Below are 217129 nucleotides of genomic sequence, written 5' to 3' on the forward strand. Positions count from 1 at the left end.
ACTTTAAAAACGTATTGCAGCTGGAGTGTTTACTGGTGTTTCTTTTTCCTTCTAGTGCATGCATGTTTATTCCAGCTATGCTTTCCATGTGTGCTAGACAAGAAAGTATATCTTGTACACTGTCTACAAAAACCATCATTATCTTAAGTAAAGGTTTGGACCATCTTTAACATTTACTTAAAAACAAAACCCACATGCTTCTGGTTGACAACAGTTCATTTTACCCAATGGAAAGGTCCCTGAGATCTGAGTAAGTTGTATTTCTTGTGTTTGTTTTTTAGTTAGTTGTTTGTGCCAGGGCTTTTGTCTCTCTTGAACCGGTTTTCTAAGTATATGAAGGATTTGTTTGGCTAAATGACAATCTGTATCTCAAGAATAGCACCGCCTGCTGACAGAGGTTTCAACACAGCAAATGTAGAAAGTAAAAACTTAAAAATATCCAGGAAGGCAGAGCACTAAGTTTGGTTTTAATTCACCTGCTATATATATATATTAAACCTAAATCGTTGGCCAACTGTCTTTTGACCATTTTTTATGTCCACATTTTCCAAAAATATATAATACATAATAAAATACAAAAGTGTTGTTTAAGGTATGCTTTGTTGGATCAATGGAATAAACAATTGCATTGAACAAGTTACCTGTATATCTGTGATATAATCAATAATGTAAATCTACACCAAATGAGTAATGAAATAAGCATTAATGAGTTCACATAACCCATTGCTTTTTAAAACAATTTGATATAAGGATGTACACCACATGTGGAGCTTTTCGTTCAAATTGTGTTAATAAGCTTTAACTGTGTGTTAGTTTACATGAACCTGTGATTTAAATGCACTAGTTACCTGTTCCGGGATAATCAAACCCCAATAAAAACGAATTATTAACAGAATGGTAAGATTCAAAAGTTGTAAAGCCTTTCATAAAATGCATGTCATCTGGTTTAATCCTTTTATAATTCGAAGACCAAATGCACTTTATTTATTTCGTTAAGTAATGAAAATATTTATTATGTATTTTATGTTCACTGAAGTGCATCTGCATCTGCACAAATATTTATGATTTTATAAGACATGTTTATAGAAGAAGCATGGAATATAAACATTTTCAAATACCCACTTAATTATACTATTTTAAACAAGCCCATGATAAAACTTGACCCAATCATGACATGAACCCTGTGACTTGTGATTATAGGGTCATTTTAATCCCTTATGGAAATTGAGAGCAGTTAGTCAGGTCATTTAGTTTCCATTTCTGCTGAAGGTAAAAGGGTATCGAGTCAACTAAAAGGCAGAACAGCCGAGATGCTGCAGCAATGGTTGAAAGCCAGTGGGTGCAGTAGATTAAGTAATCTATGACAAATGATAATTCCTAGGTGTGAACACTTAGTATACAGTATCATAATATAACAGGCCTTGAATATCCCTTGCAGCACAGTCAGGACAATTAAGTTGAAGTGTATGGCACCACCAAGACCCTGCCTAGATCAGGACATCCCTCCAAACTGGATGACCGAGCAAGATGACTGATCAGAGACGCTACCCAGAGGTCAATGGCCACTTTGCTAGAGCTACAGGCTTTTATGGTCAAGACTGAGCAAAGTGTGCATATGACAACAATATCCCAAGCACTCCACAAATCTGACATGTATGGCAGGGCGGCAAGAAAGAAGCCATTGCTCAAGAAATCCCACCTTGAACACTTGATATTTTGTAGCCACGTGGCAGAAAGATCTGTGGTCTGAGTCGTCTGGCAAAACTGAAATGGAACTTTCTGGCCTAAATGCAAAGCGCTCTGTTTGGCGCAAACCCAACACAGCGCAGTGCAAACAGCGACAAAGAAGGTCCTCCAGAGTGTAACATAGTCCCCTACTGGCCAGAAAAGCCTCCAGCATCTGTGCCTATGTGTAAAGATGGTCTGTAGTGCTGCTAAAAATGACCTACCTCTTTACAGACACATAGTCTCTTTGACTTATAAATTAGATGGTAAGATCTAAACCTTAACATTTACGGAACTATAAATATTAAGATTAACAAAAGGTATATTTCTAACTTTTTAAAAATGTAGTTCCACACTTGGAGAATGTAAAAGGACATAACACAAAAAGAAAACTGGTACGTCTACAAAACAAATAAGGAAACTGTGATGTAAGTACATATTTGTTTGGTCTGTTGTGGTAGCAATAAAACCACTTCCAGTCTCAGCCCACGCTGGCATTTTGCCCGTCTCAGAAAATATGCCCAACCATATGTTTTCCATGTAAAAATATTTTAGCAAAAACCTCCCATGAATAATAAGATAGCTAAAAAATAAAGTACACTAAAAATCAGAGATTTTAAATATAGGATGATGCCATCGTAAAATAATATTACTGAATCTTGTGGTTTAGGATTTCACTGAAAGGCCTACACTGGAGTTACTTGCATATTTATAAAAAAATATTGGAAGTCATTCAGTGATTACTGTAATGACTATGGCCATATTTTGTCAATAACTACTTTATCCAGTATAGGGTCGCAGTGAGCTGGAGTCTGACCTGGCATATACAGGGTTAAAGGTAGGGAATGCCCAGGATGCACCATCAATCTGGTTCAGGGCTCATTGGGAAATGTTCAGACCAAATATTTACCTAAACACATTTGAGGAACATAAGCAACTTGCATGTAACGTTCCAATGTCTGCTCTTCACCAAGAGGTGGGAGTAAGTAGGTCTTTAATCAGGGTTTGCATCATTTCATTGTACTGCACAATTCGAAGAGAAAACATACTTTGCTCTGCAGCACACTTACAAATTGTATTGAGGATTCCAGTGTAGTGTTTAAAATGGTCAGATAATGTTAATCTTCCTAACCGAGACAAAATTAAACAATTAGTATTGAGATTAAGATCCTGCAATTCATTATTTTTTTAATGAAACCACAATACTGACCAAACTATTTTTGCAAGGTGTGATGACTGTATATATAAACAGCTCCGCTGGGGAGGTTTAACCAAACCAGGGTGATTCATATAACAACAGTAATGGCCTAAATAATTCAAGTTTAAACCAGACAGGGAGGGAAGCCACAAAAATGTAAAAGTATGTTAAAGATCTCTACTAAGGGCTGTTCAAATATGCTAACAGACAATAAGTGCAGTGTGCTGTCCAGACTGTTAGTTTAACTGGAATAAAACAATCTCTGGTTGTTATAGATATTGTGGTGTTATCTAACTGGACAAAGCAATTAGGCCCATAGCTTTTTATGATTTTAGTGAACTTAATAGATGTTTAAAACATAATGAATATATTTATCAAAAGTGGGTTGTAGGTAGATATTAAAAAAGTAAATATATAACTTGAAATACTGCAGCATTTAGTTGTGAGAAAAGAATAATATACAAGAAGCACTGAAAAAGTATAATTTGTAAAATGCATGCAGATGTACATTTACTCTGGGGTTTTAACTGTGAATCCCCCACCAAAAAAAGGGTCCTTGAGAACATCTTGCATATGCTAAAGAGTAGGAAAAAAGTTGATCTTGCCGAGAATTGTATTGATCAGAAAACAAAACATTCATCTAGTGATATTAATTACTGTGTCTTGGGTGCAGCCTCTGACCATGTCTACATGTGCGTAATAAGAGATTTGAAACGCTCCTCCATCGCTCCCCTCTTCTAGAATCAAGGTAAATTCAGATAATCGAGTGTTATCAGCACAAGCTATTAATCTTGAGAAAATTCATTCTGTCCATTGGTTGAGAGAAGTTTACTTGGAATCACATTTTCAATGGGTCTGTATTGGGAAGGATTAAGCAAAGACAACCATGCTTTGAAGCAAAAGATAGTGGTTTTCAAAGGAAGCGTCTAGACTTTCTTACCCAAATTGGCACTATAATGTGTCTGTGGTCAGTAGAGATTACTGCAGGTCCCCTCACTTCCATTCTGTATTAAACTGTCTCCATTCTCCAAAGACAATCTACATGTAGCAGGTAATAAATAAGATGATTTTAAATGCACTGGTTCCCAGGGGTTGTATGAAGAATTGAGCCAGTTCCAGACCAAAGCATTAATAATAGATGGAAACAAACCGCAGCATTAAGAGATGGAAACCATTAACAGCCTTGTAAGAATTCTTATGTTAGTTTTTTCCATTTAAAATCTCCATACATGCAGAGTTTTAAGTACCCTTAGGAAGCCATGATGTAACGTTAGCAGTTCAACAAAATCAGTTTCATAGAAAACAATTAAGACCCTCGTTGTGCACTTTAATAAAGAGTCTGCCACACCTTGGGGGAGTCGATTCGCACAACACAGGGCTGTTTTATGAATTGAAATTGGATTTAAGGTAGGGAGACACATTAATAGCTACATACGCAGTGCATTAGCTCTGATCCAGATGGTCAGTTATGTAGGCTAATCACTTGGCTTATTTTGGAATTGTTAACAATGACAGAATAAAGAAAAGCACAGTAGTTCTAATTTGACTTTGAATCTGACAGTGTGATTTGTGGATATTGTTTGAACAACCAGAAAAACAAAGTTCTAATGTATGAAATATAAAGCCGGTCTAGTGCAGCATTTAAGAAAGAAGAAATGTAATTAGCTGTCTGTTTAACTTTCCCAGTGATCTAATGCACTACCCCAGCACGGCAAGGCCTCTTGACGTCACGCATTTGGCAGACGATATCGATGTTCCAGCTCACAGTTACCCCCCATTCTTCCCTGGTGTTAATTCTGTGGGGAAGATCTTAACTTTTTAGAAGTATTGCTTTCTCTCAGAAAATGTAATCAAACTACTTTGAAGGCTTTCTGAAACTAATTGATTGTATATTAAAAAAGCAATGAGATATTACAACATCGTTTAGGTATGAAGAGTTTAACTTTCTTTAGTTCTTGATCGTACATTATACTTAATATTTACCCAGGTTGGTTCACATATCTTGTGCATGATACATTTTAGATCCCATTGCTAACTATGATTAACTTCACGCAATTCTTCAAAATGGACAATTCATTTCAACATCACACTACTAATAGGCAACTCTGTTTTTAGATTCCTATGAGGGATCTGTCAGGGGGACAGGGAATGCCAGTGTGTTGAAGAAACATGTTACATTTCATCTTTCAAATAGATGTAAAGCAGCTGCGAGACTGCAGGCCAGCTTGAGGAGAGAGTCTTTGCCAAGTTAAAATAAGCAGCTATGATGAATTAGAAATGTGCTCGCTCTCTCGTTTTCAGTCTATTGTGCTGCTGACTGTAAACAGAGAAAGGAAAGCAGTAAAACAATTGTGTCGAGGGTTCAATGGTGACTACACTGCCCTGAAGTGTTGATCACAGCTGCCTAGTGTCATGACTCAGTGAAGTAAGGCAACTGGCAAGGAAACAGAAGATTCATTTGTTATAAATGTTACAACGATTGTGCATCCCAGTAGTGTTTTCATTTGGAAAACCTTGGTTATTACTTCATGCTCTAAAGAAGGAATATATAGTGTAATGGTGTGTAAGGTTTCTGAAAGCTTCACAAAGTAATAAAACAGCCATTTATAATGTGTTGTTCCTATGAAGACATTTAAAATGATACAAAAATATAAGTCATTTATGACCAAACACATATCGAAATAGCTCTCTAAAATGAAAATGGAAAACATTTCCATTAGGCATAGGCTGTATAGTAATTATTTACTCAGAAATGCTTATGAATTGTGCCTTAACCAAACTACGAAAATAACCACAGTAAGATCTCCAACAACTCAAGCTTCCGAAGTCTGTAATTAAACTCAAAGGAGAGGCTGCAGGTATGCCCCTGGGCAGCGCAAACATCAGACCGCTTGTTTGACTGCCCCTCTCTCATCCCTGGAGGAAGCTTCCAAAATAAGTTCATTACATCCCCTCTGCTTAGACACTTCACAATACGGCCCATTGTCCCAGTAATCTTTGTATCCTTCAAAACTATGAGCTAGAATTACACATTAGAATATCTCAATGAGGTTGGAAACCATTTCAAAGCCCAAGGAGCCGCCGTATCATCCAACCGTGGCTTTTATCATTGGCTTTTTTTGACCTGCACTCAAGCAGGCAGTAAACTACAGAGGGCTTTCACATTTTTTTTTTCCTTTATCTAAACATTCTATTTTCTTATCGAGAAAACAATATGTTTAACGTTAGGCCTGTTTGTTTTTAATATAGCGATGTATTTATATTCACGGTGGAGATGAAAGCTTATAAAATGCATTACGTAACGGATACAAATTGGAATGATTATTCTGGGTTAAGCGACAAGAGCGTGGCATGACATCGCCCTGGAAGAGAGATGCACGGTTTAAAATAAGAAAACAAGCATAACTTTATGTGACACCTACAGGAGTTTGTGTTCTTTGGACCTGCGAGTGTCTTGGACTGCAGTTCAGACATGTGGGGCTCTGCCTTAGGCACAGCTACATTGTGAGAGAGGAGACTAAATCATGTACAAATAATGGAATAAATGATCTGGGAAAATGTGTGCTACAGGACCCGGTTTTGCTTATCTAAGCCTGGAATATTACAGACTCAGCTGGGCATGACTAACCCCTTTAGCTATTGTCAACTACAAAGGTCTTTTAAATCTATACCACTTGGTTTCCGTTTTCATTAATCCAGGATCGCCTGCAGTGTGATAAATTCCTAACAACTTCCGTACTTCAAGATAACCCCTTTATGCATTTCTGAAGCAGGAAGTGATCGGGGATATCAGTCCTTCAGAGCTCAAGAGTAGAAGGGAAGGAGAAGCGCTTCATCCTGATGCGTCTGCCCCTCGTCGGGACAGACGACAATTTTTTAAATGCGATTAAGAAATCTCCACGGCGCAGCCCACAATCTCGCCACCCCCCGACCTTGAACTTAACCCTCGATTCATGTGGCGCTACTGTGTTTGAAACGGTGTAATTATGCATTTGTATTGTGCAACAGTCATTTCATAAAAACATCTACGATCTCCAGATGTGGAGAAGTATTTTTTTACTACCTACCACTGGACAAAAAGACAAACAACCAACACTTTCCTGTCCTATTGTTAGTTTACCATAAAGAACACCAAAAGACGCAATTTAATGTGAACTAATAATTTTGCTCCATGTTTTTGTATGTATGTATGTATATATAAAAGGGTGACACTTACACAATGTTGACAAGCATGAATTGTAGTTTGGCTGCAACAAAGATTCATTAGTCTTAGGTTGACATCATTAAAGCAAGGGTGTGGGATATGAAGTCTTCAACTTGATCTTCCACATAATGCCTTGAACTCCCCTTTCAGTGATTCTGGCAAGCTGTGGTTAAGACATAAAACAATTCCTCCTAACATCTGCACTCAATTTATCTTGTTTGATTCCATTAAAGAAGCGGTCCGGTGATGTGTGTTCTGATCTCAGCTAATAATGTTGTTTCAACGGCGTTATGAATAACACGTATGATTTATCGACTGACACAAAATCTTGACGTTTCAGAATTGTTTTTTGAGCATGAGAGATCATCTTACCATGACTAATTTATTTCTACAACAGGAGCAGGAGATTCACTCACTAATTTGAAAAGAGAATGCAAATGTTCTGCATCGGAAGATAACTACTCAATCCACTACAGACATTTCCAGTTCATATGAGCTGTCATGATATGGTAATGGTTTTAGTTTTTCAGTTATTCCCATATTGTTTGGCAAAACCATCTCAGCATCTCCATCATCATTTGTAATAAGGACCTGATACCAATGTTAGGTTCTCCAGTGTACCTACAGATCCTAGTGTCTCTAAAGCAGAAAGTCTTGTTGAAGCGCAAAGGGAGCAAAAACGTCCTCAATGTTTGAATTATTCAACCACTACATTCGGTCAGAGACAAGACCACAGAATTGACAACTCATCTGTATCACTGACGGATTTTTTCCCCACAAGATTGTTCTGAAATAGGCTTATCCTGTCCCTGTCTCCTGTCTTTTTTTCAGTAATCTGATTCCTTTCCATCGCAGGGCTTTATAAACCTCTTTAGGCTGCAATGGTTGCTTTCCATTCAAAGCATAGCAGAAGCTAACAGTATTAGAACATAGCGTTATTGTTTCGTCCCTGTAAAAAAGGTGTGGGTGAATTTTTTCGTTAATTGACTCTTCAGAAGATCAAAACCAATGTTACATTTAACAGTTTATTTATTTTTAATTTTTTTACAAAACAAATGTGGCAATAGAAAAAAAAAACAATGCAATAAGGTTAGCAGTTGTGAATAAACTTAAAAAAGAAACATTACAGACAGCTTTAAGGCACTGTAATTTTGGGGGTGTGGTCAGAACATGGCCATATAGATAAAAGGGATAACAATTTGGTATTTAGGCTTTATAACGTATTTTCATGCAGTGGACGTTAGGATTACGCCTTTCAGAGATTTTATTTCAGTGGGAGAAAATCAATATAGAAGATGTTTTAATTGAGTCATGTTGTACTTCAAATCAGCAATTATAAAAGCATTTTAATATCACAGCAGACATATTTACAGAATAACACTTATTAAATTATGGTATTAAAATAATGCTAATACAAATTGAAAAGGGTTCTAACATCCTGGACAAGTCAGCTACAATGCAGCACTGTGGTATTTGTGCAATTTGAAATGGACATTCATATTTATACCTATACATTTTTTTTTAAGCAAGTCAGACTGATCTTAATACACACACGGACCTACAGATTAGGGATAAGAAAAAAATATTAAGCATAAAACAAACATGGCATAACTTCATAATGAAACTAAAAATATATGTAGCATTTTTATGCAGATATTCATAATGTTTAAATTTGTTCCCTCAAAAAACAAAAACCTAACAAAATACTGTCAGTAAAAACACAATTTATAAAAAAAAATCTGAGTAAATTATCATTTAAATTAAGATATAAGTTATCAGACTTTTTTTAAATAGGATGAGTATCGGATTCCTTTAGCTGATACAAGTTTCAATAGGACTGCTTTTCCAATTTCCCATCATTATTCTTAGCTCTTGAGTGAAAGAGCACAGATAATTCGTATTTCACAATCCTTTCTTGTTTGTTCATTCTATACGTTTATTTAAATATTTTGTCTCCACACATTTTCATAAAATGAAACCTATATGTTGGTACATACTGTTCTCCTGCAAAGGTAAAATTAAACTACAGACGTCACTATTCTCGTATCCGCCATTGGATTTCACTGTTGAGTACAATTTAATATAAGGTGACATGCTGTCAAATGTCATTATCACAGTCAATGCATTTTAGATCCACAATGGCAGTGAATGGTGTGAAAATAGCTGTTGACAAATAAGTTTTATGTCATATAGACAAACAATGAGAATATTCTAGCTTAATGTAATATTTTTCTATTTTTTGATGTTGAAGACAGACCGATGTGCCACATAACACTGATTGGAAAACTGACCTACTCCAAACTTTGACCCACCTGATATTTGCATATTAAAAAAACAATACTTAATGACAGCTTAAAATTGGGATATGGGTATATAAAAGCTTCTGGCAAACAAAATAAATAGTGGATTTCTAATTTGGTCTGTGTCAATTTAATTTGTTTAAATACATGCATTTGTAGCTGTTATTTGTATTATTTATCAGTACACCTCGATTATGAAGATTATAAACTCTATTTAATTACAATAATGGTGTCTTATTCACTTACACAAATATAGTTTCTCAAATCTAGTTTCATATTTTGTTGTATAGGGGAGGAACAAACCACATCTTTTACTAATATATTTTACAATTTATTACTACAGTGTTTATATACAGTACTTCTACACTAATAGTTCTAGTAGAGAACAGGTCAGTATAGCTTGAAGGAAACTAAATGCATCATACCAATTTGCATATGGAAAGTACTGGTAGCTTAAACATGTATTTTGGTATTGTATTTAAGAAGGGCAAATCATGTCACAATTGAGAAGTAGACAATGTTCTGCTTTTGCATTCAGTATGTTCACAACATTGACTGTATTCGACGAACGCAAATACATTATACTTTTGCTGCCTTAACAATTTCCAAACGTAGGTTTCACTGAACTGTTTTTTGTTTTTTTTTCTTCTACAAGCAAATTCAATGACATCACAGAAAAATCTAGTACTTTATGGTCATGAGTCATTACTTACATTACTGGGGATTAAAGAGACTTCACCTCCTGCTTTTTCACTGTGAATTCAACTATTTTCTGAAACCTTAATCACACTCCTAATGCAGAGCAGACTTGGTAGCCAGAAACATATATATTTTTAAATTAATGCCATACACATTCACCAAACGTGGCTTAATCGGAGTGAGATGACGTTTCTAAACTATATCAAAGTCATGTGCATATATGTTTATTGCATTATTACCAACAATCAATTTCTCAGTGCTATCATACAGAATTCAGATAGCCAGCACTAAGTGATTTGATTCTCAAGAAAAAGGCTGCATGTCCTAAAATGAATCTACCACTGTTAAAAAAATAATAATAATTAAGGAACATGACAGAAAAAAAATATAAATACTATGTAAAAAATATGAAAACCATATACTGAAATACTCATTAATAGAAATAACACCATTCCTAAAATTATAAAATAGCTTTTCAATGTCATTGTCTATACATTAAAGAGTTACAAAGGGATTTCCCAGCAATTCCTCAATGCATGCAATGCATCTTTCCAAACATTTATTGAAGAGTCTCAGACATTGAGTATAGATTAAACATATTTTAAGACTAAGATGATGCTATAATTTGTTGCTGGGAATAAGGGCACTTATCTTTCTGGTGTCTTTTTCTTAGAATTCTGCTTCTTCTCTGTATTTTTCTTCAAAAAGGGTTAATACATTTTCCTTACTATTAAACACATCCTCCCAATTATTCATAAATTCATATTATTTCCAAACAGAAGATGGCTACCAAGTTCACTTGCATACAAACAATATTAATAGTTGTAGTCAATGTTAGGTGGTAATTGGACATATGTCTGAAATTACACAGAAAACTAAATACATGTACAATTTATAGCGTTAGGAACTGTAATTGTACTGTTATTTCTACACCTACAAGTAGAACCCCTACCTGGACTGATGGACTGATGTACACCACATCAGTGCAGAGCCCAGAAAACCAAGTATGAGTTTATATCGTGACAAGGAGCCAATATCTTCAACTAAATGGCTTGTTCATGAGTGACTTTGGCTAAACAATATTTAGAAACCTTGAGAGATATAATGGGAAATGCCTTTGATTCAATTGAAGTCCAGATAAAAGTGGGTTAGGTTTCCTGGCACTCAGTGGAGGATTGTCACTAGAGTGCAATGAGGAGGAGAAAATGATGAATGATAATGAACCGCGACTTCAATATTATCCAGAGTAAACCAGGTCCGTCTTGACAGGATATTGTCCTTCTGCACAGCAGTATCAAGGCAATGCAGTGTGCAAAGCCATTTTCAAAGTCAACTCCCCTTTAAAATGAAACGCATTGCAATACATTTAAGAAAAAAAACACATTCAACTAATAAAAACATATCTTCCCTATTTTGGTAGTGGCAGTCTTTACCAAAACAAGGGACAGTGGACACAGTGAGTCGCTGTATCCCAACAGTTTTTCAAGCACTGCGTGGTGCCAGAGCAGCTCCCTCTTCATGAGATTAATGGCTAATTTTAAAGACGACATACAATCGGAGAGAACTATTGAAAGTACAGAGAGAAAGCAAGTTATTTTTTCCATCCCTGTATTATTTTTTAACCATACATCAAAAAACCTATAACAAAAGATTACATCCTTTAGAGCTGAATTGCATGTTGTTTTCACTGGCTATACCGCTATGAATCAATATTACTCCAGAAATGTTTGCTTTTAAAAACTGAAATAAGAATTATACATACATACATACATATATATATATATATATATATATATATAGTTGTAAAAGGCAGGATCATGAGTTTGGGACTCTTGAAAACAAATCTGTTTAAGGCATTAAAAATGTATGTGTGTAAGGCGGTCCAGGCGAAGCTCGAGATATTTTTGGCAGTGCAGTTCACAGTGACTGTCTCTCAAATGAACTCCCCTCGGAAAGGAAGCGAGTGGACGTTCTGCTGTTGCCAGCGGCAGCGCAGACGGGCAAGTGGTGTGTCCTTTGGGTTTTCAAACTCGGAGAAACCCAGCTGGTTGAGAATGTCATAAACACCAGCCCTGGCAGCCACCTACAAGACATAAACACAGGAAGCACACTTACAAAAAAAGTCAACTGAACATTACCCAGAGTGTGCTCTTTTGGAAAATTTGTCCCACACCTCCTTACCTTTAAAAAGTCACTTTCGTTGATGGGCAAACATCAAAAGTGAAGCTCAAATATTCAAGCAAACACACATTTTCCATCCCCCTTAAAATGTAGGCTATCAACCAAACTGAGCGAGAACCCATGTGTCAGGCTGGAGTTCAGGATGATACAGGAGCAAAGCCCAGTTTGACATAATAGGCATATAAAAGTCAGAAGTTAATCTTAGCTTCTCTTTCAATTAATGCTTGCCCTGAAACTAAATTTTAAATACATTTGGAGCAGATGTGCAGATCCTAGTTCATTGTTATGAATCACGTGTGGTATGCACCGTGTGTGTGTGTGTCTGTGTTTGTTGTGTGTGTGTGCGTGCGTGCGTGTAACCCACACAGAAATGAGAGGAATGCTCATTTCGGTGTCATGCCGCAGGAGAGCTATGAGTGTATTTCCTAGGTTTCTCCAGGCTACGCCGTTCTTCCTGATAATCATGGTTGGAATTCCATGAAATCAGATTGAGAGGAAACTCTGGATAGAAAGGTTTAAGAGCAGTGGTTGTGGGAGCCGAGGAAACACTGCGTAAACGCTGGTAATTATAACCCTATCTGAGAACAACAAGCCAATTAGTTATTCACTTTCAGCCAACAACAGAAATAGTTTTAATTTAGAAACTGACACTCTGAACTAGGACAAACAATAAACCACAAAATGTTTCTGTGAATTCAGTGGCAGATTTTTTATTTATTTTTATATATATATATGACTGACTAAAGTTGCCAGCACTCAGTTAGGTCACAATACCTCTGAGAAGCCATTATGGTCTCTGTGCGGTCTTCTGATGGAAATTCTTACCAGTACTTAAACAAGAGCTGGAAGGTAATTCCTAAAATCTTTATGGATCTGCAATGTTTACAGCACTGGTTCGTATAGATGACATCTGGTTACTGAAGAACAACAACACATTCCTATACCAACTTCCTGAATTCAGGCAGACAAAATAGGGTAAATACATAATTAAAGTGGACCCAGCTTGCTTCATTTACACCGCCTATTATTTACACTCAGCAGGGACTGGACGCCTTGGCAAAAATACACACCATCATTTCTAGAATGAGTGTCTCTATTTAAGCACGTAAGTAAATTAAATTTCATGATATTACGGAAAGTCGTAGCAGATGCCTAAAACAAAGTAAGGATAGAAAGAAGATATATGTGAATACTTGGACAATGTAAAACACAAAGCTTAATTTGTCTCTGCACTCACTAGCACGTGTTTATACTTTGAGGGGTGGATCGAATGGGTAATGGTGTTCCAGTGGTAGCAGACTCACTTTTGCAATCTCTCTCTATCACAGTCTCCGCTATTTAGTGAAAAATGTATCTGAATTTTTAAAAACTTCCAAGCCTCCCAGCTCCACTAAATGTCATGTAAAGCCCCGGTGATTTAAATGACCATGTGTGCACATCATACAAAAACAGTAACTCTGAAGCCGCTAATTTGTATCACAGATTTATCGGGATTTGGGGCCGTCTAATTGTCTATATTCTGTTTACAGTGGAGTTCCAACGGTGTCTTTCACTGGTATTAAACGTTTCATTGCTTAACTGGCAGCGTTTAAATGAAAACATGGCGTTATGAAAGACAAGCTGCCACAGGTCTGGTAGCCACATGGACACTTAAAAGAAACGACCTCGATAACAGTTAAGATATTTGAAAGTATCTGCTACAGTGCTTAACTGGTATGTGAAAAATGTTGACAGAGACAGTATAACAAAAATCTGGAAATTAATATTAACTCGATTTTGGTTGCAAAAGAGGGTGAAAACTAAATATGGCAACAACAAAAGGACTATCAGACACACATTCGGATCTTTCCTTTGGCACAGACAAAACTAAATTTTGTTATCAGATTGAGTTGATTCCCATTACCAGTTTATCTATGACATACACCCTTGTTTTTCTATACTGGAACACGATTCTTCCCCCTCTGTAATTTTTTGAGCATCTTAGTGGAAATGAGCAAAAACAACTTTGGGTATTTTAACAGTTGAGGTGTGCCCTTCCTGACCCAACAGTTGCTCACCTAGATTTTTCTCTCAGATTTTGGTGTCTGAGTACAGCGAATTAAGACACAGCCAACGAGCGTTCTTATCCTGTGAAACAGTGCGTTGCCTGAACTTCTCTGTACTTCGAACCTAGCACGTCTGATTATGAGTGGAGCTGGCAGATGTTTCTTTCATCTCATTTTGAGAAGATCACTCTTGCCAATACACATTAACAGCTCCAATGGAAACGGAGAGGGGGAATCTTTCCCACAGTGCACCATCGGAGAAGGCCCTACATACCACAGAGGTACCAAGGTATAGAGAAAGAATGGGTACTACTGTAGCATACATGGAAAAAAGATTCCTCTTCAGTCTCCCATTAATTTATACATGTTTTTAACTAACTTACATAGACCGTATTTAGAAATTATATTTAATCAATTCCATAACTATCAAAATGACAGTTGTCATAAAAAGACTAACTGGTAATGACAATGTTAACAGACTTCTGAAGACTAGAGCGTTTTCATTAGGCACAGTGACATTTAATCCCCCCGTCCTATGATGTGGCTATTTAAAACATTGTCAGGCAGGGAGATTAAGCCCCTATTAAACCCAGGGCTATGAGGTCTCCCAAATTATCCTGCGCTTTTGTCTCTCCCGTTAGGTTAATGATCCTTGCTGCAGGCCTGTTGTGATTGTTCCTGGAATAATGGAACAGCACATGGATCAGAGCACTTCATGTAGTAGCTGGGATTAAAGTGCAATATTATGATTATTATTCATTGCCCACAAGTACAGCTCACTCAAACCAACACAGCCTCCAGGAGAGCATCACTGCGACAATGTTGCTGAATCGACTGAATGAAGAAATTAAGCAATGCAAAGACTATATTTTCCAGTTGACTGAACAGTAAGTAAGTAATTCTGACCTCCTCTACTCTCCTTCTTCCTCTCCTTCGACTGACTTTTACGATCTCCATTCCTCTTGGCTCCACTACCTTCACCCCTTCCTCCTCAACCCAAAAACCTACGCATGACCCATGACCACACATCTTCCCCTGATATATGAATGAGCTTCCAGTGAGCAGGAGGACTGCAGTGTCTAAGCACCTTTCAACTCCTGTTTAAAACACATCCATATAGATTAATTGTATATATACATATTGTTAACCTAGGAATGTGCAACATTGTATATTAGTGGTCTGTAAAAATAGGTAAAGTCACCGTGGATGAAGGCATTCTGTTACATGTTACGTAATAATCACAATAATAATGTTAATCATAACTGTTAAATTAAAATATATATATCTTGATTTAACTTTCAAAAGTTCATTAATTTCAGATACACAATAAATAATGAAGAGTTTAACATGAGGAAAGCTGTCCCTTTAATAACTGCATGCGAATTTCACTGCACAATGCCATTCAATACATTAGGACACTGAGAACTGCTATAACGGAGGTTTATAATGCCTACGACCTTGTGGGAACTGCGCCTTTCTATTTTATAATGTCGAATGCGGACAAATATTCCAGATAGGGGACATAGCGGACTGTCAGTAATTTGTTAGGAATGCACATAAATTCCATGCTTTACTGTATGAGCACAGCTGGCCAAACCATGCCAAACAGTTAATGCACCAATATAAACAGAGGTCCCAGCACCCATTGACAATGGGCCTAGAATAAGCTTGTAAATTCCAGGAGAAAAATCCTATCGAAACCTCTGTTACGGTTCACAGCGCAGACAAACTGGAAAGTACAAATAACCCCCAACCCACCAGCATAACTGGTGCAATTTCCAAATCTTCACTTTTGACAGCTGTTGATTTTAAAATAACTAAATGTATGAATGTAGGTGAAACCAATGTCCATTTGGTTTTCTCCATAGATATCAGTTTGTTTGAAAATGTAGACAGTTCTTTGTTCTCTTCAAGATGGCAATGCAGATTATAAAGAGAATTTCACTCTCTTCTACAGCTGTGCTTCATCAGATATACATGAAGTATAAATAATGAATACTCCCTAATCCGATTCAAGAATTGAAACAAATGCATTACATTACAAATAAGAACATTTAGTCAAATTAATGCAATCATCTATTTTCTCATTGTTGTTTCTTTAACATTTTATTTTCTGCACCTTCTACAAATGATTTCTTTGAGAAACTGATATGATTTGTTTGGTCCTTCCTGTTCCCTGACCCTGGTGAACATTCTTGCAGCCTGATGCAATTTAATGACTTCATATGTTAACAAATGTTCTAGTACACATCCATTCCTTTCTCACACTCCAGCCTCACACGTTGGCCAGCAGGGGTGGACTGGGACCAAAAAACGGCCGTGGACTTGGGGGGGACAGCTGCTGGTGAAGGGCGGTCCGGGGGGGGTGGGGGGGTGCCGGTGAATTGCAGTCCGGAAATCCACACCAGACAACCGTCCCACACGGGAGTCGAGCGGCCCACCAAACTAAAAAATGGTCAGGCCCTTCTGGCAGAATTGCCCTGTGGCCAGTCGGTTGGCCAGATAGAAACAGGTGCATTTACTTCCCCCCTCCCACTTTCTTTTAGCACAGTGCCACTTATCTTCCCTTACGAATGTTCCCCTGTCCCCTAAACTGGAGGCCTAAGAGGCACCCCCACCCCAGAGGGCTGATAAGGCACCCCCAACAGGGTCCCCCACTAGAGGGAATACCACAGCTAACAGCACCTAAAAATGTAATGATCTTCTTGCTGCTGTATAATATAATTATACTGCCTGGAGGGGAGGCAACCATTAGGCCTTATTTGGGAGCTAGAACCATCACCACCACCTCTGGCAGTCATGAGGAGATCCATCCATCAGAGGAATGACGATGGATGCCATTGATGATGATGTTCACTACATGCATACATACACTGGGAACACTCACCTCATACATCCAGACACTGAACGGTCTCTGCCAGGAGTCTTTCTTCTCCAGGTGTAGATAGGTGTTGAAGAGAATGAGGTAAATGTAGCGCTCAAGGTACTGCAGACTCTTCAGCAGTAACAGCTGCATTTCTTTCTCACACTTGGCCGTCTTAATCTGAAAGAGAAACAGCAACTTTATTGACTTTAATATGCAGCTGGATTAAAAAAAAAAGTCACTTCTGCTTCTTCGCAGCAGATGTTTCAAATGTCATAATACACATATATCATCATAACTTGTCTATTTTGAGATGGTAGCGGTCTTGAACATTACTCTGACCATATGTTTCTTGTTAGTTTAATATTGAAGTAGAAGACAACAATTTCTGAGATGTACAAATATGTTTGGGTTTTTTTCTTTGGCCAGCCCATATGTGCAAGTGACTTTGTAAATGAGCTCTACACATGGAGCCAGGCATTCCAAATGTAAGCTTAATCAAAAAAAAAAAAAAAAAGATTGTGAGACTGGTTAATCTTAAAAGGCTATACTACTTAACTGAAGAAAACAAAGAATCAGGAAAGGCACTGCATCAAGGCTTTTCCCACTGTACTATTTCTCCCAAATTAAACAAGGTACCATCCAAACTTAAATAAAAGCCTCTATTCTTCTGAAGGTAGTTAGATTTCCATTTTTTTAAACTTAATTTACAGTATTTTAGTTTAAGGAATGTGTACAGTACAGAGGCCTTGTAAAACAGATTAACAAAACAGGTAAGGCTATAGCCTTCTGTGAACAGCAACTGTAAGGGAAAATAGACCTTTAGTCCAAAACCCTGGGACCCCCAATAGTCCTGTAGTGTTGTAACAACTTATATGTATAAGATGGACTAGTTTTTACTGTCCCCTATTCTCAATTCAGGAGCATCTTTGACATTTAACATGGAAATCACTTTCAGAGCTCATTTTGACAAGCAATACAAAGCAGAAAGGATTTATATATGTGACAGCTGTAAAACATATATACACACACACACACATATACATAAATACATACATAAATATATATATACACACATATTATATATATACACATACATACACATACATATACATATACATAAATACATATATATACATACATACATATATATATATATATATATATATATATATATTACACACACACATATATTATATATAAAATCTCATATAAGGCTGGTTTGTAAAACGTTTTATGTCTGTGAAACTTAAACATGACCTTCCGTAGTTTGGAAGAGCTAAGCAGTTACAGGGCACAGTAAAACCACAACAGTAAATCACAGAGCTACAAAACTACACAAAGTAGAGAGAGGGCCTGTGAGAAATACAGCTTCATACTTGTTTCTTTTTCCATTTATATTGCCATCAAGGCCTTACTGTGGGTGGTATACAAGGGGGAAATAATACATGAAATTATTGAATGACACTAAAAATGTCCTCACTGATTCTGTCAGATTTGAAGAGGGCTGGTGTATTTTATTAAGGAACAACATACAAAAAACCCAACTGGAAACTATAACTGTCATTAATTGTACAGTTCTAAAAACTCTGGAGCCTACATGTCTGCAAACGGTGCTGGAAAATTTCACATTTGTCAGCATTTATTAGGAACTGTCAACAAAGTCTTTAGTATGTTAAAGACATATTAAATGTCATATTCATGATTATGGAGCTTAGCTGAAGTTAGGAAAAAGTCGAAATACCCCATAATTTACCCTTATCTAGCTGTACGAAAAACTGTGCAGCTCCTGAAACTGTCCAGGAAAGCAAAAAATAAAAGATATGGATGATGAACTGAAAAATTACATTTTAATTCTACAGAACAAAATACTTTCAGAAGTTAGCAAATGGTATAAGATCAATGGATTTATTATTCTACTTAAAATAAAACAAAAGTAGTAGTAATATGACTAATATAATACAAATGTTACTATTATGAAATCAAAGTTAACAGAAATTAACAGAATAAATATATAACAATAAATAAAGACTTCAAAGTTGAGGCAGTATCAGGTGTTGTTTTATAAGAGCGTCCTTCGTCCATAAAAAGAAAAATTATGTACTAGAAAAACAAATTATTAATTTACCAACGGCCTTGAATTATGAATGGGTTTGTCATGACAGGTTATAAATCAAATTAGTTTCTTTTAATTACTTTCTGAAAACTTTGATATTCCCATAATCACAATTTAAATCTACCATGGTAATCTCATCTGCTTTGTGAACTGGCGAGACCAAGAGTACTCCGGTATCTCCATAAGTTGTCAGGAAGCAGACAGACAAAATACGTTTGCCTTCCCCAAGGAAAACAGCGTCGTTTCCAGTTCCTGTTTTCCTAGACTGAAATCAGGAAGCATTCTGTCTTTTAAGATGTCTAGCTCCCAACCATTGAGAACTGTGTGTTTCTGTATGTATCAGTATAATTGCAAAAAGTCACATTGTCCTTTGAAATAAACTTAGGTTTTGTGAATTTTCCCAAACCAGTCAAGGGTTAAAGCAACAGATGTATTTCAAAGCTGTATAGCTCTATTAAGTTGGAAAATCTTTTTAAAAGGGGGTTGACTTTAATACCTAGTGCAGATCTGTCTCATTTTTGGGTCCGGACACACAAGGTTAAATTAGTCTGTATTTACAGCTCAAGGCAAGTCTATTCCCAAAGGACACCCAACAGCTGGAAAATGGTTTCCTTAAGCATGCGAACAGCTAAGCCAAATCAGTGAACAAACTGGGTATTGATATGGCTGCAGTAAAGGAGCTTGACTTCAGATACTCCAAGGGATGGTTAAAACTAACTTCATAGGGCAAAATAACCTATAAGGCCTTGATTGTCTCTCATGGCAAAAGAGCTTGGTTTTAACATTATATTTAGAACAGATGATTTATTTAATCATACTTCTTCCTGCCAGATCAACTAAAAACAAACATGCCAACAACAATGCCAATTTTAAATTCAGCACTGCATATTTCTGTTGGATGTGGCTTAATGCATTCAGTTTATAATTATAACATAGCCCACAGAAACTGTGTCTTGGGTACAAGAAGGGAAAGTGAAGTGCAGGTTTGTGCAGTAGGAGATTATATTCAATTTGCTACAATGTTTTTGACTACACACCCATAGGTCTAGCATGATCCATAGATATTGAGCTAGATGGCTGTATTGCAGAGGAATGCCCACTTTGTGTTATCATCTAATCAAATAGGACATATGAAGGGCTGTGAGCTTTATGGAGACAGGCCATAGAAAACATGTCTGAGTACCCATAATTGTCGCAAATCTTTATGGTTAAATCCCAAATTACCAAATTGGTAGAATCTGAACCAAATACCATCACAAACGTTTTACATTTTACTTTTGAGTACATGGCACCATCCCACCAAGCACAAGCCAAGTATGTCACCCAGTTTTAATCTGCATCCAGTTTATATCTTAAGAGTCGAAAACAAATGACTTCAATTTGCTCAAATTGTGGTCATTGCAAAATCTTTTCTTTTTCAAAATTTGTTTTGGGAAGTTTTATTCTTCCCTAAAATGAAGGCAATGCAGAGCCACTTTTTCTAGGAATGAAAGCAATTAAGCTATTGGCCTCAAAGGTAACCAGTAACCAAACACAAAGGTATTCATTTATTTTTCTGCATTCCTTAACATTTCAGCACTCTGGCTCCATTTCATTTAATTTTGATAATTTGCATGAAAGAAAGAATTACCCTTCTCCCAAGGGTGTAAGTCAAAAAATTAGGTGGCAGGAACTGACATCTGTTCACTGTTGCCCTTGATTTACCGCAGCAAGTGAACAGACCTGTCTAGCAGTCTGTCTCTTGTTGGGATGTTCATGGCTGGCCAGCAGGAAGCTGGGATGTTGGTTCCAACTAAATTCAGACCAGATCCAGCTTTTTTGGTTTTTAAATAAAGTTTAGTGGGGTGGGAAGGAATCACTCCCATCACCACAGAGAGATAATGGGCTTAGCTGAGGCCAGCACACTCCCTCTGACATGTTGTCTTCCACACAGTTGCAGAAACTCAACTACTACAAAAAAAAAAATCAACAGGTGTGTTTGCATTTTGTAGAAAAAAAGCTTAATATATCCACTATACAGACACATGAGGATGAAAAACATAATTCCTTAGACTAGCTTACTCCAGTGAAGATGGTGGCCGAGATTAAATCAAAACTTTGACCCACCCGTTCAAAGAAAACTACAAAACTATACAACAGCAACTTAATTATTTTGTAAGATGCAAAATATTACATTTATTGTAGAAAGCATTTGCTTGTTTATTTATGTACACACAAGACCATCCAAAATAGTGATAAGAGCACTGATAGTCAGGAAACCTACTTTATCAGGCAGCCCTTGTTCAAAAACACATTATAATTAAATCATATGGGGCACGTAACCTAAAAGAGTAGGGGACATGTATCCTGGCAGGTGTGTATGGAACCAAAAACTCTGTATTTATTCAGTTACAGGAAGAATACAGAGCTTTAGGCCTCCCCATATACACACCTGCCAGGATACATTTGCTTCAGCACTCGGTCACCGTGTAAACTACGGAGACCCCTTTCCGTCCCTCTCCCCAAGAACAGTCCACACAGCAACTTGGGAGAAACACCCCCTACTCGGAGGCCCAGCGGAGACAGGATACTCTCAGCATCTCTCCTGTGGCTAGGAATCCCAGCCCGGATGGCAGTGAACCCTGGAGGTAAGGGGTCAATGAGCTAAAACACTGGAGTATTAAACTGCTGCCTCCAGAAAAGGGAAACGGCGCAAGATGTTGCCTCAATCAAAACACAGCCTCAGTGCGGATATTTTTACATGTAAATCAAAAAGAGCAGAAGCATTTTTGCGAAAAGAACCCTGCAAATTTCTGCAGTGAACCTTACTGATTAAGTAATGAAATGTTCCTGCACCCTTTCTGCCCAAGCTTTGATACTGTCCAGGTGAAGTACAGTAAAGTAACAAAAATACAGTTCAACTCCAAACTTGCACCGGTGGAATTTTAGTCTAACATCACCGGAGAAATATCTTATTCTCCGGGATGTTTTATTCCCTTGCATAACCCTGGTAACGGTGTCGCTTTTCAATAACTGGTCACTGGCAGCGTGGCATCTGCTGACAAGGCTGCCTCTGGATCATGAGTCAATGTCAGGAACTTTTGTGTAGCCTTGATTGCTCGGGCCTTGAGGTTGCTCTGGCACCAAGTCAGACGCATATATGCTGTAAAATGTTTTTAGTGGCAAGGTCTGTCTTACAGCTGCATGCAGGAAAGGGGGATTCGGGGTGGGTTGTAGCATCAGCAGTCTACCAGAGCCAATGTAATCAGCATGCTGTCTGCATGACAATGAATGGAAATGGTGGCAAAGTCTTCAGCTCTTCATACCACTTACACAATCTAAATGCAGAAGCTGTGTTATAAGATTAGCATTCATGTTTATTAATCCCCTCCCCCATATTACGTCAATGTGTCTGGGGATAGAGGTCTGAGATCTTGAATTACAGCTTTAGAAACTTAAATAAATCTACATAAAAGTTGAACATGTACAGAGACTGACAGCACTTAAGGTTCCTTTATATTTGTCTTCTGCCTCTTGGAAACAAAGGGAAGGCTAGAATCAATTCATTCGGCCACAGAGCCCAGGGATACCTCCCCATAGTGGTCGTTTACAGCTGACAAACACAATAACCAGGGAGACAGTATTACAGCAAACAGCACTATGTTGATTTTGGCTGTGGGAGATCAGAACTCCTTACATAAAGTGCAGTTTATTCAGAGTGAGTTATTATGTGCTGGATCTCCCTTTCATAGTGTATAACACTAAGAGGGCTTTCCCCTGACATAGCTCTAAGATTATACACACACGTACAAAACACTCAAGTATAACGGACTTCCTACCTCAAACTAGACCTCAACATTTTTGTGTAATCTAAATGTCCTGGTTTCATTTCAAAGATGCTCAATAATGCTGCATGATCAAGTTACTTAATAGATTACTAAAAACACTGGAAAAAAATGCTCACACAGGTCTAAGATTTATTCCATTTCCTGTGAAGAAAATTTGCTAACTGAAACTAATGGTTGGCACTTATACTCAATTTACAGCCTCCCAGTTTGGAGTTGCCAATTGTTACATCAACCAGACTCAATGCTGTGACTTCTGTACTAAGTGGGATAGATGTAGAGGCTTACGCATATCCTCCAAACCATGTGCGGTCAAGCCAACCTCTTAATCTCACACTGTTAGTCCACAGGAGTTCTAGCATGGACTGAGGCTCCTCTCATGGAGATCACTGGAAACGCCGGCAGTGCTCGGCCAACTGTGCTCCAACTCACGGCCAGATTTCGACCAGCAACAACTTGAATATGGGGCTCAACACACACTGTGAGCAGAGGCTTGACCAGTTGAGCCACTTGGGAGCCCCACAAGTCCCACTTGGTTTTTGGTTTGACAAGTCGAGATCCGAACCCCAGCCTCCCAGCCGAGGAGCAGGCACTCTACCACGAAGCCCCCACAGCAGCCCGTCTGAAACTATACACCTATAATTCAAGAAGAATTTGGGGGCGAGTTAATTCCGAATGAAAGGTTGTATAAAACCACTTTACATGGTGAAGGTTTCCCAGTAACTCCTGCTCCTGCCCACCCCACATCTACCCACAGTTACAGAACATGAGCAAACCATTAATTTAATTTATCATGTCACACAAACGATGTCAAGGAAACCCAAAACAACGTGGAAACATCCATGGCGTGTGAAGGATGAGTCTGTAGGGCTTCTTTTATGAGCTGTCATTTCTCCCAGCTGTAACAGCCGACTGTAAACCCAACAGCTAGACATAGCCACTCGGGCGGCTTCTACCAGATTTGGAAATTACCAGACTATAATCCCCTTTCAAACAGAAGATTTCAAAGTAAATCCACATAGTGTTTTGGTTCAATTAGCCATATGCAATTTGATTCTCAAAATATACCAGAAAAAGTAAAAGTTATTTTCAGCATGTAAATGAACATAAATGTTGCAAAGACAGATTTGGTCATTTATATGAACAATTACTTGTGATGCTTAAAATCCACAGTAAACATTGTTCAAATAACCCTCAGTTTCATTAAGGCTGAAACAAAACAAAACTCAGCAAAGGGAGTACTGTGAAGTAATTGTGGGGAAAAAAGGATTTAAAGATATGGGTGCTGAGGTGGTGAAATATTTCAGGAACGAGCTGATCCAAACCCAGAAGAAAATAAAGGTTTCATTTGTAGAATTTCAAAATAAACTTACTGTGTCCAAAATTAAATGTGTGATCTTGCACCAGTATTTCCTTAATGCAAGATTAAGTTTGGATTTATTTTCCTATGTAGCTACAAACCCGCCAATATCAAAAATAATTCTCAAAGTGAATATTGAAAAAGCTGTAAATTTGAGATACTGATCGTTAGACCTAAATATAACAAGTTCTGCCTTCTCAAATCAATAAATAAACAAACCTATTTTGTTAATATTTCAGTATGACAAAAAATTAAGTCATGACTTTTCTATAAAAAAAAAAAAATTAAGAACAGGTGATTGTCAACTCTTGATATGAACCTAAGAGACTGGGAACCAACCTAATCGCAGCCTCTTAATAAGTCTAGGCCTCTCAGGGCAATGCCCTTAGTGCCCAGGCCTTGTTCTCTGTCAAAGGTGAAACCCATAACTCAACAGCCCTTTGAATGATAATGATAGATGTTGTAAGAACAGCTGGACACTGTGTGAAATGGAACTTTGCCAAAACTAGAACACATTCCATTGTTGCAAAAACCCAAGGAAGTCTGACTGGCTTTTATTATACGAGCAAGCAAGCAATGAGGGAAAATACAGTAATCCTTTAGGTCAAGGAATGCAAATGGTGCCAAATAAATATATTATAAACAAGTCCCTGACACTGAATTATGTATTAACAAATCATTTAATATATGTATACATTTTCTTTATAGCAGACATCCTAAGTACTAATACTAAGTCCATATCCTAAGTAAATTTCAAATACTCAAGTCATTTACAGTAAAACATTAGAGGATTTATCCTAAATAATAAGAATCATCGCACTTTCTGTGGCAGTAACCTGATAGAATTTGTTTTTTTTGTAAAACAGTGTATTTTGAAACACTAATTGGAAAAAAGCTGAAAATAGGAATTTGCCTTTTAACAGGTGGAAGAGGATAGTCACCTGTGCCAGTTTTGCTCCTGCTTCTCAAAACATATTAAGTGACAACTGATTTTAACATTGACTGCAAAATGCAAGTGGCAAGGTGTTTTGCTTTGCGCATGGTTTAATAAATGACAGATGGAAAACACGTCTAGCTGCTATGGTTACATGATGTTGAAATTCGCCTATACGCCTGTTAGACAGTAAGTGCAGGCCGAGAGTATAAAGTGCTTCAGAATAGCTTTCTAACTCTAATATACAGGTAGAACACTAACAAAAGTATTGACAAACATAATAACTTCAAATACAATTACAATAAAGGGAATTGGTCTATACAGTGTTACTTGGCAATGATGTAATGACAAACATTGTTTTCAGTAAGTATTTAAAGATTAATTGTTCATTAATTTAGCCTCTATGTATGGAATGTTATTATCATACGGACATTTCACCAATTAACATACTTTAAATGAAGACAAATTAATGTCAATTTTGTTTGTTTTATTCACATATGAAACATGAAGCAACAGGGAAACACATGAGCATCATTTACCAGGCTTGTTTTTCTCCGTTCCTCTCATGGAGACCTAATACAGACAGACGTTTCAGAGGAAGGTCTGGTCTCCACAGTAATAAGCCACAGGCCAGCGCATAAAGGTTTTGCGAAAGCTAAAAATCAAAACATCTTCTGAGTGAACAGTCTGAGAGGTAAATGGATGTGACCCTATGGCCTCAGTCCACCAGGCAGCTCTTATCGTTAAAAGGGAGAGTGGTCTTTTCTCTCGGTCTGTAAATGTAATATCTGTATACAACAATTCATCTTAAAATGTACCCCTGTGATGTTGCCTACAGTACATAATCTTTTCCCTTGAAACAAGTACTAGACCAAGAACAAAAATAATTCCTTTGGCTTAGTCACTATCTAGCTTAGTCATCTGTGGTGTCTCAAGAAGCAACATAAACATCCATACCTTTTATCTGGAACAAATCCAGGTAAAACAACTTTTCTGGGGATTTCTGCATTACAAAGCAGTTGAAAATAACTGATTTTAATGATTATCAGACATCATTACCTCAAGATACCGCAAAAGGAAGCTTAACAAATGAAAAGATGATTCACTCTTTGACACACACAACTCACTGCAATATATCCATGATTTTAAAGTCCAGTATTGTGTCCTGTGTAATACAGAAACAACTGACTGAAAATGACAAGAGATGTGCTCTGAAATGGTGAGAGTACTCCCATACTTCCAGATATCTAAATGAAAGTTCAATTTTTAACAACTTTTTCCCAATATGAAAACAGAATATCAAGCAGCATAAAAAAATATAAATACAACTTTTGCTTTGTTGTAGGACATAATAATAATAATTAGTTTTAAAGTATAAAGATAAGAGAAGACCTAGGCCTAGCTCTTAAAAAACAAAAAACAAAATCTAAAGCTATATGCAAAAAGGTCCATCTGCTAGACATATGTTGTCAATTATCAGGCTATGGGGTTGCCGAGGTAAAAAGACTCAAATGAGTTCCTCAGTATCAGCCCTCCCCACTGAGGTTACCAGGTCTGCAGGGACTACACAACTGGCTATTCATCCCCGTCCCACGTATATAATTGTTCCTATGAAATCTGCCCTTATTAAAACCTAAGGGGGTCAAAATTTGCTACTATTCAAATGTATTTCTCATGCTTACATTACTATACTCAGTAAAGTAGCATGAGTACTTACACTGAAACCATATTTCATTGTTTTAAATCTAAGGTCATGCGTCTTTTTGTTAATGTAGATGATGTTTTCTACAATTAGGCTGTGTGTTAGCCAAACCTAAATGGTATACTACTATGTGTATGGTATTCTGGGCTGTGGTTTGCCCACACATCATGAATCTTGAATCTGTTTTGGATACATAATCGTTAGGACTGCTTCCATGTTTAACACAAAAGCATGATGTGTCCAATTTTTCCATAAACAACATCAGTTATGAATAAGGTATCATTATGTAGCCTACACTCACCTAAAGGATTATTAGGAACACCTGTTAAATTTCTCATTAATGCAATTATCTAAACAACCAATCACATGGCAGTTGCTTCAATGCATTTAGGGGTGTGGTCCTGGTCAATACAATCTCCTGAACTCCAAACTGAATGTCTGAATGGGAAAGAAAGGTGATTTAAGCAATTTTGAGCGTGGCATGGTTGTTGGTGCCAGACGGGCTGGTCTGAGTATTTCACAATCTGCTCAGTTACTGGGATTTTCACGCACAACCATTTCTAGGGTTTACAAAGAATGGTGTGAAAAGGAAAAAACATCCAGTATGCGGCAGTCCTGTGGGCGAAAATGCCTTGTTGATGCTAGAGGTCAGAGGAGAATGGGCCGACTGATTCAAGCTGATAGAAGAGCAACTTTGACTGAAATAACCACTCGTTACAACCGAGGTATGCAGCAAAGCATTTGTGAAGCCACAACACGTACAACCTTGAGGCGGATGGGCTACAACAGCAGAAGACCCCACCGGGTACCACTCATCTCCACTACAAATAGGAAAAAGAGGCTACAATTTGCACAAGCTCACCAAAATTGGACAGTTGAAGACTGGAAAAATGTTGCCTGGTCTGATGAGTCTCGATTTCTGTTGAGACATTCAGATGGTAGAGTCAGAATTTGGCGTAAACAGAATGAGAACATGGATCCATCATGCCTTATTGCCACTGTGCAGGCTGGTGGTGGTGGTGTAATGGTGTGGGGGATGTTTTCTTGGCACACTTTAGGCCCCTTAGTGCCAATTGGGCATCGTTTAAATGCCACGGCCTACCTGAGCATTGTTTCTGACCATGTCCATCCCTTTATGACCACCATGTACCCATCCTCTGATGGCTACTTCCAGCAGGATAATGCACCATGTCACAAAGGTCGAATCATTTCAAATTGGTTTCTTGAACATGACAATGAGTTCACTGTACTAAACTGGCCCCCACAGTCACCAGATCTCAACCCAATAGAGCATCTTTGGGATGTGGTGGAACGGGAGCTTCGTGCCCTGGATGTGCATCCCACAAATCTCCATCAACTGCAAGATGCTATCCTATCAATATGGGCCAACATTTCTAAAGAATGCTTTCAGCACCTTGTTGAATCAATGCCACGTAGAATTAAGGCAGTTCTGAAGGCGAAAGGGGGTCAAACACAGTATTAGTATGGTGTTCCTAATAATCCTTTAGGTGAGTGTATATCATAATTGTTCAAAGATCCTTGCTGCCATATTTACAGAGAATACAGTTACTTTTCCAAAGCAAAATAAATTAATTTTGAATGGGATAAATGAAGGGCTTTTTAACTTGGTCCAAAAAGTTATCTGGAAATTCATTGAAACCTGCTGTTCAGCACTATTTCGCACCCTGTCTGACCTTATTGTGCTGTATTACAAATGCACATGAAATGGTGTACCTTGTATCCTTTAAACAATCATCCAAACTTGTAAGTAATTACTAATCATTAAATATTTTCATATTTTTCCAACAGATCCAGGTCACAGCCTACAAAATAATAAATATGCAACATACAAATTGCTATCAATAGTGAATTACACGTTCTGACCCGAGTTCAGGTTTCCGAAAATCAATACTGGCAATGTTTTACCAGCTGGATGAGTGCACAGCCCTTATTTTCCAGTCCAGACTGTGGAGTGTGTGTCAGGTCTACCAGTCTGAGACCATAAGACCCTCAATTGTTTCTCCCTAGAAGTAATGAAATCTCATACCCCTACTGTGCCACTTTATTATTGCATCGCCTTGGGTATAAAGTTTCTCTTTTGGCAAGGTCACATACATCCCCCAACCCCAAAAATATCCTGTTTCCACATTTACCACAATGTGCTCATAGATACAGAATCTTTTTACCCTTAAGGGGACATTATATGCTTGGCAGTGCTAGAATTCAGTTTTTGTAACCACTTGTCGATACTGAAACAAAAATATATATGAAATATGAATGCATTCATACATGTAGCTAAAGCAATGTTTCTCATTCAGAATGAAAAGAGATTCCGTACGGATCAAATTCTGCCTAAAATGTAACTCATAAATTATGTATATTTCAGGTTCATTGTTTTGTTTGATAGATTTTTTAAGGTATCCTTTTTTCTTCAGCTGATGTGAAGGATCACATCGTGACATGGGTATCATCATATGTTAAGATTCAAGTTTGCAATTAGTATGGTCTTGGCCTGGGACTCAGACGGAATGCAATATTGTCTTCTGGAACTAGACTCCCAACATCAATTGAACCTCAGTCTTCATGGCTCACGTAGGAGGAAGCACAGTTTCACGCTGGTCACTACAAATCAAAGAGACTGCCACAGAAAGCAACATGAATGAACACAATAATCCCTTACAGAAAGACTGTTAAAGCAAGCTATTGGCGAAGGTCACAGCGATGCGCTACAAGCAAAGTCTCCACTGTCTCATAATTAGATGGAAGTTCAATACTCAGTGTCACAGCCAGAAGACGCCGCAAGTGTGAGAGCCTCCATAGGAGGAGGAGATTTGGATTTTCTATTTATCTCATTAGCTTCTTTCGTGACAATTTTAATATCAAGTGATAAAGTACTGCGGAAAAGCAGACTCGACACACACAAACTAAAAGTTTAAGGTTACTGGTTCACTTTAAAATGAAAAAGCAAAACAAACAAAAAATTGTTAAAGTTTCCTTTCTGAGAGCGAAGTATTTAAATCTTAAGTATCTTATGAAAATGTCTTATTAAATTAACTTACAGAATGGTGACAATATTGGTATTTTAAAACTGTTACTTTAACAGAAAGCATCATCTGGTCTCAAGATGGAAGATTTTCTTTAAGAATCATCAGGGTGTCTGTAGCAGATTTTTTAAGAGCCTAAAGTCTATTGCTAACACTCAAAATAAAATGTTTTAGCAGTCTTAATGAGCTTCACAGATCAAACTGCACTTCAGCCCTGTTTCCAGTTACATAACGGATGCAAATGTCATGTGAGAAAACTCACTTTAATTATGATTCTATAACACACCCAGAATCACTCTCTTTAGCACTATTCTTTAACAAAACATTATTGTCGGGTCAAATTCCAGCTTCAATCTTTCATTCAGTGATAGTAAGGATTTAGATGGTTATATTTCTATTGTTTAAAAGTATAATGGTTAGTGATATTCAGAGTATCAAGACATGCATCAAGAGTATCAGACATCACTGTTCTGCTTGTAACAGTCGCTTCAGTGGAAGCAACCTTTCATCTGTTAACAACCTGTAAATACTGCAGATACTGATATATTATAATACATGTATTGAATTAAATCAATTACACTATTTTTTTTATTATTATTATGATTTCAGCTGTATAAAAAGAGAGGACTCCACCTCTCTTGCTTTGAGAGCGAGAAGAAAAGGTCAGGGAGGAGTTTCCATCTATGAATGTGGCTGGTTTAAAGTGCCCCATATGTACCGCACTCCGTTTCCAGTTGCTTACCAGAGCAGACTGAAACTGGGTGATTAAAAGCAAATGCTAAATCGGGTATCGATGTGGGTATTATGGTAATAAATCACACCTTCTTCAAACTGTTCAAAGCATCAAACAGCATGCACCTGCATTCCAAGATCTTTACAGAAAGATGTGATTTCCATCAAGTCTTGAGAGTCTGGGTTTGCCATAAGTGAGGTCCTGTCTGGTGTTATGTTTCAGTGTTGAGATTTTTGATAAATAAAAACTTTTCTCTGTGTAAAATATAATTTTTTTCTGGTATTTAGTAAATCCATTGATTAAGTCTGACTTTCTATTGCTCCACAGTGAGTAGTTTGAAACCAAATGTCTCACAGGTATTAAACTTCATCTTACTTAAATTCATAATCAGCAAATACATTAAATACAATTATGCATTCAAATGTGTATTGATCAGTGTGCAGAATAAGTATTTTATTGTTGCTAAAGTAAATGTTTAAATAAGATTTAAAACGTATTCCTCAATAAATCAGGCAACAAGCTGCATCTTTCAAAACTGGCCTGTATATAATTGTACTGTATATAAAACTATAAACAGAGGCAAGGATACAGGGATTAATTTAAGCAAATAATACAAGCATGTTTTGAATTAACGTAGTAATTGAGATGCCTAGGATCTTATTACACTGATTGTGTAGGCCTACACTGTTCACCAACATTGCCCTGAGTTTCTAAATGACATCCACAATCTGATCCAGCCTTTTGGTTCAGGGTGATGTAAGATTTTTACATTAAAGTTTATAGAAAACCTCCACACATTCTTCCCCCATCTGGTTCACCTTAATCTGTTATGTAGCTTGTTGAATTCATATGAAAGACAGCGGAAAATTCCATAATAACTCTTACCTACACAAATATAATACACGGTGACTGTATAAAAATCAATAATCAGAAAACATAAGGTGTCAATTTATGAAAAATCTCATATGCTATCAATCTGTATTATAATATATATACACCGACATCTTTGAACCCTGGTGAAAATTAATCGATGGAGACATTTCCACAGCAATTTGACAAATTTCCTGTTGTTCTTTATTTTGTTTGGTTGGTTAACCAATTACCTCATGAAGTGTAACATCTGAGAACACTTTGCGATTCAGATTCGAGAACTCTGAACTCTGGATGTTTTGCCAGATGTGGGGAAGAAAAATAAATGTAAAAAATAAATAAATATTTAGCTTATATTTACATGTTTTGAAATGTATACATGCAGTACATAGACAGGACCAAGAGCCAGTATTTATAAAAGGTATTCACCATAACTAGAAGGGCATATACAAGAAAAAATAAACCATTCAAAAATGTATACTGGCTTTTAACAAAACTAATGGATGTACCCTATGAGTTGTGAGTGAAGACTAATCCAACAAAAAGCTCAGATGGGTGTTTCATTTAAATCCATAATGTCCATAAAACATACATAACACAGTCTGAGGTTTCTTGATGCACTGCCTTGGTGTTATAAAACTAAACTGTCCATTACTGGTGTCTTTACTAGAACTTAATTAAATGCAAACAGAGATAGGACACAGTAGTTTTCCTTTTTGTATTATAAAGGATAACCAGGAATCAATGACAATAATTCAAAGCAAGGTATGCGGCTTTCCAATCAATTTTTGGAATGGGGTTTTAATTAAAATTCCTAATTAACATTGTGAATCATGACTGGTAATCATATTGACAACTCAACCTGCTCTCTTATCAGCAGAGTTCACAATGGGATTGCACAGTACTGATTATTCCCATTAATTTCCTGCATCCACGGCATTCACAAAACATGATTTCCTCTTTTACCTCTTTCTATACTACAAATTAAAATTCCACTTTCAACTCCAAGAAAATGCATTTTACACAACACGGCACATGCCAGACACCTTGTAGATAGGTCACTTTGTTTGCTTTATTAATATCTTAAAAGCCTCTTGGACTAGTAAATTGGCTGTATCCTCCCTGCTGAAATATAATTAACAATGAATGCAATTCATATTTGTTTGTTTCTGGCAAATGCAGGATTCACAACAACAACAAAACAAAATTAACATCCTATATAATTGTTGACCACTGTGGTAAATATAGATTTTTATTCTGAAAAGCAGAAATAATCACTCAATATCTATCAAGAGTTCGTATGTTTGTTTTTGTTGTTTTTTCCAAGGGCTTCCCCCAAGTCTTATCATCCACTACACATTATAGATGGAGCACAAAACTTTAAGAAGCTTCAATATAATATGGAATGGGTTGGGGGGGGGGAAATGTAAAAAGAAACAAAAATGTGTACAGTATGTAAAATATGCATAATTGTTTTTCTCTTCTTTCTTTCCAATATAACACCAAAGGCTGGAGTTTAACCATCCCACATTCTGATTTCTGCTGATGTAATAAATAACAAGGGGCGAGTTTGGCTTCTTTAACATGCATATCATCATTTAGATCACTATCATGTTCTGTCAGTAAATCATCTCTACCGGTCAAATGCCTTATATAAACACCCAAGGACGGAAATATGGCTTCTCACTAAGGAGACAACAAAAAGCAATTCCCACGCAATTTGAACTGCTCATATTTCGAGCTTGGTCTGAACGGCTAGTGTCCGGGTTAGTTATGACCCTGCTATGATACAGGCGTTTGCTCAAAACCAACCGTCAACCAGAAGCATGACTTTCGCAGCAGTTGTTCATTTTATTTTCTGGAAATACATTCTGGCAACTTTGCAGCATCCTTCAACCACATTTATAGGGAGATGGTTAAAAACTCAAAGCTGGTTTTAGATGCTGTTATTTTAGGTGCTCAGACCACGCCAATGATAGGTTAGCTCATGAGGAAATGAGTTTTGCTCTGTGCTCCCTGTCAGTGACCACTGCAACGGATGGTTTTGTGAAAGCCAAGAGAAGAGTTTAAAATAGTGACAGAAACAGGTCCCAAGAACTACTGCATGCGAGAGAGATTTTCCACACAAGCACAGTGTGCACATCTGAATAAAATAAAATATACCTCCATCCTGAGGAGCTCACAGGGTCTTTCAGCTTTTACTCCAGCTGAGCTCATGATTGCTTAAGAGAACGGATCATTTTGCTCCATTCAACCAGTTTATCCCTTCTCCCAGCTCTTACGCTGCTGCAGATTCACAAAGACCATTCAGTCTGGTGACATGCAGCTTTTGAAGGCCTGTGCTGAGGTTGTAGCGAGGCTGAAAGTTGCCTTTGATTACAGAGTAGCTTCTCCTTCTTGTTCACCACACAACTGAAGGCTCTCACTTTCATAAAACTTTTCCTAAACTCTTATTTAAGTCATTACAAATTTTAATTAGACCAATTTGCATATCTATCATCAAGATCTTGATGAGTGCATAGTTCAGCAGATGGCTAGTATTAAAAAGACCACATAACTGCCACCTTGCGTGCATAATTTGCACTTAGTTTTTGGGGCATCCAACTCTCTGCAGTCATGAAAGAACCACTTCTATTGTTAAAGGTTTTCAGCACTACATTGGAAAACCTTTGTAGCATTTCATTTTATAAATCTACAGATGGTCACTTGAGTAATAACCAACTTATTTACTACTATATTTAATACAGTTATCATGTGAATTATTCTGCAAAACCATTGGGCAACAGATTGGTAGTAGCAGAGGCCAGAGATTGACTTTGCCTTGATATCTAATGATCTGTGGGTTAAAGATCTCCACTCTCCACTCCACTTTTCATACAACACCTCTGAAGACCACTGAAGCAGTCAAATACACCGAAAGGGTTGCACACCCAATATATGCAAACCACCCTTACAGCATTAACCTAAAGTAGTAACCACACTCAAACAGATTGTGACATCACCTCTACCTACACATTTTACAAATATAACCCCAGGGTACACACATGCTCTTAATGCTAGATAATAGTTCTTTGGTACATTATTTTCAACAGATGGAGGGAATAACTGTCTGCACAAATTCAAGTCTATGTAAGTTCTGCAGAGTGCTATTCTCTCGTGAATGCGCACCATGTGGCATGGGAAGAAAAAGTGTTGTAACAAGAAAATATTCAAAGTCACATCGGAGAATTAAAATTCTTTCACAACCACAGAGAAAAATATTCTGGGTTTTTACCTCAAAGCTCCTTTAGTTCTTATAGGATTTTAAACTCCACACATTTATAGTATGCTCACAAAATGCACCCACAGTTTCCAGGTTTATGGCACGGGCCAAAAACGGCATGCTCTTGAAAGAGTACGGTTACCCATTCAGAGAAAAGACGTTTACAAAGTTGGCACATTTGGTTCCAAAGAGAGTTTCTGTCTGTTTAAATGAGTTAAAAGGAAAAGCAGAGACATTTATCTTGGGAGTTTTGAAGGTAGTATCATTAACTTCACTGGGAAAGCATGTTCCTGCGTCACACTGATAATAGTGCAGAAAGGTGCTTCTGTTCTTTGTCCTGTGTAAACACTCACACCCAAAGTCATTAGCCCGTGTCTGTGTTGTGTCTTTGAGTGTCACCATTGTGAACACAGCCAGAACTGATAGAAATACATTTCCATGAATACTTATTCTAACCAATTGACAGGGAATAAGGATAGGAAGGGCTGAATGCCGACACTATATGGAGTGTGGAGGGAAATCTAATTTCAGAAATAGTTGCTTTGACGATTCTTTTAAAAATGTTCAATTTGAGCTATTTGCTTTGTTTGACAATGGATACATCCTTCCTTTGCATGTAAAACAGACAATTGTCTGTGGTTAATTATCAGATTATGGTATCTGACAGATGGATTTAATACAAAAAACAAACAAACGTATTGTTTCAGCTTAATCTCTTTTGGATAAGAGGTGTCCCTTGTTTTAAAGGCTGCTTCATGTATTTAAGACTGGCAATAAACAAATCTGTATAGAAAACAAACAATGCACCAGAAGGAAGTTTGCTCCTAAAAGTTGTATATCCGGGATAACCTGCCAGACATAACAGAATTATACATCTAATAGGAATACCGACTGTAGACAACACAATGATTTAAGTGCTAGTAATATCATCCATCATACTGCTGGGTTTCTCTGACAATCTTCATTGGCACTGGGTATTACTCAGTGATCCCTTTAAAGAATGGCCCCTATTAAAAATCCCAATGATTGTCTCAGATTAACATATCTTTGAATAACCATGGACGTGGATGGCCAAAAAATATTCAACAATATCCATAGATTATCATTGAGACCTTACAGTGTCTGAAAGTTACATTCCTGTGAAAATAAACTGTGTCATGCTGCCTCCTATATCGGATGACTCTTGTGTCTGTAGAAATAATCCCAAATTCACCTGCTCCAAATCAATTCAAAGAAGGGACATGCAATCCAACTGAAATAATTTATTCTGTAGCTGGCTACGGCAAATATTTCCTTTGGCAGTGGCTTGTAAAACACTGGGAATTAGAAATTAAAATAACACTTTGCCCTTCTAACTCACTGTCCTTGTTATTACTGAGAGGCCCTTTATATGCCTTAAGAGTCCCCTACACCTCACATATAAGAACTTGCTTTACCAACAGGAGGGTGTATTTAAATAATATTTTCATTGGCAATCAAGTCCCGACCCAGTTCTAATTGGCCTACTTATGTCAAACAGCCTTCCCAAAGTTACTATGTCTGAAACCACAGTAGCTTTCCATGGTATTCATCATCTTCCTCTTAAACCTCACTCTTCCACTGTGGGATGAAGACTTTACCTCTTCACTCCACTTCACAGCCCGTTTGCACTTCCTCCAGCAGATGGTGAGCTCCCAGACCTCACCAGTTCCTTCCCCTCCCTTTTTGGGCTTGACATTTCGGTCTCTGTTTTCGGTTTCTTCCAAGGCATCTGGCCGTCAGTCTTGTGGTGGTCCCACTATATTCCTTTCTCCACCCTGTACGTCTGAATGTCTCACTTAATTCCACTCTTGGCTCGCCAGATGACGCTTATGACCTTCCTCTGTAACCTGCTCAAACGTTCTCTGCTTTTTTCCAATGCCTTTCCACCAGATCAAAGGGACAAGCTGTGATTTAAGCCCACCTAATTCATTTATTGGAAGACTAAGAGTTTTTGGGCAATAGAGGTACCCTGTATAGTAGTTTAGCATCAGCTTATTTTCTTTGAAAGGTATACCAAGCTTCAGCATTTGGTACAAAAATCCAACAACTGCCCCAATAGTGGGGTTTTAAACTGGGTTGTGTAGGACTGATCACCTGCAGAATCACCATGCTATGGTTGCAAAACAGAGTTGGAATGACAAAGAAGGTAACAGACTTGTAACAATAAGCTCTGTCTGGACTGATTGTGTAAAAGTTTGCATTACATATGGACTTTATTTCCCCTTAACCCTTTTTTGACCTATGGAGCATTCATCTCAAAGCCAGTGGAACTTGGAATCATTAAATTTGTCTGACCTTTGACATGAAAATGGGATTCTTCTTTTCCCAGAGATTAACATTAATACTGCTCCTGTATTCAGTTTTCCTTTTGTACCCAACACAGAATCAACTGTGGGAAAAGGAACTTGTGCTTAGAGACCAAAAGGAAAACGTGCTGTTTAACAAAGAAGTGCACAAGAAACAAATGTTTTGCCTTTAAAGGGACCTGAATTGGTCCATCATTACATTGTTTACATGTATACAATTAACAGAACTGTGCTTCACTCATATATCTGATTCATATAGAAATGAATTGGGGTCTGGGACTGCATTTGGATAAAGCATGAGGTCACATTGCAGCTAGACAACACAACACAGCTCTAAACATCCAGTAAAGTCTAACCTCCTTCCCATCCCCCATACCCCCAAAAACTTAAAATTAATAAGGAGAACTACGCCATGTCTCCAGAGAGGTTTTGTTTCAGCCACGATTGAGAGAAGATGTGATGCAACTGTGAAATGGCCAAACTCTACAATAATTTTTTAGGGTACCATGCATTCTAGTACCAGGGGGTTAGAACTAACTGTATGTCCATTGCCATTTTCACCTGAAGAGTGGTCTTTATGTTTTTAGCCCTGATACAAATACGTTTTTCTCTCTCAATGACAGATTTTCCATCCCCTGTCAAAGACCTAAAGGAAAAAGAGTGCCTTCCTTAGCCCCTTCACTCGAGCCGTGTGCCGTTTCAACACATCTGGCACCGATTATCACCCTACCCCACACGCATGGAGAGGCCAAAGGCCCGGGAGAGTGCAGAGTGTGAACCTGAAGGGGACGTTGTAGGGTTTCTCTACAGAGTCAAGGGTTAAATACAAGGCTTCAAAACTGCTTTGAGAAAATCCAGCATGACAGATCCTGAGGGGGAGAACAAAGCCCTCTTATTCGTGACATTTTACGCATGCGTACAGATTAATACAAATTTTGAGAAAAAGCTATTTAAATGGTTCAACAGAAGCCTTGAAAGCCTCATACTGAGATTAAGTATTTGGTACAAACAAGAAATATGGCGAGTGTAATCAGAAAGGCTGAGCGGTAGCTGTGTGGACTTTTGCTTTGTTGGACTGAACAAACACAAGCAGCAATGGGCCACTGGGCAACAATGACCCCCATTGATCGCGTGGCAGAGGAGAAAGGAGCTCCAGCCCAGATGAGCACACAACTCGCAGACTCTGGTTGAGAACAGTATGAATACGCATCTCTATACACAAGTCTGCTGATAAACAGACTGCTTTCTTGTATAAAATAAGACAAACATTTACATTATAAGAAACTGACTGTTCTCTTTACTTACAGTATCATGACTATCATAAGCATATTGGCTGTAACATGCCCAAAACACTTCAGAGTGGACATCATTCACGTAGAAAGATACTCTTCAAATCAGTGCAAAGTCAAACTTTCATAAGTCAGGAAATGCAGAAGTAGTGTATTCCAGAAAAACTGAGACTTTCCCAAGAGAAAGTAGGAATTATTTCCAAACATGGAGATATTCTAATCTTTCACTATAAACTTTCAGTTGCTTGAATAATTATTGAATTGTGAGCTAAATATAATATGATGAATGGCTTGCTGCCTATCCATTTTCATTTCACATAAACTAATGTACTGCTCCTCTAATTGTGTAATTGTAATTTTTTTTAAATAAACATTACAGCTATATATATATATATATATATATATATATATACATACAGTGAGGGGAAAAAGTATTTGATCCCCTGCTGATTTTGTACGTTTGCCCACTGACAAAGAAATTATCAGTCTATAATTTTAATGGTAGGTGTATTTTAACAGTGAGAGACAGAATAACAACAAAAAAATCCAGAAAAACGAACTTCAAAAAAGTTATAAATTGATTTGCATGTTAATGAGGGAAATAAGTATTTGATCCCTTCGACTTAGTACTTGGTGGCAAAACCCTTGTTGGCAATCACAGAGGTCAGACATTTCTTGTAGTTGGCCACCAGGTTTGCACACATCTCAGGAGGGATTTTGTCCCACTCCTCTTTGCAGATCCTCTCCAAGTCATTAAGGTTTCGAGGCTGACGTTTGGCAACTTGAACCTACAGCTCCCTCCACAGATTTTCTATGGGATTAAGGTCTGGAGACTGGCTAGGCCACTCCAGGACCTTAATGTGCTTCTTCTTGAGCCACTCCTTTGTTGCCTTGGCTGTGTGTTTTGGGTCATTGTCATGCTGGAATACCCATCCACGACCCATTTTTAATGCCCTGGCTGAGGGAAGGAGGTTCTCACCCAAGATTTGATGGTACATGGCCCCGTCCATCGTCCCTTTGATGCGGTGCAGTTGTCCTGTCCCCTTGGCAGAAAAACCCCCCCAAAGCATAATGTTTCCACCTCCATGTTTGACGGTGGGGATGGTGTTCTTGGGGTCATTCCTCCTCCTCCAAACACGGCGAGTTGAGTTGATGCCAAAGAGCTCGATTTTGGTCTCAACTGACCACAACACTTTCACCCAGTTCTCCTCTGAATCATTCAGATGTTCATTGGCAAACTTCAGACAGGCCTGTACATGAGCTTTCTTGAGCAGGGGGACCTTGCGGGCACTGCAGGATTTCAGTCCTTCACGGCGTAGTGTGTTATCAATTGTTTTCTTGGTGACTATGGTCCCAGCTGCCTTGAGATCATTAACAAGATCCTCCCGTGTAGTTCTGGGCTGATTCCTCACCGTTCTCATGATCATTGAAACTCCACGAGGTGAGATCATGCATGGAGCCCCAGACCGAGGGAGACTGACAGTTATTTTGTGTTTCTTCCATTTGTGAATAATCGCACCAACTGTTGTCACCTTCTCACCAAGCTGCTTGGCGATGGTCTTGTAGCCCATTCCAGCCTTGTGTAGGTCTACAATCTTGTCCCTGACATCCTTGGACAGCTCTTTGGTCTTGGCCATGGTGGAGAGTTTGGAATCTGATTGATTGATTGCCTCTGTGGACAGGTGTCTTTTATACAGGTAACGAGCTGAGATTAGGAGCTCTCCCTCTCAGCTCGTTACCTGTATAAAAGACACCTGGGAGCCAGAAATCTTGCTGATTGATAGGGGATCAAATACTTATTTCCCTCATTAACATGCAAATCAATGTATAACTTTTTTGAAATGCGTTTTTCTGGATTTTTGTTGTTGTTATTCTGTCTCTCACTGTTAAAATACACCTACCATTAAAATTATAGACTGATCATTTCTTTGTCAGTGGGCAAACGTACAAAATCAGCAGGGGATCAAATACTTTTTTCCCCTCTGTATATATATTATATATTTTAAAAACAAATCTCCTTTTATTGCCTTACAGCCTGCAATTAAAAAGTAGTAAAATAGCTGTTGTTTTTTCCATTTATCTGAACTGAATTTATCTCCCCCACAACTTCCGAGTAAAATAAATATTCTAGAAATGTGTAGTTAAATGTATTAACTATTAAAACTGAAATAGTCTGGTTGAATAAGTGTCCACCCCCTTGTAATAGCAATCGCAGACCAAGTTAAGCAGCCTCCATCTGTGTTAAATTGTAGTGATTCACGTGATTTCTGGATACATTCAGCAGTTCCTGTAGCAGTGGCGGTTCTAGCTTGTATGGCTCCCTGGGCGAACCCCTCCTTCAGCACCCCCAATAAAAAAAAAAGCACCATTCTGCACTAACTGTAATTTTTATTCAGGCATTTGGAACAACACAAATAAATCATAACATTTAAAACTATATAAATATAAAAATATATATTCTTCTTTCCTGTTTTTCCTAAACTGGCCACCTGATGGCTTAGACCTTTTCTTATCCATTTATGTTGATTTGGCACTCGAGCATCAATACATTACCCATCCCCCAAAACTGTCAACCAAGAAACATAAGAAACATAAGAAAGCTGACAAACAAGAGGAGGCCATTCGATCCATCGTGCTCATTTGGTGTCCATTAATAACCGAGTGATCCAAGGATCCTATACAGTCTGACTTCAAATGTTCCCAAATTATACATATATACAGATAGACACACAGGCATGTGCATATACATACATATTACTTATGTGAATAAAAAATATAGTGGACTGTAACCCCAAAGCGCAGCAGTGTGTTCATGACACCTACAGGCCTGGAGTAGTACTGTAACATTTTTATATTTTGGTTTGTTTTTGGCTACCAAAAATGACATTTCCATTTGGCTTGCAGTGCATGAGAGTGTGATGACCCTGGAATCAAGTCAGTTGCAGTGGATTCTGTCTCTAACACAATAAATAAACTGTGCTGGACTGTGGGAAGCTGGGGCTGATCATCTCTATACCAGTCCTTTCCCCATCACATGGTACCCTCACATTCCCATCAGGATTTTTTTTTAAATGTAGTTGATATTTGATAAAAGACCCCAAGATTTAAAGTGCAACCAATTAACACAGATTCTATACCAGTCTACCAAAAGTAGGAAACATGAACTACATAGCTCGGATACATTCCAAATGATCTCATGTTCAGAAGATATATACTTTATATACTTTAAATCTCTGCCTTTCATAAGATCTCTGCAATGCAATTTCCTTGAAAACTGAAAATGTTATGTTAATTAATATACAAATTAATATACTTGCTTTTTGCAAGACCAAACATTTAAATGAATGCAAAAAGGAACTTGATGTATTCACAATAAATTACATTATATTCAGAGTATATATATTTTTATAATGTACATAATTGTTATCTGTATAAATATATAAATTACATTTTTTTCTGTAACTCTTGTTATTCTTCTTTATAATAAAGTTAACATTCTCTAGGAATAGGGTAGAACATGCAATATTCAACAAAATCCTTAGGCCTGCAAAAGAACATTAAACTTTAAAATCCTCATACTTCAACGCTTTTGTGCCAAAAGTGACAAATCCATCTTCAATTCTGTAAAAGCTTTAACTGTGGGAGTTCAATCAGAATTAAATTACCCTGATGCACTTTTCACAGACAAAAACCTTATTTTCAGAAACACAACACTCACTCACTCTCTCTCTCTCTCTCTCTCTCTCAACTTGCAGCATTATTAACTACCCCAAAATTAACAACCATTTATGAAATTAATTTTCCTTTAGGTAATAAAATGATTCTTACATCACATATGTCTGTGATGTTTTGATTAATTCCTGCACTAACATAATAAGTTCTGTTTCAATAAGTTTCAATTATCATCTATACATCTTCACAACATCAACACAAATGTATATAGAGACTCAACTCTTACCTGTCTGTAGGTACAGATGATGATCTCTCGCAGGTGATAGTGCATTGGAGTCATGGTCTCACTCACAGCATCCAAGGCCATGTCAACCTCCTTCTTCATCCTGTGTCCATCAGGGAGAAGCCTCACTATCTTCATTACAACCTGAACAGAAGAGAGTTGTGTTGGAGTTAATATCTCCATGAGCATTGTGCCTAACAGCAGCAGTAACTGACTTGATTTATGTGAGACGGGATCCAGGTTATTCAAAAGGAATTAATGCAGTTAATTACTGGCAACTCAGAGGAATGGAGGTAGTGCACATTGGCTTGGGGTTTGCACCAAACAGAAAATAAGATCTCAGCCTTATTACAGTATGGCAAAATTAGCTACATATACTCAGATAGTGATACATGTAAAATCTGATCAAGCTGCAATTCATGTGCTAAAGTGATTAATGAGTATGCAAATTATGCTTTTAAAAATAATAATATTAATATCCAAAGATTTCTGCCAAGGCAGCGACACATTGCAGAAATGCCTCGATCTTCTAATTTTGTCAAATGGAAGGTAATGTTACAAAGACAGAATTCCAACTGGCAAGTTTCCGTCATGTTTACTAATTCAGATCAATTCCCATTAAGCGGAGACACTCCCTTGACAGCTGCTGACAGGGAGACCTAAAACTGTACCCTTATTAGTGGACATGGATGTCAACATAGAAATGACATCAGAGCAGGATTGGATAGCACACCCCTCTGAAAGCGTGATTGTACAGCCTGCAGAAGAAGCATGTGAGTGATGTAATTTGGCAAACGTGCCAGACTGCTATCATGCACAGGAAATGATACCAGAATATAATTTATTACACTGCTTCTGTGGCTGTTTTTAGTCAAAGCTATTAAAGGAGATTACAGAAATATCCAAGCAAGCATCATCCAACTTGGATTCGTCTGAATTTTCAGAGTGCTGACAGTGGCAAATTTTAATTAGGGTCAGGTCATTTTGTATGTTTGATTAATTTTCGCTTAAATTAAGCAATGTGATTGAATTAAGGTTACTCCTAAGCTATATTTATATGCTGTAATATCTCATTTTCTGCTACTAATTAAAAAAAAAAAAGATAATTATGTGAGTATTATACATAGGCTATATAATGTATCCTCTGTTCAATACAAATTCTTTATAACTATATTTACAGAGTGCTAAAAAAGGAACAATCAGCCAAAGCACTGAAATTAAATATTCTTCACGCAGGTTTGGTTAAAATAGATAAGCAGAGACTAATTCCCATATCAATTATCTACAAATAAAAATGGATTAGCAATGTTACCTCAAACTCCCCCTTTGTGTATTTTGCATCAGGTACGCTCACAATCTCATCATCGCTGCACTCTGGAAAGCCCTGCAGAAACAAAAAGGCCTCATAAAACAAACAAACAAACACAGTCTTTTCAATATATTACACTTGAGAAAAATTGTGTTAAACTATAGTCATCTCTTGTTGATTGACTGATTTATTTATTTATTTTAATCTATCGGGTTAATAACGGCAACTGTGCAGAACTTCAGCCCTATTTTTGCGTACCAGCGTACTGTGATGTCAAAATGCGTACAGGTTGGCAGGTCTGCAGAAGACAGAGGCTTTGGACAAAAACGGACCTGCCACCGAGTACAGGTTTTAGCAATCGTAACACAGAGACTTTTATCACCACCTACATTAAAGTGCCACAGGGTGAGGGCAGCAATGACCATGGCCGTGGTGGTCCTGCCCTTGCCGTTGTGGCAGTTAAACACAAAAGCTGTGCGAGAGTCCTCTGCCAGGGCCGACTTCATAGCTTCCATAAGCATGTCAAGATCCTACAGAGAAACAAACATTAGTGGGTAAACTGCAGCGGCCACTAGAGGGAGCCCCTGAACTCATTTCCTTTCTGCCTCTTTGAATCCTTAATGGCATTAATGGCATTTGGTATTCAAAAACGTTGAGCACGTTATAATAATACACTGCATTCAATACACTCTGGTGTCAGCGTTGGTTACCTGTTCCTTGGGCGCACAACAGTCGGGAAAAGGGATGCGCTTGTATATCAGTCCCTCGTAGGAGCTCTTGTGCTGGTTGAAGATTTCTTGCACCGTCAGGCACGTTTTAAACATCTTCATCTGCTTCTCCTGCTCTTGAGACACCTCCAGCCATTTCTGAGATTTCAGGATTTCCTCTTTGGCAGCCGTCTCCAATTTCTGAGAGAGAAAAAGTATAACTAGGATTACAAACGTGCACAATTTCCATCACGGGCAACAGTCAGACGTGATCTTCTGAGTGTTCGTACACAAACCTGGCGTATGTAGATGATCACTGGATGGCTTATGCTTATACTGACTCTTCCACACTCAACCGAAGTGAAGGGGCTGTTCTACATTTGTTTTCTACCTCAATGGAGGCTTTTAAGAAAGGCCCCACAGGTCCTCCTCTCCCGGTCTTACCTCGAGCTCCTGTGGCGTGCTGGCGTGGAGAGGGATGTGCTGTTCCAGGAAGGCAGGCTCTCGGGGGGTGAACATCTGGCCATTGCCTTCCAGGACCAGCTCCTCTTGCAGGTTCAACCACAGGACATGGGAATGCTTCCGCTTCTCGTCCGTCAGGTAGGCCAGAACCACGCCCGTGGCCTGAAAGTATTTTGCGTATTAAAGACCAATCAACATTTACCAGTCTTCCTTTCCGGTTCAGTACACAGTACCCCCAAAATAATGCAAGATGTGATTTGAATGGCACATTATGAACATGGGGAGTTTGAAAAGGAAACTTAAATAAAGGTTTAAATGCAAATACAGATAACCTGGTATCATACCTCTGAAGTTGGCTGTGCCATTCCGTACACTGGCATCTTGGGCACCCTTCTGAAGTTGCCCACCTTCATCTCTTTGACCGTACTAAGGATATCTGGAGCCAAATACTCATCTGCAACCTATCAGACAGAAAATATTTTAGGAAAATCAATCACTCATCAATCCACCATTACCATCTCATAGCTGTGCCAGGGCAACTCTGTTAATGAACACCTTTATTTGACTGATTTGTTTCTTGAATATTCTCGGTCAGAGCACCTAAATGTAAAAAACATAAAAATCTCTACAATTCATATCCTTGGTTAAATTTACAAGCTTTTATTTGTAACTTTTAATCCTCCAATCTCCCATGAAACCCCCTTGAAACCTGAGCAAGTCAATAGTGTGGACACTGTGCCTATCATCCCAATTGTATTTATATGTATTAATTAAGGACCTAAAGTGTGACATGACCCATTCAAAACCTTGGTAGTATATTCAGCAAGACCAGGGTGTGAAAACCTCCCCACTGGTATATAACAATAGAAAAATCTCACCAACACTCTTGTTCCTTTTGTGATCAGATCAGCAGGTACCGATAACTCTGATAGGTTCATACATGCCAGCAGTCTGTAAACCCATGGGTGGCTACACATCCATTTGCTGAAATTCAAGGCAAAAGCCAAAGGATACTGAAATAAGGGGGGGAGAGGTTAGAATATATATTGTGATATTCAAATGTTAAATGCCAACATGGTTTATTATAACTTTCCTTAGTAATACCTGTTCATGAAGGTAGGCATTAAATGCAATCAGGTAGAAGTATCGCTCCACACTCTGCAATGTCCTCTGGAGGAAATATTCTTTGGTGCTACTTCCCTGTGAATAAGACAAAAGTCAAACCATATTCTCAAAGAGCGGATCTAGGACTGAACATTGCTCCTCTCGTGTAATTTTACCGTTCTGATAAAAATGTTGCCTTGTATAATTGTATTTTGTGTCTACTACCACCATGTGAGAGGCTTTGCAGTGCAGTTTCCAAAGGGCACTGTTGCTGTACAGCCTCTCAGCAATCTCACAGAACACGATTTCCAAGAAGTCTTTTAATGTACCGCTATCATTAATGTGATTTGTGCTTTAATCCTGCAGCTAAGGAGTGCACTGCCGGCGACTCGAGAATGAAAGGATAACTCTACCAATGAAGAATGCATCTTTTGTGCACTGAATAGACCTTGCACGGTATTGAACGGCTTTCAGTAAACATGGTAATTAAAAATATAAACACTGACATTTTGTTAACCGGCGAGGTAGTAATCATGAGGCAGAAAAACTGAAACCTTGTCCAGTAATAAAATGTTTTGATCTTCATATTTTTAGAAATGCTATTAAGGAAAAGACAACTCACAAAGACTTGACGCTCACCTGGATCTGATAATCCTCTCCAATCCCCTCAAGTTTTTTCTTGTTTTCATAAATTGATCCTTTAATGTCGTGCATTTCCGAGCACAGCCCTATGGCGCTGTCAACCTGCCGTTACAAAAATGAAAGATGAGAATGTAAAGTGATCATTTCAATACATTATACTTAATGTAAATGTCTGCTTTAAAAGAGCAAACTAACTGGATTTTCTAAGCAGCTTTGAAAGTAGTCTCTGTATGATTCTTTCAACGCCTTGACTTTGCAGTTCTGAAATCTTCTGGGATGAGACATAAACCACAATTATTCCTCAGTGACTGGTTTGTAGGTCAGTTTTGGTTTGACCCAGGCCTTATCCATCCACACTCACATATAGAAAGGTCTGAAGCAAAGTAAAGCATTGTGTGTCAGATGTACACTACATGTGAACACACACTAGGGGGCAGTAGTCACATACAGAGCCTCAGGTGGTTCTACTCTTCAGTGTTCAACGCTTCACTTAACATATATGTTGCTATTTGCCACTTTGTGCAGCCTTAAAATTATTTTATTTTCAGAAGCATTTATATACCAGAACATCAATGTGAATTAAAATCTATCAGATGCAGTTTATGCCGATTGTTGAACTAAAATCAACAGACATCTGCTAAGCAGCCCCTTTCGATATGGTAAACAGATTTTTCTTCCAAAAAGCAGAATGTCTCAGGGGACTCTTACCTCTTCCGTGATTTGCTGGCCTTTCGGCAGCTTGTTGATAAAGGCTTGGATAATCTGGAAATGGGCTTTTGGAGTCTTGCCAGCGTCACCATCAGCCCTGAGAAGAAGCAAGAATGATACATTTGTCACATGTTAATGAATGATCTTTTGAGAGACAATGAGTTTATTTGACCAGACTACACTTCTGTTGTCTAAGTTATGAAATTCTAACGGTCAGTAATTGAGAGTGTTCCAGGAATGACCAATCGTGGAAATATAACTTCTTTCTCATGACGGGGACCACTAAGGACGCTGCTCCTGCTAACAGCTGGAATGAGGCCTCTCTCATTTCTTGGTGTTTCTGCATGGTAATTAGCAGCAAAACATCATGTGCACTTTTTCCAGAGCAGTCACAATTCAGAAAAGGGCAAAAAGGAGGCTAACTCGAGGAGAGCATTAGTGCTTTAAATGCATGCATGTATTTTTAGCACTATCATTTAACCTACCCCACCCTTTAGCACATACCAGGGACATAACTCTTGTATGCTTGCACTTGTTAGCTCATTTGTACTGGGATGTATGCTTATTGTATTTTGTACTTATTGTCTTTACTGCACTTTGTAACATTTTCATTATGTTTCTTGTGAAAACTAAGTCGCCCTGGGTAAAGGAGTCTGCAAATAACTAAATAAAAAATAAATCGCATTTCCTTACACAGGTTTCTCAGGAGCTCCTTTCACATGATACATCACCAGGGTGCCCAGAATCATGGCCAGGTTTGTCCGGCCTACTCCCACTTGGCAGCTGAACAGTAAGGCAGGCAGAGGTTTCGTCAAGTCTCGAATGGGCAGCAAATTGGGGCTTTCCTGCAGTGAAGGATCAGAGTTACATTCCATATTTCAGCATGTGTGCAGCATTGGGACAAACAGCACACTAATGTGACCACAAGCCTACATTACAACCGTTTCATTTGTATATCGCTACATCAGCTAGGCGTATGTTTGTATGCTACACAAAGTAAGCACACATTATTTGGCTGATGGATCCACTGTAAATACTGATGCTACAAGAAGCCATTATTTGTTATTGATTTTCCTTGCTCTCATCTCATATCCTAATAGGTTTAGAAGGGATTTTGAAGGGTTTAGTCAGTCAGTTTTAAAATAAAACAAAATGGGGGGGAAAACAAATAAAATACCATTTGAGAAACTCCATACTAATCTGGTGAACAGGAACAGGTACAATTTATAAACTGAGGTTGTTCAGCAAATGCATAGCAATAACATTCACATGGCAGCAGGATGAATGTGGCGGTAAAGAGTTCAAAGAAGCCCTAGTGTACATTGTACAAAAAAGGTTAGACTTTAAAAAGACAGAGAGCTCTACAGTCTGCTTGACACCGTCTCTCCAAAAAAGGCAAGTAAAACAATGAGACAGAAACCAGACTATGGTGTCAGGGATATCTAGCTTTGCAAATCAACTGCCAAATAACTGATTTCTGACCTTTCTATTTTGGTTTTAAGTTTGATGTAAATCCTGTAAAAATCGAAGCCATGATAAATAACAATGTGCAGATGTTCTCTGAGTTACAGTTTAGTTGTAGCCAATTTGGCCCATACACTCCCTCGCTCAGACACCACAGCTCATTTTGTTTAACTTAGATTAATTTTCTTAGAGAATTAATGTTAGAAACTATTCAGATAAAGCATGCATTTCAAGGCCCATTTTTGTCTTACGGCAATTAAATGCCCCCAAACATGTAAAGACATTAGTTCTGTTGCTTAGCAGTGTTGCAGATGGGGAATAATAATAATAAAAAATAAAAGTTCTCACTTTTTCCTATGCCTAAATGCTATATTATGTTATGAATGAAGTCTATGAATGAAGTTTCCTGTGATTCTCCTAAGCCCTCCCTTGTATGTGTGACTTATGCAGTCATGCTTTATTCATACGCTGTACCCTGAGTATATTAACAAAGGCATCAAACTGCTCTTCAAGTGGTGCTCCTTCCATTGGCAGTGGCACTCGATAAAACCTAAAAAAAAAAAGATTGCGTTTCAGTCTCCGCGACAAAAGACCCACAGAGATCAGAGCAGAAATGGAGTCTCAGTCCAATCAATCATTATAGCATATGCTACATATTAAATACGCAATTCTTTATCCACAATTACCACATTGAGCCATATTGCGTCTGACTTGATTGCTACTGTCAGGTGTCCACTTTCAAACCAACTTGAAGAATTTCTTTGTCCAGTAAACTGGAGTCTACAAAAACCCCACTTGAGAATCAGTTCTTCTCATACAGTACAGTGTAGATTTCGGGTTTGCTCCTGTATTTATTTTAAATCCATGCCTGGTAACTGTTTCGGTATGCCGAGACACCACCCAATGTATTCTTAAAAAACCTCAAGTAGTATTTTGGCCCTCTGTTTTATATTTACAAAACATTCCTGCAGAAAACCAACCATCCAAATCACACAGATTAAATCATAGGTTCGTGAAAAAAGTTGACATTATAGGCACAAAGTACGGCAGCATCCCTGAAAATATATCTGAGCCAAAGTAGTGGTGTATAAGTGGGCTGCTGTTTTTCTTTACGAGAAACACTTCAAAAATAATGACTCGAAGACTGAGGCAGCTTGAGTTCCAGACCCCCTGCAACTATCACTTGTGATTTCAATCTGTTAACTTATTTTTCCCTACCATGTGTTCCTTTCAAGACCTAATAATATTTTGCAGAGTAAACATCCAACCAATAGGAAATTAAGAGCATAGAATCAACTAATTAAGCAGCCACCTGTATGAAGGCTTGGTAAAGACAGGTCTCTTGTAAACCTCTTCAGTCACATGAATGTCCTCTTCGCAGGTGATTTTGATGTGCTGAGGCTCATCTTTGAAGTGCTCTATGTCATTGTAGACATAGTACACGTTTTCATTCAGCTTAGCGAAGTCATAAAGCTGGGAAAAAAGTTTTAGAAAGCAGGCATCAAACCAAGAAGTTAAGACGTCTGTTGGCAAACTAATTTCTAGTAGTTAATGCAAGTTTCACTCAATAAAAAAAAATCTAGGGCAGTAAAATGCTCCACTCAAGCTTTTTGTAAGAAAACCACTAAGACTGTATTTTGCTGTTTAAAATGTGTCCATATACTCCATGAATACAGAGTGCTTCGTTTCCCACTGGGTGAGAGAAGACACCTTTTTGTAGCTATGTAAACTACACAAGGCTTTGACATGACAGCAGTCAAACACAACTAACCAAAAATAACAGTTCAGAGCTGACTTCCAGACATAAATTCATCTGTCCTGTAAATACTCACCTCCTTTCTGATAGTGAGCTCTAGGTTTTCCACACTAACATCTTTATCCAGTCCGTGTAGGTTTTCATGCAGGTTTTCCTTTCTCCTTGGCGTGTATGGCAGAAAATTATTTTCCAAATGTAAGAATACAACTGGTTCTTCACGGACGCAGAAGAAGATAACCTCCTGTTCAATAACAAAAAAGTATGATGAAGTAAATAAAAGAGTCCATACATTTCAATGAGAAAACCTAGATAAGAGTCTTGGAAATGTTACTTTCTAGCGGGGTAGAGAGACCTAGTGTTACAGTAATGCTGATCTTAGTGAGGATCTATCCTGCAGAAGAATCCAATTAGAAGTTAGAAAAAAAGAATGAAAGAAAGAAACCAACCAGCAGGGCTGAGACTACATCAGATATCCCAAACTAAATCAGATGTTCTATGCACACACCAATTTCACATTCCCAGCCCACCACTTGATTGCAGCTTTCAATAAGCCATTGCAAAGTGACACGTTTGGAAGTTGCTACTGGGGACTGGGATGAATTTTTTATTAAGGCCTGAAAATAATTATTTTTACATAAACATTAAAAGGCTAAAGACTCTATAATAATGATACATGGACTTAAACAGAACCTTAAATGGAATCAGGCCTAAATGCTGCAATTTCTATTTAATAAAACACTGAAAATAATCAAAACACATCATGTGGGTTGACTGACCTCATAACCTTGAGTCTGCAGCCTCTGTAGGACCTGTTTGAAGCCATTAAGGCTGGGTTGGCCCATCCCAAACAGAGGGTAGCTGCCCTTTGCCTGTCGGAAGTTAGGAGCTCCATAACTTCCTGTAGTGTTTAAGACATCTGCTTTGCTGTACACATCCTGCACCATGAAGTATTCACCCTGGTGGGGGGAACAAAAATCAAATCAAGGGTTACTTAAGATTAGCTAACAATGTTCCAATGCTATCTGTGAAATATGATGCATCAATCATCGCTTCTCATCTCATCAATGTACAGCGCACATGTCCACAAATGCTGTAGTGATTCAAAAGAGTTGGAAAAAAACTGCAAACAAACTCTCAGATACCCTTAGGAGTTCAGTTTTTATACAAACTTTGCTTCCTGCTCTCTCACCCCAGCCCTCAGGGACTACACACTATTGGAGTTGTAAACACATCAGTAAATCCTGCACATGCCAGCCACCCATAGACCAACTGCCGCCTTGTACATCCTGGTGGTTTATTCTTTAATGCTCAATATTTGGATAGGGAAAAGTATGTGTGCATGCTCCTAATGAAGAGCAATGCAAGGGGGTTGTTTCCTTGTATCCAGTCATAAAAACATGGCCTGGGAATAGCTGTAAATAAACAAAAAGAAATAACTGATTGACTAGAATGCATAATAGTAGTACAGTTTGTTCTGTCACAGACACAAATCTGATCTAAACAGCACCTGCATTAAATGTTATGTTTGTGTTGCCATCTTTATTTCAACCCAAGCTATTTCCGAAGTCGTTATGCATGAGTGAATGTCTGTCAAGCTGATTGTACCATTTCCTCACCTGTACTAGGTAGTGTTCAGGCATTGTGTCCGAGATTCGGCCCACAGTGTAATTTGCTCTGAGAAGATCATCGTGAATCTGGAACTCTTGTCTACAATTATACCTAAAACAAATTAAATAAATAAGATAAAAATGTATCTGTAAGGATGTCAAATCTGAAAACAAAATTAAAAACAGCTGAACATATGCCTAAATCATGATGCAATCAAACAGCCAAGTGTGATCAATCTTTGTACGCGTTTAGACTCAAATTCAACAAATTAGAAATTCTTATACCCCAAAACAACAGGATTATACTGAATTAAATATTTCAAATAGAAACAGATAAAACAAAAGTATGTGTTTTAAACAGAGCATCATTTCAGTTAACAATAAGAAAACACGAATTAAGTGTCAGTCTCCATTTGTTTGTGAAATTGTTCAAATAGAATTTATACTTACGTAATGACGACAGGTGCCACCTTATTGGTAATGATAGATTTTGCTTTGTTGTTGTGAATATTGACCGTCTGAAAAGAGTTAATGCTCAGTGATCGCCTGTTGTCAGCCATCCCGTTGCCATGAACACTTTCATATGGAGGTGCTGCTGAAACTGTCTGTTGAGCTGCACTGGCAGTTGTACCCATAATCCACAAGCAGCTGTGAAGGACATTGTAGTACATTCATTTAAGGTATACAGCGGGGGGGGGGGGGGGTGGAGGGCAAGAAGATGCACACTTACATAATGTATTAATGTTTTCACAACAAGAAATATTACTGGAGTTAGCTGTGAGACTCTGATCTTGTAGTGGCTGCTAACTGTCATTTTGTCAGGAAAGAGAAATAACACGAAAGGAATGTCAGTTAACAGAGACATTCTGGAAAGAGTAAATGTCAGCGCCGATAAGGATCTCATATGAGATGATATGTACGGAACATAATTTACTTTAGCAGAGCCGGCACTGGATACAGGAAGCTCACACCAATAATTCACATAACCGTGTCAAAAACAGACAAGCTTAAAAATCACTAATTTTCTAACATGAATAGACCATTCTCACATGTATTGCTTCACCAAATCGGGAATGTGTCATTATAAAAGTTTCCTGCTTATGCTTTGTCTCTATGGAGGATTAAATGTCCACATGTTAGGCGTAAACTGTGATTTAATGAATACAAAACTACAAAAACAAGTTATTTATACAGTGACAGGCACTTAAATTAAAATATGTCCACTTCAGTGTCCCTCAACCCAGTCCAAGTGTTTCTGTATACTGCTCCACTCCCCAGAGTAAACCAGAGTTTATTCCAGACTCTGTAGATAAACAGTCTGATCCGAACACTCAAAGTGAATGTCTTTTTCAGTCGGACGGTGTCCAAAAAATGTGTAGAAACAATGTCAACAGGTGGCAGATCAAAAGGTTTATGGATATCTGAGGATAAGAACCAGGAATCCACTGTGAATCCACATGGGAGGAGCGATTAAGGGGCGGGAAAATAGAAAACAACATACAGTCGAGCACAAAGACCGAAGTGTCCTGCTTTTGTTTTGGCAACCAACGCCGGAATCTTAGACTTCTAACAAAACCACCCCACGCTGTGGAAGCAATCAAAATATTTATTCTGAGATTTCTTTTCCCGATTCATTCTCGAAGTCATTTGTGGGCCCACCCTCCTGCCATGACAGTGGGGGTTATGCTGGACTGAGGACCTTCCCAAGTGGATAGGTAGGCCTATACAGAAGATAACATACCGTACCAAATGACTAGAGAAGCCAACACCCTTGGGGTCACCCAATTACCTTAGCGAAATTGTAATAGAGAAAAGCTCAAAGTTAGACATGCTTTTTCACATATACCTTGCCACATCTTCAACCCTTCATGTAATTATATAAAACCTGAAATTGCTCTTCTATCATAATCTCTTCTAGATGACACAGCATTTTTCCTGCATTCTGTGCTCCCTAGACCTCAAGTCCATTACTAAAACAAGCATAATCCAAAAGGTATTGATCTCCAGAACAGCTACAGGTTCTATTGCCAGTTTCGCAGTACTAGATTTGTAATTGAAGCCATCTGGCCCCTGAACAGAGCCAATACATTTGACTATTAATAAATGGTAGAGTGTTTATAAAGTGGTGCAGGTGGTATCCAGTAACTGACAGTCTATTTTTGTTCTCAGAGGTGATCCTCAATACAGTGAGTGAGTTAATACAGTGTCGACTAAGTTTTATGAGGTCACCATAAAACCGTCAGGCTACACGTGAGATGCAAAACAGTGCAAGATGTATTGCAGACCTATGTAAACACTTTTATAACCAAATGACTACTATGAAAATGAAAAACTACTGTGAGGAAACACAATGATTGTCCAACTTTAACATGTTCACACTAGGGATTGATCATCATAAAGCCTTGCCCAGCAGACCACATCATGGGTGTCTAGCAATACAATATTAACTTTTAAAACTGAATTGTATTTAAAATGGTAGAAACTAAAATAATTAAAAGAATCCTGTAGTTAAAACGCTGTTCACTGACTCAGGTCACGGTTCTGTTTTCTGCATTAAAAGCTAAACCGCTCACAGAACGAGAGCCGAGCTGAGCTGTGTGCGCCTTCCTCCCCTCCTATGTGCTGCCTGTGTTCAGCCATATCCCAGCTGAATGGGACCTTTGCATCACATCCCCTAAGTACCAATATTTTCCCGAGGAGTTTTTCTACATCCTCAGAAATGAGCTTATGCTACTAATGTAGAATTACCCATATGCGTTTATGAGAAGGAATCTGATAAGGCTGTTTTCTTAATTAAAAGCCCTCCAAATACCCTCAGTTCAACACTTTGACACTCTCCCTCTCTCTCTGCACATTTCAACTTCTGCGAAGAGAAGGCCAAGAGCAATAAAGTGCATATGGCAGCCAGATGGTAGGAATGCCGATTGAGAATTTCACAGGGACACTTTAAATAAAGACAACACCGTCAACCTCAGGATATTTTTTGGGACCTTGTTTTTGCTATGTCCAGTTGCTCTTCCCATTGTTCTCGGTGGACGTTACATTTCAATTGAGACATGTTAGTTGCAACCACATACATTTGGCACTAAGGTATTGTATTTTGTCAGCCTCTAGTCTATGCCCAAATAAAACAATATTCTTTCAACTGTATGCTGAGCTGTTATAATAATATAATATTTTAATTAAAGATTGAAAAGGTTGAATGTAACTGCTGTTTTCTATCAAAAGATTTACAAAATCAGAAATATCCTCTTCTAAAACAGCCAGTCACAGTAACCATCCCAAAATAAACAAACAAACAATAAAAAAGTTATATACATAGTCAGTATGCAAGATACCAGAAGTGTACAGGTTATGCAGGGGCAATTGCAGGCCACTAGTGAAATTTTAGGGCTCTAGGACATATAATAAGGAGCTTCGCTATAGATCAATCATGTCTCCACATGAGCTAGTAACCACAACTGTAATTAAATCCAGCCCAAACAGTGACCACCCCAGCTCAAAACAGACAGTTTATTGATGATTTTCAATGATAGATAAATAAATAAATAAATAAGCTTAATTAAATACGATAAAAGTAATCCTGCTTTAGCCATTGGTAAAAGTATATGATTATAACAGTAATTTGTGTCCAAAATGAAGCCTCAACAAAAAAACATTACTACGCTGCATTTATGGGTCAGAAGAGTGAGTGGACACTAAATTCTTACATTATCTGAAAACTATGTTGAACAAACTCAAATTGAGTCTGCAGAACTACAATTCCTTTTAATATATTTGCTTGCAGACAAAAATGGAAGTGCCAAAATGATAATATTAATCACTTGGACAATCTTATTTTCTACTGATCCAAACCTGAATATTAAATTAGCAACCAAAAAAAATTACATTGAATGCATAAACACCTCGTTCGGATCAAATCTGTGTTACACACAAGCTTTTCAAAAAATTCCCCCAATCAAGTGCAGTATTTTTAGTATGCATACTCAGTTTGATACCAGGAGAAAAGGCAGAGTTATTCAGCCTTGCAATGATGTACATGAAAGTGTAACAGCTACAAACAATTAAATCCACAACAACTCAGTAATCTCATTATTTATACCTTAACATAGGATTAAAATTGTATATTCAAAAAGACATTATACAAGTGTACATTTTCAGTTTCTCAGTCGGCGTTCGAATATTAGTCATGCTGAAACACAATTGTCTCACACACACTTACAGCAGATAAGTCTGATCTCCGGCCACTGTGGAAATTGCTCTGCTCATAAACATCCTCCTGACACTCGATCAAGTAGGGTCATCAAAAATGCTGTTTATTCCGCTGCCGATGCCAGGAGCACTGAGCTCATAATGTGCTTTTAAAACTCATATGGGCATGAGAAATGCCCAGGGCAGAACACTGTGGCATTCTTCCCTTTTGAAACTGAATGGCCATTAAAAAGGTTGATTGTTTGTTTCATTCAAATTATGAGAAAAAGTTTACCAATGCATGACAAGAACATACAAGGAAAAAGGAAGAATCCATCGACCCATAATAATGTGGCGGTAATTATGGACCAGAGATGTGAACAATGTTGCTTTTCTAAAATAATAAATAACTCGTGACATTATCCTATAGTTATACACATGTGCATATATGTGTATACATACATATAATGACACTATGAGCATCTGTCTGTATTTTTAAGTATTTTTTATAGACTGTCAAAATATAAACTTTTCATGATCCTTTCCATTCATTTCATTTCACAATGCTATACCGGTTCAATGCCTGACCTACTAACGTGTTTTCAGTTGCTCTAAAGTATAAAAAAATGGTTGCTTCTAAATTGTCAATGAACGCAATATAAATGTTTATTTTTGTCATTTTCTACTGCTGGTCAAATAATTAGTACTTGGAATAGTGTCAGATCTACATACCAGCCAGCAGACTCCTTTCACAGAGTGCCCATTTAAATTCCAGTAGTGTGCTAACTTTGCTGTACAAGCTTTCAAACAAAAGGATCTAAATGCAGACAGGAAGAAGCTTGCAGCTGCAGGATGCATCTGTCTGTGACTGTACTAGTAACAGGAAGGATGCAAAATGCTCCTTATTCTAAGTGATGTGTTTTTCAAAGCTCTAGGTGAATCTATCATTTAGAAATACAAGTCTAATATTAATTTTTACAACATATAGGCCTACATGATGAAAATCACATCATTATGTATATGCCATTTGATATTTGATAATAGCCCTGTATGACAAAATGTATTTCTTTGAGGCTTTAAATTGCTGCAGTCTTCCCTTCAAGAAACAGACCGAAGAACAAATAATGGTCAACTATTCTAGAAAGCAAAGTGCGTTACATTTAGGTTCTCAGTTTTGCAATTTCTAATATGAGTGCTTTTGATATTGCCCTTACTGATTTGATTAGCAGGTAATGTAATTTAAATGAAGCACAAAATACATATTTTTCATAAGCTTTTTAAAGTATGTGTGACCTTCATAGCCATAAGACTGAATGGTTATTTAAAGCAATAATCATGACTGGCTATGAAACTGAAGTGTTTTTTCACAGGATAGCTTCTTCGTAGCATCAGAAGTAACATCGGACACTATAGCCATCAAAAATCAATGCAAAGACTATATTCACAGATATGACAGTAATACGCATTATACTACAAAAGGCTGTCAAAGTGCAAGGACTGCTCCAGATATGTACCTTCTGCAAAGCTGCAGGCAACACTGCCTATCAAACCGTTTTGAAGAGTCCTGGCTACATTCAATGCGCGGCAAGTGCTTGAAGCATACCTTGTCCTTAATTACAAACCCACACAGCCATGTTCAAGTGATCAGTAAAATCAGGGTGTATCTGACCACCTGTAAAGGGATCATGACATTGGTACATGTGCTGGTTAGGTACTGAAGCCTGCATCTCAATGGAAGCCCAAACAGGGACAGATAGCTGCCAGTGTAAAATCTGTCATGCGGAAGCAGCCAGGAAATCATTGGTAGCTCATCAGTACATTATGAGATGCAACACTGTCAGTCATCACTGCAGTAAGATGACAATGCCATCTGTGGAGTTTGTGATGGCCATATTAGAGACTGCACAACTTGTGTAATGGCTTCTCAAGAACACCGTATCTATCAGGCCTTCTGCTGCATGGCATGGCAACTCCAAGAACAGATCTGGCACTGACTCTACAGCGATTTTCTGAGCAATATGTGACTAAGTACATTGTAAGAGCTACACAATGTCTCATTGTAGTGAGCTACACACCAGTAGTTGATTCACAACCACCAAATGTAAACTGCCATCATTTTTTAAAATAATGAAATTCTAGGATATCCAGGTGCAAAAGCTTCAATGTAAAACTACATAATCTACACAGATTTTCAGAAAATGATTCCAGTAGAACAAATAATCATCTAAACTACCTAAATTCCAAGGGATACAGATATTTGTTATAACTAAGCACAATCTGCAGTTAGAGGCATACAAAAAAAAAAAAAGTCTCTTATCACAGGATACAGTTTCTCCAGGCCGTTAAGTCACAAATGGTGCCTCTACAGCACAGGAAGTGCTTGCACACCTTGACAGGAAGTGGATTGTCAGACAATAAGCAGCATAGCCCAGCAGTGAAGGCACCCTGCCCATAGGGACCACATCTGCACTCATCAAGGTCAGAGGACCAGGGAAATGTGTTGCCACACCAGATCCTGTGAAGGTGCAAGACAGCCAAAAATCCCACGGAAATTACTTCATAGTAAACTGAAGACTGCACAGTATTTCCTCTTCACATCCAGATTAGCCTTTTTTCCCCCCCATTAAACCACTCCGCTGCATGAATACAAATCTCTCTCATCAACACTGCAGAAACTCACTTGTTCTGGCTATTTCTTAATGAAAGACCAATCAATATCAACCATGTACTAACACAGTCATATTATGTCCTTATTAAAATGACAGAATTGAAAGGTTAGGTCTACATTTTATTTAAACCGAGTCATATCATAATTATTCGATAATATAGAGCACATGTTCTAAAAAAAATGTATATATATATATATATATATATATATACATATACACACACACATACATATATACATATATATATATACAAATTAAGTACTCTGCAAACCAAGGACCTATTGATCAAATAAAGGCTTTAATTTTCTCTTAGTTTAAAGCATCATAAAAGTTAGAGGAGGAACATCTCCTAGATGACAGATTTTAAGATGTGTGGGTGAGCACAGAGGACAAAGGATAGCTTTATGCAAAGATGTAATCCAGTTACAGATCTAGCAAAGCATGTAATCTTTGGGTTCAGCAGACTGGGTAGCAGATCAACCAGTGGAAACTTTATTGCTGGTGCCAAGATGGTGTTCTGTTTGTTTACCGATTCGCCCACATCCTCTCAGTCTCACGGTCCCCTGGACAGCAGTGACAAAGAGTGGCAGCAAAAGCAAGGACAATTACAAGCGTATTCAATAAAGACTGAGGAGTTCAGTGCCATACGACCAACACTTCCTCTTTAACTGTCTCGTTCACTACATCACTATCCAGACTACCGCCAAAGCAATTAGGCATTTTGAAAATTGTGCATGCTTGTTCACCTTTTCACGGAAACACAATTTTCCATACTGTTTTCTGATTTTCCTGTAAAACATTTGGATTTTCCAAACTGCTGTATGAAAATCTCATAAACCACAACCTGACAGACACTGCATGGGTCCATTCATAACTACTGATACAAATATAATCTGAAAATGTGACTCAGTCCAGTTTATATTATTCATTTCAATTCTGTTACCGCCAGGCTTGTAAAACAACAATCTCTCATGCGTGCCCCACTCTTCCTGTTCAAACCACATGAAAAGCATACCCTAAATCTTCCTTCGCAGTGCTGCAATTAAACCAAAACATGCAGATATAGCACTGAGGACATTTGACACTATAATTGCAAAAGCAAGCCTATGTCCTAATTAATTCAAAGTAAACAAAAACAACCGAATAGACGTCAGAGAGATGTACATTATTTTGTTTCTCAGTTTTGATAACGTAGCTTTTTTAAACAATATGTTGGTAAATAAATCCATTGCATATTCACATAATTAATTTCTCTACAGAATAAAGTGTCAATATGAACTATTCCCTAGTTTCAGTGCTACATTTACAAATCCTGCTGTTTATCTGTTAAATGGCATTGGCTCTATTAATGGTTGCCTAGTGCTATCAGACTAGACCCACTCCACATTCGCATGGTTACTCGGCAGAAGCCAGTCTTCCTGTCATTTGTTTTACTCTTTTTCAGGAAGGGCAGTCAATCATGAAGACATGAAGACAGCAGGAAGATCAGAGCTCCCAGGAAATGACAGCTCTTGCTGCACTTGTTGCAACTAAATGTTCATTTGTTTTGTTTGTATTCCAGGAGCTTTATTTTTTTCTTGTTTACCGATCATTTGGTTTCCAGTCTGAACATTAACATTTAGGATGATTAGTGTTCTGCTAATTAAAGCTTGCCATGCTTCCTAAAAGCATCACTTCACAAAACTTGCAATTAATGTAAGTTATTTTAATTAAACAAACCAAATCCACTACCTATATATCATACATATTCACAGCACCCACACCACTTCATAATGAAGATTCAATAGGAAATAAAAAATGTCTTCCCTAAACAGTGATACAAAAACATTTATCAAATCAAGTGACAATGAATGTGATCAGCCAATGTATAAATTAATTCATCTTCATATTTTTCTTTTTTGGAATGCTTTCTTTGTACCTCAATTCCAAAGACCATACATGTTTTCATAAAGAGAAAGTATAGTAAATATCTGATTTCTCTAGGTACAAAAAAATACATTTAGTAGCACCAAATTCTATTTTGCCTGTTATTTCCTAGTCCAAACTCTACAAGAGTTTAACCTTGTATGAACACTTTACATATTTACCGTTTCACAAGTTAGACAGACTGTTGCACAAATAAATAAGAAAATGTTTCTGACTAAATGTTCATTAACAACCTCTAATCAAGGGCAGTGAAAAGTACTGTTAAATCTAGACTGTAAATCTATTTTTAAAATCATGTCTGTATTTATTTTTATTTTGGGAAACTGATATTATCCCCTATGATTTAAAGCCCTGTGTAATGTGGTTTTATTTGAAAAAGCCCTATGTCTAGCCACAATGCATTCCCAAACTGCACCCGTAAGCAGAAAGGGTATTCTACAATGTTTCATGCCCGTCTCTGAACAAAAAGCTTTCGCAAGTTTTTCCTTGTCAAAGCAAGTTCTTTTTCCAGAAAAGCAATTGCCTGTCTGCCAGTGTTCCCACAATTGTATCGTCTTTATGACGCATAAAGCAGGGAAATTATGATATTCTAAATCTGTACAATGACATCAAATCTCTAGGTTCAGAAACTATGTATACCATATCCCCCATGAGTAAACATTTGTCAACAGTGAACGATCTGTCAAATATGGGAACATGTCTGGGGCATCTCTCATTCAGGGCCCTGCCATCCTGTGCCCATAGGGACCAGCAGGAAAAGCCAGGTTGGAAAGGACAAACCCAGGGAGAGGAAAACCTACACATCCTGATTTCTCTTATCTTCCCCAAGACTTTAATGGGAAGAATCAATGTGTCTGCCTGGGTTTATTTCAATGATGCTTGTAGCCACAGTTCAGTCTACTCGTGCCATACAACCCAGACTGGGTTCCTGGATCGATAATTCTTAATTCGGGATGCCCAGAAAAGGCCGTCTTGTCTGAAAACCATTTGAAAACAACTGGTAAAAATAAAGGATCCAGATACATGCTTTATATTAATACATACAAAATAAAAGTGAGCATGTGTTATTTTTAAATGAGAACAAGCCACTGATGGACTTGTTACAAAAAAAATCTGACTTATCTCCACTTCTGTTTACATTACAGACAGTTCTTCAGTTTTGAGATCTTCCCCAAGACATCCAGCTTGAGCGAATCAGTGGTGAAGCCAGAGCAAATAACTAAGACTTAGGCCTGTCTCTGCTTTTCAGGGCACATCAGATCAGTATTATTCAGCCATTCACACAATAGGCCTAGATCACACAATATTCATCCAAGTCTTCTCTACATGTGCATGGGTAAGCTTAGTGCTTTAGTTTCAATTGGAAAATTCAGCAGCAGTCCAAAACATCTCCAGACAGAGTTCCTCTTTGGGCTTTCAAACACATTCAACACCTGTTAAATAATATGAATGGGTGCTTCTGGACACCATGAGAGAGATGTTGAAAGAGGATTTAAATGTATGACTCATCTCTGACAATGATAACTCAAATTAAGCTTCATGATATTTCAAAGCTGCTTTCAAAAATCATCCCTTAAAATACCTTCACAGAATATAAGTGGGACCTTGTTCTGTGTGAGTGTCTTAAAATGATGCCTGTAACCGCAGTTCAGTCTAATTTTGCTATACAACAACAAACACCCAGCACTTGTTTCCAGGGTCAATGATTGTTCAACTGAAAAAAAAAAACAAAAGGCCTGAATAACAGCCTGTAACACACACAGTGTAAACTAAATAACTGTCAATAACTGGTAGAAATATCCGATTCAAATGCATGTTGTTGTTTTATTTCAATCTCAAACACTGAACACACAAAACCATGTGATTGTCCATCCCTAAGTTTGGCATCAGAGTTGCTGTATACAGACAGTTTTCCTTTTTTTTTTACATCAGACTGTTTTGATACAGTACATGTATTAAAAAACATAGTAGAAATAATTGAATATACCTTTAAATAATTCTAAATGTATCTTGTCTTGCTCTACAATGTCAGTCTTCTTTATGTCAAGCTACTACTGGGCACTAAGTGATAAAACCCAAGGAAAAACAATGAAATGTAGAAGCAGTTACAATACCTGGATTTCTGTTTTCCCGGATACCATCCAGTTGGTTTTAAGTGTTCAAAGGAGGAGAAAAGAAAAAACAAAAAACAAATCAGTTGTACAGTCCAAATCTCAGTCAAGCATCCATCTTCCTTGCAACTTGCTCAGTATCCCCCACGCTGTAATTCCACCGCACCAAAGCAGTCTGGGTTCATTAGCAGTTCCTTATAAAGAGGGTGAGTCAATTATTGTGCCTTTCAGCTGAATGAGAAGCTCTGCTGAGTGAAGCAGCTCCTAACATCTCAGCAGTGGCTCGGTGTGTGCAAGAGGATGTGGGGGCGGACTCTTTAAGCTTTACTCATCAGCTTGCCAATGTCCAATCACAAGCACAGCCTCCTGGCAACGGCCTACCCACCAAACCAAGGCAGGAGCAGAACCTGAACAGGCTTTTAGATTGTTTGTATCAGGATAGATAAATGGACACATGAGCAGTAATTGAGCTAATTCCAATGCAACTATTTTATTTAATTGCATCATCCAAATCAGATGCATCTTTAAGCTTAAACGTATAGATTTTGTAGCTTTGTTTTTGTGACCCGAACACTTGAGAAGTAAAAAAAAGAACTCTGATGCACTGGTTTACATCCCCATATGTTGTTTCAATTGCACAAGTTACAGGCAATTTATTTTCATTGTTCACATCCTTAGGAGTTTTAAAGCTTCTAAACTCCAAGGTCGTGACTTTGAAGAAGGGGTATGTGCTCCAGGCTGAAATTTGCCTTGTGTCACTCAACAGCTGCGAGAGAAACCTCATTCTCCAGACTGGAAGCAATAGAAGCACCAGATGTGAATCAGCAGAGTGACATCTGACAGATAGCAGCCTCAGAGAAATTCCCTTCCCTTCCCATCTTGAAAGGGAGCAATCTGGACCAATTATGTGAATAACGAAGAGGGAAAATGACAGGCACCTTACTACTCACACTGCACCGATGAACCTTGTTTGCCACATGAGCGAGTGAGTGTTTATAGATGGTCTCTAAAGTACTTCTACAACGCTTTGCTCAGTATATGCAAAGGGTAACATGCAGAAGACCAATCAGAGAAGACGCGTGACGGACGCACAGAGTTGTGCAGATGTGTCAGAGCTTTATATTATAAAATGATTAAACTGAACCAGAGAAGTAAGGTATCAAAATATATTCCATTTAAATGTATGCACTTGAACGTATTAATATTCCCCGTCATCTATAGCCTCCACTGCAAATAAATCAATTTTATGAACAATTTTCAAACTATAGCTTTATTGGAAAACACTACATCATAATAACAATGCATGCTCAAAAGATAACGAACATTTGCCATTTTTGCACTTCAGTTTATACCTTATTTCAAGATGAGTGTCATTTTTTTTTTTTGTAAATCTGCATTTCAGGTTTATACCACCCAGGCCTAAACAAACAATGTTTCTTAATAAATGGATCTGTGTTGCAAGAACATGTGCTAATCTAGTTTCTCAAACCCAAATTATATCAGTTTACCCCAAGAGAAAGCAGATTGCCTAGTTATTTGTACTTCATTTATGACTACAGGTCTAATTTTGTACCTCTGTCTTTGGCTGAACTAATTAGCCCATAGAGGTTCGCAACAGACAGCTCAAATCATGAGACCTATGTTTTGAGACTTTTTGTTAATATCTGATACCACCAGAGTCATATGACAAGACTTTATGATCTTTTATAGATCGACTACCCAGAACACAGTCAGCTTTGGTTTTCCAGTGAAAGCGTGTTTTAGATACATCTGTACAGTGATATTAAAATGACATCTGAAAAGAATTATCTGAAAACAGGAAATTATAATTTCTTTTAGTAATGAAAAAAAGTAATGTAAATATTCCTTGCCAGTTCATATTCCTGACCTTATTCTACCTACTGGAACAACTTGAACTAGAAACTACACTTCAGATGCAATTGTAATGTATTCATTCTGCCATCTAGCATTACAAGATAGCAAAAGTCATTAATATCGAAATAATTACCATTCCCTGACCTAACCCAATGGGGGTGATGTCACTCCCATGAAACACTGACACGGCATCTACAGAGAGGTCACTGTACTCCCTGGGAGATAATCTGTTAATTACATTTTACTCAGTTGAATTATAAACCAAAGTGCAGGCACCAAATTGCAGTTCCCTTCCTGAACTTTCTAAGCTTGCAAGGGGTGATTAAAATCCTAAACATCATCTGTTATTATGAACAGATTATTTTACGCTGGATCCTAAAACCACTGCACTAATAACTTTTTAAAAAGCTTTTTATGAAAGGAAAGCTGGAGATAAATAGATGAATGAGTCAGCAATCAATTTTAAGACCGAATTAAGGGACTTGTAAAACTTGAAAAGAGAAAACCTTGTATGAAAAGGCTCCATCACGCTGCCAAGAGGTTTTAAAAAGTACTAGAAGTACAAGAAACGCAAAGTCAAACATTCTGTACATTTTTGGTTTGAAGAACATTTGTTTAAAGAACCACTGGTATTTAGTGCAGGTATTCACGGTTTTGCAAGTTAATACAACAGATAAAAGCTGTTCTGTCTACATGTCTGAGAATATCCATAATTGTCAATAGCAAACATGAAAATATAGTCCAAAAGCAATAGCATGTTATTAGAGAATAAAAGCATTTTGATCAGGTTCTAGTTCAATAGTAAGTATTATCACAGTGCTTAAATCGTTGTTTTATATTGAAAGCTATTTACTGCAAATAAATTCCGTATTTGTCATCAGAATGCACTTCCTCTGGTGTGCAAAAGTGGCTGATTTATCTTCATCCAGTATTTCCTAACTTGGGCAACTGATAGCTGGTGTTTACATGATGTTGCCACACCTGTTCCTTCCTTCCTGCATATCTTAGGCATGCATTTGATATCATTCTTGTCAGTATGAATCACACAACTATACCCCCAGTGTGTGTGAAAGCAGCCAATGATAACCAGATGTTGAAGATGCTTTAATAACGCAGCGAAAGCAGCTTTGTGACAGACACTCACAGCTTTACTGGGAAGTATTTTGATTTTCTGGGGATATGGTGGGGATCATTAGGGTTTTCTTTTTAACACTTTAAACTCTATTGTAAGCCATGTATTTGCATGAGGATAGTTTTTATTTTGGAACACAGGAGAGGATATAGTTTATTGCACTACTGGACAGCCACAACCCTTGAGTTCTTCATTATGAAAGTTGGAGCAAATTATTTGTAATACAGACAACCTTGATCACACAAGCATCCAGTAGATAAGCATAACATTAAATGAGCATAATAAAAACAGAAGTGTAACGGACGAGTCTCACCTCTCAGTTCCAACAATATTGTGGTCTGACTTGAGCTGAAGAACCTACTACTTTTTCTCCTCTGTCACAACACTGCCACTTTTGTTTATAATGCATTCACTGTAGACAAAATGTATCACAGCCTTGAAGGTCAGAGAGAGGATCGGAATGTAAATAGAGATGGAACGAAAGCGTAGAAAGGTTCATTTTCATCAACACTGACTACTGCTGCTTTAAACTGTCTTTAGACATGTTGGCAGATTCTGGTGGAAAAAAAAATGATATTTGTACTAACTGGTAATGATCCATGTCCTTTTTCCGTCATTTATAAAACTGAAAATGAAACCCCTGCACAATGTCTCACTCTCAATGTCATCCAAAAAAGTTATTTGAAATGTATGTTTAAAGCCTGCAATATGACACATATCAGGGATTGTCATACTTTGATGTAATTTCAGTGTTATGGTAATCCTTCTTACAACATGTTGCATTGTTTCAAAATAACTGCTATATTAAAACCACAAAAAATATATGACATCTTAACATTTTCTGAAAGACGTTTTAAAATTGTATGTGCCTATGTTTTGTATTAAAGCTTTGATCAAGTTCACAACATATGACCCATATTCTACTTGTGAGGCTTTATCATCACACATGGCATTACTACTATTCTGGCCATTACCACACAATATTGCTTCTAACTTTCATAATTACTGCCCAAACAACTAATCTTGTAATGTTAACCATGTAATTAACCCAATCCCAGTAGGAGTACTTCACATTTAAACTCACAATCTATAACCAATTAAATTAGACACATTAGAAATTTGAAGTTGAATAATGTCAATGTGTATCTATATATATATATATATATATATATATATATATATATATATATATATATATATATATATATATATATATATATATATATATATATTACACACACACACACACACAACTGGTCAAAAGTTTTAGAACACCCCCATTTTTCCTGTTTTAATTTAAATTTAAGCAGTCCGAGTCCAGTGAATAACCTAAAATGGTACAAAGGTAAGCGGTAAACTACCAGAGGTTAAAAAGAAAGTTTAGGTTACCAAAAACTATTAAAATGTGTTGTGTATTAGTTCACTGTAAACAGAGTTTTCCATCTTGACATGTTGAGCTCTCTATGGGTGTGTGTTGCTTCTACCAAAACGTGGATGGTCTTGTTTTGATCAGTAGACGATGTGGTTCCAGAATATGTCATAATTGTTAACATTTTCTGAGATTTTGTATTCCTACTCAGACCAAGTATCCCCCTACCCCCCATTTCAGAATTTGATGGGGGTGTAAAAGGGGGAGTATAAAAAACAATTTTATCACATCAGAGAATGCTTCACATCTTTAAAAGCTGTTTCTATCTCTTGGCAAACACAACACATTTGTAGAAAATGTATTTAAAATAAAAACTGAAATAGCTTGGAGGGATAAGAGTTCACTCCCCTTCTAATAGCAATCATAAATTAGCTCAGGTGTAAGCAATGACCTTAATTGCCAAAATCACACACCAAGTGAAATGCCCTCCGCCTGTGTTAAATTGTAGTGATTAACATGATTTCAGGATACATTCAACAGTTCCTGTAGATTCCCTCTGCTGGGTAGTGCATTTCAAAGCAAAGACTCAACCATGAGCAGTGTGGCGTATAGGGAGTAGATAAATGGACAAATAATCCTCAGTAAAATGCATGAAACTCTGAGGCACAACAAAATGTGAGGGGGTGTAGACATTCTGTATGTGTATTATATATAACATATTTAATACAGTGTCATCTGTCATGGGCCAAATGCATAAAGCATGTCTGAAATTAAATCTCTCAGAACATGTCAGAAAATATTAACCTCTGGGTAAACTCTAGTCTCCTCATAATAGACCAGGTTTGTTCCCAGGGGTTTCCAGGCAACAAAACCTTCCACATACAGTGCCTTCATCTAGTTTGATAAATACAGAGAGAGGGATTCCAGGAAAGACATCTAGTGAAAACTTAAGGGGAAATTATCTTGAAGGCTCACCATTTTATTCCATGGTGTATTTAACTCAATTTAAAATGGTCCTATACATTGTGACTACAAACCAGACATATTTACTATAAACACTGCTTATTCACAGCTTACAAGTTTATATGAATATTATTCTACATCCCTGAGAGGGTCGAAAAGGTTTCTTGTTTTTTCAATCAATAATCCATCAGTACAAGAAGTAATTTCTAGTGGCCTGAACCCAGACAAAGGCACATTAAAACTGCTCTTTAGGTAATTCTATGGTCTTCAAAAGGCAGCACAGTTGCCATGGGAATTAATAATAACATTTTTTTAGCCCCCGTTTGTTCTCTAGCAGGAACATAAGGATTTCAGACATTTCAAATTTTAGCATCACTGGACAGTGATTAACATGGATTGCAGGCCACTTATTGCTTCATGTTAATGCCTTGAATCTCTGCATTTCTATCAAGAATCATCCAAAACACAATCTGTACAAACTTCTATATTATAGGTCTCCCCCTTTTCTTTGCTTTGAAAATATACATATATACCAAAATAAAAACTTCAAAAACACATTTTAAACCTTTCAACATAGTTGAGAATGTATGTGTGTGTGTATATATAACCTTTATTTAATTTTATACCAACCAAATATAATATATAATTCATAAGCAGTAATATGAGCCCAAACATTATGAAAATGCTGCTGCTGCACTCATTGTTTGCCATTGAGATGGTTTATTGAAGCATGCCTGCAATTCTCTAGTCTATTTCCTTTCAAATCTTGCAGCAAAACCAGTCTGCATTATAAACGCCTACCTTCAGTTTAACCACAATAACTGTTAGGAATAGAAAGAAAAACAGGTAATAAGTCACAGACTTGTGACATAATTAAGAAATCTGCTATTTGAATGCAGTGCCATCTAGTTCAGCAAGCAAAAAAGGGCAAAGAAGAACAGTATCATGTTGAGCATTTACCTCTGTAACAAAGTCCATTATCTTGTGGTACTGAATGTAAATATTAACACAATATGGTGAGAAAACAAAGTGTCAGAAATATGCAGCTAAAAAAAATAAGAGGAAAGGAAAAGGAATTGTAGCTAAGCAATTAAAAACAGCTCCTCTATGAAAAAAGTAAGTAATTTATTTTGTATGACTAATTAACCTCAAGGAATACATTTACAATCTGTTTTATTCGATTATACACAGCTTCACAAACTGAACTAGCGACATCCAGTGGCAGGGGAGGTGAATGACAGGCTTTGTTTCAGCTGCCGGCCCATCAATACAGCAGTCACCCCGAGATACGCGAGCGGCGCTCCCGGCCGAGAATCGCGCAACTCGAGCAGCTCCGCTACCAAACAACGTGGCGATACGCGTTGTAGTCAATTCTTTATTTATGTAGTTACAAGTCACAGTCAGTGAATATTTATTTCATTAACTATAGCTATAAAGCACCAAGCACTGACTCAATCTGCTGCAGCTCATCTCCCCGGCTCTTTCAATCTCACACGCCGAACCGAGGGCCCGGACTGCGCAAGCGCTCCAGCTGCCTCCCCACAAGCACCACTGCGCATGACTGCGTCTGCGGTCTGCGCAGCTGGGGCAGAGTGAGACCGGGCGGATGGTGACGCTTAATTGCTCTGGGATGCTCTCAGACGATCTTAATTATGCGAAATTATAAATTACTGACAATAAGAGCAATTCATTTTCATTTTAAATTAAATTAAAGCAATTTTACATTAATTTAAAATTGACAAACAATGCAATGACCATCGCAGAGTCTGTCGGGGTTAAATGGATGTGATGGATGATCCTTGGGCCCCTGGCAGCTGCTCTGGGGAAGAAATCACACATGACAGCATTTCTCACCGCAGGCTGGCAGTGATCTGAGCTTTGTGATATTTGCAGTGATCTGAGCTTTGTGATATTTGCTGACAGCGGACTAGATAATCAATTGTGTCTGCAGAACTGTTAAGGATAGTTATACAAGTCTAATTGCTCCTAATGAATTAAAAGATTCATTGAAACACTTTCAGATATTCCATCAATATTCATAAAAATGTACAATATTTTCATAAAACTGAATAAAACTCTTATTTTACTTACTCTACACTTTGAAAGTACACAATATGAACTATTTAGGGGAGTTATGGGAGTAGGTTTTCATTTAACACTCAAAGAGTATTACCTTGGCTTTCACTTTGGTACTGAAATTAATATAGGAAACAGAAAAGCTTATGGTAAATGTATGGTTTAGTGACAGAATAAGACTGTACTCAATTTAATTACTGGTTCGACTCCATAATACCACGTTAACCAAAGGCAAATGAAATGAGTCATACTTCTTTCCGGATACCAAGTTAATTTAATCCAGATTCGAGACAAATAAATATAACTGAAAAGGATCCATCAATTAGTAGCAAGGGATAGTGGGATTTAACCAAATGGACCTGACATAATTTTGTCTTTCCAGTGGGAGGACACTAAATAATAACAGTGCTAGAAGTCTAAGTGTAATGCCATGTATTAAAACATGCAATGTGCGTTTCATCTGATGACAAAAAATGGTCACAATCTGCCAGTCATTCAGATGCTTTGTGGTAAATTGCAAGCAGACCAGTGGTATAACTGGGGCTGAAAAGGTTTTTGCTTTGGGGCTGTTCATCCTCCAGTTATGGAGCACTTGTTAGAACTGAGGGAGAACTGGTTTCCAAAACACATTTCACATGAAAGATTGAGAATGCATTTGGAGAGTTTCATTTTTAAGATTAAACTACTATTCATCACAGGGAATCACTCTGAATAAATACATGTTTTACAAAAGAATGCTCCCAAAAGTGTGGAGAATATATAATAGTATTTAATTCAGAGAAACTGGGGAAATATAAATGTAACCAAATGTGTGGAACTATTACATTCCCATTGGGCATATTTCCACATGATACTGTTTTCTTTTTAAACAGGTCTTCTCACTATCCCTTTTTCCACAATTTATTGTCGTTCTTCTCTTTAACCATTCCTGGATCCAAGATGCATCAAGTGACAGAAGAAAAACAGGCTGATATGGGGAAAATGGAAAGACTATTAATTTTAGGCTTCTATGCATTTTTTTTAGTAGTCTGGTTTTAATATAGTCCCTACAAAGAACTACAAAGCCTAACATAACCATTACCCCTGGCTTACCTCATACCTTTCTTTAAAAATGCAGTTATTGTCTTTGTAGGGGAATTTTAACTGCCTTTTTATGTATACAGATTCCTCTACTACTGCACTTCTTGACAAATTCCAAAGCCTCCTATCCACGTTCCAGCTTTAAATGTCTTCATATGACGTATCTGAAGTGCATCAAATTCAATTTGATATAGTGTTACACTGATCTTCCCATGTCATCTGTAAGCCTCTACTGTATTCTAACAATTCACTTTAAACACCTTTGAGGTTGGCCCCCACCATAGAAAGATGCTCTGTAAAATAAAACCTAATGTATTCACTGAATACAAACTACTACCACTGTGTTGTCTTTTTACCAAATCTTTCTGGTTATCTTTAGACTTTGTTATAGTTAATGTGTCTGTTTGGCAGTAAGTAGGCTATATAAAAGCAGTCAGCAGTATAATGTAATATACGTTTGTTTACTTTATATGGACTCTGATAAAGTTTGACGTATAATGGAGAATATGCCCTGAAAACCACATTTGGCAAAAGATACAAAAACTATAAATGTTAATCAAAGCCAAACATGTTTTCTAAGAAATTACATTTTGTTTATAGAAAAAAACAACTGTGGTACTACAGAATGAATGTCCATTTTAATCATGATTTATTACCCAGTAAATTAGATTTGAGGATTTTCTTGTGTAAGGGGTTAAGCTTTTTTTTTTTTTAATCAAAGGATTGTGGACTTCAAAGGAAGTTCAAAGCCCCAAGACAGAAACTGAAAATCAGCCTAATGTGTCTTTTAGGTGATTGTCACCTGTTAATCAATTGGTTCGTGTTTTGTTTCTGATGGCTGGCATACACATCCCACATTCAATTCACTGGCAGTGGGAGGAGGCGCATCACTTCAGATTCAATGCAAACTAAGCCACAAATAATGTGCTGGACTAGCACTGATCAGGTGCAAAACACAAACCGAAATATTCAACCTGTACCCTGCTCGTCTGAGAAGAGTTCACTCGACTTCTCCATACCAACCCCCATAGAAAACACTAAATAAAAGCATATGCATGTTTTGCCTGCATAGTTTAGTACAACCTACGCTTGCTACGAATATGTTGTGTTTGCATATGTTACATACGGCGACCATTTTCTTATAAAAACGATATCAATCAGTCTTTACGATGAAACTGAATGTATTTTCTCTCATTTGGACGTTTTTAAATAAGGTTTGTCTCGCTTGTGTCTTACGACTGGGGCATCTGCGGTGCTTCTTGCACGGGTTGTGTGAGTTTTTAGAAAAGACATCTTCTTCACAAGTCACCATACAATAACCTCCCAAGAGTTGGGGCATTTGTGCAACTCGCCAACACCAGCGACATGCCCAAATGCCAACACATGCCACCCACATCTTCACACAATAGAGGTGCGCTGTCTCCGCAACATGGGGGCTGCAAACCCACAACATATTTCTCTCAAATACCATTTTCGCTTAGATTTTTGATTTTTTGTTTTTGTTTGTATCAATCCACTACCGTTTCCATGTCTGAGATTTCAGCAGAGGCTCGAAAGGGAAAAAAAAATTCCTACAACTTTACTCACCATTGAACTGCTGTGCACACAACGCTACTCCGGATCCCTCACGGCGCAAAAGTGTGCAAAACGAAATACAGTTGCAAATTCTTCATGGGTATGTTTCTACGGACGAACAGCGATGGTTATTTCGGCTCTTTCATCCCTTCCCGTTAGCTTTCTTCCAGGATCTTTTTTAGCAAAAATAATCCACTTCATGTAGCCACCAAAGACGCTCCCGCGCGCATGCGCACTCAGGGGGCGAGCCGATGCATGGTTTTGTGCGTAATATTACTGCACTGGCATCTGTTTGATGTGCTTCTATTTTGTCCCATTGTGTCTGGTGCAACTGCCCTCTATTTGCTATGAGTTGTGTTTAATATGCATGTTTTACACACATTAGTGATGTATTTGTTTGTACATTATAATAGTAGCTTTATCCTACATCACTATCCTAAAATAAATAAATAAATCAGGTTTTCTGGTGCTTCTTTAGCATTTCAGGGATAGTGGTATAATAATGATATTAATAATATAAAAAATGCGCTGATACCTACTGAAATAAAATAATGATGACATTGTGTTACTGTTGAAAACGTGATATCTTCAGTTTGAATCATTTTTATATGTGTCTTAACAAAAAATAATAAAAAGTCAGATATAATTCAAATGCAATTGTGTTTTGAGTGATTGCATACTTTATTTTAATTATACAACTTATTCTGTCTATAAAAAAGTGACTAAGAGTGATTTAAAACTACGCAAAAGATCATTAATCAAGAGGATTAAGCCGAGTGTTAAGCAAGTACATGTCTCTGAACATCTAATGGAAGGAGGTGAGCCACTACAACGCAGCTACATTATCAACATAATGGCCTTTGACAAGTCACAGACCAGAGAAGGCATGTCAGGAGCCTTTAATGTTCGTTGCTCCTTGTTAAATATGCATCATGGGAGGCTGAGGGTATAAAAGACAAACTGACCTCCCCTACCAGTTATCTGTCATTCACTAAAGTAGGATGGACATGCATTTTCTCGGGGTATCAAGTGTTGTGTGGTGCTCATCTCTGCTGTTCCTGGTGGCACAAGAAACCCACAAGTCTGAATATATCAGGTTAAAGGTGGCACCCGGGGCTCCAGCCAGGCTTTCTTCTGGACAGCAGCACCTGCCACCTTATATGATGCATCTCTACAGGAGTTTTAATGCGGCAAACCAGTCTGTGCCTCCGGAGTCCGATGAGCAGCAACCAGTGAAAGAGGCTGACACTGTCAGAAGTGTAATGGCCAAAAGTAAGGATTATTGTTTTATTTTATTTTTCCATCCATTGCCTATATACCTATGTAGAAATTGGATGCATATACATTGCTATGGTGTTTTACATATTCAATTGCAATTTTCCTTTTTATATAATGTCACTATTATAATTGTAATGTGTAGTATCAGCTGTTGTAGTGTACTGGAAGTCATCTTTGGGTCGTTTGCAAATATTGTTTCCATACTATTATTCCTTTTATATATGTATATCTAAAAAACGTTAAACTTGGAAAAAGTCGCAATAAAAACTACAGCCCCTGCTTTCTGTGGGCCATTGTTCTGACCTACACTTTGATGCTATGCTTTAGAAGTGTGCTTGGTTGTCAAATCTCTGTGCTAGACATCTCATAACGTTTCAATCCACATTCATTTCTCTGGATGAATAAGCATAGCCGGGGATCAGTGTGTGAAAAGGGACGTTTTCAGTCTAATTCTCAAAGCAGACCTTAACTAGGTGATGTTGATTGGACCCCTGCCAGACAGCCCTATACAAATCTGTTGCAATTCAAATCAACACCATCCTTTAGTTCTTTTCACACGTCCCTTGATTAGATTATCTGTTGTACATGTTTTAGCCAGTCTGTTATTTAACCTGTTGTTGCTCAGGTGCTTCCTTGTCCTCCTATGGTTTTAAAAGTGAATTTAACCTGAACAAATAGCCTAAAGTGAGTAGTATTATCATTTGTTTTCAGATATGCTAACATTTATTGAATATATACAGTGTAGATTCCATTGGGTATTACCTATTTTCTCATATGGAAATTCTTACATACTACTATAATAAACAACCTTCAGTGACACTAAAATCAACTATTTTGTAGACATGTAAAATGAAAATATAAAATTCCTTTAGAAATTCTTAATATATATTTCAAGTTTCAAGTCATGAGTATTTCTGACGCTTTAGTGTTTAGTGATCCTGTCGCATCCGTGCAATGAGTCAAACCTTCATTTTTACAATCCACGGAACCATCAACTCGGCAATACACATGTAGTGAGGTAATCCGATTGATTAACTTGTAGCACCATTTATCTTGTTTCCTTTAATAACAGGTTTTGTTCATTTGAAGTCTTTATTATTCATTTAATGTAAAACAATGTCTCACCCAATGCGCTATTCCTGCTCTTGTCAGCTCCATACAGTTCATTGATAGATGTAAATTACACTAAATAATGAAATAAACGCAGCATATAATCAGATATATAATATAATTGATCCGATGTTAAACTGCTACTTAAACTCCGTGATTTGGGCTCATAGTTTACAATAAACAATAAGTGTATTACACTTACTGTTAATTGTAAACTATGAGCCTTATTGAGAACTTACTGTGTATTACATACATATAAAACAATCATGTGTCATCACCACTAAACAAGCAAGGCACCTCAACACCTATTCTTTTAGTAAATGATTGCAAATCTACATTTTCTCATCCCAAACTTGTGTCTTTGCAAGCCTTCACTGAGGAATTGTTCATAACTTTGGACTTAAAATAGCGTTAGGTTTGAATATATATCCTAAACAGTTTTTAAATACAATTGATTGCTATCCCTGGATTAAAATACAGCTTGGATTACTATTTGGCATTATTTTATATGTATTGAAGTATTCTTCATAGGAGATAGGATATACTTAGAATTACTGTTTAATCCTTCATACATTACACATAATGTGAATTATTCTTTGCTACAGTGTATGTCCCTATATCATTGGCTAGGCAGGTTGCTAATTACAGTGCAATTGTTGTTCAACCAAAATATGTGATCATATTGTTTAATACTAATTTTTAAAAATTTGCTTGAAGGCTTTGCTCGGAGTGGCAGACGCTGGATCGCAACATTTGACTTCTCCTCCATCCTGGCAGATGAGAAGCTTCAGATGGCTGAACTAAGGATCAGGTTTCCCAAGTTAAAAAATCCTGCAAATTATACGGTGGAAATCCATCACAATCATGAGTATCCCTGCCAGAGGAATGAGACCTGCCACGTTCGGCAACAAATGGGCTTCTTCTCTGCATCATCGGTGGTGAACTCATCCACCAACTGGAAAGTGTACAATGTGACGAACCTGCTACTGGACTGGCTTAATGAAAACATTCCTTCTAGAAACATAACACTTCAGGAATCCAAGAAAGAGCAATTATTGACCAGTAGAGGTCAGTCAGAGGGAGATGGCAATAAAGGTCTTCAGAGTGTCAGCAACAGGGCTTTGCTTGTCGTCTTCACCCACGTGAAGTCAGAAGGTGGCCAGGAAGCCAGGGCCAGCCTGCTCCATACAGCTGAACGATCCAAGTTTTTATTTTCTACTGAGAACAAGGAGCCCAGACGACAAAAAAGGCATAAAGGTAACAGGAGACAGAGAGATCAACCTCTGAAAAACATGGAGCTACACAGCCACGGCAACCTTGAATCCCTATGTCGTAAAGTGGATTTACAGATCGACTTCAACCAGATTGGTTGGGGTTCCTGGATCATTTCCCCTAAGAAATACAATGCATACCGTTGTGAGGGAGCCTGTCCAAGCCCTGTTGGGGAAGACTTCAAACCTACAAATCATGCATACATGCAGGTGAGACCTTTCTCAGAGTGAAAAGAACAGATTCTTTAAGATTAGTTAACTGTTTATGCAATGTATTATATGAAAGAGGAACTTACCATGTTATTTAAAGTTAAGAAGATGTCGGTGCAAAAAAAATAAAAATAATAATATATATATATAGTTACAGTTATACAGGCAGTTATTTCAAATTGTCATAAAGATTTTACCAACTTAATTTAAATGACCAAATAGCACAATAATGCTGAATAATATGTATATCTGCTGCAGAAATACTTACCAAATGTTTACCATCTTCTAGGCTTAAGCAGTCATGGGGTTTCTATTATCCACCACAAATAATGGTCCCTGTTCTGTTCTTTTTCTCCAGAGCCTGCTGAAACATTATCACCCTGATCGAGTTCCCTCTTCTTGTTGTGTCCCTTCCAAGATGAGTCCTCTGAGCATGCTATACTACGAGAACGGGGGGCCCGTCCTCCGCCACCATGAGGACATGATTGTGGATGAATGTGGCTGCCACTGAAGTTACCGTTTCCATTACTGGAATTAAAGGACCCAAAGGACCAAGGTCCTTACATTTTAATGAAGACCGCTGCCTATAGAGCATCTGCACAAACACTGTATACTAAAAGATGCTATTAGGCCACGTGGAGGACATGTGTAGTGTAAAAATACACTCTTTTGGTATTTAATCATGTTTTGCACCATGAAAAAGAGCTGTTGGCTAAAATAATTGAAAATGTACTTGAAATAATTTGTATTATGAATACAGGCTTATGACCTAAAAGTCCGCACGCATGATACACAATGGAAGATTTCATAATGTAAAAAGCAGTCTTCTGATGCATTGTATCCTGTAGTACCTCATCGAAAGTAGGACTGCAAAGTTTTGGACATATTCAATTTGAAAACTGAATACGTTGTTCATCAATCAAGCACTCTAATATTGCTAGAAATCGTTACACCAGGGTGTATAAAATATTTAACATTGTAAATATTGTAATAATTAAAGTTAGGTATTTATATGGACTTTATTTATTGTTTTCCTCACACTAAAAAGGAAATCCATTCAATTAACTGATTTATTCCAGAGTTCTATTTTTTTGCCTGCAAAATAAAGTTACCTTCTGATGCAAAGTTTCATCTGTATGCTTCTGAATAAATGCACTTCCTATTAATCAGTGGCTTAAACACTTCAGCACACAAGCCAAGTAAAAGTGACACACAAGGGAACAAAACAAAACAAGACAGTTTACAGTGTGGAGACATTTGTAGCTAATGTAAATAAATACTTAGTTTGAGTGACAGTTAAAAAAACAGCAGCTAAACTAACTTAATTTATTAAACAGTCATATAAAAATGCAATGTCTGAAAACTGGTCATTAGACAGAACTGTGCTGATAACAGTAAATATACTTATAGTGCTAAATGCAAAATAAAGTTACTGAAAAACACCTTTAAGGTGACGTGGTAACATCGATTAAATGCAATGGGGAAAAAACATAAGATCATCACAATTGTTATGACATCCTTATCACAAGGACTTTTATTGATCTTGTTGTAACAGTGTCCACTGGCATTGGCATTTCCTTGAAAATACACTGTATTATTACAAAGGTTTTGAAAAAAAAAAAAAAATCATATGGAGCTTTCAGTTTTAAAACAACTTCCGTTTGCTCCATAATGTAAAAAAGTTAAGGCCAAATAGGCCAACAGCTGGTTTCCTTTTATATCTGAAGTGTGCTTATGACAAATGCAAACACTGCTTTACAAATTCATGAAGTATGTCATTTAGTTATGGGGGAAGAAACCAAGACAGGACATTCAATAAATAACTTCAGAATTGAAGTACTGTATATGTACCACAAAGGGGCTGCTTTAACAACTTGTTGAATTTAGCATCCATTTGAGTAATAAAGTAAAATAAAAATGATCTGATCACTGTTAAAACGGAAAACCACCTCTGTACAGGTATCATGAACAGATTCTAACAGTGGTATAATTCGACAAAAGCCTAATGTATTTTCTGAATATTAATAAATGTATTAATATCATCCTGCGATAAATGCTGAATATGTATTTTACTGGCAAAATAAATAAAACAATAAAAACAAAAAACTAAACTAAATTCTGGAATTGTAGGCTAGAATCTATTTTTGTTCAGCCTGAAAAGTGTCCCAATTTTCCGATCAGGAATTACCTTTTAGTTGAGTTAACTGACATAAGGCATGGGCGCACAATTCTGTTTAATATATTAAAACTATATCCAAATAAGTGAAAATCAAATGTGAGGTTTCAATAATCACCTCTCTGAGATGTTTTGGAAACACTTAAATGACTTTAAGATTGAGATTCTTGCTCTCAAACTTCTGCTTAAAAGTAAATCTCACTTTTTATTTTAGTTTGGCAAATATTTGGATTTGTCACTTCATACATTTTTTTCCTGTTCTGGTAGTTTCATTGTAAGTCATGTTTTGTTTAGTTATTTATAAATGTTTTACCTTTTTGGTTTTGTGACTCGACAGTAAGATAAACACGCATGTCTTTCAATAATGTTTGTCAGAACAAAGAATTACACAGCTGAAACAAATGCATAGACATTTCAAGTTTTCAAACTTTTTGATCTGATTCAGAAATAAACACTTACAAATGAAGAACTTGAGTTCCTGGTTGTTTTAGGAACTATTGTCAAGGGACTACCTGGTTTTAATTTTCCATTGTTTGAGGAAAAAATCCTTTATGTTGCAAATCTTCTAATTCTCAAGAATCACCCGCTATTTTGGTAACTTATACAGGACAAAATAATATAGCTCCTGTTGCTTTTAATCCCACCTGTTTCCCCCCAGTTAAAGGCCCTCTATAATAAACATATAGTTTACCTACAGAGACAATTAAGCCATTAATGGTTTATACTGGTCACAGATTTTGTTTGTGTATGTGTGCAGAATTCAATCAGAAAAAAAGTGCATCTTGGGAATAGCTTTCTCATTACCATGCTTAATTGTTGTAGATTCATGAAATCAATTTTGTATTTCACATTTCTCAACATCTGGCAAATTTCTTCAACAAACTAAGTCCACATTTAAAACCCAAAACAAAATAAACAAACAAAAAGCAGCCATCCCAAATTTTCCTTGCATTTCAATAGTAAGATCAGTTATTTTATAACTTGCACCAAGATGCATAATTCATCCTTAGAAAAACCTTAAATGCTTTTTTGAAATAAAAATAAATGGTGTCAAATACTAATATGTGATTTCCTGTAAAATTACATTATCATAATTTCCCAATTAGCTTGCATTTGTAGTTTTAATTCTAACACAAAGCTTTTGAAATGCAATTAAAACAAAATAATAAGGTCCATATTTTTATTAAAAAAAAAAAAAAAAAACATAAATGATTCTCGCTTTCAAAAACTTTTTTTTGGCCTGTAACAAGAAAAACCAGAACAAAACATTAATTAGAATCCAGTTATTTCTTTGTTCAACCATTATCTAAGCAGTACTGTTAGCAGAACCAGTTGGCTGTTGAATTTTTAAACCAGCTTTGACCAGTATCATTACCTAGACAACAGTACCACACAGAACATTTCAAACAAACAAAATGCATGTCTAAGTTATGTTTTGTGATCTAAATATATTCTGGTCTTGGAATGACAATGCAGTATTCTGCCTCTCTTACAAATAAAAGCAGCCTACTGCAACAGATTTCCCTTTATTTAATGTGCTAGGCAAATCATCATTCAGAAACTAAATAAGAGTCTGAAATGTTGTTTTCAAGTTAAAAATAATAATAATGGAACAATAGCTGATAACAGAAAACAAAACAAAACAGGCAGCCTGGAAATTTCCAGGAAAAACATTTACAACAACTAGAGCCCACAGAACACTGGGATTCAACCCACCATTAAAGCAATGGGCTTCAGGCACAACCAATGAAAAGCAGAATCAATTGGCTTTGAATTGAGTAATTTCCCTGGGCTGAATCCACAGTCTGACTTTTGTTCCACAGAAAGCAGCACACACATTAGGAGTGGACCAATCAGGGATGTTCCAGAAAAGTGTGGCTAAGGCAATGTCAAGAAAAATTAAGTTTGACATTTTATCACCTGGAAAAATAACTCAATTTATTGCTTTATTTACTTTACTTTAATTTGCATGAATTTGTACTCATTTATTTAGTTGTTGTTTTCCCTCATTGTTGTGTTTTATATACAGATCTTACCCTACATATCAATTGTGAAATTTGGAAATCCATGTTTAAGATTATATTCTATAAGTGATTCTGAAATCAAATCAGATGGAACAACCCACATTAATCTATGTGTTTTCTGAGTTGGACTGAAATAATTATAGATTTATCTCATAACATACATTTTGCACTCAGCAGGCTAAGAGAGACTTTAATGAGATGGCTGTGAGGGCTCACAGCATGGTTCAAGCCAAGCCACTGGCACACAGGTACCAGATGATGTCAAGTTCTTCACTTTGATTCTTCATGTTAGATATCCATCTCAAACTGAGCATCATCTCCTTAAATGAAGGAAAATACATATGAAAGGCACTTAAGGTATGACAGTAATTCAATTCAGTTCAGTTTCTTTCCAATGCAAGATTGCAGAATAAATGCACACTCAATTCCTTAAGCAAATAAGCTTTTTATGTTTTTAACACTTAGGTTTGTTAAGTGCATTAAGTAGATTGCTAATTGCCATCCCACAAAAAGATTTCATACCATTTCAATTCATACGAGTTAAAAATGAAGTATAATTTGTTTAAATGTTCTAAAAGTTTGTTTGTAACATTCTCTACTGGGCTTTCCAACTTTTATATTTTTCATATTTCACTATGATCCACAAGAGATATGAAAATTAACTCCTTTACGTGTGGTCACACAGGGCTGGATGCAATGGTCAAAGACCTTTTATTATTATTATTATTTTTGTCATTTAGCCGACGCTCTTATCCAGGGCGACTTACATTTGTACCAAATTTATACAGCTGGGCATTTTACTGGAGCAGTCTAAGTGAAGTACCTTGCTCAAGGGTACAACAGCACTGCCCCACCCGGGATTCGAACCCTCCAATCCAGTCATGAGTCCAGAGCCCTAACTACTACTCCACAGTGCTGCCTAACCTAAGGTGCAGACCTTCCCTAACCACATACACTGTGTAGCATCATGTACATTTCTTGACAACTATGGGAATGAATATACTGCTAGAAGCAGAAACACACACAATTCATACCAAAAAAAAAGCAGTATTCTCTCCTCTTTGAAGAGTGACTCATTTTGGACTAATTGAGAGTGGAGAGAATGATTTTTAAGAGGACTATTTCATGAATTATATATTTAGTTTGCATTGTTCCCTGTGGGAGCTTTCCCCCAATACATAGCTGAATAGTGAGTGAATCTTCATGTTCCTTTTGTGGATCATGATGAAGTATGGGAAAGATAAATCTACAAGAGACAGCGCTAAAGAAGACTTGCTGAACATTTTATTGTTGAGAATGCAACAGATCTCTGACACTACTCCTATAAGAGCTATACAGAGAACAAAAATCTCCCTCTGACACTGCACAATTGCACAGGTGCTCAGTTTATTATGTGCAACTCTGCACCCCTTGAGAGTGGATAAGGGACAAGGTTGGGATGCCATTTGCAATCTCAAATCCCTTGGAATCATTTTGAACCTGGTTTCAAGGCTTAAAGAAGGAGTCTTTCAAGATCTTTCTGAATTCAATCATCCACTGCAACACCCAGTGCAGAAACTGCCGAATGCAGCACACTTACCCACACCTGGCTTGCCCTCATGGTTATTCACATTATTTGCCTCATTCTTTTTATTTTCAATTGCGGTATTTGGACTGGTCACTCCAGGGATGTCAGGAAGGTGGGCTGGAGGAGTCTGGGCAATGGGGGAATTGCGCCGATCCAACAGGAACTTACGGTCATAGATGATTCTGGTACCTAAACATACAGGATGCATCTTAGATGAGAATGATCAATGGATAGAAAGCATGCCTGGAAACTCACCAGAGGTAGCAAAATAAAGTTTTGATTATACTTTGCATATTCTCTAGAGTAAAGATTCAGTGCTTGACAGGGTACACTTTGCTATTATATTTATTTCTCAGTTCTGTGCTATTTGTTCTCCACCTACGATCAACAGATACTGCAGAAACACTGCATTAGTATTTCGCTGAAATAAGGGGTTCCTCAAAGTTAGACGCCTTTTGCTCTATTTTGTCAGAGCTTAAAGTTGGAACTAAATAATGAGAGTTGTAAATTTACTAGTGCAGACATCTCTCTTCACATATATTTGAAAAAATAATATTGCTCATACTGTACGAACCAAAAATAAAAAAGCTTTAATGTTGTCAACTTGGACAACCCACCTAAAACGTATGCACTTGACATTTCACTTACTGACGTAACTGGAAGCCTACATTACATAACGAGCAGAGGGGAAGTGACAACAGCATAGATTAAGATCAACATTTTATTAAGACAAATTTGATTTCCACAGACACATTGAACATATGTCATAATGATCGGGGAACTGTGCATACGCCAATAGAGATATAAATGGTTTCCCATGCAGGAATGCGTTGCTACAATTATATCCTTTGCAAATCACTGCCACCACCGGGACCTATCCAACTGCATATGGGCGGTGCAAAAGCTTTGTTTTTGCTTTGGAAGTAGTCCTCCTGTTTCTTTTCACACCGTGGGCCTTTAACTACAACACTCATGACGGCTTTATGTATATTCAAAATCACTTATATAGGCTCTGTTTACCTCCTGGAGTAGTGGAGAATAAAGTGCCCCCAGGGGTGGTGCAGTAATTGTGAGGTAGCTGCGTTGTGTCGTTGATCAGCACCGTCCTGGTCGGAATGGCCCGGCTTTCACTGTGCTGACGACTGGACGACATTTCACCCGAAACGGTTATATATCAACTGTTAAAGTAGTAAAGGTGAGGGACGGTGGAAACCCGGGTCTTTTCCTTCTCTTTATCTCCCTTTGCAAAGCTCTCTCGTCTCTCCGTCTGTCCTCCCAGCCGTCAGCACGGTCCCCTCCCTCCGCCAGGAAGCACAACACACGGGCAACGGGAAGTGACGTCACCGCCAAACAGCACGTGTGGAGGTCAACAGAAAAAAAATATCAAAATAAATAAATATAAACTTTAAGTAATTAAAAAAAACTGTCAACAATGCAAATACGATTGGCAGATTGTATAAATTAACACATCACTATAATGCCGACTCATTGCAAAAATGAACGTAAAGAGTATAATAACAACTTGTCATGCTGGCCTCGTTCTGGTTACCGCACATTCTACAGTGTGCCACGTGTTTTCGACTCAAATCAAAGATTCATCTAAAACCGAACTGAAATATGTGAAATCGTTATATTTTACCATCGCAGTGTTTTGGCCTCACCAGCTGCTTTAGTTTTTGTTGCTGGATCTTAAAATGTTTGACCCTGCTTAGGTTGCATTGCCTTATTGTTGTTGAAGAGCTGTTTTCTGCGGGCATACTGAGCCCATTTCCATCCCAGGGGCGCTGCATTATCCCACTCTCCTGCACTAAGAAATCAAACAAGACAGTACACTGAATAAACGTTACTGTCACTATAGATGCATGTCTAGAATTAGGGTTGAACACATTTTTATATCGCATTTACATTTCACTGTAGTTAAGGGGAAAAGTACAAAGTAACACAACTGTTATATTCTTTGTTTGTGAAGAATAAAACCCGCACAACAGTGTGTGTTCCCGAAAAGCCCAGCTGGGGAGTTGGCCGCACGCTGTGATTGGCCAGCCGTACGAGGAAGTGCAGCTGCTTCTGTACCTCAATGTGCACAGGAGTCAAAGGGGGGGCCCGACTAATCAGGTAAGGGATTTGCGCATCTGCTAATACACGTTTACTCAAAGTTACAGTAACAACTGGAGAAGTGCAATTGACTACTATCCACAGGAGCTGCTGCTGGTGAGTCTTAAGTAATTACAAGGTATTTCTGGGAAGCACGTTATTCAAACACGATCACATACCTTTGCAGAATGATAGCTTGCATGCTTCACGACTTTGATTAAATAAGCATTGCTTTAACATTAATTTTATATCGCAGTAAAAGAGCAGCTAGTGCACGCTCCTCCAGACCAGCTACAATCGATTAAGCTTCCTAGCAGAATATGCAACTTTCCCAAACAAACTAATGTAACAAACATGTGACTGGATACACTGACAGACGTGTTACTCAGGTTTTACACCAGGTTTAATGGCAGTCTTCCGAGTTTTGCAAGTTTCTGTGTCGCTGAAACTAACGGTGTATATTTCCAGCCGCTCCTAGTCCCTAAAATAGCAACAGATGCTGACTTGCATTGCAGTGTCTGGTTCATTGATTGATTAAGGCGGTCTACTGGTTCTCCTAAGGGGGATTCAAAAAATGTATTAATCGTAGCTTTTAATTGTGCACTTCAGAAAGACGTTTTACGTTATATTCGTATACGCTATTCATTTGAATTTAAAAACATGAAGAATGTGCAAGCCAGTGTCTTTGGTGTTTGGTATTTACTTTGGAATATATACAGAGTGGTTCTCATTACAGATACCTGATATAGTTATATATTGTTCTCCGAGTATTGCACATTTAAATAATTATTTCTAGGAAACAAGTTTAATTCATTTATTCATCATCTACAACTGAGCCGGGCAAGGCAGGCCAGTCCATCACACACACACACACACACACACAAAACAAGCTGCATGATAACATTATCATCACTATTAAAGTATTATGAAACATGCATTATTATTATTATTATTATTATTATTATTATTGAACGTTTATGTATCTAGGCAAGATGGGGGAAGCTGTAGCTAATGTTGCCAGGAGGATTAATGCAATTGTAGAAGATGAGAAAGACACCCTGGGTAAGTATAGAGAAAAATGATCAAAATGATACTTGTTGTACAGTACACTATACAGCTGAGGTGTCACAAAAATGCACTTTCATATCATTTTTGACTGGTACAACTCTTAGCAGGTAAACATCAGAACAGCAGGTGGTAGTATTATCCACATTTTGAAGCTTTTTTTTCGATTTTTTGAATGGAATGCATGACTTGATATTTTAATATGCCAAATTTCTTTTGAGATATTATTTGAATAGGCCCTGTGTGTATTTCATTAATATTCCCAGGGTTTCACATTGAATGATATGTTGTGTGGATTTGTAATTTTGTTTTAATCTTATTATTTATTTGTGTTTAGATCTTTATAACTGCAAACTGATTAGCTTTCCCGATGCAGTCTATAAAGTCTTAAGAAGTGTCATAGACAAGATCCATGTCATCACACTGGCGAACAATGAAATTAAAGTAATAAGCAGCAAATTCTTTACCACCTTCACACAGTTAAGAGGTAGGTGTCAGATACAAATACAGATGCCTATTTGTGACATTCAACATATAAGTATGTAATTAATATTTTTTCATAATTTAATATGACAGTATTAATGATGTATTCTATTTTTATAACAATAGTGTATTTATTTTGCAGAACTGAACATGAAAGGTAATAAGCTAACCAAGCTCCCAGATGAAACTGGCACGATGCTGCACTTGACAAGCATCAACTTGGCCAGAAATAAATTTTCTGTCTTCCCAGAGAGACTTACTGATATTAAAACTCTTGAAAAGATTGATCTGGAGGGAAATGAAATCACTGGTGAGTACAGGTGTCTCTGTGAAACATGACCGCATTCTGATTCCTTGAATAAGTCTGCTTTAAAACTAGTTAAAATGCATTAAGCCTTATTCATATTTTAGCTAAGATAATAAGGAAACAATAAATGCTGCTTTGGGGGAAAGAAACCCATAACAAGTGATTATTGTTTAATTATTAAAATAGTCACAAATACATGATTGAGCAGAATTTAGCTAAATTAGTATTAATACATGCAATTTCAATGCCTCTGAGAAGGGATTTACGGGCTCTGTGGATCATGCTCAGAGCTGTGAGGGAAACTGGGGCTTTCTTTTTGATCTTTCCCAGCTCATGTCTCAGGTTACAGGCTGCTTCTGTCGCATGTCGGACTTTATAGTGCAGTACAGTGTTTCAATACTTACTGTTTCCCTGTCAATTAAAAGCTCAAATCAAATACAAAGTTTTTCCCTGTGAGATACAATTTATATCAGATATGCATGTAATATATACACATTCTCATCTGAAATCAATTGAATAGGCTACATTTTAAATTCTAATGTTATTATTATTATTTTTTATTTATGCTTTATTTTTTTCTATAATTTGTCTGATCTTTTTTATTGTACATTAACTTCACCTGAGCAATTAAGACTAGAGAAATTAGTTGTGTTCCATAGCAATACAATTGTTCAAGTCTTTCAAGATATTTCTTCCTTTCACAGTGGACTGTTAAAACTAACACTTTGTGGTAAAAGTCTCCTGTAATTGAAATGAATAATACATTTCCTGAAAGCAAAGATAGTAGTCTTTTACATATGCAGAGGAGACCTTTTTAAGGGTTAATGAAGTCAGAATAACTATTGATGGATTGTAAACTAGAACTCTGATGTTCTCCATCACTTCATATCCAGGATTAAATATTTAATTTAATAATAATTGAATTATTTGAATGCAATTCAGCTAAAACATCTGAAAAAATATATGAAAAACTGTTTGACAATTTATTTCATATTTTATTTGACAGAAAGTAGCTTGTGACAGACTAGGAAACCAATTCTGTTTTTAGCAGACTGATTAAAAAGATGTCAACCTATGCTTACATGTGTTAATTTATTCGCAAGTAGCTTTTAGCATTTCATCAAAAGTATATCAAATATAGGTATACTTTCACTGTTTGCACAACATTAAGATGTACTTTAACAGCAGCTCAATAATTGGTTAATAATGGTTAACAAAAACAACTGAACAGCACATTACTTGTACATTTAAAATAATAAATGCAGCCAAATTATAATTATCATTCAGATTGTGTTAACACAACAGACTAACTAAATTATTTACTGAATAAAGAAACTCCATTATAATGTCTTCAGGAACAAATTCAAGAGAACACATCAAGGTCCTCAATGCATAATAAGAACATTATTCTTTGTATCTGAATCCCCAAAGCCTTAATGATCATCAGTAATATTTCAAAATGGAATATAGTAAATTATGTACATTTATGTAACAGTGATTAAAAAGGTTATTTGAACCATTACTCAGTAAATAGATGCAGAAGACATGAGGACCACATTATCTTGTAGACAAGTCTTGAAAGATGTATAATATTGCCCACGTTTACACAGACATTGATTATTTTTACGGCAGTTCTGCAGCTGCATCAACAAAACGCCAATCCATACCCCAATGTAGTCTGAATTTTAATTTTAAGGAACTGATCAACATAAGCAGATGGTCCAATTACAGTACAATTGCATTTTTTACTTTTGTCTGTTTTTTTTTAATGAATGTGCCTTTCATATACTTTTATTTTTATCCTGCAGAAGTACCAGTGGAAAAGCTCCTGACTATGCCAGCTTTACAGAGTGTAAATTTGAAGTCTAATCCTCTGAACAAAGAGAGTTTAGCAGTCATTAGACCATCCTTAACATTTGCGCTATTGACTACTGTTGAAGACTGAAGCATGTTCTGCTAAATGAAATTTAGCCTTACAGGATTTTTAACATTTTCCATATTATTTTTTCTTATGGAATGTAACTTATTATATTTATTTTGCTGTGGTTATGGTTATGGATGAGGACCGAGTTTATTTTCTAAACCTGTTTTAAAGCACCAGAGTGAGTTAACTACAAATGTACCACCAAGTGCAGATTTGTTGAGCATGGTTTGGCAGTCTTTCTAGTTTTTTTTAAAAAGGACTATGCATTCATTGAATGTGAAGCTTGTGGATTGAATATATTCTTAAGTGCATGGTGCACCAATAATGTAAAATGCCCCGTGTCACCCCAAGAAAATACACCAGCTGGTTTTTCTAAGAATGGACTGTTTACGATTTCTCTTTGAGGCAACTTGTTCTAGTTTTGCAGTTTGTAGCAACAATTGGCAAACAATGAAGACAACTGTGGACAGGTTTTACCTTAACAGCTCTTATTATGTGTTCTAATTAGTTCTGGAAGTTTTCCAAGAAGGCAGCTGCATGAACTGAAATGAATGCCTAAATTAGAATGTGGATTTAATTTTGCTTGGTGTTATTGCCTTCCAGTGGCCAGTTTATTAGATACTGAGTGAAAATGAATCAACACTAATGGATCTGTTTCATTTTCAATAAATGTACTACTGTATATTCCTTTTTGGGTATGCCTGGGTCCTTGTCCCTTTCTTTTCAGTTGGGTGACCATACTGTGGGAGTCTCTATCCTATGTCTAAGAAGGGAATAATTAGAGCATAACTTTGTTTGTAATATGAGTCACCATTTATAATATGAGTGTAACATTATTAATATTAATATTAATATATATATATATATATATATATATATATATATATATATATATATATATATATATATATATATATATATATCAAGTTATTTTTTGTACCCTGTAATATACTAGATTAACTAAAGTATTTTGTATTCTTACAATGAATACATAGACAGAAATGTTAACTATTTCAATATTTGTAAAGATTACTATTAGTTACATTTGTATTGGTAGTACAGCTCCCTCTCTTTTCAGGTCCACATGAATGTATAACATGTATCGCTTCAGAAATGTACTCTATTATAAATCCAAGCCTTAATATCAAGCTGCACAGTAGATAAAGGCAAGGCTATGAGATGTTCTGAGTTCCTCTAATCAAATCCCCCACAAGCTTGGCATAATGGTTAAGTTTCAGAGTATGTGGGCTGTACTGGAAGTACCTGCAAGTGGTGGCATTGTCTGTGATTGATAGAGCATGTGCTCTGTCTCAAGAGCAGCTGTACATTGGGAGGATGTAATTGGATTAGATAGTTCGTAAAAGTACATTTAGTTTTATAAATATTTATTATAAATTTATATTTACAAATCTGAATATAGGTCATTACATGAAGTGTCATGCACCAAGTTTCACATCTGTCTCATTAGCGATTTGGAAGTAGAAGAGGTATGAATATTGTCTAATAATTGTCACTTAATCCAATATTGGCACCAAACGATATGACATATAACATATGAGGGACAACTTCATATAGGCGTCTACCAGCATACCAAGTTTGGTGAGTTTCTGTCCAGTAGTTTTCATTTTATGGCCATCTGAAATATATGCCAGAATAATAATAATAACTAGAAGTTGCATGCAACTTTTAAGGCTTCCAAGCTATATCAGTAGGTTTCAGATTTTAGAAGGCATTTGTAGTTTAAATGCTTATGTTTTTAAATGTGTAATTTTCAATTTCAATCCAATATAGTATACATTTGAGGTTTTCATTTGTCATGTCATTTGAAGTGTGTATTTCAATCTCAGGGGGCTTGAATATATATTTTTTGATTGCATGTTTCAATTATGTAAGGTACAGTTGTATTTTTCACTTTATTCTAGCATAAAGGTAAAGTTTTCTTTCTTGTGTCATTCAAGATGCAGAATTCAATTTTCAAACTTGTCCACATGATGGAGGTAGAGATCTACATAAGGAATGTCATGATGTGGCTGAAATGTGAGGATGTCATTTTGATTGGTGTACAGCAGCCATGTTTTTTTTGTCCTCTCAACTCGGCTTCATCTATTTGGACAGATCATTGTACTAATGTAACTCATTGAAATTTTAAGCACTTCAGGTATTCCGGTTCTGAACATATTCACTGTCGTAAGTGACATTTTGTAAGGCACATTGCTGCCATGTTGCATCACCAATGGAGACGAATTCAACCTCAATTAAGCATAACATTGCCCTTTATTATTGTTTCAATTTTGGTGAATTTTTGAATATGGCCTATGAGTTTTTTCTGGGGTGAAATGTTATGCGTTGAAAATATGCATAGTTTTCATACATGCGTATTTATTGGCTTGTGGCAGCCATGTTTTTGCACTTGTCTTTTGCAAATTTCATAGATTCCAGTCTCTCTGTAACATGGGCAAAGTTTGAACACACTGGGCCCTATAGCTCCGGTGCAGAATACGTTTTAATATGCTCATGCGAAGAAACATATTTTCCATATGTGTGTACTGTATTGTAGTGTACAGAAAATGTATGCGCATTACATATTTTTTTTCATTTGCCCATGGCACCCATGTTTTTCATGGGGCAACTTGCCTTTAACAACCTTGGTAGGACTCATGCATGACAATTTGTGTCACAGTGGGTTTTAGCGGTCTGGAGTAGAAGGCATCATAGGTTGAATCTGAGAACACAGCAGACAAAGCATGCAACCGAGCAACTTCTGTTGAACAAGCATTGTAGTGGGCTATAAGGTATACATGACAATGAAGCAGCATATGCATGTGTCAGCTGGTTTTGAAGAAGAAGATCTTTGTAGCATTTCACAATTTTGCCACTAAACGCAATATGGCGGCAGCATCATGTGACCAGCACATGTAGGTATAAGTGGTTTCTAAAGCACTTGTGAGTTTTGTGAGTTTTCATGCATGTATGAGCGCTTTTAGGGACATTAAAAGTTTTGGCAGAAGGAATACAAACAAACAAACAAACAAATAAATAAATAATAAAAATCCTAACAAAACAATAGACTTCCAGCACTTTGTGCATGGAAGCCTAATAATAATAATCATAATAATAATAATCCGACCAACTACAAAAGGTGGTCCAGACACGTTGTTGCTAATAATCAGATATCATTTACATACACATTTACATTTAAAACCGTTAGTTAAAATGCTCACCGTAGACCAGATTGTTTACACCTACACTTTCAAACTCACTAACCCACACGTGATCCCCCTCCCCCCAGTTTTACTGTAAATAATATATCGAATTAATAATTAAAATGCTGCAAACATTCACCATGGCATTTAATGTATATGTAGATAATGTACTCAGAGACAACTGAGATACTGCACCTCTCTTCTGGGAGTTTTAAACCATTTTTGTTTTATTTATCTGTCTGTTGGCAATTGTGGTGTTCTTTTTAGACTGCTATCTGCCTTCAGGGCTGCTGTGTATGCTCACTGTGGACACATTACAATGCATGATATGGTTTAGAGAGTAGATGAGAGCAGGATTTGTATTGAATATCCAACACTGCTGTTTAATATTTGATATTTGCTTTTAATATTCAGTGCTTGCACTTTGATATTTGATGACTGCAATATCATTAGTGGCTTTTTCTGCATGCAGTAATCCCACTGAAGAAAGTTGAAAGTAGTCACATCCTTAATTTGAAAATAAAATATTCTGTGTTAATTTCACCAAACATATTTTTGATGTGTGAACACTGACTCAGCTTAGATATAACAGTAATGAGTTTTGACTGCCATACCATTAACTTCTATACAACTATATTTAAAAATGTAACATTTTTCTTTATTACCATTATCGTCTTGTGACCAGTCTCTGTGGATTTATTATATCTGACAGTACCACTGCAGAGCCCCAAAATCTTACTTCTACCAATAGGGATATAACTAATTGGTGTAGCCTTGGAAACAAGAGAGTTGTGGATAATGATTCATTACTGTTTGCCATGTCTTCTCTGGTGAGACTAACTGTAAAAATAGTTCAGTTATGTTGTTTTTCTGATTTCACATCACATAATTATCTTTTGTATTTTTATAGTATAACGTTACATTGCTATTTTCAATATTTATATGGGTGCTGGTGTTTGTATAAAATTATCTTTTCATAAAAGTAACTGAAGTTATTATTGTGACAGATTGTGATTTGTCAGATGTATTTGGTTTACTTTCAATATGATAGGTATCTTTAAAAGTAATTAATTACTTAATAAAGTGTGTACCTTATTTTCTGTGCTTTCAGAATTAGAATTAACTATAAACAAAGGATAATTAATGTAATAAGAACTATAAACACTGAAATAAATGATGGTAATTTAAGAACATAAGAAGAACATAAGAAAGTTTACAAATGAGAGGAGGCCATTCGACCCATCCTGCTCATTTAGTGTCCATTAATAACTTAGTGATCCAAGGATCCTGTCTAGACTATTTGTAAATGTTCCCAAATTTTCAGCTTCAACCACATCGCTGGGGAGTTTGTTCAGATTGTGACAACTCTCTGTGTGAAGAAGTGTCTCCTGTTTTCCATCTTGAATGCCTTGAAGTCCAATTTCCATTTGTGTCCCCGGGTGCGAGTGTCCCTGCTGATCTGGAAAAGCTCCTCTGGTTTGATGTGGTGGAAGGTGGAAGGATTGTTGATTGATTTTTCTTATGACACCTAGCAGCCTACATTGAACACTTCATGCAGAGAAAAACCACTGTCATAGATTAATTATATTCTTATTCTAGTCACAGCTGCAAATGCGTTGGCATTTACACACACAAGGTTATAGTTTAAACTCTTACACTATATATGTAGGAGTTTAAACATGAATATTTTCAAATAATTCCTCGGATGTTGCATAGGCTATATAGAAAACTATTAATTCAGATAAGCAAATATATTGTCCTCTACCTGTAGGAAAACCACGCAGATGTGGTGTATAAATACATTTGAAATAATTGGAATTGATGTGCCTTATATCTAATGCATCTAATTAAGCCGTATAGAATCTATCGCAGATACAGTCACGTTAACACATGGGGGTAAATACAGTGCAAGTTAATACTACAATGAAAAGTCTTAGAATAACCAATGCAGTAAATTAGTTAATTGCGATAATGTCTTTATGCTAACATCACCATCATTTTTTGTCTTGCTCCAGTCAGATGCCTGTTGGTTGCACAAGTGCTCTATAGAGAGATATCATTGGGTGTTCAGTGCGCACTGTAAGGGATGGGAATGAATAAAACCTTTGCTTCACTAGAATAGTATGATCAATTGTATCGAAAGAGGAGACAACAAATACCAAGCTCAGCAGGTAGACAGACAAGATTTTAATAAGTTCACCAGACTTATCCGTTTTTTTCCTTTTCGCCTTTTTTATGTACACAGAGTTCGTTCTTTGTGCGCACAAGGAGGACTATATTGGAAAATATATTAGTTCAATAACTTCCGATAAAGGCTAATAATTTCCGTTTTTCATCTTAAGTACATTTTGAGAGACATTCACCATCTGGAAACCAAGACATATCACTGAAAAGGATTTACCTGGGCTATTCTGCTGAAAACAAGATTTCATTTAGATCTCTTTTCCGAAGTCTTGAGTCAGACCAATCATGCCAGGTAAGCATGTTGCTTTACTTAGTACATGTTAAACAGTTTAGTATTGATATTGCTAATATCAAGTGCATTTATTTACACATGTAATGCAATGAAAAACATAATTTTATCCTAAGCTACTTATAACACATGTCATGCATGCAATATAACTCTGTGTACTCGTTTTGTGTAATGAAGTTTGATTGAAAATTGGGTTGTTTCCCTGTGCAAGACAATAACTATATACATATCCCCGGTATAATTAAAAGGTTGTTGCTGTTGAATCTATTGCGTGATTCACAGCATATTATTAAACATTATTACTTGCAACTAAATTACCCAATGCCTGAATAATATGGGTATAATATAATATTAGGAATCCCTAATTTTCTCTAGAGTTAAAAGACGTGATTCATATTGAGTCAAACAAAGTAAGATTAGATAGATGAGTAGACTTTGACTTCATGAAATTACACATATGAGGGATTTGTATGCCACACAGATGTCTGCATAGGCGGACTGGCCATTGGGCAATTCTGACAAATGCCAGAAGGGCCGGTCCATTTTTTAGTTCAGTGCCTACCCCCCCTCCAAAACCTGCTGGATAAGGTCTCTCCAGAACCAAGGTTGGAGACCACTGGTATAGAACATCAATAAGACATATGGCTGACAAAAGTAAATGTCATTTAGGTTTAAGGTTAGGATTAGATTTAGTGTAAGTGCTAAGCCTAGGTATAGGTTTAATGCCAGGGTTATGGTTAAATACAGGGTTTAGACCCCACTGGGGTGAAGTTTGAGGTTTAGGGTGGGATATTGAGTTATTGTCTTGTTTTTAGAAATAAGAACTGAAAAGCTTATACATTAATTCTGTGAATAACTGGCAAGAAATTATTTCTCTCCCACCAGAAATTAATTGCAAATCGGGAACATTAGTGACCACGCACGTCTGACAGATTTCAACAAGCTTGTGTTAATCTTTGTAATTAGTCATTTAAATTGACTTTCTGAGTTTTAATTTAAAAAAGATCTATGTACACTTTTATGATTTTGACTTGAAGTGAATAGAACGGGTTTAATCTGCCTTGTCATTGATAGGCTGCCCAATAATGTAATCTCTGCCTCTACTTGGTCATAGTCTTTTATCAGTGTTCATTTAAAATTACTCTACACATTAATTACATTAATTATCTTAGAGATGGTTGATGGATGACACCCTAAAACATCCCTCTAATTAAAATAACATGTACACATAATTGTATACTATTATGTAGCCTGTATTTAGAATTGGTGTAGTCATGTTACATGGTTTCCTATAAAGATCAGAGAGCAGGATATTTGTTTTTTATATCAAATCTGAATAGGCACATGAAACACCTGTGCCAACTAGTGGGTATAACGTCTGTTCGCAGAGCTGTTTTGTAACGTATTGTTTTCCTTAGCAAAGCTCAATAAAACATTTGCGTTTTGTACAGATGATGGAGCAGTCTGCCACGTAGATGGAAAAGCTAAAGAATTGAGAACATTTTGAAGGATTCAATCCTTAGTATGGGTTACAACATGAACAAATATGAACAAAGAACCCATACATGACTTCACCTGGATAGTTGTTTCCAACACCAAATGAACAAGATTCATTTTATAAATTGCACAAAAGAAAAAACATGCTTTCAGTTAAGGATTTACATGACTTAAATTCTTAAGGACTAATTACCTGATTACTTGTTTGGATTAATTGTGAATAGTTAAATATAATCTAAGTAATCTGTACTATAGTGTGACTGTTTGCTGTGAGCTGATAAAATCCCAGCCGGAAGTCATGATTGAGATTCTGTTGAAAATGTATGCAATTATGGCTGACAGAGACAAAAAGTGAGGTCTATTCCAATGATGGAGAGTACAAAAGCCTCCCTCTCAATCAACAAGCATTCAAATATACACTATATACCCTCAGTGATTTAGCAGGCAGATTGAGGTATGGACCATTTCCCCAGTAGCAGAATCGTTTTAACATCATCTATGTTTAAAGACTGGCATGCTTATAATCACCACTGGTGGAACTTTGCTTTTGCAATTCACACCAGACTGAAGTTATAGATATCTTTATGAATGGATAAAACAACTTGAATATTCAAGGGTATACAGATGGTACTCGCTTGGTCTGCACAACAGTTGGAAAACATTCTGATTTTCATTGATGATACTCCTCAGTACTGCTTATGAGAAAAGGATTTTATGTGGTACACCCACTCACCACAATATTAAAAGAAAAAAAAATACTTCAAATGCACATAAGACTCAAAATTACCCATAATAAGATATTCATTTTAAGAACAAATCTCCAAATGAACAACACATCTGTCTTTTAAAGGAATGAACTGGGAATGTGTTCATAAATGTTTGTTTGTTTTTTGCTTTCTATAGGATTAACTGTTTCTCCAACTAGTAGCACCTTGGACTCAGAAAATGGACACACCAGTTTATCTCAAGGGAAGATGGACAATTACACCTTCTCTTCCTACTTCCAGCACTCTCTGCCTGTAGCGACCATATTCATCTTTGCCTATATCCTCATCTTCTTCCTGTGCATGGTTGGCAATATCCTTGTTTGTTTCATTGTGTTAAGAAGTAAGCAGATGCGAACTGTCACAAACATTTTCATCTTGAACCTAGCCATCAGTGATCTGCTCGTTGGGATATTCTGTATGCCTACTACACTAGTTGACAACTTGATCACAGGTAAGAATGACTATAAGCACCTTTTTGTAGCTAGTGACTTCGAAACAGCATTCATTTAGTCAGAATGTTATCAGTTATACATTCTCAGATGTTAGAAAGACCCTTCATATACCTTAGAACTATTAATTAACAGATTGGGGGGGTTATGTGGGAGAAATGTGGGATGTTAGAAATAATTGTTTGATGGTTTAATGTATTTGTCTTACAAGATAATAAACTGCTTTTACATGAAAATGGAAATGGAAGTGCAAAAGTTGAAAAAGTAAAATAAACCAATCTACAACAAAGTTTTAATTTGTCCTTGAACTGCAGTTAATCATATTTTGAATCTGTCTGTGATTTTAGTAGAATTATTACAATTTGAGCAAGGTGATTGCTTTGATGTAAAAAAAATAAATAAATGTCAGGTTAATGTTATTAAAATATACTGTCATATTCTCCCCCCTTGTGTTGTCCATGTGTATTGCAGGTGCTTTATTTGTATGTGTGTGTTTAGTATTATTGACTAAACGTATTAAGTAAACGAATTTTCCTGTTTTCAAATTGTCCTGTTTATCCCCTTTAGAATATTATGAATAAATTATGAATATTATTAAGAGATTTGAATAGTTTTTTTCTGTCATATTTTTTGGGTTCATCTGATTGTTTGGGGCAGGCCAAAATAAAGAGAACAAAAGGCAACAAACAAACAAACAAGCAAACAAAAGAGTGTACAATCATAATATGTGAAAACAATACATTGATGAAAGGATTGGTGTGACACATTCACTACTGGTTTGTTCCAGTATGTGCTTGAGTTTCCTCATGCAGCACTGCATACACAATGCAGGTAATGACTGTGTTGTGTTTAGAGTGTAAAATCACAAACATTTCATTGCCAATGCATTAAAAATATGTGTTGAAGTCTTTAAGTTTAGATGCTGATTGTGAACATGTCTTGTGGAAAATCACTTCTAAGCATCAGTGTGGATAATCACTTTACAATCGCACCTTATTGCATGTCTGAATTGGAGATACGTACATAATGAAATGACACATGCTGTGGTGAGATACAAAAGCATATCCACTTAAATTGAAATGCACAAGCCTCATCTTAAAGTGCGGACAACAAAATGACTGCTTTACATGCAATTGGACCTAGATAGCTGCATATAGAAGAGGCATTTGACCACATTATTCTTGTGCTGTTGCCATGATATAGCAACAAAAATGTGTGGAAACATAAGTAAATATAAAGATCACATGAAGTTGTGTTCTATTTGTACAATGTTGTTTAGATTTGTAATGCAAAACTGTTATTGTCATGTTTTTTCTTCATTCCCTTCATATTCGTGAATTAGTTTTACAATATTGTAAATGGATATTCTTACTTTCTTACTCCGAGTTGTCATTGATATTTCTATAGGAAGTTACTAAAAATGGTCTTTCCTAGGTTGGCCATTTAACAACACCATGTGTAAAACAAGTGGCCTGGTTCAGGGAGCGTCAGTGTCGGCTTCAGTCTTCACCCTGGTGGCAATCGCTGTCGAAAGGTAACTCACATTTCCCTCTCCACAAAAAAAACACAAAATAGTCCAATGAAAGCCCCTATGGAGCTTCACAGATTCATAAAATCCATAATCCATAATCTTTTCAGATCCTAATGTTATTTCAGAACACTAGCCTGGTTTTAATAGGTTTTATAATTGGTTTTTCTTGCAAAAAATATATAATATGTATACTAAGTATTTGTTACATTTATATTTTGGGTGAAAACTCCCAGAGTGGAGGAAACCGTTTTAAAAGAGCTACTTGTGTCATCATCAATATTTTCCAAGTCCTCTCAGGTTCTTGAATACTGATAGTACATCTCCTTCAAGTTCTCTTGTAATCACCTCTTCCCTGGACTAAACAGATTAATTTCCTTCATCCTGTCTGTGTAGACAAACTATTAAGACCAAGAATCAACCTTTTTGCTATTCCTTGAACCAATTACAGAGCAACAATGTATTTTCATAATGTACAATGATCACGGTTGTACAGAATATCTTAAATGGGTTATTATGTGCAAAGTGAATAATTTTGGCCTAACTTCCATTTACTTAATTTGCCTGTTTTGATTATATTTTAAGATTTGCTTTCAACTTCCACCATTCCTTGGAAATGGACAAATGTACATTCATTAGCTGATAGAATTAAATGTCTTGGTCAAAGGCCACCTTAAATCATCCTAAATATACAAACAAATACATATTTTAAATGTCTTTGTTGCAGGTTTCGTCGTATCGTTTACCCTTTCCGTCAGAAGCTAACACTTAAGAAAGCCACGATCACCATTGCAGTCATCTGGGTTCTAGCTGTCATCATCATGTGTCCCTCTGCTGTGACCTTAACTGTCTCGAAAGATGACTTGCATTTCATGGTAGATGACTATAACAACACCTACCCCCTTTACACTTGCTGGGAGGCCTGGCCTGACCAGGATATGCGCAAGATCTACACCGCAGTCCTATTTTGCCACATCTATGTGGCCCCACTAACTCTGATTGTCATCATGTATGCCCGCATCGTCATCAAGCTCTTCAAGTCTCCAGCCCCCATAAGGGACTCCCTCTCAGAAGACAATGATGGACGTAAGGTGTCCAAAAAGAAAGTCAGAGTTATCAACATGCTGGTGATCGTGGCCTTACTCTTCACTGTGTCCTGGCTGCCCTTATGGGCTCTGATGTTGCTGACAGACTATGGCAACTTGACGGCAAGCCAGCTGAACATTGTGACTGTGTACATCTTCCCCTTTGCCCACTGGTTGGCCTTTTTCAATAGCAGTGTAAACCCCATCATATATGGCTATTTCAATGAAAACTTCAAGAGAGGGTTCCAAGCAGCTTCCAAGTTCCAGCTCTGCTCCTTGGAAATGGAGATATATGACAGAAGAGTCAGTGGCAGAACTCAGAACCGCATCTTTGTGGAGGTCAAGCCCAGCAGCACCCATCGTCATAAGAACTGGAGGAAAAGGGAACTATTTGGCCAAAAAACTAGCAGAGTAAGCCATCATGGGCTGGTGGTGGAGGATCTTGATCAAGACTCTTCAAACAGTGTCTCGGCATGGAACATTTAACAGCCGTGGTGAGAGAATACATTGAAATGTAAATGAAACTGAGGGCCTGAAAGTGTACTTTAAGTAGCACTCAAATTATTATTTTATTATTTATTTTTTTATTTTTTTATTTGCATTTCGACAATGAAAATAAATTATATGTGAATATATAGAATGAAAATGTGTTAATTTGATGTGGATATTAATTGTTATAGTAACCTGGTCAAGAATGAAGATAAAAAAAATATTTTTGTTTAATATGTATCCTTTTAAGTCTATATTAATATTGTGTTGGTGTTAAAGGTCCCTTGTTGAATTGCATGCATCTCTGGACATTTTATATGTATATTTTCATTTCTATTTATTTATAATGATTTTCCTTGTAAACAATGAAAATGAAAAATATTGTCATCTTGTGATTATATATGTTTATATTGTTGTATTACTTTAATTTAATTGTAAGACATTGTAATTATGTATATTATATATTATGATGGTGATAGACAGTTTATGGATGTTTTTACTGTCAAATCTAAATGGAGAAAATTAAGGATCAAGGATCTTATTAAACTATGAAAGGAAATTACAACGTGAAAAGGTCAAAGTTTGGGCATGACACTTAATCCTGGTCTTAATTGGTTTAGTGTTAACTCCAGGCAGCTCCATCTGTGTTTGTCTGAGTTTGTCTGGGATCTTGGGAGTCAACAACAGAAAGGTTTTTTTTTATTTAGAAGAAAAGTCCGCTGAGACATTTGAAGAAAGTCAATACATATGTATACTGTATTGCACTGCCAGAATAAACAGCAATATTAATACTGTCAATACTACTACTACGACTACTACTACTAATAATAATTGCCTGATCAAAGGCAATTCACATTCAACATGGAAGTGTGAAAAAATACAATATTAGCATCTGGTCAAAAAATCTGTTTGACCCAAGGGATATATTTATATTATCACATAATTTGTACTATTGGGTTATTTTTATATAGTATTTCATAATGGTGAAGGGAAATAAGTATAAAGCAACAGGGAAAGGACAATTCACAATTATCCAGGAAATTGTGTAACAAGAATTTCACACACATTAGCATCTGAACTGTTTCCAAACATGAAACCCTGTGCACTGCCACAGTGTGTAAACTGTGTGGAGGCACACGTGTAGTGCAGCTCTGACTGCAGCTGCCATTGTGAGGGCTGGCGTGTACGTGGCGCGGCCATTGGCTGCCCCTGCAGAAGGGGGTCTGCGCATGCGCGGCGCTCAAGCTCCCGAGCGCTCCCGGCTGTGTTGGGCTTTACAGTAGAGCACCTCGCCAGCACTTAAAGTAGTCCTTACTATTACACAGCGGCTACAAACACCACCGAGTAAACATGAGCTACAGCACCGAAGAAAGAGGAAACCCCAACACACTGACTTACAGGTTGTTTTTCAGTAAGTAACGCTTGTCAATTCATAAGTGTAAGTGATGAGGAGCCACTAGTCTAGTCGAGGCTGCTGACACCATTCATTGAAAGCAGGCCCGCGCTTCCCACATGTACACCCATGCAGCTTGAGCCGCTTATTCAGTTTTATACACCTGTTTTTGCTGCTTAGTTTCTTATTTATCATTCAACATGTATTTATTTTCCGGAGAAGCGACTCGGTAACACCCATTTACTAATGCAAATGAAGCCGGTGTCTGAATCAGTGCCACAGTGCGGGTCCGGCTGGAGACGGGTGTCCAGCTCAGCTACAGCACCGATTCTGCGCAGTTGTATTTAGTCCATGTTCTTGTATAGCCTCAAACAATATATTTGCTTTGGTTCTTGCTTGTGTTGGTTAATAGTTAACGTGCATGGACCGTATTTTTAGTCTCTTCTTATAAAATGGCTTTTACTTTCTCTTTTCATTTAACGCAGTATCTTACCATGGATCATGTAATTATATGAACCACAGTGGCCGATTTGAAAAGAATTCATATTGAGAAGTCACAAGCCATAGTGATGATGATAAGTCCAATCATATTTGTTCATTTCATTATCTATATCGGCTGATAACACACATGACCGTATTTTGCGTCTTGGGGGAAATTAAATAGTTTTTCATAATCATATGGAGCATACATAAGTGGGACTGTTTTATTAACCTGTTTTTTAAATGTGAATTTCTTGTGAATGAGGACTACCCTGTTTAAAAAAGGCAAAAAGTAACTTTCTAAGGGCTGATTGTAAGGTATTACAGATCCCAGTATAGGTATATAGAAAATCCTATATGGTGAAAGTACCTCCTGACTTCTTTCCAACAGATCTTGCCATTGATTTATTTGATGTTTTGATTAAAACCTCAAATTAAATATTTTTCTGTACTTTTAAGTATTCTACCTTTTTGTCAAGTAATTCTTTCACTAGTGTTTTAAGTTTTTGCAACTGTGTGAACCTTTTAACCATCTTTTTTTTCCCTACAGAAAATTCAGAAGGCAAGTACATCTCACCTTTCCATGATATACCAATCTATGCAGATGAAGCTCAGGTACATCTTTGATTTACATAATTTTTTTATTTATAAGTTACCTCAGGTGCTTAAACTAAAGTGAATTATATTTGCAGTGTTTGAGTTGTCTCTAATAGAGTCAGTACTGTTTAGGCTGCAACAGATAAACTTCAGATTCCAGGATTTAATAACAATTTATTGATGATCCTATCATAATAAACAGTGCAATCATAGTTGTTATGTGTGGTGTTGAAAGGCCATAGTCTGTTCTTACTGCTCTGATTAAAGGCCTTCCCCGTATCTGTTTTATGACGTTTTTCTTAGGCGTGCCTTACTGTAGCTTATCTGGAATGTGACCCGTCCTGCACGTTTTGTTTAATTGCTGAAGTGGATCACTTTAGATTTCCAGGGGCAGAGAGCCAGCACTTATTTTCTTCAGCATCACTAACAGGTGCGTCTGACAGTAGTGTCACGCAGCACCACAGCTTTCAGTACTGTCAGATAAGCAAAAGAAAGACTGATACAACAGGCTTAAGTTTCATAAACCTTGATGGCAATGTTGTCAGTTAATGTATGACGCATCGAATGTCCAGTTGTAAGGCAATCATTGTATACCTATACATTTATAAGCAAAATGGCTCAAGAACGGTGGTGAGATGTTATTCTTTGATTGGTTGTTCTTCCATTGCTTTGAAGACCAGTGCTGTGTCTAAAATTACCATAATTGAAATGTATTGTGAAGTAGTTTATTTTTAGTTTATTTATCACCTGGCAACCACTGCAGTGCTTATTCCTCTTTGGCACCCTGATCTTTTCCCTCGTGTTTTGTTATGTAAAAAAGACACTAATCTTTAAAGAGGATCGCAATTCCGAAATAGCAGCAGTATTCTTGTCTTCATGTCAGAGTTTAAAAAGAAAATCTTGCTAAGGAACAATCAACTTAAAATGTTACAATATTGATTTTGTTAAACTATTATACGTATTATAATTGTAATCAAATCAAACTTTACATTTGAATAAAAACAATACATTTTTGTTATGGTTAGTTATATTTAGTTTGTGTCTACAGCTGCAATGACAGTTACTAATACTTCCCTGTTTTCACATGTTAGGACATTTTTTATTTCATCATAGTTTAAAACCATTGCATCAACCATTAGGAACACTGATATTTCAAAGTATTTCTTTGAGTAATATACAAGAAAATATACATATTACAGATGTAAATTTGTACACAATTTGTTGAAACAATTTTAAGAACTTCTGAAATACAGCTCTGGAAAACATTGAGACCACTGCACAAGTATCAGTTTCTCTGGTTTTACTATTTATAGGTATATTTGGGTAAAATGAACATTCTTGTTTTATTCTATAAACTACTGACAACATTCCTCCCAAATTCCAAATACAAATATGAATGGAATGGAATGACTGCCATACATGTAGAGATGCTGATTTAAGACAAAAATGCAGTGGTCTGTTAATTTTTTCCAGAGCTGTATATTTATCATCATTATCATTAAGTGTCATCACCTGATTATAAAACCATAAAACAATAAGGAAATGTGTGTTAAAAAAGTTTACAAGGAGTTATTGGAATTCCGTACAACCAATACATTTTCCTGGATTCACTGTTGGTTCATTCCAGGAAAGCTTTTGGAAGAATAACATGTTTGAAATCGAACACAAATTAAAAGTACTTTCTAAAACTGCATTCAAATTATGAATCAGTGTTAGTCAGCACTGCACACCTTTTCTGGACATTTATTCAGTCTTGACAATATAGTGAATTAAGACATTGAATTTCCACCTACACATCAAAGACCTTGGTTTCATGTAAGAGTGAACTTATTGATTATATAACTGCGAGGTTGTGACACTTTGAAAAGTCTGTTTTGTGACTACCGCTTTCGGTAAAAGGCCTTTTGTCTGCTACGGGAAATATTATAGGCTATTATATTTTTTTAAAGTTAAATACATTTATAAGATTTGTTTTACCTATTAATTTCACAATAATACATCTGGAGGTGCAGAAATTTGTATATTCCCAACATTTATCTGTGAGCTTTATACTAATTATGAATCTGAAGCAGATTCCTAACCTAACACTGAAGGTTAACTTAACGCTTCTTTTTATATACACTTCTAATTAAACAGCATCTGTATTTATGACTGCTTTTGCGTAGGTCATGTCTGTATAATTCAAGAAATTGACATTGATGTCTGAATTAGAAAGGAAAAGAGAAACCGGGGGAATCTTGTTACAAAATAATTTGAATGCTTTTCATACTATTCAGATAATTTAATAATTAATCATTATTTCCTTTAATTTAAGTATTATCCAAAGATGCCGTTATTTTGTCAGTAAAACTTCAGCAAACACTGTATTATATATAGTATATAATATTTAGTGTTTTGTAGTATATATAATCTATAAATGTTTTTCAATTCAGTTATTTCCCAGGAAGTGTTATTAAATGTAAATATTTTAAGAATATCCTTTGTGTTTTCTCAGAATATCTTCCATGCGGTTATTGAAGTACCTAGATGGACAAATGCAAAGATGGAGGTATGGTTTTATTGTTCACTCTTTTGGATGGTTTTGTTCTTTTATGCACTGGATGTCTTGAACACAGTGCGCGTGGGGCAAAGCTCATGGTGACTAAGCAGTTAATTGGATCAATTTACACAACATATTTGAGGAGGCAGGGGAAGTACTGGATTTTGCAGGGGTGTGAGGAGTTGGTGTTAAAGCACAATTGAGAGGGATGTTGACACAGAAGTGAGATAACAGGCACGGTTAGAGTAAGTTGATTAACATAAGGTTGATGGATTACCTTTATAGTTAGTATTCTTAAAATTAGGTTAAGGAGCAACAGTTAACCAAGTGAAGCATGCAGCGTTGAGGTATATCCCTATAAAGAAGCCGTTCATGCTTTAGGTTTCATAATACAAAGCAAAGACTTTACAACTACACAAGCACAACCTGACTCTTATACACTCTGCACAATTCGCAGATGGGTCAGAGTTTTGATTTGTTCTAGACCCACCTCTCTCTCTAATGGCATCTCCTCTAAATCGGAGAAGACCACAAATTCATTAAAATGGTGTTCATCAGCCCACATGGATTCTTCTTGTGGTGATCCATAAAGATAAAGACCTCAGTATATTGCTATTGTGAGTATTCAAGCAAAATTGGTATCTGGGCAATAGAGACTAAAGCCAGCAGAACCATTCTGGCATTAATCATCCCCCCCAGGACAGTTTCCTTTTGACCATTATTTTTAAAGACTGGCCCCCAAACACTGTTGAGAGGGAGGCTTAGTTTAATTCTCAGATGGAGGGGGGAAAAAAACACAGCATAACACGTCTTTCGGCATTTCATATTATTCTCCCTGCATGGCTTCCGTTTGTACTTCGCAGTCATAATGGTTAGGAAATGTTCCCAGGGAGACTCAATAATGTCTGTCATCCTCTCCCCGTACAGTTCTTAAGACTACTCTGTACTCTGTAAGTGTATTTATTGTATTGAACTCGGACTAATGGAAAGAGTCCTACTATACTGTTCTTTTAAGATGCATTGTATTTCAAAGAATAACCCTCCAGATTCTTTTTTTTCCTGATGTTCACATGTCCTGGTAATAGGGTTTATTCAGAGGACCAGAATGATCCAGTTTCATCTTTCAGGTTTCTTGAATAGCTTTGACAGGGTTTTCTGTAGACCCAAGAGGCCATTTAATTTGTGTCCAAGGTAAACCAGAACCCTGAAATCTGTATCTGAGAGAGGTGTTTATAAATGAGTATATAATTTTAAATGTAGTTTTGAGATTAATTGATAATTGTTTAAATTCAAATGTATACATTGTTCTATATAGTCCGTAAGATGCATGTCACCATTGTCCAATATATTCCAGATTGCCACAAAAGATCCACTGAATCCTATCAAACAAGATGTGAAAAAAGGCAACTTGCGTTACGTTGCAAACGTATTTCCCCATAAAGGCTATATCTGGAACTACGGAGCGATTCCACAGGCAAGTTATGCTAACAATTGGTGGAATCCTTTCCGTAACATTTTCAATTTGACAAATGCAAAGCTAATTATTTTTTTAACAGAACAGAATAAATGTTAGGATATATTTGTCTATTTATTTACATTCACATGTTGTAATGATATAAAATGTTTGAAACTTGCAGTTGATAAATGACTTCATTATTTTTAAAGGTTAAAATAATTGAACAATTTGATATCTGGTCACCTTTTGCTCCAGTTGTTTAGGTATGATGTTATCTTAACGTTATATTTCTACTCTGATAGACATGGGAAGACCCAGGCCATAAAGATGACGACACTGGCTGCTGTGGGGATAATGATCCAATCGATGTTTGTGAAATAGGCAGCAAGGTATTTCATGGCATACTAAATGTTTTGGAATTTATAAAGTAATATTACCAAATCAGTTAGAAGTGTAAGGTTAAAGTTTCTTCATCTGCAAAGAACCTATTTAGATAAGTCATTCTGACCATCATTTTGAAATAGGTTATTTTTTAATGTATTTATTATAACTCTTGTTGATTTTATAGTTTTCCAAATTAATTTTCACTTACTTTCACTTCACTTTTGTTCAGCAATGACTGTATAGGCCTGTACAGGTTCAAATTGTTAATTTTCTTCAACCCTTTAGGTGTGCGCGAGAGGAGAAGTCATTAAAGTGAAGGTGTTGGGTACTCTGGCTTTGATCGATGAAGGAGAAACAGACTGGAAAGTCATTGTGATCAATGTTGAAGACCCTGAAGCAAAGGATTTGAACAGTATGAGATATATTAATTTAATAACAGAACAGTTTTTTAGAATTCAGTAATATGTTTTAGGAATTGAATTGAGTTTAAAAAAACATTTCCAGTATGATACTTCATAATTACTTACGTGCATTTCTTACTCATTTATTTGTCATATATTGTGGTTGTAGTACAAGTTACTCCTTTGTGACTTGAATTGTCTTAGTCTGATACTATAGTGTCTTATTTTAGGGTTTTCTTTAATTACAAAAGTAAAAATATAATGTGTGTAATTCTGAGAAATAAAGGCCTTATCAGGGACTGTTTTAAACAACATTTCACTTTTAGATATTGAAGATGTCAGAAGACTGAAACCAGGCTACTTAGAAGCTACAGTAGATTGGTTTCGGAGATACAAAGTGCCAGACGGCAAACCTGAAAACCAGTTTGCATTCAATGCGGAGTTCAAAGATAAGGTATTTTACCTTTCTATATTGCTTTTTCAGAATCACACCAGGGACCAAGTTATTTTGAAGAAGAGATGACAAGTGTGTTAAAAATGTAATAAACCTTAATCTATGTTGACCTCTTTTGAACTGACTCTTATATTTTGAATATCCCTAACATCATATCTTACCGTCTAATGCAAATGAGACCTAAACTAATAGGCTTATTTTTTAGTGGAAGACTGTGTTTAGTTCAGGGTATACAAAGGGTCAACGCAGCAACAATTTGCATTGCCGTTTCCATTGTGCTGTATATTACCGTTAGGGTTTTAAAGGTGTTAAAGCCTAATATGTTTGTTTTATGTTTCCAGCGAAACACCTCAGGCAAACCCCCCCCCCCATTTCTTTCATGTTTTATCAATAAAATATTGTATGTTTTTGCAGGACTTTGCTATTGAGACAATAAAGAGCACTCATACATTTTGGAAGGATCTTGTGTCTAAAACCAATGATGGGGGACTGAACTGGTGAGTAATTAAAGGTTATTTTAAGGTTATTACACAAAGTCCATGTTCACTAAAATATCCACTTGATATATATATGGGGAGTCTGCCCAAAACAATAATTCAGCTATTGTAATGTTTTTTCTTAATGTACAGAGCATTGCCACTTATTTCCTCCAGTAATATTCTTCCAAGACTTCCACATGCAATATATATATATATTTCTCTCCAACCAACAGGAGCTTGTTTACACTTAAGTATGAGAAGGTTTGTGTTTTTTCATTTGAAGAAATTATTTTTCATTTACATTTTTTCACCCCAACAGCACCAACACTTGTGTCTCAGACAGTCCGTCCTGCTGCTCTAAGGAAAAGGCTCAGGCAATTGTTGATGCTGTAAGTTGTCTTATGCTTTCAGAGTATTTTTGTCTGCCTTTGTCTAGAAAACAATATGTGCGAATGACTCACTTTTCTGATGTTGAAGGGTTATATAATTGTCTGGGTTTGTTAAATTGCAGTTCGGGGACAATTGTATAATCAGGCTTTATTTATTCATTTGCAGTGTATGTGTAATAGTCACTTATATCTACATTTGTATATGAAAGGAATCTTGATTAAATTAGTCACACTGCATAATAATTGAATAAATGTTAGGGTTCTAAATAACTGCCTTTTAACTAGGAAACCTTACTTATTTTTAACTTATGTATGTCATTTTATGTATCGGTAAGTTATCTGTACATTAACTTCTTTATTTTCATAATATTATAGACGTGTCCTTGTGGGAGTGCCGATCCTCTTCCTTCTTCAGGTGTGTACAAGTAAACATAGCTACAATTTCTTATTAAAGGTTTTTATGTTCTTTGTTGCGCTTTCTGTGATTTATCAGGATAGTCATAAAATACATTTTTGGAATGGTTGATTACTCATTTAATGTCAGTTATTCCATTTGAACGTATATTTTGGTGACATGATATGCCGTAGTTTTAGATTTTGTTGGGGCATTGCATGTACTCTTAATCCCAGCTGCCACTGCACATAATCGAATGTCTAATTTGCACTTGTTGCATTGATGCAGAAGTATTTCAAAATGCATTATAAAGCTCTAAATCTGTGTTTTCTCCTTTACAGTGGACAAGTGGTACTATTTTGAGAAAAACTAACCCAACATGGATTTCCTGAGGGATGGACCAGAATAGAAGCTCATCTGTATAGAAAGTGTGCTTGAAAGTATGCAGAGATGTTAGGTTTTAGACAATTAAAAAGGCAAGTGCTAAAAAATCTTAATTATCAGAATACAAGATAAATACGTTTACAGTTACCACAGGAAGGTTGTTTTTTTAAACTTTATTTATCAAAGCCTTCAGTTAAAGATGATGCTGTGCTCATGCATAAAACTGTCAGTTTAAACTCAACTTGTAAAACTCAGGTGCTGTAAGCAAGTGTATCACAGTGGTTTGCTGTAATAAAAGCTTTCCGTTAACTAAAGCATGCGTCTCCCTATTTTCTTGAATATTACAGCAGTTCCATAGTAAACAAAATAGGACACACCTTCGAAGACTTCTGTGTCTTTGGCTGTAAACATTTGACAGCAGGAGCATGTTGAAGAGGCTCGCTTCATTCAGACACATCAAGCAGAGCTAGTATGACTGAGTAGTGCCTGATTGAGTCTATAGCTATAGAGAAAGATACAGGTTTCTCTCCCTTGCTAGCTATAAAAGGAGAATCACGATACAGAAAGAGGGTGATGACACCAAAGGTTAGTTTTTAAATTTGCATGTTTCATCGGCTTATCAACATCACTTCACATTGGAGAAAAGATTAATATGGGGCAAAGATTATTTGATCGTGTTCATAGGAGCAACAAGACGGAAACCTGAAGAAGGCATAGGAGCATATGCGTATGTGCAGTGTTGAGGAATGTCTCCCAAATATTAAGTGCTACTGTATCAAATGACTTTTTCAGTATCTTTAAAGCCTTCAGTTACTTCTATTTCAAGGTAGTTTTGATGGCCTTTTTGTTCTTGCAACAGAAATATAATTGAACTATTTTGATTGGGTTTTATTCTGCCTTCTTTTTATTATTTTCTATTCCCGAAGGTGCAACTGTCCATGAGGTATTCAAAACTCTTCACTGCATAATTGCCTGCCATTCATAGCGTCACAAAGTCTTAATAAACTCCATATTATACAGTGCATTTCCGCCCATTAGGGGGTGAGCTTGTGCATGTATAGAATTGTGTGTTACTGTTTGTAAACCAATTAAGTATAACTATAGTTACCTTTCCTTTAAAATACTGTGACACAAAGAAGATCATATATTTTTGTGGACAAGTTTAAATTTTAAAGATCCTTTATAAAATGTAAATCTATAAGATTTTATTTGGTTTTAAATCCATTTCAATTTCTGTATGGCAAATATATTTGAGTGTTTGCTGCCCTCTAGTGTTACTCTAGTGTACTCCCCGGTTGCATAATTGGAACCAGAACAGTCAGAAAATACAATTGTACAAGTACTGTATTAGATTAAAATATATGTATTTCTATGCTTCAGTATGAACATAGTCTATAGGCCTACATATAGGTATATAAAATGTTTGCATCACGTAGTCGGAATAAGATATTTTCGTGATAAACATGACAAACATAGTTATAATGCACGTAGAGTATAAATCATAGGTATTAATCACGCAATAAACACACATTAAAACAATATAAAGTCTTGCCCCAAATCACGTGATTACCCGTGTGGCAGCAGAAGTGACGTCATGCTACGCTGCCCCGGAAGTGAATGGCAGTGCTACGCGGTTCCGGTGTCTCGTCGGTGGCTGGGAGTTTCGGACCTGAGAGGCAGAGAGCGAAACTGTTCGGTTTCGGACGGAGAGTGTTTTACAGAAAACAACACCCTGAGGTAACACAAGCCGGCGAATTAGGGATGATTTAGCACATGCTATGCCATGTCTTGAAGGTGTGTATTGAAGTATGTCCCAGTACAGCGTTAGGCCGGACCCGTACTTGTCTCGGTAACGCTGGTCCGGTTCTGATTCACCTGCCGGTTTGTTTTGGTTCAGCGAGCGGCCCGGATTGGTTTGGGGATCTCGATTAAGATCGTATACTTCCACCGTGAACACGAAAGGAGAAGCGTGTCGTCAGCTGTCAAGTCACACGCACTTTTCACCGACAAATGTGATGATTGTTCATTTTGTTTGAATGGTAGATACAATCTAAACCTACGTGGCTTAAGTGTGTAACCGTACACCGCGCAGGGAGTGAGGGCTGGGATGCCGTGACGTCCCGGGGTGGCTGTCAGTTTTCCGGTGTCAGCTGACAATGTTCCTGCCAGTTTTGCTCCCAATCGGGACTGTATGTCGAGAAGGACGTTTAAATAAGGGCTGTCCTATTGCAACACATATTGAAGCTGGACGTCTATTGCTCTTTGGCATATTCTCAGTGTAACTTTCCTTTCCTTTGTATTTAGGGACCTGTTTAACATGAACACATTCAATGCACGCAAATGAAATGCTTACTTACCATGAAACTATTGTTTTCTTTCAGGTAACACAGACCCAGAAATGTCATTTATATTTGATTGGATCTATAAAGGGTTTAGCAGCGTGCTACAATTTTTAGGTAATGTATGAAACATGTGTCAATAAGTGTAACCAAAAAGGCATGCTACTTCCCCCGAATAATGATTTAACATGTTTATAATACCGAAACTAAGATCAATATAGACACATCCCAGTGTTTTTTTAGGTGTGAAGTTTAAATGTATATATTATTAGCTCATTTTATATAGCAGCTCCCAAAATGTTTATTACATACATTCAGGATGAAGATCTCATTTAAATCAGCCTGTTGAACTCTTCACATTTTATTGTAATACATGTTTGTGTAATTATGTTGAGATATTAACTATTACTATTACTAGTCTACTTCTGATATTCTTTAAAATAACAAAGTATAGGATTCATGAAATTGTTTGTTTTCTTTCTAAGGTGTGTCTATAATATTATTTGTAAATTGTGTATTAGTCTTAATTTGGGTTTTAGTCCATTTCTTATTTTTTATTTGTATCCCACCCCCCCACCCCCCCCCCACCCCATATATATGTGGACAAATATATTTCTCTGTTAACAAGTATATTTTGACCCTTTACAGGTTTATACAAGAAATCCGGGAAGCTAGTTTTCCTTGGCTTAGATAATGCTGGAAAAACAACATTATTGCATATGCTTAAAGATGATAGACTTGGGCAACATGTGCCTACATTGCATCCAAGTAAGTGGTTCTTAATTTTGTTTTTAACATTACTTTGGCACAGAAAACGAATCATTTATATTAAAATGGCATGTCCCAATTGGAGACGCATTAATTGAATGTACATGGCAAGTTGTATGGTTGTGCAGGGAATAATGATTATAATTGAATGCTTTGCAGTGATTTAATACAGTAATATACAAAACTATGTTTTTAATATATTGTTTTAATAGCCTCTGAAGAGTTGACGATTGCAGGAATGACTTTCACCACATTTGATCTTGGTGGGCATGCGCAAGGTAAGAATTTAAATACAAAAGCTAATCTAAACAATTAATTGTATTTATTGCACTGAGTAAGATGATCAACAAACAACACAGAGATGTATATTTTTAATTAGGTGAACGTTTCAACAACAAATTAGCTGAAAAGGCTTCTGTTATTATCCAGGAAAACGGGTCAGATCCCTTTAATGCCATTCATTTAATTTCAAGTCCAACATATATTGTGGCATGTCAATGTAGTTCATTAAGGCATAATTTTTTCTTATTCCCTTTATACAGCAAGAAGGGTTTGGAAGAACTACCTCCCAGCTATAAATGGAATTGTCTTTCTAGTGGACTGTGCAGATCATTCTCGCCTTCAGGAGTCTAAAATAGAGCTGGATGTAAGTGAACATACATACATGATAGCTATGATGTCAACCCCTTTTAAAAATAAACTGGATAAAGTAAACGATGTTCCCCGAATTATTTTAATAATATTTTGACAATTAATTCTCAAAAATATGGTAAATGGAAGTTAATTTATTTTTCAACATAAAACACTGATTTTCTTTTTTTCGGTCTCTAAGTTAGATAAAATCTAATTTAGTATTATAAAAGTAGAAATACTCATTGATTGTATATGATGGATTGCATTTAAAATCTATTATACCTTGAAATATTAAAAGAAGATTCTCTACCTGAAAATAATAGTTTACAGAAAAATATTTTTAGAGAAACGAGGATTTAAATATCAAATAATTTTGTTAACCTGCAGGCACTGTTGACGGATGAGACGATCTCAAATGTGCCAGTCCTCATTTTGGGCAATAAGATTGACCGTTCAGAAGCTGTCAGTGAAGAGAAATTGCGAGAAATGTTTGGTCTTTATGGGCAGACAACAGGAAAGGTAACGACTTTGACCCTCAGTGCTGTCTGTACCTAGACTGTGTTATGTTTCTTGTGTTATGTTTGACAGTGTAAAATCCTGGAGTATAATTGTCAGAGTTAAAGGGATTGTGTTTTTGGTTCAACAGTATTTAGGTGAAAGTTAACTCTGAGTTTACCATTGGGTTTAATATGTTCTCTTGTCTTTTGTGTCCTCAGGGCAATGTGTCATTAAAGGAATTGAATGCACGGCCTATGGAGGTGTTCATGTGCAGTGTGCTGAAGAAGCAGGGATATGGTGAAGGCTTTCGTTGGCTTTCTCAGTACATTGACTGATCTTGTCAAGACTGTGTTGTATCAGGCCGGACTGAGGTGGCTCCTTCTAACAGTTTTTGTACCAAGACATGGAAAACAAGGACTGGTATCTTAATGGAAAGTTGTTAACCTCTGATGTATTTACCTGGCTTCAAAGTACAACGTCTGATTGTCCAAATGGCTAATAGTTTAGGTGTTTACCACAATATGCTGAAATTTAAATGGTCTCAAACAGGACTCACAACCTATACTTTAGTACAGGTCTGATACTTAAAAATAAATAAACAAAGAAACAAACAAAAAACGGAATGTGCTCCACAAGGGTAAGGATAAAACAAAGCTTCCCATCCTAGCCATGGCCATGAACTTTTACATAGGCATTGCAAACAAAAGTTATTCTATGTAAGCCATTCACTCTCAAACAAGATACTGAAAATTCATGTCAACATTTCCTAAAATAAACCCCGATTTTTTTTTTTTAGAACATTTTTGTTTAGAGAACAAAATGCATAGTCCAGTTCAAGAAAAAATTTAAATGGAAAAAATAATAATCAAAAACGTTTTGGTTTTCGTAAGTATGGCAAGCACTGTTAAAATGTGTGTGATCAATTAGTGCAGTCAGTGGTTATAACTAAGTGAGCACACAAGAAAATATCGGATCCTTTTTATGGTTGAATTCGAAAGCACAAGATCTTAACAATAATCCCTAAGCTTACCACCGGGCAGTCACCTACTGACTATAACTGAAGTCATAATATAATAGAATCTCTTGAGCTGGGTTTATTTTTGGAATGCTGATTTGAATAATTGCAAAGAAGGGAAAAGAGTTATAAAATAGTGTTTTTGCCTGTGCTGCTATTGCCTTTTACATACTCAGCCAAAGACATGCAACTTAAAAAAATAATAATTCCTGAATCAAACAGTGTTTTCAGTATATGATATCATACTACAGTTTCTATAATAAGTTCAGCACAAGCAAAGAAATGGTGGAACATAACCCCTTGAACAGTTTGGACATTTGAAACTGGTTGTGGAAAAAAGTATTTTTCGGACAGCAATAAAGCGTGGAGAGCAGCAATAGCAAGTCCAGTTGAAAAAGAGGGTAAGATTGTTGTTTAAATGGATATGATCATGATAACTTTGGCACATGTCCCGTACTGAAAAACGACAGGTTTGATAGTCTCTTCTGTACAGTGGGCTTACTCACCGTGCAGATTTACTACTTCACAAATGTAATTGGCAGCAGAAATAATGGGTTAGTTTCAATATTACTAATCAAGGCACATCTTGCTTGTTTAAAACACATGTATTTTTTTTAATTATCTTTGGTTTGACATTTGTTTGTTTTTACTGAAAAATGTGGTATTGACTGACCAGTGTAGTATGGCCATCACTGGTTATCTTACTTTTATTATTAATATTATAATTTACACTAAGTTTACAAGCTTTAAAGTTGTATTTAACATTTAATGCTTTTAGGAACCTTTTTTTGCAGCATACTAAAGGTAACACTGAAACAATTTGCAGCATAATGATCTTCGGTGGGGGTTGAGGGAGGGGGGTTCTTGTATGTACTGTACATGTTAATGTAGATAATGAAGTTTGTCTATATTGTCTACTGTTTGAATTATTGCATATAACTGATAAATATTCACTGAGTAAGAATTAGAGGTGCAGAAGGTATTTTTTGAATATTAACTACTAGCAATCTCAGTATTGCTACCAGTAGAATATGAGAGTACTTATATTGCACCACAGCATAGCTTCCGGAGTTCAATCTTTGTATGTGCACTTCATGTATCTATCATGCAGCAGTTACATTTTTAGCATAATTGTAAATAATGTAAAATTACTTGGGATACTACCCCCAATATTACAGTTAATCTGCTTCTGGAACTGTCTTATAAGTGCATCACTGAAGGAAAAGGATTCCGATTTTTATTGATAGTCATAGATCTTTGGGAAATCACCAGAACCTTCAAATAATCTGCTGTGCCAACTATTGTTATCTTTTTGGCATATTTTTATTGATAAGGATCATGTCTGGTCCTTGAAAAAACATACACTGTACCATGGAATGGGCATGTTCTTTATGCAATTAATTTCTAATGACCATACTCAGTGAGGGTGTTAAGATCTCTTTCCTACAGATCAGAATATCCCCTAAAATACCCCCCTTTTTTCATTGGGGTGGAGGATGGGGAACATTTTCCTAATTTAATTTTTTGTTTGTGTCATTTCAGAATATAATTAAAAATAAATATTGTACAAAGTTGTTTTGTCCTTTGCAAGATGTGTATGCCTTTTATGTTCGCACACATTTAAATTAATAGTACTAATTATTTTTAAATGTGCGTCCCCATTAAGTGGTTAAAGGAATTTAATCATAATCAGTTAATTATAATCTAGGTTAATTAAGTGTAAATAGAATCCTATTAAATTTAAGTATTTTATTTTTAGAATTATATTTATTTTTATATTCATGTCACATTCACATTTTTGTAGAAAAAATATGAATATCAAAACCAGTGCACACTCACAATGACTTTTGAGTTTGCGTCGTTTTGTGACTTTGTATTTGCAATTACACTATCAGTTATTCTTGAACAGCATAAAGCTTCTTACAATTTGGGGAGTTTTCATTTTAGCCTATCATAATCTGCCTGCAACGGGAGAGCCAATGAGATCTTCTGTATCGTCGTCCGTTTTACTTTTGTGAACCAATAAGATAATAGAATGAGAAGTCCGCTAATGTTCGGGTTCCTTGACGTAAACGCTCCGTCTGGGTTTATGTGACTCAACCGCATTGTACACGCAAGACTAAAAGCACGTTTTATAGCTCTGCAGATTTGCCTCTTGATACTTTTGGTTGACAGAAAAGCAGTTATTTCGCTGGACACGGGCATTTATATGTACTTGAGCAGTCTTTCAGATGTCATTTCGGTTCCAGGTATGGACAGGTTTGCTGTTATGCGAGATGCATCAATAGTCTGTGATGTGTGTTTTCATTTATTAGACACGGTGTATGCATTTCATTGTATTTGGTTTGTTGAAAACAGAAATTCAGAAACTAAAACGCCATGTCAGATTGTTAGTGCGGTTGTGTGGCATTAACCAAGTCGGTTTTGTTTCTTTTCCTGTGACGTACTTCCAGGGTGACGTATATTGGACACGGGTAGCTCGGTAGAAGAAACATTCCTGCTTTGGCACTGTAACGTAATCATTTAACAATATCAATTAAATATATTTGTTTCGGTGTGTTGTAAATGACATAAATATAGGCGGATTTCTAAAATAGTGTGAATCATATACATATAATAGAACAGTTTCACAGCATTTACACTGGGAACAAATGTTTATAGGTGTTGGATAAAAACATTACATATTTCTGTAGGAATACTGTTTTGAATTTTGTACTTGTTGCACCACGTTTGTGTGTGTTTTAAACTTACCCCAATGTATTACTTTCTGGAACGGCGTTTTAAATGATCATTAACGAAAAAGAGCTTCTCTTTAGATACTTGCAAACGTTTTTTGAATCAGCATGGGACCCATGGAAGAAACGTGTTGTGTAGTGTCAGTTTTTGAGGCAGCTGGGGAGTCAAACTGGGGGAAGACACTTGGTTGCCCACAACATTTGGGATCAGGGTGCTGTGCAGAGGAGCCATTGAGCGGGAGTGGGGTTCTCCTGAATGCCCAGTCTGGGATAGTGGTTTGCCATGGTCTTTTGTTCTCCTCATTTCTCATGAATAAAGACATTAACCTCTCTGACTGCCAGGTTTTGTTTCCAGAGAGCTTCAGCAATAAACTGCAGGTTTACATACAGCATTATGATATAATAGACACCCAGATTGCCAATACTCAGAGGATGCCAAGTCAAGCAATGAACCAATGCTATGGGCAAACAAATATGGACATTCAAAGCAAGCCCAGACTGTCCTCTCAAAAGGCAGAGTTCCTCATGCTTCTGTCCTGTCAGGAATTTCAGGAGACTTTCGAGAATGTGTTCAATACGTCAGAAAAGTGGAGTTTTAACAGTAACGAAGAGGATGCTGAGCTGAACGAGATGAAAAAGGACAGCAGGTTTTTAAGTTGGTTTGCTTTGCTGAAGGTTCCTGGTTTGCTGGAGGAAGACGACCGGGTCACACCTTGGCTGTCCAGCTCTCATTTACAAAAAGGAGATGTGACTTTTGTTTGTGGCTCTCCGTTTGGTTCGGTCTGCCTCGATATATTCATGAACACCCTCAGCAAAGGCATCGTGAGCAATCTGGCTGGGGAGGGAAATGCGGTGATCCTGACAGATGCTCGCTGCTTACCTGGCACTGAAGGAGGAGGGCTTTTCATAAAGAAAGGAGACCACTTCTACCTCGTGGGATTAATAGTGTCTTCATTATGCAGGAAGGCAAACGAATGGATTGGTCTGACTTTGGTGTGTTCTGTAGAGTATATTCTCAGGAATATTAGGATGTTGGGCTCTAAAAGTGCCCCATGGCTGAAAGAAAAGTCTCGTCAGAGACCAGTGACTTTCACACAGGTCTTGTCAAGTGGCCCCGAAGCCAGAGCTCTTCAAAATCATCCTGTGGTGGTCCTTGTTGAGTGTGGCCAGCTCTGGGGCTCTGGGGTGCTTATGAATTCGAGGATAATGCTGACTTGCAGACATGTAGTGGAAAGATCATCAAAAGTGATCGTGAAGGTCAGGACTGAAGAAAGGTAAGTCAAACTTGGTTTCAGGTTGCAATACACTTTTCAGAGTATTTGTACTCAGTTTTTCATGACAGGGCTTCTTATTTCATGCTCATGTATATAATGCTGAATATTATATAGGATATATGTCAGAATCATGGGGGGAAAAGTAATTGTATATTTAATTATGCATTTTTGTGGACTGATCTGATTTACATAATTAAGTACAGTACGAACCTTTAAAAAATGTTTTTTCATCTCTCTCTTTCCCCCCCAGTTTCCTGGGTGTGGTGGGAGAAGTGATTTATTCCACTAAGGAGTCTTCACCATTTGACGTCGCTGTGGTGCTCCTGAAAGAACAATTTCCCAACATTGTAGTGCCAGCTTTAGCCAACAGCTTCAAACCAGGTAGGATTTTTTTTGTATCTTGTAACAACTAACCTATTGCAGTGGAGAATGTTTTTAGGTTCACATATTGCAGCACATTAGATTTCAAGATCTGTGGCACCATGGGAAGAGGGTTTTGATGTTCATCTTTAAAAAGAGTACAAAACAGTACTTTGAGTTAAAAATACATTTAATTCTTCTGCTTTAAAGGTGAAGTAAAGAATGGGAGCATTCAGGAATTTTCTGAAATTGGAATCTGAAAAGCATTGCTTATTTGAATTAACTTGATGTAGAGGTATGTTAAAGCATATCTGCATCAGTTAAGCTACAACCCTTTTACAGTGTTCTGGGTTAATGAAGTTTGTATCTTTGGAGATGTTGTTTTCTCAAATGAATGATGATGCAAACAGATGAGAGAGGCTGGGATTTGTTGCACTGCTGCCTGTATTTCCCCATGCAGACTGGCGTGTGTTGTTGGTGTCTGTGCAGGAGAAGATGTGTGGATCCTGGGGTTTGGCGTGTTTGGTCAGAGCTGTGGGCCCACCTTGACTGCGGGGATCCTGTCCAGAGTGGTCACCTGCAGCTCCCAGCCCGTGATGCTGCAGACCACGTGTGCCGTGCAGGCAGGGGCCAGCGGGGGAGCTGTGATTCGAGCCAGCACAGGAGAGCTGCTTGGTAAAAATACAAATTGAGAAAATGTACTTCTAATCTAATTTTTACAGTAAATACAACAACAGTAAAAAAATAAAAAATTAAATTAAAAAAAAGTTAATTTAATCCAACACTTTCTGCTTCCTGAAATGATGAGGCTGCATTAGTGTACAAATGTATAAAGTATTAGAAGGTAACAAAGGTATCAGATGGTATAGAATTGTCAGGTTGGTCAAATATTGAATACAGACCTTAGTCTGGAAGGTGGTGTATTGATAAAAACAACATAAGAACTGGAATATTTTCAACCTCATTTCATATAGGGCAGCATTTTGAGCATCATCTGCTTGCTGTTGAATTTAAAATTCGAGTAAATTAAGCGTGATTCAGTGGTGTGGTCCGCTGAGACACACACGTTGTCAGATGACAAAGTGAAAAGAGGGACCAGCTTCTTTCTGTCTGCCTTGCTGCCGGTTTTCCCAGCTGTGTTGCAGTCTGAGCCCTCGTGGACCAGCAGGGCCGGCCTCAAAGATATGACCAGAAACGTCACATTCAGATATCACAACCTTATTTTCATATTGTCCTGTTAAGAACGTGTCAACATCACATACAAATAATTGATCTCAAATGTATATAGTGCATGTCATGTAGGAATCCCACTATGTATATTTAAACTGTATAGAAAGCCACTCTGAAAATAATAAATTAAACAGTGTAGTGAACAACTTATTCAGTATGGAATATGCTTAACCCTAGCTATTACAAGCGTAAGATGGTCATGATTGTTGTACACACAGAAATAGATTCACTGGCTCAGAACTATTTTGTGGGTAGGTGCGGTGAATGAATGCAAGGCTTTGGTGATCACAAATTAATATTTATAACCAGGTAACTATATTTTTGTACCGTTGACACAGCAAAATATGTAATGTTTTTGTTTAGTTTTGAATTGGCTGTGTTACGTGCCGCATACTGAAGGGAAAGTAATACTGTAACCACACACCTGGGGGCAGCACTGGGCCGCTGCGAAGAACAGAAATATTACAGCCCTTTCAAATGTACCGGTGATAATATTACTAGTTATATATACACAAAAATACTATAGAAAATGTAATCCTTCAAGCTTCTCAGAGAAGAAAAAACGGCAAAACAAAACAAAGCAAATTTTATACCAACTAGACCACGTTAACGATCTATATTTTGTATATATATATATATAATATTTCAGGCAGTTGGAAAAATGGAAATGAGAGGATTTATTTTGTAAATTGTGAACAGAACCAGACAAGATTATTTCTTATAAATACAATGTAGGGCATCACCTCTGGCTTGCATGCTAGCTGCATTATCAGTAGGAACAGCAGGAGGAAAAACAGCCCCAACTATTTTCTCTCACTTAACCATAAATATGGCAAAGGTCATGTATGTGCTCATAGCAATATTTCAGGTAGGACTGATAGTTTGGTGTGACTGTGTCTGAATATAGCTAACCGCAAGAAGGCTAGTATTTTAATATGGATTAAATCAATTGGCACAAAATCCACCTGGCATTGAAATTGGTCTCAGGAATTTGCTGTGTTTACAAGTTTAGAATAATCTTGGGTCTGCTGTACTATTAAAAGGTGTTTTATTAAACCTTTGCTTGAATTAAATACTAGACCATGTGTCTACCTTAACCTCTTGACCGGGAGAACGATTCAATCAATCACACCTTTGAATAGATAATGACCAACTTGCATGGATTTATCTGAATTTTCTGTATTAGAAATTAAATTATTCATTGCTCAATGTGACCTTTGGGAGTGAAATGACACAGTTTTATTTTTCCTTGCTAAGGATCATTAGCTTGAAGAGAATTTAAAGTTGGAAGAAGAAATTCATACACTTCAAGTCTGCAGTTATCTTAATGAATGCATCCTAAGTAACACTGGCACCAGGCTTAAGTCTCGTTTCAGGGCATACAAAACGTTCCATTAATGGGCTCCAGAAGCCGATTACTTTGTAAGATTACAGCTACCAGCAATTGTATATTTTAATTCCCTTGATGGACAGTGTAAGTGTGTGATTTTGTTCTGCAGTCCTGCAGTTATTGTCTGGTGAAAAGCTGTGTTTGTCCGAGTGCGATGGAGGCAGGTCTCTCTCGGTGCAGCTGTGTGGGGCTGAGGCACAGACAGCTGACCCGTCTCTCCTGGGGTCTCATCACTGCAGTGCTGGGGCTCTGAATAACACGAGAAACTAGGCCACACTCGCTCCATTATCTGAGCGAGTGTCTAGTGCTTGTCTTTGCCCAAACACCTTAACTTTCTATTTAAGACATTGAAGAGTGGGCTGCTTTTGACACTCGCCAAACATAGGCTGATCGTGCAGGTTTTAGGTGAATGCCAGAATAATCGTTCTTTTGGTACTACAATTATTTTACTGTAGTAGCAGATTACATTGTCTAATTATTTGAGTGGTTTGCGGTTGGCCGCAGTTTGCAGCTGTATTCTGATTGATTATAATGCATCCCACTGGACTGCATTTTGGAACCAGTTTCTACCAAAGCACAAGTAGGGAAATATAAAAGAACAGCATGATTAAACCGGGCACTTGTCATTTGTGCTGCGTAGTGTGGTTTGCAAATTATGTCAATAGTTTAAAACTATTCAAACAGTGAAAAGTGTTTCAGCAGCATTGAACTGTTTTTTTTTTCTTCTTTAATGGGTAATGAATATTGATGTCACAATTTGGTGGTTGTTTTTTTCTTTAGATCTGTATTTACCAATCTGGGAGAATAGACCATGTTCTTTTAACTGTGTTTTCACATCTCACTTGGAGCTCAGAAGCTGGGAGGGTGGGGGATTTCTAATTTACATGGAAATAGTCATGTTAAGAACCATTAGCCGTTTAACTGGTGAGATATATAGTCAGGTTTATTTCCTCTGACTGCAGTAAGTGCAATTGAGTTTGGGTCATAAAGCATTACTACACTGCCAAAAGTAAAAGTGCACTAGAATCAGGATTAAAGAAAACCTGTTGGAGCTTCTCATTTAACATAACCTATAGTATGCCAGTAACAAAACCTGGGAATAGCATTAAAATGATCCCTGTTAAGTCCATTTTCGTGATAAGCGTACCTCAAGATGCCACTTTCCTGTTTTTTATTATGCTAGTTGGCAAAAGCAATCATCTTCCTTTGTCTGTCGAATGGTGAATTTGTATTCCTGGCAGTGTGTTTGTGGTGTATCTGCAGAAGCCATGAGCTTAGGCAGGTAAAGCCTGCATTGCTGGTGGTATGCGTCTAGGTGTTATATCTCTGGGTGAAGCCCAGACTTTGTGATAACCTTGGTTTTAGATGTGCATTTGGCAGGACGTCTCTAGCGTCTCGCGTTCACTTAATTAGAAACAAACAGAATGTTAATGGGAATCGTTCTAATTTATATTAAAAAAGCTTGAGTGCTTTGCACAGGTTTTGTGTCTGTGTTTTTAATACTAACTGCGTAGTTTGAAGCTGTACCTGGCTCAAGTCTTTACCTTTTGTTCTCTTGTTTTGGGGATTAATTGTATGAAACAATGTGATACCAATAGCACTAAGAGTGTAATTTTCTGAATTTGTGGTTTATAAAGACCAAAGTGCTTCTAGCTGTGGCTGATGTGTGTCCTTCCATCACTTAGGTCTTGTGTCCAGCAACACACGCGATTCTGCGGCCAGAGTGACCTATCCACACCTGAACTTCAGCGTCCCAGTCACCGTGCTGGGGCCCTTGCTGCAGCACTTCGACCTGACTGAAGATGCCAAAGTATTCGAGCAGCTGGACAGAGCGGGCGGTGATGTCCGAGGGGTGTGGAGGCTGCAGGACAGACGCAGCAAACTCTGACCTCACCCGGCCCGGCTCAGACTGTCACCGCACACCGGCTCCCCCCAGTGAGGTAACCACGCCTTAGAGGGCCACAGATGCGTGAAGAATACACGATCTACGGAAGGTCTTGATTCAAAGCTATCTCTTAAAAACTGCCATTTCTCAAGAATGTGAAAAGATATGTAAAAGGCTGACTAAAACATTGAATCTATAACCCAGTGTTAAATAAATACATGATATTGAATTATAGTGCGGAAAAGAATCAGAACGTTTATATTGACTTAATGAAACTGCTGCTCACTTTGACCTCAGAGGAAATTTGAGGCTAGACTCGATCCAATACATTTTTTGACTTCCATAATCCTGATTATTTCTGGGAGTATATCCTGCAAGATAATTGATTTTATTTGTCACTGGTGTAGTAATGAAATCTGGTGGCTGATCCATGTGTTACCATGGGGTTTTCTTTCTTTTCTTTTCAATTTACTGGCATGAAAAAAAAGTCGCAGAGGAGATTGAAAATTCAGGGGAGGAAAAAAGGTTGGAAAAGTAATGGATTCAATACGTGCACAAAGCTTCCCATTAGTCAGATCGTATCGGGCTTTACAGGTATGCAGTGATTTATGCCCAATTTCCAGACATAGCTGTGTGTTCATGGAGTTTGTGTGAGTAAATTAATCAGGCAGGTTGTGATGTGTACTGTTACAAGTCTGTTAGCTTTATGAATAAACATAAAAAAAAGATAACCCATGGCTCTTCTACTGTGAAATGGCTGTATTGAGAGTAACTGATGAATCAGGGAGACACCATTTAAATTCTGGATGATCTGTCCTAGGGAAGGTGAATAAAAATAATCAATATTCCAAGTTCCGTAATATTTCCCTCCGATGATGTAATAAAGCGGCCACTTCTCTCATTTAGCCTACTGTCCACAGACCTAATAGAAAGACATGGGTTTGTGTTTGGAGCAATGCCATTGGTCAGGTTTTCTCCCTACCCAAGTACTGCACAAAGATGACTGAAACAGGTTCATGGTTACAGTACTATTTTATTATCAAATACAGTGTAAATATTAAGTGTAATATACTTTTTAATGCTTAGGTAACGGTAACATTAAGTACACAGCCTTTTATTTTACATTCTATGCGTACTATTGATTGAAGAAGTGGACATAGTTGTAAGCAGGTCTACACTGTAAAACCAGAAACAGATCATTGCACATATACAAACAAGTCTACAAGTTAGTTTATTTTTTTATATATATTTTTTTCTTTCACCTTGATATTTTCTATATTACAAGAGGCTCCAGATTTCAGTTATCAATATTTAAAAAAAAATTGCAGGCGGTAATGTGAGAACTACTACTTAAGCCACCTGATTTATCCTTGTCTCGTGTAATATCCAACTGTTCGTATTTTTAGTGGCATACTTGTATTACATGCAGTGTTTTTCAAATCAATATCTCTTTACAGCTTCTCAGGCATGGATTTCAATCAGTAGTTGTTGTGTAATTCCTAACTACAATTTGGAAAACTGTTAACAAACCGATTTGTTTGTTCTTGGTGTGTAGATAACATCTTTGTGAAACAATGCCTGCTTAACAAGAAAAACAGGCTGTCATTGCTTATATAAACATTTAAATAAACCCTCATTATTTGGGGGGGTTACAGTACAATTTAAGTGTTGATGTGTGGCAGGCTAGTGAACATTACTTGATTGCGTCCGTACAATCACAGTGAAAATTACAGCTCCAAGAAAGAAAGTGGGGAGGGCACCCTACTGAGAAGCTTACTAACTTTAGCATTATTATACCAGCCCAGATTATCCTTTCAGACAAGAGTTTGACTCCTAAATAGGTTATTAATAGTGCCCAGTGGTGTGTTGCTGCCATAAGACTGGGCTTAGATTCCAAATTAAATTGGAAAAATGTCCAGGCAGAGCCTTCCACAAAGCTGTTTCCTACACAGAGATAATGATCTTATAGAGAGAGAGAGATTTATTTATTTGATCAAATCTTGTATATTTTAGGACATGAAAAGAACATAATTACCTTTTAAAAGCTTTTAGTGCCAGCTCTACTGCACAAATATTTATGTCTGATGCAATATCTGGAACTCCCATCGCAACTGCCGTCTCCTCTAGACTAAACCCAAAACATAGTGGGAATCCCCCCTGAAGGGGACATAACACAACCTCAGTGTTTCATCTACATTGTTTATTACCCAGCAGTAGTTTCAGAATTGACTTGCTTGTCCCAAATATTTGAATAATTGTTTTAAAATGCACCTCTACTTATTAAGTGTCAGGTTTTCTAAAATTCAGTCATGGTTTGTGTGTGTGTGTGTGTGTGTGTGTAGACTTTTAGGAAAATGTATATTCAGTTTACATTCATGCATATCCCCTGTGCAATCTGCTATACTTTACAAAAAACATATTCTAACTATTGCAAAACAAATCTTATCAAATCTGTTGTTTTGCATTAAAACAATATTGCTGCTGGCAGGGGGAAATCATTTGGAAATGGCGTGCGTAGATTTTCTGCGATCTAGCAATTTTGTATCAGTTTGACAGAGCTCAGCTCAGCAACATCCATTGTCTGTGCGTCTTGGAATGATTACGTGTTCAATTCACCAAAATGCATGACATTTCGAGTAGACATTTCAATATACTAGTTATCTAGAACTAAGTTAATTATAGTATGCATAAAAAGTAAATGCACTGAATGCACTTTTAAACTACATTTATAATAACATATAAACACTTCTTCATCAAAACCATTTCATTTACAAATATCTACTTCTCAAACCTTCATCGCCATTTCAAAATAGTTTGAAAACTAAGTTTGGCCACATGTTGAAAATAACAGGAATACAAGGAATCTCGGGCCCTCTGCCTTTAATGTTAAAGTGCTCAGCCATGGAAAATTACACACTGTTCACTGACATGCACTACTAGAAACAATCTAATGTATATACCTTATTTGATGGCAGGCATGAACAAACAGTTACAATTTACTCATGGAAAAAAAAAAAAAAGCTAATTGTGAAGATTCAAGTATACACAAAACTTCAAGTAACATACATATTTAAAAAAATTCAAGTAGCATAATGAGAAAAAGTACTTTTAGTGGCACATTCTTTGAAGTGTAAGATTTCAGGATCACTCGGTTGAAATCTCACGTTTAGTAATAGGGATGTGATCTGATGTTTTGTGTTCCAATGCAAATAGCGAAGAAGGAAAAAAAAAAAAAAAGCTTTTGTAATCCTCCAGGTGGCTGCTTTCTATTCCAGTACCACAACAATGCCACCTTCTCTCCCAGTACCTGGAAAACAAGTGTCAGCCAGTGTCCTCGAGCCCTCTGGGGAAATGCTTCATCACAGCAACACAAATGTTAAAGCGATCGGGTGAAATTTGTGCTGATAAAAACAAGTCAATTGACAAGCAGTTTAAAAAAAAAAAAAAAAAAAAGTTGTCCGTGAATATATGTTATATGTACATAAGTATGTACATCTCCAGTTTAGATTTAAGTAGCACTAAATCATACTAAATAACCCGTTACTTACAAACTATGTGTACTGTATGTCCGGAATACACTGCACTTGTTTTTTTTTTGTCATAAAACAGGCAAAGTGGCTATATCTATCACTCATTTAAAGCACTAAAATGTTAGATTACAGTTTATGTTCCTCTTACTACAATGAATTATATTAATTAATCTCAGGCTTTCTTTTCTAATATAACTGTCTATGAGCAAAGTTAGCCCAACAGTGACTCAGATTGCAAACCAATGCATAAATATGTTTATCCTACACAGTGTTTAAAGTGTTCCATCGTTTTTTTGTTACATAAATTCTTTTGGGAACATCTTTCTGTTTTTATGTTTTAGTCTTTTCTCCAGCTAATCCTCACGGTTGGATGCCACCGCACTCACAGCCTCAGCACGTCAAACACTACGCATTGCCGTCTCGTCCACACAAAGCACAGCATTACGTTAAATCCCATCCCATGCTTCTCTTTCATAGATCTCTCCACTTCTGCTGAAGGGTTCAATAAGAGCTGCTGAAATGGCCAGAAAAGGCTTTCTGCAGATATAATTGTATTTGTTCAGAAGTGATATCTATAGAAATCAATGGAACCAGAACATAACAGTGGCTATACAGTAAACATCAGATGCCCGAGACATCAACAGTGTAAAGCCTTAAAAAAAAAGAAAAGAAAAAAGAAAATCTCACAAGATGAACAGGTTGAGGAGGCAACCCTGTTTGTACGAAGATAGATGCTTGGAGTGAAGTGTTTGCATCTTAACGTTTTTAAGTAGTCTTCAGCTATCAGAAATTTCATATAAACATCTCTAGTTTTAATTGAAATGGTGCCACACCAGGTCAGGTCTACTCTGCCTCTGAGATACCTCCATAAAATAGTAGGAAACTGCTGGACATGGAGATAACTTATTTCACCATAAGAACATGTGCTAAAAGTCAAAACTTTGAAATTAATGTTGCCTTTTTTGTCAACACAACAATCCAGTTCTTAATTTTTGTAGTAGAATGCGATAGATACATACCTCGGTGAAACCATTTACTGTTTTTTAGTGTTGTGCTGAAAAAAGGTGAGTTTTGCTCAAAGGCCACCAGAGATAAACTAGACAAAAGGTGATTGTAGTAGGAACATTCTAAAATATATGTGATAACCCGGGTATATGTATGTGTGTGTGTATATATACACAGACACACACATATATTTATATATTCTGTCACTTACTGCACTTGTGGACATATCTGGTATACATATCCTAGTTTGGTATCGGCAATATCTATTGTAGCTGGCTTTATCATGGGTAGCAAAAATGATAGTTGTAAACCATAGGTAAGGTTAACTAAAAGCATGAAGTGTGTGCTAATTAGATTGCAGTAAAATCACAGCACATACGTGGTTAACTGCAAAATCTATGTACACAAATTATCTTGATACATTTTTTAAATCCAATTATAGTTGTAAACCATACATAAGGTTAACAGCATGAAGTGTGTGTTAATTAGATTGCAGAAACATCACAGCACATACTTGATTAACTGTAAAATCTCTGAACATTATCTTGATCTATTTTTTTAATCCAGTCGTTTTTGAAATTCTCCCCTAAAACCCCAGTTCTATATAGGTTTTGCTGGATTAGAAATAGGCACTACGGTAAGTTATTTGATATTTATGTTATATTGAAATAAAGCTGTGGATCATAATTCTCCTACTTAATAATAAATGATAAATACATAGTTTACTGTTCTAAAGTGTAGAATGATACGGCACTGTAACGATCTTGGCATATACATAAATGTTCAATTTGTAATGTCATTCTTCATTTAACATTGACATTGTCTACAGCTGTGGTTGTTCCATTTGTCTAGTTTACCTAATGTAAATGATAAGATGATGATAATAATCTGAAATGGAGAATATTGTATGATGAATTTCACTATTAGTAGATGTTCTTGTACAGTCAGAAGATTTGAAAGGAAAGTTCTTGAGAGTGAAGCTGTACCACAGATTAGTTGTGTGTTTCTTAAACACATTGACCATAGATACTACAGAGATCTCCACAACTGAATGGATTGTGCATACAAAGCAGACACCTTGGAATCTGTAGATGGTTTTATCTCAATTGGAAACACAATCAGATTTTTCCAGGACTTCCAGAATCCATAAAACACCAAAATTAGAATCCCATCGGATTTTACTGAATTACATTTTCCTAACAACCATTATTATTGTTGTTATTTTTTTACGGTGGTACAAGATCACATGAATCGAACTCAATTCAAACCAAGAGCCTAATATGCCAAGAAATGCATAATATTTGTATTCCCTAGTGATTATTGACTACATTCAGCTTGCAGTGGTTTGAAGTAAACAAACAGGAGTGCAAGCAGCACTCGAGGGGAAATGGGAAACTACTCCAATTCTGCAATGCGTACATTTGGAATCCCTCTATATCCCACTGCAAGGTTTCTGAAAGACCTGGAACAAACTGAACCATGTGCTCCCATCTCGAGTTTAAACCTCTCTTCATAGGCAGAAAGAGCAGCGATGGGAACAGCAGTAAATTGCATTAGGTACCGCCTGGATAATGCTGCAATATACCATCTGTTTTGCTCACCTAATACAGCCTGCTGCAACCCTAATGAAGACCACTCAAAGAACAAGTGCCAAAGAGTTCTCGCCTCCACTGCTTATATTTGGCTGGCTTTCCGTGCGGCAGGCTGTGTGTATCTTGTTAAGAACTTGCAGCTGCTTCAACCGAGGCAGCCCCTGTTCCTTTGAGACCCATCAGTCTGTGTCAAGTCAGTGGAACTCCCATATTTCAGCAAACAACATCCAAAGATACAGGCGTTACCATCGCCGAGAGTCAGGCAGCCAATAAAGGCCGGGCACAAAGCTGTTGTTATTGTTTGCATCTGTAGATGTTGTCACAGGCCTGCCTCCATTGCGATACTTTGTGATACACAAACCATTAACAGCTTTTGGGTTTGGTGTGTCTTTGGGAGCTTTAAACGGGGAATGTGCTGCTTAAAAGAAGGAAGCTGAAAAACATGCGATCAGAGGGAAGGGTTCTATATAAGTGATATAGTGTATCATAGGAAAGAAAGGCTGTGGTTTTGTTCATTAGATCTCTGTACGAAATCATTCAATAGCTAGTGTCGAAAGATGTTAACCACTCTGTTCTCAGCTGCGTGGTAGCTGCCTCTGATCTGTGGTACAGATTCTTTCCCCTGAACTGTGATTAGCTGAAGCGTGTAGCATGAGGCTGTGTCTGGATCCTAGCGTGTGCACTGTGAGTGTCTATGACTTCTGATGCTAAAGACTGCTTGACAGAAAACTCTTTTGTACGGTACACACACACACACGAAAAAGATATGAAGCTTTACACGTATTTAAGACGAAGCCTGATCATCCCCAGAGGCAATGCTGTACTGAATGTGGTTTTAGTTTCTGCCCTTTAGTTCCCAGGATCGTTTCTGTCAGAGTGAGCGCTGCCCTCCCGACCTGGCCCATATGACACTATAGCTGATCGGATGTCACTCTTCTACCAGATGTATCCCCCATCATCAGCCTCTCCCGCCTCGCCCTCCTCCTCCTCCGCCTCTTCTGCATTCTCTTCCGTCTCCTTCTCCTCTTCATCCTCCCACCCGACGCCGCTGCCGAAATCGCCCGAATACCCCACCAGCTCATCTGAGAGGACGGACGCAGAGTGAGTGAGTGAGGCCTGCATGTTTGTAGCATGTTCAACAACTTCCAAGCATTTTAATCTATTGAGACTTTCAGAATAAAATGTTAATATCAGTCACATACTGGTATAAAATCTCCACTATTCGATCACAAGCTTTTCATACACTGCTCCCAATTTTCTACTGATGGAGAGAGACATCTTACCACAGTCTGGGTTGCCATGGATTCGGGATCCCATCAGCTCCCCCCCATGCTGGTCAACACACCAGCACTCCCCTTTGCTGGGGTCACACTGCAGCTTTCTGTAATATCCATCCTCATCACAACTGGGAATATACATCCCTAACAAATACAATAAACAGATCTTGTTAATAATAATACCACTTTCATAATTCATTTTGAGGTTCAGTGAAATCAGAAGGGTGTGACCACTTCTCCACTCTGTAAATACACCGTAAATAGGAAACTAACTTACAGTCAGCATATTGATTTACTGTTCATTAGGCTTTCTAAGAAATTTAGAATAATAAAATAAAATGTATATTACGTATAGATAAAACCAAACGTATATTATAAGCAATGTCAGAAAAGGGGGAAAGAAAACACGTGTTGACGTTTAAAACATGTAGTTTCACTGGCAACACAGATAGGAAAACTTTGCTTTCTAAGTATAAAATGCAAGGCCCTACAGAAGCAGGCAGGTTTGGTTCCCCGTGCTTGCTTCCCACAATGCACCTGGGCAGTGCCCTTGGGGAGTCCTGAGGCGGTCACTGCCAAATCCACAGCATTCTCCCAGCTGCCAGCATTGCTCTCTAATCCCCCACATTGATTATGAGGTAATCCCTGCCTCACGCTTGTGATCTGTTTAATGAACCTCATCGGTCCATTGGATCCTGCCAAAAGTGCTGTGTCATACAAACATGCTACCGAGGCCTGTCACTGGCCAAGCCCCCGGCCCAGTTCTGGCTAGATCTAGATCTAGACTAGATCCCAACTGTTACGTACCAGGCTTTTTTTTGGCCACCTCCTGTACTTGAATTTTCTCCAGTTCAGCAAGGCAAGGTGGCTCTAAGGACAGAAAGAGCAGCTATAGTTCAGTGAAGCCTAACATTGAAATAGGTTTCAATAGCTTTAAAACAGTAACTTCTAAAATAACAAAACAAAACAAAAAGCCCTGAAGTGTGAAATTCTGAAGTGTTTAACATTGCAACTGTTTTTCAGAACAGCAGACTCACATGCGTGAAAATGTGTGCCCTAGAACAAAGTGACAAACATTTCCTATTCAGGGATTATTCACAGACATATTCCTTGCATGTGCTGTAGATTTTGTGCTTGAACACTTAGCTCCATGGCACACAATACCATTCAGATGTCTTAACAGAAAGCATCCCACACTTGCATGAGACACAATGTGGAACGGTTGTTGGCAGCCTTGTGGGTTGTCACGCCATACAGACCGAGTCTTAAATACTGGCTGTTTCTGCATCGCTGCCCAGACGAAGGTTGCATTCTCAGCGTTCTGGGAGCCAGGCTGTCAACAACCAGCGTCGATGGAAATGTTCACTCCCTTGTAACAGCAAAGAGTCAAGCTGTGACAGGCCTGATTGAGCCAGCGCAGCGCCAATGAGATTTGTCCGTCTTGACCAAATCTGAGCAGGCTTAGATCAAATATGAGCCGTGTTATTGTTCTTCTGGAGTGTGCTCCGCGGCGCCCAAGTCAAGCTGGGGTGTGTAAAGCAAACTACGGATCAGTCATTTGCAAAGCCGTGTGTGATCCGGTCTGTGTCAGAGCCCCTAATAGAGCGATGACTCATCCAAAGCCCTCCATGTCGAATTCAAAATGAAATTCGGGATGCTAATAAAGTGGATGTGCATGTAAGAACGAATGCTTCTGGCAGGGGGTTGCTTGCTCTTTATTATTGCAATTTGACTAACTGCAATCACTGTCTTTGATTTCTAAATTTAGCATGCATTTCCTGACCTCGGAAAACCGCATGGAGATACGCCGATGTCTATCGTAGTCTATTGCTATATTTTCAATGTGTGAACTACACCGATGTAATGCCGACTATAACTGTGGGATGTTAGCATTACTTTGTAGAATAAAATAACTAAATATGAAAGAAAATAATCACTATATTTATTTGTATTTGTAAAGTACTCTGTATTCAGATTTATTCAAGCTCAAACTCCCAACGTAGTGACTGTTCCTCTCCTGTCTATAGCTCTTAATTTAAAGGCAAGGACTTACTTTCCCTCCAGAAACAGAAGCACCATTCTGCAGTGGAGACCTGTCCGTCTTTGTACGTGTCACAGGAATTGAAGAAAGGCCGTATGCAGATCTCGTATTTGTCCAGGTTAATGGCTGCCAGTTCGGACTGGTCCAAATAAAGGTCATTATTTGTGTCCAGTTTGGAGAACATCCAGCCAATAGAATCCTTGCAGCTGGCCACCAGGCTCTTATCCAAAACTGCAGATAAATAAGGAAGATTGTTTAGTTATTATACCAGGTATCAACGTTTCCTGAGATTTTTTCAATTTTGTAAATAAGCTTATTTTAACAGGATTATCAGCCTCCTAGATTCACAATTGCACTGAGTAAACTATGAACAGTGCATCATGCATATTAATATCCAAAAAGTGCATGTGTGAGTAAAACACTTGCAGATTTGAGAGGCACCTTCACCGAATCAAATCAACAGAATTAAAAACAAAGAACCTTCAAATATTTTTGAATCTGAACGAAAAAGCCAAGTTTTGTAATTCAAATATCATTAAATAATGAACAGATAACCGACTAGACAATATTTTCTGACTGCTGCATGCTGAAGTTAAATAATCCAAGACTACATAGCTACACATCGATTTTCAAATTGAAAAACAGTGTTTAAAAATTCAGGGATTCTCTGGAATTCAATCAATGTCGGTGATGTAGGTGTGAAATTATATTAGCTCTTACTGTATGTTCATTTTTCTCCTGAATTATTCATTTTAATATAAAATAGTGCTGTGTCCTACGAGTATTGATTAGCTCTCGACAACACGGCAGAAATGTGAATGTATAAAGGGAAGGTTTAGACACAGTCGGCCCTCCTCACTAGATGCAGTACTGGCTCCAGGTTTTCCCGAGTTGTTCTGCTTGGCGTTTCCATGAAGAAGCTGGAACCAGTCCCTGAGACGATCACCCAGGTCAGCCAGGTCCTGCCCTGTGCAGCTCTCTACAGAAACACAGAGAGAGAGAGAGGAGATCTCAGTCACAAACACAGAGAGAGAAGGAGAGCACACACAATGCTTGATACTTGCTGTCCTGTTAACCCAAGACCCAATTGCAGTCTTACATATTTTTCCTGCATTAGAAATCACAAGTCATAATTAAAACCATTCACCACGATTGAAGTTTTAGCATAATCAATACCCAGAGCCTATCAAATCGAATCGATTTTTGCCAAGATAAATGTGCCACTAAATAACCAATTAGCGAACAACTTGAATCAAAATGTCAATCATCCGTGATCAGTTTCTCAATTAAACCTTTACTACATGAGTAAGAAACCAGCCATAGGTAACTGCAGGAAATTGATTTAGATTAATAAATGATTTAAGAAAATCTTTTAAACTTATACGCGTCATCCATTTCCCTGCCCTCATTTAAGAGACTGCAGTACAGCTCTAATAGCTCTGTTTTGCCCTTTTTATTAACTTAGGATTCAACAGGGAATTTCCTACAGATTTGCTCTGCTGCTCAATAAAAACATTCTGACCTATGTTGCTGTGCTGTTCTATGCTGCTGGTTGGCGTTACGTACCGTGTTTGCTTTCTGTATCAGAAGATGGGGATGGGTCCGTAGCGCAGGGACACTGGCCTGTACATTTCACACTCAGCACCTTGCCGGTCAGACAGGCCTGCTGCTCCAGTTTACACTGAAAGCACACCAACAGACAGGTGAGGGGCAGACAAAACTAGAGCAACGGCCTGGGGTTGACACAGGATTAACAGCTGTTGTTTAACTAGCAATGAGAGAAACAAGTGACAGCCCACTTCTCATTACTCAGTCTATATTAATAAGTGATAAGAGGCATAGACTCTATTCAAATAAATCCACACGTGAGCATAGAAATACTGTTAATTCAAACACTGTTTTTAGGCAAAATGAAATGCAGTCATTTTACTTTGTGTTCTAAAGGTCAAAAACTAATTTAAACATCTATAAAATTGCAAACTTCAAGAAAAACAGTCTGGCATTTGTTTTAGCATGAATCTTATCTCAAACAAGGCATTCAATCAAGAGAGAGTGTGCTGTGAAAGCTGTACTTGTGTTACGCTGGGAATAAAAACAAAAGAAAACTAGATAAACCATAATTCATTCCCCTACATTTGTATGGGTGCCTCTATATAATAAAAAAGATCTTTCCACGTAAAGTTGTTTTGTATTCTTTATTTTGTGGCCTCGGTGGAATTCTGACTTTCATTTATTATTTAGTTCCAACAAGAACATTTCCATCAAAAGTCAGACCACTGCTTTTTTTTTTACTTCATAATTTAAAACATAAAGTACTTTAGCTGGTTACTTTGGGGCTAAATCCACCACAACTAGTCTCATTTGAGGACTTGCTTCCACTGCACAGCATACAGAAATACAGTCCACACAACAGTGCTGTTCTGCAGCTGCCGATCAAGGACTATACTGATTGTATATTGCGTTGTCTGAACTGTATTACTGTTGTGGGGTGGGATCGTACAGACGGCAATGACGCTTGTTGTTATATGTATCAAGAGAAAATGACCTCAGCCGTGCCTTGAATTATTTAGGGCGTCATGCATTTGTGTTTATATCATCTCCAAATAACCAAAGAAGCACAATTTTGCATCAATCTATGTGCCAAAGAAATGTTTTCAACTGTTCATGTGGATTATTTTCATGCATCAGCTGTGTTGTGAAGTTTGAGAGTCAGTGTGAATAGATATGCATGTTTTACCTGTGAGGCATAGTTGTGTCCATCTGTCCCACACACTGCAGCAGTGGCAGACACCGGGCAGGGTTTGCAGTTGTTTTCATTGAGTTTCAATGCAGGTTGCTTGATTCTATGTAAAACAAATGAGAACTAACTGCAGTTATCTTTTTGTGTTTGACTAGGCTAGAGAATTGCTGATTGAGTCTGTATAATCTTCTCACCATCATGTCTGAGAGGGACCTGGTATTTTTAGACCTATACTACTGACTAATTGTAAGATCACATTTAAAAATCAAATTTAAGACCTGACATTTTACATTATCTGTAGGGCCCTGTAAAAAAAATATATAAAGATGTATCAGAGAAACAGCTGAAAGAATGAATATTATGTTAGAAATGACCTTTTTTTTTAATGGTTTTGTAATGTGGTTATCAAATGGTTCCAAATCAATGCCATTTGTGAAGGAAGATGAAAGATCAGTCAAACAATTAACTCTCCGTCATTTACTGTCCAGTAATTTATATTTATATATAGAAAATGCATCATAAGAATGAGCAAAATCTCATGCTTTTAAATTCAGCATGACTTCTTTAAAAGGTATTACTTTTTTCATTTTGATGGCCTGACACTAAGGGTTTGTACTTAATGAAGCTGGATAGCAGAGGTATGATTGCTCTTCATGCTGATTTCCCATTTTCTCACACTTGGAACAAAATTTCAGCCTGCACGTCTGAAAGGGTAATTTCCCAGAATAAGTTCTGTATTGAAAAATTGAAATGTCCATGACTGTAGACAGAATTTGAAGGTAATGTTGTAGTCCATGAATTGTTCTGATTATGCACAGTTCTATTTTTGTACCAATTAGCACATCCCGTTTAACTGAGAAAGACAATGCTTATAAAAGCACATGGCACATAAGGAACCATAAAAGTGCAGGTTATAGCATAATCAATGGTGCGATGTCTTGAAAATGACATGAAAAAATACTAGTTCAATTCAAATATACTCAACCATAGCAGACATTAAATGGAAATCAATATCTGTCTTTCCCTATGGAGTCCAACACTCTTCGTACTGGTGAAATTGCCAGAAAGGCACAAGTTGTACCATAGATATGATTTATTCTAAAAGGCCACCAATCAGCCATATAATAACAATGTCACAATACTGTGATCTTTTCATGTTTGTTACTTTGCCTCATGCTTTAGTGCCTGGATGTTGTCTCAAGGGTTTGACGCTTAACCCTGTGTGGTAACACTGACATTTGGCTGACAGGACACAACTTGAAATGTGATGTCACTCTGTTGAACTCTTTGGCATAGCTTGAGATGGTGACTTTGGACTGCGACTCCTGGCGCTGTTGCTCACCTGTGCTCTAGTTTCTTGCGGTTGACGCACATGGCTCTCTGGTAGCCCTGAGCAATGCAGACCTTGTGTCGACTGCATTTCACCTTCTGGCACGGGTCCTTGGTGGTGTCCACAGCTAGAAAGACAAAGTGATTCAGTACAGCATCCCAGGGAAGCAATTGGCGCAGCACCCGCTGTCTCCAAGAGATCAATCACTGACAGGACACCTCTCTGCCAGGTGTCAGCATGCGGCAGGAGCTAATATTTCAGTGCTATCTGCCGTAACAAAGGCACAGTGTCTTGCTAAAATGCACATACCTTTCCCCTGCTTTCCCTGTTCTTAATTCAAAGAGCTGCATGTCAGCGCATAGCAAGCAAGGATTTTTCAAATTGAGACAAACACCGGCGCTGTATTCCTCCCTGCTGGTTAATAAATAAATCCATCAACCCAGCCTCGTTTTTTCCGCCAGGTCCATCAGCGGCGAAGGAGCCATCATTTACAAGCTGAGTGCTCGCAAACAGTAGTAAACTCTAGTACAAGGAAAACGGATATCCTCAATTACGCGTCAGGCTATATTGTTCACCCGTGATGCCTTTTGCAAACTCTGCTAACAATGTAGTAAACAAAGACAAATTTATTCTCAGAATGGCTTAATTTAAAATGTTGTAGGAGAATGAGCTGTGGTCCAAGCTGAGCAAAATGAAAAACTCATCTCTACAGATCTCTTAAGAGCATATATACTGCATTTGCTTGTACATGTAAATTACACAGTAGACTTCCTTAAAAAAAAATTCTAACAGAAATGAGGATTGCAGACTTTGGACTTTTTATTTCTGCTAAATAACTTTGCTGCATTAACAAATGCAATCGCACCTTAATGTTGTTGTCTAAGAAGCTAATACAACAGAGGGCTCAGTTTGGAGTACATTTTATATTTATAACCGGTGATATCAAATCAAAAGGCATGCAATAGAAAAGCAAATTCAATCTTTCCTCAGAGCATAAAATGAGAGTACAGTCACAGTGACTTTTAATACATGAGGCCATGACAGGAATGAAAAATGTTTCTTGCATCCATCCATAATGTTGGACTTTTTCATATATTCATCACAAACCCATTCATCTGACAGGAAGACAAACCCTTTCCCCAGTGATGGACAAACGAATGACAACACCAGCTCAATTATAACCAACTGGGTGGAGATTTAGCAAAAATGTCTTGTGCCGATTAGGAAATGTGGAATTTAAAACATAAAAAAACTCATACTATAGGGAATGTGGTATAATAAATTACAGAAATAAATATATATCATTATGCTTGGGGAATTTATAACCCTGATATCTTTCTAAATGGCTAGTGATTTTAACAGATTTTACTGTATATCGTTTTCTGTACATTACCTCTCCCTCACTTTTCTCTTCCCAGCAGGATCAATGGTTCAATCTGAGTTAATTTACACTGATGTATTAGTGTAATGGAGGGAGTAATAGCTTAGTGCCATCTCAGATTGGTGGACACCTGTCAAGATGTGAAAGATTTCTGCTTTAACACTCACTGTCTCATCGATTTCCACCAGAAAAAAGGGCCAGGCAAAGGGTAATATACAAGAAGCAAAAAGCCCAGACTGTGCCCTCAGAGCCATCCAATGTACAAGATACTGAGGAAATTATGCCCATTTAGTTCACCAAACCTTGAAGATCCTCTGTCTTAATCAACCTAGTCAAATCTGGGCTTGAGCAAAATCAAGAAATATAAGGAGTCACGGTTTCCTAAAAAGGAAAATAAACACATTTACCTGAGTAAATATAACAGCCTGGTACGGCAACAAAACACAGGGCAAACCTATCTGATATGTTACAGTCTGTCCTCGTTCTCCCCCTGGAGAGTTCTGAAAAATAGCCCACCCAGGATTAGATCATTTGAAGAGTACAGAGAAAGCCCAAAGCCAGGAGCCACTTAATTCATCTGATCTCAGATCCACAGAATACCCTCCTCGGTGTGATTTCTGAGATACTTCAGGTGTATTGGTGTTATGAGATAAGCAGGCCGGGCTTAGAGTCTAAAAACAATCCAACCCCAGGGCCTTCAGGAATATTTAAGGAAACCGGGGATTGTAGGCAGAGAAAAGGGGAGGAAATGAGACTAAATCAGATATTACCCACAAATGCACACAAGAAAAAGTGGGTTGATAGCTCATTAAATAAATGTTGTCTGTTTCCATTGTATGCTAGTCATGTACTCATCCCATGAGCATAGCTCTTTAACGAAATATTTGTATTTTCAATAATTAAGGGAGTTTTTCCTCTTGTATACTTTGGTTTTGGATCAGCTAAGAAAAGATGGGAGAGAATACTAATAATCTTTATTTATAAAAGTATTTAGAAACACGCAGGACAAATCCTTGCAAATCCACTCAAGCATACACACAACAATGCTGCTACATACATAATAATGTAGCCACACTTGCTTCTGGTATTTCACTTTGCACTTTAACTTAACAAGTCTTGGCAGCTTAAAGCAAATATGAATAGGATGGTGTTTCCATAGAAACTGGCTCACAGTATCGATACTGGCATGTGCTGCACTGTGATTTGCCGCTTGCTTTGTATTAAAGGAACACAGAGGTCTCTTTTGCTGCCTTTCTAAAACTAAGGACGGAAACATGCTTCACAGCACAGGTATACTAAGCTTTCAAATGTAAAAAACAGAATTAGTCCTCAATTTCATTATCTCTCCAAATCCCACTTACCAAGACAAAATCCAGATAAAGTAGATTATACATATCTATAGGCTGGTACAATCTGTACTCCCTCGTCTATTTTATCTTGTGTGGCTACCTTTTAGCCCTCAATAGCTTTTGACGTCTAGCCAAAACACTATAATTTCAGTGTCAATAATAATTCAAAGCCACATTAAACCACAGCTGGAAGGGGAGATTAAATATTTTTCCATCTTCCTTGCTGAAATACTTTTAATTCCACCTGATTTTCATAAACATGCACATGATTAAAAATGACACATTCTTAGCAACCAAATTTGAACATATTTACAGCAAGTATCATGTATGTATCACTCCATGCTTCACAGTGAGTATGACATCATTGATATCATCTTCACTTCTGCTGGTCTGGGTACAAAGAAGGGGATTGACCCACAGCATCTGAATTACTGTCACGTTAATTTGGACCATGTTTTGTGTTTAAAGGAAACAAAAATTTAGGACACACATACATATACGTGAAGCTCATATTAAGAAGAACGCCCTACCTGCTGAGACTGGGCACTGGTGGAGAACCCATTATAGCTACAACCTTTCTCATTTGAAGTGCATTAGATTTATCTTGGGGTGGGGGAGGGGGAGAGGAGGCAATGAGTAAGTGGCTACAAAAAGCTTCTTAATTAACCCACAGAGACTCTGACAAAGTGTTTCAGTAGCACTGTTGCAATTAGTGAGCAGAAAAGAACCATTTTAAAGGTAGAAACTGAATATTTATTCTATTAATCAAATTAAAACAATAATACTTCAACTCAGACCCTTTCAAATTAATCTTTAATTTGCATTCAGTGTTCTCAAACCGAGCACACACTACATAATTACTGTTCTGTTTATGTTTAGTACTTTAATGTTCCCTATATTGTAGAGTATGACAGTTTTATTTAGATTTTCTGCTTTATTATATGGCTACAAATGTCCTTGTGTATTCCTTGCCTTCCTTTACATTTCTTTTCACTTTTCTATAGGAAGCTAAAATTTGAATTCTCCAGTGATTTTCAGCATAAAGTATGTAGAAGATTTGACGCATCTTCCTGGCTGAGAAAGTCTGCTTCCCCAATTCCGCTAGGGCGCCCCCTCCTCTTTGGCATCCACTCACTCTTGCCAAAATCCCGGAGATAGTCCTCAAATATTTATCAATATATGCACACCGCTGTCATCTATATCTTAAAACTTTAAAGGAAAGATATCACACTGATTTTGTTATGCTGGAAAGTGACAAATCTTTCAATCACTTTTGCCCAGCCTTATTAATTCAGTTAAAAAGAAAGGGAAAAAAAGTTTGAGATCAATGGGGCTTGTTGAATTAGTCCCTTTGGGGGTAAGATCAATGTTATTAAAATGGATATTGCCCCACACAGCTGAAAGCAAAGCCCTTTAAGATACACATTAACTATTCAACACATTGGACAGGCAAGTGAGAGACGTTACTCTGAGCAGTAATCACGGCCGTCTTGTCTTTTGAAAGAAATTCCCTTACTGCTTCAAAGAGAGACGGGATGGGGGTATTGTGGATAAAGAACTTTGTTATTGTTTGTTATCTGCAGTTAAAAAATATGCTTCTCGGATGTGTCAGGCAAGCTGCTTAATGAACTGGCAATACACTGAGATTCTTCTTTGCTCTGTTTTCCCACTGTATCTCTTCGTCTCTCTAAAATCAAGCTTGCAATGTATTATCACACAACAGTAATAAAGGCATGATTATACAAATTATACAAATGTGTTCTACTGTGTGTGTTCCTTATATTGTAATGAGATGATGAACTATAAATAATATATATATATATATATTCACCCAACCAAGAGAGCAAGCAGGATTCAGAAGTGGATATAACATAATAGATCAAATATAAGTTGTACAAGAAGTATTGGAAAAACACAGAGAATATGAGCTTCCGCTGTGCCCGGGCTTTGTTGACTAGGGGAAAGCATTTGATTCAATCTATACAAACTCGGTCATCAGGGCTCTAAGAAATCAACACATTGAAGAAACTTATATAACTCTTTATTAAATATATCTACTACAATGCTACATCAACAATCCGACTCCACCAAGACACTGACCAGATCAAGAACTACAAGGGAGTACATCAAGGAGATAATCTGTATAAAACTCTCCAAAACAACTCTTGAAGTGTTCAAGACATTGGACTGGGCATCAAAAGGAATCAAGTTAAACTGAGTTTATTGGAACAACTTACAATTTACCAATGACATCACCAAATTTAAAGAAAACACCCCACCTGCAGCTTCAATTTCAAGAACTGTCAAGCAAGAAAACTGAACTTAACGTGAACCTGAGTAAAACCAGTCATGTTTAACAGGTTTGTTAAATCTAAGAAAATTGAAATAGATCAACCGATATGCATAGATGTAAAAAGTCTATGTCTACAAATCAGTGCAGACAGAAATATTATGGAAGAAATCAAAAGAAGGGTAAAAAACTTGTGAAACCTGGTCACTCAATATAAAAATGTTACAGGAACTGCGGACGATATATAGAATAGAATAGAATAGTATAGAAAGATAGAAAAATAAATGATAATATATGATATAACTGAAAGAGTGAAAAAATATGGCAATGGGTCGGACACATTCCAAAAAGAACAGACAAAAAATGGCGAAAGCAAGCTATCAAATGGATCCCAAGAGATGAAAAAAGATGGGAAGATTAAATCATAAACTTTGCAGGCGTGTCAAGCTCACTGATCAGCCAGCAATGGCAGAAACTGCAAATAAGTTTGTCTAGCTACCCATTCACACCTCCTACAGCCATCTCTCCAGTCCATTTCCACTAGCTTATTTCATTTTCTGCAGGAACAAAGCCAATGACACTCACTGCTAAATAAAGGCCTCACAGCTTTTACTATACTTCAGCTTACTGGTGATTAGACAACCATTACTTTTTTTAAGACACTAGCTAATGGACTGTTCACATTTGAAGGCTTAATTTTGATATCAAATCAATCGAAAATGTTTCGTTCTAACAACTTCTGATGAGTCGTAATTCAGGGATTTGTGAGTGACCTCATTTCATTCTTGTGCAATTAAACGTAATTACTAGTTCCAGTAGAACGAACTGCACGCTGAGAACATAATGGAAGAACAGATTTCTAAAGAGAACTTTCACAGGTATATTTATTTAGATTGCAAAGAGTAAATAATGAAAATCGCAAGCTGAGGTATGGCAATCCTTAAGACCCAAAATCTTCTACAAAAACTCATCCAAATACCCGACCACAAACACAGTGGTATATATTAAAGCTGTTGAATACTTACCCTTCACCAAAAAAGATCAGAAGCTTTCTTTGTTGAGCAGTTATAAATATAAAGTATGCAACATTGTATAAACTATATCTTCAGCCAACCAGTACTACTGTTAATTGAATTATAATATGCATTAAAACAATGTAATAATGGGCAAAAATTGATATCAAGACTTGAAACTTACTTTCATCTGAGCCTTGATTTTCATCCCAGGTTCGGACATAATCATCCTAGAAGGGAATGGAAATGAAAAGTTAATACATAATGTGAATGTATTTAAGTTGACCATATGTTATTTCCTGTATATACACGTTTTTAAAACCAATACTTCTATACTGTTGTTGTAATTTTACTCAAATATGACAAAACAAACATTTCCGAATGGTTTAATTCCAAAGGATAAAAACTCAATAGACATGTAGTAGGAAGAACAAAATGGTTGATTGTAAAAAAAAATAGTGGAGGGTATATATTGTATTAGTAACTAGGTTCATCACAGTTTATTTGTATTTAAACTCAAGCCTGTAAAAGAAGGTCCTTAATAATTTGATACAGCAAAACATATTTATATACCATTCGCATATGTATATGATAGAATAAGACTCTGTGAAATAGAAATGTAATTTTGTTAAACTTCTAGATAGTCACTGGATGATATAGTTTTCTCATTTTTAGCCAGACAATCTTCACATAAATTGCGCCTTATGTACATGTAGATGACAAGACATTTGAATTAAACTAATGGAAATAAAGCATAGCACACGCTACAGATTTCATTTACAGCTAGATGGTCCCATGAAAAACAACCTTATAATTAGATTTACATCTCTGAGAACTGCAGTCATGTCAGCAATTTATAACCCTAATAGCTTTCTAATTATTGGAAGACTTTCAAAAAAGGTTTAGAAATATTTAAGTGGCGACGGAGGACAGCCCAAGTTGCGGCACAAAATATAATTTACTGGAAATGTCAGAGTATCCGAGTTAGTTTTGTTTGTCTTTGCATTTCATAAAACAATAAATCCACAACAGATGTTTTCTCAAGCAATGGGCTTGAATCTACAGTAGTCACAACAAATCATTTGAGGATTTAATACTTCTACAATGGACAGACAACGAGACATTTTGTCAAGCAGAAAAGTTCCTACTTCAGATTTTCTTGTTGTCTTGTCTCTCTGCTGCTTGGGAATCAAACCCTGTATCTTTAGATTAGGACTATGGTTTTCAAACTGTGCCTCTTGTGTAAATCATATAGAATGGTAATACATCAAAATCCTCTGCCGAGTCATTATTTCAAAGCCTTTCTCCACTCTGCTACACAGCACAAACAGCTAGGGCACAGACCCCTTCACTACACTGTACTCTTATTTCCTCTTGGTCTTCAATATGTTTAAAATAGCTTCAATAAGGAGTTCATTTCAAAGCTCGTCAATGAGAAGATATACAATTTCAGACCTCAAAGCTATGCAATACATTTAATTAAAGAAAAAATAAGTTTGCTGATTCCCTCCACTTGAGGAGAAAATTTTATGAAGACCCGGCACATTTAGGTAAAGTATTATCTTTTCTTATCATCCGTGCCTGACATTCCTTTCATTCACTTCTTCATCATAAGAAAGTCAGATTAGGAACTGGGCCAGTTCAGATGGATTCAGAACCATCAATTTCTGATTTAATTAATGATTTTATTGCAATCTAAAAGGTATCATTCACAGTAGAAATGTAACAAACAAATTCAGTATCTCCCATTTCAAATTATAACAACAGATAGTATACTGGAAATTAAAGCCGGCACTTTGACATTGAAAATATCTTTGCAGTAGGTCCAAGAAGGGGTGGAGAGTTGTGTTTGGTTTCTTCCCAAAATGACATGGGATACATCAAACGGGAAACGTGTTCAGAGAAGAATACCCAGATTCACAAGACAAGAGGATAGCAAGCCGGCGCAGTTTAAAACATGTCGAGTATTCAGAAGAAGGGCGTCAGGTTTGCAAATGTAATGTATATAGTTTTAACACTTCCCTCGCTTTTGCTAATGAATGTGTTCAATAAATTAGCGGCCTCATTCCCACCTTATATTGTATTTGTTAGGTTAGCGGCGGTTAAAAAGCTCTTTCTCTCAATGTCACCCCTAGGATCCAAGGGACTGTTCTAGATAATGGAGATATTAACTGCCTTAATTAATGTGGTCAGGTAACATCTGCAACACAGGGAGACTTGGACAGATTCCAAATCTCTGGGTTAAAAAAGACATCACATGCAAAGAACACAGGCAGCACACATTTAGAAACTGTTACTAACCTCCACTTCCTGGCGTAAAGAATGGCAGGGAGAGCAGAGGGGACAGAAAAAGAGAGAGAAAAATAGTTAGTAAAAAAAGAGCATTATGGGTTTGTTTCATGAAAGCGCCGCCTACCAATACACCAGTTACCTTTGGCTGAGGCAGGCCATTGTTGTGTAACCTGTCATCCCACACTAAAACTGTTTACAAATGGACGACAGATATCAACCTGCTTTTTTCTTTTTCTGGTCTTTAATGTGGTAGTAAACTACATCACAAAGTGGATGACGCTCCACTATTAGCAAACTATCATCAGCAGCCACTTCCATGGGCTGGCACATGTCCTAATTGCAGGCTGATTCATAGCTTGCCAGGAATTGTTGTTATGAATTGCCTCCCACCAATGTCATCAAGTCATTCGTACGGCTTCGAAACACAGATGTGCCTTCACACACAGCGATGGAAGTGGGCTCTTGCGGCACACTGGAAGCATGAACACAGTCATAAAGATTAAAAGAGGCTCATTATCGTCATTTGCATTGTACATAAACCAGGCCAACACCCAGGAACTTCAATCAAGCCTTAATGGGTGTAGAGTTGACAGATCTATTCAGAGCTTTCTAGGATGGAATTCATTCCCTGTTCATTTCCATCCCAACAGCCTGGACCTTTGAAAACCATCAGCATTTAAACCCAAGATGCTCATATGTACATCTGACATCTATGTTCTCAATTAACTTGCGATTCCTTTGCAGTCCCTACCTTATCTTTCATGAGCTTTGAGTAAAGAAAAAAAAACAATCATCTACAGGTGCTTTTGGAGTCTTCCCTGGTCATTTCCTATGATATAATACTTTTACGAGCCTTTCAACATTAGTTTTAGCATTTAAAGCCCCAGGACATTTTTAGGAAATATAGTTGACTTGGCTCCTTTCTGTAACTCATATATTAAATACAAACCCATTTTAGAGATTTATACCTCCATATTTAGTGTTGCTCTAGGCCTGTGTAAAATATATCACTATCAAAATTTACAGCACATACTGGGAGTGCCAAAAAGGCAATAAAGAGTGACACCTGGAATAAGTACTGGGTCATGAAGAAAAGGCCAGTCCTTCAGTTCCCATACATACTGTGACTCCATCATGGCAGTTAATGTTTTTCTCATTGGAATAAAACTCAACGTAAGTTATATCTAAAGTACTGATTCTGCAGTGTAGGTCACAATGCCGTGACTATTAAAGCTGAATTGCTGATACTGTAAGGAATATTTATCAATATTCAAACTTTCCACGCTGCTTTGCTGAGTGAATTATAGTTCCAGATGTAGAATAACCTTGTCCGACCTACTGAAGTTCCACATTAGTGGGCTTCGGTCGCAAGACTTTATAGTCTCCACATTAATCTGCCGCGTCTGATGCGCATGTTATTGATGCTGCCGCTTCTGCATTATTTAACATGCTATTTATATTAATGCCAAACAGTATTGAAAAATATTCTGCCAACGAGAAATAACAGCATTTCAAATCGATCTTTTTATGGATGCTTGTTTTGCACAAAAAAACCCTCTTCATTAAAGAGGTAAAAAGACAAGTTGAAGCCAATCTATCATTTAATTGAATAAAAACTGTAAATCCAGCCTAAACAGAAGGAGAACTTTGAATTTTGATCTAGTACTTCACAAGGCATAACATTAAATAACATTAGTGTTGTATGACGTTATATAGCACAGAGCATACATATAAGGTAGCAAACTACAAAGTGAAAAGCACCACATATATTTCAATAATTTACAAAGACACATTGCAACTAAGGCAATGCATTATGTCTAAGCACATTTCAACAAAGTAGTTTTGAAAGAAAAAGAAATATATATATATATATATATAAATATGTATATTTTCTTAATTTAAATGTTCTTGACTATCTTCTATTACAAGGCACAACTGATTCTTGACTGGTCTAAAACAAAATGTCAAGCCATGTTTTTGAATGATTTATTTTCTCTCAATATAGTCAAGGGTTCAACACAACCCTTCCCAAGACAAACCCAATCCGCAATCCCAAGAGCAGTCAATGCCAACCCATTTTTTCCAATAAGGTGCAGGTGTTAATCCACCAGCTCTATAACAGGTGAAGGGTTCAAACCTTATTGCCTGGTCCACAACTATCAAATCAATGTCCTGACATTGTGGGGCACTTTGAAGCGCACTGACACCCTTATCCGACTGGAGGGTTGAAACCTAATGTTGTCCCAAGAGAGCCCCTGAACCCTTATCCAACCCATTTTATTTCCAGGAAGACTCAGGGAAATGGGGGGGATTATGTCTATGGATCCCCAGAGTGATTGTGTTCGTATCAGAGAAGCGACTATTTTGCCATATGTCAACATGACTGCAATACGTTCAGTGTAAAATGGAGATCCATGTCTAATCGAGCTTGACTATCCACACGGCCCAAATGCAGCAGATTCCTCCAGGAGTGGTTTAAAAGGCTGAAGCAGGCTGTTATTTCTTGGCAGCAAGCCTGGCAGAGATGTCCCGAGCGCCACTGCTGTCAATGTGCCTGACCTCTGACGAGAGCTTCATGCTAATGCAACCGGAGTATCCCATAATGAGTTTAAAGACATTTAACACTAAACGAGGAGCAAAAAATATTGGATAACGTTTTCTTATCTTTCTTCGGATTCAAGCTTAAGATTTCTTAAAGAAGTGTTCGAACAGTCAGATTGATAGATGTAAGCAATAAATTTTTCAGGGAAATATTAGGCATAAAATACTAAACAGACTGGAGTTGGTTATATTCAGTTGTCCTTTGATATACATAGGGTTTTGGAGGACCTAAGGAAAAAATGACGTATTTGACAGTTGAGAAGAATATCTGAGATTGTAGTTTATGCAGTTTTCCTATATAATTATGTTACAATTTTGAGAAATATGCTATTCTGAAAGCAGTAATATCAGATTGCTTTATAGTAAAGCACTATGCTTGCTATATTCTGACAGTTCGTCTAGTTCGGGTAAATGGCATGGCACAGCTTTTGTGCGGCAAACATTTGATTTTGCTTTTGGAGATTGAAAATGTAGGCTTTCATCTTTTCTCTGGACTCTTCCCTGCTTCTCTTTTTCTTCTTTCCTCAGAATTGCCTCTGCCTAAACTTCATTCATCTGGCTCGGATTTTCGCCTTGACTTGATATTCACGAGCAGTTACAGATCTCTGGCTGTAAAACCCAGTTGTCACTTGTTCCAGACAACAATGTGCCATCCATTGTGGGTGACTGGTTTCAATTCTATCATTTTGTTCGGGTTTACTGTCTTCGTGGCAATTATTTTCAAAGACCTGGTGTATTTCTCCTTGTGCCACTGAAGCATTACCTAAACTGAGCAAATGAAACTGGATACAGGATGAAAAAAAAGGATTTCAGCAGCACTAATCCATCATATGCTGTATCATACTAACATCTCCACAATCGTGCTGTCATTCTGTCCCATATTTCACAGTAATAAGAACCAGCAGGAGATACTTGAATAAGAAGCAGCACGTTGCTAAGACAACGATCTAAAGGCGTCTCTTCATTTTTATTTACTGTAATAAATGGACAGAAATACAATTAACAAATCTTACTATAACATTTCAGCTTATCTAAAGTTGGAATGATAAATCTCACTGTAATTTCCCTTTGAGGGGTTTCCTATCATTCACCATCTTTTACACACAAGACTGACCTCTGATTGCTCCACTTCTCCATCCATCCCTCTAAACACTTAGTCATAAACTTTAATGAAGTTCTTTGAGAAGCACGATGCGATCGATACAGTTTATCAACATGGTTTCCTCAGTATAGAAATGTTTATTGATTCCACCAAGGTTCTGAGATGTTCATTTTGTTGTTTTTTAAAAAGAGCTGTTTCCACGAAACATGAAAAATTAACTATATTTATTTCAAGAAATTGGCCATTGAACATTAATTTTCATTGATAAAGTCTCCCCTGTACAGAAGCTGAGTCCTTGTATGTGTATGTGTATATATATTATAGCTAAAACCTAATGAAACATTTAAGCCCATTGGGGGCAAGTATTACCTACCCAGATTACTGGATTAAGGTTGATTTATATATGTATTGATTGCATAATGGGTCATGAATATTTCCTTAATTAAGTAGACATGGCCCAAAAGCAGGAAAACTACCACTCAGCAGAGTGTAGGAAGCCTCCAGTCAAAACCATTTTCACCTTTAAAGCAACAAGAACAGCTTTCACCTGCAATTAACACTCAATGGCCCTACTCTTTTGATTTTTGCCTTCACAGATGTATCATGGTGGAGAGGCGGATTGCTCTCTTGCTTATTTGCAGTCCCCGAGGGGTTCTTCCAGGCAAACATCGCAGTAAATCGCTGGAGAATCGGAGGGGCTATTTCCAAATCTGCTGTTCCGCGGTTGCCAAGGAGCTAACAGAGCCGCTGCACTCTGTAGATTTGCTCACACACTTCATACAGCCAATTTCACAGCAACATGACTGCTAATTATTTGTCACCATTTCTCTTGTGCATCACTGCTGTTACAGTAGCATGGTAGTACTGTATTTCATGTCTGACATTGCGGTTTTGACTATTTTTGTAGTCGTCAGAACGAGTGTTTTCTAGCCTATACTGTATTTTGCTTTAAACTTCCATATGCAAAAAGCATCATGGAGAGTATATATTCCTTATATTACTATATTATAACAGCCATACAGCATGCAACATGAATATATATATATCCATCTTTTGTTTTATATTCTATTAAATATAGCTCAGTTATTCCACTGAACTACAAAACATAAAACAACATTTTGTCTAGCATGCCATTTGGTGCACAGCATTGAATTAAAACATGGCCTGCTTTCTAGCAACACAATTGTGCTACCATGCACTTAGAACAAAATGTTCTTAGGAAACATTATGCACAGCATCATTGAAAAACAAATACAGTATAAGAGTTAAGATACATGACATGACATAATTTAAATTACATTCAATATTAAACCACTCTGGATGTTAATGACCAGAATATGATGTACCTTCACAGTACATTAACAAGCTCATGGCTTCCATATTCTGAGGAACAAAAAAAAATGCATTTAACAAACTGAACATGACCTAAAATTAGAACTAAATTGTGTAACATTCCAGACACACACACAGCACCGGATGTTGCCTGATCTTTTATTGAACTGCAGTGAAACAGAAAATGCTCATTGAGAAAGTCAACGCATCTGTTCAATTTAAAGCACAGTCAGGAATGACTCTAATGGTTTTTCTTCAGAAGCTTAGGATTCTGTCATTATATTGTTAATTGTAGAGAACCCTGTTACAGGAGCACGTGTTGCCCTGTGTAGTAATCTGGGTCTAATGTATTGACTTATTGACCTGAATCTCTGGTCCAGATTGGAATGATCTACTGGTACCACCATGGACCAGTAAAAACAGAGATAGGTTTATTTTATCTATGTGAATGCTATGGTAAAGAACCCAGACAACTCTATGTAAAGGAGATAAAACCATACGAGGACATGAAAGGGGTTAAAACAACACAGACAGTGCAATGGAAATATATAGTTACCTATAGTGTATCTTATATAGATTATTTCTTACTCTTCTGCCCCAATGGAAAATAAAATATTGACATTACAAGCTTCCAAAGTCTTTCTGACCTCCAACCGATCCAGTTTAGTCATAGTTCCCCAGAGATCTAAATATCTCACTCTACAATAATCAGAAAACACATAATGATGGCAGATATTACCAGGAATTCCCATCAAGGAAAAGCATAAATGGGGAATGAGACATCAAATAATAATGTCAATAATAATAAATAATGTAAATATCAAAACTATTCCTTATCCTATTGTTCTTCTTCAGCCATAAATCAGATGCCATATGGTATGAAAGCATTCAATATTTTACACATTCCACTACTGCTTTGAGTCTCTGTTCATATGTTGCAGTGTTATATAAAGAAGAATAAGGTTTATCTTGTCCTTAAACAAAATGAAGAACTGAAAGTAAACTGGGTATTGCTACCTTCAAAAGAATGTCATTAAAGCGGAGTCTGCAATGCAGTGTACAGTACTGTCTAACACCCCACCGTTTTGGAAAAAAGCTTCAAATGTTTTTATTTTATGACATTTTTTTTCTTTTAAAGTGACATTGCTTTCCTGTGATCTGCAAACTCGCCATCAATAAAGTGAAAATTGGGGTGAGGGGTTAGAAGTACTATCACCTTGAGAAATCAAATAGCCGCAGGAGAAACTACACATTCTCCTTCAGCTCTACAAAGCCGAGTAATTTCAATTTCTCGAACTGCTGATTCTCACTTTTCCCCTGCAGTGGCCTATCTCATTTCATTTCATATCAAATGGCAACCTGCAAATTACTGGAGACTGTTCGAGCAGGCCTGGATTTCTGGTTGTCGTATTGTCTCCCTCTCTCTTTCGTCACTCGCTTTCTCGAACGAAGCAGCACAAGTTTTTTCTATGACCTAAACACTAATAAAGCTTCTAATAAGGCAGAAAGTGATTGCCCCATAGTGTTAACCTATATTCATGCCTTTCCTCACAAAACAAAAGAGAGGGCAATACTCTGACTGACTCACCTTGAACTCCTTTGATTATAGAAATGTTTCAGTTGCTGTAAAACACCTTCTCAAGAATCGTCCGCATAAACTATTCACCGTCAAGCTTTTGGGAAGGTCGACGTTCTTGCATTGCATCACAAAGTGAGCCTCCTACTTAATTTATGCAGGGAGTCCTCCAACTGGGGTTTTCTAATTATCGGCACAGTGGCACATCAAAAGGACTGCTTACAGCCCACTCCTTTGACTTGAAAGACGGGGCCTTCACAAGACTTTTCTTCATGTAAAAATGCACATGCAGGCAATGGAGTCTGGGAGCTGCTTTCAAACTGAATGGAGTAATCCAACACCTGGAGGGGATTTAGACACCGATGGATGAAGAGAAAAATTATTTAAATTAATCCCACAGTAGGATGCAGAGGATTACCTTTTCTGTAACACAGCAAAGAGAAGGAAAAACAAGGCAGGCTCATTATTTTTTATACAGCTCAAGATTTGGAAATAAAAGCAGATAAAAGGCAAAGTGGCCTAGACAAATTGCTTACTAGCCTTTCACACTGACAGGTCTCAGTGCAAATCAAGTTTTCAGTGGGTTTTATTTCTATTAACAAACAAATAAAAAAACTATTCAATGCAGCCTAGTAAAGTTATACAGATCTGCTTTCAAATGTATTTTTTATAACCAACAACATACATCTTGTCAGGCAAGGATAATACAGACTTCACTTGTTAAAACTGAACTAGTCTTTGATGGGGCAGGTAGGGTATGCACAAAGTACAGTCTAAGGAAAAGCCCCCCCGGTCCTTCTGTGCTGAGTGAAATTGTCAGACTCTAAAGCCTACTGATAATTATGAACCTTCCTTCAGACAATGATCCTGCCTGAAAAATGATTACGTTATTAAGAAAACACTCTCTCCAAATCACTGCCATTACATTGTTATATTGTCATGCAAATAGGCTTCGAGTCTCTTCATAAATGCTTAGACTTGCTTATACAATGTGGATAAGGATTCCTATTCTTGTGTTTTCTTACACTTTGCTTTAATTCAGGATCGTATAAGGAAAACTGCTGTCGAGCAGAAAACTGTACACGATGGAACAATCACCGAAAGACAGGGAGCAGAATTATCAGGAAAAAATATGTTTGTGTGGTCAGATTTAGAGAAAAGGTGGTAGGACATCCTATACCTTAATTAATGTATCTAATTTAAAAACAGCGTGTTCTGATAAATGTCATAGGCGATTAGTCAAAATCAAAGCAATTGTTGCAAATGAAGGTTCAGTTTATGAGAAACGTTGATTAATGATTTTAATTAATGATAAAACCCAAAACTGACAACGCTAACTCTAGACAACAGAGCTGTTGGAATAGAAACAGCAGAGTAAATCAGTATGATAGTGTTAAGTATCGTGGCTGATTATAGTTAATTAAACTACTGCCTGTTTGGGGAATGCACACAAATTGCATTGACTTCTAGCTATGTTACATTCATCCATCCATCCATCCATCCATCCATCCATCCATCTATCTATCCACCTATCTACCCATCTATCTATTTATTTTAGACATGATGCCTTATATGTCTTTAAAAGAAGTCTATCAACAATAAATGAGACTCTTTCGACTGAAGACAGGCTATTAACGATTCTGCTCAGCCTCCGACTCCTGCTGGGCGCTTTGCTTGATTAAGGTCATCTCAATATGCCTGTGTTCTGCATATCTATTACTGTCTCCACTCTGGCAGATTAGCGGGAACACGAATACATTGACATAGACAAGCAAGGTACAGTAGGCATCGTCATTACTCATCGATCCACCACACATCTGTCTCCGCTACAGCCTCCTGTTGCTGCGGAGACTTTTACAGAGGGGGAAGGCAAAAATGACAGCCTAGAAAAATCTGATGGTGGGGTGGCTGGCCTCTTACATTTGATCTCCAAGAACAATCCAAACACAGAGGATTCAGAGGAGATGGCTGGCAGATAGGCAGCTGATGCATCCTCTTCTCAGTGTCTTATTGTAACAACAGAATTACACCTACAGAATTATAATTGGGGTCACCGCAAACACAGGATACGGCAGGAAGCCTCTCTCTTGGCACAGCCTCAGAGGAACATTGTTCATTCCTCATTGTTCATGCAGTTAGTTAGCAGATTTATATTCAAACAATACGAAATTGTCATAGTCAAAATCGTTGTTCTCTTGCAGTAGTAAACCATTAGAATGTATACATGCTTGTTTCTCTGGTGTCTGTTTCCACAAGTGATTTAAAAGGTTTAAGCAAAGACCGGATAACCAAGGAGAACTACTGACCTTTCATTTTGCATTCCCTGAAATAAGATTCAAATTGATCCATCTGATTACCAAGCTTAAAATGTCCACTTTCACAGCATACTGTCTGTAGTGTTGTCTTGTTCTAGTTCATCCCTGTGACAGCCTGTGAATTCCAGTGATATAACAGGCACTCGCTACACAATGTAGGACAACAAACCAACAATTTGCTTAGGCAACAAATCGATACTTTCTACTGCAGGTCAAAGCCTTGTAAGATGCTGGTTTTGAACAGTAGCTGCTTGACCTAGAGATATGAATGTCATTTTTAAACAAGAGAAAGGAATACTTTTATCAGCTTGTTTTACAAGAATAAAAGAAACAAAATCATTCAGGTCAAAATAAGTTTATGGGTAACAAAGAAATAAAAGACCCAAGCAAAACTAATTTTGATCAACTGAATCACAAAACAAATGTACCTTAATCTTGGAAATTGAGCTCAAACCTAAAGGCTGTATAAGGCTACTGCTTTTCAACACACTCATATTTCTTAGCATCAGTTTTACATACATAAATGCTGGTTGTCCCAGTAGTAGACATGTATGTGTTTTCTTATCCTCCATGTACATATTTCCAATCCTTCCTGTATTAATAAAGTCTTGAGGGCATGCTCAGCTTAATAAATACAACAGGTATTGTGAGCTCAGCAGCTCTGTGTTGAGCCGGCCACCATGCCAGGAGTGTTGCCAATGGCAACATGCTTCCCCATATGGTAGCAGATCTTTGATAAAGGCCAGAGGCTGACAGCTGACATACACTAAAACACCGGGCATTCAAAAAACAGTTTGAGTTTTAATTCTTTAAATCATGTATTTATTAAATTTACATTATCCAGTTCAACACTAATTAATCATGATGGGTATTGATTGTAGTGCAGGTACAAAGAGGCCCTAATCAACCCATTTCGGAAGACCCTGAATTTCCACAAAGACTTCATTACTGACACATTCCAGAATCATTTCCTGTCAGATTAAAGTAATACCAACTCTTTAGCTACACAGGTGCCACCACATAACAACAACCCTGACAAAAACTCAAAGGGTAATGTGTTTCCCTCCTTTTATCTGTAACATTTTTAATAATAGTAACTGAAACTACAAGATCTCACAAGATCTAGCGACTATAAGGCAGTGCACTTATAGACAGAAACATTTGCTCTGTATGATAAATTCAGCATAACAGTGAGAAAAAAGTATGGATTTCTTCAAGTAGACCAATTCTAGTCATTTTAGCAAACTGTTTATATCATTTATACTCTCATTTCACTTCTTCATTGTTCTCTCTTCTGCAGGGAAACAAATTCAGATCCTATACTGAGTAGTTTTTTTTATCAGATTAATTTCAGGTTTTACAAAAGGTGTAAATCCATGCAGGTGTAACGGGGCTCATTCAGTATAATGAGCATGTTACTAGTGATGTATCCCCTCAGTTAAAGTAGTACAGTGTTAAGCCTCCCGCGTCAGGAGTCCCGGTCTTTTGGCAGACTTAACACTCTACTGTGCTGGAGTCGCTGAGGTGCGGGGCTCGGAGGGGTGCCTGTGGTGCACAGTTCGAATCCCAATCGGGAAGCTATGACGCATGGGCTATACAGGCTATCCTCTAAAACACTATTATAGTGTTGTAAGTTGTCCCATTTTTCAGTTCTTACTAGTGTCCCCATTAGTTTATGTGTAAAACAAGTAAGACTGATTGGTCTATGATTACGTGTACTGCAAGTGAACAATAGGTTGAGGTGTGACCCCTCTATAACCTCTCCATCATTAGCCCATTGGAAATTAAATTAAGTTTAAGACATTTTCCACTAAGAGTAACCATCTCCAAAAGCCCTGAATCAAAATGTGACCCCATGGCATAGGATCTCTGTGCCTTAACCTGTGGAGACCCTCCACAAAGCCCAGACAAGCCACACCACAGCACCTTGAGTTCAAAGACAGCACTCTGACATGGACTACTCCTCAACCGTTGTGCTGCTGTGCTCCTGCATTGTTAACACCGAAATTTTCATTCTGTAAAAAGCACTCTTCCAAAGAGCAGAAGAAAAGGAGAGAAAAAAAAGCTGATTTCTGTACTCAATTAGGATCCACCTACGCTGCTGGTAGGTGGCCAACATGCCCTAGAGTACTTTGTTTTCCCTCAGATCTGAGCCCAGTCAATCTCGACTGCCTATCAAACCAGTGACCTCCAATTTAAAAGGACCTATGAGTTCTTCAAAGCCTTTTAATAAGGCAATGCATTTGTATCTGCTGCCTCCAGAATAAAATCACAGATATTCTTGCCATTTATATCTCATTAGTTACCAGTTGCTGAACCGACAGATAGTTGCTTTGTTGGTCTGACCTTCAATTTTGCCTTGTCCATATTAATCACAATTTATTATTTGGCTGTTGTTGCAAAGTTGTTGTTTTTTCACTGAAGCTCTTAATTGGGAACGTGGTACAGAGCTGTCCAGCTTTTCTGTATTTTTTCTTTTTGCCTTTCAATTTCAATTTTTACAAACTCTATAGTAGTAAGCAGGAAAATGATAAGGAATGACAAGAATTCCTTATTCACCCCATAATTTAAAACTCATATTCTTGCAACTCACATCCAAACAGACGGCACTAATGATCAATGGACTAAGACTCCTTTCTTGGATTTTGCATGTCAAGTCCTTGCAACCCAAAGCAGACAAGTGACAATACAGAGTAATGTAACGAGTCCCTGTTCCATACAAGCAGAAAGAGTCTTTTGTACCTCCCTGTGAAACCTTAACTACGAGGTTCCTTGGTAACAACAGCTACTCCTACTCCTCTCGCTTCCTTTCTTCTAATGTTCTTATCTCAGCACATAATATGCAAAGAATCAAATGCTTGTGAATTAAACAACTAAACGCCAATTATATAGCAAACGCTCACACTCCGAGGTGGGAGAGAAATTATGTTATCATAACACCCCCATTTGATTTTTTCCCACCTACAAACAGTCATATTTCCCAGTCGCCAAACACCACTTCACAGTCGTTTGGTAATGCCGTACCAGAATAGTTTACAGTGGAAAAAACAGAAGAACAATGGACTTTAAAAAGTCCCAGCTGGAATAGAAGAAACCACATGCTCATTGTATTGAATCCATATTAATTAATTGAGGAAGGGCATGAGTAATGCAAAAATATGAACTTGTTTTTAATGTGACTTGCTGAGTAATTAACTTGGACATGGCCAATAATTATGTAGTAATTCATATGGATGTAATACAATGAGGACAATGTCTGTCTGATCCCAGCAGGATGTTTCTTTGAATGCTATTCTCCACTGTCTTTCCAAGTTTTACTTAAACTTTTATTTTGAGCTTTTTACTTTGATTTTGAGGAGGGCTCATAACCAATCAATGCATATCATCACAATATGCCTCTTAAAAATAAAGATGCATATATTGTTCTTATTTTATGGGCTTGGACTAATGTGGTTTCCTCAGAGCAATGGCCAGATTCTTAATGTTATTGGCTTTGCCCAGATCAATGGCTTATTTTCCAGTAATCAGTATGCGCTGGCTGAACCAAGGCAGGACAGCTGAACGCCTAGTCTCCAGCAACACACACAAAGAGCTTCCAGTTTTTATACACTTAAAATCATCTCAGGCAGCCGTCCCCAACCAGAATTAATGAGAGACGGAAACAAGAACCTCATCCACGAGAGAAGCTTCCGTGCACCATCCCTATCCTAATGATAAAAACAGAGGAACTGAGAAACCATTTTCTAAGAAGGATGAAGCAATTTTCATTCATTAAAGATTTAGAGGATGGTATAACAGGTGCAGTCCTAAGGAGCTCTTCCTGGCTGGAGAATTGTGGTGCACTTTAATGAGCTCGTTCCTGAGAGAACTGCAATCTGGGAAGTTGATTTCTGATTATAATGGAAGCTGCGTTTATATTTGTATGACACACGTATATATTATTCATATATTTATTTAGGCAAATTACAAAATCTCTGGCCAGAACATAGGGACTAAATACGGGTTGAAGACTGGCCCAGTATTCTGAGAATGTCCATGTATGGGTTTGCTGTAATGAGAGCATTTAATCTAATGTGAGTGAGCTACCAATTCATTATAAATGAACTAAAAAAAAAAAAAAAAGAAAACAAGGGGTTTAACAGCCTGTTTACTTAATTCAGAGAAGATAGCTAAAAATAAGACCAGCATGTTTTAAGAACAAGCCACATCTTATTCCGGTATTCAGCCTATACCTTATTAAATTTAAGGAGTAGATCAAACTATAAAACATTCTAGTATATTTGTCTCAGACTTTTGGGGGGGTTTGCTAATGCTGTTGAAGCATAATATAATTTTGTTTTCATAAACTAAAAGAGACTAAACATTCTGAACCACACTGAACTATACAAGAATAAGATAACATTTTCTCTCCAAGCTCAGATTTTTTTTACGTATTAACAGATTTCAAAATAGAATATGTAAAATTACACTCAAAGCCATTTTCCCAATTCTGGGAATACAGAAACATTAGAACTAATACAGTGTTTATTGCCATGAATGTGTAATTGTTTTAATTTGGTTTGCTTTCGTTATAAATTATGGGGGGGGGGGAAAGGCACAGTAGGAGAAAAACAAGTATTTGGGGATCAACATACACACAGGAACAAACAGGATATTCAATACAAAGAGAAGAACAGTGGGCATGGTGTGTTTAGCAGATGCAGAGATGGAAAGAACAAAGAAAGAGTAAGAAAGAGGGCTGCGTCTGCTAAACAACACAGCTCAGGTGGCCTACTGTTGCACAGCTTTTCGAAGCCTTGCTTGGTGTGCAAGCCCCCCACTATCAAACCAAATCCCACTTGACTTGGATCCTTAGTCATACATCAAACCTTCAGCAGCACTGCCTGAAACTGAAAGGTCAACAGAATATGACGTTCCTGCAATGGCTTCTTGTTTTAATAACTTGAAAGTTCACCTACATCAAAACTCCTATCCAGTTGTTTTATGCTGGAATGCTCTGTAATAAGTAAATAGATACCTGAAAACAAACCTGTTTTCACCACAGAGGAATACTCACAATTGTAACTTGCAACTACAAAGCCTAATACATTTACAATTGTTTTGTTTCTATTGCATTTTAGACTCCAAATATACATATCACAGCAAGGTTAAAAAACAGACTATTCCTGGTTTCGTTGCATCTGTAAAGATTCTACCAAGCATTTTAGTCCAGGCCCTAGTCTAAAAGTCTGTAATTCCATTAAGAACAAATGTACTATAACTTTTAATGTCCCATGAATATTTATATGAAACATGACACCATGCTAGAATCAGACAATCAAGGCCAGCTTTAACTATTTTAAGTTGATGTCCATTTTGGTGGGGAAATACATTCAGGTTTATATGGCCAGTCACTTCAGTGAAGTGTATTGAAGGGTCAGCTGATTTCCAATACTCCAAATAATGTCTGTCTCAGTTAATCAAACCTGCTATGAGTGAGAACAGTACATGTCCCCTCATGCAGTAACTGAATTTCATCATAAAACTATGCATAATACATATTACAGAGGCAAAACGGTAACAGTCCCATTGTTTGTGGTGCAATACCACTACGTGACGTTTGTTTGACACCATTCTCTCGAAAATCTCAAAATAAGGCCAGCTGCAGTGATGCAGAGGTTTCTCAGGGAACGGACTGCAGTCCCATCGCTGTACACTGCTTAAGGCATGCCTAGGACAGAGAGATTTTGCTACCATGCATAAAACGAAAGGATCCCTGAAATCCCAATCCCTACTATACTTGCCTTTTATGAGGCACATTATTACATTAACTTTCTTTAATTACCTTTAAATTATTTACATATTGCTTTATCAGCTTCAAAATGAGCAGCATAATGACTATGCTTTATTTATTTAACAAAATCATACTTGCTTGTTCTGTATGTATAAAAATCAGCAACCTACATAAGAACAACACATTGAAGGATATGTTGTGCTTTCTGTTGATCGGTAGCTGTTCAAGACTTACGGCATCCGTTATGATTGTGAATTAAGACTGGTGGCACACAAAAATGCTAAGTAGCCTTGTTTCTTTTACAATCAACACTTCAGCATTGACTTAAGCACCATTTTAATTATGTTGTGGGTTTCTGATCAATAAAAGGTTAAATGGTCAATAAAAAACAGTCGCACTACCATATTTCCAATTGGTTTCCTTTAAATATATTAAAGTAACCCTTAACTGAACTGATAATACAATTCTGCTCCTTTATTGATTATCTGATTGCCCTTTTGCCTGATGAAAATAAATGTATGGTGTAAAGCGCTCATGTTAATTAAAGTACGATGTAAGATGGATGGATACAAACCTGTTGAATAAAATAAACACATATTATTCGGAATGCAAATCACTGAGAACTGGCTATAATGATTCTATTCAACAATTAAAAGTCAATCATAAAGCAATGTTTATCTACAGCAGAGATCTGTACATAAAGAACAAAACAACACATATATGAAATCACTTGAAACTTTAACATTTTCTATGGAAGATATTGCTCACTGCTGGAATTATTTGACAAACAAATCACATTAACTTTATGGATCAAGTACTGTGCTCAGGTCCAAAATCTTATTTTCTATGACCCCAAAACTTTATATATTCTCTACTCAGATTAAAAAGATAAATGAATTACCTCCAAAGGAATCTATTCATCTAATCAGCATAAAGAGTGAAATGTGTCTCAATACTCAGCTATTCCAACGGTATACCTACTTACTAAAAAAAACCATACAAACTTTCAACCATAGAAGTGGCACTTCTATACACTTCTGTATACAAATATTGGTTCAGCTGGAAATTATATGGTGACGCTTTCAGTTGTATTGAAAGGCTAAATCCCCAAATAAGTTGTTCTGCTTGTCACAACATCATGCAACTTAGGCAGTTTATATCTGGTCTTAACAGTCTTAAATTCTCAAGGATGTATAGGAAGACTGACACAGGAGCAACCCTTGTGAATAGTAAGAACCCCAGGGGTCTCCAAGGTGGCACCAGTAACTCTATGTATACAGGTGACAGCTGATAGATTGTGATGTGCCCATATTTTTAGTGCTTAAAGACGAAGAGAGTGAAGATGCAAAACACGACAACACAATTTAGAATTAATCATTTAGGATTTTACAGTGTCTCTTAAATGATGTGTCTTTGCTAATTAGGATATCCCACTGTGAATAACTTAAAATGGCACGCTTACCAACAATCTGTGGGAGCAAAATGTATAATTTATTTTCTTTCATATACAGTGTATGTTTATTTTGTATGAAAAAATGAGAACAATCCTGTTGTTTGTTTCCTGCTAAGTGTGTCTTTGAAAATAAGATACAAGATAGGAATGTATTATACAACATGCATTATTAAGCCATTACAGATACTAGGAAGATACGACAGATAAGACATCCATTAATCTTGCCTCCTATAAAGAGAGAAAATATGAAATGAATGAATAGAAAAAAAAAAAACACAACAATACGATTATCTTCAGGGAATCCCAAATCGATACATTGTGAATGCAACCCCACTTGTCTGAAAATTAAAATACTGCCCAAATGGAGATGGGACATTGCACAATACCATGGGGAGCTCATGAAAGATTTTTCTAACAAAATTGCACAGACTCCGTGACTCTGTTTGCCAGGCCTAACAGGCTCACGAGCGACCAAGCGGCCTTTGGGTAGTATTCTCGTTTCCAGATCACTGGAACTATTATCATCTTTCAAGTCAAGAATACTACCCAGAGGGGGGTGGGATACCATGTACCCAAGAGAAGGAGAAGGAGGCCAGCAGCAACGCTTAAGGAAGCGTGGAGATGAGGCCTTGACCTAAGCACAATAAAATAATCGTGTGTGTTTCCGCAGGAGGTGGCACCGGCTCACACACTGCCTGGGGCAGCGCCAACTGCTGGTGTTGAGGGGGCAGCGCGGGTTGACCCATCGGTGGGAGTGTGTTGTCCTCACATGGACCCAATGGTGGAAGGAGGACAGAGAGTTTCTGAGCTCTATCAGTGAAGGAGACACACTATAGTGAATTATTCCAGGAAACTAATAGGTATATAAATATTTATAAACACTATAAGTTGGTATATAATAAGGACAGCAACAGGGACTGCACTTTTGGGCAAACTCAGCTGTCTGGTACAATCAGGCAACTATCAGCCCCTAAATGTATAGATAACAATAGTAACAGAAAACAAAAACTAATGAGCTGCACGACATGGAGCCCCATGTCATGGAGGAACTTCATCAATAATACAAAGGTATTAAATAATTAATTCTGCACTTCACTAGCTAATCACAGGTATTGTTTTATACTGAATGAACAAAATAAAAAACTTGAAAAGGCTTTTTGCTAATGAGTCAGACTAGAGTCCCAGGTGAGCAGCAAAAATAGGCAGGAAGTCTGTGTATCATAATAGTTCAAGCAGGTGGAGGGAGGGTCTGGCTGAGTGACAGCGGACAGCGACCTATAGGCAGCTTTGTTCGAAATATCGTTCATGAATTTCCCATGGTAACATGTGTCCCACCCCCCTTTGGGTAGTATTCTCAACTTGAAAGACAACCATTGTTTAAATAAAGCAACTACAATTTCCATTTCTTTGAATCAATATACATTTGAACAATTCCTGTGTTTACAAGGACACTATGTATAGTACTTTAATAAGAGAAGTACACAATTTACCTTGAAGACACATTTTTTTCACTTCAAAACCCTCTGCTCTCTTTCTCTATTTTAAATAGATGTACAGTTGTTATGCACAAACTAGTAGTTTGTGAAAAGTATTTTACTATGACAGTATATATACTGTGACCAAATTTCACAATATTACTTACTTTGCTTCACCTTGGGACTGCCTAAAGCTTTAATATTCTTGTGCACATCCAAACTTGGTTTTGTAATGCTCTGAATTTCCACTCTAATCCTATTTGATAACAAATAATCTAACATTCATTCCAGATAAGATTAGATATTGGTCAGATCATGGTTTGTTGGGGGTTGTAATCTGGTTGCAGTTGTGAGCATGTTCAGATAAGAAGCTGGAAGAGATACATCGGCTTTTATCATTAATCATCATTTGGAAGCTGTATTGCACAATGATTGCTTTTGTCTTTCTTTTGCACCCTTGGAAGACCAAACCAAAATATATATATTTGCACACATTTTAAGTAATAAGGCAGATATTATTCATCAGTTGAGCCTAAATCGTAAGCACAGCAGAATATATTTGACTTTCAGTGTTTACTTTTAAAGCAGTATGCTGACAGCAGTATGACAGGGCAATAAATACAGAAGAAGAAAGGATCTTTGTATTCCCCTTAACAGGTTTTAGTGGCACCTCCATCCATCAATAAATCAAGTGTACAGTGATGCTGGGCAGCACAATGGAATAATACACTAACCTTTCACCTCTCCAGGTATGGTCAGACACTTGCTTAGGTCACAAATAAAATGAATTTGATGGCCTCAATTTGGCCAATGTTTCACATCACAAGACCCCATTCTAATAATATATTTAGTGGTAGCCAGGTAAAAGCTTTTCTAAGGAATAACAGTTCACCCCATATAGGAAGTCAGCATGAGGCAACATTTGTTTCAATCGAATTTACCCCTTTGAAACAAGACACTGAGAATCAATCTTGATCAATGTTATGATTGTGAAACAATCCATAATGTGCTGAAGACCTCAAAATAGGAATTATATTTCAGAGGTATTCATAAGTGAAGCTCTGATAGATGCATACATCGTGGAGCTTCCAAATCCTCCAAAACTTTATAACCTAACATGTACAATCAAGTATAGTATAGTATAGTAACGTATAGTATAATACAGGGAAGTAAATATTTGTTAAGATTCTGTTAACAAAATGGGAAGGCAAAATCCTGAGGGATGCCAAGTAATAAATCATTATGCTTAAATGGCCAAACATGAAATTCCTTGTACTGTCTGGCCACTTACATGTGCATCCTCTGCACTTCTGAAAAAATATAAATAAATACAAAATAAAACTAGCTTTTTTTAATCCCCCCAAAAACAATGTAGTTTCTTGCTTCATATGGTACCCTTAGTAATGCTCTCATGAATATGGAACTTGATTATCAATCATAACTCCATATTTCCCATGGAACAAAGAGAGTGGGGGAATAGAGTCATTGAACTGAATAGTAAATGTGTTTAATTATAGTCCAAGAACAGTGCACACCGTGTTGTCAAGGCAGCTCCTACAATGTGCCGATGTTCTCCTCAGAGGGATCTATGGCCTGCTTAGTTAATATTTCTTCCTACTTTGTCAGGAGGAGAGTCTAAGCTATTGCAGTGAGCAGCTGAATAAACAGCACCACACCCCATCACACTGCTGTCAAACACACGGGGGCTTTCCCTTCACCTGTTGGGTGATAAAGGATTCCCGAAAATACCGCATGGAGCAGAATGATGTATTTGTTCTTTGGGTTTCAGATTTCTGATCGGAAAAAGGGTCTAATGCTACCATCCACTAATCAGAGTCATCAAGCAACTTATAACTCAACTGGACTGTAAATCCATAGCAAACACAGCGCACAGCTTGTTTGTTTATTTTATTTAATATTTTGATTCAGGAGAAGGAGGAAAAAAATCTGTCTGCGAGCTCCTCTGTGCTTTCTCCTATGCTACGCTGCTGTAAAACACATTTATATGCAGGAGGTGGTGTGAGCCAATCAATAACTATTGATCTATGAATACAGAGCCTGCTCAAGGCCTGGTTTGAATATCAAAGTTGCACATGTAAAGCTGCAAAACCTATCCATTTATAATCTTGTTCTAATTTATACTTAATCCTTCCGTGCTTGCAATTTTACTAATTCCCTGAACACTTACACAGAATGTAATGTACATCTTCAATCAACAACGGGAGGCTTCGCTTCAATCCCACTCCGAGAGGTTAGACTTGTTCGTTTTAAATGTCAGAGTAAACAATATTCATCCCCAGTGTGAGCTGACATTGTTAATATGCACTCATCTTTAACAGAGAGTAATGTTTCACGTCACAAACAGCTGCAAACAACCCCTTTATTGTAAAGACACCTGTAAGAGGCCATATTTTACATCTCATTTTATTGACTAATTGTAACAGCATATTTCATTCCTTACAGCTGCTTTTATATCTCTTTTCTAGTACAGTATCTCCACATACAAAATGTATATATATTGTGGGTGTACATGTTTGTGCATTTACATTATTCTACCTTTAATAAAATACAGCACAAATACCATACATTCAATGCAAATATAATATGCTGGGGCATCTGATTAAATAAAACCATTTCAGTGGTATGAACTCAATATCATTGTTCAGATCCCAAACTTTCTCTCATCTGTAAGTAACGCAATATTATTACATATTGATTTCAGCTTAAAGCAGGAGGGATGCCAGCTATGGCTGAGAGGATTGATATGTTTTACAGTGTACACTCCTGTAGAGAACAATACAGCATTTTGGGACAGAAATAAATATATTCTTAAATCCTTCATATCCACATTATATTTCACCAACATTAGTTCTTTTTTTTTATTATCAGAATTCAAGCTTACCCTATAACATAGTATACATACACTGAATGCTACTATATGTATTCATATTTAACTTCTGTGCTCCCTAGACCGTTCTCTAGCCACTGGTATGAGTCAATTATGAAAATGTTCAACTATATTGAGTCTGCAAAGCCAAGGCAGCATTAAAGGACCCAATACAGAAATCTTCCTGTCAGCTTCACACAGTACAGCATCCTGAATGATAAATGATCCAATGGTTAGAAATAAATGTGCATGCCAGTGAATAAACACATTGTGTAAGAAGCTTGGCCATATTATTACTATTATTATTATTATTATTATTATTATTATTATTATTATTATTATTATATCACAGGTAATTAATTTATCAATTATATGTGTGTAAATGTTTATAGGATATGCATCTTCTGTATTGGTACTGGTGCACTACACAATAATATGTGTAATACACTGGTAGAATAAACATTGGGTTTTCACAAAGTAATATATGTTCAAATGCTTGACCAATTTTAGATCAATTAAGTAATTACGTTACCATTCAAGGCGTGCCCCGGTGCTGTATTGCCAGTATTGAGCAACTTGGGTAAAGATACAAGTTATATTTGTAACTAATGATAATGTAGGACAATAAATCATAAGGATAGCAACACAGCCACTGTTTTTCTGCTCTCTGTCCTTTCAAAAGCCTGTCCTTCATCGATCAGCTTTTTTAAGATCTTCTCGTTGCTCCAGTTGTGTTACTTACAACAAACACAAAGGCTTGGGTGTTCAGCATATGTTCAAATATCGCTTTCTACGGCCAGTATGTATGTATGTATGTATTTGTTTGTTTGTTTGTTTGTTCTCTTCACAGTGCTTATTGATAGGCTTACAATTATTCAAATGCCAATCGGTGATACATTGTTTCAGCCCTAACTTTTGTAGCTCATTAAATGTCGACACCTTGTGCATAATACGTACAGATGCGGTCAAGTAAATAGGTAAATGTTACAAAGGTTTATGACATGGAGGAGGCAGGTAATGTCTCTAGTCGTAGCAGACAAGGTTATACACATCTGAGACAACCGTCTTAACAGCGGCATCCACCGTTAACTTTACATACGTCATCTATGTATTATCTGCAGCAGACGAAATAGCCAATGCACTGTATTGATTGCTTATTAATGTTTGTTAACTACAATATGATTAATCGAAAAAGTATACCAGTGACGGCTTTTAATGCCCCGTGTACCTGCCATCTATCTGCTCATATAGGCAGGGCTGTAATAATGTGCATTGCAGACTCACGTCTCTGAAGCGATTCCAGTGTTTGATCTTGCGGCTGTACTGGGAAATGGTGGACAGCCATTGCTCATCTTCCATGAAATTCCCTGCCTTTTCCGTTTCTTTGCCAGTCTTCACGTCCCCTGGCGCCGAGGACCCCACCAGCACCCAGACTGGGAGCAGGAGAAGGCAGCCCAGATCTCTCATCCCGGCCATGGAGCTCGTCTGTCCTGCTGGAGGAGGATGCGATGGTTCTCACACACGGACTTCCCTTCCTCTCGGGGAGAGATGGATGGTGGATTTACACTGAAATGTGACCTGATTATGAGATTCTCCTTCCAGACTCACAGCTGAGGAGAGAGAGAGAGAGAGAGAGAGAGAGAGAGAGAGAGAGAGAGAGAGAGAGAGAGAGAGCAACGTAGGCTGGCAGGTTATGAAAATTGCAACACTTCACTTGTCTCATATTTACTTTATTTTTCTGTAGCCCATATATATATATATATATATATATATATATATATATATATATATATATATATATATATATATATATATAGTCAATTTCATGAATCACATCAACCTGAGGTTAGCTTAGGGAATGTCACAGTGGGATTGAAAATCGTAAGGATATATATACATAAAATGTTTGATCAAGGTCTAAAATGCTATCAGATGAGCTGTAAGCTAAACAGAATGGTTCATTTGTTTTCATTGTAGCATTTTTCCCAATCCAAGCAGCCTAATTAATAATAGCACATTTCTCACACAATACTGTCAAATACTTCATGATATATCAAAAGAGAAAGTTGGTCTTACTGGCCTTAACCAATACAATAAGCACTTTGATAGCACATGGTAGATAATGATAAAGACCCTCAAGTCACATACACAGCATAAACATGCCTTTACTTGCATTCAAGTCTGCAACAGTAGCCATTGACAACAACTGCAAGAAAGCACAAACATTGAGTCCTAATTTGCATGAAGGAAAACGCATTTGAATGCCCTAAACTGTCAAGGGGAAAGAGAAACTCAACAAATATATACATATTGAAGCAGGAATGGCCAGCACATAAACTAGATGTCTGTAAAATAGGGTGGTGGATGTAAAATAACACAGGCTCTGAGCTTTACTTATGATTTTTATTATTCTGAAATTCTCCATGTGCAAATCATACCTTTAAAAGTTAGAAAACCATTAACATTTATCTACTGTAGCTCCATTGGAACCTTTTGCCCTGTTACTAAATGACATTTAATTTTTATTTATTTTGGAGTCATACTCCATGTGTATTTTTTCTTCATGCTATATACCCATATATTTGACATACCTTGGCTAATGCTAAAAGAATAATTATGAATTTTGCCCTGTTGCCTTGAGGTAAACATAGTTCACTTTTCAGAGTGCACCAGTTATTTATCTGTCTAATAAAATCATTAATTAATTGGTCACAAAGCATAAATATAATTGCCGCTTCTCTACAAAATGTCCTCGGTTTAAGGAGTACTGGCTGTGAGGCTGAACGTTTATTTCTTTAAAACTCTTACTCAACACATCAATGTGGACAACGGTCTGCAGAGGTGTGTGGTTCCCCCTCATGCATTGTGATCATTTTCTAAGACATGCATCTAGAAATTGATTGGCTCCAGTCTTGACCTTGCAGACATACCTGTGTCAGCCCCAAAAAAACGAATCGAGGCAAAGCAGTTATATTTGGTTTCACTCTTGAACCCTGTCAACACCTTTAGTTTTTGTACTTCACTGTGTTTCTACGTAATTGCTGCCCATTGAGAGCTGACCTCTAGAATGAGAAACGTTGAAGGTCAATAGACTATCCTGTTGATACGTCCAGCCCTGAAGTCAACAAGATGTAACACAGGCAAAAACCTAAGGGTTGCCTCATTCTTCAACCAATTTAAAATGTGATATAATTTTCATGCTCATTCTGATAAACACACAAGATGTAAAGAAAGTATGACAATGATTGTGTTACACAATTCATGTTTGGATTGGTATATTTGCAATAGTATCTGTTTTTCTAGGCAAGCTTTCAACTTTATCTAATATCTGATTTCATCTTTCTTCTGATTCTTTTTCTTCTCTGTCTTCTTAATATAATTATTTGATTTGTTTTTGCTTGCCTGGCATGGCCTCCAGTGAAACTTAGTCTATTAAGTCAAGCCGCTGCAGGCTGTAAGGCAAGGATTTGTGACAGCTCGCCTCAGAATATCATTCTTTATTTCCTCCTCTATTCCTAGTCTCTAAGCCCAGGCTCTGTCCTGATTAGCCCTACTGTTCTCATCTTCTTTGTACCAAGGCTTCTTTTCCAGGGAGGTCTATTTAATCCTGCCGTTAATGCTCTAGGACGTTTCACATGCGTCTCAGATGAATGCCCTGTTGGTTGTTCAGTTGTAAAAGGTGTAAATATAAATGTTGTCTGGAAATAAACAGTCTGACGTGGACAGTGAAACCGTCAATGCATCTGACTGGAGACTGGCTTGCCACCTGTATGTGTCAAAATAGTGCAACAACTGACAAAACATAGTAATTAGTCGTCAACATCTATTATGTCACAATCCTGACATCCTGAGCAAACCCCACAGACATGCCCTAGATGCTGTCCTCCTCAGTGTCAGGCTGCTGTTGATCAGATTAGCATAAACCAAAAACACACAACTTTAATACTACTAACTGTGCATACGTTTAATGAAACACCAATAACTATAAATGTAAATTCCATTTAATTTTCCCACAGCTGCCCAGATATTTTATAAGGATGGAGTACCATAACTAACAGCTTTCTGGATTACAAATTAGCTATTTTTAGAATGGTTTGAGCTGCAACAAATTCCAAAGATTATTAAGATGTGTTTTAAGTACAGTATTAACATATGAGGTGGCAAAATGGATCTAATCCTATTTATATTGTCACTGCCCCCATGCACATATGCTGCTTTTGCTGGGAAAAGGTTGAGATGCTGCACAAGAATGAGGCATTAATCAGGAAACTATTCCAAGGAGCTTATTTTAAAGATATATCGTTGGAGTTGGAACAAGAATGAGGCTTAATTTCCTAGATGGAGATGGAGTGCATGCACCATTGCTGATGCACTAGTGGGAATAGTTGTATTATCCCTATCACTTTCAAACACAAGGCAGTTCCAGTGGTGCAGAATGGAAGAGTGCGTTTAATACAACTGCTGGATTATCTAATGTATCTTTGCTGCCGTAAGATAATTTTTTTGTACTTTTTTTTTTTTTAAAAGGACATGTACTAGTGCATCTAATCTGTGCATGTAATTAGTTTACATAAAAGAGTGTGGGGGGAAATATTAAATTGAAATGCATACATGGGTGCACAGAATCAAATTGATTTTGGTTTTGTGTTGCGACTGTATCTGAGCTTTAACACTAAATAGTCTCTCATCCTGTTCAAAAACATACATGGCACACTGAATATATTTTTTCTATATTTCTTTGTATTCAGTGTTCATGCTTATGCCTGGCAAAAACACTTCCCAAAATAATAAAAAGCATTTAATTAATCTGAACCAGGTTTTGCCAGGACTTTAAACAGAAAAAATATAAATTAGGTAAATTGAAATGCTTTAAGTTTAAATTACTGAGAAGCTAAAACTACTTTATGAATCTATTTTTAAAGCCATTATCAAGGGTAAAAAAATAAATTTCTTGGAATGAAAAGCAGTTCATTATAATGCCCACTAGGAAAGTTTAACAACATTTTTAATTAATCATTAGAAAGTTTTTTCAAAGTCATAGAAGCCTTGATGTTAATAAGAAACTCCCTGCTTGTCTGAATTAAAAAAATATTATTATTTCAGGGATTTATACTTGTTTGCACAAAAGACAGAATTTGCAGTGATTTCACAATCATGGTGACAATTTGCTTTTAAATATATACAATTATACAATGAAGCTTGAAAAGAGTCTTAGATAACATAATCAATAGAAAAATAGTATGCTTGTCTTGCCCTCATCAACCTAGCCCTAAAATAAAAAATAAACAAATAAAAACTCTAAACGTGGAATGTGCCAGAGTCATACTGTTATGCCATACCAAATAAAGACATTTGACAGAATCTGAAACCTAGGGATTTATAGGGCTGCTTCAGGGCGTTCCACAGAGTCTGCACTGACAGCAAACTTGAGTGTGTCACACTGAGTGATAAGCAGACTCCCTTCAAAACAAAGCGTGAGAGACAGGCCCAGTAGATATATAATTATATGTTTACCAGTAGACATAATAAACACCTTTTGTAAGGAGAAATATAGACTAACTGGGACTAAGTAAAACATATAAATTAATCATCAAATAAATACGTTTAAATAGATATGTTAATTCACCAGAGGAGTTCCAGAATATTCAGTTTTTATAATATCAAAGAAAATGTTATTAAATGCAATGTTATTTCATGAAAGAAAACCACAATGCAGAACAAGGAAGCAATTTACAGATCAGGCATATGTGCCTTTGCAGATTTCCATCGTTGAGCTTCAATTACCAGAACACATGAAGTAGAAATATATAACCCCCTGTTCAATGCATATACACAGATTCACAAGAATAATTCATACTGCAGTAAAACATGCTCCTGGAACTCAGTGGACCACTTGCTTGAAAGGACCAATTATTTAGGCACAACCTGCTTCCACGGGGAGCACCATTTGGTTTTGAGGGCCTGCCCAGTCGCAATGCGAAGGAACTGGCAATTATTCCAGGGTTAGGGTGTACACAATATATCTCGGATATATTTGTTGTTCTGGTTACTGAATGTTTGGAAACTTATGAATAACCAATTCCAGAATATAAGTCATTGCATAAACAAGGAAGGCCAAAAAACACACATGAACATATTTATTAATCAGAGATGTTTTCATTGCCTGCTTTTAAGGAGCCCTCTGTTGGATGACTTTGGAATAAAACAGAAGAAAATTCATACATAAACAGACACCATGTCACCTATGACATCTGATTGAAATTAAAAAATATATACCTTTTGGATTGCCCATTATCATTGACTTACTTTCTGCAAAACAAATGTTTTCATCAGTAGACTTTCTGAATCGGACAAAGTCTTGTGTTCTCTTCACACAATGAAACGAGAGGTAATTGGTCTTGCCTCTTTTTATAGTTCAAGTGATGGGACCTGCAGGCTGTTGAAGCTGTCAACGGGTATTTACCGTGTGATGCTTTAAGGACAATAAGGGGGTTGAAGCCGCCCTTTAAATGAATTCCATCAGCCATATGCAGTAAGGAAATAGCAGTAGAAGTACTACTACTGCTAATAGCTGAAAAAATTCAGTTGATGGGTTGAAAACCTATTAAGGCAGTATAAATAAAAATTGTTTTTGTTTGTTTTAATCTGTAAGGTAATGGTAAAGTAACAATCTAACAATTGTAGATCATCAATTACACCTCTTCTGACAAATAATCTTACATACATATATTCCTTTCGGGTATTTCCTCTAACCCTCCGTCATAAAGGCTCCGAAATAATTAAAGAAAGAGACAGACAGCATATATATATATATATATATATATATATTATTAACACTTTCACATTAAAATGAATATTAAACTACAGGAGCAGTTGTCTTTGGGTCTGATAGAATCCTTCTCTGGTGCAATGTTAGGGTTATCAAAGCAGGGGAAAAACACTAGGGTATTACTATTTCCTTACCCTCATTTTCCAAGTTTGTAAAACACAAATTCAGTCTACAGAAAACTAGCACGATTCTGGATGAAGACAGAGGGGTGGGTCTGTAAATCTTTGAATGCCACCCCACTGGTTTCTACACAAGCTCTGAAAAGACATGATTGAGAAATAAATTTCATGACCAATATTTATTTAACTACCTTTGGGTGATATGAAGGGTGTGAATACTTTCATCTACAATTGTATTCTTACATCATAATATTGTTTTGCTGCACCAGTTCAACATTAAGACATCAACTGTTCATGTAAAAGATGTACAGCACTATAAATGAGTAAAGAATGTGGGAAGAGCGGTGAGAGGCTTCTTCAAAATGCTTGATCTCCGTTACATTTAATTGCTCAAATTAAAATGCTCTGGTATGTTTAATGAAGTTTTAGCCATCAGCGCTCCAAAAGGTAGAACGGTTAATAGGCAGAACTCAACATGACCTTAAAAAACTAATTAACAGACTAATCGATTTTCTGAAGGCTCATATCACTGAGGGCTTGTAAATCTTTTAGATCTGCAGAGTTCTTAAAGGTCAAGTATTTTTAAATATACTTTTTCAGACTTGGACACCAACCCCTTCGCTTCCTCTCCCTCTATTAGATAGCATTGTCAGTTTGAATTATAAATGCAATCCTGAGTTACAGATAGTTTTGATCATGTATTTGTTTTTAAATTTTTAAATCTAACCAACATGAAAGACTTGTATGTGTTGTTCAGTTCTGTAAATGTTCAATGAATTATCACCTCAATTACAGCCTACTTAAGTATTACACAGAATTCATGCCACACAATAACACGAGGAATACTGCAAAAGCCACTTGACAGAGCTATGCTTATCAGCAACATTTCTCATTATAGCTTGGTTCATGCAACTGCAGGAAGTGATCATTCGAAAACAATGAACATATTATGGTTAAACACGTTACTTAATTATAACTAGTTATAATCTTATTGAAAACCGCTTTTAATTAATACAAATCATGGATGTTATACAACAAACAGATTTACAGATTGATGGATTTATGTAAATTGACTTTTACACTTGTACTTATATAGATTTTCTGTTCGTAAATTTTCTGTAAAAGTTTTTTTTTTATGTTTAATGAATTTGAAGAATGAGATTCCTTGTTCCTTGTCCTCCAATGTTCACTGGTAAATCTGCACCATAAACTGTAACAGAGATAGGAGTGCTAAATGTTATCCTAGCATCAGCTACTGTTTGAATTTGCAACAAAGTGCTACTTATGTGTAAATGCTGTAGCAGAGCACCATCCTGCAACATCATCTGATTAAATATCTGCAGTTTGGGGTTTTATTGCTGAACCTACATTAAAACTGAAGTGCTGTAATCAGTAACAGTGTTTCTGCATTGTTTTTTACATCCATGAAAAAGGAAGTCTATACTGATTACAACACAAAACCCTAAAGGGTATTCCATTTTACAAGTAGAAAACTTATTAAAGCCTCCATTTATGTAAGATCAACTGAAAGGGACATTTCAGTACATTAAAACCTCTAGGGCTATTAACAGCACAGCTCATTGAAAGGAAGCAAACCGCAAATTAAGTATACAAAAATAATAAAAAAGACTTTAATATTCTAAAAGAAGCCGTGCCTCAAATTAACTGACACTGCAACAGCAAAATGTCAAACTAGCTTGCCCGAAGAATAAAAAACATCAGAAATTCAAAAAGAATTAAGCCAAAGGGGGTTATTCAGTCTTCTGTAGAAAATTAAATTACAAACACAGCTGAAAATAAAATAATAATAATACTTAGCCCTTTTTTGTAACTAAAAACTAATTATTTATTTCTGTGCATTTCAGTTTTTAACAATACATTCTTTTGGTTGCAAATGTTAATTTCTAAGCCAGACTAGGGGTCAGGAATGAAGGGATTCTGTGTATAAATGTTGAAAAACAGAACAGTGTCTATGCTGGAATGAATTGGGAAGATTGCTCTGATTCAGACGTCTTCTTTACAGATTTTGCAATGAGACATTCATTGCCTTTTCAGGGAACGGGACTTGAGAAGAAAAACAAGCCTTGCTCTTTTATCTTCATGTATGAACAAATCCATGCAGTTGCTCTCCAGACCAATAACTCATCTTTCCCTTAGTTAAGATTTAATCCACAAAGCATCACAGCCGAGTTGATCGCACATCCATCTGGACCACAAAATACAGTATCGCAGGTCGGCCCACCTGACACATAGATATAAAGAGGCTATTTGTTTGAAGATAACATGTTTAAAGACCTGCATCAATAGTAACATCCTCTTGTGATTCTTTGATTCAAAATACAATGATGACCCCTCTTAATTTGTTTTTACAACAGGACAAATATGCTCTAGCTTTTCTTCTTGGGTGAAGACATTTTATATTTTCAAACATAAAAAATGGATTGTATATATGACATGCATAAGCGTAAAGATAGGTGCATTACATTTGTATATTCAACACTCACATTACAGATATAGCTTATAAGCTTCATCATTGGAACCAATCAGTTTGCAATTGCACTTCCCACATATTCAATGCTCTTAGACAAATATTGACATCTCTGGGATCGCACTTTGCAGTTATCTAACTGCACATGCATTTCAGTCCTGACACTAATGAGGGGAAGATTCTTTTTTTATCTAAGCAGTGTTTGCTTGCAGTGGTTGGTTCATGGAAAAGTGCTACGTACACACGTCCAACTCTAGCGACGGCTTGTGTTGGATCAGTCCTCATCGTTCTTTTCTTGGTGTCGGTTTACATATCTTCTTGTGAGATATTGACGTAAATTCAATAACACGTGGCTTAATGTTCCTCAAATCGGACACAAAGACAAGTAACAAAGGGATACAGGACCTTACTGGGAACAGGGAATATGTGCAGGTTGTGTCACTTAAAATCAGCAGCTACACTACAGACAGCTCATATCGCCATACAATCCTTCACAGGAGATTGTGTAGCAGATGGCTGAGAGAATAAGGCGGTGACACACTACACGCATAATGCAAGTCTACACAGTTCCAAAAGACTGCATTTATTTAATGTTGACAGACTCGAAAAAGGTCAGCAGCACATAGCACATTATTTAAAAGAAGGAGAAAAAAAAACTAATTTTACGAGCTATGCGCTGCATTAATTAGCCTATGCTCGGAGCGTTTACCAAGACTGCAGCATAATGAAGCAGTTTTTTTTCTTTCTTTCCCCACTTTCTCCCTTGACGACGCTTGATACTAAATGTAATGACAGGGATGAGTGCAGATATCAAATGGAGTTCATATTTTTAATGATTTATCGGGCTAATTGCAGTAAAACATCACCTAAGTCTTGCACTCCCATCAAATATACAAATCAACAAGCTGTTAAAAAATGTAAGTGCTGCAAATAAATTGAATACCAAAGAGAAAACAAAAACAACAAGAGCAATGCACTAAGAATGGTTCTGAGCAGTACCATGCACCCTGAATCACTAATCCTCCAACATGGATATCAAGATTGCAAAACTGTAAGCTGGTGCTGTTTTAAATTGTCAGCTTTGCTTTTGTCCAAGGGTTGCAGTGTTATTGTGGGGCTCAGAGTGGCACATTAGTATGGGCTGCCTTTGTCTCCAAAAGCCTACCTAATAACACAGCTCCTGCTCACAACAGCTCCAGAGGCCCCTAGCTATGTTGCATACATAAAATCACTGCTGACTTCATATTAGAACAAAAACAAAATGCCCTCATATTTATAAGCTTCTAGTTCCAAATACTGTATGATTCGGATATTCAGTACATTTAATTAACCATCTTATTTTGGAACACAAGCAATCTGAATATTTAAATGGTTTAGAACAAACTTATGCCTCAAGGATTTTCTGTGTTTCATAAGATCATCTTCAAACCTCTGATAATTACATTTTTATAAGCATACCTATTTGGGGAATATCTAATAAAAACAATATTAAAGATCCTGTAGAGGTGTGGTCTGGGGTTTGATGCTAATATTTGGGAAAAGTTTGAAAACTGTAGATCCACTAACGAGAGAGATTTTCATTTTCCTCTAGGTATAAAAGCCATCCATTCCAATTTTATGTGGATCATTCATCTGCAAATTTAGTTCTTCAGGACCACTCAGTGAAACATCCTGCCTTTTTACACACGGCAGCAGAGAAAATCAATTTGTTCAAGTCATCCTCTCTGTTCAAACGTCATCGCAGCTCAGACAGCAGGTTTTGTTTAAGTATACACCGCACTAGGACAGCTACACATTCTACCTCCCTCTGCTATTTCACTCCCTTCACCCCGTTTCTTATCAAGTGCTCTCTGGTGCCCTCTGCTGTTTTAAACTGATTAAACAAATGCAACATCACCATCACAGAAACAAAAGGATTCTTTAATGGCAAATGACTGAAATTATCCGAATGATTTACAGACGTTGAAAGAAGCTACTGAAAACAGTTTAGTTTCTCTCGTCAGAATGACTCTGCCAGGCTTATAAACAAAGCTTCCAGCACACAGCTTTCAGACGGAGGGACTGGCCTCAGCCTGCTACATTGTTCCAGCACAAGAAAATGTGCATCATCAACCACTATGCTTTGCATGTCTCACTGATTGTCCCATGGTGCCCCTAATCGCAGTCAGAATGCAGGCCAGCAGCAAGGACGCCTTCACGAGAAGGTGATGGACCCAGAGGAGGTGTAGTAACCGGTGCAGTCTGTGGAATACCTCTGGGAGATCTGGACAGAGTTCAAATCAAACTCTCCAAAGTAATAATTTCCAAATTTCTGAAATGTGAAGAGGGGAAAAAAAGAAAAAATTACAGCTGCATTTTAGAATTGTCTGAGATGGGAAAGTCAACATTTGTTTTATTTAAGACAATCTGATGATGACCTTAGCCATAGCGTATGTAACAAAACGCTTTGGAAAATACTTCAGTGCAAACCTGCTATAAAACCTATTGTGTAAAAAAGTAATTTTTCTAGCAGATAAATATACTACGAAGATATCAGTCCTTGTGCAAGATTAGTTCACAAAAACATTTTTTAGAGGTTAGAGTTGAACCAATAGCTATGACAAAGGTGCTGAAAACACAAAGTATTAAATGTATTTTCAATACACAGAAGTAGGAACAGTGAAACAATTCTGGACTAAATACATATACACACAAACACACACACACTTTAGTTAAAAACCTTTGGATGAGCATGTACAACAATAATTCACATTATAAAAAAATCTACAACCACAGTGTTAGAACATGCTAGAAGCTAAAACATTTGAGTGTGATGAAAAAATACTTTAAAATAAAACAAAAAACAAAGTACCTTACTTTACGAAAATACCTGTTTCCTGGATTTATTTTATAGATGGCATTCAAATATGTTTTAAACATATACTGGACAAGAGCACACATATTGGGTATTATGTTGTTGAGCTGTGCACTGCTTTAGAAGGCAACGGCACAGCTAAAGAAAACGACACAACGCCATTTCACACAAAACATGCTGTTTCTATGGTTAATGTATGTTGAACACAATGCAGACTCTCTAGTAACAGTTTCTCTGAACCTTAATGTGGTATAACAAAGCTTCAGGCTTTAAGAAACTCACAAGAGACAACACTATCTACATCCATAACATCAATATTACCTGTATCTACAACCATAACTTTAATATTACCTGTATTTACATGCATAACATAAATATTACCAGGGTTAACAAAACATTGGAAACATAAAACATACCTGCTGTGCTTGTCAGTTTTTGCCGATTATTATTATTATTATTATTATTATTATTAAAATATTCGTAAACTTTACTAATATATTCATACTTGGAGGCATTTATTTATGTAGTAATCAAACCAAAGAAACTTGTCCTGTTTGGGACAATTCTCTATAAAACTAGACACCCTCTTCGATACATAACACAGAGTCATTATCTTTCACTTATCGAGATTATCTGTGTATTCGTACAAGTATTTGAGGAGTAATATTTCTCTTCACCCCTTTTCTATGGCACTCGATCCTTTGGGACAGAGGTCCATTTAGAATAGTTCAAATAAGAACCAAAAAGGATGAAAAGAGGATTGTAAGGACATAAAACACGTTCCAGAAGGGCTACAAATTAATATTTATTGTGGTGGTTTATTTCTTAGTTTAAAAGCTATAAATGACAAATGTCCAGCAGGGGGCATCCACCAAACAAAAATATCCAAAACTGACACTATTCTCAGTGAGCTGTACCATAAGTGTAAGTAGTTCAGGATTTGCACTGTCATCTCTAAAACAAGAAAACACAACAGTTATTTATCTCTGACCTTCAATACATTTTGTGCATCAAATGACTCCCGATCTCTTACATTCTGCCTTCCTGGCACCGGACCTCCCTTGTCCTCAGCTACGGCACAAAAATAAAAAATAGCACAATTAAATATTGCTCAAGCTATCTTCTGTGAATTGTCATCATCATATACATAAAAACTAATGTCAAATCTTTTTTTTACCCCATATGCATTTGTGCCATTGCTTCTAATGCTTTACGTGATACAAGGGATGGGATTGAGACTGGGAAGAGGACAGGGCAGTGTTATTCTCCACTCATGAACATCTAGCGAGCAGCAAACAACCTATTTTGTGACAAAGAGGCCAAAGGGACATACACAAACACTAAGTGAAAACAGTGCTCATCCTTTAGTAAACAGTTCATTTTGGACCAGGTCTTGCTTTGTAACTCAGTTGCTAGACAGCTTTGGGTTACCTTGTGTTGGGGAGCTGAATGGCAGATTTTAGGGTTGGATTGGATCCATTTCCAACTGAATGAGCTCATTGTTTGTCATTGTTCAAAACATGCTGCCCTTCGAGTGACAAACAGAGTTGGAGCCAAATGGGGAGTGCTCTCACAAATGCTGTTTTCGCTTGTTGTTCAGTTCAGAGAATTTCAGCAGGCATATGCCTCCATTTTTGTTTTTATTTACATACATTATATATTTAATGAATATAATTAGTTGTGTATTTAGGATTTACAGTTCCTTGGGTAATACAGGTGATAAAACATTGCAAGTTGTCACAATGTGGCATTACATGAGTAGGTATTATAGGACTGTAGACATAAATTCAAGATCAAACTGGTAAAAACAGGATTTGGAAGTCAGAATTTGTGAGTAACAAAAGAGTGAATGCAAGCCTGAGTCAATGATGTTTTCCAACTGAAGATATTGCAGGAGGCCCCTTAGCCGCTCTATATGTGTGGGTGGGGCTGGCTGCCTCAGGCAAACAGACGCCACAGGAGTCTGACTATAGTTGCCTGTTGTTATGTAAACTGGAATCCTACTGTAAATCAATGCTGAGCTCATCAGTGAAAGGATACAGTCTGGCGATTGGTTTTACAGCCCATACAACAAAATATATGTCTGCTTTAAATAACTCTTTGTAACAAGCCCAAAATACTGAAAACATCCAATCAAGTAAGAGTAAGCAAACTATAAAACAAACTAAACATAACTACAATAACAAGCCTCTTTAAACAATGTCTTAATCATTTTAGTTTTGTTTACAAAGTGTTGGGACATGGACTCACTATTGTTTCTTTATTTTTATTTGCCTGCTATAGTTCTTTAAATTTTCTTAATCTAAAGTGCAAACGTGCATCAAAAATATCACCTCCGATAACATCAGCTCTGACTGACATGTGGATCCTACCTTACACATATTTGTAAATCTGGCACAAACCGTATCAAAGGTGTTAAAATTATGTAGTAATGTTCCTTTTTTTATTTGAATGTAAATTCCAATATGGAAGACTTATCGATTCTGAAATACTTTACCAGAGGGGTCTTTTCGAAACAGTGTGTTCATGACAGTGGCGTGAAGCTTGACTCTGTCCCATTCTTTAGTCATCAGCCCTGATGCAACAAAATGCTCCACTAACTTATCTGCAATGACTTGCAATCTGCAAAACAAATACATCATATTTCAGTCAAAGAAAACCATGGCATCCGGCACGGGGATATCATATACCCCTGCCTTTTCAAATTCCATATTAAGTTATATTGTCCACATTACAAAACACCGATTGGTGCACTAGACACATTCAGAAAAAACACAGGTAATACAAAATACAACTTAGCTATAAAACCAAGACACATACTTGTCTGATCTGTCTTTTGGTTGGACTTTGGCGTAGAGAACATCTACCATAGAAGGATCATCATTCATGTACTCAATCCCTACTACCTCTAAAGGAAGGGGTTTTCCTCCAGTGATATCCCTGAAAAACAAGCAACACAATCATGAATGGGTTTAAATACTAAGGAAATCAATAACACTACACAGAAGAACAAATGTGAATATTAAGGTGTCCTGTTTCCTTGTTCATTTCCTGCCGTCTTCAAAAACATGAACTTCAAATTTCCAAGAGTGACGTGATGTGTTTGTACACACATGATTGAAGCACATGTGCTGAGTCACCTCATGTGTGCCTTTGAAGTGTGCCAACAGGGACAAAGGCTATATAAAAGAAAAAGAAAAGTACAGGACCACCACCACTATCAGCTAAGCAGATTGACACCTACTTGATAAAGCCCTGGCACTGCTGTAACAATTCACACGCTCTGGTCACTTCCATGTCATTAAGCAGAGCCAGGGTGCCGATGGTCAGATGGAGCTTGGCTGGGTTCTGAAAGATGCTGCTTTCTATGCCAGAGTCCTCAAAAATACATATTAATGACAAACAAGCATGAATATCCTGTACACCTGCCTAGGGGCATCTTTTTGTCTCTTAACAAAGGCATTTAAAATGTACTGTATTGGCAAAACACCCAATCAAACACATTCATTGTTCACAGAAGTACACCTACCTGGGCACACTGCCCCAAGACCCCCTCTTTAAATTTCAGAAAGTGATCCTGGATTTCTGAGTCGTTCAGAGCAAATGACAGGAAGTGGGTGAAAGGCTGCTTCCTGCGAAAGCTCTCGATGAGGAGCTCAACACGGGTGAGGGCCGAGGTCACTGCAGCGCGTTGCTGACCGGTGATCACTGAACACACAAGGCAAGGAGACATAAGAAGCATCGAAACTTAATACAAGAAAATTACTACTCAGAACAATCAACTGCTTTTATAAGACAGAGGTTGAGAACAGCGCCCTACCAGAAAAAAACACCCTCTAATTAGCAATGATGAATTAACATATTTGTAGAAGTCAGGACCTTAAAATTTAAGATGAAAAAGACAGTACTTCCCAGTTTCTTTCACATTTTATTAATTCCACGTCAGCCTTTAGCAAAAGTAAGACATCCTAAATGAATTACAGCAGGGTTTTCTGTTTGTCTTTTTTGAGTAACCAGTAACAGGAGGTGAGCACTTTATGTACCTTGCAAGCATTTTGCTTTCTCTACAAGCTAACAACACCACCCATTAGTCATTCATATGTTACATCAGTAAGAATACCTCACCATTATTTAAATGAGCCATTTTAATTCTCCAAAAACAAAGCACAAGCAGGTGCCACCGTTTCCCAAGAATCTAGGACTATTTTAGTTAATCAAGCAGGTCAGATTGGCTTCACTGTGCAAACAAATGAAGTCACACAGTCCTTTCTTCTGTTGTATTCTGATTTCAGCATGCAGTGCATTCATTACATCAGACTCACCAATTTGTCCCTCCACTCCCTGTTTGGGGATGTTGATTGAGGTTTTTGTTTCAGACTCCAGTCGTTTCCTGGTCTCTCCTTTTTTACCTATGATGTATCTTTGAAAATCACAGCATTAAAATCTATCTCCATTGTTCAAAACAGTGCTTTTTTCAGGCTCTGTATGTGAAATCAGTGAAACCTGCCTTTACCAATTAGGTAAATGAATAGTGTCTTCCTTGTTCTTCAGAACTCCACAGAATTAGGATGAGTAATGGAACAGCAATATATTAAAAGGGTACCTAATGAATATGTCCACATTTATACCAGCATACATATGCAATTTACCAGTCATTACTTTTTAATAAACATCATAATCCAGATCATCTCACACAAAGAACATATGGCAGGTAAAACAGGTACATATTTTTCTTCAGAACGCATTGATATAAAAAAATATGATAGTATAGTCTATGGACTCTACAAAACATAATATCAGCGATACATTTTAGAAGTTTTAATAAAAATGGACCAACTTATAAAGGACGCTGGGGACATCTATGGCGTAACGGTATCCCTTTTCAGTTTGTTCCATAGGGATTGCATCACAGGGTTCATCTGCACATTCTGCACTGGCTGTCAAAGAGAGAAGATTGAATTTCAAGGAAAAAAAAAAAAAAACTTAATACCACATCAAAGGAGAACAGCATAGACATATTACACGTTTAACTATACTGGTCCAAAATAATAATTATGATAAAGTACAATTAAGACAGTGAGATTATACTAGGAAAGATCATATGGATTCTCAATGCTATGTATGCTAGATATGTATTCTATATTACTATTTATTTCTTACTTACAGCTTACACAAGAAACATTGTAAAACATTACAAAAGTGCAGTAATACAATCAGTACAAAATACAATAGGCATACATAGTACAATGAGCTAACATTAATATTAAATATACATGTCCAGTGAATATGCATTATACTATTTCAGGATAAGGTTCACTCAGTGGACACAAAGAATGAATAGAGATTATTATTTGGAATATCCTCCTTTAGGAATATTTTAAATTATTCACACATTTTCATGTTTTTTAAATGCTCCATTCAGTATACCTTGGGTCGACATTTTCCTGATCATACCTGAGTATGAAAAGTCCTCCTCTTCGTCGTCATCTTCGTATTGATAAGTCTGATCTTTGGTAGTATTTTTCCTGTAAATCCTCCCATTGATATTAATCAGGGCTGGTCGTAAAACTTCCATTTTAAAGCTGTGGAATTGGACAAGATCTATGAAATTTGGCAATAAGTTTACGTGACAATGGTAAACGATTGTTTTATTTATACAATTGTGACTAAATTGCTTATCCACGCTATCTTATAACACAATAGTATAATGTTGAACGGCGATGGCAATAAACATATCGCAAGCTTTTTTTCCTAAGTTTAATTATCTATGAAGTACTGGCGTTGTCCTTTTAAGAGCTTTTCATGGGAAGTAGTGTCATTGTCATTAGGAAAATCATTGTCTATCGAAAATACATTGTGTTTGTATTAATCTAAAAATGTAATTGATTCGTTAAAAAAAATAACTAACTAAATAAATAAAACATGTACAAAGTAACGAAGTACTAATTCGTCACGCTAAGTACCGCAGCAAAAACATCCGACGCGGAAACAATTGTTCGAACTAAAGTTCCGTCAACACAAATGTTTCCGCATTATTAGCTAGTATTATGCATAGGATTATATGCTATATGTAGCTATTTTATTATATTCTTTATACTATTAATGTAATTATTACTTTATCATGAATATAATTAAATAGCTACACTGCTCCAAGTGTGCGGCAGAAGACATTCACCCACGTTCATATCTAATTAGACATTTACTGTCTATACTTTTTAATACCTAATGTATTGAAAGTGCATTTACCAATAGATATATGCATGGGTGAATGTCTTCTGGAGCTAATTGGGACAGTGTCGTTTCTGTACTGGACTGGACTCGCCAAACTAATTGATCTGGTTTACTGGCACTTCAGCAAGCTTTTAATTTTTTAATATTCTACTATTGTAAAACAGAATTTTAGCAATTCTCTCAAATGTAATTAATTGTAATGTTTGTGTGTGTGTGTGCACGTCCTTTAAAGTTTAATATGATAATGATGAAACAGTCCATGCAAGTGCACCTAAAATTGCATCACTCTTTTAGTATAAAAAGAAACTCATTCAAAAAGACTGTAGGCTATAACTAGTTTTGACTGGAACGTGGCCTGTGGAAGACGTGATGTGGTCTGCAGCTCTGTGTGGTTAATCATCTGACTGATTGGGAAATGCGTGGTTTTTGAATGAGTAGTAAACTGGCTTCCTTACACTGTGGATGAGTCACTATGCGAGCGCTATGAAAACCTGAGAAAGAAACGTGACAGATCTAGCGTAGCGCAGATTCACGCAGGTCTGGGAGGATCTGCGCAGCTCCACCAATGGGAGCGGTGTGATTCTGCAGAGCTGCGCAGAACTGCGGAAATCTGCGCTGCAAGAACGCGACCATTCTAGAACGAGGTAGACATTTGACAACTGTAACAACGAGAACGATGGTGACTCTAGGCAACATAAAAAATAGACATCCATTAACAAATAGTTAGAAGCTAAAATGCATTTGTAATTACTTGGTTAAGTTTTCACAACAATTGCTGAGGTTCATACTTGTTTCCTTTCTTCCGGGAAAAAAGCATTAGAGCCCTGTCGTAAAGATGTTGCCTGTGGCTCAGCCGCAAAGCAGTTTGATTACACTCGGTGGAAAGGTCTTGAAAACAAGAGGTAAACAGTAGTTTTTTTTTTTTTGCATCAACGTCTTTTCTATAAAGCAATTGTTAAAATATGCTGGATTATTTTAATAGATTTAAAATTGCTACATTGAGCAAGTATGTATCATTTCAATAATCAGTCTGTCGCTTAAAATAGTTTGATTTGCTACATTTTGAAAGGTTTGACCGCAAAGCAAATACATTATACATTATTTTTGTCTTTTGACAGCTGAAAGGGACAGTTTGTTTTCGAGTTGTAATGTAATTTGGCAAACTCGGAGAACGTCTGTCAATCATACAAAGAAATATAAATACGTCATAATACAACAAAACACGCTCATCAGATTCAGATCAGTTAAAAAGTTCACTGAGCGGAATAACAAAATACATTGTATCACTGTCGACATCGCTATGTGCCTGAAGTTTATAAATTATACACCTGCAGACTGTCTCTTCATTATTTGTGTCTGTAAGTGTAAGGGATAGCAACACTATATACTGAAAGTGTACAGTCGTGATATAGTAAACTAAGCCATGGCAATCCGTTTGAGTCGAAAGTATATTACATCCTTGCTACAATACATGTTACTCGGTGACTATATTCTGAAATAAACCATTCATTATACATTTCAGAGATTTCTGATTCAATCTTGTCTGCTTCATCTGACTGAAGTGCGGGGCGTAAACGTTTTGACGGGCAATTCATAACAAACATGACATAACTGAACTGTATCAAGGACATTTGAATGAACAGGGTTGTTTTTCACTAAACGAGGCATTCAGCAAAGGTTAGCTCACCTTCATCGTTATATAAATGACGCTTTAAATCGTCATTGTCTGCTTGTTTTTTAAACAGAAATCGACAAGGGCAACTGTAGCCATTTAGTGGTAATCGACATCTTATGAACAATTAAACGCTTTTTGTTGTTGCAAAAAGTAATACATTTAATTGAAGCAATTCAGGTCCATGCCGTGGAGCGCAATGTTGTGCAGATGCAATTGAATGAGTTTCCAAACATGTCAATTTCCTTGTGTATGTGTGTAGTCAGATGCATAAAGATAATTCATACTTAATGCATTTTTCAAGTTTTTCTATTTTATTGATGTGATGTGATTTACCAGTATGTGCTGCAATTCATTCAGGCTAATGTATCTAGAAAAACATTTTTGTATGAGTCTCATCTGCTTTGCTGTGTGTTTGGCGGATTCATTTGCAGTAGTGTTAAACCTTGAAATCTGGCCCATTTTTGTATTTAAATGTGCAGTAGTGCACAGAATTGGGTATTTCAGCTTACTTGAGAGAGCATTCTAGGTGAAATTGTACCATTTTTACACTAACCTTCTTGTATGCTTCTGAATTGCTGTAGACAACAGTGGAAAATTACTTGTCTGTAAGCAGTGACTCATGAGATTTTAAACTGCTGTTTAGTTAAGGTTTTATTGACCACGAGTTCCTGAATCTTTGCAATATAAGTAGTTGATTCAATCTTTTAAAATCCTACTGCTTCAGTTCCATTGCAATTTTACAGGTTCACAGCCTAGGTGCTTACAAGTGCACAATCTGTAGTTAATAATGTGAGTGCAACTGGCTAGTTTTCTATTAGTGGTGTGTATTCTGCCAACCATGTCTAGTACTTGTTTAATGTGGAGGTGTGGCATGCTCTTTTGTTTGATTGTGCAGGATCACTGTGATAAAATGGCAGCCTCCTCGTCATCATCATCAGCCGGGGGAGTCAGTGGCAGCTCGGTTACTGGGTCTGGGTTTAGTGCTTCAGAACTGATCCCTCCCCGAAAAGTCCTGTACACCTACCCCAAAGGGGCTGGGGAAATGATGGAAGGTCAGTTATAATCTTTATACTCAGTGTACATGCAGCCATTTCAACCACCTATGAAGGTATAAAATATGTGTAAATGGACAGATATATTAGTAGGTTTTTATGATTCACATTTTTAAAAAATTACAAATGTGGTAAAATCATGGGGCAAATATGTTAAAAGTATGGTAAAAAACATGGTGAAATCTGAGTAAATTCTTACAGTTAAAGGTTGAGCAACTACAAAATGTAAACCCAGGTCTTCTGTGTTATGGCCTGTTATAAATGTTGCACATCAGTGGACCCCAGTTCTATTAGTCTCTGAAGTTTATAGGCATAATTAAATAAGTTACTGTTTAAGCTATGGATAACGGTTCAGTTTGCTCAGTGAAGACATTTATGGCACAGACAAAAAGTACCTGGAGGCCACTGAGGATTAGAGTTTGTAATTATTAGCAATTAATGCTTTTTTTTAAGTTTTTTAATATTGTGTCATTTAGTAACCATTCCTTCTCTTATCATAGATTTTTAGAATTTTATATTTGTGTAATTTGCAAGATTAACATTGCATCTCTCACCCTGGGTCACAAGGGCTGCTGTGGGCAGAGCCGTGGATTTCCCCCCTGCAGATTGTGAACTCCTGCAGCCCAGTGCAGCACAGATCTGGAGCATAAGAAAAGCTGTGTTTTGACATCCCCAAGCCCGCTTGGCTGACAGCCTTTGCCTGATTTTTTTAATTGCTTCCTGAACTCTAATTAATGTTTAATTCCCTTTGTGTTGGGAAACAGCTGTTTTTCAGCAGTAAGAATTAGATGGAGTTCAAGGCAAAGTGGATGATCGCTGAGCTGAGCCACTATAATTTTATACTTGTTTCTGTGTATGCATGATTATTATGATACATTTCTGCACTGCCTACCCTCGAGCAAATGGTCTTACCTTGGACGGTTAATATACAGAGAGATACCTAGAATTCATGACTGCACACTACCTGTTCATCATTAGCAAGAGCTGCATCAGGTTCTCTGTGGACTAACGCGTCCTATAGTTGTTTATTTGAAGCGAACAATTGGCAATTGCATCCCAGAGGTTTTTACCAGCATTGAATAATGACAAAGAAAAACATGATATATATACTGTGTATACACTGGCCGCTTTTAGGACGGATCTGTGCCAACCCAGGGCAGTGTAAACGCTACAGTTGGACCAAAGCCGACCTAAAATTTATTTAGTTAACTATTAAAGACTTCTCCTCAGAAGGGGATAGTGCCATTTGTTTTCAACAGTTTTTTTAAAAAGCCCTCAGCAAATACATTTTGTAGAAATGCAAAAAGTCATGTTTATGGCCTATACAGGAGCATCAATCCATCTTCCTATAGGAGCTCCAGTAACCCAAACCATCAGTCTGAACTTTTTCAAAGACGTTATTTATCTTTTCTTATATTTTTATTTTCTTTGACAACGTCAGTACAGTATGCCGAGTTTATGAAATGTTTTTCACAAGGTCATGATGATCCACAGGAAAATGTATTGCATAAAATGGTTTGACCTCGTGTGTTTCAGATGGTTCAGATCGATTCTTGTGCGAGTCTGTATTCAGCTACCAAGTTGCATCAACACTGAAGCAAGTAAAACATGGTAAGTAGTGATCACTATCTAGTTTGTTTAAAATTAATACAAATGTAGGGATATGGTTTTTCAGTCATTCCTATTTTTATATATATATCTAAATCAAAATATTTTGTGTGTGGGTTTTTTTAGCTGCCTAAATCATACTGTGTATTTCACAAAGGTTGTAAAGGGAAGAAAGTATACACAAACACACATCTTCCCAAGTACATTAAGTGAAATAAACATGCAGTTATCATTAAGGCTGGTCTCAGATTTATTCTAAAAGCATGATTGATATGCAGTACACAACAGGGTATGCAATCAGAGTCTGCTCTATCAAAGGAAAATAACCCGAGCACAAAGAAAAAAGAGCCCCGTGGGGAGGGGAGTGTGCTCTCGGGCTGCCCAAATGTGAAATTGCCTTCGCTGGATGCGGCTGTGTTATTTCACTGCTTGAGCTGCTGTCAGCCAACTATTTCTGGAACAACTTTGTTTATTACTAGACTGGCTATGCACAGAAATAGACCTTAAATAAAAGTAGTGGAAAAGTATTTTAATGAAGCATGTTATTATACTTGAGATATTTGCATTACATTATAAGGCTGAAGTCTAATTACATTTTTGGTAATTAGTTTTAATTTTAGATTTGCAAGTAAATACGAGAGTTTAATTACCTTATGTTTACAAGCTAATGAAACATTAAAAAAGCATTTTTAATTAAACCTAAGGAGTTTCTTTTTTCTTTTGATGTAATCTAATGTTTTATTGTTTCAGCACTGGTCAAATATTTAAAATCTCAATAAAGAAACAACACCACAAACCATGTAGGCTATCTATTGAAGTAGCTTTCTGGCTCCACATCTCATTTGCTTAAGTTGTAGAGGAGTTTCCACACTAAGATAACCATCTCTTTGTCTTCTAGATCAACAAGTGTCTCGTATGGAGAAGCTGGCGAGCTTGGTGGAAGAGCTTGAAGCTGATGAGTGGAGGTACAAACCAATTGAACAGCTTCTGGGTTTTACTCCTTCATAAGAACCGAACTCAGATGAAACTGAAAAGCCATCACGTGGGGACTGTTGAAGAATCAGGGGAAGCATCTGTGAAGCATTTGGAAATCTTGAAAAAGTATTCAACAGTAAAGACCTGAAAGACTTTTTTTTCTTTATTGAAACTCCCAACAAAACAACTTTTTAATTTATTTAAGATTAAAACATAATAAATAAAGTAAATTTTGATATCATATATTGAAATATTCAATCCTGTTTATTTTTGGTTTTAACATCTCAGGATTTTAAAACCTCTGTTGACTGACATCATTTATCATCCAAGTGTTTTTCAAAATAATAATGTATTAAAATATCCATCTACAGATAATTTAGGCTGATGTTGTTTTTTTAGAGGAAATGTCTGTTGTTGAGCACTGTAGGGACAGCTGTGTTTTAATAGCCCAGTCCTGCCATTCACAGGTGTTTACACAGGTAATTTCCAAGTAAAACTTTGTGACCTCCATTAAAACACACTCATTTAACTGTCTCAGAGTGGGAAGTGTGTAATAGTGAGATGCAGATTGTGTGATCTTGGCTCTTGCAACAGTAAGTTTAATCTAGAGGGATAATGTCATTGAAACCTTAACCAACCTCTGGTAGCTGGGGTCCCATCTTAAATTTGTTGGATTTTAGGCCCAGATTAGTCTTTGCATTTCTATCCCCTTTTTATCATAAGGTTTGACCAAAACAAGTATCATAGTAAGAATTAAGTGAAACATATTTTTCTTTTATATCACAATCTCTTTACATTTATTAGATAAGGGATCATTCACTCAGCATTGTTCTCAGACAGTGGATCACATTAAAAAACGCTTTTGTATGGTTATGTCTTTTGTCACTGTTTCTCTTACACAAAGACAATCATTTCACCAAAGTGTAACTCTGATTATTTCTCCAGTGCACAGACTTTAATCTCAGTGCCTTCGAGGTGACCTCCTAAGACTTCAGGGTAAACTATTGTGAATGTCATAAACTGTATACAAAGCTATCCTTGATGTTTTATAGCCCCCTTGAATCCACAGGTAGTCTCTCTCACACAGTACAAGACAGGGTTCTTGTTTTTATCATCCTGAAATCATATAATTCGGCTGTACAATTCCTGCAAAAATACAATATGCATTTCTTTTACTTAACTTACTTATAGATACTACATTTAGATTTTTTAAAGCAAATCAGCCTATGCCTGTGAAGTACTGAAAATAAAATGGTTGACTTGCACAGATGCATGTTAGTCAGTTGTTTTGTTCTGCCTTTTTTTTCACCTAATATGGTTTCTTAATTCAGTTTAAATATTTTGTTTTTGTCTGAGCCAGGTTACATCTTGGTTTATTTTGTATTGTTTTCCTGAATCTTTTTACTCTACATATTTTAATACTGTATTTAACAGCAATATTTCTTACTCCCTTTGCTGTTAAAAGATATTGTAATAAGAAATGTAAACGTATTAAAATACTGATTATTATTATTAAGGTAAACCAAAACTCCAGTTTAATCAGTTATTAGTTTTAACGAGAGGAGGGAGGGGTGAAGTACACTTAATCTACACTAAAAACTTACATGGGTTATTAGGGGACTGGTGTTTTATTGAAAAATTATCAGATTGAGTTTTGTTACCTTATCCTTGTCCTTTGTTTTGAATACATTTTCTTTAATAAAAAAGTCCCTTTATGATTACATTAAAATATATATATATATGCAAAAGTTATATTTCGAGTACTGTTCATTGTTGGGCAAGCTCCTTTTGGTGCAGAAAGTTGGGTGCTCTTATGAAAACAATGTATAAATGCTGGCTCAATGATTTCTTCTGCAGGAATGGCATGTTTTCCACACAGCTGTACTGTCTCTCTGTTATTCTCATGCTGCAAATTGCACTACCAACCCCCTCATGTCTTCACAGCTGCTTCTAACTAACTGCAACATGGATCTGAAACAAGAGAATGAACACAAAGGGGGGCTGCAGAGAGAGGGGGGAAGAGCCCTCTCGATTCACTGCACTTATTTGTTTTTTACATTATATAATGCCCTAAGCCTTATTTACAACAAATTAGCTTCTGCAGTTCTAAACCTAAAACAAAAAAATCCATAGCATTTAAATAACATTATTAGTAGAACATTTTATTTACAGAAGAAATAAAATAGAATTGCACAGAAGTTAGTTCCGAAAGATGCAGCTGCATCTGTATTTTTGTGTCACATTAAGTGTGAGATTTTAAGAAACAGATAAAAACGACTTTATGTATTCACATAAGATATGAATAGTAAACGAAAACATGTTTTACTAGTTTACTCATTCTAACGTATTTTTCTCTCTATATAAATGAAGGTAAACAGCGCTGGCTGAGGGGCTCGGAGATCTGGACAGAACGTCCTGTTCCATCTGGTCTTCAGTCTTCTGTGTGAGAACGATCCCTCCATAAAAGGACAGCACCCCGGACTGCAGCGCCTCTGGGTCCTAAAGCCGACGAACAATGTTTTCGAGCTCTTTATCGAATTAACGATTTTATACGTTTTCCTAACAATAAAATAAGTGTGTATTCTTTTTATAAATGCCTAGCAGAAACATTCACGTTATTGTATGTCCTGCGATTTCAAAGTGTAAGAATGTGACTGCAGTGCAATGTATGTGAAAACAAGTAAGAACAGTTGATTTTATTTTGGTCTTGGTTTACACGCTCCTCCTATAGCACAGCACAGTACAGTACACACTGTTCTGCAGACCCGAGCCACAATACATCTGTGAAAACTGGCAGGCTTCCCAAACGGCCCAGCATGCAATACTTCGATGCAAATGTATAAAGATAACTGAAAATACAGTATAATAATAGTTGATTGATATGATTAGTAAGTAAATAACTTTGTATACATACATTAATCATGCAAGTTATGCATTTCTGTTAGAGGTATGCATTTTATTCTGTTGTACAGAATCAAACTGTAGTTTTTGTCCTCAATATCTTATTACCTTATTTGTTTTTAAGTTTAAATGCACTTGTGAATTTAGAAATTAAAATGCATAATTCTGAAAAATAACAGATTTGTTGTACAGCTTGCAATTTCTCTGAGAAAGGGCTTTCTACTTAAAGCCTGTCTGCTTGTTTGTGGTTTGGGATAAATTAAGCCAGAACTGTTTCCCCCTCACTGTCACACACACTACAGAAATGTACTGCTGGGGAGCCCTGGGTCATACAAGCATAGATACAACTCAAATAATCCTTCTCATCTCGTAATCAGCATTATAGTCATAATATCCCTATATATATATATATATATATATATATATATATATATATATATATATATATATATAGACTTATGTATATGTAGACTTGAGGTTAGGTAATTTGCATTATTTATTATTTGTTTATTATCAACAACTAGTAAAATATGAAGGAAATGCTTTAAAAAAAAAGTAAAATGCAGTTTTATTTCTATAAGGGTTGGGATTCACAGAGGCTGAAGAGAAAAACAAGCCACACACTGACTATGTCTAGGTTAGTTTTCTTAACCAAGGGACACACCTTTATGAAAGGAAGCAAACAAGAACTCCCAGTGCCAAGTCCTTATCATTTGTGCAAACTGAATAAAAACATCACAACATAACTCCCTGCTTAAAGCCGTGAAAAGAACATACTCTTGGATGTGACCAGCAATCAATTATACATATACTAGATTCCACTACACGTTTATTTGATCATATATATATATATATATATATATATATATATATATATATATATATATATATATATATATACGAATAAAGCACAGGCATTATGAAAGTGAAGCAATGAATGTGTGACTACAGAGTGGTATGCTATGTTATATGTTATGTAATATTGCATCATATGAACATAACTCAAGTCACTCGCCTCAGCCTGACCCTGCCTCTCTGCAGTGCAAACTGTTTTTTTTTTAATTAAAGATTATTCATATTAACAATAATAAGCATCATTATAATACTGTACAATGCAGTCATATACAGAAGCATTTGGTACAATAATTGAGTAAAATAATGTATCAACACAACTAGTCTATGTTCACCCGAGTTACAAGATCACACTTGCTTGTGACGTTGGCTTTCACAGTTAACGATTACCCTCTCCATCGCAGGCTGGGCGTGAAGTGGGTTTGGGAAATGAAACGGCACACAGTATAATGATTAAACCAAAGAGGCCTCGGTTTGAAAGCGGTACTTGAATCGGACGGGCGGTAGGACCCAGCGCTCCCTGTTGTTCTTTTGTCCGTGGGGCCCTGCGAAAGAAACTGTCCGTCGTTTCACAAAGACTAACTAACGCCGGCGATCACTTCCATTTAGAAAGATGTTTTTTCATGCTTAAAGTCCTTCGCCAGTACAGCGAGTACAATGCATGGCACATATGTGATCATAATGAACTGCCCCATCCATATTTTTACAAATACTTTTTGCTCTACAGAAAATGTTTACAGGTAGCTAAATGTAACTTTTAAATTAAAACATCCATTGCAATGGTCAAACAATTGATGTGTGTTTATACTATCCTCCACCACTATCCAAACTGCAGGGTTTTATTGAAACGGTTTAAATGAAGTTCACTGTAATAGCACTGTAGTACGTTCATACTATGTCTATTCTTTGATTCGCAGTGTAATAAGATTCATACTGTAAGTTCCTTAACATGCAATACAGATACATCTTACATGATTAAGATGCAACTTGTGCAATGTTTTAAGTTTAAACAAAAAACGGTTTTTGCATTGCTTAACGTGACTATATATGAATCCATTCTCCAATACTGATAAACAGTGTGTAGTTATTATTTTCGAATCCGACTTCAAATGTTTGGCAATGGCATAAGTTTATGAGCCCATTGCTTAAAATAAGGATGGCTTCTCCTGTGCCTTTTGACTTGAAGTTAAACCTCGGGTATGAATGCAGGTCTAACCCCCCAAATGTGTTGTTTTTATCAACAGGCAGCGGAGACGTGCGGGCCCCACCACCCCCCAGGCGACACAATGTTACCAGGCAGGATCGAACGTTGGGGACGTGAGCTGGAGCCTGATTGGCTGAGGCGTGATGGGTGCGCTGGCGTCTGATTGGCTGGGAGGCGGCCGGGGCGTGCGCAGACAGAGCCTGGCGCAGAGCTATTTAACCAGCTTTGTTTGAGCCCGGACTCCAGTACCAAGTGTGGTACGGGAGAGAAGGCAGGAGGCTATTGCGTTGCACTTATTTTCATAGCACTCGGACGCAATTCAAGCCAATCCGGATTAAGTGAAGCCTGAAAACATACCTGTAAGTATTACATTATTGTTTGTTAATGCAATGTTACAAGTTCAGTGATCTTTGACGTTTTGAGTGTTCATCCGAGCTGATGGGTTAATGCGTTTGTTTTTCTCCTTTGTTGCAGCTCAATCCGAAGTGACTAGATCGGGATCTGTATACTTCATCTCTGCGAATCATGCCTGCAATGTGTGCCAACCTGACCCCGGAGAGAAGTTTCCCATCCTCTCCGGTCGCCGACGCTTCGTCCAAGAGACTTTCCTGGGGTAAACTGATGCAGAAACTGAGCGACTTTGGCGGAGTCAACGGCAACCATAGCATCGACTCCGACTCCGACACTTCCAGTAGCGATTTCTCCGACATCGGTAAGAATTGTTCATTAAAATATGATTGACATCATATTCTGAAATGCGCATTCTGTGTATATGCATTGATCTTCAGATTGTATTTGAATTGCTAACAACCCATTTTGACTGCAGAATGTATGGGATCATGTTTAGATTACTTAAATGCATGCCTCCAGACGTTATTTGGTAAATACTTAAAGAAATAACACGTTCACCCAGTACTGGATAAGATCTAAGGCCTGTTATTGCTTTAAATAGATTTACCACTGATCACTCCTGCCATTGGAATTTCATAGCAAACTGGAGATTGGATGTATTTTAACCATTGCATCTTTTTATTTAGGATCCGATGTCCTGGACCAAATTTCCACATCCGAGTCAGATCTGTTCTTTGATCCCTTAGAGGAGACCTTGTGCACAGAGGTGGTGGACCTGATTGGATGCAGTCTGACTGAAGCGAAAAACGGTGCTCTGAAATGCTCCAAACTTCTCATCCCTGACCAGCTAATGGCGCACATAGGCCAGGAGCTGCTTCATCTGGCAGCCAGCGAGCCTTGTGGCTTGAGAGGAGCACTTATTGACTTGTATGTGGAGCAGGGAAATGTCTGCCAGAGTGTGGAGCAGATTGCAGTGGATCCTTTCCTTGTCCCTACCTTCCAGCTGACCTTGGTTCTGAGGCTGGAATCTGGTGGGCTGTGGCCGAGGATCCAAGATCTCTTCACGACCAGATCCCCGTCCGCACCGGCCCCGAGACATGCCCTGAAATTCAGCACAGGCTTTAGGGTGATCAAGAAGAAACTGTACAGTTCAGAAGAGCTACTTATTGAGGAGTGTTGAACCCCAAAGGGAAATACTTAGAAACTGTCAATAGATCCATTGGTATGATTTATTAGACGCCTTCCTTATCATGCCTTGGAAGGTATGAAGATTGTTAATGCCAGCATGACCAGTATACAATGTTTGTCGGTTTAAAAGGCAAGATCAGAATGAAGTTCTGAGATGTTCTGATCTTTGCTGAATGTGTAACCTGGGCTTGTTCCATTCCAACATGTCCTTTTATGATTTTTAACATGAGTTGCATGGCCAGTGTATCAAGAGCAGTAAAACTACAAAATCTGCTGCCTAAAAAAAAAAAAAAAAAAAAAAAAAAAGTGAAGGACTTTTTTTTCTAAATGTATTAAGCAGATTTACAGCTGGCCCTGATATACAAACGTTTGCACTATATTTTTTTTAATTGACAAGCAGAGCGATGCATGTAGCGAAGAACAATGGAACATGTCAAAACACCTGTGTTGTCTTTAAATGGTTCACTTTATTTCCATACCATGTTTATCTTCTTTTCCAGTGTATATTGGAATTTTACCTCAGTTTCTATTGAAACCACAAAATGGCAGCTATATTTTATTACAGGTTGAAGAAAATCACAACTGAAAACCCTATTCAAGATATTACTGTATGGACATTTTAAAAGCTTTTTTTGTATGGCTTGCACTGGGCACAAATCCAGTGTTATTTTTGTTGAAGAGTTCAGATTGAAACCCGTTTCGTTTTTTCACTCACAATGTCAGCCTTTTCTTGAGGGCTTCAGTTGTTCTTCAATTTAATTTTGTTGGGGATCTAAACATTTGTACTTTTTGTATGGAATATCAACTAGTGCCTTTCTCACAGTGTTAATTTATTTGATATTCAAAGACCTACCTTGCACTGTTTTGTACACTCATCAAAGGTAATAAATTATTTTTTCAAATGTGAGTTGAGACTTTTCACTTTTTTTTACTTCCATTTATTTTATTATAGGAATTTGAGACCAACTGTATCCACAAGGAATTGGATTTCATAAAGCTATACATTTATATACCGACTCAATGGTTTCAATATCATTATCATATTACAGATCACAGATTTTAGAATTGTTCACATAATTTAAAGGTGTAAGATTCAGTCCAAGCTAAAATACTGGTATGCATTTAATTCAACAACATAGGGGTGGGGGAGGGGAAGCACAGTCTTTGAATATTTTGTTCCAAACCAGAGATTAATGAAATTTGGTAATTTAATTCTTGCAGGTAGGCCATTTCCATGAAGAATAAGGATGGTTAGTTCTAATTAAAATCTGTCTCCCGCAGTACACAATTTTAATCTAAAACCTCTTATATTCAGTTAACATACCCAAATTTGTAAAGTGAAGTGGTAACATGCATTTATTTTTAAAGCAAACAATTGTCCACACATACCAACACGTCTTCTTTCAGGAATTGAATCCTATATTTCTAATTGTGCTGTGCAGGCATAGGGACCTGATTTACATTCCATCTTTACTGAATCTGATGCTTTCAACCTATTGGCAAAGAGATTTTAATTAAAACGGGACATCCCAAAATTAATACATCGATTGATTTCTTAAATCGTCATACTACATCCTGACTTTTTTTTTTTTTTTTTTTGGCTATACAAATACAATGCCAATGTAACAATAAGCATTCACAATTATTTTTAAAACGAGTCTATCTAGCTTTTAAATGATTGATGAAGGGCATCAAAGCCCTTTATCTAAGCAGCAGCACCGCAGACATGAACATGCCCAGGCAAGGCGCAGTCCCTCTGTATGCGGCACATTGTTGGGGGTGCAGAAGGTGTTTTTACGCCTTTCCTCAGTCCCTTTCACAAACTTTTACTAGGGGTTATATACACACGTCTTATGTTCCTCACACTTTTACACCCAGCAATAAGCCAAGGGTCAATATGAATGAGTAAAACTTCACAATTACAAGCTCACTGTACCAAATGTAACGTCGATTAAATACGTTGGTTCGGTCTAGAATCTAGGAACAAGGACTAAAAGAAAGGTTGAAATGCAGCATATGCGGAGATAGACGAAAAGATCATAAATCCCACCGTTTGACAGATGTGTTACTACCCGGTTAATACACACCGATCTCACATCAGGGAACTTCATTTTCACCTCAGCGCTCCGGCGTCAAACCCCACGCCGACGTAGTGACGTAATAAATAGTGTCAGCTGCGCACGGCTTGGCTTGACTCCCGATGCTAAAAAGCAACATCCCATGACCGGGCTGCTTCTCAGCTTTAACATGTATCCTTTTGGTTGCTGATGCGATGGCTTGCATTCTTTCCGTCCCTGTAACATCACCGAGAAGCACATCACAAACGTCTTAAAAAGAAGAACAAGTTAACATTGGTAGAAACTGCATTACATCCACGAAAGTCCAGCCAAAGCACAACTTGTCAGGACGTTGACGTCAAGGAGCCTTTTAATAGCATTTCTGTTGCCTTGGAGCAGTCCTGGCGCTAGTAGGGTACTTTCTGTTCAGTGTCTCAAACCGCAACTGGAGATCAAGGTATGTGTAAACGCACACATGTGTAAACAGCATGGGCACCCAGATTTCAAATCCAGTAAACACATCATGAGTTATGTTTGCACGAAAACCAGAGGGTATTATTAAGCAAAAATATACAAAGAACATATTTGATGCCCATGAATAATACATGTATATCTATATATGCTTCACATCATCTAAATGCATACTAACTTTGTCGCATTTCAAGTTCTGTAATTAGAAATCGGATCAATTGGGTGCTAATTAAATGCAATTTGTATTAATTGTATACAGACCAAATCATCCCATATGACCTATTTGTGGGTTATATATATATATATATATATCAGCTCTGGAAAAAATAAAAGACCACTGCAAAATCAGTTTCTCTGGTTTTACTATGTATAGGTATGTGTTTGGATAAAATTAACATTTTTGTTTTATTCTATAATAAAATCCATAAATCCATAAAACAAGACAGCTAGTTTATCAAGGCAGCTGAAGTTTTAAAATATATGAATGGAATATGAATGGAATGGAATGACAGCCATGTAGAGATGCTGATTTAAGAATAAATTGCAGTGGTCTCTTAATTTGTTCCAGAGCTGTATATAAAACCCAAATAAGGTTTTGAAATACCATTTGCTCAATTGCAAGCTCCAGTAACAGAGTTGTATGATGCATGCCATTCATCTTTGTAGCGGCAATCCGCTACAACATGCTCTGCCTTGTTTGCATTGTTACCGAAATAGCTGACAAAGAGTTTTCGGGACAATCCTTGGAAGCGGGTCAAACGCACCCACTGGTCTCAGAGGAAGCGTCGGTGGACGTGCGCAACTGTCCCAATCTCACTTTGGGGTGGGGGGGTGGAAGGTTTTCACTGGGGGTGTGGACTGGTATTCCCACAATCATCCCATTCACTATCCGCTTTCACCTCTACCCCCACCCTAAAAAAGCGCCCTGATCTAGAAGGGCAGACAAGAAAAACTGCACGTAGCAACTGAACTGAATCGCTGCGAGGTATCCTGCTTTAATTATCCACAGGATCAACTGCATCTCGTTAGATCTAGTTTTAATAATGTAGATCTATACTTAAAGATATAATTATATTGAAAGCATAACCAGATCATACTGATGCATTTCACCCTACATCTCCAGAACAGAAAATCGACTGCTTTTACACATGAAGGGACGTAAGAGTTATTGAATATAATTTAAAACTTCAGCTGTCTTGTCTTGTTTTATGGATTAAAACCAATCTTAAACTATGTCAGAATCAATATAAGTTAGAAAGGTTTTTTGTATATTCTGACAATAATTCTGCCAAACCATTTCATCATTTTTTTGCCTGTAACTGCTTACTAATAGATCTGTGTGGTATAGATTTCGGTAAGCAAATTAAAGTGTCTCACGTCTACTTCCACCCTATCTTAAGGCATTGCATTATGACGCACATCCTCTTATATGACTCAGATTTATTTATGCAAAGTAACATCTTCTGTTGTAAAAGTGGTTAAAACAACAATGCAATGGTGCCAGGTCTGTGGAGGCACACAAACCAAACAGTGAATTCCCATCCACAGTATGAGTTGTTTATCTCAGAGGGAGGACATGAAAGACGTGCTCAGTGGACTGGGGGGTTGGATTACCTCTTTTCTGTACAGCGACCAGAGGAATATCAGATGTTACTCTGCCAAACTGTTTAGCCAGCTAGACAAAAACACAATATCATATTAAGCTGGTTGATGGAAATTGGATTTTCCAAAACATTGTGAAATGAGGCTACAGCTGCATTATTTACGGGGAAATGTAAATACATACATATCTTTTCCAAATTAATTTAAGCATAAAGAGAAGCAAGACATACTGTTGTTTACAATACTGGCCTGACCGATTTAATTTCTGAAATACATTTTAAAAGCCATATTAAAAAAACAAGCATAAAGACAGATTTCAGATGATCCAGTTTTTAATAAATACAGCATTTGTACTGATGCAATTATCTTAAATACTAACTGGCATACTTCAATTATTCAACACAAGCAGATTCACAGGGTACACTTGATTTAATCATAAAAGGAGGAAGCTAAATAATTTGAATCTAGTCCCTGCATAGTTAAAAGTACAACATATATACAAATATAAAGTTTAAACTAGAAATGAAACGCTTGTCTTTAATTGGCTCAGTTGTCTAAGAAAAGGTGTCCATTTTCTAAACGGAACAGTTACTGTAATTAAGTAAAGGGGATATGGAGTCATTATTTTAGCAGCAGTACAGGCCAATCAAAGACAGTTGTTACACAGTAATAAATTATTTCCAAATATTTTTCCATAGAATTCTTTCATCTTTAAAGCTTTCGATTCCTGTTCTCCAGTCAAAAGACACCGATGCATTATCCAGAGATCTGCAGGTATCCCATCCTTGTCTTGTTTCACCGAACTCCATGAGTACATGTCCTCAGAAAGTTCATTCTTCAGCTACAGGCGTGTTGAGGAAAGTGCAGTCTAGCCCTTCTGGACTAAACATGCTGCTTCACGGACAGTATGAGAGGGATTGTTTATTGGTGTGTATGTTTTTACAATCCAGTGATTGTGAAGGCTTGGACAAGGAATTAAATATGTTTGTAATACAGTCCAACAACTTGGTTCTTCGGTCATCGTTGACTCTATAAAACAACCTGGAGGGACAAAAATACAACTGGCATGAAAACCTCACAGTGTATCAACAATAATAAAGTAGGGCTGCTACATTCAAAGACAAAACTCAACATTGAAGACAATACCAAGAACAGGGAGGAAATTGGAAAGTGCTGAAAAGAAGAAATGGAATGAGCTTTTAAAGTGTCTGAAAGCCATGCATAGTAGAGAGAAAAACATGACAAATAGGCAGATCTTTCGAAATTACTCTATTGAAAGGCACAGTATGGCAAGGCCTCCCCCAAAGTCCATGAATCTGAGCAGATCCAAAATGGAAAAAAAGTGTTGGGAAAACAGAAAAGGGAATTTGAAACTTTTCAGTCAGGTTGAAGTAATTCTGCAAGTATAAATAACACACCTATCTGTGTGGCAGTGGCATTTTTAACCATGTAATGAAGCCTGGACTTCGGAGAGCCTGGTGCAGCTGGGGGTGCCCATCTTCTGTGCCCTTTGGTACAGATCACTGTCTCCAAAATACCGAGCCCTGTACAGCAAACCTTCCTCTAGAAGACAAGAACAGCCATTTTTAAAAGATGCTCAAAGGGCATCTATTTGCATGAAGTGATCATTTTTTATTTTTGTCTATGTATAACGTATGCATATTTATATATATATACAAAAAATCTAGGAGTTCTTTCATATTACCTTACCTTAATGAGGAATCATGTCGAAATTCTTACAAATACTGAAATATTACTTTAACAATATATTTACACTCACAACTTGAACTTTTTCCCCTTATCATAAGGTCTCCCAATCATTCAGAAACTCTAAAGCATTGTGCCGAGAGAAATGGCAGATTTTCGAAGCTGCTTTATTTTGAACTTACTCTGTTGTTTTTCTTTCCAACAGTTGTTCCTAAGGTTGGCAATATAATCATCTTCTACACTTCGCTCTACATTTTTCAGGTTCATTCCAGTGTACTCCTCTGTAAAGTGTTCTCCCACATAGTAAGGCACATTCAGAGTCTCCGTTAGCCTTCTGTGAGTGTGGCCCACTGACCTACATTTTGAAAAGCAAAGTTAGACATTTACTCTATAGGCACCATCTGTTGATACAGTTCATGGATATCCACTTCAACCATCACATCTGCATACCAGGCGGATCACCGGAGACCGTTGAAATAATATAATGCTACGAGTTCTGCTCTGATGCAAAGTTAGTTAAATATATTGTAAGAGACTATAAAAGCTAGAATGAAGAGTGCACTTACATGGATATTGAAATGACAAACAAATTAGAAATGATTAAATCATTAAAATGCATAAAAGAAAGACTTTAGTGTTAAATTATTTTCTGCAACTAAAGAGGATCTTGATAACTCTTGCAAGTCTGCAGCATTGCAGTTTCTCTACAAACGTGAGGGCAGATTGTAAGTGAAAAGGTGCTAATTTAGCAGATTAGATTAAATATTGATTAACTGATTTCTTAAGGTGGTTGGATACAATAATTTATGAAATTATTTACACAGGGTTAGTTAACTAAATTGCATCATCTGGACTCCAATTGTTTGTAATTTAAAGCAGATAAGATCAATCAATATGTCCTGAAGCCAAACAGTGAGTCAATACCTCCCTCTCTTTATCATGTCATTAATCCATGAACCACAAAAAAACTAAAAAGAAAACTTTCACAGAATGGTCACTTTTTATTTCATGAATAAAACAGAAAGGGGATATTCATGTGCATGCTGTTTTTTAAATTGATGCAGAAAGTCAACGATGTTTGGTAAAACTGACTAATCGCTGGGTAAGTGATTAGCTAGTTGGGAAATGTGCATTTATGTCATACTGGTAATTTTGCAATGTGTGGTTACAATTACTCAAAGAGTGTATGAAAGGCAGGAGTCCACTATTTCAAATCATCTATCTGTGAAAGAGAGGCCAGTGGATTAAGTGTTTGAATTGATCAGTCACTGGACAGTTCTCCAGGGATTGCGGAGACCCAATTCCTACATTTTAAACCAATGAATGGACTGGATTTAATGTGTTATTTTTTTTTATTTATACAGGGTGGGGGGAATGTTTTTAGATTTTTGTTGATTTTAAATCTCTATATATTGTAGCTGAAAAGATCTGCTGTATAATTTCCCCTGGATGATCTTGATTACGTAACTGTGGTTCAGATCCATTTCACTAGTGCATTAATTTGAGGCTTTAGACTGACAACCAGGCTGTAAGATCACTCAAATTCAGCTCTAAATATGGCCTTATTTAGATTTCATTAGAAGCCCTTCCAAAAACCAGACAGAAGACACACTCACGCTCTGTGGCTGAGGCTGTACGGAGGATTGGACACCATCATCTGACTCAAGGCTGAAACTATGATGAGGATCAAGATGGGCATCAACTGGACAAACAGGGCCAGACCCCCCTGTACAAAACACACAAGCTTCTGACGTTGCACATATGGATTGATTGTACTGACATGACATCACACATTATCATCGTGTAATGATTTATTGATAACTAAAATCAAACTGAAGTGTAAAACAGGCTCAAACTGGAGAAATCTTCATGTTAAGTAAGTACTACAAGCGATATAAACTGCCTCATATATAAGTTAGAGTAATTCAGAATACCCAGATGAAAAAAGGACTAGATTTGAGCTTTGTAATTGTGCACAACGACATTATCACAAACTACATTGAAGTAGTATCAATTCACAGAAGCTCTAGGAGTTCACTAAGACAATACTGGATGAGTGGGCTTCGCTTATAAAATGAAAATCAATGACAACACTATTGCAAACAAAGTCTGGTATGGTATGCATGTAGTTTCATCTCAGGAATAAAAAAAACAAAAGGAAAATCTTCGGATATAAACATTGCAACACCAACGGACTACAGAATATAAGCACAGTCTATAAATTAAACATCATAGTTTGTTTTACCAGTGGAAAGTCACGTAACCGTCTTCACAGAGAAAATCAAAACTCTTACTCACGTCCCCCTGTTGTTCTCTCCTCTCTGGTCTCTGATACGTGTAGCGCATTCGTCCATTACTATAGACATGAACATTACCTTTTAATGAACAAAAAGAACAGATGAAACTTCAGATGAAAGATACTGTACATAACACTGTACATAACCAAAACCAAAAACATGAATGTATCTTCGGTGTATTGGTGGATCTTGGTACACCACCAATTCTGAATCACTACTCCAGAATGACATGGGGTTTCACTAAAAAAATGTTTAACATTGTCTAATGAGATTTTACCTTTAGGATATTATCTGATTTCTTAAAAACAAAAAAGTATACTATCTGGACAATTAGGCTAGATTTCTAAATATTATTGAAGTGTTAGGTTAATTAATTGCCAGATCTGTTTGAAATGAAAATTTGGTTGATGAAGAAAAGCAGGATAACAAAAGGGAAAGTCTGAAATTAGAAAAGGTGACCAAGCTAGGTTTAAACTAGGGATACAGATACATTTATGAATGATTGTATAGTTGCATTTATGTTGTTTATACATTAAATCAGGATAATGAAGCTATATTTTACATTAAAAGGAAATTATGTGTTAAATGAGGTTAAGGTTGGAGCCCCCAGGAAACTTAGGCTTTAGTTAAGGACAGGGCTGCTATTCTACTGACTTGATGTAATTGTGTGTAGATTTGTATAGGTCTATTCAAATCTTGGCGTTGGCTGGGTTAAATGGGCCATAGAATCCTACTGATGCCATACTTTGGATATAAGGAAAAGTCTCTCCTTTCTGTGCTGGAATTCAGTCTGACTTTTCAGCACACATTCTTAATATTAGTCTAATTAATTGCATAAGGCAGAAGGTACTCGAATGTGCCACAGCACACTGGTTGGGAAATAAAAATGGTGTAAATGTCCATCCCTCATGGGAGAGAGACTCACTTGATGGGAAGCCGCCCCCAAAGAACATGTTGAAGAGGTCCTCGGGGGAGATGTCTGCCTCGAAGCCGCGGTGGAAGTCCGTATGCGAATGGCCGTGTCGCGAAGGGTGCGCCTTCTCCTCCCCAAATTGGTCGTACTGTTTCCGTTTGTCAGCATTACTGAGCACCGCATAAGCATTCCCAATAGCTAAAACCAAGAACATGACAATAGTATTATTATTATTATTATTATTATTATTATTATCATCATCATCATCATCATCTATTTCTTAGCAGACGCCCTTATCCAGGGCAACTATAAAGACAAGGCTGGAGAAAAAAATGGGATGAGATTGTACAGACAGGAGGACCTTTAGGATTAGAAAGCCTTTATTCCGTCTGTAGCCAAAATATGGAAAAATCCTTCTTGTCAGCAGTAATAATTAATCAATCTTAAAACAAGTAAAACTATCTGACTTGTAGAACATAAATAATGGCAAGCTTTTTTCAGGATTACAAACTTATTTATATTTTACAAATGTTCAAAAGAAATACAGTAAACAATATATTCCTACAAATGCAACATTGTTAATGATATTTCAGTCCCTTCCTATTTCTTACCATTTTAAGCAGATGTCCCTTGATGCAAACACCGAGAAACAACCCAATACTGACATCTACAGACGAATGAGTTGAAAGCAGCAAAAGCACAGTAACAAGGTGCTTACCTTTAAAAGCCTCAGTTGCACCTGGAGCGTGGTTTTTATCTGGATGGAACTTCAGGGCTAGTTTTCTATATGCCTTTTTCAAGTCATCTTCTGTAGCATCTCTATTGACTCCCAGAATTTCATAATAGTCCTTACACTGTTTTATTCTGGGAACAGCACAAAATAACCAAATAAATTAAAACAAACAAACAAAAAAACAACAACACAATGCTAAGAAATCTAAGACGTAGGCATTAGAAAGCAAGTCTCAAAGTGATACCTATAAGTAGCAATAATCTACACTCACCTAAAGGATTATTAGGAACACCATACTAATACTGTGTTTGACCCCCTTTCGCCTTCAGAACTGCCTTAATTCTACGTGGCATTGATTCAACAAGGTGCTGAAAGCATTGTTTAGAAATGTTGGCCCATATTGATAGGATAGCATCTTGCAGTTGATGGAGATTTGTGGGATGCACATCCAGGGCACGAAGCTCCCGTTCCACCACATCCCAAAGATGCTCTATTGGGTTGAGATCTGGTGACTGTGGGGGCCAGTTTAGTACAGTGAACTCATTGTCATGTTCAAGAAACCAATTTGAAATGATTCGACCTTTGTGACATGGTGCATTATCCTGCTGGAAGTAGCCATCAGAGGATGGGTACATGGTGGTCATAAAGGGATGGACATGGTCAGAAACAATGCTCAGGTAGGCCGTGGCATTTAAACGATGCCCAATTGGCACTAAGGGGCCTAAAGTGTGCCAAGAAAACATCCCCCACACCATTACACCACCACCACCAGCCTGCACAGTGGAAACAAGGCATGATGGATCCATGTTCTCATTCTGTTTACGCCAAATTCTGACTCTACCATCTGAATGTCTCAACAGAAATCGAGACTCATCAGACCAGGCAACATTTTTCCAGTCTTCAACTGTCCAATTTTGGTGAGCTTGTGCAAATTGTAGCCTCTTTTTCCTATTTGTAGTGGAGATGAGTGGTACCCGGTGGGGTCTTCTGCTGTTGTAGCCCATCCGCCTCAAGGTTGTACGTGTTGTGGCTTCACAAATGCTTTGCTGCATACCTCGGTTGTAACGAGTGGTTATTTCAGTCAAAGTTGCTCTTCTATCAGCTTGAATCAGTCGGCCCATTCTCCTCTGACCTCTAGCATCAACAAGGCATTTTCGCCCACAGGACTGCCGCATACTGGATGTTTTTCCCTTTTCACACCATTCTTTGTAAACCCTAGAAATGGTTGTGCGTGAAAATCCCAGTAACTGAGCAGATTGTGAAATACTCAGACCGGCCCGTCTGGCACCAACAACCATGCCACGCTCAAAATTGCTTAAATCACCTTTCTTTCCCATTCAGACATTCAGTTTGGAGTTCAGGAGATTGTCTTGACCAGGACCACACCCCTAAATGCATTGAAGCAACTGCCATGTGATTGGTTAATTAGAAAATTGCATTAATGAGAAATTGAACAGGTGTTCCTAATAATCCTTTAGGTGAGTGTATTTCCACCTCCTAATGTAGGATATCTTAAGTTGTCCCGGAAAAAAAAAGTGGAGGCTAATGAGTTATACATAATTGATGGAGAAAATGGGAAACAAAATGAATGGCAAATAAATACCTTTTGACGGCATCTAGCTGATCTGGCGTGTATGGTTTGCTGGTCTCTGTGGTTTTCTCCCCGGCCGTGGAGCACCCCCCCTCCCCTGCTCTCCGGCGGTGTGCTCCTTTACACTCACTGGGGCCCGACTGCTGGGGCTGGCTGGACGGCTTCCCATTCTGTGTGATTGACTCTATCAAGGCTGCAACAAAAGAGCATCCCTGTGTCATTGTGCTGTGGCAATGCACTTGATTCAGTTCAGCCTGGGCCATGCCATGGGAAAATCAACTTTTTCATTTTATTTTGTAATGTACAATGTGCACTGCAGTTAAATGCCAATTCAGAACTTTGCAGTTCAGCTATTAGCATAAACATTTGTATTTAAAATCACAAGAAATGTGGAAAATAAGTACTTCACCTGTGTGTAATCCCCATGACTCCAGATCAGATTTCTACCAATTCTCATGCTTTCAAATCAAACTCTCCTGTTTGTGATCTTCTCTGGCTTTTAAGTATTATTACTGTTTGTGTGTTTCTAATGTATAAATGCGTCTGCCAGATAATAGTACAACAGACAGTAATATTCATAGTCCATCAATCCAAGTCGTATGGAACATCATTTCACAAGTAGTATAATGATCAACACTTTACAGTCGTTAGTACTATAATAAGTAATATTTGCATTTATATTTAATTTAATTCAATTGCAAATGCAAAATTTCAACAACACAGTCATTTACATGTAAATGTACATGGTCTATGAAGCAGACTGACTCTATGTCCTCTCTCTCTGTGACACACACAGTTTTCCCTCTGTGCATGTCTCAGTACCTTAACTCCAGAATGGTTTTAGTGATGTAGAACATCTAGAACAATGACTATGACATACAGAGAAAATATAAGCAGACATATAAGCAAACCAATTTAATAATAGACATTTTATATTGATATTTCTGCTATTTTATAAGCAGCATTATGTAAAGTCAGTTTACAAAAAAATAAAATAAATACTACCATTCATTAAAAACAATCCTTGGATTCTTGGATTTCTTAAACAGTACTTATACACAAAATGTAAAAAAAATGTTACATGTGTTTAATATTATCAAACCACCCCATCAAACATTGAAAAACAAGTAGCCATATATCAGTTTGCCAAGTGAATGATTAGTAAGTATAAATGATTGTATAAAACCATATTGGAATGGTTGCAGTTTTAAAAGTTAAAATATTTTTAGAACATCAACATGAAAACAACCACAAATATTTACTATTCACTCAAAAGATCCAACAAACAACCAAATCAAGTTAACAATTGTATGTTGCCCTGGATAATGATGTCTGCTAAAAAATATTATTAAAATAAATGACAAGTGTTACAAAGAGAGGCTTGACTGCAAATAAATGTCAGCTTTTAGTATGGTTTAATCCTACATAAAATGCACATATTAATATTTAGGCATACTGCACATACAAACTGATTTAATATGAAAAGTAGAAACACATTACTGACGAATGCTTCTTTTATTAACTATGGTCACGTATCTGCTTTTGCAACAATTATGTAAAACCGCTGAAATGACATTCCACAATAAAAATATATAGGCCTATATATTAAAATTAATAGTTAATAAACGACTGACTCCACCTTCAAATATCGTTATGCTTTCAGATGCTACAGCCATTTGAAAGTCACGTTTGAATCAGGTCTTCCCAACTTTTAATACTATAGGTATCGTATATCTTCCATTCGCTTCAATGTACCCCCAGCTAAAACGGTGAATTATCATATAAACTCGACAAACACACAGCATTAGAGCTTTTAAGTACTGCAGTACACATGGACACAATACGTCCTGAAGTTATCAAACCACTAGAACAACTGAAAGTACAGCTGTTTTCTAAGCTTTGGTGTAACTAAATGTAAACACAGCACCATTCAAAACAGCATCTAGGCCTTACTGATATTCACCTTTAAGAGTTAGTGCATTTCACAGCTTTGGGAAACCAAATATATAGAATCACCAGGACAGGATCAACAGGTTCACATGAATAGCACTGCTAAAATGTTAAAAATATAATGAAATAAATCAGTGAGATTAGATGTGTTTTTACTACAACAGTACAGGTTGTTCATGGGAACAGTAGTTCTAGGGCAGCCTGTGATTTCACGGTCCACAATCAAGCCAGTAATTAATAATAATAGTAATAAATATTATACTCTTAAATACAATAAACTACATACATTTAGGACTGCATACAAATAACTTTTCTATTTCAACGACACCACATCTGTTGTTCCTAAGTGCACGAAAAACTGCATTAAAACACCAACTACCAGAATCCCCTGCGGGGCATCCTCTATACGACCCTATTCGTGTGCATGCTGGGAAATGAAGTCCCGCCCAAAATAACGTTAACGTATTTATAATCAACAATCGCAAAGAAACTTAGAAACATATAATAAAATAAACTACTGTTATATCTTCGGATTTTATTATTCTAACGATAACAGGTAGGCAAATGAATCCAATAGGAATATCGGTGTTATACTTTTGCAGAACTACTTCTACCAAAAACAACTTCGGTCGCTGCTTTCCTCACACATGCGCAGTAGGGCGTCCCAGTTTCCGCAAGGCCCTCAATACTTCGAGCACGATTAGAGCTCCGGTAAGGGGTTTGAGTCTGTCAGCACTGGTTATTGCGTTTGTCGACATACCTTTCGCCCTGTCCGTTGGAAACAACTTCTCTGCCTTCTCCAGGAACCGTAGGGCCTTTTCTGTTTTGTTATCGCGGATGGCCGACGCAGCAATCTCAATGCAGCGCTCCGCTTCGTCCCTGTTTGATTCCATCGCGGAAATACCAAGCTCTCCGCCGGCGGGCGCGTCCAGATGACGTCAGAGCAAGTCATTGCACTTGGGTTCACTATTTAGACGTCAGGCTGATGCGTTCGAAAGGGCACAGCATTTCCTACATGTTGCTCCTGTAAATTAATATTTACTTAAGTAACTCAGCAGTATATAACTTTTATTGTACCTGCCTCCCAGGATATTACTCTACTTACTAATTCATATGGAGCACATAGGGGAAACATTTTAATACCCTCAATAATGTATTATCACTAAGCAATAATCGTTGTTAATCATGTTAGGACCCCTATGTCCATATCTGACTTTGCATAGTTCAAGAGCACATGTACTGCGCCGAGGTCCTATGCGCTTTTTGAGCTGTATGGTGACTGGAGTTGGTGACCAAGAAAACTCAAAAGACAGTAACAGTAAAGCATGGGTTAAAAGGAAAAACAAGAAGAAACTGAGAAGTCCTCTAGGGAATGAGCACTTGTCCTGGGAAGAGAGGCTGGCTGATGCTGTGACACCACTGTGGAGGCTTAAATATGAAGAGCAACTTCAGGTAAAATATGAGGAGCAGCAGAAAATCCTTCTTCAGCTATCTGCCCAGCTGGCACAGGGAGCTGACTCACTGGCTGGCGTGCCTTGGACCAGAGGTCAGCTGAGTTTCCCCCTGCTGCCCACCCAGCCCTCACCAGTGAAAGATGGCTACAGAAACAAATCCACCTTCTCTGTCAACAGAGGAGTGGATGGTAACCCCAAAACTGTTGGGTTCTATGTTGGCGCTGGAAGGGACAAGAATATTGTCTGTGTCCATGCAGACCATCTCCAGAATGTGCCAGAAAAACATAAACTAGTGGCAAGGATGTATGAAGAATTTATGCGGATTTCCCCATTAGAACCCTGCCTTTTGTTTCATGAGGGCGGTCACTGGCGGGAGGTGACTGTGAGGACCAATGCAGTGGGCGACACCATGGCAATTGTGTACTTCCAACCCCAGAGCCTGACCCCGGAGGAAATAAACTATCATAAAGCAGCTCTGGTGGACTTCTTCATCCAGGGCCCAGGGACGGCCTGTCAACTGGACTCTCTGTACTTCCAAGAGAGCGCCAGGACCCGCTGCAGTAACGAAGACTCCCCCTACCAGCTGCTCTTCGGTGAGGCCCACATCTACGAGGAGCTTCTTGGGCTGAGGCTCCGAATCTCCGCGGACGCCTTCTTTCAGGTGAACACTTCAGCAGCAGAGGTGCTGTACCGCACAGTGGGAGAGCTGAGTCGCGCTGACGGAGAGGGAACTCTGCTGGACGTGTGCTGTGGAACCGGCGCCATTGGCCTCTCTCTGTCAGGAAAGGTGCAGAAGGTCATTGGCATTGAAGTGATCGAGCAGGCTGTGCAGGATGCCGAGTTTAACGCCACTCTCAACGGAGTGCCCAACTGCGAGTTTCTGCCAGGCAAGGCGGAAGTGCTCCTGCCACAGCTAATGCCCTCGCTGAGCTCCGAACCGAATCTCATCGCTGTTGTGAACCCGTCCCGCGCCGGGCTGCACTACCTAGTCACCCGCACCCTCCGAAACTGTGCTGCCATCCACAGGCTGCTCTACATCTCCTGTAAGACGGAAGGGGAAGCCATGAGGAACTTCAGAGAGCTTTGCTGCCCCCCAGACCGGCAGAAGAAACTCAACGGGGATCCCTTCATCCCAACTCTAGCTGTGCCGGTAGACATGTTTCCACACACAGCTCACTGTGAACTGGTACTGGTCTTTGAGAGGTAGCACACTGAGAGATTGTCAGTGAACCAGAAGTGGGCGTGTTCTCCATAGACAGACTGAAGTGCAAGGAGGGCAGGAAGATCTTGTTTGAGACTCTGACTGCTCAGCATTAAAGGGATTTTATTCGTTTATATCTATTTTTTGTCAGTGTAACTAATTAATATATTGAAATTCATATAATACTTGTATGTATGTACACTCCTATTACAAGACATGTACATTGACTTTTGTTCTATTTTGTGTGTTCAATGCATATATTGTTTCATCAGTTTTAATCAATTCATCTTTTTTCAGTTGGAGAGCAATGATGATTTTCTGTTATTTAAATGTTTCTCTTGTTTATTACTAGGTCCATTGCTGACATCTTGTGTTTTAACATAGTATAACATGCATGAAATTATATCACTATAATACTCTTAAAACTGGTGGTAGTTCAAATTCATTTCATAAACATATTTTGGTTGATTATTATGATCCTTTTTAAACAAGGTCCTGAGTAACTGTGTTCATAATATAATGTATATATGCAATGTTCAATTCATAGCTTGCACATAATATGATTCCCTAAAAGCTGATGTATCCATCATTAATTCACCCATTAAGACAATAACAGTAAGATAAGAGAGCAATACATTGTGTCATATAGGACTAAAAACAGTGTTGTAGGGGACAGCCAGAATGCATCCATATTATTGAATAGTTAGTTATTGAAATTGTGGCTAAATACTTGTTATACATGAATCTTATTTACATATACTATATTGATGTCAAGATTTACTGCCTAGTCGGTTGCCCTAGAGAAGCCTAAATATACTAAACCTTAATATACTAAAATACTCTGTATACTACTGTATAGTAGTATACTATACTATATTATATTGTTCTGTAATATAATGTACTGTATTTTGCTGTTCTATACTAGACTGTAGTACACTGCAAATCCAATTATATTACTACGCACAAACCTAAGGCCATAATTTCTCAGGGAAATTCAATCTGCGAGGAGAGATATTCTGAACATCTCACCATTGTTTCAATGCCTTTTTTTTACTTTAGATTTTAACCAATTAAAAAATCACAATTATTGATCATAAGTTGTAAAAAAAAAAAGCACAAGCAGAGTCTAGCTGAGTCTCTCAGAGTCTATCTTGATCCTGCAAGAGAATAAGACTAATAATTTAAGTGATCCTGACAATGAACAAGACTGCATATTCTCACATTTGTCATTTGCAGACTAATACTAATAATATTAACCTTGTACAATCACAATAATGAACCTTATATATGCTAAAATGGATGAAATACTGTGATTGGGGATGTACAATAGATGGCGCTGGTGTACCAAGTTTTACTTCGTTGTATAACCATTTGTTTTGTTGACTGCGTTTACTTTTTATCTTACAATATCACAATTATTGTTTTCCATTATCATTCTGAAAGGAAATGTTTAAAATAGCATGATGCATGTTTACTAATAATCTGTTGTTACTTTTTTTGGCCTGGAAGAAAATAAATATAAAGGTACTATCTCACTGGCAGCACTGTATATTACAGTGGTAATTCTCAAGTATCATAATACATGACTTCTTACAGACACACACACACACACACACACACACATACAGCTCTGGACAAAAATTAACAGACCACTGCAAATTTTTCTTAAATCAGCATCTCTACATGTATGGCAGACATTCCATTCCATTCAAATTTGTATTTGGAATTTAGGAGAAATGTTGTCAGTAGTTTATAGAATAAAACTAAAATGTTAATTTTACCCAAACACATACCTATAAATAGTAAAACCAGAGAAACTGATAATTTTGCAGTGGTCTCATTTTTTTTCTCCAGAGCTGTATATATATATATACACTCACCTAAAGGATTATTAGGAACACCTGTTCAATTTCTCATTAATGCAATTATCTAACCAACCAATCACATGGCAGTTGCTTCAATGCATTTAGGGGTGTGGTCCTGGTCAAGACAATCTCCTGAACTCCAAACTGAATGTCTGAATGGGAAAGAAAGGTGATTTAAGCAATTTTGAGCATGGCATGGTTGTTGGTGCCAGACGGGCCGGTCTGAGTATTTCACAATCTGCTCAGTTACTGGGATTTTCACGCACAACCATTTCTAGGGTTTACAAAGAATGGTGTGAAAAAGGAAAAACATCCAGTATGCGGCAGTCCTGTGGGCGAAAATGCCTTGTTGATGCTAGAGGTCAGAGGAGAATGGGCCGACTGATTCAAGCTGACAGAAGAGCAACTTTGACTGAAATAACCACTCGTTACAACCGAGGTATGCAGCAAAGCATTTGTGAAGCCACAACACGTACAACCTTGAGGCGGATGGGCTACAACAGCAGAAGACCCCACCGGGTACCACTCATCTCCACTACAAATAGGAAAAAGAGGCTACAATTTGCACAAGCTCACCAAAATTGGACAGTTGAAGACTGGAAAAATGTTGCCTGGTCTGATGAGTCTCGATTTCTGTTGAGACATTCAGATGGTAGCGTCAGAATTTGGCGTAAACAGAATGAGAACATGGATCCATCATGCCTTGTTACCACTGTGCAGGCTGGTGGTGGTGGTGTAATGGTGTGGGGGATGTTTTCTTGGCACACTTTAGGCCCCTTAGTGCCAATTGGGCATCGTTTAAATGCCACGGCCTACCTGAGCATTGTTTCTGACCATGTCCATCCCTTTATGACCACCATGTACCCATCCTCTGATGGCTACTTCCAGCAGGATAATGCACCATGTCACAAAGGTCGAATCATTTCAAATTGGTTTCTTGAACATGACAATGAGTTCACTGTACTAAACTGGCCCCCGCAGTCACCAGATCTCAACCCAATAGAGCATCTTTGGGATGTGGTGGAACGGGAGCTTCGTGCCCTGGATGTGCATCCCACAAATCTCCATCAACTGCAAGATGCTATCCTATCAATATGGGCCAACATTTCTAAAGAATGCTTTCAGCACCTTGTTGAATCAATGCCACGTAGAATTAAGGCAGTTCTGAAGGCGAAAGGGGGTCAAACACAGTATTAGTATGGTGTTCCTAATAATCCTTTAGGTGAGTGTATATATATATATATATATATATATATATATATATATATATATATATATATATATATATATATACAGCTCTGGAAAAAAAAGATTACTTAATGTTAGCATAAAGGTGGTACATGGGTAAAAAAAAAAATATTTGCTATGAAAAAAAAGGGGTTATTTTTTGTAATCTGCTGTTGCTGCATATCAGTTGTGCAAAGCCTGATTTTAACACACTATGATTATGGAGATTGTTAGAGTTCATGTAATCTAAGAATCTGATCTTAGTTGCATCAGTGATATGCTGTTTGAGGTCATTGGCATTGTCTGAAATAAATGTTGGCTTATGAGAGTGCCATGTCAGTTGCTACAGGCTTGTCTAAACAAAACTGCAATAACAAAATTATTTATTTCACAAGGGCCACAGTCATGCACTTAGATTTTGCCATTGTCAACCCTTTGCCCAGATAAACACATGCATAGACGCACACATTCATTATTTAGCAAAAGCAAAGAGCAAAACCTACCTCTGCTTGCAATGTCTGTACAAGAAGTTTGGTGTTAACACAGAGGTAGATTTGTAAGAGTAAAATTAGTCAGTACATATTGTGATATTTTGAAAAACAAAAGTGCAACATTTATGGAATAATATGGTAAGGGTCTATATGCATCTTTTATTTATTTATTTATTTATTAGCAGACACCCATGTCCAGGGCGACTTACAAAATGAAAGAGGAATCTACCTACCATGCAGCATGTTACTGGGATCTGAACACAGAGGTTCATGGAGAATAGAATCGAAAGCATCCCATGGCATGTCTGTGTCCTCCCTTTTTTGACACTGAATATCTGTGGGGTGAACTGGAATGATGAATCAGGAAGATACTATATGCTTTGTTATCAGCTTCTTGCTTCAGTAGACTCTGCATCACAGATGGCACAGTATTCTTCTGACAACATAGCAAAAGCACTGTAGCAAAAGCATTATTAAATATTAAATATTAAATTCTATGTGATGTCCCCATCATCTTGGCAATACATGTATACATATCTAGATGCATTTTTGTTTTGGTTTGTCCTTACATTACCTTTACTGCCGTCTGTGGAGGTAACACATATCTCATAAATAATGCCATTAATATGTCATGTACATAATTTCCAAATGACACAGCAAATAAAACAGTGTTAATCCAGTTCTGTGCACTTTGGAGTGGATCTGATTTACAGGCATGATTAAAACGGGAGAAAAAGAAATAAACAACATTCCTCAGTGAGGGGACTTCTCCAGGTGCCATAGGGCTGTTACAACTCATAAATGTTATATGAAGGCAGTATAAACGGCAAGCTTTAACTCCCACAACAAAATAAGAAACTCTTATTATGTATAGACTGTGTCTTTGAAAGCTCCACGTTGTCCTTTTATTAAAATGATTAAACAACACACTCCCCCACAGGCCAATATTGTATTGGATTAATTAATTAAAATTTGCTATTGAAACGGTCTCTGCACTAGGGGGCACATTCATTTGGTGCGGAACTTCACCCAACTAGTAAAGAATAAACAGTGTT

The 217129-nt window shown here is 37.2% G+C and overlaps 13 protein-coding genes across 19 annotated transcripts; 8 read left to right on the forward strand and 5 right to left on the reverse strand.

Moving 5' to 3' along the window:
- Positions 1-8138: 8138 nt before the first annotated feature.
- On the reverse strand, positions 8139-73574 carry pald1a (phosphatase domain containing paladin 1a). 2 transcript variants are annotated; one of them, XM_066692895.1, is made up of 20 exons: positions 73370-73574; positions 52841-53038; positions 52400-52502; positions 51560-51739; positions 50860-51024; positions 50340-50500; positions 49502-49577; positions 48257-48408; positions 47564-47660; positions 46853-46957; positions 46214-46309; positions 45988-46122; positions 45454-45570; positions 45092-45271; positions 44651-44848; positions 44330-44470; positions 43944-44015; positions 42635-42775; positions 17240-17395; positions 8139-12209 (listed from the first exon to the last, which is right to left on the reverse strand). In XM_066692895.1, the coding sequence occupies exons 2-20, from the start codon at positions 53023-53025 to the stop codon at positions 12060-12062; spliced, it is 2610 nt and encodes an 869-aa protein (XP_066548992.1). In that variant the 5' UTR covers positions 53026-53038; positions 73370-73574; the 3' UTR covers positions 8139-12059. The 2 variants fall into 2 exon arrangements, with proteins under 2 accessions (XP_066548992.1, XP_066548991.1); XM_066692894.1 differs by lacking the exon at positions 73370-73574 and adding an exon at positions 63291-63576.
- A 784-nt stretch (positions 73575-74358) lies between these two features.
- Positions 74359-77737, forward strand: ndr2 (nodal-related 2). Its single transcript, XM_066693906.1, has 3 exons — positions 74359-74629; positions 76463-77226; positions 77585-77737. Exons 1-3 carry the CDS (start codon positions 74359-74361, stop codon positions 77735-77737), a joined length of 1188 nt encoding a protein of 395 aa, XP_066550003.1.
- Positions 77738-78731: 994 nt separating this feature from the next.
- eif4ebp2 (eukaryotic translation initiation factor 4E binding protein 2) lies at positions 78732-84330 on the reverse strand. The gene is made up of 3 exons (XM_066693665.1): positions 84014-84330; positions 83006-83182; positions 78732-81746 (listed from the first exon to the last, which is right to left on the reverse strand). The coding sequence occupies exons 1-3, from the start codon at positions 84144-84146 to the stop codon at positions 81715-81717; spliced, it is 342 nt and encodes a 113-aa protein (XP_066549762.1). The 5' UTR covers positions 84147-84330; the 3' UTR covers positions 78732-81714.
- Positions 84331-84548: 218 nt separating this feature from the next.
- Positions 84549-100398, forward strand: LOC136716165 (neuropeptide FF receptor 1). The gene is made up of 7 exons (XM_066693666.1): positions 84549-85108; positions 86075-86149; positions 86490-86639; positions 86778-86945; positions 96943-97257; positions 98690-98789; positions 99511-100398. The coding sequence occupies exons 2-7, from the start codon at positions 86080-86082 to the stop codon at positions 100352-100354; spliced, it is 1647 nt and encodes a 548-aa protein (XP_066549763.1). The 5' UTR covers positions 84549-85108; positions 86075-86079; the 3' UTR covers positions 100355-100398.
- Positions 100399-101546: 1148 nt separating this feature from the next.
- Positions 101547-110021, forward strand: LOC136716166 (inorganic pyrophosphatase). The gene is made up of 11 exons (XM_066693667.1): positions 101547-101768; positions 102781-102845; positions 105322-105375; positions 106721-106840; positions 107125-107211; positions 107492-107618; positions 107934-108061; positions 108476-108558; positions 108860-108929; positions 109305-109344; positions 109665-110021. The coding sequence occupies exons 1-11, from the start codon at positions 101708-101710 to the stop codon at positions 109694-109696; spliced, it is 867 nt and encodes a 288-aa protein (XP_066549764.1). The 5' UTR covers positions 101547-101707; the 3' UTR covers positions 109697-110021.
- Positions 110022-111314: 1293 nt separating this feature from the next.
- On the forward strand, positions 111315-116534 carry LOC136715707 (small COPII coat GTPase SAR1A). 2 transcript variants are annotated; one of them, XM_066693070.1, is made up of 7 exons: positions 111315-111444; positions 112089-112163; positions 112695-112814; positions 113027-113092; positions 113357-113460; positions 113835-113966; positions 114164-116534. In XM_066693070.1, the coding sequence occupies exons 2-7, from the start codon at positions 112106-112108 to the stop codon at positions 114278-114280; spliced, it is 597 nt and encodes a 198-aa protein (XP_066549167.1). In that variant the 5' UTR covers positions 111315-111444; positions 112089-112105; the 3' UTR covers positions 114281-116534. The 2 variants fall into 2 exon arrangements, with proteins under 2 accessions (XP_066549167.1, XP_066549166.1); XM_066693069.1 differs by lacking the exon at positions 111315-111444 and adding an exon at positions 111471-111501.
- Positions 116535-117040: 506 nt separating this feature from the next.
- On the forward strand, positions 117041-124869 carry tysnd1 (trypsin like peroxisomal matrix peptidase 1). Its single transcript, XM_066693798.1, has 4 exons — positions 117041-118969; positions 119220-119350; positions 119819-120004; positions 123635-124869. The coding sequence occupies exons 1-4, from the start codon at positions 117804-117806 to the stop codon at positions 123835-123837; spliced, it is 1686 nt and encodes a 561-aa protein (XP_066549895.1). The 5' UTR covers positions 117041-117803; the 3' UTR covers positions 123838-124869.
- Positions 124848-167837, reverse strand: LOC136716223 (testican-2). Its single transcript, XM_066693799.1, has 10 exons — positions 167473-167837; positions 143567-143612; positions 137362-137476; positions 136017-136122; positions 134846-134960; positions 134139-134258; positions 133292-133510; positions 132046-132108; positions 131245-131382; positions 124848-131043 (listed from the first exon to the last, which is right to left on the reverse strand). Exons 1-10 carry the CDS (start codon positions 167662-167664, stop codon positions 130898-130900), a joined length of 1260 nt encoding a protein of 419 aa, XP_066549896.1. The 5' UTR covers positions 167665-167837; the 3' UTR covers positions 124848-130897.
- Positions 167838-177523: 9686 nt separating this feature from the next.
- ascc1 (activating signal cointegrator 1 complex subunit 1) lies at positions 177524-184064 on the reverse strand. The gene is made up of 9 exons (XM_066693856.1): positions 183933-184064; positions 183316-183415; positions 182801-182898; positions 182008-182186; positions 181723-181856; positions 181299-181418; positions 180976-181100; positions 179470-179549; positions 177524-177935 (listed from the first exon to the last, which is right to left on the reverse strand). Exons 1-9 carry the CDS (start codon positions 184051-184053, stop codon positions 177819-177821), a joined length of 1074 nt encoding a protein of 357 aa, XP_066549953.1. The 5' UTR covers positions 184054-184064; the 3' UTR covers positions 177524-177818.
- A 31-nt stretch (positions 184065-184095) lies between these two features.
- anapc16 (anaphase promoting complex subunit 16) lies at positions 184096-190892 on the forward strand. 5 transcript variants are annotated; one of them, XM_066693859.1, is made up of 5 exons: positions 185052-185353; positions 185524-185611; positions 187280-187436; positions 188973-189047; positions 189943-190553. In XM_066693859.1, exons 3-5 carry the CDS (start codon positions 187295-187297, stop codon positions 190050-190052), a joined length of 327 nt encoding a protein of 108 aa, XP_066549956.1. In that variant the 5' UTR covers positions 185052-185353; positions 185524-185611; positions 187280-187294; the 3' UTR covers positions 190053-190553. The 5 variants fall into 5 exon arrangements, with proteins under 5 accessions (XP_066549954.1, XP_066549957.1, XP_066549956.1 ...); XM_066693857.1 differs by lacking the exons at positions 185052-185353; positions 185524-185611 and adding an exon at positions 184096-184113 and having other exon boundaries at positions 189943-190892; XM_066693860.1 differs by lacking the exon at positions 185524-185611 and having other exon boundaries at positions 185051-185353.
- A 4325-nt stretch (positions 190893-195217) lies between these two features.
- Positions 195218-197422, forward strand: ddit4 (DNA-damage-inducible transcript 4). The gene is made up of 3 exons (XM_066693289.1): positions 195218-195335; positions 195451-195688; positions 196014-197422. The coding sequence occupies exons 2-3, from the start codon at positions 195502-195504 to the stop codon at positions 196505-196507; spliced, it is 681 nt and encodes a 226-aa protein (XP_066549386.1). The 5' UTR covers positions 195218-195335; positions 195451-195501; the 3' UTR covers positions 196508-197422.
- A 3537-nt stretch (positions 197423-200959) lies between these two features.
- Positions 200960-210729, reverse strand: LOC136715735 (dnaJ homolog subfamily B member 12). Its single transcript, XM_066693107.1, has 9 exons — positions 210597-210729; positions 207899-208079; positions 206281-206426; positions 205575-205760; positions 204651-204727; positions 203969-204078; positions 202535-202707; positions 202064-202208; positions 200960-201686 (listed from the first exon to the last, which is right to left on the reverse strand). The coding sequence occupies exons 1-8, from the start codon at positions 210727-210729 to the stop codon at positions 202087-202089; spliced, it is 1128 nt and encodes a 375-aa protein (XP_066549204.1). The 3' UTR covers positions 200960-201686; positions 202064-202086.
- A 101-nt stretch (positions 210730-210830) lies between these two features.
- On the forward strand, positions 210831-214278 carry trmt2b (tRNA methyltransferase 2B). Its single transcript, XM_066693106.1, has one exon. It carries the CDS (start codon positions 211022-211024, stop codon positions 212495-212497), a length of 1476 nt encoding a protein of 491 aa, XP_066549203.1. The 5' UTR covers positions 210831-211021; the 3' UTR covers positions 212498-214278.
- The last annotated feature ends 2851 nt before the right edge of the window (positions 214279-217129 follow it).

This window comes from Amia ocellicauda, chromosome 20, assembly GCF_036373705.1.
Source record: "Amia ocellicauda isolate fAmiCal2 chromosome 20, fAmiCal2.hap1, whole genome shotgun sequence".
In the NCBI taxonomy this organism is placed as follows: Eukaryota; Metazoa; Chordata; class Actinopteri; order Amiiformes; family Amiidae; genus Amia; species Amia ocellicauda.

Bases quoted from the DNA above. Each gene is read 5' to 3' on its own strand.
- ddit4 (XM_066693289.1), top strand. From the start codon at position 195,502: ATGCCTGCAATGTGTGCCAACCTGACCCCGGAGAGAAGTTTCCCATCC. The intron at 195,689-196,013 runs GTAAGAATTGTT...CTTTTTATTTAG, and splicing joins TAGCGATTTCTCCGACATCG to GATCCGATGTCCTGGACCAA.
- trmt2b (XM_066693106.1), top strand. From the start codon at position 211,022: ATGTTAGGACCCCTATGTCCATATCTGACTTTGCATAGTTCAAGAGCA.
- anapc16 (XM_066693857.1), top strand. The intron at 187,437-188,972 runs GTCAGTTATAAT...CGTGTGTTTCAG, and splicing joins GGCTGGGGAAATGATGGAAG to ATGGTTCAGATCGATTCTTG. The intron at 189,048-189,942 runs GTAAGTAGTGAT...TTTGTCTTCTAG, and splicing joins ACTGAAGCAAGTAAAACATG to ATCAACAAGTGTCTCGTATG.
- LOC136716165 (XM_066693666.1), top strand. From the start codon at position 86,080: ATGGGGGAAGCTGTAGCTAATGTTGCCAGGAGGATTAATGCAATTGTA. The intron at 86,640-86,777 runs GTAGGTGTCAGA...TTTATTTTGCAG, and splicing joins CACCTTCACACAGTTAAGAG to AACTGAACATGAAAGGTAAT. The intron at 97,258-98,689 runs GTAAGAATGACT...GGTCTTTCCTAG, and splicing joins AGTTGACAACTTGATCACAG to GTTGGCCATTTAACAACACC.
- LOC136716166 (XM_066693667.1), top strand. From the start codon at position 101,708: ATGAGCTACAGCACCGAAGAAAGAGGAAACCCCAACACACTGACTTAC. The intron at 101,769-102,780 runs GTAAGTAACGCT...TTTTCCCTACAG, and splicing joins GACTTACAGGTTGTTTTTCA to AAAATTCAGAAGGCAAGTAC. The intron at 106,841-107,124 runs GCAAGTTATGCT...CTACTCTGATAG, and splicing joins ACTACGGAGCGATTCCACAG to ACATGGGAAGACCCAGGCCA.
- LOC136716223 (XM_066693799.1), bottom strand. From the start codon at position 167,664: ATGGCCGGGATGAGAGATCTGGGCTGCCTTCTCCTGCTCCCAGTCTGG. The intron at 134,961-136,016 runs GTAAAACATGCA...GTGTGCTTTCAG, and splicing joins GACACAACTATGCCTCACAG to TGTAAACTGGAGCAGCAGGC. The intron at 133,511-134,138 runs GTGAGGAGGGCC...ATTTATCTGCAG, and splicing joins TGGAGCCAGTACTGCATCTA to TTTTGGATAAGAGCCTGGTG.
- ascc1 (XM_066693856.1), bottom strand. From the start codon at position 184,053: ATGGAAGTTTTACGACCAGCCCTGATTAATATCAATGGGAGGATTTAC. The intron at 181,101-181,298 runs GTATGTGTCTTG...TTTGTTTTGCAG, and splicing joins CCAAAAGACAGATCAGACAA to ATTGCAAGTCATTGCAGATA. The intron at 179,550-180,975 runs GTAAAGTATTTC...TTTGTGCCGTAG, and splicing joins GTTTCGAAAAGACCCCTCTG to CTGAGGACAAGGGAGGTCCG.
- LOC136715707 (XM_066693069.1), top strand. The intron at 113,461-113,834 runs GTAAGTGAACAT...GTTAACCTGCAG, and splicing joins AGTCTAAAATAGAGCTGGAT to GCACTGTTGACGGATGAGAC. The intron at 113,967-114,163 runs GTAACGACTTTG...TTGTGTCCTCAG, and splicing joins ATGGGCAGACAACAGGAAAG to GGCAATGTGTCATTAAAGGA.
- eif4ebp2 (XM_066693665.1), bottom strand. From the start codon at position 84,146: ATGTCGTCCAGTCGTCAGCACAGTGAAAGCCGGGCCATTCCGACCAGG. The intron at 83,183-84,013 runs GTAAACAGAGCC...CTGTATGTTTAG, and splicing joins ATTCTCCACTACTCCAGGAG to GTACCAGAATCATCTATGAC. The intron at 81,747-83,005 runs GTAAGTGTGCTG...CCTTCATTTAAG, and splicing joins TGAGGGCAAGCCAGGTGTGG to GAGATGATGCTCAGTTTGAG.
- LOC136715735 (XM_066693107.1), bottom strand. From the start codon at position 210,729: ATGGAATCAAACAGGGACGAAGCGGAGCGCTGCATTGAGATTGCTGCG. The intron at 202,708-203,968 runs GTGAGTGTGTCT...TTCAAAATGTAG, and splicing joins TACAGCCTCAGCCACAGAGC to GTCAGTGGGCCACACTCACA. The intron at 202,209-202,534 runs GTAAGTTCAAAA...CTTGTCTTCTAG, and splicing joins TTGGAAAGAAAAACAACAGA to AGGAAGGTTTGCTGTACAGG.
- tysnd1 (XM_066693798.1), top strand. From the start codon at position 117,804: ATGGGACCCATGGAAGAAACGTGTTGTGTAGTGTCAGTTTTTGAGGCA. The intron at 118,970-119,219 runs GTAAGTCAAACT...TTTCCCCCCCAG, and splicing joins AAGGTCAGGACTGAAGAAAG to TTTCCTGGGTGTGGTGGGAG. The intron at 120,005-123,634 runs GTAAAAATACAA...TCCATCACTTAG, and splicing joins CAGCACAGGAGAGCTGCTTG to GTCTTGTGTCCAGCAACACA.
- pald1a (XM_066692895.1), bottom strand. From the start codon at position 53,025: ATGGGTACAACTGCCAGTGCAGCTCAACAGACAGTTTCAGCAGCACCT. The intron at 50,501-50,859 runs GTGAGTATTTAC...CTTTTTTCCCAG, and splicing joins AGCTCACTATCAGAAAGGAG to CTTTATGACTTCGCTAAGCT. The intron at 46,310-46,852 runs GTGAGCGTCAAG...TCTTATTCACAG, and splicing joins GAGAGGATTATCAGATCCAG to GGAAGTAGCACCAAAGAATA.
- ndr2 (XM_066693906.1), top strand. From the start codon at position 74,359: ATGGACATGCATTTTCTCGGGGTATCAAGTGTTGTGTGGTGCTCATCT. The intron at 74,630-76,462 runs GTAAGGATTATT...ATTTGCTTGAAG, and splicing joins CAGAAGTGTAATGGCCAAAA to GCTTTGCTCGGAGTGGCAGA. The intron at 77,227-77,584 runs GTGAGACCTTTC...CTTTTTCTCCAG, and splicing joins CAAATCATGCATACATGCAG to AGCCTGCTGAAACATTATCA.